Source organism: Anopheles gambiae, chromosome X, assembly GCF_943734735.2.
Source record: "Anopheles gambiae chromosome X, idAnoGambNW_F1_1, whole genome shotgun sequence".
In the NCBI taxonomy this organism is placed as follows: domain Eukaryota; kingdom Metazoa; phylum Arthropoda; class Insecta; order Diptera; family Culicidae; genus Anopheles; species Anopheles gambiae.
Window position 1 is genome coordinate 7528833 of NC_064600.1, and position 212999 is coordinate 7741831.

Genomic DNA, 212999 nt, shown 5'->3' on the forward strand with positions numbered 1-212999 from the left:
CAGGCCGATGAAACTTGTTGGCTTGTTTAGTTTGCATCAGAATTGTATAAGTGTAGTAAAAAATCAGATTTATTTTTTTATACTATTAAATTATTATTGACAGTGCTGCAAAATGTCATGAGCATCACGAGATGTTCACTAACAAAAACAATGAACATCCATGATAGCTTGATGCTCATTTCTGATACTCAATGAAAGTGCGTCATGACATGCCGAATACGACATGCAAGTGGTTCAGTCAACTGCGATACTCTGACTAACAAGCTAAGCTTAATGCCGCCGCATGTTTTTTTTTTGCTGTGAACAGTGCTGTCTGGTGGTACAGTCGTCAACTCGAACGACTTAACAACATGCCCGTCACGGGTTCAAGCCCCTCGAATAGACCGTGGCCCCATACGTAGGACTGACTATTCTGCTATGGTAACAATAAGTCACTGAAAGCCAAGCCCATTTCACTAGTGGGGGTACAAGCAGGCCTTGACCGACAACGGTTGTTGTGCCATTAAAGAAAAAAAGTCATGCCATAGTGACTGGCCAAGCATTAGTCGCAAAAACGTTGCGAAGCATGCATTGGCCACACCAATCGATCTGAGTATCACCTCTGATTATTGACAATTGAGTACATGACGCTGACATGGATTTTGTTTTTGTCAGATTTTTTATGACATTTACGGTGTCATTTTGCAGCTCTGATTATTACTATTAAAAAGGGGAAAAATTATCGATATTAGCTAAAAACAAAAACCACAGAATTATTTGATCCTTTAATTAAAGATGCAATGTATAGCGGGTTGCTTAAATTAAGCGCTTTTATTTCAGTAGTAGAATAGTTTTACGCATTCAATAAACTATTATTTAGCTCTGTTTGGATTAAAACAGAGTAGTAGTCCTCTAGCAACAATATTTTCGAGAAGCGCAGTGAAAGTGAGTCGAGCGTCGAGCAGAATGCCGAAAGATTGCGAAACGTATCAGTGCGCTATTGACGCCTAAGTCAATTATGTGACTCGAGTGTTTGAGAAAAAGTATCAAAAAAGCTGATTTTCTATTATGATCCTTGTTTGATAACTCGATTTGTCTCTGGTTTGATATATCTAAGTGAACGAAGGTCATTTGCATTACATTACTCAAACGGAGACCGTTTTTTGTCCAACAGTTTTCCGACAGGTTAAAGCTACGGAAATAGTTTTGTTTTACGGTTTAAATACTAAATACATATATTTAAACCACACGACTTGCATGTAATTACAATCAGAAGGGATTTTTTTGTAATTATGTACTGGAAGAAGGGTTAGAATAACAAAATGCACAGAAATTATGGAATCATAACAAAAGCGCTACTTTCAACGAGTCAACGAAAGAAGTCTCTAACAAGCTTGTATAATACCGATTTCGTTTCAGTTCGTCTAGCGCGGTTTTGTTTGACGCTTTTCTGTGTGAATCAGATAATCGACACTTTTGTCTCTGTTTGATGTTTGAAGCTGACGCGGCAGCGAGTTCTATGGAAGGACCTAAAACGGCATTTATCTTTACAGAGCATCATTCCATCAGCGCCACACCGTGACGTAAACAAATTCAGTGCACATTGGAGATGTTTACAGTCCTTAGCTAATTTTATCGCTGCGAACGGCATTTCCATCGGTTAGCATCCTTCGTTGGCGATCGGGCCTCATTGTCTGTCCACAATGCAATTTCCAATCGTCTGCATCGAGGGCGTTGCTGCCTCCATGGCCACCCAGGGTATTATTTAGATTTAGAGGGGCGGAAAAAATGACTGCAGACATTCGGCGGACAAATATAGCATCTCGGGAACAGGATGGAGCCAGGAAGCAACAACACTTAAGCGCATTACCCCTTTATTTGCACAGCGAAGACTGAAGAGGCAGGAGCACAATTTAATTGTTTCCGGAGCTCTAACACTTCAACAGAATGGATCATCGTTACATGGCCAAAAGACCGGATCGTACACCGAGCACCAGCAGCAGAGCGTCATGGAACATTTCTGGTCGACCTCAAAAACCGAACCGTTTGCAAGCGATCACCATACGGTCGATCGTAACAAAAAACCGCCTCCCGGATGGTTGCGCTTCCAACTGGTACGCCATAAAATTGTCACGGAGGTCTCTATTGTAGCACGGGACCGGGCGGATGTTTAAATGTTTACAAACATTCGGCTGCACCGGCTTGGGCCAATCCAACGCACAACAACCCCAAAGGCGAGCACCGTGTGTACCATTGCCGCAAGCCGCTCAGGGCGGACGGGGGTTTTTATTAATTCGCTAATTTTAATCACCCAAACCAACCATACGGCGGAAGGGCCTACATTCCTACTGCAAGTGTTTTGCTATCGTGCGAGCGTAAATCATCATCAGAAATGCTGGCCACCGGCCGGGCCACAGCGCTGCAAAGGGATCGTTGTTTGCCACTCCGATCCTTCCGATCGCTTCGCGGCGTTCGGCGGCCACATCGTCGCGGGGTTGTAAAGTGCACCGTGCGCGCTGCAGCAGAAACACGACCGGGCCAAGGAACGCAAAGATGAAACGTGCAATAATTCTGCAGCCGTTCTTTCCCCCTCGCAAAGCCGATGCGCAACAAATGCGATCACGACCGCGGCCGCGCGTCAATGACGGATGCCCGTCACGCGGTAAACCGCGATTTAATGCTCAACTTCCATTTGGCATCCACGCTGTGGGGAAACAGTGCGGCCGTCCAGCAGCACTTTCTTTCCTGCCGCGTGCACTCCCGGCAAGAAGATGGGTTTGGATGATTCTGAGCGGCCCTAGGGCGAGATTTGATTGCGGGCTGTAAAGCGATACTAATAAATAGCGTTTCATCTCGCAATTCCATGTCTTCCCGCCGTGCGCGCGCGATCGCTCGATCAGCAACCTAGCCGAATATGGGCATGTCGGATCAACGCGCACGGAGCAGAAGCTATCGAGTTTTGCATCTGTTTCGGTTGCGATGCGGCTTTTATGACTGCCCCGAAAGATGGTGTTCGACGTGTTTGGGGTCGACATGGAGACAAACATGGTACGACATGGTACCGAGATTATGCCGAGAAGCTTCGATAAACCGGACCTTTAGCCTTGATGCCTTGCCACAAAACATTTTGCTTCCCGGAAAGTAAGGGTGAACGCGTTCTTCGATGCGAGAAATTCTCGGAACGCGTTTGGCTTTTGTCACACCATGTAGCATGCTTTTGCGTGGTATCGTTTTTTTGAAGAAGGAAGTGTTGAGTTGCTTCCTTCTGTACTTTTTTTTTCATCCTTCCTGTATCGCAACTCAGCATGTTGGCAGTACAGTACAGCAGTACAGTAGCCCCTTTTTGCTAGGCACGGATGCGATGTGGGGAGCCGTTCTGGGTGGCCAGCGGCAAGCCAGCTACGTAGCAACAGCGATGGTGTCGCTCCAAACATGCCTGTGTCACCAGAAACCCGTTTCCTGTCCTAAAATCGCTAACAGCAAGACAGAGGCAGTTATCGTCACTAGAGACCCCACATTTCTGTAACTCTCTCCCCATTCCCTTCCCACCGTCCCCTTCTTCACAGGGAGAAAAATACTTGCTCAAAAAGACCGCACACAAACTGTCTGTGGTGAGGACGCATATGCCACAATTGTCATTTACGTTTACAAAAACAGAAATAGGAGTAAACTACAAAGAAAATAAAGTGAAATCCAAGGATAAGATAAGGAATGCACGGAACCGGTTTTGCGAAAGGCTTGGAAGATGTTTCCCCATGCCATATATAGCCTTGACCGGTGTTGCTCGTTCAGGCTGGAGACACCGGAGTTGAGTTTTGAGTTTTGGGTTTTTGCGTTGTATCGTTTTGAATTATTTTGAACAACGACGTTTACTCGCTTAACCTGCGTAGACCTTTGCCCGCTGGCAAATTTTGGAGCCGCAATTTACGGACAGTACATCCTACAGCGACACCGCTCGACACGGCCTACTGTTCCCTCCCGGGAGGGGAGACACATGCAAAACCATCATATGAACTGCACTGCATTTTTATTATTATTGCACCCCAAAAATTAACATCGGACGTGTTCGCGAAAGTGCAGCGATGCTATGGGTTCCAAAAACAAAAATCTGCTGCAACGTAATCCGAGGTGAGGCTGGGGCGCATCAAGGATGCAATACGGATGGACGGTTGAAAAGAGACGTGTGCAAATCAGCGCAAAATATGCGATGCGTTTCTGCTTTTGGTTGTGCGGAGGGGGAAGGGACATGGTTATGGTTTATGGTGCACGGGGAACCATGTATTGGCCATGCTGATTGCCATCGAAAATTCGCGATGAGGCGCTGCCTCGTTATAAAAGGTATAATCGTTATTAATCATTATAGATCCAGCCAAAGATGCACAAAAAGACATGCCAAATAAGGAGCTATAACTTGCATTTTGGAACTCCTCTTGCAATAGCGCTCATTTTAAAAGACTTTTTCTGACTGCAATTGCCGTTTTGCTAATCCACAGAATGATGGCTTTAGTACATGGAAAAATTAATTATTATCCAAAAATATTAGACAAGCAGAAGTGAAAAATATATTTTAGCCCGAAGAGTCACGTACCGCAAGTTTGACATGAGGGACATCAACGTACCAATGTTTTGTGGCCATTTAGATCGTAGAAAAAAAGGGGAAAGGGAGAGTGACATCGGGGCACAAAATAGGCGAATGAGCTAGACCTCAAAGTCTCTATAAAAATAGAAGAAGGAAAAAAGGTTGGGGCACAACAATCCTTCGTTTTGTTTCTCGGCGTTGTTTCTCGAGAGGCATTTGTGCAAAGCAATTCAGTTGAAAGGAAAAACACCAAAGAAAAAAAGCAGTCACTGATAGTTATTTACAGCACCATTCAGAGCTCAACCGCTGTTGTTATGCTGTGGTGGAATTATAACCGAATTTAAACGAACGATCCATAGCTGATCGCTCTGAACTCGAAACCTTGGCGAAAGATGGATCGGAAACGAAAATTCTGTAGAATAGTTTAATTAACCGAAACAGAATCAATTGAGGAATAGAATATCAAACTTAGAAAACTGCCACTATTTAAAATACATCACTTTTCAAGATTTTTGTCAAGGCGTCCTACGATACCATAGACCGGAATGAGCTATGAAACATCTTGCAGCGGTACCATTTGCCTGGGAAGTTGATCCGGCTGTTAGAGGCCACCATGAACAGGGTGCAGTGCATGCTGAGAGTATCGAACTTGACGTCGGAATCGTTCGAATTTCACAGAGGTCTGCGGTAAGGAGATGGACGCTCCTGTCTGCTCTTCAACATCGCCCTGAAAGATGTCATTCGAGGTGCGGTGCTAGACAACGACATCCGTGGCACGATCCTCTACCGGACTCTCCAATTTCTTGTCCTCGCGAATGACATCGACATCATCGGCAGAGCAACAGCGAAAGTGTGCGAGGCGTACACCCGTCGCAAATACGAAGCAGCAAGAATTGGATTAAAAATGCGACGAAGACTAAGTACCTGCCTGCCGGACACCTAGACCATCTGGGAAGCAGTGTATTAGTTGACGGCGACAATCTCTAGGTAGTAAGGGAGCTTTGCTATCTCGGGACGGTCGTTACTTGTGACAACGATATCAGCAGCGAAATTTGAAGATACATTATGCAGGGAAATACATCAAGCCCGCACGAAACGTGAGATATATCGTTAATTGATTCGCCCGGTGGTCTTGTATGGACACAAATCTTGAACCATTCGAACCAAGGCTAGGTCAGGTAAAGCGAGACCTGTCGGAGATCGGGTGTCTACATGGATGGGAGGCTACAGTCAGGGACCGAGCATCCTGGAGAATAATAGTTCATGTCACTATGACGCGCTCTAGCTTTAGCAGGCCAACAAGAGAAAGAGAAAGATTTTTGTTTGGCTGTCACCTTTGCCGACTAGTACTTGAAGCCCAGGGAAGTTTGCTGGGAATGCACCAATTACATGAAAATGTATTACCGGGTTTATTTAGTTAACATTTTAACACTTTGACCCCCTGTCCGACGTCACGGTTTTTCGAGAGAGCACGTAGCGCATGGCAAGAGAGCGATGAGAGCGACTGTTATCACTCTTTTGTTTCATTCCTCCCTCTTTCATTCTAACGAGAATCACTGAGCGTCAGATACAAATCTGAGCGATGAGCAAAGCTGTCATACGCTTTCATTAGACGCGGCGCTTGTGTCAAGACATACTAAAAGCTTCAAAAACAATAAATTCAAAAATTATCATTATCATCATTATCATACTACATCCAATGCCATCATTATCATACTACATCCATCCATACTGCGGTGACTCATCATCATCACTTGGCGCTCGATGTTTAGTGTCAGCTGGAATGGAACGGATGGATCGGTGCGTGTGTATGTGGCGCAAAACGCTTATAGCAATAGCCGCAAAAACTAAAAACAATACAGATGTGCAATAGCGAACCAAGACACGAAAAAATAAGTTAAAGAGAAAAAAAGCTGTATGTTTTGTGCAAATCAGCTTCGCAAGAGCCGCTTTTTGTCATGCTCAATTGATTATTTTCTTCACACATTACACTTCAAACACATTGCTCTGGGTGGCCATTGCAAACATTCGAACGGCACCCGTAAGCTACACGCAATAACAGGATTTTCTTCCACTTTTCCGAAACAAGAGGGCAGTGCGAATTGGTTCGATAACAATCAATGAATAAATGATTAAAACTTTCGGTATATAAAGAAAAAGCAAACCGGCTTGCCCATATCGTGTCGCATAAATTAACAGAAATTTAATGCAACGATGCTACCGCAGCTACCGTTCCTCTGCAAACACGTTTTGGTAGAACTACGGTCTATTTCTTTGCGGTTCCGAGAGCCATAAAGTGGCACATTCACAGCATGGATTTTTTACGTGCTTGCTCAGACCAGTTAGTTAAATTGCGCTTAATTGAAATAAAATATTTTAATTAATTAATATCGAGACACACACTAACACAGCCGGATGGTTCTTTGCTGCAGCGAATGAAGTTACAGACAGGCCTATCCATTTATGTAACCGAATGTGATCAAAGCGTGCAATTGTTGTTGACAAAAATTGCAACGACTCTAATCTTCTAGCATCGTTCCTTCGGCAAGCCTAGTAATTGGATACATTTTAAAAAATACTTTTCTCCCTTCTGGGGATTGTAGTCCGTTGTCCCATCCTCTTCGAAATAGGTCCTCGAAGGCATCTTCAAACGAAAATGCTTAAAAAAGCGATCCCTTTGGAATCTTTGGGGTCTTTGAAGGATTGCAACAAAAAAAAGCACTCTAACCGAAAAACTAAAAATAACCCACGTTGTGCTTATGGAAGAAGCCAAAATAACAAAGTTTATGTGCGCTACGTCCTCTAAGAGGTTTCTTCCCTTCTACCAACTGAACGAAAGGCTTTGCCTGAAAAAAGTTTGGCTGCCTCCAAATGCTGTTTAAAACGATCCTTCATTTTAGCAATTAAATCTCATAATTTATGACGACAATTCCTGAGAATATCAAATGCTCTGGTTCTTCGTTGGCTCGTTTCTCATGCAGCAAAAATGACCCAAACAGCATCAGACGTCCTAAATCTGATTTTAGGATTATAAGAGCTTCTCTGAAACGATTTCATCTCTTTGAAAGATTTAGAAAAAAAAACTTCAGTTGCCATACCAAAATGTCGGTGTCGTCTAGACGTTAGACCCGCCAGATTGGTAAAAAATCTGAACGTTACCTCCATCAAATGCGGTTTGCTGGAAAGTTTAAGGGGAGGGGGGGGGGGGGGGCTTGCATTATCATTAAAATACGGTAGTAATAAAAAAAACCGCTGCCGGGAGGCTCTAAAGCCTAGCTTTACCTTTTCGAATGACCCAAAACAATAGAACACAAAAACAAAAAAAAAAAAAGGCTGAGATCGTCTTCAGCTCGTATATTGTTTTGCATTAAATTTAGCACGAAAAGCTTAACGCGCATTCCAACGATCTGATTGTTTGCAAAAAAATACACACTCCCACATTATTAAATATCCCCATGATTCGCAACGGAATGCATCGATGTTAGTTCGGTGGCTTATCTTCAAGGACACTCCATCCACGTACGCTGCTGGCTATCGGTGGAACCATAGAGTAGTCTTCGTTTAGCTTGTACGATCTGCCCCTTGTCTATAGTTAATACTGTTCATGGCCGTTTATGAGCCTGGCAATAAACATGCAATTTCTGTATCATGAGTTCCAGCTCCGGTTGTTCGTTACGTGGCGGGTTCACAGCGAACGCCCGGGAGTTGAAGGTGGTTTCTTTTTCAATTATGAACCAAAGCAGAGCATCCTTATCCTTGAGAAGCAACCCGTTGGCATAAAAGTTACAGCATGCAGGCTGGCTAGCGTGGGCCATAAAACACCGCAGGCGGCACACAAGCAAACCTCACAACAGGATCGGTCGGAGGGATGATGGTTTGAAACGGATCTTGCATCGGAGAGCCTGATTTTTATGATTGTGCTTATTGTGAATCAAAAATTATTCAAATCAATCGAATCAAATTTACGAAAACCCTGATCGTGGAATCCTTCCTATCGCTGTTTACACCAGGGCGATGAACTTACAGTTTAAGTTATAAATGGGAAGAAAATAAATGTTTCGCGTAATGTATGCACAACATTGCTATGAGATAAGATAAGCTTTGAGGTAGTGTAAGGATATAATCCATTGCTGTAATAGAATTGATAGGAAAAACATATAAATATATATAGAAAAAAAACAGTGACAGCCTCGATTGTAGGTTCCTAGCAGAGATAGCTACGTACCACACCATGTTTTGCAAAAGCTTCTTTACCGTGGGGGCTAGAGTTACCGGGGATTCAACGAAGGACCATGGCCACAAGCATACCTCACAACAGAGTCGGTGAAAAGGGGGTGGTGGTTTATTACATGCCTTCTGCTAAGAACATCGGCTACGGAGCACCGTGTGACCGATGATGGGACACACGGACATCTTGCATCCCCAGCCACGGTTTGGCCGACAAAGCCTGACCGCCTGAAGTGTTCCATGGTGGAGGTAAACGTGTTTCGTTTCGTTGCTTGACAAAAGGGTGACAGAAAATCAATGCATAAATTAAATTTGCGCCGGTGGTGTCCACACATCGGCTTCACGACCATTATTATTTTTTATTATTATTATTATTACCATACTGCAATTTATGCCACACTCGGTGGATGCCTTTTGTTATCGCGTTTGTGGCACGGAGACTGTCTTGGACACAGAAATGGCACCGAATGGAAGCGGTCCGGCGCGAGCGAGACGTATGCACAGCAAGGAACGGCCGTCGAGTAGAAAAAAGTTCGCGAATCCGCACACTAGAGTTCGGGTGGGTCATAAATCTTCCCTTCACTTGTCGCGGCTTAGATCCTCAAAGCTGACCGGATCGGATGGGATGAAATGATGGGGCTTCGACGAGAACGACGCGTCGCAACAATCAAACGCATTGGCCTGCCGTGAACCTTGGCTTTTTCTAGGCTCGATTCGGTCCGGCCCTCCCTTTTGAGAGATTGCTGTCTTTGTGTTTGTGCGTAAGCTGCTGAGCTGCAGGATTACCGCGGCTTGGGGCTGCAACTCGGAGATTGCGTGGCAAATCAAGCATCGTCCGTCTGAAAGTGCACAGTGCAGAATTTTGCAGGACAATGACATTTTATGGATTGGCACAACGCTTTTGGAAAGGAAACAACAACAAGCACATCAATTACTCACAAGAGCTCTCCCGTTACTATTTCTTCTCTATGTGAACAACATTTCATATGTGCTAACTCCATGACAGCATTTTAATGTACACTGCTAATCTGCAGAATTTTCTTGCAGTGAGTAGTGATAGGAACTTTGATATTTTACAGAACCCTGCAGATTTGCTTGGGGATTAGTTATTTGTGCCTAAAAAATATGCTGTGGATTAATCAACCCATTTGAGGTGACCGATCAAACACACATATACTATACCCGGGCTTCCAATGCAACGTGTTAATAAGACCCGTGTTCTAGACGTGTACTACTAGACAAAAATAATCAATGCGTGACCACTACGATGATATGATAAGTAGCCAATAGGACGGTTGGATTGGTACGTACAATGACGAGCGAGTTTTAATGAATTTGGAAATGCTCTTGCCAAACTCATGCTGCAGGTGTTCGACAGCGATCCCCAGCCCGGCAAAATGCACAGGGGAGCATAGCGAACTCGATGGCTGGATCAGGTGAAGTGAGACCTGTTGGAGATTTGGTGTCTGCATGGATGGGAGGCTGCAGTCAAGGACCGAGCATCTTCAATAAAAATTGTTGAGCGGGTCCTGTTACTACGACGTTTTTTATCGTGAGTAGACTAACAAGTGTGAGAGAGAGAGGGAACAAATTTCATAGATTGTAGAACAATCCCTAACATTCCCGTTAGTATATCATGTATGGCAATATTTTATATGGATTTAGAACATATGAAGCTAATTCATTCAAGCTTATGCGTTGAGTGCTTCTTTTGTAAATTAGACCCTGTTCTGGGTTGTCCATGACGTTCCGTCGAAATCGATAAGGTATTAAACATGCCAAACTCGGTTTTGGTAGGTACTGCTTAAATTACCACGCACTAGCAAAAGAAATGGGTTTTTGCTAGCAAATATCATCAGATGCATCATTACCGCAGAAGACATTATACAGCATTTGATATCACTCATATTAATAACCCTACTACGGAGAATAACTCACACATAATTGAAGACCTTACCCTCGTCGGAAGGTTACGTGGAAGCTATTTTAGCTAATAAGATCGGTGATATCATCGCACATAGCATAATGCACTCACCGATGTTTATATAAACAAAATGACTGTTTTAGAAGGAAAGGCAATAAATTCCAAGCACACCATTAAAACCAGTCTTGAACATCCAACATGGGTGTAACATATCTAAAGCGATAAATTCCATAGATTGCTAGATCTGAGGTTTTCTTTGTTCAGAGGTTGTTTGTTCTCATCGGAGCTCCTGATTTGAATAAAAAAAGACGAAAATTTATTTAGTTTAATTGCCATAATTCATAGCGCCTTTGCTGTGCATCATGTTTAAACAAAACAGGCTTGAATGGAAATTATTCATCATTCATCTTGAATAGTTCAAATCGTCAACTCACTGATATACAGGCCAATGATTAGCTATGGTAGATCTAGGCCACTTATGGTTATTACGCTAAGTAAGAAGCTTAGGGATAACATTTTTGGAATAGTTTTTGAACTCCTCGAATCGTAATTAATGCTAACCCTTGTGAAACCGGTTTAATAAGCTATAAAATAAATGAGTTACAAAACGCCTTAGACGCATTTCTCTCTTGAAGTCACTATGATTGGAGTTATTGTTTTTCTCTCGATTCTTCTTTACAACCTTACTCATTTGGTCTTTGCCTTTTCTTCATCTGTATGGCGTTAAAATACGGAATAAAGGGATACTCTTTGTGCGCTTCACAATTGTGCAGCAAAAGTAAAGGAGAAGGAAGAAAAAAAAGGTGATTAAAAACGCTCCTCGGACTGTGGTTAAAATTCTTCTCGTATCCAGCGTTTTCGCCCTATAAAAGTGTCCAAGTGGTGAAGGGGCGGGTAAGATTTATGGCTGGAAGGTGTCGGGTTTCGCTCGCTTCTGGCTGCGCCATTTCTATCGAACTGTCCTGTCCCGGGTTGCGTCAATCCGGTCCGATTGTTGCAATCAAAACCTAACCGAAAACCCACAACTAGCCGGCCGAAACAAACGCTTCCAGTGCGGGTGGATGCGTGTTAGGATCGTAAAATATGGCCCGGGACTGCCACTGGGTGCTCGTAACGGGTGCAGCCCAGTAGCGGGCAAAGTCGATTGCGCGTGACGTGTGACATGCGTTTCACATTTCGGGCCAGAGTCAATTTCACGTTTCAACCGAGCTGGCAGTGAAATTTACATGCCCAGCCCTTTGCTGCAATTGATTTTCATTCCTCACAATGGCTCTATTTGTTGTTGCTGCCGTTCGGGCACACACTGGAACTCGGTCACACGAAGTGCGAACGGTCCCCAGGCGCTGGGAACTATTTGTTTATTGTTTTTGGCTAGCTTATAAATTAAACAATTTTCCCGGCTCTCAAAGCCACGATTGAGAAACATAAAATCATGCAGTGTTGAAGCAAAGCAAAACTTTTCTCTTCCCACCCAGGCACCGATGATTGGCTATGGAACCGGTACCGGCACTCGAAGGCACATAAAAAAAGGTTGGAAATAAGTTATAATCACGCTGTATTCCCGTGTCCGTGTGCGCGTTCTTAATCTCTTTATTTTCTCCACCGACAACTTCATGCAGTGTCGTAGAACGTTCAGTGCCGTAATAAAACCAATTATGAATGGGGCGATACATGCCGTACAGCCCGTGAAGTTGTGTTGAGATTCCAGTTTCTAGCTGGGATGCCTGCAGGCGGAATAGAAGTGTCATCGCACGCCTGTTAGTGAAGCTATAACGGCCGATTAGCTACAGCCACAGTAGTAACGGATTCATACAGATGTACCGGGAAGCGTGAGAGCAGGAGAAAGGTGGCTCATAAAACATGTGTTCGGTCGATCATCTTCAGGGCACAAGGGAAGCTGCCGGTGCTGCCAGCCCGGCGAGCCGAGCAGCAAGAACAGCAATAAAGGCAAACAGGCTTAGCGACCGGGTCGGGCATTAAATGTCATCGAACAACGATAGGGGCAGTCAAAACACATGTTTGACGGACCTACCGCAAAATCAAACACGAATGTGAACCCCTGCGCTGGATCAGGATGGACTCGGAAGGTGAAGGTGTTTGAAGGTGAAGCAAAATCCAAAAGATCCATTGCTCTTTTGAAATCGCAGTAAAAACAAAAAAAAAATAAATAAATAAAAAAACCACATCGCTTATTAGATTGTGGGCTCCACTTTGATTATCTGGGTGGTCCTTCCCTGAAGTTCTACGAAGCTGGCGTCAGGGGTTTGAGTTTGTCATGCAAATCATGCTTTAATCACTCATCCTCTCGTCTTCCGCCGGCTGGGCAGTAAATAAATGATTTATACGCTGAAGGCCCAAATAGATCATAGGAATCGAAATCGACGTGTCGAGTCGAGGAATGGAGACGTTTGATTTTCACCGCGGACCGGTATGGCATGGAGATATTGCCCTTGGATTTGGACGAGCTGCTGGGAGATGACAGAAAACCTGAACCGTCAATATAAAATATATTCCAAATCAGAAAAAGGGCAGTCATTCACCTACTGTTCTTGAAATTTGGTTTAAAATACTTGGTTCAAAATAACCTACATTCAACCAATAACGATGATAAATCTGACAGCATGCTTTTCAAACAGTATACTTTCAGTAAATTTCTTGAAAGAGTAAACATATATCGATCGAGGAGCGCTTCCGAAGGCTTATTTTATCTCATAAATGGTTTTGCAATGTATGCTTTGTTACCAGACCACTTCTTCCACAATGCCACACACTTTTAACATGACATAGAGGTCTGCATAAAAGTGTGTCTATGTCAGCGTTTTCATATTCGATCATTTCTGATGTTTCTAGTAGGAAATGATTACCTGAACGGCAATCTAATCCTGGAGGATACTGTGTAGGTTTCTGAATGTTGGTTTATACATTATTACATAGTTGTCCAGATACGACCACGAAATACTCGCTGAACTAGCCACGACGATTGTTGAACTTTCCTTAAAAAATGAAAACAACCTTTAAAATTTCTTCTCAAGAAAGATAATTCTTATACGATTTTGCGTCTTAGAAATGATTGAAATCTAAAGACTCTTTAAAAATTTATGAAATTCCTTGCGTTCATTGAGTGCATTATAAACATAACGTTTCCTATTTCCCAAACATCAAATATATAATTTGATTCAATCTTTATCGTTTCGTGTTTTCTATGATCTAATTTTCGCCTAGGACAAGATTGCAGTCATGACATAACATGACTCTTATTGGAGAATGTCTACTTTCTGTACCTACGATTATGGTTCATAAGAGTTACTGATAATAACAAAATATGAAACGCTAAAAATACGGTACTTCCTAATTAACCGTTAACATGACTCTTATTGGAGAATGTCTACTTTCTGTACCTACGATTATGGTTCATAAGAGTCACAGATAATAACAAAATATAAAACGCTAAAAATACGGTACATCCAAATTGAATTGATTATTAGTATGCTTTGAAGGAAAAGGGTCCTCTTCTCTTTTACCAGAAAGGGTCCCTTCTCTTTTAATCAAAAGGTTTAATCTGTCACCCTTTCTAAAGCAAAGGTGATAAAACGCACCGTTTTGAATAGTGTGCCATCGTGGGTCCCTTTTGATTGAAATGCGAGACAACATGAGGCAAGGTAATAACAGTACTTGCACATCCCTTGTGTTAAATACCCGTCGCCATCGCATCTAGCGGCATCAATCAGCAGTTTTACGGGTGCAATAGAGGCCATGAAAATTGTTTGATTAGAATTTACACAACTTTGACTTAATGACCCATTGGCGGCAAAGCCGTTATGCGTTGTGTGGTAACTGTATGCATTTTTGGTGTGCATTGTGTGTTAAAAATAATCATCTCTGAGATTGCAGATTGCCGCAGCGTCGGATGAGGAATTTAAGCACATCAACGGAAAGCTGCAGCTTAATAGATTCTTCGCCATACACCCTACTAGCCTGTTGCAAATACTATAACTAATAGATAGCTACAGAAAGGGCTGTTGGTATTACTACAACTTGAGGTGTGCTGAAAATATGCTGCAAATTTTGATGCTTTGATAGGGGCGATGGACATTGTTTGTAGGTGTTTTTTGATTGATTGCTGCACCGAACGAACCTTGTTGATTGTTGCCACTTGATGCCAGTTGTCACCGATAATTACTTCACTACACTGTTTCACTCGCCATTGGCACTAATTTTGCACCTTCTTTCTCCTGTTTCGTACCATCGGCTTAGGTCACCCTTAACGCACTACAAACACCGACGTTTTGATTCGAGCACACACACACACGGCACGAAAGGGAAGCGCGAAATTTCCACCGAATGATTGCTTTTTGCTGTCGTTTTGCATTCACTTCACTTTGCACCCTTCTTTTTCGCTTTGCTTTGCTTTGCTTTCTTGGGCTTCGTAATTACACTGGTGTGCGGTTTCACTTGTTTGTAAACACGGCAAAAGACCGAGATGTCAGACACGCGCGTACTGGAGAATTATGCTGGGAGGCGTGCTGTAAGCTACGCGTGCCGCGATTAAATCAATATTTAGCGTTCCGGTGCCGGCGCCGGATACAGCCGTTCGACGATGTTGCGCATAGGCTAACATAATCTGCTGGTCGCGGTGGGCCCAGTGCGGCGTGATAGGAGCAAAGGGGTTTGTCTGTTGCTTGTCTGTCACTATTACGGTGGTGGGTTGTTTTAAGCAAGGAAAAGCTGCAACTAGACACATCTAAGCTAAGACGTGGCGTAACTTGTCTTCGCCGCTCCACCTGCACAGAATAACAACGTGGGAACAGCGAACCAACTCAAAAGCAAGCAAAGAAAAAGGGTGGCGAACATAGCGATTACCAGAACAGCGAAACTCTCCAAGATAAGCGGCATCGAACAAAGGGAAAACTGGCCACCACACTCCCCTCATGCAAGACCTTCCCGTGTCTGATGTCTTTACCGCGAAAAGTCGTAAAATATCGGGGTCCGTCTCTTGATTGGTTTTCGTCTTTTCTAACCCGAACTACCAGATGCACACTTCCCACCACGGTCTCGTTGCGGATGTGGCGGAGTTTGTGCCCTCGTTCAAGGACAACGGGTTTCCATCAGCGGGCCCGCTTTTTCGCGCGTTTCGGTTTTAGTTTTGTTGTGCAGCCTCGGAACGCGCAACGGGTGGGATAGACAGCCGAAAAGGAAGCAGCGAACAATTTAGCGCATGGTTTTGGGTACGCTCTAATATTTTTACGCCGCAGTAAAGCTTCGAACAAAGTTTTCTGAAGCGCAGGCACTGGTACACATCCATGGGAAAGCATTCGTACAAAAGTTGAAGGCACAAAACACATACAAAACGATAAGAAGTGATCCTTCGTGCCACAAGATCCTTCGGTTGGAGCAAACCATAGAGCCTGGGATGTTTTTGTTTCTATCCAGCTCTGCTTCCTCTGCGTTCGAAGAGCTCAGTGGCGTGTTTTGGAGTAGCCAGTGTTCGGATGCCGGATTCAATCAATCGTGTGTGGCGGATAGTAGCATTGTTAAGAGCTCTGTTTTACCTGGCTTCATCGTATTTGGCCATAAATCACTGTTGGGTTTGGCTAGCTGCGACTTGTTGGTTAGCTCATAGCAGGACTCGGTCCATTTCGAGGAAGTTCAAACACCCGGTACGGGCCTGCTTGATGACCGTTCCATTGGGGACCGGCCGTGGAGTGTAATATGGTGTAAGAGGGTCCAAAGGGGTACCAATAAACCAAAATAAATTAAATGGAATGAAATGCTCCAGCTTCACAAGCCTTGTCAGACAACGTATTTCAAATAATACATTTAATGTTCTTTAAGCTCTCTCTCTCTCTCTGTCTCACTCACTTATGAAGCGTTCCTCTGAAGAAATCTGTAGGAAAGCCAGATCAGTTTCGGCAAAGCGGCCATTGCCAGGCAAAAAGGCAACGCACGCATAATTTAAGTTTTCTTGTTCCACACTTTTTATGAGCCACAGCCACAGCATATCTCGCTCCGTCCCCAGCGCTCCCATCTCCAAGGCAAGCTTTTGCACAGGGGCAAACCAAAGCAAAAGGGTAAGAGAATGTGACTCATTTGTTCTCCGGTTTGGCTCGCAATTTTTACAACAGAAACACAATAAAACTCAAAACATACCGAGCGCACACGCAATTTGCTGCAATTCCAATTTCAGCAAACGATTCTTAAACCCCCGAACATGGTCCTTTTGCCGCAAGCGAACATTCCTTTAAGTCGGTTTGCGATTTTATGGCGCACAATTTACTACAATAAAGAATTTAATTTTGGAACCTCGGAGCACAAACTCACACGAGACGAACAGTTTTGGGGATGCTGTTGTGCTATCGGTTTTGTTGTTCTTGTTCTTGCTGGTGAATCGCACATTTGAAGATACACTGATAAGATGAACTTGCACAGCCGTTTGGACCGATCCGGTGTTAAAACTTGCCTATAATTTATGCCAATTAGTTGCTGCTCTCGCCTTTGCCTTTGCCAATTCTAGTAGGGATGGTGGATTTAATAAAAACCACTCATTCGCGCGCACTGTTGATTGCACTAGCTCCAATTAGTAACCGGTGTGTGCCGTTCGCTCATCGATAAATGCATCGAGCGCTCCTCAACTGGCATTGTGCGGCAAAGCACTGCGAAAATGCAAATGCCATTGGTTTGAAAGATGAGAACGAAAGCCCAAAAATAAATAAACAACTAACTCCAATGCTTCACAATGTCTTCACAATGTCGATAAACTTACTCGCTTAACCTAAGCGCTGGCAACTGCGTTACTCAAATTGTGAAACAGAACTTCTTTAAATTTAAATTATTAAAAAAAAAACACACACATACACTCACACAACATTTGGACTAGAAAAAGGCACAACATTTAGGACCTTTTTTCTACAACATGTTGGACCAGAAAAGGGCACAACCTTTAAACACAATTCCGGCGTGTCTGCACATCGGTGTGTGTATGTGCGTGTCCAGGTACGCTTTGCTTATTTTCACAACGACTTGGACAAAAAAAAAAAACACACGCACTCACACACACACACACACCTTAAAATAATTCTATTGATTGGTGATTGCTGTAAGGCGGAACGGAACTTGTACCGGCTTGTAGCATTTTTCTACCATTATTTGTGTGTGTGTGTTGCAGTGGTTGATAGATGTGAGTGCTTTGCACCAATGATTGATTGTTGGCAATGTCCAGCTTATCTGTTTTAGTTTAGCTTGATTGTAGATACGAAATGAAATTCAAATAAGAAACAAACGCATTTATTTTGTCTTCTTTTGCTCTTTTTCAATTCCTTTTATTCTGCACAGGTTGATAGTAGCGTGGTTGATGGTTGAGGCTGTAGTAGCAGCAGCAGCAATAGGTTGATTGGATGGGCAACTAGCGTAGCAGCTTCTCCAGCGTGCCGACGCGTGTGTTCCTCTTCGTAGCTGGACGTGCTCTGTCGGCGCGTCGGCTCGGCTTCGAATCGGGTCTGCCGTGCAACACCGTGCAACAATGTATCGGCACCCATTCTTCACGCACTCACACACCCGCAGACAGTCGTGCGTGCTGGGAAAATACATTGTAACCGTTTGCAGCACCAACGCTTGAGTGCTAGGGATGGTGAGCGTTGGAAGGAACCTCTCAGCCCGAAGGCTTGGGCAATGGGAACGCGCAGCCTAATGTGCGCCATTAGGGCTACAATGTTGCTTGACATTTATTTTTGATATGTGCGAGTGTTGATGTGTGTGTGTGTGTTTGTAAAAATAAAACAAAACATTTAATGAAAACGATAAAATGGCGAGAGTGAAGAAGGGCGTGTATATTGGAAGCTGGTGGGATTGTACACCTTGCCCGAGCAACTCACGTTTTTGAACGTTTTTGGAAAGGCCTTTCAATTAAAAACAAAAAACAAAAACACACACACACTCTTTTGTGTCTTTCGTTTTGCTGCCCCGCCAGTAATGTTCACCATTTATTTTGTATAGCGGCAGCGCACAGCAAAACCCCGGCAAACTAGTTTTGGCGTGGTTGGTCACGATCGCGTGCCTTCTTAATCGCACGCAGGCCATCCCGCACGTGCTCCAATGTGGCGGGCGCTGCTACGGTTGGCTGGCGGGTCACCAGTTTTGCAGCGTTTGCTTTGGTGCCGGTTCCGTTGCGGTCCAGTTTCGCAACACGCGCCGATGCAGCGGTCAGCCTAATTCATTCCATTTTGTCGTGATTGCACTTTGCCGTCTACGGCTCGGTTCGAAACCCGTTAGGTCGCGGGGGCTTTTAGGCCGTCTGCTTGCGGATTGGTTGCAATTGTGGGCGCAGTGGAGTGGCACAACGGCACAAGTTTTTAGCAAATGGTTGCAGACGGGTGTTGCTGCTGCTAGAAAAATTCAATTCAGATGTGTCTCAATTCAGCTTCTGATTCAGATTCAGAATTCAGATGTGTCTGATTTCAATTCCGATGAACTCCCTCAAGCAATGTAAAGTAATCGTTTAAAATGATAAATTGAACGATTTTTGGAATATATTTCATTTTTTTATTTTTTGTTTAAATACAACCAAATAACTTTTGATTGAACATGAGGAACTCTAGTGGCACTTTAAAGGGAATGTGGCCAGTATAGTTATCTGTCAGCTGTGGCTTATTTGTTTAATTAAATGGCAATTTTCTATTAGAAGAATGGATGAAGCCGGAAAGCCAAAAAGGCTTCCTAAATGTTAGGAACAAAGTGCAGTCTACATTCTTGAGCGGATTGTTAACCCCTTTTTCTGCCTTTTGGTGCGATCAGCAATGGTATATTCAGATACTTTGCTATTAAAAAAAACACACACACACACACACAAACACATTAAAAGTATTTGCCATAAAACGGATCCCGTTTAATTGATAATACTGCTCAAGGTCAGCGCTTCGGCTGATTTGCCTTTCGCTTTCGTTAGCAATATTTATCCACCCGTGCCCCCTGTACCTTCCCAAGGGATTGGAATGCAAAATGAGGAATTAAAAAAAAATAAATAAAATATTTGGACAACAGAAATACAAAAAAAAAAAAACAGCAACGTTCGCACACGCCTCGACCACAGCAAACCTACATTTCATTCTATTGCTGCGTGCGTGTGTGTGTGCGTGTGTGTGTGTGTGTGTATGTGTGTGGTGAAAAACCAAAAATCTTCCACCCACTGCTCCACATCGCACTGCCACCCACCCGACACATTTATAATTGCGTTAGCGGTGAGAACGTATTTTTAACGCGCTTTTCCTCGTTTTGCGTTTTTTTTTATTTATTTATCTGTTTTTTTTATTTTGTTGATGAACGCTGTCTGTGTGTGCATGTACGTATGTGAGATGTTTGCGATCCACACGGCCGAACTCGTACGCTCGGGCACACTACTTGCACGGGATGTTGTTGTGTTGTTTTCCAATATTTATTTGTTGTTTTTCCTTCACCTGCATTGATTCATATAATTATCTGCCGCCCGAAACCCCGTTGTCGGGAGAGCGACAGAGAGCGAAAGAGAGAAAAGAAGAAAGAGAAAGAGAGAGAGAGAGAGACATAGAGAAGGAGCAAGAGGGGGTGAATTTTCAGATTTCATCTCTCGCAAAAGCAAATGTGCTGTGCACATCGAACAAAAAAAAAAAAAGATTTTCCGCTCTCTTGCACAAAACGGACTTTTCGTCTCTCTCTCTCTCTCTCTCTCTCCGGCTCTCAGGGCGGCGACTTTGGCCGAAATTCAGTGCACAAACTCTTGCCGAAACAAGTAAAACATCCCACACACACACACACACAAACACACACACATATATGTGCGCATGTTTCGCGTTGATCAATGAAGCAATTCACCAGTGAATCTCAAGTGCGCCATCGTCTTATCGGCCGTCACCGTTCGGCCAACTCCAAACCGAGCACCCAACCTCCTCCTACCCTTCCCCAACCCACCCCACCACAGTGGCCAATATATCCGTCATTATTACTGAAAGATAAAGAACGAGCGCAAACCCGCGCCCGCGCCATTTCCGTCTCCCCGGACTCCGTGTCCGGGCGAGTTTTTCCGCCGCTCGGTCAGCAATGTGTCCGTCCGCTGCTTCTTGCTCTTCGGCGCCAAGTGGGAGCGTAAGCGCGCGCGCGCACGCGGCACCCCGTATCATCACCCGCGACCCCTCCTCCCTGCCCCCATCCCCCATCCCGTCACCCTTGGAGGGAGGCATCGGAATCGAACTAAAATTATCCATTCGAGACATTGATTTCGGGTACGATCGAACAGTGCGCACCGCAAAGGGCCACCCAGCGCAAACACACACACACACACCAGCTACGCATACAAAGACACGCACAGACGCCTCGTGACTAAGTGAAGAGACATTAATTTCCAATAGTTTTCGGGTCGGAACGCTGGATTCGAGTTCGAAGTTGTCGTCGCTTCCGAGCCCAGCTACAAGTGCACCTTTCCTCTTCAGCACCCTGCTGAAGGTGTTCCAGGACGCGGTGGGACAGAGCTGCGCGTGAAGCAATATGCAATTCGAAAAAAAAGGAAGAACTTGGATACTTTTCGTTGCCGTGGTCGTTTCCGTTTTTGGGACTCAACACTTCACGGGTCGTTAAGGCAACAGGCTACCAATCGGAAACCAGTAAGCAACGTAAAAGCAAGGAAAAGACATCAGACAAAGGAACATGCGATGACTCCAGCAGGTCTAGCGACCGGCACTACTAGAACGCGCGTACAATTCAATGTTCTTGGGATGGTTTGCACCAAATGTCCCGCGTGCGTCCCAAGGTTGGTTCCAGAGGTTACCGCCACCGCAGGACGGCGGTGGCGATGGCTCCGCATTATGATAGTGCTCGACCAATATGTTCACTAGCTAGGACCGCACTTTTCGGGGATCCGTTGGTTGTAGGGTTGAAGAACCAAACCAAAAACCGAAAATGTGGAATAGATGTGTTATTAGGGCCTTTTTTTGTTGTTGTTTTGGACCGAGGGAAGAAAAAAACACACCAGCATAATCACATCACCTACACGGGTTATTCAGCAACACACATACACACCCACCCACACTGAAATAGTGAGTTGGGACAAGGCTAGAAACGCGACGATCGCCAACTCGTTGTACCGTGGCGTGTTCTTTCTTTGTTGTGGTCATTAGACTTTTCTGTTGTTGTGTGTGGCGTTTTTCACTGCACACATACACACGAGCACCTTCCACATACACAGCTACATTCACAAAGACACACACACACACATTAGTACGAGGGAAACACAATAATTCTTGTAGGCGTTCGACCACAGCGAAGGGCGACGTCAACGCGACGCGCAGGGAAAATCTAATGAACCAACAACGGACGGGGACTGATGGGGGAAGGGGTAGGGGGTGTGGGGGGGTAGGGTTGGGTTTGTGACTATGGGGAGGGGGGAGGCAAACTTTTTCACGTTACCAATGCGCGGGGCGAGGCGGGATGGTTTTGGCAAAAAATAAATAAAATAAATATAAATTCACGATATACGTGCGCGCGAGATGCGGACTTTCACGCGATCGCGAACGCGCGCTCGAACGGCAACTGACCAACGTGGCCAGGGCGGCCCCCTAGTGGTGGTCCCGCACCAACGGCGAGAGGGTTTTTTTTTCCATCGTTGCGAACCAATTTTCCAACCCCCCACCCGCCCCAGTCGTTGCTCCACCAACCGCCACCACCACTGGTCCGCTGGTTGGTTGGCCGCATCGCATACATCGGCATGGTGTCGCTGTGTGCGCGCGTGCGAGAGTAAAAGTGTACGTGGTCTGGCCGCGCTGTGTGTGGCGTTTCTGTGGCCTGTGTTTACTCGGCCGAAGCTCGGTGATATAGATGATCTCGCACAGATACACGCAACCCCCTGCGCTTCCGCCCGCCGCCGGGAAACCTCCGAGAATGTGGGACTGTGTGGTGTCCCAATTTTGTGGCGTCGCGAGAGCCGCCCAAGATGAACGAGACTGCCCGAACGGGGCCCGTGGGGCCCCAGAGAGCGCTCCGGCACCAAGCGCGCGCAACACACAGAGCAAACAACGGTGACCGTATGGTACCAACTGGCCGAAACTGGCACTCGCTGCTGTCTGCCAAAAACGGGAATGTTTGCGGCGCAGCGGGAAGGCAGTGTGGGGGGGGGGACGAGTTTTCCAATACGCACAATAGTACGCATCGGGAGGTTTAAACAAACAAACTGCCGCCGTTGACGACGACTCCGATCGTTAAAAGAAGAGTTTGTTGATACTGAGGGCAGTTTTGCACCAGATCAGTTGTGGTGTCACGCACTTGGGAGGAGAGTCCGCGGAGCTGTTGCAATGAGTGGGGCGAATCATTAAGGGTATTTGCCATCATTGACACAAAGAACCGAGCCAACCAGCTTGTGTACGACAGTTGCACCCATGCTGGGGCATGCTATTTAGATCCTACGGCAATGAAAACCCATTTTATGGGTCCAACGACCGGCTTACATAGATTATACAAATGGGAAATTAATTCATGCTGAACATGCCTTTACCACCCCGACTGTGAACAGCGATGTAGCAAAAGAAAATATAAAACAAAACAAAACCCAAGAAGGAGTGTGATGTACTTTGCCAAGATATTTCCAGCGATACCGTTGTAAAAGAATTTTAATTTTAAAACGTCACTGGGACCGCCGCTGACACATCTGGTGGACTTTGAGCACACTGGCCTTGAAACTTGAGCAAACGATCTCGTTTAAAAAATACAGTTTACTCGTAAAACCCAATTTTATAATGGTTAAACTCCTTCTGAACTTCGTCGGGTTGACGATTTTATGTTATTATTATGAATATGTTTTTTATTATCCCTTATTGGCAGCAATGGGTTATACAACTTCTTTTTAAACATTAGGGTAAGAGGGATGGGAAATATGTGAGCGGAGAATACAACAGAAAGAGTTAAGAAGGAGAGCGGGATAAAGGAAGGTTATAGTCAAGCAGATTGTAATACTTATTTAAGAACTCACACGCCGACGAGGGATTAAAATTAGTCTGATATGGAGACAACGGGACGAAACGTACACCGGAGCATTAGACAGTAGAGAAGGAACATCGATTTTATTGATTAATAGCTCTACGGTGAAACAGGTCGTGCAAGAATCTGCGGATCCGAGAGAAATTCGGCTTGAATTGGTAACTAGCGGAGTCCCAGCAGCAGTACAGACTAGTGATAGGTAAAGTTGACAAAAATCTGGAGTCGACTCCGATGTGACTGTGATAATTTCGGAATCGACTCCGGAAGGTAGGTCCTACCAGCATTATCCGGAGTCGTTCGGAATCACTCGTAGTCGTCCGGAGTCGTTTGGAGTCGTTCGGAGTCGGCTTTGTTGGAGTCAACGTCGTCCGTAGTCAGCCGGAGTCGGCCTTGGAAACATAGGCCTGTATACGAAGATGCGCGTGCACTTGACTCTCCGGAGTTGACTCCAATCGACTCCAATTCCGGTGTACTTCGATCGATCTGACTCCCAAAAGACTCCAAATCCGGGCGACTCTGTACGACTCCGAATAACTCCGGACGACTCCGAACGATTTCGAACGACTCCGGGTGACTCCAAAAGACTCCGACTCCGGGTGGAACTTAACAATAGCCCGAGTCGGAATGGAGCCCTGCGCTCCCAATAGCGCATCACTAGTACAGACACTTTTAGAGCCTGAAGCCATGCGAGAGATCAAACCTAATGTCTTATTAGCTTTGCTGACGACAAAGTTTCTGTGGTCCTGGAATGAATGCCCGGTAGTCTTATCGCACTACCAGATCATTGGCCAAATGTGCTTACTCCTAAGCTAAACTAATTGCGTTGCTTGCTCCACGATTGCTGCAATCACGTTTTGCACCATGTCACTGAGATCACAGACCGTCCACCGTATATCCCGCACTCGCGATAACAACACCGCCGTGAAGGTGTACTTCTTTTTCGTGTGCTTCCCTGCTTTCCTCGGAGGAACCTCATAGGATCACTGATTCGTCCGACCGGGCCACCTGGGCAAGATTGCAAAGCGTTTGTGCTGATCCTTTCGGCAAACGTTCGCTTCCGGCATCAGTTTGAGCAGGGTCGTTTGCGCCTTTCCGTTCTGTTCTAACGGTTCTAGCAGTTGCAATGGGATTTCGGGTTCGGTGAGTGTGCAATCGGGGTCAGGGTCGTGAACGTAATACGCTGCCCCGAGTCGTGGTAACACACACACACACACACACACATACACACACTCACAGAAACAGCCTCACGGGGTGTCTCTTCATCAGCATCGTCAGCCTCGTCGGTATCGGGCCATACGCTTTGTGATGGATTTATATTTTGATTTGATTTTTTTATTGCCGAATGATCCCCCAGCCTCTGGTGGCGGTGAGAAGACACGTTTGAGCAGAGCGGCGAATTTTAATTTTAATTGAACCGCGGTCTGTAACATCATACGAATACAATTTGAAAGAAAAACGCGACAAAATGACATTTAAAAAGGAAGGCAGTCAAAGCCGGGCCGATCGAAGCGGATTGTTCGCTACGTAACGTCCCGGCCAGCATCCGTGTGATGATTTGCCGGGGCTGGATTTCACTTTTATGATCCGGTGCTGCGTCTTTTGGGCGCACAATGGACTAGGGGATTCGGGCATAAATCATATCACCCCGGTGCTGGCCATCATTGTGCGGGCATAACATATCTTCCCTGATTGCGTTGACCGGCTCGGACAGATGGGTAACCCTTTCCAGTGCCATTATGCTGGTAATTATTACGAGCGTGGCTCAAGGTTTTTGGGTTATCTCGGACGTGGCTAGACATCACCTTCGGAGTTTCAGAGAGAGAAAAAAACGAAGGAAAAGAAACTGGTAAAACTCGTCAAACTGGAGCCATGTGTGACCGCATTTGTATGGATGTGTTCCTGGGTCCCGTACGGTAAACAGTGCCTTCCGGCAGTACGACGCTTGCTTAAGATGACGACAATGCCCGGCAAAAGTCAGGCAAGGGTGAATAGGTCCCGCACTGGAGAGGTAAATACTTCCACACGCCAACTCATAGACAGGGCAAAAAGAAACCGTTACTGCAACAATTATCTTTAGCCAACCTTCACGCAGAAGTAATGCAGCGTCTGCAAGCGAGTGAAAGTCTGGTCGCAAGATGTGCACCGATTTGCATTCAGTGATGGAACCTGGAACTTATCGCTGCCTGCCGGCAACGCCCGCTGCATCAGCCCGCTTCAAACGATCTCGTCTCGACGGAAGCATAACAGGATGCATAAAACCACGACACGCATTCACGTTGCGTAAACACGGTGCGAGATGCACGTGGGCAAGCAAAGCAAGTCGGTGATGTGTCTGTCTGTGTCGCGCGCCTTTTGTTTGCCGGTTTTATATTGCCCCTTTTGCGCTCGTTCGACGTGCAATTGAGATTTCGAACGATGCTAATTTGCTACGAATGCATTTTGATGTGATCATTGACCCTGGTTGCAGTAAACGTCATTGATTGCTCTTTGATGAATGTTTTCGACCGGCAAGGCATTTCGGCTCAAGGTTTTGTGCATTTGCTTTTATGCTCCCGTTCTGTCGCGCCAGAACATCAGTCACCCCTTTTGTAACACAAACAATGTGGATGACACGCTGTCATTGCTGAAAAGTCAATATGCATGCCATATCTGCACAGAAAAGTAAAAATCCGATAAACGGTGCCAGACAGAACACTCACAAAATCAACCTCAGACTTCTGGCTCACTAAAACAGGAACGGAAATGGTACAGAGAAAGAGAGAGTGAGAAAGTAAAAAACAAAAACCAATCCTATGCAACGCAATTTTTGCGTCACCGTCTGTTGGGACAGTTTTGGAAAGTTCTGTTCGGTCCATATGGTTAACATATTTAAAGTTCATGAGGCTATGTGGCTTAGCAAACCTGCACATTATTTTTTTACGTAACGGTTGTAATGGACCTACGAAATCATTCAGTCCTAACTTCTCTCCCACATTCTTTGGCACAGGGGAACGGTCCGATTGGAAATCGGATTCTGATGCGTAGACTACGACACATCTCTCAATTAGCCCACCGGTGTACCTTCACAATTGTCTTTAGTGAATAGAAATTCTCCGTGGCATCCATTACATATTATTCATCTTTTGAATAAACCCATATACCCAACACATGTTTTCAAATGGATTCAACATAGAACGAAACGAAATTATTGCTTTACAGACGATTTCTGTTCTGTAGAGAATCGTGGGGAACGTCCAGCGGTCACTGAATACGTGCTGAATACGATGTGCTGCAATGAAATTTGCGCACTGCCAAATCCATACATAGCTGAAAACAATTCAGACGTAGTTGAAAACGATTGTTATAGTTAATAATTAATAATTCATTGTTAAGATCTAATAATTCATTTCATATACTTATTTAAGGAATAAACCATTTAAGGAACTATAAACTTATAATACCTTAATTATTTAAGATCTCCACCGGGACCACCGGGCGAATCAATTAACGATATATCTCACATTACGTGCGATCTCGAAATCTTCTGGATTTCTCAGCAGTCGGTGAAGCCCATAGTATGCACAGATTTCCACAATACACAATGGGTGTCCGGATTTTGCTGCTGATGTCGTTGTCCGAAGCAACGACCGTCCCGAGATAGCAGAGCTCCTTTACTACCTCGACACTTTGCACTGCTTCCCAGACGGTTTGAGCCTCCGGTAAGCAGGTACTTCGTCTTCGTCGCATTGATTCTTAATCCAATTCTTGCTGCTTCGTATTTGCGACGGGTGTACGCCTCGCACACCTACGCTGTTATCCTGCCGATGATGGCGATGTCATTCGCAAAGCCAAGAAATTGGAGAGACCGGTAGAATATCGTGCCATGGATGTTGTTGTTTAGCCACGCGCCTCGAATGACACCTTCCAGGGCGATGTTGAAGAACACCCAGGAGAGTCCATCACCTTGCCTTAGATTTCGATACTCTCACCTTGCACTGCACCCCGTGCATGGTGGCCTCCAACATCCGGATCAACTTCCCAGGGAAGTGATACCGCTGCATAATGCATCAGCAATTTGTTACGAGGTAATATAGATGCTCCAGACTTGCTTTCCCAACATAGTTGGTATGTTCCTTCCAGGTGTTTAAGAAATCGGACTGCTCTTGCAATACCTTTCCGCAATACAGCGTTTGGCATTAACGACCCATGGCTAATTGGTTTGCGTCAATTCAATGAACATTACCGGGATTTTAATTTCTAATTTTATGTTCCGGCTCTTTGCTATTTTTTCTAATTACGTCTCTGTTATTCTTAATTTCTTTTTTGTTTTAAATATTTTCTTCTTATCCGCTGCTTATTTTCATTTCACTATGGATTTCCATTCTGTTACTTCCTTTTCTATTTCCCCTTAGATTAATTAAGTTACCATTAGTTTAGTACCAATAGGGCCAACTAGGTTTTAAGCAATTATATGTTCAACCCCAGAGGCAGACATATTGAAATTAATACATGAAATGAAATGTAATGAAATAATGCTCCGCAGTTATTTTATGTTGGGATCTGGCGCTCTCGGTACTTCTGGAGGATCTGCCGTGGAGTAAAAATTTAGTCGTTGGTGGATTTGTCTCCAACAAACACAGCCTGGTTTGCTGCTGACGAAAAAAAAAACTTTTTTCCTTACGTATTTTAAATTTGCACGGTGAATTGGTTGGTCCTTGTTCAGATGCTTTAAGCTGTCAGTGTTCGACTTGATTTAGAGGTGAAAAAGTGTTTGTGTATGCAGGCCGTAATTTGCCACCTTAACCGCAACTAAAAACTCATTACAATGGTAATGCAATGGTCGTTTCGTTAAAGGAATATTAAGTTGTACCCCACTTTTACTCACCAGGTGCCCCAGGCGACCGGCTAGATCGCCCACCTTCGCCCCGCTACTGAATATTATGTAAAAACAAAATTATCCTAATTGCTTTGCTTCTCGCGCTTCTTCGTCGCTTCGGTCGCGTTCCATCCGCGCGGGCTGCTGCTCATCCATTCCGCATCCAGCTCCTAAGGTGCAATGGTGCCAATGCATATCAACTAGCTCTCGTCTGGTCGATGTGTTTATCTGGCTGTAAATGAGGCTATCGTTGCAAGTGGAAAACAATCTCTCGCCATTCTTCCCGCTGGTGCGCAATTCTCGGGCTAATAGGGCCAGTAAGGTTAGTGTGGCGAGACGCGCACTTTGCACCGTGCTGCAATCGCGCGGCATGCAGCTGGAGGAAAGTGAAATGCTACACCACCCGGCAATCGAACCGGGCAGATTGCTGCGGTCCATCGGGCTCCCGGAGGGCATGTCTGACAGAACATGACTCAAAGTTCGACTTTCGCCTGTTCGCCGGCCGGGCATTAAACGCGAGTTGCATCCCGCATCGGTCCCATGTGCTCATGTTGCCGGTGTGTTTGGTGCAGCACGTCTTCGAGGCAGTCAAAGAAGCGGTCCGTATGATGTACGGTTTCGCTTGCTCCTGCTGGAGGCGGAGAGGTTATTTTTATTGTTCCGGCCGCACAGCGCTAGCTGCAACGATCGCACGGTGTTTGACTGTTTTTGTTCGTGCACTATTCTTAACCAAAGGGAGGGCGCGCCGAGAACGGGGGTTCGGGTAGGTCAGTTTATTATAGTTTGGCGTGATGCAAGCATGAGCAACACCTGCAATGCACACTCCGAACTAGTTCCAGGAGCATGCGAAAAATCCGTTGCTTTAATTCTCAGCACACCACGACTAAAGGGGGCAGGGAAAAGCGACTGTTTTACATGCTTTTCCTTAGCTATTTGTGGGTAAATTGTGCAGTATTTCATTTTTTTTTGTCGCTGTCGGCCATTTGAATTGCTTTGTTAAGTAATGTGCCGCATTTGCAGCTTCTGCTACCAGGGCTCAACACAATGCTCCGTGAAAGGCTGCGTGAGGTAGGTCAGTTGGCTTCTACGCGGTTGGTTTATCGGTTTGGTTTTCCCTCCAGCACTGGACGATTTTCTCTCCAGCAGTACGCACTGAAATGGGGTTAGCTTTTTCCGCTTTCTTTTTTCTTTTTGCATGATCCAACGCCACCGACAGTAGTGTGGAATTTCCCGTACGGTTCCCGCACAGATAGTCGCGTTGGGCAAATTAACCCATCTTCCGAACATGCGACTAGGCGGGTGTGTGTGTGTGTGTGTGTGTGTGTGTGTGTGTGTGTGTGTGTGTGTGTGTGTGTGTGTGTTTCCCCCACTAGTGTTGAATGTAGATCGCAAGCTAAAAATAATCATAATATCTCTTCCAACCTCGTTCTCGATCGCAACATTTTTCCCTACCACACATTTCGCTCTGAATGCACAAGCCGCTCACTCTCTCTCTCGCTATCCCGAACTCTCGATCTTTTCTGCGCTCGCTCAGTCCGCTCGCAGATTCTCTAATTTTCACGAGTCTATGAAACTATGAAAATACGCACAAGCACACACACACACACACACACACACAGCCACACACATAACCAACGCACATTTGGGGCAGATTTTCCATCTCTTCCTACGCGCTCTCTGCTTCACTTTGGCGGTTTCGACTTTCGTGTACAAAAAAAAAAAAAAAAAAACAAAACTCGACCGTACCGAGAGCAAATGTGGAGCAAAATTATATTTGTCGCGGACCGGTTGGAGATTTTTGAATGCGTGTAGTTTTTTTTCTTCTTCCATAAACATGTGTTTCTGTGTGCGTTTTTCCCTGCTACCGTTGCTGGGAGAGCATCGAATACGCGAGAGACAGTTTGGTCGGTTGTTTCTGTGTGTGTGTGTTTTTTTAAATTTATTTGAGTTTGATTTTTGCTGCCACGAATATTTCTCGAAAAAGTGTCGACCGATGATGGAAGCAGGGCACAGGGGAGGCAAGGTGGCATTACATTCTTCTCAAACTCACAGAAAATTGGGGTTACAACAAATTTTTTTCCCCCGCCGGCACGGCCCCGGACGTCACGCGCGTTGCCCGATAAAGGTGAATGGGCTGTTGACTGTTGGGGGGGGAGGGAATTAATGAATGAATTCGGGCGATCGGGTCCGCTGCGACAATGGGACATGTGCACGGTGTGTGTGTATATTTCTCTTTTTTTTTATAATACCCCTTTCTTTCTCGTTCTCTCTTTTTCGATCCTTATAGATGTTGGAAAGCGGGGACAAAAACAAACCTACAAACATACGAGTGACTATGCATGTGCGTCACCTGCCTCCGGAATTGCTTTTGCGCATCGGCGGAAAAGCAAAAGCTCCGTACCATTCTGCTTGCGTACAACCTACGTTCGCTTTGGTCTGAGATGTCTGGTGCTAAAAGTGGCGAAGCTTCGTTCGGGTTCGGGTTTGGGCGCCTTTGAATGCCATACTTGTGTGTGGTGTCTGTGCTACGCTGACGGTATGTATGAATGATTCGTTGATTGAATGCATTATTTCACACACGATTGCAGCTAATTCAAAGCCAGCATCAATTGAAGGTACAGTAAATGGGCGAACAATCAGAGGTGGATCATCCAGAGAGTCTAAGCCGGTTGCTTGCGGCTCGAGCTCGAAGGGGACACCGAGCACAACCTTGTCTCTAAAGCCGTTTTTTAGACGCTGCTTACAAATCTACAGAAAGATGTATTATTAACCTACAGACTGAAGAGACTTACATAGGCCCAAGGATGACTTTTTAAACACAAAGATGACTTTTTTTTCGTTGGGGTTTTTTTTTTTACCAATTGTCAGACCATTGTATTAAAACACTCTTTCGGGATATTGGCTTGAAAAAGGTCGAATCCCTCTTCCGGTATGGTTGCAGCTAAGAACATAATACTTTTGCAAAACGTTTAGAAATCAGCTGAAATCAGAGCTGTCAGCACAAACACGTATTATTTTTTATAGGATGTTAGGACGAACTATTTCAAGCTTTCCATGAGGCAGCAAAAAGGTGACGAGATAGGCTACATGTGAGCTTGTAGCTCTGATTTCAGTTGCCATAATTTTTTTCTTCTTTATTTTACATCAAAGTTTTAACCATAGTAACGTAACTGTTATCCCAAAATGGAATCAAAAGAACTGCTAACGATCTGATTATTTTATCATACTCAATTTTATCATACTCAATACTAACATCAACTTAATCATGTTATCCTTTCATCCTTCCCTCTTTGCTGTCCCATCCTAAATCCTCCTCCTAAGCCTGCGTGGTCGAACAGATCCTTAAAAGCTTTACGAACGGATAAGAAGCGTAAACAGCGTGCATATATGCATACTCGCTCTCAACATGCCCAACGGGTATACAAATATGCTTCCACAGCATATCGTATTTACAACAGAGCGTGCTATAAACTATACATCATGCGTCTCCAATTAAGATTTATCTCTGACCCTCGATCTATCTGGCGATTTGCTAATAATCGTCGCAACTCTATCGGCATCCCTTCCATAATTTCCCTTGGCGATGAAGTGGCTGATACGCCCTCCAGCTGCAGCGAGTTATTTGCTAGACATTTTTCTAGCGTATTTGTGGACCCAGACTCCAGTCCAGTATCCTTATCTGATGGCTTAGCATATGTACCAAGTGATATAATTTCCTGCAACACAGTGGCTATCGATGATGAGGCCATTTACTCAGCATTGAAAAAATAAAAAAATTGCTTTTCGCCGGGTCCAGATGGCATACCCGCTTGCATATTGAAAAAAATCAGCACTTTGTTTGTTCCCATACTTAAACGCCTGTATGTGAGATCCTTTCAAGAGGGAACCTTTCCAGCTGTTTGGAAAATTGCTTGGATATGTCCTATTTTTAAAAAAGGTGACCGTTCAGTCGCTTCAAATTATCGTGGTGTGTCCATTCTATGTGCTATGGCTAAGGTGTTTGAGTCACTCGTTCATACTGCCATTCTTCCATGCGTAACGAATTATATAACGCAACATCAACACGGATTTATGCCTAAACGATCCACCACGAGCAACCTAATGCACTTTGTGTCTTCATTAATGTCGAATATTGCATGTAATCGTCAAGTGGATGCAATATATACTGATTTTAAAGCCGCTTTTGACAGTCTACCACATGACCTGCTAATAGCTAAGCTAAAGAAATTAGGAATAGGCTATCCTTTAATAACTTGGCTAAATTCATTTATAGCAAACCGTAGCTACACAGTCAAAATAGAGAATTTCCTCTCTTCTACATTCATAGGCCAGTCGGGTGTACCCCAGGGAAGTGCGCTTAGCCCTTTACTGTTTATCTTATACATAAACGATTGTATTAATGTTCTACCAGCTGATGGACACCTTCTATTTGCTGACGACCTGAAGATATTTCTTCCTGTGTCCTCTATTGTTGATTGTCAAACGCTTCAGAGTTTTTTTAAATAATTTTTCATCTTGGTGCTCGTCTAATGGGTTAGTGCTTTGTCCCCCTAAATGCTGTGTTGTCTCTTTTGGTCGTCCTAACAGGAAAATTACATGGAATTACTTTTTTGGTCAAACTCAGATCTTTAGAGAGTCTTCTATTAAGGACCTTGGTGTTTGGCTCGATGACTCCCTCACATTCAAGGATCAGATCAATCATGTCGTTGCTAAAGCGAACAAAGCGTTGGGACTAATAATTCGTCTTGCCTCTGAGTTGAGAGATCCGCTATGCCTGAAGGCGCTTTACTGTTGCTGGGTTCGATCTATTCTGGATTACGCTAGTGTTGTGTGGACCCCGGCTGGAGGTGTCGCTATGCAGAGACTAGAGAGAGTGCAGAGGAAGTTTACGCGTATCGCTATTCGTAGATTTCTGTACGGACATAATGCACCTGTGCCCTCTTATTCTCTCCGCTGTCGTATGTTGGGCTTGATGGAAATCAAATCCCGGCATTCACACGCGCAGTCTTACTTCATTGCCAGCCTCCTGACTTCCAATATCGATGCTCCTTCGCTCCTCAGCTCCATTCCTATTTACGTCCCTTCTCGTCGTCTCCGCGATAGACCTCCCATTTTTATCCCCTCCCGCCGTTCTGTTTTTGGTCCGAGAGATCCATTTTTGAGAGCTTGCGCAGCATTTAATGAAGCTCATGATTTGTTCGACTACCACGTCCCCTTGTCCAGTTTTCGCTCTCGTCTTTCTGAGTCCTTGTCTCTATCATCAACCTCCCATCCTTAACACTTCCTTCTTCCTTAGTTTGTAAGACATATTATTGTGAAACCCTAGGCGGCTGACAATATGAAATAAATAATAATAACAATAATAATAATAATATAATATCATTTAAAAACTGGTCTGCGGTCCGTGCTACTATTTTCAGTCACATTTTGATCCGCGTGGTCAAATGAGTTTGACACCACCGGTGTGAACCTTTATTCACAGTTTCACAGTTTTGGATATTTTTTTTTTAATTTCTGGTTTTTATTTCAATCAATCAACAATTAAAAAAAAAACGATGTGTTTTGTGCAGGGTTTCGAAACTTTTATTTTCAATACAACAACTCTAATTAGACTCGATCTGATTCGTATGGATCTATAAGCAATTTGATTTCTACGAAGTTTTTAATACACTTAAACGAAACTAGTTTTTCATTGGTAACTTTAGAGACGGCGCAATAAGCAAAGGGGGCCAACTAGGATAAATAGAATACAATTTTATATAAAGTTTTATTACTCGCATTGGGTGTAGTTCGAGCTAAGCGGAAGCAAAGCAGACGCTTACTTCCTGTTGCAAGAACCACACCACAAGATCGTCGTAGCACTCTCCCCTGGTTCTGCACAGCGACAAATCGCAGAGCACATTTTATGCTGAGTTAGCATAAAATGTGCCATACCCGATGGAGCAGCTATCACCAGGATCTGCCCGAGATGGAGTCTCGGCAAACTTCTAGTGTCGATGCTTGGGGTCACGCTGGTCCCGTGCGTTCAGCAGTTTGCCCATAGCATTCGTCTAAGACAGGCGTGTCAAACATACGGTCCGCGGATAAGGCAAGAAAAACGGTAGTGATAATGTTCGTGTAGTGGATGTAGGAGAGACCAAAAACTAAAACTAATTAATATCTGTTGATAACAAAATGATGGAAGAAACATGCAGATGGGCACGTGGGCATTTAATCATTAAATATTTAATCCATTTGAAGCAACGAAACATATTCTCCTCAATCACCGTATCCTTCTTTGTGTGGAATAAAGTTTCTTTTAAATTTTAATTATTTTTTTTAGTAGATCTAGTATTGAAATACTCAAGCCGCAACAAGTTTGACATTACTGGGTTAGGATGCGATGGACGGTGATGTCAACGCCACAGAAGCTGTATAGTGGTGGTATGAATTTCAATAAGGAGGTATGGGGGAGCCGATCCGAGGTCGTGATAGCACTCTCTGATTTTGGTGTGACGGATGATAGTCACTCCATTGTAACCAATACATGCCTAGAAAGTAATGCAGAGTGTAACACGAGCTCTACCTCGCTCGCAGGCACAACTGTGTGGACAAGTGAAGTTTAGCGGAGCATGGCGTTGATACCGACAGAGAAGGAGCGCACAATCCACCCTCAGGCAACACCGTGACTGATGTAAAGTGATCCATGATAGGGAACGTCCCGTGCATTCTACGACTAGCTATCGACGGGTAAACTAGCGTACATCATCGAGCTGTACGCATAGTGAAGGGAATACGCATAGTTGTGTTTTACGATACTTTTTGGAATCCGCCTCCCTTGTTGCGTAAATTGTTAAAAGTGTTTGAAGCTCTACAGCAAAACGGGCGCATACGGAGACGAACATGGACGAGGTGGATGGAGCGATACAACCATCGTTTGAAGTGGCGGAATGCTGTGTGCAGGACGCTGACAGTGTGAGCCCGGACACAGCCGGGGAGTTTTGTGGTCTTTGGCATCCTGACTTCCCGGACCTTGCCGCACTGCTGGAAAGTATCGAAATTTCGGAACGAGAACGCACCGCGAGCGTAGTGCCGGATCCTTCTGCGGCCAACGGCAACCCGCCAGTGGCAGCCGGTGCAGTCTACAACACGCCGGCAACCGAGCAACCGGCCGACATGCTGATGGTAATGCACGATGCCTATGGGACAGATTTTACCTTCGTGGATGAGTTCGGTAGCAGTGGCGCGCCGATGATGGCAGGTATGCTGCAGGCACCCGTTGCTGATGATGCTGGCGGATATAGTTTCAATCAGGCTCCGCACGCGCTGTACCAACCGCTGTCGAACCCGGCGCCGATCTCACCGATGTCCCCGATGTCGTCCCAGATGCCACCGCCGATACCACCGTTGCCGCCGATGCCACCGATGACGCCGATGCCGCCAATGTCGCCAGTACCACCGCTGTTGTCACCGCCGATGTCGCCTATGCCGCTGATGCCACCGATACCGCTGATGCCACCGATGCTGGCGATGCGGCCCCAGATGCCACCGCCAATACCGCCGATGTCGCCGATGCCACCGCCCATATATTTTAATCTCGACCGGAACGGGTGGGCAGATGGGGCTGTATGTGTGTACCTTCCGTGCCATCGATCCTAAATTTAAGTGTTTAAATTTAAGTTAAGTTGGTGCTTCTTCGCCGTTCCCGTCACTTGCTCGCAAAGTTAACAAGTGGCGTTTTGTCGCCTGTCGTCAGCACTGCTTGTGGGATGCCAATTGTATCCGTTTATTTTTTTGTGCTCTGTCTTTTTGCGCAGTGACAAGAATGACTTTTTTTTCAATAAAACAGTACTAATAGAGTATCAATAATAAACTTTATTTTTATTCTAAACGATATTTGACTGGTTGAGAAAACTTACCTATTATTCATTGGATTCATCAATCCGTAATCGCTTTTTAGTCTAAATTGTCAGTTTCAGACCAAGATCGAATCCGTAACAGGTTCAGGTACAGTTCCATGAACGGTATGGGTATTTCAAAACCGGTATGGGTTCGTGAGCGGTTCCAGGCCCGGTATATGTTCAGTAACAATTACAGGTCCGATATGAGTTCATGGTAGGTTCCAGGAACATTATGGCTTCATGATCGTGCCAGGACCGGTATGGGTTCTTGATCAGTTTCAAGTTCGGTATGTGTTCATAATCAGTTCCAGGACCGGAATGGACTAAAGTACGGTTCCAGGCTCGGTATACATTCATAATCAGTACTAGGACCGGAATGAGTTCATCATCAGTTCCAGGATCTGTATGGGTTCAAGAGCGGTTGCAGGACCGGAATAGGTTAAGGTACAGTTCCAAGACCGGTATGAGTTCATGATCAGTTCTAGGACCGGTTTAGGTCCATGATCGGTTCCTGGACCGGTATGGATGCAAGAGCAGCTCCAGGACCTATATGGCTTCATGATCGATTCCATGACCGGTGTGGGTTCATGATCAATTCCAGTACTGGTGTGAGTTCATGATTAGTTCAAGGACCGGTGTGGGTTCATAATCAGTTCCAGTACCGGTTTGAGTTGCTGATCAGTTCCAGGACCGGTATGGGCCCATGATCGGTTCCTGGACAGGTTTGAGTTCATGATCCGTTCCAGGATCTTTATTATTCATTGACGGCTTAAGAGCAGTTCCAGAACCGGTATGGGTTCATAATCAGTTTCTGGACCGGTATGAGTTGATGAACAGTTCAAGGAGCGATATGGGTTCATGATCAGATCCAGCATAGGTTTGGGTCCATGATCGGTTCCCGGACCGGTATGAGTTCGAGAGCGGTTCCAGAACCGGTGTGGGTTCATGATCGGTTCTAGAACCGGTGTGGATCCATGATTGGTTCCAGGACCGGAATGGCTTTAACACGATATCTTCCTCGTTCTCTCGCAGTGTTTTGAGTCAGCACGTAGCGCATGGCGAGAGAGCGATGAGAGCGACAATTTCTCTCTTGTTCCATTGCGATAAGCGGCATAGCACATGTTTTTCACGTTCTTGCATTTCTAGTTCATTCGTTTTAAAGAGAATCATTGAGTTTCAGATTGAAAGCAGAAGAGAAATAGAATCCGTCATCCTGATACGGGTGACATGGCAGTCAACGTGTTAAGATCAGTTCCAGGACCGGATTGGGTTGATGCACAGTTCTAGGACCCAATCATGATCAGTTCCAGGACAGATGTGGGTACAGTACAGGATCGGTATCAGTCCCGGGATGAGATCATGATCAGTCTCTGATCCAAAATAAGTAATTTGGTGTTGATCTTACGTCTTTTGAGAGGTTGTCATCAGATGTTGGATTTAATTGAGTTTCGAAGTGAATAATTTCGGTGTACACTTCAAAGTACACGGGACCTTTATTATTTCCTTGCGCATCCTTGTCACCTCTCAACTGATCAACTAGTAGCTGTAAAAATCGGACATAGTGTCTGTCGGAAGTCTCATCGAACTTCCAAGTGCAATAGACTGCTGCAGCTACTCTATAAGTAAGTGATCTTATTGCACCTCGATTGTGAGTGAACAGTTATGTTGCCTCAGTAGCCAAACCTCTTTCTTTTTCCATTCATGCATTTATTACTTGATGAATCCTTTTTGTTTTATCTAGTATTTTCTTTTTGAATACCTATGCACCAGGCTCTCTTTGTTTGTAATCGAATATAAGGTATCAGGAGTAATCAAAAAGCTACATCCCGTGTACGACGACCCACTTAATACGATTTTGGTCATTTTGACCCTGAAAATGATTTGCAATACACACCCTTTCGCGCTTGTCGTGTGGATGCAGCTTTAGCAATTGTATAGTTCACTCGTCGATGATGGGGATGATGTCGCAAATACGCATTTATGGCTCTCTCGTTCGTGCGCTCGCTGCAACACTTCGTCTCGTACTTCGCCTCAGACAGCCTCAGAAAAAAACGATCAGCAGTGGGATTTAAAACAGCGAGGAAGGGAGCCAGTACGAGAGAGAGAGAGAGAGAGAGAGAGAGAGAAAGAGAGAGAGAGAGAGAGAAAGAGCGAAAGCATACGACAGAGTCGACAGTCACAGTTTGAGACGATAATGAACGATTGAATGACTGATCAAATGATCCTAATTTAATTGAACCAGAACTGCGCCGATCATCAGAAAGATCCGATCATTAGTTTGGACATCAAAATTCCTCAACTAGGACACCGAAGGCGAAAAAGAAAAAGGAAGAGGAAGCAAAACCAACGCGTGTCTTGACTTGGTAGAACTTCACAGCTTTCGGATGGAAAAGTTTAACAAACACTCTACAATTGCCGTTTAAAACGAGCGATAGATTTATTAGCGCTTTTCTTTATTATTATTTATTAGCGCACATGGTTACACAGCTGCGCTGTTGCGTCCGGTCGCTACCACACACCGCTCACAGGTGCTCACAACTGCAACGTCTCGTGCTGCAGATCCATCAGCATGGTGTAAGCTTCAATCGCGCTGACCTCTTTGTTGACGTATCTGAGCAGTATGAAGTCGTGCCGGGTTTTGTAGAAACTCTGCACGTCCGGATCCTCTAGCTCTTCCAGCTGGTAGTCGACCAGGCTCGAAAGCTGCATGATATCGTACGGGCCAATGTCTAGCGGTGGCACACTTCCCTCGGCTCTGGACACACCTGCGGCTGGCTGCGGCCCGGCTCCAGCCGCTTCCGGTTCCGGCTCTGCCGACGAGCTGGCGCCCGATTGCTGCTCCGCTACGGCCGGCTCCACCGCCTGCTCCTCCATCTCGCGGTCCTGCTCGTCCGCGCCCTGCATCAGCAGTGCCTCGCCCGCCTCCGACGATTCCTCCGACGACTCGTTGTTCTCGTCCGAATCGTGGGCCCCGCCCGGATGGTCCTCCTCTTCGATCGGCGGCCAAAGCTGGCCCACCAAGTACAGCTCGTTCGAATCTTCTGGTTGGATGCACATGCTTACGCTGTCAGTATCTGACTAACGGCAAACGGCGACAAAGGAATAGCTAGCTAGGCATCATCATTCTTCCTCTCCCCTTCAGACACGGAACACTCATGTACATCCTGCCCCGTTATTGTGTGCGACAAGGGGTAGCCAACACTCAGCGTTGTCACGCCAACTCGCGCAACTCTGTTGACATAGAATGTATGTGTACAGTGCTTATGCTATCACATTCCAGCGCAAACGAATAGTACTGCCCTTTATATGCCGCTCTCTCTCTCTATCCCTCTATTTCTGTATGTGTTTCAGTATTGTACACACAGACATGCGACGCGTTTGGTCCTCTCCCGGCGCAAGTGTTCCCCGTTCAAAGCGTTAGAACCAAACATTTGCTGGGATGGAGGGGGGCAGATGACCGGATGGATTACTCCGTCTCAATCTCCGGAGCAGACGGAGTATACACGCGAAAAACGAGTAGTAGTGCCGCAAATGACGAGCTTTATGTGGTGTATTCTTATTCTGTTTTTGCAACCATCTCGGACGCGCCCTCTGTCCCTTTCACTATCTACGGGCGTTGCGATTTTCGAAGTATATACTCGCATGAGGGCGCTTTGCTGCCTGGTGGTGGGACAATTTGAATGGTGTTGGTGGTACAATGGGTGCACATGATGTCATGCCAATGCCGACCACTAACCCAGCCACCCCCGCCGCCATGCCAGCATCGCTCGTTGGCTCTTCCTTCAACCCTTTTCGTACGCCCGGCACCAAGCCACCCTACGAATGTGCGACAATGAAGCGCTTTGCCTCGTCATTCGAGGCCATTAGAATCAACGGCATCAACACAACGGTCAAACGGTGACAAAGGGTCATAGTGAAGGGGTTTCGCAAACTACAATTGTAATAAAATATCAGTTTCGTTTACTGCAAGCGTTTGGTTGTCCGTACCTTTCGTTTTGTATGATGTGTGTGTTGATTCATCCCTCGCCAGCCTCGCGAAGGAGTGAGAACTCTCCAAAGGTGTAATAATAATGATCACTAATTATGGTAATTTTGGATGTATGATTCTCAGAAATTAACGATGCATTTTAATTGAACGTTGTTCGCACTGCACTAATAAATTGCCTCAGCCTCACTTTGGGCTGATTCGTTTGACACGTAGAGTTAGCCTCATCCGCGTTAATGAAGACATACGAAAGAATTGTTAAGAAAAGGCCACAGCAAATACCTACCCCAGCTGAATCGTCCCAGTTGAAAGGAAAGGAAAGAAGAGTTTTTATTTTTGGCTGAAAACGCTGAAAAGGCAATTGGAAAGGATGGCAAGCAAAAAACAGCGCAGCGATCAAAGAAGGAAGCAAAGCAAGGCAGGAAAACTGCTGCCACTGCTCGCCGGAGAAGAAGATCTTATAAAGCGCCAAATCGGGGACTTATTTTTATTTTATTATGTTTATTACACCATGCAGGCATGCGGGGCAGTTCTTTAATTCCAAGTAACAGCATCGGAATACCGTCTGCATATGGTGTTAAGGAAAGTACTTGGTTAGGTTGATGCACAAAATCCGATATCCAGAATATCCAGAAAATCTTCAAAATCTAAGCAAACCAATTCGGGGTTTCAATTGGTGTTTTAGACTAACATCACTAATAATAGCACATGACTGAACACTATAACTAGTCTATTTCAACACCATGCTGGTCATGATTCGGAAGCTACGTGGTTATTCTGCTGAGGAATGGACATTACCCGACGTTAATATTTCTCTGGGATTTTTCAAGATATCGACCTTAGTTTTTTGCAGGAGCATAGATTATAGTATTTAGCAAAAATCAATTTCAAGAATTGTGGGTTCGGGGGCTATCCAGATCCAAATAAGGTCCCAGGACTTTTTTCCAGAATTGGGTGCGATAGCATTTACAGAATCAATTTGCAAATTGGATCATCAACTTCAGAATCAGTATGTGTGCGGGATCAAATGAAGGACTTGTATGGGTTCCTGCACCGGTATGGGATCTGGATCAGTTCCAGATGTTGTGTAACTTAATGACTTACTATACTAAGAGGTCCAAGACATGGGTTTGAAAACAGTACCAGGATCGGTATGTGCTTTGGTAATCAATATCACTTAATATGCCTCTTGGATTTACTTTACACTTGAGAATTCCAATGTCCTCTGGCGCGCATCATTAGGCTATTAAATATTACCAAAATTATACTGCGAAACTCCGAGACCGGGCCAAATGAACTACACCCCACAAATTGCACTGTGTAGTTACTGCAATATAACAATCATTTGCCATCTCGATCGCATCAATCCTAATGGCGGGCTGTTAGCACCTCAAAAAGGGGAATCATTTGACACGCCCGGGGTGTGATGTATCATGGAGTTTTTTTTTTCTGCTTTCTTGCTTTCTTCACGCGTTCGGCTTCCTTTCCGGTTGCTGACACACCCCGTCCGATGTCAAAACGATGGCGAGGCCAGAAGGCTGTAACAAAGCGCATGTCCCGAAAAACCACTTGCACCGTACGAAAAGCCACAGCAAAGAAAGGAGCAAGCGAGGATCAATTTGATGCCATTTGTTTTCGTCCGTTCACCGCTTCGCTTTACAGCACCGTGGGTGCGGAGGGGTTGTTCTTGGTGTTTCTTCCATCCTTCCTTCTTCGCTGGTTGCATTGGCTTTCACACCCCCTGCATTCACAGTGCCTAATTTGGATGGTGAGGCCGTAATTGGGCCTCGTAATCGCTGCTGGTGCGCTGCTTTGATTGTGCGCTGTGTGATGTGGCCGCGTTGCAGCAAACGCAGCAGGGAATGCGTGCGGCAGCGGTAGTGGTATGGGCGGAGCAATACTAATAAGTGAAGAATATGGTGTCAAAAATGCTCGCTAGGCGGCTCGGGAATGCACAGCTGCTTGGTTATTGCTTGTTATAGTGACGTTTCCAACAAACTATTGTAAATGCAGGCAAATGTTCATTGAAATATATAAGCTGCTTTCAGAAAAAAAAAAACAATCCTACAATTGCTGCTTACATTAGCGTTACACGTTGAGTCATGCATCAAACAAAGGGAATACAACCACAGCTTCGAATGGATCGACAGCTTTGCAATGAGTCATTGTTCGGGCAGTTGTTAGCTGCTGCGTGCTGCATCGTGCTTGTTGTGTAAGAAGGATGTATGAGTTCTCCAAGACTCTTTGTTCTCCCGAAACGGATCAACAATAATATTAGCTTTAAAATAGTCTCAAACAAAGAAGTTCTGATGTTCTGCTCCAAGTTTCAATGCAAAGCACTGTGTGTTTCACACACACACATACACAGAGCCTGGAATAAAATGCATGTACAATCCCTTCCCGAGGAGTCTTTCGTTTCGGTCACGCACTGCTGGCTGCTCTCCGTGCTCCTTCATCAGCAAGCCATCGTTCGCGGGTTCGCCCGTGGCTGCTTAACAACGGCGACCTCAGTAGCGATCGAGTCGCCATTCTCGTGTGTACTGTTCTGCCGCCAGCGCGAGCGAAACGTTCTCCCGTCCAGCCAATTGCACAAGCAGCCCAGGGTAAAGGAAGCTTCACGTCGTGTGACTTTGTTTGATTTGCGCTGTTGTGATTGTACGCCAGAAAGTGTTTGGGGACCGGTTGCCGCCTCGTGACGATTTACCCTCGAACGACGATGATGCTTGCCGACGAGACGCACTACGAGACGAAGGGCCGCGTGCGCATCAACACCGTCCGCGCCGACTTTGGCTTTCTGCGGCGCGAGATGAGCCTGCAGGAGATGGTCCAGTTCGTGCAGGAGCATCTGGACCTGCCGCCCGAGAAGGTCGAGCGGATGCAGTGGAACACGTACAGCCACCAGCTGTACGTGCAGCTGGGCACCTGGATGGAGGCGCAGCGCCTGGTCGCGAACCACACCAACCGACACCGCTACCCGCCGCTCGAGGCGGGCGACCGCCGCATCACCCTCACGCTCGTCGACCAGCCGACCGACGTGACGCTGTACGACCTGTCCGAGCTGGTCACCGTGGACCAGGTGCTGCACGCGATCGAGCCGTACGGCGTGGTGTACAGCATCGGCCGCAACGTCTGGGGCACCGGGACCTCGTTCGTGGGCATCCTGAGCGGCCACTGGACTGTCTGCATGGTGATGAAGCGGCCCGTCCCATCCCAGCTGCGCGTCGGCCGGGAGATCACGCACGTATCCTATCCGGGCCAGTGGATACGCCGTCGCCCGAACGCCTGGAAGCGGCTGCATCTGCTGGCTGGCCGCACCTACCGTGCGCTGCGCGGTTCCGTCCGTCGCTAGGTTTGCTGCGAGAGCTGGAATTATCAATGCACTGCGCGGCCCAGGGCACGACGATCATCGATGCCGGCTATGATTACTTCATTTGTTTTTCCCCATTGATATTAACATTCAATTTTTTTATCATACATTTCAAAGTTTACTCACATTCTTCTCAAATATTTTATGTATTCGAATGATTACGCATTTCAAAGATTCTACTAACACCAAATGTTTGTAATTTTACATTTTTTGTACTAATCCATTACTTCGCTAAATAAAAACAATGTTCTAAAAAACAACGAAACAATTTTTTATTCTGTTATTGGACCGAGTTGCTTCAAACGAAATCGATGAGGTCAGCCGTTTGACGTGATTTGCTCGTGCGATCATCCCGTACGTGGTCGCGGTTTCGCTTTGGCTTGTGTGGTGAGTCAGATTTTACGATCCTTTATTTACCATCATTTGCTGTCTGTTTCGCTCGCTTCGGACACGTGCAAGGGAGCACACAGTCAACCCAGGAGAGAAATAGTTGCCCCAATTGCTGGTCTCATTACCAGTACCAAGAACAGTGGTTTGACACTTATAACAAAGGTATGGCATTTTCTAGCTTAGATCTATTTCACTTCTAGCTGAATATATTATGCTTTTCAACTCGATTTTCCCTATACGATTGGTTAAATATGCTTTAAAAATTAATATTAATTGTTTTTGCTTTATTCAAATTATTCCTACATGGTTTGATGAGCTTATGACATGTTGGTGTCTTTTATAATTCGTCTTTGGCTAGGGTGAATCTTCCAATTCTAGCTATAGCACCAATTGTGCCTACAACGACCAATATTTTTGCTCTAAAACAGTCAATTTGCGTGATTTTTTTTAAATTTCAAATGAGATCATTTTAACACATGTTTGCTTGATCAGCATTGCAGGACATTAGCGATTAGGCAAGCACCTAACCATAATTTTATCTTAAAATCATCGTTTTGGTATAAAATGTTATGTAACATGTAACAGTTCCTTATCAAAATCTACCGAAATTACACATCGAAAATGTACATTTTTTCCGTATGTCCATAATTGGTGCAACTAATGTACTCGGTGTACCAAATATCCCAGTAAGGTAATTGTACCAATTATGAACATAGTTTTTCATCAATTCGCAGTTTTAAAGGCCGTATAAAATCGTTTTTTACACAATCATGTTTTTCTATATGGATTTTAGAAGCCTCAAATGTGTAAAAACTGCACATATTTTTTTAATTTGATTGGTTTTAATCATCAATCACTAAAACATTCTAATAACTGCTGCTTGAATATGCACCAATTATGGCACTAGTGTCCCTATTATGGTTCGAACAGGGTTCTTATTATAGCCATTATTTAAAATCGTGTATATTAGATGTAAAAATCGCTTCATGTGATGAATTTTAAATAAATTCATGAAAAATAATTCAGATCCAAGAACCCTTCTTATTCTTCTTTGGCACAACAACCGTTGTTGGCACAACAACCCAATTCATGAATTGGGCATCCTTTTGAGGTCTGAGAATAAGAAAAAGTCGCTTGGGGCCAGATCTGGTGAATTCGGTGGGTGGGGAAGCAATTCGAGGCCCAATTCATGAATTTTTGCCATCGTTCACAATGACTTGTGGCACGGTGCGTTGTCTTGGTGGAACAACACAAAAGTTGCTTGACAAAAGACGCTTTGTCTTACAAACTAATTGACATACAGACGTCAAATTTTGACACGAATCATTTGAAGGTTGGTACTATATAAAAAAAATATGCATTTAATACTAGCGGCGCCATATATGTGTCAGACCGGGGACTTATCAGCCAACCTGTTAAAGAAACGTTTATTACAATCCACATCGCATCATTTTTTTTTAATTAAAAAACTTTGAACTAAGTCTAATTCAATTCAAGCCCTCTATTGGAAGTGGGCCGTGGCAAATGTATTTTCAAAGTCCGCGATCCTAAAAAGGTTGAGGAGCACTACCCTATAACATTGGAGCAGTTCCGTGGTACAGTCGTTATATATGCAGTTATATTTAATATTAAATTGAGCCGGTCTCGTAGTACAGTCGTCAACTCGTACTCGGGGGGGGGGGGGGGGGGGGGGAGGGGGAATCAATTAGTAACTGAAAGCCAAGCCTACAAGTGGGTACAGGCAGGCCTTGACCGACATCGGTTGTTGAGCCAAAGAAGGAAGAATTTAATATTAAAATATGCTATAAAAGGTGCTCCATATGGCCATAATAGGTACACTTGCCCTAGTACGATAATTGGTACATCTTTGTTAAGTTGTACCAATTATGGACATATGAAAAAAGGCATATGGCATTTCATGAAATATTGTAAAATTTTGCTGTGTAGTCGTTAAGTAACTAGCATTTTGCAACATAATGGTGTATTTACACATAAAACTATGCTTAGATTCTTGAAAATCACTAATATCCTACAGAGCTGCTCTTAGTAGAATGGTAAGAGGTAGCAACAATCTTGTTAATCTGTCTTTTAAGCATCATTTACTTGTAAAGTGCAAATAATCAAAATAATATAGTCTTGAATGACTTTCATACGAAATAAGGCGAAATCTGAACGCCGCTCGTCTTGCCGATTACCGAGTGCGCTCTTGATCTTTTCTGATCAATAGATAGGGCATGTCTTTGCTAGAAGTATCTTCAAGATAGTTGGATAATTTGCTACAAATTACTTTATTTAAAGCAGTCCAAACAGACCACCTAGATTTGCGCTCCCCTGCGTCTCTTGTCGAAAGAGTAGCAAGCTTCAGTATAGCTTCCAGGGGTGATATTGGAGGATTGTCATGAGATGTGTATTGTGTCCTGACACGATGTTATCAGCAAAAAAAAAAAAAAAGTAAAAAGAAAGTAAATTTTCAGAAGGATTAGCCCCATGAATTGTGCGATTAATTGAGTGGATATCAAAATAACCATTGGTAGAAAAAGTAGATTTGAAACTAATAGTTTTACTTATTTAATGGTGTTGTTTAATAATTTCACACTTCTCACAGTTCGAGTTTGTTTTCATTCCGAATTTTATTTAATTTGTACTGACACTATTTTTTCGTTAAACGAAAAGACAATATTAGCTTTGTTGTTTTAAATTCATTTTGATGTTAATATTACGCCATATCCTGTTCCATTTTAGTGCTGGTTTTTTGGATTGAATGTGTAGCAAGGGAAGCAAATCTATTATTTGTTTGTAAATTTCTCTACCCCTTAAGGATTATTTTTATATCTATCATTTAAATAAGCTAATTCAGTTCTTATTGGTGCTAATTAATTTTTGGTTCTTGAAACCTTCTTGTAGAAACAAAAATTGTGATTCTTGTTCTTTTTTCAAGCCAGTCTGTGTTAATTCTATTGCGATTATTGACTACTACCAAGACCATCATTTATTATATATTTTTGGTTTTTAGTAACCTTTGTACTCGAAAAACCACAATAGATAGATTGACCAGCAAATAATCGTTTCGTGGAAAGTTGCCTAATCTCAATCAAATCGAAACAGTTAAGCAAACATTTTTACTGCTCCCATCCTAAACACCATAATTGATTTTTAAAATGTTTCCATAACCGATGTTGGTTTATTGGTTTATTGATTTGATAAACAGCTAATAATAGATTTTATATAGATTTTTATAGATTTAATAGATTCGGATAGAGCGCCTGCTTGTCTGCTTTGCTCGCGTGCGCTACTCGCCCGGTTCGTCGCTTACGCCATCGAAGCCAGCGGGTGATTAGTCTATCGGCATGGCAATAAAGCGTAGTAGGCTGTCTTAAGCACCTACGTGTCTGTCCATCACACCCGTGGCCCGCGAGCGGTAATTTCGGACTGCGTTATTGTGCTTTGTTGGTGAATCGGCTAACTATGATGAAGAGAAAAAAAGTATATACATATGTGATCACAAGCTATATACATATAAACATAGCTGATCAAAAAATAAAAAATAAAAGAAGCATCAAACAAACAAACAAAATTAAGTGTCCGTACTTTTAAAATTTAGAGCAAAGTAATGTATTAAGCAATAAAAGGAAACATCCATGGAGTTCTTCTAGTGGTGTTAAAAACGGGTCTTTTTGAAGATTAGCTCTGTTCTGGTTCAGTCATAAAGATGATCCGGATCATTTGATCGGATCAAGCATTCAATCGTTCGTTCTCTGCTAAATATGTCAGTTAATGTCAAATCTACATTCAAAGAGAAATGAGAACATTTCAGGACTCTACCAAGGTTTTTGGTTGTTTCCCAAAAGTTTTTGGATGGTTCCCATAGTTTTTTAGCTCGTTTCCACGGTTTATTGAGCGCAACTAATTTTGCTTCTGATTGGATTGTATTGATGTCCAATAGGACGATTCCAAAATTATGAGGAAACTGTTACAAAAATATATGGGAAACGGTGATTAAATCGTGAGAGAGAACAAAAAAATTGCAAGAATCACGAGGCAAAGAGTTGCAGTACGTGTTAACGGTGTCAAATTTTATATGGAATTGACACCTTGCACGCAGATTTCTCCATGCGATTGCACATTGTGAACAAATATGCTATTCGTGTATACACGCCTTAAAAGACATGGGTGGTCGAATTCAAAGCATGAATCGGACCGGAGCGGTGTCACCAGGCTTTCTCGTTTTGGTATAAAGAATCACACACGTGTAAGATATGTCTGATCTACTATCTGAAGAGAGAAGAATGGTTATCCGAAAATGATACCAGATAACTTGCTCATTTGGCGCATTCGAGCAAACGCCTCTGTTCCTCTCAGGGAAGCGATGATCCGGATCATTCAAAAACTGATGCATGTTTCACTCGCTCGAATACGGATCTGATCTTACATCACTAGTTTCTACGCCATTTTCTGAAACTCGTGTCGCCAAACTCCGCGCCAAAAATTGATTGCAACGAGTAGGAAACAAGGCGTGCAATCCAAATACAACCAATTATTCAATCAGCTCATCGATTAGGTAATTAATTAAATAGTGATTACGCCCTAACAAGCAATCTGCCGAATAAGGAGGGCCATAAAACAGACAAGTAATCGATTCACACCTTCCCCCGGGCAGCATTAAAATCCAGCACCGTAACACGATTATTAATATTATCATCATCACAACCCCCAGCTGTGTGGCAATGAGTGGGCCGTTAAAAAAAACGAAATCCCCATTCCCACAAAAAGCAGTCAACGTCGCACCTCTTGCTTAAGGCAAATCACGCAATCGTCTTATAATGAATAAGCCATTATGGCAAAACCAACGCTCCCACCTTGGAAGGAAATAGCGCGTAAAGTTTTATCCATTGGGTCCGTTCGCTATCCTCTGTTTTGCCAAGTTTTCTTTTTGTTTTTTTTTTTTTTTATAGATGCCATTGGCTTAATTTCTTTGTTTTTAACACGTTATTCACGTTAAATCCCGGTTCGGCCTTCACATGGTCCCGTGCTGCTTGCTGCCAGGTAAAGATCCCGTACATGGAAGCAATTAATGTATTGTATAATACGTCTGCCGTTTACTGGGGGTTTATTTTCCCCCAAAAACAAAACAACAACAAACCACAAAATTGCAAAATAAAAACTGGCAAAATGGCACGGAAAAAAGGCACAAAACCAACACCACGGTAAAATATCATCAACTCCTGACTGGGAGATTCACCATACAGCGGCGGATCTAACGGTAGGCGGACTAGGCGGTCGCCTGGGGCCCCGCCGATTTAGGGGCCCCGTAGATCGCCATTATATGGACCGTAGTATGCCGTATGGACAGAGTACTAGCGCCAAGGGCCCCCGGAAGGATGGCCGATGGGGCCCCGAGGTTGGCGAATAATTTGCACCCCCCCCCCCCGTCAGCAAAAATTTAACAGTTTGCGACAGATGATTTGTGAAGGATTTGATTTGCGAAGGGGCCCCCGCTGAATCAATTGCACCCCCCCCCCCCCCCCTCAGTAAAAATTGAAGAGTTTGCGACTGATGATCGAAGGGGGCCCCGACGGCATTTCAAGTTTACTGTTCAATCTCCCAACAGCAACTTTAGTGTCGCTACCCCCCCCCCCCCCCCCCCCTCCAACAACATTTACCATTTACAGAGGGCCTCAACTCGTCGTTCCGCCTAGGGCCCCCGATACCCTAGATCCGCCACTGTCACCATAAATGCCGCGATGCCCCGTGTCGAACGGGGGGACGTACCACATTTTATCGCGGAGACTGGTTTTGCGTTTTTTGTTTGTACATTTTCTCCAGAGACAGTTTGTTTTGTTATGTCGTGGGGTAAAAAAAAAGGTTACACTCCGTACAAGGGAAGGTCTGCAACACTTGGATCCTGTTTCGTTTTGCTGTATGGTTTTGCGCAATGGATTACTGGCTGTTGGTAGATTGTTTCACGCTTTTTACACGTTCCTTTTGTTTTCTTGTAACAACATTATTAAGCAATTAGACTTTAATTGCACAACGAGGATCTTTCACATTAAGATATTGGAATCGCACGCCCTCGAAAAACACGACAACGGTGGTAGCTAATGCACAACATTAAATGGCAGGCCTCACAGTCCACGTAATACCAGACCAGAATTGAATTCACGCCATTTTCTTCATCAACCAGCGAAAATAGCTACGATATGGTGAAAAATATGGTACAATATTTCCTACATTATAAATGCATAAAGCAAGCATTTGCGAAAATAGACGTTTTTCCGAACAAACATCTTTGCAGAACAGACCTTGAGCAGCAAACGGTGATTCAGCGACTATCATTGAAACCGAGCGAAAGGGGTACAAGGGGTAAGATATGTGAAGGAGGTGGATGTGTTTTTGACTCGTACACCCTCGGCCGCGCTCTCTCGCGAGCCCGTTTCTCTCGCGAGAGAGCATAATATTGCGACCATTTTACGACCGTATACGTATACGGCTGCAGTTGTATTGGTGAAATGTGGCCGACAGCATATACGGTTGGCTCGCTTCGTTGCACGCGCTTTTGTCGCGATGGAAGATAAATTCCATCATGCGGCCATTGCTCGATCGTGCCGTTTCAACCGGTTGGCACGGCAATGCCGTATGTGGGAAAGAGAAACAAAGCGAGAAACAAACATGGCCTCCTGAGTGTATTAGAGAGTGGAGGGGCGCGCTTGCGCCCTGGTGCGCCCTCTCTGAGTGGCAATGAGGGGAAAAGCTTTCCTCTCTTACGGTACTCATGCTTTTCCCCTTTCTCGCATAATTGCAGTGCCTTTCACGTTCATCTCACTGCGATGAGATGAGAGTGTTTGGTCCTGCTCACCCTGCTCAGCAGCTATATTTTCTTTTAAAGTTGATTTATTCATACTTTGAGCCAATCGGCGTCACATGGGATTTTTTCAAATAAAAGATAAACATCGTAACCTTCATTTCTACTCCGTTCATTCCCATTTCAACTCTTTATTTGATGGATTTGCAATCTTTTTCTATAGTGTTAGATTGGGTCGAGAAACCCTGACAGATGAGAAGTAGCTTTGCCTTTGAGAAGGTTATCGTAATACGCAATTGAGTTAGTTTTTTACGTCTTGCCAACCAGCACCGACATGGAAAATAAACTATTGTAATTTAAACTATACAGGGAACATCACTTAAGCCGGTCTCGTGGAACAGTCGTCAACTCGTACGTCTTAACAACATGCCCGTCAGGGGTTCAAGCCCCAAATGGACCGTGCCGCCATACGTAGGACTGACTATCTTGCTATTTATTTATTTATTTATCTCTTCTTCCTCTAAAAAAATAGTTTAACAGACTTCTTTACATTTTTGCAATCAATAATAATCTCACTCCAACAAATCAAGCGCTGCATACGATAATTTTACTGTAAATTTTAAGTAGCCATGATTATTGCTACGAAGGGGCTGGGTTGCAATACTCTGAAAGTTCAGAAGCAGCTTTGCCCTTCTGAAGGTGATCGTAATGCGCAATAAAGGCAGTTTATTGCGTCTCAGCGTTGTCGCAAGCATTGACACGCAAATAAAAACTGTTGTTTTTAAAACTACTTAAGAATCGTTGCTCAATCAAGTTGCTGTTGTTCATATCGAAAACTAATAGGAAAGAAGAAACTTACACCGAATTCGAGCCCAAATGAAGTATTTTGGGGTCCTTTTGAATATTGTTTAACTGTAAGTAAACATTTGATGGCCAATTGATGTACTGATGCCTAGCTGAAAATTCCTCAATTTTCATTGATACCCTTCAGCTGATCCGTTTGCTTCATGCAGTTTTGTCTCTTTATTTTGCTTTCACCTAAAACAATACTTATTGCTTAATAATTTATCTTGTTAGCTTGAAAACTGAGAGTTATGTACTAATATGAATGAAAAGTTACATAAAATTAAGTTTAAAATAATTGAAGAGCAACGAAATGAATGCCAAAGGAACGACCGCGGATAATATACATTAATATTGGAGACAGCAAATGCTAAGTAGTTTACTTACAGTTGAACAATGTTCGAACTACCTTAACACTCTTTATTGGGCCCCGAAATTGGTGTTTTTAACTTTTCTTGCATTCAAATCTTCTCCCCAGCCATCCAAGAAATAAATTAAACAGACTACTTCGACTTTACAATGCTTGGTTCAAAAAATGTCTGGCCAATAAATCAATCACTACAAAACATGGAAAAGATAATTGCAACGTTTATTGCTATGCACGGGCTCGAACATGGTCGATACCTTTGTGTGCCGTGCGCTGCGGCCGACCCGCACCGTGCCGAAGCGGATGCGTGTTCGCAGCCGCACCAGAAAATCATTGAAAAGGAAATTAAGAAACATAAAACATCGGATGCATGCGTTGCGTGTAATTTGATTTTATGGGCAGCCCCGCTTGCAGTGCAGGAGTGTTTGTCGGCTTCGTCAACATACAACTTCGTTGGATTGATGGGAACAAAAATCTGCTTCTCTCTGTGGGCGATAAATCTCTGTGGGCGAATATTGCAAAAACAAAATCTGCAAAAGTAATATAAAAAATGGTTAAGCGACTTAAGTTAAGCAAAGCCGTTTGTAATGCGGCTGTTGGAACAAGCTTTGTTAAATCATAACGCAGATTTTTTAATCTAAAGTGTAGCAATTATTGTACCATTTTTGTGTTTAAATTGTTGAAGTAGTAATGTATATATGTTTTTTCGTTGGCACTGCAATAGTAGTGGGTAAAGAAGACTCTTGATCTAAACACGAATGAACATGAAATTGAGACTAACTGAGGCGAGAGGAATTGCAGGGATTTTCTACCAAATTTTATTTGATTTCCGATTCCTAAAAAGACTTTTTCAACATTGTCATCCATTGCGTCGAATGTGTGCTCTAGCTACAGATAACAAGCCGTTCGAGTTAAAGCATTGTTGTCATGTATTGAAAACATGTGCTCGCGGTGCTTAGCTGGTGTAACAAAAGCCCTGCATTTTATTCACCCCATAGGTGTGGCCTGAAATAATTAAATAATCTAAACTGAAAATCTGAGGCTAGTTTTGCATGCGATTTTGTATCGATTGTTGGCATGATTTCTGTCGGCAACTGTCAAACTAACCATACACCGCCTACCACAACTGTATGGAAAGTCGTTTTTCGCGATTAGCGGAAAATTAGGAGGAGATGTATGAAAACAATTGTGCAAAATACTATTGAACATCTTTATGTATATTTTTTCTTCAAAATTTTTAAAACCATTATTAAAAAGCTTAATGAGGAAAAATCAATTTGAAGTTGTGTCATAACTATAAGGACACCTCAATAATTAAGTTTTTTGTACTAACGAATGCATAAAAAAATCGTTGAAAAATATAAATAACACATTTAAGAAAAGCTTTACAGATATTGGGGGCCTTCACGATTCTAGTTAGTTTTTTGTATGGAGTTTGACAGTTGGAGGCTGAAATCATGTAAACAATCCATACAAAACCACACAAAAACTAGCCTGCGATTTTCAGTCTAGAAAATTTTAGCCTAAAAGCTAGAATTAGATTCGAGTACCTGCTCGAAAACAAGGTGTTGTTTACATTTATCCCAAGGTGCATTAAAGAGATCAGGTGGTGAAATCTGGAAACAAAGTGTATGTAGTCCAGGTCTCATAGCATTTTTTCATAACCAATTTTGAACATCACCTTTTTTCAGAACGGGTGAAAACTTTTTCTCAAACAAACTTTCTGGAGGCTTGACGAATACTCAAAACACTCTTAAAATCTTCATTCAGAAGCAGAAGCGATAAAAATCAGCCTTCTAAATTCATACACCTTGGGATAAGCCCACCTGTATATTGTACTCATTTAGATAGCTGCTCGAAAACTGCTATACAATGCAAATAGCTGACAGGCTGAAATTTCAGCCTACGAGCTTCAAACGGAAAGGGCCCCATTGATAGTTAACGAGTTTAAAAACGTTTAATTAATTTTTTTAAGGTTAAATGGGCTTTAAGAGAACAAATGTCAAACTGTTTTTTTCATATAAGAAATTTTTAATGAAAAAATGTTTGTATTGGGCACTATTGTCCGAAACACACCAAAGCAAAAGAAAAGAATAATGTTAAAATTATTTGATGTATAAAGCTTTGTCAGCTTAGTGAATTGATCCCAAATTCATAAGTCAAGTATTTAAATTGTCTCAGCCAAACTAACCAAGACAAATATGGGTACACGATTGAATGGAATCGTCCCATAGCAAATTCACGAGGTCCTAACATTCTGCAGAACGCACAAAAAATCGTGGGAATGATAAAAAAAAATAATATGGAAAGCATGCAAAAATTGCAGGGAAAAAAACCTCGGGAAACCCTGTAACAACTTTGTACATCATATCAACCCTTTCTACCTGTAATTATGTACAAAAATGTCGATAGCTTATATTTGCTTGCTGTTTTACTTATGACAATGTCACTTGCGATTAACGAATTCAGCAGCCTGCTCAACGGTAAGGCGTCATCCATGAATTACGTAACGCTAAAATTTCTTCAATATTCGAACACCTGTTCACGGCCCTGGGTGACTACATGTAGAAGGTGTTAATTCAATTTAAAAAAAAGTTTAAACAGTTCCACAAATGTTATGGATAAAACCGATTGCCGAGCATAATTCATTCAGAGAAATGATAGCGGAATCGGTTACTGGATCGGAGTAGGTACTGCATCAGTTTTAAAATGGAACAGCTTTACAGGTCCATGACTGACACTAAGGATCGTCATGGTTTCAGGATCACTTCCAGTGCCGGTCTAGGTTCGGGATAACTTCTAAGACCGTTGTGAATGTACGATCATCAATTATTTACTCATTTATTTGTAATTTGGACCACACCGTCCGTTCTACGGTTCAAATCTCTGCCTCTCGCTCGCTCTATTGGGATGCCAACAACATGTATCTCTTGGCTCCTTCACCACCACCACCACCCGCTTTGGACCCACTGACCATTCGGGAACGGATTTGCGCGAAAGGTGCGCACGCTATCAGCACCCACAGCACATCGGCACAGATAGATGACAGAGTTGGCTGAGCATGCGATAAAGAAAGAAAGAAAAAAAAACAACAAATAATAGGGATAACGTGAGCGATACACGATAATAGCACGAACGGGCGACCCTTGCGATTGTCGTTCGGCCGCCGCGGCTATCGAGTGCGGGCGGTGTGCGCTATCGGGACCGGGGGGGGGGGGGGGAGAACAGATTAAGTCGATTGTTGTAGGTAAATCGACTGGCTCAATAGAAGCTTTCCGCTTGAGCCAATCACACAATCAAACACACACACACACAAGTCTTATCACGCGGGTGCGGTGTCGGTCGGAGAACAGACGGATTCACTCTCGGTTCCGTTTGCGTGACGCGATGCGTATGATTATCTCCTCCCGGACGTCAACGTGGCAAAACATTTCAGGCTGCGGGAAAATAACGATGAGCTTCGGTCTGAATTTTAAGAGCAAAATAATGCAAAGGAAGCTGCGTGTGTGATGCGGTGCCGGTGCGTCATCAATGGATCATCCCTCAGGCCCAGCGCTGTTAGGCTATTGGGCTGATCGGGGTGCTGGTCCACATTACGCACAACCCATTTGCCTACCTCGATCGATTTTTCCAGACATGTTTCGAGGGGGGGGGGGGGGGGGGGAGGCGGGGAAATGGAGCGGATAGTTTGGAAGGGCATGGACGCTGAGCGGTCGGACAAGCGATTCACCTACACCCTCGTACGGACAAAGTATGACAAAAGTGGAGGTGATGGCTGGATGATAAGATAACGGGTTGACTGTTTTCTGTTTACATAGAATCGGAAGCGGGAACGGGCTGCGGACCGGAATTTACCTCTCTCCCTTCATTGCCTTACACACACACACACACACACACACACACACACACACACACACACACCGGTCGTAAGGTGTGAATCAAATCGTCGGCCCCATTCGTCCTCCAAAACTCGAATGTTTATGCGCTCCAATTAAGGTGGGAGTTTCGCTCAATGTCAGCGCGCTGGAGGTCTTAAGGCGATTAAGCTGTTTTGGGTGGGAGGATACGGGCGTGGGAGAGCCGGGCTGCACGATTGCCTCATCGGTGCTATCGGGTCGCCACACCACACGTGACATGGCGTTGGCACCGGGAAAGGCAGGCAGGGCAGCTGAAAAATCGGACCCACCCAAATGGGTTGGATCCAATCGATCTCAAACCCCGCCGGTAGTGGATGATCGATGTTAGCCAGCACTGTGTGTGTGTGTGTCTGCATTCCAGCCGTCTCTCGCTCGCGCTGTGTGTGACGAAGTGTATCATCGAGCGGGTTTATCGATTGCGATTGCCGTGTCGCCGTGCATGATGGCCGGTACCACCGTCAGGGCGCTCAGTCATCGGACGCACCTGACGCTGATAAGACGCACCCGTGTGGGCAGTTAACCCAGTAAAAGCCAACCATTAAACTTTCGTTCGCAAAGATCCGTTCGTTGGTCCTAGTCCGGCCACGCTCAATGTGCCTGTGCCTGTGACAGTGTGCGTGCGCTAGTGTGTGTTTATGTGCGTGTAAAAGTTGGCCCGCGGACGCGAAATGGACCACATCGCCGAGGTGGCGGCCGGGATCGCGTACATCCCGGCCGGGATCATCTACGGCTATCTGCTGCTGCTGCCGACCGCCACCGACAAGCTGACCGCCTGCCTGTACGAGGAATCCTACTACTGGCCGCACATCATCGCGATCGTCGCGATGCTGATCACGGTCGTGCTGACCAACGGGCTCAAGCTCAACTATCGCAAGACGCAGTTCATCCATCTGTACCTGCAGCTAGCCGCCACCGCGTTTGCCCTTACCGCCGGGCTCGTCTTTCTGCTGGTCGAGGGTAAGGAAAGGGGACGGATGGGGAGCACTGGAGGGGAAGGAGGGGGGGGGGAGGTAGGGTGACCCACACACCGCCTGCTCCACCCATCCATTGCGTTGAAGTGTGGCCACTCGATTGCCAATATCTACCTGCCGCTTCTTATCTTATCACATCGCGAGCAAAAGGTGAGCGTGCGCGCGCGCGCGCGCCTTCTCGAGCTCTCTCTGTCCCTCGCCCGCTCTCTCCCTGTCTGTGTGTCCATCTCTTACTGGTACTACGGCATCTTTTCCTCGCTTCCCTCGACCGCGGCCCGTTCAACCAACTTCTAACCCAGTTTCGGGCAGAACATTCTTGCCTGGATGACTCACGACGACTCGCGCCCAGGCCCAGGTCAAACAACCCCTATCAAACAGGAGCATCTATCAAAATACCCCGGGGCGGTTGTGTTTTCTCCGCTGCTCGCCCCCGTTTCGCCCTGGCACTTTCGCAACTGCGGCAAACCGCACCCGTAATTTGCGATTGACAGCTGTCAAACAGCGAGCGCGACATGCGTGTACAGCGGTGCGTGTAACGGGGCCCCGATCACTATCAAACCACCACTTTGAGGGAGCTTGTGCACGGTGGGGAGGAATAGGCAAACTTATGACACACACGGGCGAAAAAGGGTTGGTGTTGGCAGTGCCGGAGGGGAACCACCTTACTCAGCACTGACCGTGAAGCAGCATCAGTGTTGTGGGAAGAACGTAATGACTTTGTGAAGCGTGTCTGCTACAGGTTACAGGAGTTGATGAAACGAATGATTTCAGAAGATGTGTTGTTTGACCTTGATTGTAGAGGTTTATTAAAAGAGTGAGCTGGGGGCTTCAATCAACATTTCAACAATGCATATCAAAGCTTTCAACTATGTATGGCGAAAACTGTTTAGTTTGAGTTCGATTCCTTGTTGTTTGAGGATATGTTTTTTTCTGGATTTCTGTAATGCTCTAAGAAAGCTATTTATGACGGAGTTTCTCTAAGGATAGGCGTACAAAAATCATCCCAAAAGGCAAACAACAATGCAAGAAACAAAAGATGAAAGTGCCAGGCCACCAAGTGTAAACATTCTGCAGCAATTGTCTGTGCCAGTTTGAGAATAGTTTCCTGCGAAATGCTTCCGAACACGTCAATTACACTTCAGAGACATCTCTCAGTCCAACATTTGAAACGGGGTTTTGTTTAAAAAATGTACAAAATATCCTAATGTTAGTACATCATGCACTGCATATCTCTCTCTTTTTCTTTAAACGATGCATTTCAGTGTAGAAGGTTTATTGCATTACGGGGCAGTACTCAACGTAATTTACCTCTTCAGGTATCTTCCATAAATTACGTAACGCTCGAAAGTAAAACCAGGGAGAAGGGAGATTAGTTACGAAGCATTTCAACGCAGGGAAGAATTGGGGTTCCTTACAATCCTACTAGTTTTTGGCTTGGGTTTTTGACAATTGCTACAATACGAGCTTTGCAAACTACCAATTACCTCTCTAATATTTATTTCTTTGAGCTAGCACAGCATGCGGGTTCTGCACATATATTTTCAATCCATACAGAGTTTTCGAGGATTATAGTTCAGCAAGTTGCTGTATTTGTTCGAAAGTAGGCGCTGGCAGGTTCAGGGTTGCTATTGAGCTGCCAGTTGTCTTTCATTACACCCAAGTACAGAAGAGTGTAATTTTTCATTCTTAAAATGATTTGATGTGCACAAAAAACCATCCCATAAGCATTGTATTATATGAATTAGATGAAGTCGGCATTTTTTCTCCAAAAACTGTTTTTTTTACCTACAGATACTCAAAAAGTTAACTATAGACTCGAACAAAACAACAACTCGATGAACATGTCAGTTTAATACTCGAGAACCACATAAGAAACATAAAAAAGTCAACGAACTAACCTGCAATACTGTCGAACTGAACAAGAGCTAACAAAAAGTGTATTGAAATTATGAAGCGAACGTTTGGTGACAGGTATACAGTCACAGTCGTTGCCGCCAAATGTTGACTCTAACTCGCCAAGTTTCGGCACTAGGGCATCAGTTTTTGTCTTCAAACATCAATTATTGACTGTGAGTCAATTGCTTTATTTACAAAATTTACCGTGTCTGCAACTGTATGTTGCAAAATTATTGAAATTAAGTAGTAAAGTAGTGCATAAAATTTCAATATTTTGTATTTTTTATGTATTTTAATGTATTTTTTTGTGTGAAGTAAATTTAAATTTTCCGAAAATTGGCTCAAATACCTTGTAAAATTATCATGCCTACCAAAGGCCCAAAATTGAAACCTTAGGGTCAAAAATAGACGCCTAGAGCAAAAAAGTGGTTCTTCTTCTATTTGGCGTAACGTCCTACGCGGACATGCCGGCTTTTGAGACTTCATTCATTAACACGCAGCCGGATAGTCAATCCTTGGTACGAGGGACGGTCCATTATAGGCTTGAACCCTTGACGGGCATGTCATTGAGTCGCTCCGTGTTATTATCCGTGTTATTCGCTTATCCGGGAGAGGTCGAGTCCCGATGAGCCCGTATAAGCGGCGCGCCACTGTACTTACATTGGCCGCGAACGGGATATGTCAAAAATGATCTTTATTTTTTCAATTTGAATCACGTCATTTATGGATAGCCCCTTCTTTAACGCTTGAAGCGTTCCACATTCAATTTGACGCATTCTGGTATTACGCTATCGAATGTAAACAAGATTCACGCACCTGCTTGCTTGATGCAATGCCTTTCTTCTTGTTCTTCTTTTTCTTTTTCTTATTCTTCTTCATCAATGAATCTTGAACATTGCGAAACATTCCCGCTGTGAATGTGGTGCTATTCGCTTAACGCCTCGAACGCATTGAATCAACATTGCGACCCGCAAACTAATCCTTTCCCCTCTTCTCTTCTATCTCTCGCCTCCCCCCCCCCTCCCCCCCCTCCTCCCCCCTTATAGATGTCGTGCCGGCGATCTATCTCGGCGCCATCGCGCTCGGCCTGACGCTCGTGCCGGGGCTGAGCTATCTGCACATCCGGGCCCGGGCCCGCCACCGCGCCCTGCTCATGTGCCTGTGCACGGTCTGGTTGCTGGCGGGCGTCGCCACGACCGCCACAATCGCGGAGCTGGCCTCGGTCGGTGCGGCCGGCGAGGAGCGGCTGCACCAGAACGTGGCGATCGCGCTGCTCGCCGCCAGCACGCTGCAGCTCGTGCTGATCGGGCTGGTCGAGCTGCTGCAGCGCGAATCGATCGTCGACTACCGGCGCCCGCTCGACTACGACACGGCGATGGCCCACGACAGCGGCCGGCTGCTCAACCCGGACCGGCGCTCGTTCGCCCCGTACGCCCAGTTCGGGCGGGCGGCGCCGGCCCTCGGCAAGGGCATGGCCACCGCCGGCACCGGCTGGTCGACCGAGCGCATCGTCGGCGCGGGCCAGCAGCACGGCGAGTCGGGCTGCCGCTACCGGACGCTCTGGACGGTGTACGCGGTCGGCACCAAGCTGGTCGGGCTGCTCGCCTTCTACTGGGTGCTGCTGGTGTCGGGCATCGCCGCCAGCCGGACGGTGCTGGAGCGGGAGGACGTCGGCTACCTGCCCTTCTGGCTGCTGGTCGGGGGCGCCCTGCTCACCACCCTGCTCTCGCTCCGGCTCGCCCCCAAGACGACGTTTGTCGGCGCGTCCGTCCTGTACGTGGTGGCGCTCGTGCTCTCGGTCGCCTTCTACTGCGCCGATCTGGTCGAGCTCGAGTACGGCATCTCGATGCTGCTGTTCTTCGCCTTTCTCGGCGCCGCCCTGCCCCTGCCCGCCATCAACATCCTCGAGCTGGCGCCGCTGAACTGTAACGAGGCGGCGCTGGCCCTCGGCACGGCGCTGGAGCTGCTGGCCGTCGCGCTACTCCAGTACTACGGCGTCACCATGGGCGACACGATGTTCGGGGTGGAGCAGCCGGCCGGCGGCGGCGACCCAGTGCCCGCCAGCGACCACAAGGGCGTCATTGCCGCCCACTACATTACCGCGATCGTGCTGGGGGTGGTCGCGGCCGTCGCCACCCTCTGGCACGTGCCGAACACGGGCCGCAAGTCGCTGGCGGAGATTGAGTCCGACCTGGCCCGGATGCGGTCGTACTTTGCGTTCAGCCGGCGCCATCTCGCCTCCCCAACGCCCGCAGCGCCGGCCCCGGCCGCCGCCACCCGCGACGAGACGATGGTGCCGCCGCCGCCCCGGGACGCCGTCGCCGCGCCGCATCACGCCACCAACGGACGGCTCGCGGACGACGCGCTGGAGGAGCTGCCGGTGCCGCACGAGCAGCAGCTGAGCGCGCGCAACGCGGCCCGCTTCGCCGCCCTCTACCCCGACTCGCCCGATCCGCGCAACGGCTCGTACGGCAGCCCCGCCAGCCACAGCCCCAACGGGCGCAGCCGCAGCCCCTACAACGACTTCGATCGGCACTACAGCCCGCACCACCACCAGGACGCGGTCCAGCTGCAGGACGCGCTGCGCCGCCAGCACGAGGCCAACTATCTGAACGCCCGGCTGCTGCTGCAGCAGCAGCGAGCCGTCAGCAGCTCCCCGACCAACTCCGGGCGGGCCCTCACGCCCGAAACCATCCAGCCGCTGCCGCTGCTGCCGGTTCCGCTGGCCGGGCGGGCAGGGCCTGGCCAGCGGCCCGAGCCGCCCCTCGGCTCGCTCACGGTCAAGTCCGAGCCGGGCACGATGCTGCGGCCCGCCCTGCTCACGCAGAAAAGTGACGCGCCGGCCCCGCCGCCCATGCCGCCCGCCGACTACCTCACCAAATCGTTGCCGCGCGTCAAGGCGGTCCGGCAGTCGCGCATACCGCCGATCGTGCCGAAGCCGGAACCGCCGGCCGAGGTCGTCGTGCCGGGCGTCGAGTACTCGCACAACCTCGTGCCGAGCCAGTTCCTGCGCCAGTCGCTCCAAAACTCGCAGCTCTTCCGCTAACACACCCACCCACCCACCCTCTCCCTGTTTTAGGTTCGTAAGTCCTTCGGTGAGCTTCGGTTGCAATAAAACTAAATCGAACTATGCTGGTTGCGTTGCTACTCCTTTCTCAAAATTTTCACTCCGATGGTGATTTAATGCGAGATTCTTGATCGCGGTAGGCCATGCGACAGGTAAGTTATGCTTAAGCCCGCGGTCCCCATAATTTAATTCTTTACAATGTGTGCACGTGCCTGCACGCGCATCGGTTGAATCTTTGCACTGAAAAGTCGTGTCGTGCTCGCGTAAACGCTCTACTGGATTACATTTTTGTTTTTGAGGTCGCCTGCTGAGCCTGGTGCCTTTGAAAGATTGTTTAAACCTCATTGAACGATCTGCTCATGGCCTGATCCATAATTGGTGCGACGACGGGAGAACGCGAGCAGTGGACGTGGGCGCAGTGGTACCGTTGGGACATATAGGTCGAGTTGCTGAAGCAGTATTGGGCTGTCAATGTTACCAGTTAGCAGACCTGCTACGAATAGTTGCTGAGCAATTTGGCTCCTATCCTTCAGCTGGCGAAGGCCAAGGAACATGAGACGAACCTCATATGGCGGATGCTGACTCCCATTAGGTTCCCATGGTAGTATGGATTCCAGTCGATCTGATAGGCGCTGGGTCGATGGCTTTCAGACCACACTGGCACTGGATTTACGAGTTTGCCATACGGAGAACATTTATTTATTTATTTATTTTATTTATTTATTTATTTATTTCATACACAACCGACGGACCATTGTGTCTGATCGGCAACCTTATAATTAAAAGAAGATATGTATAACAATGATCATTTATAACATATAAATAGACCTCTAGTTATAAGCTAACATTAAATGTGACGTAGACGCAATTTCTCCTTGAACGTAGAAGTAGACATACTGAAATCGAACAAATCTAACACTTCATTGAACTCGAGGGACATACGTATAATGGGTTGTTGCGGGTACGCGGTACACGGAGATGGAAATTGGATCTAAGAATCCGACAGGGAGCGAACAAATTGATGCTGGCTAGTAATGCCGGGGAATCGATCTCTCCGTTAAGGAGCCGAAATATGAAAAGGCATTGGGCGTTTTTACGTCGAGAGCAGAGTGGTTCAAGTCCGAGAAGCAGACACCGCTGATGGTAGGTGGGCCGAGCGTGGTGGGATTGCCATGGAAGGAGTCAAACCGCGTACCTGGTGAGTCTCCGTTAAATGGCTTCGAGGCGATTGATGTCACCAACGCCGAGCGGGCACCATATCGGACAGCAGTACTCCAGGCACGACCTTACGATGGCACAGAAGATAGACTTGACGCACATGGGATCGGTAAACTCGCTACAGGTCCGCGTAATTAAACCAAGTAGCTGATTTCCCTTCGCAACAACGCTATCAATGTGAGGGCGAAATGACATCTTCTGATCTAGTAGCACCCCCAGACCACGGATACATGTCGTGCGAGCCAAAGCCGTGTTGAGCATAGTGTATGTAAACGTAATGGGGTGACGGGCTCTGCTGAATGATATACACTGGCATTTATCAGCACACACTTGGAGGGCGTTTCTGCTGCACCAGCTATCCAGATTCTCAAGGATCGTTTGAAGGCGTACACAGTCACTGTCGTTTCTAACTGGAGCGAATATTTTTACATCGTCGGCGTACATTAGGTGTTGGTCTGGCGGTAAAACGAAAGATAGATCATTTATATAGATGAGGAAGAGTAGCGGTCCCAAATTACTCCCTTGAGGCACACCGGAGGAGCTGGTGAATGAGTGAGAACGATGAGATCCTATGCTTATGTAGTACGAACGACCAGTTAAATATGAACGCAGCCAGGTGATGTGCCAGTCGAGGAAACCGAGTTTTTTTAGCTTCGAAAGTAGAATATCATGAGAAATACTATCGAACGCAGCCCTGAAGTCGATATATACTGCATCAACTTGAGTACCACGATCCATGTTGTCGAAGCAGTAGCCAACAAATTCAGCAAGATTTGTGGTGGAAGATCTCCTTGGGAGAAATCCATGCTGACTAGGGCTCATATAGTTTTGAACTGCTGTGAGTAGCGGATTGTATAGAATGAGCTCAAACACCTTTGCACAAGCGCATAGGGATACAATGCCACGATAATTACTAGCATGAAGTCGACTGCCTTTTTATGGATAGGAACCATTCGCGCGTGTTTCCAGGACGCAGGATACGTGCCACGCATAAGGGAATCATTAAATATTTTGGCAAGAATGGGTGCAAGTGATTGACGGCAGTGCTTCAAAATGTAAGCGGGAATATTGTCAGGTCCAGATGATGTAGATGGTTTTATATCGTTGAGTGTGCGCGCAATTAATGCTTCGTCAATTGTGGGAATAATAAAATCGATAGCATCGGATGGAGTATTGCGGGTGGCCTCTGCTAGTGTGTTAGGATTGTGAACAGGAACGGTGAATGCATCAGCGAAACGATTGGCGAAAGTGTTGCAGATATCGGATGTATCGATACTAGTTTCGCCATTGTAGCTAATTGACGGAGGGATACTACTTATATTGCGCCGTTTGTTCCAGAAGCTCCAGAACCGTGTCGGCTTAGAAAATAGTTGCCTTTCAGTACGGCGAATGAAGGAGCGGTAGAGCACACGATTTTGTCGACGATAATTGTTCAGTGCATCGAAAAAAATTCTCCTATGCAGCGATGATCTCGTTCTACTGTAATCCGCGTAGGCTTTTGATTTTATTTTTTTCAACCGTCTTAACGAATCCAAGAAGTTAGTTGAAGCGGTTGATGACTTCTTTGGCATGACGGTCAAATGTTAGCTTTGTATCCAACACAACCCCAAGATCCTTAACATAGTTTGCACGTTCAATACAGAATTTCGCCAATGTTATAGTTGTAGTGAATGGCATCGCGAGATCGGCTGAACGATGGTGTATATAATGGCTTTTAGTTTTTATTTAAATTCAAAAATGTATTTCATAACAATTTTGAGAGAAAAAAACCGATTTAACACAAAACATACATTTTACAAGGGAAACAATTGTAGTAACAAGCAAGCTTTTTAAAAAGCTTTTTTGTTGACATCTCAAGTATAGTGGATCCTCAGGCATTTTTCACTTCTCTTACCCTAAGTCATTTTTAATGGAATCTCTATAAGTCATATCTTCTTCTTCTTCTTTGGCTCAACAACCGATGTCGGTCAAGGCCTGCCTGTACCCACTTGTGAGCTTGGCTTTCAGGGAGTTATTTTTTCCCCCCCCATAGCAGGATAGTCAGTCTTACGTATGGCGGCGCGGTCTATTTGGGGATTGAACCCATGACGGGCATGTTGTTAAGTAGTACGAGTTGACGACTGTACTACGAGACCGGCTCCTATAAGTCGTATGAGTATGAGAAATTAGAAGATAATATGGGTACGGTCAAATTATGAAGGAGAAGAATAATGTTCATAAACTACAAATAGTGATTGCACTGGTACAAAGCGATGTGTCAATTTTATCCCCAATTCACAGTGGAAGCAGCCCATACAAGCATCGAAATAGAAATTTCTTTTAAATAGTTTTTAGTATTTTCAAATTTAAAACGACTTTTTGTTTTCTAAAAGCTTAATTTTTTTAATGTAATTTATTCCAAACAAAATTATAACCAATAGCATTAGATCGTCGAATTGATTATTAGTAATGAACTCAGGTCTACTTTGCAACTCTACTACGCCGCTTCTAATTGTGGTTTGGAGGTTTCCATAAAAATGTGCAAAGTAGGAGAGTTTCATCCATGAAAAACTTCTGCGTGTTTTATTCGATTTGAAAGTCTAAAAACAAGCTTGTCCTTCGCGACATCAACATCCTAGCGGGAAAAAGATAGAAATAGATAATTTGGCATTTTTGGAAAAAAAATTATTAAACTTCACTTGCTATCAAAATTTAAGTACTATCATTGTGTTAAAATTAATGAAACTAAATTTTAAAATTAAACGTCAGTAAAATCAAATTGGATGAACCAACATGAAACCACCCGATAATTCAATGAAATTAGATTAAACGATTTCGCAGATTTCATTTCGTTTGATTTCCTATAAGGAAATTCCTTATTTTGTTGGGTAACATTATAATTTTGCAAGCGTATTATAAAGACATCTGCGAGCGTTCGTCTGGGTATTTGTCGCATATTGCAATATCGGCTGCCCTTCATGATTGATTTTTCCAATCAGACTGCTAAAATAACAAGCATATAAGCATATAAACATTAAGAGAAATCAAAGTAAATTTCTCGACTCGAATCGAGTAAAATAATGGAATAATTCTGATTGATAATACTAGTTAATACTAATAAGGATAAATAAGGATATGATAGCTGGGGCATGTTATGAGGAGGCTGGACTCATGCCCCACTAAGAAGGTGTTTGACAGCGATCCTCAATTGAGCATGAGACTCAGGGGAGCACAGGAAACTCGATGGCTGAAGCGAGACCTGTTGGCGGTCGGGTGCATATGGAGCATATGGGGAATAATGGTTGACCGGGCCATGTCACGACGACGTGCTCCAGTACGAGAAAGCCGATAAGAGAAGGAGAGAGAGAGAGAGAGAGAGAAAACGATAATATCAAAAACAGTAATAAAAATAATAATAATAATAATAATACAAACAATAGTAGTAACAAACGTGTTGGTAACCCACGTGCCGGGGCGTGGAGCACCATGCGTCTCCATGGCTGCCTTCTACTAGGGAATGCTGCGCTCCTGTGCATTGATATATCGTTTTTGCTACACATTGGCCAGGTCATTTCAATGTAGAACCTTTTGTATCTAGCTGCAAGCTCACCGAGAGGAATTTATATCAAACAGTTTGCTGGAAAGCATAAAAAAAATGTTAAAAATGTAGATATTGCTGATGGGAAAAAAAAATAAAATTTGTCTAGTACCTTTCATTCCACTTGCTGCCACAAAATAGAGGACTAAAGACGTTTCCTATCATACTAAAGCGTCCGGGTACCATAACCAGGCCAGCATCAACGCGGTCCTTTCAGCCTGCGTATGGGGATGAGCCATCAGGCGCAGCCATCGTGCGTGTCGAACAGACCGAAAGAGAACTTTTCCACCGCATGAAACTGAAAACGACTTTTCGTGCAGGTAGAATGATGTAACGTACTTTAAAGAATATATGCTTCATATTCAGGTTTTAGAATCGATTTTTTTCTTGTGTACAATTTAATGGGAGCAAAAAACACTGACGAGAAAAAACAAATCCATCAAACAAACAAAAAGGATGGTATTCGGCGCAACTTGAACATAACCAGAAGGACTGATTTCTCAAAATAAAAACCATTTAAAAATAAAAATAAAACCTTGTTGTTTGTCGGTTCGCTGTGTGTATGCTTTATTGAAATAAACAAAGTTTAAGGTGCGATATTAGAAGCTATTTTTATATTCGATTGCTCGCTTAGCAACCACTAGCGTACCGTGTGCAGTAAATAGTTTGTGCATTGTTTACGTCTCTATTTTTTTTATTCAGGAGTAACGATCCAAAAAGGCCTTATTGCTTAAACATCTCTATTTTAGACATCAATGTAGATTCAAGTTCGTTTGAACAATTTGACATTTTGAGTACGACGGTCTGATATTTATAAAAAAAAATCCATTTAGTAGTTGAAGAAAAGAAATTGTCAGAAAATAATTTTAACATCAAAGAAATAAACGATTTAAGATTTTCAAAACTTTCATAAACTTTGTTTTCAAAGTATGTTGTGCGTATATGCGCTGTATACCCTGCCTTCATTCACTGTGCTTTGATTGCATTTCAATCTTTCCCTTCGCTTTGTATGATATAACGCTTAATGTATCGATATGAATGAAGCAAATAATGTATTACGTAATAAAACAAAACAAATCTTCAAAAAGCGCTGCACCGCTGCAGCAAACTCGATCATAGTTCGGAATGTCAGTAGGCAAGGGAAGGAATAAAAACGAAAAATCAAACAGGCTCAACCGCCTAGGACGAGATGCGGCCCACGTTCGCGATCGGGTTGGGCGATTTCGCATCGGCCCCGTCCTTGTTCAGCAGCGCCGCATAGAGGGTGTGCATCTTGCGCTGCCAGCGGCTCACCAACGGGTAGGTGCTCGCATCGTACGACACGTTGCGCAGTGCGCAGAGCGCCCACAGGTTCTGCGGATGCGTCTGCTTGCCGCCGATCGCGACCGGATCGTGGTCCGGGCGGGCGCGCGCCACCTCCACCTGCCGTTCGAGATATCGCTCGAAGATCGCCAGTGCCTGAGTGTCGCTCAGGTTTTGATAGGCGCCCAGGAACGCCCAGTACTCCTTCCACTCGACGCCCTTGGTACGGGCGAGCGAACGGCCGATGCGCTCCATCGCGCAGTCGACGTGCGCTCGGCGAAATGCACGCTCGCCGATCCCGGCCGCCTGGTGACGGTGCGCCCGATCGTACAGCCGGCCGGTCAGCTCGCACCGGTACTGGTAGCTGCTGGTCGGTGTGCCGGGCCCCGCGTTCGCATGCACGACCACGCGGGGCGGCGTCTTCCACTCCCGCCGGAAGGCTTGCGCCTCGCTCAGCGACATCGGCCCGGCGAACGCGGTGATGATGCGCAGAAACCGCAACTTCCGGATCGTGCCTACGTTGCCCAGGTCGGGTAGATGGCGGCGCGCGAACGGCTCGCCAATGTACGGCAGCTCGACGTTGGACTCGGTGCGTATCAGCGGCACGAAGTACGAGTCGCGCAGCAGCTTGTCGATGGCCCGCCGGCACTCGTGCGTGTTGCGCTCCGGGGTGGCACTCTCGCACACCAGGTCCTGCGGGAACTGTCCGCTGCTGTTGCGCTTCATCTCGCACTGCGGGTAGGCGACCAGGATGCGCACCATCGGCTTCCAGCCGTACTTGGCCGCGAGGTGGAGCGGCGTCTCGGCCGCGTCCATCTCCGCCCCGTTGAGATAGTCGTCGAGCAGCTGGACGGTCAGCACGGCCGCGTCCGGGATGGTGCTCCGTCTGCCCGCGTACACCTTGGCGATCGCGCCGGACGCGACCATCGCGAGGATGAACTCGCCGACCTGGTTCGCACCGTACCGGGCGGCAATGTGCAGCGCGTTCAGCCGCTCGGCAGCGAACCGGCGCGGATGGGCCGTGCTGTCGATCAGCAGCCCGGGCACCTGGCGGACCAGGCTGCTCACCTGTCCCAAGTCGCCCATCCCAACCGCCTTGATGAACCGTTGCTGCAGCGCCGGCGACGGCGTAACGTGCGTGATGACTGGTTGGGTCGCGTTGCCCGTCAGCCCGCGGCTAGCTGCGTGGGAGGTGGGGAGAGAAAGCAAAAAGCGTTTTGGTCAATTTCTGGCAGCAAAAACATAAACCAGCAAGTGTTACTACATTTCCCGTGCTTTGGAAATCGTGCCGGATGGCTCCAATTATCAAAACGGGTGAACAGAGGCACCTCCAAGCAATGGGTTACTTCACACATACTCGAATCCCACGATTAATTTTGTTTTCAATTTTTGCTTAGTATGTTTAATTCCTATTTTTTTAATACTATTTCCTTTAAATGTCTGTTGATAAGTAGTTATTTCAATTTTGTCTCCAGTATTAGAAAATTTAGCCCTCTTTTTGCCTTAGACATAGCTAATTAGCCGCGAGAAATTCTAGAGCTTCCCATAAGACCGAATGAAAGAGCCTAGTTTGGATACAATTTTCCCTAAGTATGTGTTGCTTATCGATAATACTGATCCAACAAACTATTATTTTTTAAATACTATTATTTTTTGATGAGGGTTTAACTCTCATGCTATGTAATGTCAAAATATTTGCACAAATTTATGCGTGGCTGCTTCCTTTGTTAAGTTTGATGGTAAGTCGCAAAGAATTATTGAATATCATTCCTAGCATTTTAGTTTTGTCACTGTTTTGCAACCCATCTACGATAATCTGATTCAATGTCAATGTCAATCGACCTCGATTTACTAGCGTTAAGTGTAGCTCCAGAATCTAGTTTGAATTCTCTGATAATTCTTTCATGTCTTCTATTTTTTTAGAACTTTTTGTTATTTTAGAAATATCATCATCGTACGATCGTTCACTAAGTCTTCATGTTCGTTATAGACTTCCTCTACCTTAACCAGTTATGGGTCTATATAGATCGTGAATAGAATAATTGCTACGGGATTACTTGCCTAACTTAACGTTTTATATGTTATAAATATGTTATAGTCATAGTTGAGGAGAGTTTTCTGCGAGAGAGCAATCTGCGATTCTCGATTGTATTTTGGTACCAAGACAATTATTTCATCAACAAATTCAGGTGAAATCTGGAAATTGAGAGCCTCATTAAGAATTTAGTTAAGCGCTTTATGTACTATATAAAAAAAAGAGTTAATAGAACTTATACGATACCATCTAAACTAGGATTTTTACTCTTATTTGTTGTTCTAATTGCATGAACTACATCGAAAATTTTAATTTACCCTATTTATAATTGCAGGGACATTTTCGCGTGTTTCACTGCTTTCCAATTGGGTTTTAAAATTATTATTGATGAAACTTGTTTAATTCTATTCCGGTTTCTAAAATTGTACCATCATTATGAGTTTTTACTATGAAAGTTCTATTTTTCCCCCGAGCAACATCTGTTTCAATATTTTATACTGTGCTCCAATGCCTTCAAATAACTATGAAAAAGTTCCATGTAGCATCACTAGTGACTCTATGTTAATAAAACTAGATGACCGAATTCTATCTAAACAGGACTTTATACTTTACGTCTTTCTCCACTAATTTTATGCAACTCCTTTTTAAACAGTTCGATGAGTGGCAGCAGTTCAACATCATATAAGCTACTCAAAGTTGCTTTCGACCAAGTGCCGTTCTTAACTTCTTTTTACTTAACTCGATCAGCTTGGAAAAAATGGGAAACTCTCCTCTGTCTTGGGCAGATTCATATGCCCCCCTGACGTTCCACCAGGCCTAAGAGCCCTTGACCCTTGTTATGCATTCCTTTTTGTCTCCAGCAAAGTCTCCATCACTTTACCGTGTGAATCTATTTTTTTTATAAATTTTGCAGACGACCTAAACCTGTTTGCTCCTATTCACATTTGTTTCGCCACATTTCTTCAATGGTTCTCATGCTGGTGCACTGTACATTGCTTATCTTTATGTTTTCCCAAGGACAGTGTTCTTGCTTGCAGTCGATCGCGTCATCCTGCTTATTACTCTTGTAATTTAGGCGAAAACGGAGCAAAATGGGTACCCTCTATATAATGCGTCATCCATCAATTACGTAACGCATTTTAGCCATAGTGGCACGCATTTGATCATAGTAACGCTGGAAACGAGGATAATACAAATCCAATTCCTTTTAATCCCTATTCGTTTCGAACTCACTGAGGTTGGATTTACAGCAGTTAGCCATAAAGCATTATTTAGCAGGAAGGATACATTCCATCGCCAAAAATAAGTTTTTTAATTGGATTGTTTAATCAATGGCACGGAAATGTTAAATTTAATTATTAAATAAAAATTATAGAGAATACGACTTAAAATTAATGCAATTTTTAGCACTTTTAGCATGTTGAAGTAAATATCAACGTAGTTTCGCAGGGATGCATGGAAGTTTTATGTGTAATATTTTGTAATATATAGTATTTCTATAAAATTTATCAATTTATTTATCAAAAAGCAGGACAATTGAATTTGTTCTATTATTAACTATTAATATAACAAAAAGTATACAAATGCTTCACGTGGTGTAAAATGGACAGCTTCTTTTGGCATGGCGAGGCTATGATGTTGCGTTTGTTCACACAGTAAAGCTAACAGGTTGAAAAGCTTCAATTTCATCGATGGAAACGTGTATTGTTGCAATATTTTGTTGCTTTTCAATTATTGCAGTCTATAGATAAACAGCAAAGCTACAGGATAACGTAAGACCAATTACGTTTCGTGGAAAATTCAAATGAATAATCATTAATATGCATAAGATGTTCGTTTTGCTCCACTAGTTCCTACCTAATAACAAATTGAACAGCAAAGCATGTAGCTGCCTTGACCTGCTCCGCCGATTTTACGCATTCTGTACGACTGTTAGGCCTTGTTAGGCCCATGCGCACTAGAATTCCCATGCGTATTGTGGTTTCCTTTTTCCTCGTCTACCATGCTACGTAAATCGAACGAATGCAAAAAGCGTTCACACGTTTTACATTTGAAAAAAAAAACTTTGACCTCAATTTTTAGCCTTATCTTATCCACTGTCTGGTTCTTGGACTTGACTCTCTTGAATGACGACGTATACAGGCACAGCCTCCATCCTTCTAAGTGAAAATGACATCTCCCCACCTTTATCCTCCATCAACCTCCTTCCAAGCTCCTTCTCGCTCGCTCCATTTCCGTCCTCCAACTAGTGTCGAGAGACGTCTGTATGCGTATGCGTAATTCCGTTTTGTGCGCCTTTCGTAATCGTCTACGCTCCCGTTTATCCTCGCTGTAGCTGTAACTAATCTCTTCTCTATGCCTCTTTCGTTCGTTCAACGAGCACTGCCCAGAGTTTTGGTTTTGTTCTTATTGAAGTTAGTTGCCAAGCAAACTGTTTTGTTTAAAACTAATTGGGGGACGAAATGCATGGGAAAATGAAATGAAATGTATTTCTGTGAGCTATTGCCAAGTAAAAACCGACACTACTTTTTCTTCAGCCTTTTCCGTCCCTCCGCTGGAGTGCCACCAGGCTGCGTCTTGAGCCCTCTATTATTCGTTCTTTTTGTCAGTGATGTTTATGAAACTCTCCCGTCCGAAGATCATTTACTGTATGCTGACGAGTTAAAAATATATTTAACTATCAGAACACACAGCGACTGCCTTCAACTCCAGGAGTTTCTTCACTCATTCCCTTTGTGGTGTTCCTACAACCAGCTAAATCTTTGCCCTGAAAAATGCTCTGTAATATCCTTCTGTCATAACCGCAACCCTTTCCGTTACGAATATTCGCTCTCCAATTCTGTGCTGTCTCGAACCTCCCTTATACGTGATCTTGGCGTCCTTTGGGATGATAAATTATCACTAGACGAACATTTAGAGTCGGTTGTCGCAAGTGATACTAGAACGCTGGGGCTTATATATATAGACTCACCAGAGATTTTCGTGATCCACTTTGCCTCAAGTCATTTTATTGTTCTTTAGTTAGATCAACGTTGGAATACGCTTCAGTTGGTCGTTGGTCCAGTCCGTTCCGCACTAAACATGGTTTCTTTTTCGCACCAAGTTTGGTTCCAACGAGCCTCCTCTCCTGTGTTTATAATCCTTTTCCCTGATACTCTTCCCTATCCTCTTCATCTCGACATTATATAATCTATAATCTTATTTACTCTTACCAGTTTCCTTTTACCCAGTTTTTTAGTTTTTTTTTTAGTTTTTGTAGTACAATGAAACGTTAATTCTCTAATATTTTCTACTACAGTTTTTATTTAACATTGTGTCCACATTCTTACTTGCATGAGTAACGCAAGCAAATAAAATGACAAATTAAATAACATTTATTTCATTTTCCATTTGGTGGCCAAACAAAGAATGTAATACATAAAGAATGTAGGGTTGGTGCATTATTTTTGTACGTATGGAATGCATTGAAAAAGCAGCAACAAAGGGCTATAAATCTATCAAGAGGTTTATAGCTATTTACACACACATTTGATAACTATAAAGCAGTTTTAACAACCACTGCGAGCAGTGAACATTTTAAAACATGACACGATCACACCAGAACCACTAATCATTAAATTGAAAAAAAAAAAAAAAAAATACCAAAAGCGTGGAACGCAAAGGAAGCAAACAGTTGAAGCGCACACAATCGTCTCCATAGAATTCAAACAGAAAGCAGCGAAGAGAGTGAAACAGGAAGCAACCGAACGAAATGCGTACAGATCGAAATTTGATCCACAGTAGCGTACTCCGAATAGCTACCGCGTTGCTGCCATGAGTCGGGCAGCAAGACGAAATAAACAACGCCAACAATTTGAAAGAGAGATTCGGATGAAGTGATAACATCCTGCACGAGTCCGCTCAGGCATTGCCCTCCCATTGCCAATGCTTGGAGGGTTTTCGGTTCCATCCCCGGTAATGGTAAAGGGTTCGCTCTCTCTTTCTCGACCGTTTCCTGCCACGGAAATCGCTTCCAAATTTTTGTCGTCAAACACTCTCGCAAACGGAAACAACAACACTTACCCTCATACCCATCCGTCGGATTGGCCAGAAAGTTGTCCAGCGATGGTTTGTCCTGGAACGGTAGAAGCTGCCCCTCCTGGGATTCGCGCAGGGCGGCCAGCGCTTCCTCCTTCTGGTCGAACGAGCTAGGCTCTCCTGCGGTATGGACGTAGCAAAAAAAAAAAGAAGAAAAACGCAAAAACACCAACAGCAAAACAAAAAACAAAAAAAAACAGAATGAAAACACAGTGTGACTGATTATCACCTTGACACGGGCACTAACCTTCAGCATGCACAAGCGCATAAAACGGCATGATATTCGTCGGGCTAACACTTGTTGGCAAAGCACAAAAACAAAAGCTCAAACACACAGCGACAGGGATGGAAAGCACAAACTGCACAACGCAACGGGCGATAGGGGTGAACGAAACAATCTGTTCAAAATAATTGGTGAAAATTATGAGGATGAACCTGAAGAAGTTCACTTCTGCACAAGGGTCTCTTCAGAAATGGTTCCTATAACTAATGTTCCAACAATTAGGCCAAAGTTCCTGCAAAAGGACTACGCTTAAAAATCGTTCGTCTATTTAACTAAGAAACTAATAAAAGCTCATGACATGGTAGCTTGTTTTGTAACGACAATAAAAAAAATAGCCAGCTTTCACAGACTCATTTAGTTTTGATGCCATAAACGAGTTTTGATCTAATCCACTGATCTTTGATTTCGCACTTTAATTGTTCCTGTTTGATGGAGCGACCTAGGCGCGGTTCCAAAACTCCAACTATCAATCAGCCACCTAGCCCGCACTATGCTGTGTGATCAAAGTCTCTGTACCGATAGCGATCACAGTAGGTTGCTCTATCAGCCGGACTATTGCACAGATCACCAGATCAGTACCGAAGCACATTACATTATCGACTGCTGTCCCTAACAACAACCCAACTATAACGCTTCCATACCTTCGCAAGAGTGAACAATCGCAATCCCGGCTGTTCGTTTTTCCAACGCAAACGTAGGTGATCAGTATACACTCTCACTCAAAAACACACACACACAGATTCAGTGGAACACTTGTGCACGACGCGACACACTGTATTGGCTTCCACTGCGGGAATAGTTGGCTACTGGCACGGGCAAAAGCTAAAACAATACTGAACCTCGGCACCTGGGCCACTTTTCTCGTTTGCACTCCCCCTTTTGGCAAGGGGGGGGGGGGTGGATCTTTCAACACTTTTGCTCCCCGTGATACGTGCCGCGCTTTGCAAATGAACGACGGAACGAACACGAACGAGGGGAGCAAACCGATAAACCACATCCTGCCACGCACGCCAATTGTGCCGGCCCTGGCCGCTGGGCGATGCTTGTTGCGACCGATGCGAGGTTAAGGGCAGCCGAGACGTGCCCGACTCGCTCTTGATTCGATCCAGCCAGGATGTAGATCGAATTGCACGCCACGACGGCACGTTCTGCTAACGCGCGCGCGCGCTGGCAACGATCGACGAGCAAAGCCGGGACACAACGGACGGAAATAGTGCTTGCCTCGGGAAGGGGGGGCGAGCAGTTTTATGCGATGCTTGCGGTAACAGCAGGCGGTCTCGGTAGGGTAGGGACGCTCAGCAGCAACAAAACGGTTGCCACTCTTCTTCAGCCACGATAAAACCATAAATGTTTGCGGGCGCGCCCGCACACAAACACACACACACACTGTTGATTTGCCTGTCTACTTGCGATTCCCATTTACGACGAACGGGTGCACGCATCGTGGGACCACGCTAACCGTCCTTCTCCTCTGCCGGACCGTGCCTACCGTGCGAAGGACAAAATGTTTTCTGTCCGACCCATGCCGATTGAACTTACCGCGCACATTCGCTTCGCACCGTCGGGCGTTAGCTCGACGCGCCTCACCTTTGCCAGCGTCTGAATGTAAAGCACAGCCGTTAAAAGGAAAAGCGATAACATTAACCAGCGTCATCGAAAATCATTCAACGAGAGCGAACGGAGCAAGCGATAGGTTGCGCTGCATTCCTGCCATCGTCGCTGGTTGTGGTTTGCTGCTGTTTTTTTTTTTTTTTTTTTTTTTTTTTTTTTTTTTTTTTTTTTTTTTTTTTTTTTTTTTTTTTTTTTTGAGATAGCATTTGCCGTAGCGCTGCATCCGGGGTTGATGGGGAGAAGCAGCAAATCGATGACGGTGCGTTTCGCTCACCGTGCGATGGGGCACGTTTGAAACGGTCCCGTAGCGAAAATACTACGCAAAGCCGGGTTCCCCGCTTGGTGACGCGCTGGCAGGCTAGCGAAATGTGATCGTCTGTTCTAAGCAAACAAACAGCGCAGAAAAGAAAGAACGGAAGCAAGAACGATAAGTGGCTTGATCCCTTTGTCCGTTGGACGTTGAGATGTTGGTTCCAGCAAACGTTTGCATTAATCACCCCCCCATTCAAGGGGAAGCTTGCCAAGCCAGGTTCTAGGTTAGATAAACAAAAAAAAAAAAAAGTCGCCCCCCCAAAAAGCAGCCCCAGCAAGAATGACTACCATCACGGGTACCCTTGCGGGTAAGGGACTGGACCTAGATTAGAAGAAAAGAAAAATATTTTTTATTAAAAATACGAAAACCAGTACGCGCTATTTTATTTTATTTTATTTTTTTTGAGGTTCGGGTGAAGTTCTGTGAAGTAGAAGCATGTTTGTAGCGACTAGAATTACGCAACGCAAGCAAGACGGTTCCTTCCCGCCTCGTGCTTTATCTTTAGAAAACTAGAGTGGCTGGAATCCAAGGCTCGATGGCTGACACAAGCATTTCCCGACTGTGGAGCATTCCCCTTAAATTCTACGTGTACGGGTATTCCCCGATATACGCCATACTCGATGTATGCGAGTACGCTATACGCTATATTCTGACAGTTCTGTGAGCAAATTGCACTGACTTGACACATCGAATGTCAAATGCAAAATAAATTCCTATGTCATCGAATTTGAAAAACCATTTTAAAATGTGTTGATTCTAATCTCTAGTTAGAATCAGCTCAAATAACTAATTTAATCGCTAAAACCTACTACTTCAAGCGAACTTATGTTGTGCAGTTATTAGTTTTCACAAACGATAAGACTTTCTGCTTCTTTATTTGTTTACCCTTTGAACACTGGCAGTCCGCGCTGATTTTCTGCGGAGTACACAGTACAAAGTAAGAGAGCGGTGAGAGCGTCTGGTCGGTTTCCTCTCTTCTGATCCTCTAAGACAGATGTGTCAAACTCGTTTGTTCGGCGGGCCACTTGTTAACCCCAAAAATCTTTTCATGGGCCGCAATATCTAATAAGAAAATCGATTCTCAAGGTGTTTCATCTCAAGTCTAAGCTATATTCACGTTTGCATTAAATAAAAATGACTTTTTAAGCTGGCTGTAGAAGAATGTGAACGTTGCAAAAGAACGAAGTAAATAGAAAACTAAACAGCTACACCAAACATGAAATAATTCTCAGAAAAACTGTCTTAAACAAGTCCTTAGTTGTTTAATCGTCATATGAAAACCAACTTCGTGTCTTAGAGCTTAGCTCAGGTCACTCGAACAATATAATTTAGTCCTGAAGTTTGGTCTTAAAAGATACCTTGCTCTTAAAATTCTACCTAGAGCGAAGAAGTTAATATGCATTAGAATAGACGAGGCGACAACAATCCCTGTTACAATCTTGTAAAGTCATTCTATGACATTGTAAAGATTCTAGTCTGAATAATAAGCAGCTAGTCCATTATGAGGGGCAAGGGATGTTCGACTAGGATCAGCGATAGAAAAGTGTTTTTGTAAACTAGTTTCGGATGGCCTTTAATCTATCTATTCTATCTTGTTGTAAAGGGATCCAAACAATACTAGCAAATTCAATTAGCAATTAAGCAATTAAGTACTTATGACGAAAACCAAAATCCAACCAATACTGGTCCTGTCTGCATTACATCACCTTTTCTGGTCTAAGTCCTGCACACGACCTAATACCGGTCCTGCACCTAGCTACTGAACCTAGGCCTGTCCAGGAACCGATACTGAACCCAAATCGGTTCTGGAAATAATACTGGTCATACAGGTCATAGAACTGATCATGAACCCATCACGGCCCTATAACCTATCATGAATCCATACTGGTCCTGAAACCTATCATGAACTCATACGGGTCCTGGAAACTACCATGAACCCAAAACAGCCCTGGTACCTATCATAAAGCCTTACTGGATATGGAACCAATCATGAACCTACACCGGTCATGGAATTGAATGTAAACCTATTAATTACCTGGAACTTATACTGAACACATACCGGTCCTGGAACCGATCATGATCCCATGCTGATCTAGAAATTGCTCCCGATTTCATTTATTTTCAGAAACAGTTCCAGGAGCTTTGGATTCGTAATGATATTCTGACCTGGTCCAGGTCTGGAACCGATACAATTCCAGTTCCAGTCGACAAGCCATATCCGGTAGTAAATGTGCATCGTAGGTATAATGAAGGAATTCGGCGTAGGAATTCAGCGTAGGAATTACCGCAGGAATTAGCGTAGGAATTCAGCGTACGAAATAGCGTAAGAAATTTAGTACAATTTATATATTGATGCAATCAACTTGAAAGCCTTTATACGAATTGGAATCGTACTAGTTTAGGAATTCAACCAGGTTAGTTACTATGAAGTGATACTCATGATAAAAATGTTTTCTAATAAGTATCTGGGCCGGTCTGGTGGTACAGTCGTCAACTTGCACGACTTTAACAACATGCTCGTCATGGGTTCAAGCCCCGAATAGACCATGCTCCCATACATAGGACTGACTATCCTGCTATGGTAACAATAAGTCACTGCCAAGCCAAGCTCACTTCACTAGTGGGTACAGGCAGGCCTTGACCGACAACGGTTGTTGTGCTAATGAAGAAGAAGAATAAGTATCTAGGTCTACCTTCGATTTTGATCAATTCCTCCTAAGTTTTCACAACAAAATTGTTGAAGTAGAGCTTTTGCATTATTTTTGTTCAGACGAATTTGATGACACACAGTCAGGGGATGTTGGACCAGTTCGCAGTGTCGAATCGAAATTTCTCCTAAATTTACCTCAAATAGTGGTATTGATTTTTGGCGTTATTGTTTGCCACTGCGAAGCTAGTGGACGCAATTTTTGCTTCCTGCTGTTTAGATTCCTGTTTGTTCATGTTTCCAAAGTACTATTTTACTTTTTGGCCGGTTGCATTGACCTCCTGGCCAAACTAACTCAGCGATGTAGCGACATGTCCCTCAGGTTCCATTTTCTGCATCCTTTGGAGCTTCTTGTCGCTCAGGGATGTCGACCATTAAGAACTGGGCTTAAGAACTGGGATGCTCTGATTGTAGTCTAATAATGCCAAGATGTTGTAAATACCGGAACAGGCTTATACGACCTCCACAAATTGCCTCACCAAGTCCGCTTTAGACACAACGGGGTACCGTTCTTTGATCGCGCCCGCTTTTAAACGTAGTTGCTTCACTTGTTTGCCCATCATGGTTAGAGTTCGACTGATAGAGGTGTCAAACTTCGTCCAGAAACTCATAGGCTACTAAGGCTGATAAAGCAGAAGAAAGTTTGTAAAAACAAGTTAAGGTTCACAAATTTTTGTCCATTTTTTTTAATGCAAACGTTAATCATAACTTCGTACCGTAACGGGCCGCATACAGAACCCTCGGGACATGCTAGTTTGACATACCTGTTCTAATACAAGGCCAGTGTTGCAGCTCAGAGCAGCAAGTTATCTCTCTTTGTTGGTGCTGCCAATTCTTTTGATGAGAGTTGCTGAGATGAAGTACAGGCAATAAGCATTGACATAATCCGTATACTAAAATCGTCAGCGCACAGAGTGTAATTTTTTCTATCGTATTCATTTCTATTTTTATTTTTAAATGAATAATTCATTTTTCTTCATAATTAAATGCTAATAGCTTCACAAACCTCCTATCTTTTGTTGTTTTTACTTAATCTTATATACAATATTAGGACATAAACTGATATCAAGGATAACTTAAACAACCTATCTGCCTTTTGATTAATTGATTGTACTGTTTTGCCCAACTGAGACTCGAGCCGCTGTTTCGTTGTCCGTTTTGTTTCTGCTTGAGCTGCGCCGCATTGCTTTCGGAGCGAAGGTGCTTCGAAAACACGTTTGAACATGTTTCCATGCAAAAATGATGCTAGTCGTTGCCATTGAGCCATATTTTAACCCATTGCGTACCTAATTTGTTTACAGGGGTTTACTACTAACGTGGTGGACAATTGTGTTTTCCAAATCGAGCAGTGTACTAATCATGTGGATAGTTATTTATTGGACTGTTGGACTGACACAACGGAAACGGATAGTTGAAAACCAATGGCCTTGGCTCAGATAATTAATAAAACTGTTATGTCAAATTAGTTTTTAATTAATCTTGTTCGTTTTCATACAAGACACAATGGTGCACATTTGCACTAAAAGTTGAGGAGCGAAAGAAATATAATAAACTGAAACAAAAATTTTTAAAACACGACAGCAAACAGGTCCAGAGTGTTAGCAATAAAACAATTGTAATGAAAATGAGAGTAAGAATGAGAATGAAAGTGAGAATGAGAATGAAAGTGAGAATGAGAATAAATGCGAGAAAGAGAGCCACACGAAAAGGAACTCACTTGAAGCTGAGGGGAAATTTGCAGTGGTGAGTGCCGCACTTTTTTCTCCGTGACTCCCTCTCTGAGAGCCGGGTTGGGAACGACAAAGATAGATGCGTAAATAAGCTCGTGGCTTCCATCGCTTTCGCACATTCATTTTTGCTAACCCACCGATCACGCACACATACGTAAACGCGTTTCGCACAAGTTCGCTACAGAGAGAGAGCACGGCGATCGTCGTTGATCGTCATTCGATCGTTGAACGTTGAATCGTACGGTAACGCTGCTCCAGGCCTCGTGACGTTAGAGCAACCAAGTGGTAGAAAAATTCTAAGTCAAGAAAAGCATTGGTAAAAAGCATACCCCAACACAGTGAAACGGAAAAGTGATAGATTTATTTTTTTTTTAAACAGTGAACGTTACGTGTGGTAGTGATAGTTGGTACGTGTGCTCTGTAAAAATGTGTAGTGCCAAACTCGAAGCAATCTGTCGTTTTTGCTATACGATACAAAATAGGTAGAACTATAGAATCTGGAACAGTTCCATTAGGTTTGATGTAGATTGTTTACTGACAGTGACTTGAGGGAAAAATACGAAACTAATTTGCTATCATGCGAATTATTTGCCGAACTAGCGTTCAATAGATTTTGGTAATATTTGTTTAGTTTATATCACGCTGCTAAGCGTTTTTGAGTAAAATTGAAATATCATGCCACACTGAATTTGTGAGCTTTGGAGCTGTTTTTGCATCAGCAAAATACTAGCATCCTACGTTTGGAAATCTCTCAAGTGAAATATGGAGTTTGCGTGTGCAATCGATAATATTACAAGTTTCACGTCACAGTTTGCCACTGCTTGCCATGATCGGCTACCTCATTTGATAAAAGTTAGTTAATCCATGATTCGATTGGCCTATTTTGTGTGGTTGTATCTGTAGTTGTATGTCCTCAAATTTCAATTTTTAAAAGCAATGGATTAAATCAATCATCGGTTGTAGTACACATTGGTCGTAAATAAATTTGCCGCTATTTATGAGAAGTTTTTTTTCAATACCTTAGGGTAAAATTTAAAAAAATCAATTTTTTTGTGATTGTCTAGAAACTAGTATAGAAGTTGTAAGTTCAATGTGCCAGAAAAAGTCTCAAGAGATCTCAAGGATGTATGTTAAAGGCATTGTAGTTTTCACCATTTCCTATCATTTAGCTAAAATATTATGTTGGACCGAGTGCAATTGTAACAGTGAAGATATATTGCTTATCTCAACGCAAAAAAAATAACGTTTATAAACAATTAAACACGTGTCGAACTTTGAACGAAATCCCGAGCTGAAGCGATTTTGATACAAAAAGTACCCATTTCCCAATATTTTACCTCGGCAATTGTTTCAATCTGAAAAACTGTGCAGTGACTCATTCTTTTGCGAAGACCTCATTCAAAGGTAAGTGCGTTTGTGTGAGCATTTTTTTTATTGGTAAAATTGATTTAAAAAAATATCAATTATTTTAAAATATGTTTGATGTATGCATGAATATACATATGCTGCGTATCACACACTCTGATATTTTGGTCGCAACAAGCTGACTTCGAAACATTTTCATTGATTAGTCAGATTTGTAAAGATTCAATTGAGCCTATCGTAAAGAATTATTTTGTTCTTCATGCATGCATAATATGATGAGCGAACAGCGAACATTCATGTAACTATATAAAATTTCTATCAAATTTCCTTTTGAGGAAAGTTTAATCGATCAGCTCCAATGTAAAACGATTTGACGTTGATTTTTCATTCATTTTGATGAGTAAATGTTAGCGTTTGAACCCACCAAATATTACTTGTATAATTAAGTTCATGACGAAACCCGATCTACAATCAACTGTGTTTGCTGATGTCTTTCCATTATTTGATTTTTGTTCATGTAATAGCACTGTGGTAAAAAACTACAAAAAAATGCCAAATTTTCCAAAAACTATTTATGACAAAATATAAGGAGCAAATCAATAGCATATGACTAAAATTGTGGCGAAAAAACAAAATAATTTAACAGTTTGATAGCACAGTAAAACCTTTTTACTGAGCCGTTCAAAGTGTTTCTTAAGCAATTCGATACATTTTGGACCAATTCAACGATGAAATGATTTTTATGTTTCATACACATTGAATTGGGGCAGAGTACATTTCACAGTAGGATTGAAAGATATACATAACTTTATTTATCACACTTTTCTGCAACGGCTACCACTTATCGTACGCCAAGATGGTATTTTTCTTTGTTGAGCTCCAGCCGCAGTGAGAAAGCCATGCCTGTGAAATAAGAAATTGATTATTTGTCTCATTTTCCTACATTCCGAAGCGCCGTGGCCGCTAGAGCGGACAGCAACTGCGAATCATTATTCGAAATTTGTGTGACGCATAACTTTATGAAAAACATATAATTTGACATATACCTTAATATTCAACTATATATATATATATATATATATATATATATATATATATATATATATATATATATATATATATATATATATATATATATATATATATATATATATATATATATATATATATATATATATATATATATATATATACATATATATATAGATATATATGCCGGTACTCGTCCCGAGTTTGATGGGCGCTCATAGGACCGAATATACACGCAAGTGTGTTCGGTACCGGCGGTTACACGCGCGTAAAAAGGAACGATATAAAAGCGAAAGCGAGAAAGGATTAGTTCATGAGCGCCCGTGAGTTGCATGTATGGCGATAGCCAGAGAATTGAGTCATTTTTCGATCGCATTGCGCTGCGGGAATGTTGAATCGTACGGTAACGCTGCTCCGGGCTTCGTGTCGTTAGTGCAACCAAGTGTTAAATTTTTTTCCAAGTTAAGAAAAGCTTTGATACAAAAGACCGCAACGCAGTGAGAACAGAAAAGTGATCGATTTTTTCGACAGTGATCGTTACGTGTGGTAGTGATTTTTGGTACGTGTGCTTTACGAAAATTTGCAGAGCTAAACTGGAAGCAATCGGTCCTTTTTGCCATACTATACAAAATAGGCAGAATTATAGAATCTGGAACAGTACGATTAGGTGTGATATAGGTTGTTAACTGTCAGTTTTTCGGCCAATTATTTGCCGAACGCTGTAAAGCGTTTTTTCATAGATTTTTGGTTTGCAGCACGCTGCTCAGTAAATCTCAAACATCATGCTGCACTGTGTTTGTGGGCTTTGGAGCTGTTTTTGCATCAGTGAAATACCGGTGTCGAACGTTAGGGAAATATCTCAGGTGAAATATTGACTTTGCGTGTGCAATAGATAATATTACAATTTTCATGCCACAGTTTGCCACTGCTTGCGACGATCGGTTGCCTCATATGATAGAAGATTATTATAAATTTGTAACGCTATCATTTTAAAACATGGACTGATTGACCTAATTTGCGTGCTTGTAAGTGTATTTGTGTGTCCTCAATTTCCAGAAGCAGAGTGACGAAGTGCTATTATTTTAAACACAGTGTAAAGCTCACAAATAAAAACTATGTTTATGTTTTTTTTTTATTTCAATACCTTAGGGATAAAATTGAAATATAGCTATTTTTTGGAACACTTTAAAAGTATGAGTTTATAGTTAAACATAGTTCTTACCATTCCCTTTCCTTTGGCAAAAACATTAGACGCAATTGTGACAGTGAAAATATATTGCTTATTTCAAGGCAAATTTTAAAAATAAAATAAACAATTAAACGCGTATCGAACATTAACTAAAGCGATTTCACACGATAAATACTCATTTCTCAAAATATTACAACGGCAATCGTTTCAATCGTACAAAATAGTGCAGTGACTCGTTGATTTTACGAAATCCTCCTTCAACGGTGAGTGCTTTTATGTCTTAGTTTGTATGAGCATTGTTTTATTTGTATTCTAAAATCGATTAAAAAACAGTTGCAAATTAATTTTATATGTCTTTGGTGAATGCAGGAATGGACACACACTTTGGTATTTTCGGTTTACTGTCACAACACGCTGACTTGGAAACATTTTCATTAATTGGACAGATTTGTGAAGAACCTATCGAGCCTTTCGTAAATAATTACTTAATTCTGCATGTAAGCATTTTATTATGAGCAAAGATTAATGTAATAATATGAAATCCCTGTTGGATTTCCTCCTGAGAATAGTTTGATCGATTGACTGCTATCTACAATGGTTTGACGTTGATTTTCCATTAATCAAGATATGTAAATGTTAGCGTTTGGTGGGTTAAAATATAACTTTGGAAATTATTTTCATGGCCAAACTCGATGTTTGATTTATGTCCATGTAATAATACTATGGGGAAAAAATGTGACAAAATGAGCACTCACATTACGTATGCATATAATTGTGATAAAACCCCATATGAATTCAATAATCATCGACAACGTTTTATTTGGGGCGTTAAAACTGTGATGTGACACGTTGAACGTTAAACGTCGAGCATCGTTCCTCATTGAAAACATTTTTCTAAGTACTGTTGGTTTCCATCGTTTGTTCGTCCACAAATAGTTAAAAATTAATCGTCCATCGTCTATTGTCTTCGACAACTATCCAGTGCGGAAGGAACTACCGATTACCATCGCTAAAATGTCCGTCGGTAATAGGAAAGAGGTCGCTTCAACGCTTGGTCTACCTAACTGCAAGTTTTCTGTTCCGTCCCTGCTCAGAAGTGTCCGGTGGTGCTTGCTGCGTGGTATATTTCATTCCATTTCTTGTAGGTGTAGCTGTTACTCAGGTGCAATCATCGTTCAGCGTCGAGATTGCTGATTTAAGTTGGCCCGCAATGTCTTGCTGCATCCGCTTAGTCTCGCTTCGTCCGCTCCGTGCAGCTTATTTTGGAGCGATCCTCATTGCGTCCTCGTTCAACAGTCTACAAACAACAGCCGAGTTCGTCCAGCAGTAGCGTTTAAGGAGCAGCAGCTTCCCGCAACGTGGGTTTGTCACCAGAAACACTCGTCGATAGCATTTCCAAGGTGTAGAGCGCTTTCAACGCATCCTCTCTGAGCAGTCTGACGTAATCTAGAACTTCCGGCGCATTTCGTAATTTTTCTTCTCAGAGGCTCATTGGTCGTTCCCGAGTCTCCAGCTCCAGCTAGAACCATGTGACAGGGTTTCGGTAGGAAGATGTTGTCGTTCCGTCAATGGAAGCCGTGGTCGTGTTTCGTATTGTTCTGCAGCATCGCCAATGAGTTCATTATTCCTCCATCGGCAACAAGTTCCACATGAACCCAGTGCATCTTCGTGGTTGTATGAGGTTCCGAATGCTCTTCAATCATTTTCAAAGGTCTAATTAAGCTGCAACATCTCGTAAGAAGTACCTGAAATCGTCTACTGATGGCTCTGCTCGACCTGCTGCATCTGCTCGTGTTGCACCTTACAGTTTGCCGCATTTATCGTCTACTTCGCTATCATCTGCATCCAGACTCCGAACTCGTTCAACGTGACATGTCTACACTTCTGCGCAGTTCTAGCTGGCGCCTTCGGTCTATCAGCTCTTGAAGGCGACAGTCGAACATACTTCAGCACATCCAGTCGCCCGCAAGACTTTTCCAGCGCATCCATAATTGTCGTCAGTGTGTCATCGTCCATAGCTCCTCGAAGGATTCTTTCGTTTTCAGCACAACCAAACTTACAAGACGATACACAAAAGGAGGAAAAATACATCGGCTATTCTGCGTTGAATTTCGCTCGGGGTTGGGTCGAGTTTTATTTGCCGTTCCTCGGTGTTGTCAGTTAGAGTCTATTTGTGTGCCTCTCTATTTCTTTCTTTCAGTGCTTTCAGTGGCTTCAAATGCATCAAACAAAGAAGTTGGCGTCACTCCTTGAGTGACTCATCACCAGTGAATCGTTTTTTCTTTCGTTTTTCTTTACATCCGCTGTTGGCGAAGTTATTGCAGTTGGAATAAATTGCCGCAGTAGGAGTGGGTGCCGCTTGCGCGCGGTTTCTGTTCAATCATGTTTTACGACCCCGTTGTGTAACCCTTGTGCGAACAAAGGGTTGAATCAGCACTGAATCATATAGTTCAATTGTATAATACGATAGAATACCTAAATCGGTTTGAGTGGGAAACATGCTTGTTACGGGTTACGCTTTGTATATTTATTATTATTAATTTGTTTTAAGCAATACGGCCTTTTTGGACCGTTACTCCTGAATAAAAAATATATATATATTAATTTGTTTATTTTTATTTATACTGATGGAACTGAATTCCTGGTTTCTCTTAGCTTGAGAACAAATCCCGCTATCGTCTCTATCCCGCCGAGCACTTCTCCAATTGGAAATGATACATTTTGTTTCGACTTCGTATACAAGTGTACAACGTGCCATGTCAAAACTGTGTAAAAAATCCCATAAGATGGTGAAAAGTGTTTCAATTAGGAGCAGTCAAAGTAAAAACTTTCAGAACGCAAAAAACCAGCATTCACGCACACGTTGCGTGCACACACACATAGTTACTTACCCGTTCCCACTTGTGTCGGATTGAACAAGGAAGGAGAGCATTTTGTATGCTCTAATTCTCTTTTCTATTGTAGTTGATAGTTATTCATAAAATATGGTTTTTTTTATTTTTCATTCTTTTCTCATTGATGTGTCGTGCCTTCTTACCTTCCGCTACAGTTTAACTTGTTCCAAACCATCCAAGAAATTTCCAAGAAACTTGTTCCAAGAAATCCCAAGAGTATCGACAAATTATACATTAATGTCTAAATGGATATCCATAATTCCAACGTAAGTGACAATAAGAAAAGAAGATATTTTGTCCTGTCTAATATGAAATACTGGCTTTTTTTCGCTATAAGGTTTCTTCAACAACTAACGTACTAATGCTAGCATCATCACTGGCATCCAGTGTGGAACCAGTAAAGCGTTCTCCGCCAGCTTGTTCATCGTCCGGAGCGGCAAAACAATCAGCGCTCCCTCCACCGCTGGCTCCGTTATCTTCCGGAGCAGCAGCACAGCGCCGGGTGATTAAACAAACTCTGCCAAACATTCTAACGCGTTCCATATCGTATGTTGTTGTCGAAGCTTCGGCATCATCGCTATCCTTAGCTTTAACAGCGTCGTCATCCGGAGCAGCAGGACTGCCCGCAATACAACCTGGATCAATCCAGCAATCGCTTCCTCCTCCGCTAGCTCCGTTGTCGTCTGGGGAGGCAGCGCGGTCGATTGCACAAACTGTGCCAAATAATGTAACGCGCTCCACACCTCCGGCTGCTGCGGAAGCCTCAGCATCATCGTTGCCCTTACCTTTGACAGCGTCATCATCCGGAGCGGTAGAACCGTTGGTGATGTCTACACCATGTACTATTTTGCAACCAATTGTGCCGGATGCTTTCAAGATATCATCATCCGTCGTGTTTTCTCCATCATCATCAGCGTCAAACATACCAGTGCGACAGCAAGATAAAAAGAAAGCCACATCCAATACTGTTAAACGAACTAGAAAGAGCCGTGCTAAGCGGGTGTCAGGTGCCATCAAGCCATCACTTGCACCCGAAGCGCATTCTTCGTTAACTCCGCTACCGGGTTTAGACATCGGTCGACCATTAATGAACGATCTGGAACCATGTGAGATGAAGCACATGGCGGGAAATCCTGCGCCTTTCTTCCCGATCGGAATCGAATCGGAGATGGTTACAAAATCGTCAGATACCCTTCCATCTGCATTGCCCATAAGCGACTCGCTAACGCATTTATCATTACCTAACACAGCTGTAAATAGCAGAGCAGCTGAAAAACTCACTTGCCTAGCAGCAACAGGTGCGGACGTTTATGATGGTTTACTGGATGAAAATGAACTGTTTACGGCACAGCTCCCTGTGATGTGCTCCTCTTCAGCGACAACGCGCGCACCTGACAATGTGGACAATACAATGTTGCTTCGTGAGCTACAAAGCTTAAGAGAATTTGTTGAACATTCAATCCAAACGCTACAGAAAACCGTGGAGGGTTTCATTTCATTCTACTAACCACCGATATCGTATTGGAAGCGTTTGATACCCTGCTAGGAATTGATGACGAGGATCGGAGCAATAGGGTGACCTACGTTTTGGTGATGTACTTGGAGCGATTGGCGATGTAAGAAAATTCCTGTAAAAAAATAGAAAATGTATTAAAGCTTTTTGTATTAGAGGTATCTTGAGGACGAAGAATTTCGAAGCTTTTTTTAGTACATTAGTACATTTAGTACAACAAACAAAGACTGTTCCCCGACTGAAAATAGGGGAAACATGTGTAGCGGTAATTAACTGTGAACAAATAAGGAATGGTTAGAAAAGGATGGTTTTTATTATTTAGGATCATTTCAGCCATCTACCGATAATGGCTCAGCCATTTCATTAATGTCAGCTTCTTTTAGAGTTAATGGATAAAAACTATCATACAGTTTGTGACGCAGTGCATCAGTGCTGTTTCGCTGGAAAAGTAAATAAAAAACAGATAAAAGTAAACCGCTGATAAACGTACAGAACTGTTTATTTATTAATCTAATATACTTTCCAATGTGTGCTGTCCTCATTGGGGAGAGTGTGTATCAATTGGGATAAAATACAGTTCCCCTGTTCCACTCAGAGTTTGCTCTAATGATTTAATCTACTTAGATTTTTTTTAAAATCCACCAAACCACAATCCAGTTGCATTTACAGGCATTTCCCTTTAAAGAAGCTTAACTATTTCCTACTAAAAAGTACACAATAAAATCACAAAACATACCGCGACGCCGCACACCTAACACATTCACTGACAAAACACGTAACCATAGATATAAGCCATTTTTAATCGAAACACTTTGCAAAACTGGTTTTAAATCACGAACACACAGCACGCTGTAAATAAATAATTGCACCATTGGCACAGCACAAATGCACGTTGCTTCAGATGCTAACAACAGTTGCACATTTCATTTGTTGGCTTCACTTTTTGCTTTGAAAATTGCTTCAATGCTTTCACGCTTATCAAATCAAAATTAAAGCCACCGTTGTATCTAAGCAGCAGCAACCATCGTTGCTCTTCGATCGAGTTTGGGAAAGAGGGCTGATGCTCTGTCTCTCTTTCTCTCTCTTTGTTTTGACACACAGGAACGTTGTGCATTAGCTTCTGTTCTGCTGGTCGAGAAGCTGCGCAAACGACGGAACCGCGCGGCCCGTCAAGATGAGCCGCAGCAAAAAAGGGATGCCCCGGAGAGGCTGCGCAAAAATGTCGCTGGCACAGTTTCAACAAATGGATCAGTGTGCAGAGCCCGACCGTGCACCAACAGTGTCGGGGAACGATTCGCACAATCTTCCAAGCAATGACGAAGTGGCGCCCTCGGGTTCGCAACCAACGCAACGTCAAGAGGACAGCGAAATGGACCGACTACCGCCGATCGTAGTTACAGGCACATCACTAGAATACGTTCGCCACTTGATTGCAGCTACCGGTGTGATACATTACACGGCTAATACCACAACGAACGCCATCACCGTGTTCGTGACCAATACGAAGGATTTTAAAGCTATTCTCGACACGTTCAAGCAGCACCGAATCAATTGCTTCACCCATCAGCTGCCCGAGGCACGCACGACCAAAGTAATGGTTCGAGGTCTCCCAGAAACGGATGTTGAGGATATCGCGGAGGCGCTTGCGGCATTTAATATACGGCCAATCACGATCAAAACCATACGGATGCCTCCGCAGCAGTTCCACCGGCAGGCAAAGTATCTGTTACATTTTCCCAAAGAGTCAATCACACTAGACGAGCTGAGGCAGGTACGCCATGTGAACCATCACCGGGTGTACTTTGACCTACACACGCGCCAGCGGGTGCCAATGCAGTGCAAAAACTGCCAAAAGTATGGCCACGGCCAAGCGAACTGCTTCCGCACACCGAAGTGCGTGAAATGCGCCGGAGCACACGCGTCGAGCATGTGCCCACGCAGCAAGACGACCACTAACCCTGGCGGGAGACTAGCTTTGGCTGATTTGCGATGCGCAAACTGCGGCGATCGTCACACTGCGAACTTCCACGGCTGCCCTGCCCGCAGAACGATTAAACCGGCCGAAAGAGCGAAGGAAATGCCCGGACCGTCCTTCCAACTCATCGACGAGAGCTTCCCTTCGCTGCCAAAGGTTAGTCCTGCACACACCACAGAAACAGAAAAGTAATCAACGCAGTGGCATCCTCTATGGTGCCGGTGCGAAATCAAATAGGACGGGAAAGACCCGTTTTGAAGTAGTTCAAAGGGAAGTTTTTATTTCCATTTTCTATCCACCTAATCCAACGTACTAGGCCGTGCGATGCCACACGTTCACCATCAATGCTTGATTTGGCACTATCAAAACCATTCCTACTTTCTGTACAGTTTGAAGTTTGCATTTTCTAAATTAATGTACATTGACTTCATACGAGTTTAGAGGCCTTAAAAGAGAATTCGATAGATGTAGGAAGATATGCATACTCCTTTCCTGACAGTCCGGACGATTCTGATCTTTCATTGTCGGTGGCGGTTTTATTTATGGTTTATCTATGTTTTTATTTATGGCGATTTTGTGGGTTTCTTTCAGCCGTTTCCGGGTTGTGTATTTCAAAATTTTTACCAAACCAGTTCCGGTGTAGCTTTTGTCATTTAGTGTATAAAGTAATCCTGCTTTGAGTAATAAAGCATGAACAGTTCCTGCCTATGGTAACGATGTATAAACTGATTTCATTGTTAAGTGTTTGTCTATCTTTCTCAACGCTGCGCTTTTGAGAAAGTGGGTCTCCCAGTTACATTGTACGCTCCCTAGGGTTCTCTTAGTGCTGAGTGTTATGTTTAGCAGATATGCTACAAAATATTATGTAATGCTATCTGGTATATAAACTCTCCAACGCGCCAGGAAGCGCAACGCTACCCGTACCAGGCCATTTTTAAGTGAAAAGTATTAAAAAGAATGGTCCTATGGCGAAATCCCAGCAGGATCTATCAGTGCAATAAGTGATTTGGACGAAAAAAGTAGGTTCGATTAAGTGGTAACATTAGATTAGATTGGTTAGACGAAGTAACAGTGGGCAGGACGTAGCCAAGCAGTAGTGCAACAGCTTTGCAACGAATAGCTGCTATTGTTTGTACCACTATAGGTAATACTTAGACCATCATTCCTTTGTGTATTTTCAGCCTGTACCATAAAAACAACGCCAAAATGAACATTCCAAACGACGACCCTACAAACAATGATCGGCAACCGTCGCCTTACAAGCTTATTTTGATTCGTCCGTCACGCGGTGGGTAACATTCTAATGCAGCAAGGGGAACGAAAAATTAACTGCTCCATTTTACAGCGCCAAACAGCCCAGCTAGATATGTATTTCATCGTGCATCACGCAACGGAACAATACAATTTCATAAACTTCCCAACAATCATGTGAAGGGTATGTTTGTAATGCAGCGAGCTGTTCAGCGATTGGGCGAATGTTTAACGTGGTTTGTTTTGTATTTTTAGCTCCTCATGAATGCCGCTTTTGCCGTACAAAGACAGTAATCGAATTGCAACAACAACTTGCGGATATCCGAGCAGTTAATAAGAAATTAGTCGAGGAAATGCAACGTGTGCAAGGCGTGAGTGAAGAACAATGAATTTATTTTTTAAAAACCTTCTAAAGGGCCCAGGAGTAAGGGCTTCTCCCCGTTGCAAGCTCTGGTGAGTTGCTAAAATTTAATTTAATCAGCTATATCAGTTAAAGGACATTTAATGCAACACGAAGATGAGTTGCAAACTTTTTATTAACTGCTACGTACAGATGCAGCCTGCAAAGCTGAAGTTGTACATTCTGTTGAGCAGGCAGCAAAAGTGACAAAAATTATTTAGCGGAATTTGGGGCAAGTGTGCCATACGGGGCAAGAGTGCCACCAAGCATTTTTCCTGAAAAATTTAAGTTTAATGATCAATTGTGTATACAGTTGGTTGCTTTCCAATGACTAGGTATACTGAGCCGAATTTCATACAGACCAATCGATATTTCCCATTGTTTTGAACTGATTTGTGTTGAGTTTCAAAATTGAGCAGAATACTATAATTTTTTAATCCAACCAAATAAGCTCTCAAAAATAATGCGAACAATCAACCGAGAAAATATTTACACCACCGTATAGCTGAGGAAACGTGAATTTTTTGTGGGGTTAGTTGAAAAAAACTTTCTTTTTGTCACTGAAAAATTCAATTTAAAAAAAGATACAACTTTTGGGGCAAAAGAGCCATCTCTATTTGGAGCAAGTGTGCCATCATCTTTCATAGGCGCGAGCTGTCAAAAATGTAAACATTGTTGTAGCGTTCAGCGGTATGGTGCGCTTTTACGAGCGGATTCTACTCCGGAAAAACAGACCAGCAACAACCCATATTGCGATACAGTTTGTGATGAAAAGGGGTTCATTGGTGACTCAAGACATGTAGGAATACATACACTAGTGGTACAAACGTAATAATTTCCAATTATCAAAGAAATACGGTTATTTTAACCAGGTGGCCGTCTTGCCCCATACGAGTGGCACTCTTGCCCCATAGCCCAAAAAAACAACGTCTTTTTGGACCCTTTTTAAAACGCTTCAAAAACTGTTTTGTTTGCACTTTTTACAAGCGAAACTCATTTATAAGTGAGGAAATAGATGTAAAATGGTTGTGAGACTTAAATCGGCTTTTGGAAAACACGTTTTAGTGCGTTATAACTTGAAATGCTTAAGGTGGCACACTTGCCCCAAATTCCGCTACAAAAAACCAGCATTCATCAAATGTACTAATGTGACACAACTGTTCTGGATAGAAGGAACGACACAAAACACAATGCTAACTAAGTAATATGTAACATATTTTTGCGACCAAAACCATTCAAGTTCCTTACAATAAATTCCTGTTATCGATCTGCAAACAAGATTAGCCTACAAAGCACTATCAAAATTACACTTTTTAAAATAGTTCCGAACTCTACCTTTTACGTAACTCAAATGTGTTTGCTTAGAAGCAAAATGATTTCAATCGATAAAAAAATTGATTCCCTCATATAATTGCTGGCAAGGATACACCTTAATGATACACTAAGCTGTATGCGTGCTACTTATTGCATCATTTTATATCCCCGTTGGGTCATTCATTCTATCAGCTGCAAATCGATCAAGCTCTTTTCTAGCAACAGACCATGTTGTTTTTGAATTGATGTGAATACAACTGTCATTAAATAAACCTTCAACATAACAAGTTTAAAGATTTTTCACGGACTTTAGCTACAACTAGAGTGAACCTATAGGTTAGCTCTCTCACTAACGTAGAATATAACGAAGCATCAATAGCGCATAGAGGGAAACGATTAAACAGGAGAAGAGAAAATAAGGATACCGGATCAAAAGGATGACAGATAACAACTAGAATAAAAATGGAATATATCGATATTAAACTGACTGCAGTGCGAATACCACGCACGCTGGTAAAACTGATACTAAGCTAGCCACGTAAGTGGGTACCCTGCGTAGGCGGGTGAACTTATGCGTACCAACAACTGTTTTGCTTCCGCGTGGTAAATAACAATACTATCGCGTTAGTCAAAAAAATCAAAACAAGGTAGATGTATGTATGCTCATAATTCAGAAATAGTTAAAGAAAAATAGATGCTTATTTCGGCTCTTTGTTCGCCCACTCCTGCAAGCCATGCAATGGAGACGCCCAGTGTTTTATTCAAACGCAAGCAATACGGCGTTTAGGAGCGTTGCTACCAATTAAAAAAAAACACGAACGAAGCTCCAAAGTCTTGGTCGCTGTACATTGTGTTTACCTAATACAATGAACCGTACGATCTTGCTTACAATCATTGTAATTATCGCTTCACGGTTTCCGATGGAGACGCCTTGTCTGAACTGAGAACACACAGATTAAGCGTTTACAACGCTATAAAACGCAGAAATTATGTGTTAAATATGTTTTTAAGCTGATTAATTTCTTGAACCTAAATTTATTCTATTCAATTACCTAAAGATCGTTTCATTATTTGCTTGAGGAGACCAATCATTCGAATGTCCAATAGTCTCAGCATGTTAATGGAGGCGCCCAGTGCCTGGTAAATGCGTGACATACGTAGAATGGCTGAAAAATGATGAATCAAAAGTAACTCCAAAAACAAAACTCATTGAAAAAAACAACAAAAATACTGATGTTTCCTTTGACAAGCGTTTGGAAAATGCGCGAATTTATTTCGATTTAACACTTTTATTGTTCTGGTGGACAAGAAACACTGAAACAGAAAAAGAGCGCTATAGAGATAGAGAAAGAGATAAATAGGGAAAGAGAGAGCGAGAGAAAAAGAGAGAGAGATGGAGAGAGAGCGAGAAAAACCGCGAACAAGAGAGAGTATATGAACGTAGAATATTGTTCACCAGAGCAGGCTATTTTACTCTTGCACTGATTTGTCCGAGAAGGACTCGAGAGCTAGAGACGACGAAAGAGACACAGTACACGTCATAACGAGTGCATCTTATTTAACACTTTAAGCGCCGCGTCATATAAATTCGCATGACGGTTTTGCTAACCACTCAGCTTTGTATCTCACGCTCAATGATTCTCTTGACAACGAATAAGGTAGGAAAGATAGAACGAGAACGACATGTGCTATCAAAATGAAACAAAAGAGTGCAAACAATCGCTCGAGAAAATGTAGCTCTCATCGCTCTCTTGCCATGCGCTACGCGCTCACCAGAAAAACTGTGACGTCAGACCGGCGGCCAAAGTGTTAAAAAATCTTGCTTATCAACCAATATCGTATGACATACTGAAGCTTATTTTGGTGTCGATGTGAAAACAAGATCACCGCTGGTTTACATTCAGTATTTCTATAATTTAACTTATCGCTTAGGCAAATGAAAGCTTCATTTAATACAAAACTATGGCCATCGTAATATTTGAAAATTTAGTTTATGCTGAAGAATATGTACATCAAATTCTCAATTGTGATTGAAAAATTCTATTAGATCTAGCTGGAAATAGAAAGAAAATGAAAATATTTTCTTTTATTTCTGATACAGCACATTTAAACTGGCCGTATGTGGTTCTGGAACCAATTATTTCACTTTTTTATACAAGTTATATTAAAAAGAGTTTTCTGCATAACATTTTTTTCGCTTAAAAAGTGAGTCGCTGGGACGGATTTAACGCGTTATGAAAGATGCCACTGTATATCGTTTTGCATTGGTACGAATATTTGAAGCCTTTTTGACAAAAAATGGGATAATATCAGATTTGAAGAAAATATGCGCCCATTAAAACATATTGAAAGAGCGACAGCAATACGATGCACATACATTGCAAACAGTGTTGATAGTAGATTAATATCGACGTGTATTAATGATGAACGACATTGATTAATTTGTATGCATTATTTGGTACATCATTATAAACATTCTACCGACAATATTATCGAGGGATTTTTACAGTATTAAAAATGCAGTCGACAACGTACATGCATTCGATAATTCAAACCATTCTAAAATTATTTTTTTATTGGCGAATATCCAGCGAGGCCGTATTGCTTAAAAATAACACTGATTGTACATTTTTTATCTCAAACATCACGACTGAACAGAATATACACTTAAAAAAATATAAACTAAAAGCTGCAAACGATGAACTTTAACTGTCACGGTAAACTAATTTACTCAGAACTAGTTAGAGAAAAATGGATGTCGACTTCGACTCTTTGTTCGCCCACTCCTGCAAGCCATGCAATGGAGCCGCCCAGTGTTTTATTCAAACGCAAGCAATACGGCGTTTAGGAGCGTTTAAAAAAACACGAACCAAGCTACAGAGTCTTGGTCACTATGTATTGTGTTCATCTAATACAATGAACCGTACGATCTTGCTTACAATCATTGTAATTATCGCTTCACGGTTTCCGATGGAGACGCCTTGTCTGAACTGAGAACACACAGATTAAGCGTTTACAACGCTATAAAACGCAGAAATTATGTGTTAAATATGTTTTTAAGCTGATTAATTTCTTGAACCTAAATTTATTCTATTCAATTACCTAAAGATCGTTTCATTATTTGCTTGAGGAGACCAATCATTCGAATGTCCAATAGTCTCAGCATGTTAATGGAGGCGCCCAGTGCCTGGTAAATGCGTGACATACGTAGAATGGCTGAAAAATGATGAATCAAAAGTAACTCCAAAAACAAAACTCATTGAAAAAAACAACAAAAATACTGATGTTTCCTTTGACAAGCGTTTGGAAAATGCGCGAATTTATTTCGATTTAACACTTTTATTGTTCTGGTGGACAAGAAACACTGAAACAGAAAAAGAGCGCTATAGAGATAGAGAAAGAGATAAATAGGGAAAGAGAGAGCGAGAGAAAAAGAGAGAGAGATGGAGAGAGAGCGAGAAAAACCGCGAACAAGAGAGAGTATATGAACGTAGAATATTGTTCACCAGAGCAGGCTATTTTACTCTTGCACTGATTTGTCCGAGAAGGACTCGAGAGCTAGAGACGACGAAAGAGACACAGTACACGTCATAACGAGTGCATCTTATTTAACACTTTAAGCGCCGCGTCATATAAATTCGCATGACGGTTTTGCTAACCACTCAGCTTTGTATCTCACGCTCAATGATTCTCTTGACAACGAATAAGGTAGGAAAGATAGAACGAGAACGACATGTGCTACTCCGCTTATCAAAATGAAACAAAAGAGTGCAAACAATCGCTCGAGAAAATGTAGCTCTCATCGCTCTCTTGCCATGCGCTACGCGCTCACCAGAAAAACTGTGACGTCAGACCGGCGGCCAAAGTGTTAAAAAATCTTGCTTATCAACCAATATCGTATGACATACTGAAGCTTATTTTGGTGTCGATGTGAAAACAAGATCACCGCTGGTTTACATTCAGTATTTCTATAATTTAACTTATCGCTTAGGCAAATGAAAGCTTCATTTAATACAAAACTATGGCCATCGTAATATTTGAAAATTTAGTTTATGCTGAAGAATATGTACATCAAATTCTCAATTGTGATTGAAAAATTCTATTAGATCTAGCTGGAAATAGAAAGAAAATGAAAATATTTTCTTTTATTTCTGATACAGCACATTTAAACTGGCCGTATGTGGTTCTGGAACCAATTATTTCACTTTTTTATACAAGTTATATTAAAAAGAGTTTTCTGCATAACATTTTTTTCGCTTAAAAAGTGAGTCGCTGGGACGGATTTAACGCGTTATGAAAGATGCCACTGTATATCGTTTTGCATTGGTACGAATATTTGAAGCCTTTTTGACAAAAAATGGGATAATATCAGATTTGAAGAAAATATGCGCCCATTAAAACATATTGAAAGAGCGACAGCAATACGATGCACATACATTGCAAACAGTGTTGATAGTAGATTAATATCGACGTGTATTAATGATGAACGACATTGATTAATTTGTATGCATTATTTGGTACATCATTATAAACATTCTACCGACAATATTATCGAGGGATTTTTACAGTATTAAAAATGCAGTCGACAACGTACATGCATTCGATAATTCAAACCATTCTAAAATTATTTTTTTATTGGCGAATATCCAGCGAGGCCGTATTGCTTAAAAATAACACTGATTGTACATTTTTTATCTCAAACATCACGACTGAACAGAATATACACTTAAAAAAATATAAACTAAAAGCTGCAAACGATGAACTTTAACTGTCACGGTAAACTAATTTACTCAGAACTAGTTAGAGAAAAATGGATGTCGACTTCGACTCTTTGTTCGCCCACTCCTGCAAGCCATGCAATGGAGCCGCCCAGTGTTTTATTCAAACGCAAGCAATACGGCGTTTAGGAGCGTTTAAAAAAACACGAACCAAGCTACAGAGTCTTGGTCACTATGTATTGTGTTCATCTAATACAATGAACCGTACGATCTTGCTTACAATCATTGTAATTATCGCTTCACGGTTTCCGATGGAGACGCCTTGCCCGAACTGAGAACACACAGATTAAGCGTTTGGAACGCTATTTTTTAAGCCAATTAATTTCTTGAACCTAAATTTATTCTATTCAATTACCTAAAGATCGTGTCATTATTTGCTTGAGGAGACCAATCATTCGAATGTCCAATAGTCTCAGCATGTTAATGGAGGCGCCCAGTGCCTGGTAGATGCTTGGCAAATGTGGATTGCGAGCAGTAGGAAAAGCAAAAAAATAGTGAACGCCTCGTAATTTTGTTTGAAATTATATCGAGCACGTTATCAGGCATATATAATTTCTAATTTTTTTTTCTCGATTTGGAATCTCATTCTTGCCACTGTCAAACTTCTTACGAAGCAACACACTGAGCCAAGCCCAGTAGTCACAGTCGGTGAAAAAATGCTTGAATTATAACCAAATTCTTTGAACTTGAAAAATATTTTGCACTTTTTTTCAGTAATGAAGCAATTTATTTTTTGCTTTTGTTTTTGTTTCGGGTTTGGTACCCTTTCTTTTCGCAAAGGGTTGACCAACCATTCGTTCGTCAGAACGGGCCAAGCTTAAGTACTAGTACGCTTGGTCGGTCGGTAAACGGCGACGAGCAGGGCAACCAGCAGACAATGTGCCTGGTTGAGTCGGTGCCATTGTTGTATATGCGCCCGTAATGCTCTCGCAACTCCTATTCCTACCTCCACGTTGGTGCCGACCGGGATGCGGATCAATTCACCATGATTCGTATGCCAACAGGAAAGGGGGACAAGTTTTTCATCATTTTCTTCACACCATTCCCCGCAAGTATCTCAACCTAAAATAGCTTCACGAAATGTAGTGGCGACCGTTCCATTGAAACTGAGATATCATTGCATTTGTATATGAATCAGCAAAATTTAATCATTATAGCAACAAAAACAGACACAAAACTGCACCGAAACTGCGACATCAGGCCTGGCGGTCAAAGTGCTTAAGCAAGCTGTTAAGTTAGTTAAGTTAGTTAAGTTAGTTAAGTTAGTTAAGTTAGTTAAGTTAGTTAAGTTAGTTAAGATCACTGGTCTTATAAGTGGTCCCCATGCCGCTTGATCAGATACTTAAGCGTTAAAACTAACACTACACTCTAAGTAGCTATGAGAATCATCTCCCATCAATCATCTTAGGCTGAGACGTAAGAGTTCAGCTGCTTCCAAAGCCTGCTCTTACTTTCATTCTCATCCTCATTCGTACTAACGATGTAGTAATTGATTAAGCACGTTGACCGTCGGCCAGATATCGCAGTGTTTCAAGTGAGCACGAATCGCATCGAAAAAGAGCGACAAGCGTGACAATTTCTCGTGCGAATGTACCCCTACTAGGGTACACGTTTACCCTTAGTTTGGGCAGTTAATTGAAGGATTTAGATAGTTCGGTAGTACCACCGGCATCGCAAATTTGCCAATCCAGGTTACGATTCGTAGTATGCAATTATTTTAAAGCAATCTCTCTTCAAACAAGGGGCGCCTATACATAACGTATCGCTCGGAATGTCATCTTCAGGTATGGTCTCGATCGTACCGCTTGCCAGCGTTGGGAACTTGTGTGAATGTCGTTCGATTTAGCCCGGTCATTGTTTGAGTACATTACCATTTTGCAGGATGTAGACGTCTCATCACTATCCCCCGGGGTGTTCCCAACTGCGATCGTCATCCGTTGAAAGTCCCGCTGACAGCTCTACTGATAGTCGTACGTACTACAATGATCCAGTACTTCGAGATGTAATTTACTCTCACTCGCCATACCTACTAGTCTCCCAAATCTACCCTTGGTTGAGAGTCTATTCAGCGTAAATTCTTCCGTTATGCAGTATCTCTACTTCCACGGGAACCAGGCAGCCAGCATCCGCCATAAGAGGTTCGTCGTCTCATGCTCACCAGCGGAAGGGCAGGTGCAACATTGTTCACTATGTATGAGGTTCGTCGTCTCACGTTCCTTGTCCTTCACCAGCTGAAGGACAGGCGCAACATTGTCCAGCAGCTCCAAACCGAAGCGGAAAACTTTAGAGGAATCACGTCATTACGCGCAGAGGCCGTCATTCGAGGAAGTTGTCCACTCTATCTTAGCAGCATCTGCCCAGCAGCCTGTCAGCAGCAACCTGGCCTTTTCCCGCAAACGATCCACCTTGAACTATCATTTGCTCGTCACACAAAAGCAATCATCATCAGCAAAAACCAACTTCCTGGATTTGTTCTCCGTATGGCTAAAAGCCTTGAGGATCTCATATGTCTTAAGGATCGTCGTCGACACTACTGGGCCCGAACAAATCGAATGAACACGAATGTACACAACATAAAGCAAGCGATCGAACGCATCACTGTCCCAAACGCCATGCCACCACGGTCTGCATGTAGTAATGATGGATTTTATTTTTTTATTTTTATTTTTTCCATACCTTCGCCCTCATCGCATTGCTCGTCCCAACAGACCCAGCATGGGCTGGCTGGTTTTGAGTTTGGCAGCCCTTCTTTTCGCAAAAGGGTTGGCGAACCATTCGTTCGTCAGAACGGGCCAAGCTTAAGTACTAGTACGCTTGGTCGGTCGGTAAACGGCGACGAGCAGGGCGACCAGCAGACAATGTGCCTGGTTGAGTCGGTGCTATTGGTGTATATGCGCCCGTAATGCTCTCGCAACTCCTATTCCTACCTCCACGTTGGTGCCGACCGGGATGCGGATCAATTCACCATGATTCGTATGCTAACAGGAAAGGGGGAAAATTGCAGGGGGCGTAGTTTTTCATCATTTTCTATACATTATTCCACTTGTTGTTTAAAAGTGGCTCCCATACCGCTTGATCAGATGCTGCCGACAAGATGTCAACCTTAGCGTTTTTCTCACGACAATTTCCGGTGCAAATGTACCCCTACTAACGTAAACGTGTACCCAAAGTTTGGGTAGTTGATTGTAGGATTTAGATAACGCTGCAGTACCACTAGCATCGCTGGACAGGCAGCTTAGCCTGCGTGGTAATGAATTAAGTCTCGAAAGCCTGTATAAACAGAACCACGTAGGACGTTACGCCAACTAGAAGAAGAAGAAGAACTAGATTTTCTAATGCGTTGTTTAGATCATAAATCGTGTTTTTTTTTAATTCCTTCGAATTATTTGTAGATTATGTAGCAGCTTTACACACGCCAAGTACATTCTTCCATATTCCTCTTCTGACCTTGTCATTATTTCTACCATTTTCGGACTCCATCATTAGTTGTTGAACGTGTTGCAAATCCAGTGCCAGTGAAGTTAGTCCCTTCTGTTGGATCGCCTCCCAACTTGAGCAATTTCATCAAGGATTGCCTTCTTATAAGGGCTTCCACGTGCAATTGTTCCTTTAGATCAGCGGTCGGCAAAGTCCGGCCCGCGGGCCAAATGCGGCCCGCCGCCACATTCAATCCGGCCCGCGAATGGTTTTGACTGATTTTGAAAGATGGGAAGAAACTATTCGTATAAAAATTACCGAATATCTTTTAGAATAGCATTTTATGCCAACGAACTCTTTCTACTTTAATTAAAGTACTGTTGAATGGCAGGCCTTGATCGACAATGGTTGTTGTGCCAAAAGAAGAAGAAAACTATGGAATGACGGATCGATCGGTATGTTTGAACTCAAGATTAATATCCCCGTAACGTTTACATGAAAAAATGCCTGTTTTTCGGCTAGCTGTAGCAAAAAAAAACTAGGAGGGACAATTTCTTTACATGAACATCATTTGAAAGTTAATTAGTTAAGACGCTACGGGGTGTCATTCGTTGTTCGCGCACACTTCTAAGTTGGTTAGTTCCCTTCTTTGGTCACCATGGTTCGACTGATAGAGGTGTCAAGGTGAGGTGATAGAGGTTGTCTGTTGTCTCATGGGATACTACTATTCAAAGTGCAAATAACGTTTTGTTAAAGCAGGTGAAAATAACCCCTTGATGAACCCATAAATTTGTCAATTTTCTACTGTCAACCATTATGTAATTTTAACAATGTTTCAACACGACAATAAGACATACGGAATGAAGGAAATGACATACGAAATTTTATATTGATGAGATACACTAAAGCATGGTTACAATAAATTTATTTAAAGTTTTGCATTCGACTTTGCGATGGGAGAGCATTTGACGTTCGCCAACGCGAAACATGCAATACAATGTTTTAAATATAGTAAAATAGCTCCATACATTTTCACGCGATAATTTTTTTTTTATTTTGTTTTATTCGTTCTTCTTAATTTCACACAATCAGTTGATTTCTCTTCAAACTATTTTGAGGGATATTTTCGATCGCATTTGAAAGCAAAAGCGAATATTTCAAAACACCTGTTGCTGTTACTGTTGCTGTTCACGAGTTCAACGATTGTCAAAGTGCTTTTTCGTAAGGAATCAGTTAACAATTTATCTCACATGGCATGCCTTGTCCATAAAGCATTATTTAAAAATAAATAATTTTTCACGCAACAATCGCGGCAACCCATGGATTACAATACACGCACTGCTGGATTGTTTAACGTCGCTTGGATAGTTTTGACCTTTCTGTTCCCGCTGTTGGGGAACTTGCGCAAATATCGTTCGATTAAGCCCGGTCATTGGTATGTTTGCATGAATGCATACACACTTAACATCAGGGCAGATACATAGACAATACACGCACACACACACATACACACACACATACACACACATACACACACACACACACACACACAAACACACCTTGTAGGAGCCTTGCACGATGCAGCGGCTTCAACACTAGGTTTTATATAGCTATCATATAGCCAGTAAGCTTAATATGCTACATGCAATCAACCTGTGAAAGCGATAGCTGGACCTTTGCTCAGCGTGGATTTAAAAAGGTACTTATTCCCGATCCCGATTGTTCTCTTCCTCTCTCTCTCTCTCTCTCTCTCTCTCTCTCTCTCTCTCTTTCTCTCACACACACTCTGCTGTGGCCATTGCTTTCGAGCTCCTTTTGTCATGAAGACCAAAGCTCCCACCGTCAACTGTTCGCTTTCTCTTTGCCATTTGGCTCGCCGATGAAGAGTCGGAACGTGTTCTTTGAGCCATCTGTCCCAAAAGTGGCTAGTGAGCTCTGTAGCTGTATTTTGCAGCGTTGACAGTGTGTCATTGTTCTGGAGACACACGAACGCGGGCGCTGTATCTAATACCGCTACCTAATCTCATTCACAACCGCTTCGCGATTGGCATGCCCGAACCAGCGGTGATAATCGTTAATGATCAGTGTAAACGCGTTCGAAGTGATCCATCAGTGTTCGATCTACACGTGCACGGCTAAACTGATTGCGCTCATCATTTTGACCCAGATTTACACAGATTACTGTAGAATCCTTGAGCGTGTATGATACTGTGTACAAGGTATAGGTAAGTGTTAAGAATATTGGTGACATTTGTGCGTGTGTTTTGTTCGTGCTAGTCTTTGCTCAGTTTTGACAAATCTCTGTCGACCAGAGAGCAGATAGGCCAAGTGCATAATAGCTGTTAAAAACGTGAAATTGATCTTGAAGCTCTTCGAGCTGAGTAGTGTTGAAGTAGCATCAAATATAAGGTAAGCAAAATATACTTAAAACATGAACAATATTTAACAGTGCGATATGGGTCTAGATGGCTGAAAAGTGTGGATACAAAAGTCCCATCTGGAATCATTTTAAAACGGTGGAAAAAAGTATTAAGCTTTTCGAAAAGTACTACTTCATATTTGAAGCGTCATTTATTCACCAAACGTCAAACAGTGTCTTAGCGAAACCAGCCACCACCATGAAACCCCTGTTGACTCATTACTCAATCCAATTGTATTAAAACCGGCTTTGCTATGCATCAGGTGGACTTGTCGTGCCCTTGCCTTTGCCTCTTCTACGGTGTCGCAGCGATCAAAGTAATCGTCCATGTTGGTGCTTGATTGCAGCAGCAGCTTCTGGGACCGTCTCTTTGCGCTCAGATCGAGCACCTCCGTTTGTCCCAGCCTTTGCAGTGTTTATATTTTGGCGTGTCAACACAGCCATTTGCCTGGAATGCATTTTATACCCCGTACCCCGGTGGTGCGCGTTTTATTTTTTTTCCATACCTTCGCCCTCATCGCATTGCTCGTCCCAACAGACCCAGCATGGGCTGGTCGATAGCGGAATGCAATGCTTTGGTTTTGAGTTTGGCACCCCTTCTTTTCGCAAAAGGGTTGGCGAACCATTCGTTCGTCAGAACGGGCCAAGCTTAAGTACTAGTACGCTTGGTCGGTCGGTAAACGGCGACGAGCAGGGCGACCATCAGACAATGTGCCTGGTTGAGTCGGTGCCATTGTTGTATATGCGCCCGTAATGCTCTCGCAACTCCTATTCCTACCTCCACGTTGGTGCCGACCGGGATGCGGATCAATTCACCATGATTCGTATGCTAACAGGAAAGGGGACTGTATTATATAAATTGTTTGTTGTTAAACTTCTCACTTTATACGTCTAGGCGATCTTGGAAATTTGTAAGAAATTTCACTTACTGAAATCGTAAGAGGGAAGACACTCCCAGCTCATGAATTATGATACGCGCGTCTTCATTTACTGTCTTTACCAATCTGTCTTTATTTCACGAAAACCCTGATTTATGTTTTGCAATAATTTGTGTGTGTGTGTGATGCATTCGTATATGATTTTGCTATGCCTATTTCATATTTCTTTCCGTTTTCTAAACACACTTGAGATTTTATGACCGATGCGCTCTGCGTTGTAATCTTACAGGATTCAATTATTGCTATGCATATGTATGATGCATCATGCAGTTTGTTTCCTGGTTTCTTCTCACGCTGTACGGACCTACGCAAAGCGACATTTTATTGTCCTACGCTTACCGATGAACTCAAGTACCGCACAAAATGCATGTTTATTAAGGCGAACGATAATGATGCCGATACGATAAGTTACAGTTTCAGTTACAAGTATTTATCAGCTATGTTTCGACATACTGCAGGGCAAACTGCAAGGGCGATGGTTTTTCATCATTTTCTTCACACCCTTCCCCGCAAGTATCTCAACCTAAAATAGCTTCACGAAATGTAGTGGCGACCGTTCCATTGAAACTGAGATATCATTGCATTTGTACTTGAATCAGCAAAATTTAATCATTATAGAAACAAAAACAGACACAAAACTGCACCGAAACTGCGACATCAGGCCTGGCGGTCAAAGTGCTTAAGCAAGCTGTTGAGTTAGTTAAGTTAGTTAAGTTAGTTAAGTTAGTTAAGTTAGTTAAGTTAGTTAAGATCACTGGTCTTATAAGTGGTCCCCATGCCGCTTGATCAGATACTTAAGCGTTAAAACTAACACTACACTCTAAGTAGCTATGAGAATCATCTCCCATCAATCATCTTAGGCTAAGACGTAAGAGTTCAGCTGCTTCCAAAGCCTGCTCTTACTTTCATTCTCATCCTCATTCTTACTAACGATGTAGTAATTGATTAAGCACGTTGACCGTCGGCCAGATATTGCAGTGTTTCAAGTGAGCACAAATCGCATCGAAAAAGAGCGACAAGCGTGACAATTTCTCGTGCGAATGTACCCCTACTAGGGTACACGTTTACCCTTAGTTTGGGCAGTTAATTGAAGGATTTAGATAGTTCGGTAGTACCACCGGCATCGCAAATTTGCCAATCCAGGTTACGATTCGTAGTATGCAATTATTTTGAAGCAATCTCTCTTCAAACAAGGGGCACCTATACATAACGTATCGCTCGGAATGTCATCTTCAGGTATGGTCTCGAACGTACCGCTTGCCAGCGCTGGGAACTTGTGCGAATGTGGTTCGATTTAGCACGGTCATTGGTATGCAAGAGAGCATTAACATTTTACTGGACGATAGATACGCAGACAATACACACACACATACACAGTTCGGGATATGGACGGCCCCCGGCGCCAAGGTCATCAGATATCCAGACGATCTACGGCTGTTGCTGAGGAAGCTGTGGCAGAAGTTCATCGATGGATGCAGCAGCATGGGCTCGAGCTCGCTCCGACGAAGATCAAATCCGTCCTGGTAGCCGGTGTGACCGGGCGGAAACGAGCGAGCTCCCTCCAACGAAGAATGATTCCGTCCCGGTAGCCGGTGTGACCGGGCGGAAACGAGCGAGCTCCCTCCGACGAAGACCAAATCCGTCCTGGTAGCCGGTGTGACCGGGCGGAAACGAGCGAGCTCGCCCCACCGAACACTGAAGCCGTCCTGGTATCCGGTGTGACCGGGTGGAAACGAGCAAGGAGTTCCGGGCAGCGGAGAAGCTGCTAACCATCGCGGACTAGCAGAAGCAGTGGGATGCCGACGCAGCCGACTCAGCAGCCAGCCGGTATACGCGGTGGACGCACCGCGTGTTACCATCCGTCGGAGACTGACAATCGCGGACACATCGAGATGTGACCTTCCATCTGGCCCGCATACTGTCAGGACCGCGGATTGTTCCATGACTATCTGTGTGCCAAGGGATTCACGTCGTCCGCGGATTGTCAGTGTTGCGTCGGCGTCCCGGAGAATGTGGAGTATGTTCGAAGCCTGTTCGATAGGAAACCGTTCAACAGCAGCGGCCACGCCACAACTGCAGCGAGCGTGGGACATTGCGGAACACTACAATCAACCTCACCGAGCCGTAGCAGCAGCCCGGAACGAAGCAGCGATCTTTACACAACATCTTCCCGTAGATAGATAGTTTAGATAGTTTAGATTTAGATAGTTTAGAAGGATTTAGATAGTTCGGTAGTACCACCGGCATCGCAAATTTGCCAATCCAGGTTACGATTCGTAGTATGCAATTATTTTGAAGCAATCTCTCTTCAAACAAGGGGCACCTATACATAACGTATCGCTCGGAATGTCATCTTCAGGTATGGTCTCGAACGTACCGCTTGCCAGCGCTGGGAACTTGTGCGAATGTGGTTCGATTTAGCACGGTCATTGGTATGCAAGAGAGCATTAACATTTTACTGGACGATAGATACGCAGACAATACACACACACATACACAGTTCGGGATGTGTACGGCCCCCGGCGCCAAGGTCATCAGATATCCAGACGATCTACTGCTGTTGCTGAGGAAGCTGTGGCAGAAGTTCATCGATGGATGCAGCAGCATGGGCTCGAGCTCGCTCAGACGAAGATCAAATCCGTCCTGGTAGCCGGTGTGACCGGGCGGAAACGAGCGAGCTCCCTCCGACGAAGAATGATTCCGTCCCGGTAGCCGGTGTGACCGGGCGGAAACGAGCGAGCTCCCTCCGACGAAGACCAAATCCGTCCTGGTAGCCGGTGTGACCGGGCGGAAACGAGCGAGCTCGCCCCACCGAACACTGAAGCCGTCCTGGTATCCGGTGTGACCGGGTGGAAACGAGCAAGGAGTTCCGGGCAGCGGAGAAGCTGCTAACCATCGCGGACTAGCAGAAGCAGTGGGATGCCGACGCAGCCGACTCAGCAGCCAGCCGGTATACGCGGTGGACGCACCGCGTGTTACCATCCGTCGGAGACTGACAATCGCGGACACATCGAGATGTGACCTTCCATCTGGCCCGCATACTGTCAGGACCGCGGATTGTTCCATGACTATCTGTGTGCCAAGGGATTCACGTCGTCCGCGGATTGTCAGTGTTGCGTCGGCGTCCCGGAGAATGTGGAGTATGTTCGAAGCCTGTTCGATAGGAAACCGTTCAACAGCAGCGGCCACGCCACAACTGCAGCGAGCGTGGGACATTGCGGAACACTACAATCAACCTCACCGAGCCGTAGCAGCAGCCCGGAACGAAGCAGCGATCTTTACACAACATCTTCCCGTAGATAGATAGTTTAGATAGTTTAGATTTAGATAGTTTAGAAGGATTTAGATAGTTCGGTAGTACCACCGGCATCGCAAATTTGCCAATCCAGGTTACGATTCGTAGTATGCAATTATTTTGAAGCAATCTCTCTTCAAACAAGGGGCACCTATACATAACGTATCGCTCGGAATGTCATCTTCAGGTATGGTCTCGAACGTACCGCTTGCCAGCGCTGGGAACTTGTGCGAATGTGGTTCGATTTAGCACGGTCATTGGTATGCAAGAGAGCATTAACATTTTACTGGACGATAGATACGCAGACAATACACACACACATACACAGTTCGGGATGTGTACGGCCCCCGGCGCCAAGGTCATCAGATATCCAGACGATCTACTGCTGTTGCTGAGGAAGCTGTGGCAGAAGTTCATCGATGGATGCAGCAGCATGGGCTCGAGCTCGCTCAGACGAAGATCAAATCCGTCCTGGTAGCCGGTGTGACCGGGCGGAAACGAGCGAGCTCCCTCCGACGAAGAATGATTCCGTCCCGGTAGCCGGTGTGACCGGGCGGAAACGAGCGAGCTCCCTCCGACGAAGACCAAATCCGTCCTGGTAGCCGGTGTGACCGGGCGGAAACGAGCGAGCTCGCCCCACCGAACACTGAAGCCGTCCTGGTATCCGGTGTGACCGGGTGGAAACGAGCAAGGAGTTCCGGGCAGCGGAGAAGCTGCTAACCATCGCGGACTAGCAGAAGCAGTGGGATGCCGACGCAGCCGACTCAGCAGCCAGCCGGTATACGCGGTGGACGCACCGCGTGTTACCATCCGTCGGAGACTGACAATCGCGGACACATCGAGATGTGACCTTCCATCTGGCCCGCATACTGTCAGGACCGCGGATTGTTCCATGACTATCTGTGTGCCTAGGGATTCACGTCGTCCGCGGATTGTCAGTGTTGCGTCGGCGTCCCGGAGAATGTGGAGTATGTTCGAAGCCTGTTCGATAGGAAACCGTTCAACAGCAGCGGCCACGCCACAACTGCAGCGAGCGTGGGACATTGCGGAACACTACAATCAACCTCACCGAGCCGTAGCAGCAGCTCGGAACGAAGCAGCAATCTTTACACAATATCTTCCCGTAGATAGATAGTTTAGATAGTTTAGATTTAGATAGTTTAGAAGGATTTAGATAGTTCGGTAGTACCACCGGCATCGCAAATTTGCCAATCCAGGTTACGATTCGTAGTATGCAATTATTTTGAAGCAATCTCTCTTCAAACAAGGGGCACCTATACATAACGTATCGCTCGGAATGTCATCTTCAGGTATGGTCTCGAACGTACCGCTTGCCAGCGCTGGGAACTTGTGCGAATGTGGTTCGATTTAGCACGGTCATTGGTATGCAAGAGAGCATTAACATTTTACTGGACGATAGATACGCAGACAATACACACACACATACACAGTTCGGGATGTGGACGGCCCCCGGCGCCAAGGTCATCAGATATCCAGACGATCTACTGCTGTTGCTGAGGAAGCTGTGGCAGAAGTTCATCGATGGATGCAGCAGCATGGGCTCGAGCTCGCTCCGACGAAGATCAAATCCGTCCTGGTAGCCGGTGTGACCGGGCGGAAACGAGCGAGCTCCCTCCGACGAAGATCAAATCCGTCCTGGTAGCCGGTGTGACCGGGCGGAAACGAGCGAGCTCCCTCCGACGAAGAATGATTCCGTCCCGGTAGCCGGTGTGACCGGGCGGAAACGAGCGAGCTCCCTCCGACGAAGATCAAATCCGTCCTGGTAGCCGGTGTGACCGGGCGGAAACGAGCGAGCTCGCCCCACCGAACACTGAAGCCGTCCTGGTATCCGGTGTGACCGGGTGGAAACGAGCAAGGAGTTCCGGGCAGCGGAGAAGCTGCCAACCATCGCGGACTAGCAGAAGCAGTGGGATGCCGACGCAGCCGACTCAGCAGCCAGCCGGTATACGCGGTGGACGCACCGCGTGTTACCAGCCGTCGGAGACTGACAATCGCGGACACATCGAGATGTGACCTTCCATCTGGCCCGCATACTGTCAGGACCGCGGATTGTTCCATGACTATCTGTGTGCCTAGGGATTCACGTCGTCCGCGGATTGTCAGTGTTGCGTCGGCGTCCCGGAGAATGTGGAGTATGTTCGAAGCCTGTTCGATAGGAAACCGTTCAACAGCAGCGGCCACGCCACAACTGCAGCGAGCGTGGGACATTGCGGAACACTACAATCAACCTCACCGAGCCGTAGCAGCAGCTCGGAACGAAGCAGCAATCTTTACACAACATCTTCCCGTAGCAATCAAGCAGGTAGTGGCCTAAGACGATGCAGCGGCTTCAACACTAGATTTACGGGCGTCTCTCATATAGCTATCATATAGCTTCTATACGTAATATACTACTTTTTATACCACAATACCACGCTGGAGTGCGTCAAAGTGTTTGCGCACCATGCGATTTTAGGCGATTAATTAATACCGTTCTATTTTATATCTGATTTTTAGATCGATCAGTCGTCGGATAACGTCTGATAACGGATAACACTGGACGGAACATTTGTTATTTGTTGTTTGTAAACTAACATACTAGCTCTCAAGCTAACCCTGCGACTTCGATGGGCTCAATCGAACGCATCACTGTCCCAAACGCCATGCCACCACGGTCTGCATGTAGTAATGATGGATTTTATTTTTTTATTTTTATTTTTTCCATACCTTCGCCCTCATCGCATTGCTCGTCCCAACAGACCCAGCATGGGCTGGTCGATGGCGGAATGCAATGCTTTTGTTTTGGGTTTGGTAGCCCTTCTTTACGCAAAGGGCTGACCAACCATGCGTTCGTCAGAACGGGCCAAGTACGCTTGGTCGGTCGGTAAACGGCGACGAGCAGGGCGACCAGCAGACAATGTGTCATTGTTGTATATGCGCCCGGAACGCTCTCGCAACTCCTATTCCTACCTCCACGTTGGTGCCGACTGGGATGCGGATCACTGCGCGGTGATTCGTATGCTAACAGGAAAGGGGGCAAACAGCCAGGATGAAGAATTCGTTGATAAAGGTGAATATCTGAAGCAGAAGGTAGATGATAGAATGTGTGCGTGTGTGTGAGAGAGAGTGAGAGAGAGAGAGAGAGAGAGAGAGAGAGAGAGAGAGAGAGAGAGAGAGAAACTGTGCCAGCTGATGTAAGCGCCTCACTAATTGATAGTTGTTTGGTTTTCTTTCCTTTTGCCAGCGATTCCACGTCCGATGAGGAGCGAACACACGTGCTGCCCGGCCGGAGCTTCTGTGGCACGCACACACACACACATGCGCATCCACGGATGCTGTCAAACGTCGGCACAGTCCCAGCTAGCAACCTACGCGTGTGGCGCTAGCGCTCGCTCGCCGAAAACGACCGTGCGAACGACAGAGAGCGAGAAAGAGAGAGAATCTATGCGAGAGCAGCACTCGGCAGCGCTTCGCTTCGGACAAGCTTCGTGGGCTCGTATCCTTGTGCGGTGTGCTTACAGCGCGCTCTCTCTCTCTCGCTAGGTGTGTGCTTGGCGTCCGTTGGAGCTGTAGTAAGTGCTCTGCCCCGTACAGCAGTACGCTAGTGCACGGTCCGCAAAAAGCGCTCGAGGCAATCGTCGGTTTCGGGTTGTGTCGTCCGGTCGGTGGCACCGTTCGACGGCTTACCAGCAGTGCCAGCAGTGGCAAGGACAGGCGCACAAATACGTGTGCGAGCGGCAGTGAACAAACGGGGCCCCGCCAGCCCAGTGATTTCGGGACACTTTCGGCAGCGACTCTATCAGCGTCTTCCATCAACCAGTGGTGTTTATGCGTGTGTGATGTGTGTGTGTGTGTGAGTGTAGATGTAAGTGAGTTTCATTCAACTCTCGGGGGTGATATCAGTGCAACAGAGCGAAGAAGAAAACAAAAAAAAATACAAAGCAAAACAAAACACACAAAAAGCAAGCGTTACCGAATGTGTAGGTGTTTACCGTCTCAAGCCAGTGAGTGAGTGAGTGGAAGATTTGTATTGGCTTTTCGTTGTGTCCTGTGTGTATGCGGAGGATTGCGGCAGTTTTACCCTAAAGCCGTTTGGTCATCAGCTGTGCATAGATAGGGAACAGTGCGACTGTACTGGGTAAAGGGTGCAGCAGCAGCAGCAGCAGCAGCCACCGCACTAGCGAAGTGCTGCTCCCGACCCTCCCAAGTGCTGCCAGCACCGTCCAAAGCAGCGAATGTGCGACCTGCCATCGGAGCCGCTGCAGTACACCGCAATAGGTAAGTGGCAGAAACAAAAAAAAAAAAACCCCTGGACGGATGCTACTATTACACCGCTTCCGCCAACATCTTGAACAGCAGAAAATCACACACACACACACACACACACACACACACACACACACACACACACACACACACACACACACACACACACACACACAACACTGCTTATAGATACACCAGGCAGGCCGGGATGGCGCTGGATGCTTGTGTGGATGCTGCTGGCACGCCAAAGCGGCACGTCCGTTGGGGCGCCAAGTGTTGGGCCGCCAATCGATCTCACCGAGATATAGAAAGAGAGAGAGAGAGAGAAAAGGGACGAGCAAAAAGCGTCCATCTCACTGCAGTGATGCCCAAGCCTAGACCGAGTTTCGAGCGCCACGCGTCCCCCGGTGATGGACGGGCGGTTATTTTTAGCGTTACTTTGCTCGTGCCTTCACTCCACCACACAGTGAGAGCGAGAGAGAGAGAGAACGAACAAGAGAGAGAGAGAGAGAGAGAGAGTGAAAGTGCCACACAGCTTGACACAGGCTGCGGATGTATTACACCGACTCGAAACAGGCTCCATCCAAACCACCCAAATTAGTGATGGGAAGGTTGCAAAGGAAAGGAATTTCTTTTAAAAAAAATATGTGTTTGAAGATGTTGTTTTTTAAATATTGTGAAATCATTTCAACACGTAACGCAAAAGCAGGCGCAATCACAATCACAACAGCAGCAACAACAACAATCATAAAATACCTTTCTGGCGTGTCCCTGAATGAACTGTTCAATAGAATTAGCAGCACGTTCGGGTTTACATTGAGCATTTGCTGTAATGTTTTTTTTTTTCATTTTACTAGACCACTGAATAATTGTATTTTACAACTGAATTTTATGGCTTTCAATTATGATAGCCATAACCCGAAGGGAATTGTAATTGAATGAGATGAAAATAATGATTTTTTATACCATTTTTTATGTTTTTACTTCACTTTAATCATTAAATCGGGACATCAACAGTTTGAAGTTTTTTTTTTCAACAAGATGCTTAGGTGATGAAAAGGAAATAGCAACCAGGTAAACAGCGTATGTTTGAAATATACGTCATGCTATATATTAGACGGTTTAAAATCTCACATTATAACTAAAATGTACGTCACTACACTATATCGGTTTGCATATCGAAAGAATTGTTATTTTACCTTTATTTGGTTGATTTTCCATTTTACAATGGATGGGCATCAATAAATTATTCTTGTTGAGCTTTTTGCAAATTTTTATAATAATACGCCCTATCTGTTGCTAAATATAAAGATTTAAAATCAGTAATCTCTGGCTTTAGTAATTTAGCCGGTCTCGTAGTACAGTCGTCAACTCGTACAACTTAACAACATGCCCGTCATGGGTTCAATCCCCAAATAGACCGCGCCGCCATACGTAGGACTGACTATCCTGCTATGGGGGGGAATCAATTTAGTCACTGAAAGCCAAAGCCCACAAGTGGGTACAGGCAGGCCTTGACCGACATCGGTTGTTGAGCCAAAGAAAAAAAAAAAAAAAAAAAAATCTCTGGCTATTATATCGGAATTGGCTCTGAAATCGTATTGGAAGAGCCGGAGCTAACTCTGGTAGAATTCAGTTCGGTTTGAATTAGTTCTTGCATTCAAATAAGATGTTTCAGAAGGGAAATCAGTCCGGAAATTTCCATAAGAAACGATCATGCACCAGTACATTTGGATTCTTTGCGGCTATCAATACGTAGCATCACTGGACCCAAATGCCTATTCCTTTGGAGATGCCGAAACTGACTCCGATTCCGCAGCCGATTCTAATTCCGGAGCCAAATATTGATTCCGGAGCCAATTCCGATGCCGGAACCGAGTCTGGGCACAGTTCCGGTGCCAACTCCGGAGCCGATTCTGGAACTAATTCTGGATCCGATTCTGATCCTGGAGCCAATTCCGGAAACTAATTCCGAACCTACTATCCGGAATCGATTCGAGAAAACGTATGAGCTAGCCAGAATTGATTCCGAACAAAACTTCTTTTTTCCCATAACTATTGGACACAACCCGATAAAAGGTCGTTTTGTTGTTATTTAGTTATATTTATATTTTGTTGGCTTGATACTATTAACTCATTCATTGGTTAGGAAAATTGATGAATCATGATCGCAAACTACAAAGATATTCTCGAATTATATTAACAAATATATTCTCATATGACAAATTACCCTTGTCATCTGTTCGTTAGTCAGAAAGTACGATATCGGAGCATTTCTTTTTAATTCTTGTATTTCTTGTGTGTAGGTGCGGTGCGAAAGTCCCATCCCCACAAAATCGAAATCGAACCAAATGCGTACCCCGTGTGCGCGTACAAGCCTTGGCGGGTGTCGGGATTTGTTTTGACTCGGTTCTGTATCCGACCGAGGGAGGGTTACTGAGCCATCGAGATTGAAAAAGGTGACAATAGGTCGGCAAATCAATATATTTATGAGTCAGTTTTATAACTTCTGATCCGCCGACAGCGATAGAGACAATTTACACCGTCCTTCCACGTGCGCGGTTCGTTCTCTCGCGCTCTCTTTCACTCTCTCACTGTCTTACTGTCTCTCTCTCTCTCTCTTTCTCGTGTACATGTGTGTGTATATGTGCTCGCGGTTAGGCTCGCACGGCCAGCAGTGTTCTCTCTTTCCGCAGGTGTGCGTTTACGCGTTCCACGTGGTTTCTGTTTATGATTTTTGTGCTGCGTTCCCCTCTTGTATTCCTGGAGGGGTCAGCAACAATTCTCTCGCACCTTGCACAGGTAGGAGGCAGGTGCCAACCCTCTCCCCTTATGCTGCAAACGTTGTAATGGGGCCGGTTTTTGCGGCACCATCCTTCCGGCCCGTCCTGCATTAAAAATGTACTTCTTTTGTTTTATTTATTTTTTTTGTTTGTTTCGGGAAAAGGTTTGGGTTGCACCTTGTCGCTTTGAAATTTTAATTCCGCCACTGCGATTCGCTCGCACCGCGCACAACCTTTCTGCGTTGGCGGACCTTTAACAATGTTTTTTTTTTTTTTGTAAATTTCCCAAAGGCCAGCATAAATTTAACATCAACAAAAAACACTCACAAAAAAACGCTAAACTCACAAATAGTTCGAGAAAAAATCGATAAAGAAGAAAAAAAACATGCTTTCGGAAGATTGTAATCTAATATAACAGGTGACCCTCGAGACACGACTGTCAGGTCTATACTATGCTTGCTATCGAGATGTCTCGACGTCGAGTTGAACATTGCAAAGAAAATCAGGCCTGCTATGCGACTAAGCTATCTCGCTTCAAAATTCCCTGTATTTGGGAGAAGAGCCGAAATGTAACACCAAAAGTTCAAACACCAAAGCTCGAGGGTCGCATGTATAGCTAATGTGTGTGTGTGTGTGTGTGTGTGTGTGTGTGTGTGTGTGTGTGTGTGTGTGTGTGTGTGTGTGTGTGTGTGTGTGTTTGTGTGTGTGTGTGTGTGTGTGTGTGTGTGTGTGTGTGTGTGTGTGTGTGTGTGTGTGTGTGTGTGTGTGTGTGTGTGTGTGTGTGTGTGTGTGTGTGTGTGTGTGTGTGTGTGTGTGTGTGTGTGTGTGTGTGTGTGTGTGTGTGTGTGTGTGTGTGTGTGTGTGTGTGTGTGTGTGTGTGTGTGTGTGTGTGTGTGTGTGTGTGTGTGTGTGTGTGTGTGTGTGTGTGTGTGTGTGTGTGTGTGTGTGTGTGTGTGTGTGTGTGTGTGTGTGTGTGTGTGTGTGTGTGTGTGTGTGTGTGTGTGTGTGTGTGTGTGTGTGTTTACCAACTAGCCTGCAGTTCGGCGGCTGGGGACATGGGTGCCATCTGTCAAATCAATTAACACCCAACCCCCCCCCCCCCCCCCCCCCCACTTGCAGACATGCAGCATCGGCAGCTGAATCGAACGATCGCCATCGCCACCGGCCTGCTGATGTGTGCCGTGTACGTGCTGTACACGTTTCACGCCTGTCTGCTGTCCGGGCTACATCGCAGCCTCCGGCAGGTAAGTGGTCAAGCGACGAACCCTTCGCCGCACACTAACGTACGCGTCCTTCACCAGTCGCCGTCCGCGCAGCCGGCTGCCGGCGGCACGACACTAGCGCCCACCACCCAGCTGCCGCACGTCCGCATACTCGGCTCGCTCGTGCGCATCGTGCCGCTGACGGTCGAGGACGGGGCGACCGCCGGCAAGCGGCCCCCGGCCGCCCCGCTTCGCCTGGTGTCACCCGCCGCCACCAACACGACCGACGGGTCGCCCAAGTACCGGTTTCTGCGGCAGCAGGGCCTGCGCCCGTCCCGCCACCTGCCGGACGCGCTCATCATCGGGGTGAAGAAGAGCGGGACGCGCGCTCTGCTCGAGTTCGTCCGGCTGCACCCGGACGTGCGGGCGGCCGGCTGCGAGGTGCACTTCTTCGACCGGCACTACGCGAAGGGGCTCGCCTGGTACCGGCACCACATGCCGCCCACGATCGAGGGCCAGATCACGATGGAGAAGACGCCGAGCTACTTCATTACGCGCGAGGCGCCGCGCCGCGTCCGCCACATGAACCCGGCGACCCGGCTGCTGGTGGTCGTGCGCGACCCGGTCACGCGCGCCATCTCCGACTACACGCAGGCGCGCAGCAAGAAGCGCGACATGAAGCGGTTCGAGGAGCTCGCGTTCACTAACGGGTCGGCCGGCGGCGTCGTCGACACGAGCTGGGGCCCGGTCCGCATCGGTGTGTACGCGCGGTACCTCGAGCGATGGCTAGAGCACTTCCCGCCCGCCCAGCTGCTGTTCGTGAGCGGCGAGCGGCTGATCGCCGACCCGGCGGTCGAGATCGGCCGCGTGCAGGACTTTCTCGGCCTGAAGCGGGTGGTGAACGAGAAGCACTTCTACTTCAACTCGACCAAAGGCTTCCCGTGTCTGCTCAAGTCGGAGGAGCGGTCCAGCCCGCACTGTCTCGGCAAGACGAAAGGCCGGAACCATCCGCACATTGACGGGGCCGCCATCGACCGGCTGCGCGAGTTCTACCGGCCGTTCAACCAGAAGTTCTACCACCTCACCGGCATCAACTTCGGCTGGCCCTAGGGGACCCGTGGAATTGGTGGTATGAGATGGGGTAGGGGTAAGGGGGTGGGAGGAGCAGGGTAGAGAAATCCCGTGCGTCAATTAGGTTGTGCGAAAAATAATAATAATTACAATGCACAATTGCACTGGTACCGACGCACTGGGTGTATCGGCAGCTCGTATACTCGCTAAGCAATTGTAGGTAGGTGTACATAGGGTAGGGTCCGGATAGTAGTAGAACAGGGCGGCAGACGATGTACGACATCGTCCCAGAAATCAATCGCGTATATTACGCCGGGCGCCAGTTTGAAGCCAAATCGAAACGCCACAGTTGCAGTCCTTCTTCGTCTTCTTCCATGTCTGCTTCTTATTCTTCACTGGCTACGAAATCATCGGGCCGCTTGTTGCGTGCTTCACGTTCGAGTGCGGGCGGCTGGTCTAGCACCTGACGCACTAAAAAAAAAACGAAAATTTGTGAAGACCATATTGAGCACTGTTTAACGACAATATATCAACGAGCTTCAACTCAATTCTGCAGATAAATTCGGTTGACCAGTTCCTGTGCAGTGTTGAGTTTCATGAATCTTTCGTTGCGATTTATTCATATGAATCTTCAACGTTGAGTGATTCGAATCTCGAATCAACTCTCCAAAGATTTATGAATCACTAAAGATTCACGAATCTTCAAAGATTCATGATTCTGTAAAGATTCACAAGTCTTCAAAGATTCATGAATCTTCAAAGATTCATGTATCTTCAAAAACTCATGATTCTTTAACTATTCATGAATCTCCAAAGATTCATGAATCTCTTAAGATTCATGAATCTAAAATATTCATAAATCCATTAAAATTATTTTTTCTCTTGGGATTCATGAATCTTTAGAGATGTATGATCTCCAAAGTATTGAATTTGCCCAATCCCACCTACAACTTGTCCGTTGTCGGTTCAACTGCTTTCCAAGAAGTATCGAAAGCCTATATAGGCTGCCGTGACCACGTAGGTTGTTACGCAAAAGCACAAGAATAATAAAAAGCTCAAGCTTTATAAATTTTAGAAATTTATAAATCCTCAGAGTTCCATAGTGTTGTGGCCTCATGCTGCCTCATGCTGAGAAGTCGACCAGTCATCCTCTCCCCGCATTGCGTGTTATATTTATAATGTATCAGTATCGGTGTAACTAATATAAACTAAAGATAGTTTAAAATACATATTCTGTTTGTGCCGTACACCGTCTCCACCTCTCATTTGTGCGGACACAACACATAGGAATGCCACTACGAAGCGACAGATACTGGGACATCGCGTCGTTAAAGCACTTGTAGCACTAATTACTACTACCTGCAGTACAAAGTGAAACACGCATGGCAGCATTCAGCCGTGGAGAGAACGATTGGGATGGACGTAAATGCGATATCGTCGCTGTCTGCTATCAGTCAGCCCTTTGAGACTCCTGTCTAAGTACGTCCTATTCGGGTTGATTGGTCCCACGTTCTCCACTCAAACTAGCTCTTTCTGGAGCCCACTCAGGAGGCTGTACGCCAACCTTGGCCCAAATCGACCCCGGCGAAAAGCTTCCACCAATCTCTCGAGTTCCAACTGAAGGATCTCAGGGATTGGATGTTCTATTCTTTGTGCGTAATCGAGCAATTCAGCTACTGATTGCTCCTTGTAGCTTCTGCACGTGCCCGCTTGGCAAAATGTCGCGCGACATGCATGCTTGAAATCGATGCTTGTTTACATTTTATTTCAAGCATCCTGAGTGACCCAGCGTGATCGCGTGAGTGGTTGTGTGAGTGTGTGTGGTTTGCGGATCTCAAATTCAAATTTGAGGAACATTCAAATAAAATAATACTAACATTAACTTTAGCCGGTCTCGTAGTACAGTCGTCAACTCGTACGACCTAACCACATGCCCGTCATGGGTTCAATCCACAAATAGACCGCGCCGCCATACGTAGGACTGACTATCCTGCTATGGGGGGGGGGGGGAATCAATTAGTCACTGAAAGCCAAGCCCACAAGTGGGTACAGGCAGGCCTTGACCGACAACGGTTGTTGAGCCAAAGAAGAAAGAAGAAGAAGAAAACATTAACTACTGCATACATTCTAATCTATCTGATTGATGCATGCGATCTGCTATGATGATATGATCTACAATGTTAAAACCCACCACATCTTGGTGACTTCCAACTTTTGTGATGTTCCTTATCCGTCCTGCCTTTAAAGCTTTCCTCAGTCCGCAATTCAGCATCCACATCTTCAACAATGACATTTTTCCCTTCGTGTACTCCCATGCATGTACATTTATGGCAGCTGTGTTTGCCAACGTAGCTTATGGTAGCTGAAATGTAAAACAACGGTTTTACAATTTGTTCGTTGCTTTTTTATAGTACATTTATTACTACAATTACCTTTGGCAAAGCAGCGGGCGGGTAAATCAGACATGTGAAGTTTAACGCCCACTGTCTTGTTGCCGAACCGCAAGCCACTTGATTGAAGCTTGTTTACTTCATCAACGTGAGGCCGCAAAAATCCTTCCACGTGTTCCGGTTTTGTGAATCCACAAAATACACCGGCAACAGTTGTCATCTTCGATCAATCTGTAGAAAAAGCCAGTATGAGGTAAACCATTCGAGGTCTACAAGTCGTGCCAATTTGAGCACCGCTTCACTCAACTTACCTGTAATCAATCGTTAGCTGCATCCCTTGGTAGATGTGGTGCTTCGCTAAGAAGCTTATCGTTCCGTTCTGCGTCAACTGGTACGCTAAATAGGGACTACACGCATGGTTTAGCCGATGGCTACAAAGTCGATGGCTTCCCAAGTTAGACGCCGTGCCTCCATTCGCGTTCCAACTGCTCCAAATACTTTTGGCGTTTTTTTCGAAACACTGCCTTCCATTCGCATTTTTTGGACGCCATTTTTACACGGCTTCACGATAAATTCCTATATCTTCGATCTTTGATGAAAAAATGAGGCCACTTTAAATTTGGAAAAATTATTACATAAAGTGAAATCATTTTTAATAATTCTTACATTACTGGCACGATGAAATTCAATTTGTTGAGTCAAGATTCAAAAACACATATTTTTCACTTGCACAAACTACAAACTACACATTTTAAGTTATACACTAGCACACTGCAGCAAGCAGCAAGCTTAACTCTCTCTCTCTCTCTAGCTCTTTACGGTGTTTTATGGCACCGTCGATCAGCTTATCGGTTTAATCGATAAGCGCACCTGCCTTTATCATTATCTCGCACTTATTATCGCTCTTATGTCAACATACAGACGTGTCAACAGTTGTCATCTTCGATCAATCTGTAGAAAAAGCCATTATGAGGTAAACCATTTGAGGTGTACAAGTCGTGCCAATTTGAGCACCGCTTCACTCAACTTACCTGTAATCAATCGTTAGCTGCATCCCTTGGTAGATGTGGTGCTTCGCTAAGAAGCTTATCGTTCCGTTCTGCGTCAACTGGTACGCTAAATTGGGACTACACGCATGGTTTAGCCGATGGCTACAAAGTCTATGGCTTCCCAAGTTAGACGCCGTGCCTCCATTCGCGTTCCAACTGCTCCAAATACTTTTGGCGTTTTTTTCGAAAGACTGCCATCCATTCGCATTTTTGGACGCCATTTTTACACGGCTTCACGATAAATTCCTATATCTTCGATCTTTGACCAGGCGCGCGAACCCTGACCGCTCCGAACATTCCTTTTAACTCTCTCTCTCTCTCTAGCTCTTTACGGTGTTTTATGGCACCGTCGATCAGCTTATCGGTTTAATCGATAAGCGCACCTGCCTTTATCATTATCTCGCACTTATTATCGCTCTTATGTCAACATACAGACGTGTCAACAGTTGTCATCTTCGATCAATCTGTAGAAAAAGCCAGTATGAGGTAAACCATTCGAGGTCTACAAGTCGTGCCAATTTGAGCACCGCTTCATTCAACTTACCTGTAATCAATCGTTAGCTGCATCCCTTGGTAGATGTGGTGCTTCGCTAAGAAGCTTATCGTTCCGTTCTGCGTCAACTGGTACGCTAAATTGGGACTACACGCATGGTTTAGCCGATGGCTACAAAGTCGATGGCTTCCCAAGTTAGACGCCGTGCCTCCATTCGCGTTCCAACTGCTCCAAATACTATTGGCGTTTTTTTTCGAAAGACTGCCTTCCATTCGCATTTTTTTTTGACGCCATTTTTACACGGCTTCACGATAAATTCCTATATCTTCGATCTTTGACCAGGCGCGCGAACCCTGACCGCTCCGAACATTCCTTTTAACTCTCTCTCTCTGTTGCGTTGAGCAACAGTCAAAATGACGCGACGACTTCCCAGATAATTTTACAAGTATATTTATTGCCGAAAGCTTGACTAACGGTGATAACAAGTAAAAAAACTTCTATCTCGTCGTACGGTTAGAATAGAAAAGAGCCGCCGCACTCTGTTTCTTTCCGTACATCCTTTCCGTGTGCCTTATCCTTTCCGTTCGCATTATCCGTGTGTTATCAAGTATCTGTTGATCTTATACACCGGGCAGTCATCAATACACGTTATTATTATAACATCGAACAGTTGCCAGACTCGTCGCAACAATAGTACATCAAAAAACCAATGAAAATAACACTCCTTGACCCATGAAAATATCTATCAGCTTTGCATGGTCTTGTTAATCATACGCACCGAATAATTGACTTCACTTGTGAGTGTTGAACAGTTACCTTTTTTGCTTTTAAATACTCACTATCGTTTATAACATGCATTAAAACTGGCTTTTTTGGATAATCTGTGCTATTGAGTAGAGCTCAGTATGGCATCATCAGTATGGCATGAATCGAACAATTTATACGTTAAAATACTTTAAATATAATAGGCTAATGTGCTATTGGTTGGAAGAAACTACATAGAATGAGTGTGTGTCTTATTCCCAAACGAGTGAAATTAAACAACATGTTGATATAAAACTCAAATTAAACAAATCTGTTTACTTCACCACGTATGGATTGGAGAACAGTATTAGAGAACAACAGAGCAAGTTAGGAATTGATGATTGCACCACAATGAACAATTACACCTTTTGTTGCTGAAGTCTTACAGCAGAATACAAGTACTTACACAAATGATCACAATGTCAGATTTAAAAAAAAATGAGGCCACTTTAAATTTGGAAAAATTATTACATAAAGTGAAATCATTTTTAATAATTCTTACATTACTGGCACGATGAAATTCAATTTGTTGAGTCAAGATTCAAAAACACATATTTTTCACTTGCACAAACTACAAACTACACATTTTAAGTTATACACTAGCACACTGCAGCAAGCAGCAAGCTTAACTCTCTCTCTCTCTCTCTCTAGCTCTTTACGGTGTTTTATGGCACCGTCGATCAGCTTATCGGTTTAATCGATAAGCGCACCTGCCTTTATCATTATCTCGCACTTATTATCGCTCTTATGTCAACATACAGACGTGTCAATAGTTGTCATCTTCGATCAATCTGTAGAAAAAGCCAGTATGAGGTAAACCATTTGAGGTCTACAAGTCGTGCCAATTTGAGCACCGCTTCACTCAACTTACCTGTAATCAATCGTTAGCTGCATCCCTTGGTAGATGTGGTGCTTCGCTAAGAAGCTTATCGTTCCGTTCTGCGTCAACTGGTACGCTAAATTGGGACTACACGCATGGTTTAGCCGATGGCTACAAAGTCGATGGCTTCCCAAGTTAGACGCCGTGCCTCCATTCGCGTTCCAACTGCTCCAAATACTTTTGGCGTTTTTTTCGAAAGACTGCCTTCCATTCGCATTTTTTTGGACGCCATTTTTACACGGCTTCACGATAAATTCCTATATCTTCGATCTTTGATGAAAAAATTAGGCCACTTTAAATTTGGAAAAATTATTACATAAAGTGAAATCATTTTTAATAATTCTTACATTACTGGCACGATGAAATTCAATTTGTTGAGTCAAGATTCAATAACACATATTTTTCACTTGCACAAACTACAAACTACACATTTTAAGTTATACACTAGCACACTGCAGCAAGCTAGCAGCACTTCCACGTCTCATAACAACTGAAACACTAGAACTGTGATCTCAGCGAGCTTGAGGGGCGATTTAAGTACTTACACAAATGATCACAATGTCAGATTTAAAAAAAAATGAGGCCACTTTAAATTTGGAAAAATTATTACATAAAGTGAAATCATTTTTAATAATTCTTACATTACTGGCACGATGAAATTCAATTTGTTGAGTCAAGATTCAATAACACATATTTTTCACTTGCACAAACTACAAACTACACATTTTAAGTTATACACTAGCACACTGCAGCAAGCAGCAAGCTTAACTCTCTCTCTCTCTCTAGCTCTTTACGGTGTTTTATGGCACCGTCGATCAGCTTATCGGTTTAATCGATAAGCGCACCTGCCTTTATCATTATCTCGCACTTATTATCGCTCTTATGTCAACATACAGACGTGTCAACAGTTGTCATCTTCGATCAATCTGTAGAAAAAGCCAGTATGAGGTAAACCATTTGAGGTCTACAAGTCGTGCCAATTTGAGCACCGCTTCACTCAACTTACCTGTAATCAATCGTTAGCTGCATCCCTTGGTAGATGTGGTGCTTCGCTAACAAGCTTATCGTTCCGTTCTGCGTCAACTGGTACGCTAAATTGGGACTACACGCATGGTTTAGCCGATGGCTACAAAGTCGATGGCTTCCCAAGTTAGACGCCGTGCCTCCATTCGCGTTCCAACTACTCCAAATACTATTGGCGTTTTTTTCGAAAGACTGCCATCCATTCGCATTTTTGGACGCCATTTTTACACGGCTTCACGATAAATTCCTATATCATCGATCTTTGACCTGGCGCGCGAACCCTGACCGCTCCGAACATTCCTTTTAACTCTCTCTCTCTCTCTCTAGCTCTTTACGGTGTTTTATGGCACCGTCGATCAGCTTATCGGTTTAATCGATAAGCGCACCTGCCTTTATCATTATCTCGCACTTATTATCGCTCTTATGTCAACATACAGACGTGTCAACAGTTGTCATCTTCGATCAATCTGTAGAAAAAGCCAGTATGAGGTAAACCATTCGAGGTCTACAAGTCGTGCCAATTTGAGCACCGCTTCATTCAACTTACCTGTAATCAATCGTTAGCTGCATCCCTTGGTAGATGTGGTGCTTCGCTAAGAAGCTTATCGTTCCGTTCTGCGTCAACTGGTACGCTAAATAGGGACTACACGCATGGTTTAGCCGATGGCTACAAAGTCTATGGCTTCCCAAGTTAGACGCCGTGCCTCCATTCGCGTTCCAACTACTCCAAATACTTTTGGCGTTTTTTTCGAAAGACTGCCATCCATTCGCATTTTTGGACGCCATTTTTACACGGCTTCACGATAAATTCCTATATCATCGATCTTTGACCTGGCGCGCGAACCCTGACCGCTCCGAACATTCCTTTTAACTCTCTCTCTCTAGCTCTTTACGGTGTTTTATGGCACCGTCGATCAGCTTATCGGTTTAATCGATAAGCGCACCTGCCTTTATCATTATCTCGCACTTATTATCGCTCTTATGTCAACATACAGACGTGTCAACAGTTGTCATCTTCGATCAATCTGTAGAAAAAGCCAGTATGAGGTAAACCATTCGAGGTCTACAAGTCGTGCCAATTTGAGCACCGCTTCACTCAACTTACCTGTAATCAATCGTTAGCTGCATCCCTTGGTAGATGTGGTGCTTCGCTAAGAAGCTTATCGTTCCGTTCTGCGTCAACTGGTACGCTAAATATGGACTACACGCATGGTTTAGCCGATGGCTACAAAGTCGATGGCTTCCCAAGTTAGACGCCGTGCCTCCATTCGCGTTCCAACTGCTCCAAATACTTTTGGCGTTTTTTTCGAAAGACTGCCTTCCATTCGCATTTTTTTGGACGCCATTTTTACACGGCTTCACGATAAATTCCTATATCTTCGATCTTTGATGAAAAAATTAGGCCACTTTAAATTTGGAAAAATTATTACATAAAGTGAAATCATTTTTAATAATTCTTACATTACTGGCACGATGAAATTCAATTTGTTGAGTCAAGATTCAATAACACATATTTTTCACTTGCACAAACTACAAACTACACATTTTAAGTTATACACTAGCACACTGCAGCAAGCTAGCAGCACTTCCACGTCTCATAACAACTGAAACACTAGAACTGTGATCTCAGCGAGCTTGAGGGGCGATTTATGTACAGTAGAGATCAAACGCCCCAGCGATTGTTCACTCTCTCTGCCTTTCAACCACGAACCATAAGCAAGAGAAAATGAGCGTCCGTTTTGCTCATGCCATCACAAAAGCCTTCGCAAAATGAACCGAATGAACTTTTTGGCTACAAAGTCGATGGCTTCCCATGTTAGACGCCGTGCCTCCATTCGCGTTCCAACTGCTCCAAATACTATTGGCGTTTTTTTCGAAAGACTGCCTTCCATTCGCATTTTTTTGGACGCCATTTTTACACGGCTTCACGATAAATTCCTATATCTTCGATCTTTGACCTGGCGCGCGAACCCTGACCGCTCCGAACATTCCTTTTAACTCTCTCTCTCTCTGTTGCGTTGAGCAACAGTCAAAATGACGCGACCCATGAAAATATCTATCAGCTTTGCATGGTCTTGTTAATCATACGCACCGAATAATTGACTTCACTTGTGAGTGTTGAACAGTTACCTTTTTTGCTTTTAAATACTCACTATCGTTTATAACATGCATTAAAACTGGCTTTTTTGGATAATCTGTGCTATTGAGTAGAGCTCAGTATGGCATCATCATGAATCGAACAATTTATACGTTAAAATACTTTAAATATAATAGGCTAATATGCTATTGGTTGGAAGAAACTACATAGAATGAGTGTGTGTCTTATTCCCAAACGAGTGAAATTAAACAACATGTTGATATAAAACTCAAATTAAACAAATCTGTTTACTTCACCACGTATGGATTGGAGAACAGTATTAGAGAACAACAGAGCAAGTTAAGAATTGATGATTGCACCACAATGAACAATTACACCTTTTGTTGCTGAAGTCTTACAGCAGAATACAAGTACTTACACAAATGATCACAATGTCAGATTTTTAAAAACATGAGGCCACTTTAAATTTGGAAAAATTATTACATAAAGTGAAATCATTTTTAATAATTCTTACATTACTGACACGATAAAATTCAATTTGTTGAGTCAAGACTCAATAACACATATTTTTCACTTGCACAAACTACAAACTACACATTTTAAGTTATACACTAGCACACTGCAGCAAGCAGCAAGCTTAACTCTCTCTCTCTCTCTAGCTCTTTACGGTGTTTTATGTCAATGTAGGGGCCCCGTGTAAGGAAGTCCAGCATGTAGAACAATGTGTACAGTAGTCTCAGCAAGTCTCAGCTTCTGTGCTAGTTAGGGGCCCCATGGATGAAGGGACTCATAAACAAAAGGGGCCCAGTACAGGGATTCTGAGCACACATCAGGCGAGATACCTGAAGTCGTTTTGCCAAAGTTGCATTTTGTTGTGGGAACCGAAATTGGTTCCCTGTTATTTTGTAAGGTGGCAAAATGTGGGAACCATTCGCTAAAGTCGCGGACACGCGTCTCTTATTGCACACTGCAGCCGCAGTCCGTTTTGGCATTAGCTATTGCGGTACGGGGCAGTACGTGTGTGTATTGAAACTAGACCTGTCTAGACGGTGTGGAGTGTTCGTTTGTTACAATTGGATGTTTTATTCTTAGAGCATTGCAAAACAAGACATAGAGACTCGAGTTTCGAGACTCATGTCTAGGTACGTCCTATTCGGGTTGATTGGTCCCACGTTCTCCACTCAAATTAGCTCTTTCTGGAGCCCACTCAGGAGGCTGTACGCCAACCTTGGCCCAAATCGACCCCGGCGAAAAGCTTCCACCAATCTCTCGAGTTCCAACTGAAGGATCTCAGGGATTGGATTCTCCCAGTCCCAGTCCGGAACAAAACCACGCCTGGCGTGATATCCTCCGTTGACATGATAAATTCGTAACACATTGGTTTCATCGCGTACTGATGACCACTACTTTAATCTTCAACCGTTTTCGTTAACCGTTAACAACTCCACAATAACAGAAGCCAAACGCTCACATGCCCCATGTGCTCTATGCGAGCGCCTACACGCGTAGTCCAAAACAGCCGAAGTCATACAAAATCATGAAAAAGTCTGCGCCCTTTTGTTCCGGCATCCTCGTGAAGTTTACCGAGTCGAACCGAATGGTTGTGTTCGATAAACATGTGTGCGTATCAGGTAGCAGCATTTGTACTGCTTACCTGCCGTATGCCGCTGTGATACCGAGCGAGACGCATAGACAACGCGTCTAGAGGACATGTGTAGCCGTGAGGATTTTTTTTTTGCCTTGTCCTTGCCTTTAGATCCTGATGAGTTAAGCATGCACACCTTTCGGGTACGTTCGTGGTATAAGCTCTGTCTCTCTCATGTTAATGGTGAAGATAGAATCGTATGCCATCGGCTCTGCATTCGAGCGTGGGCAGGCTATAGGTCTTCTGTCGCTCGAACACGAACGGAAGCACATCATCAACCAACATCGTATGATGTAGTACCAATGAATAAGAAGATGCAGAATAAGAAGAAGAACTTTTCATTCCTACAGCTGAGCGGCCAGTTTCGTTGCATCAGCGATTAGGCAAGCGATATGAGGTTCAAACGCTTTAGGTTAACTTTAGGCACATGCATCCCATTGGCATCCAACAAAAAAAAACACAAACACACATTCGCGAAAGGCCTCCGGGGCTGCACTTCGATAGTCGGTTTATCTTAGCGCTTTCAGGTGGTACTTGCGAGGCTAGCTGTATTATGCATAGCCAGTAACCCAAGAATCAGTGGGACATAATGACCACACTAGCAAGTAAGGCAAAACGGCAAATCATGCATGATACTAGGTTTTAGCGGCGTGGGCGACGCAGTTATCGATATTTCATTAGGTCACTAATAATTATGAGATACAGCCTGTAAAGGTGACGGTGCAAATAAAGCAGGGAGAAAAAAAAGGTTTAAATCTCGCCCAAAAAGCTTCCCCTGTATATCACAAATCATTGTCCCGATGCAACCCGCAGACGTAGAGTGGTGAGAAAATATCACTTGATTTTTAGGTATTTTCAGCGCAGCCAGCCCATGCCGTTTAGTGTTCAGCAGTCGGGCGGACGAAAAGCCTTTCAGCACCGTACAAACTTCCGAGTCTCGGTGAGTTGAATCAGTTTTTTGCAGCCACTGACCATTTTGTTCAAATTTGCAGGAAACCAACCTTTTCACCGGTCATCGTAGTAGAGCAATCAACCCAGGCACACCTGCAGATGGTCATCGGCTGAAAAGATAAGTTGAAGAGTTCTTACCATAGAGTAAATGTTAACTAATATATTTTTCTCTCTCTCTCTCTCTCTCTCTCTCTCTTTTTTATCGCTCGCCTGATCTCTCCCGCCTGATCTATGAAGTCTGTTGTTAGATGGATGGCTGTAATCAGCCTTCGTTCTGTAAACGGGGTTGGATCCGACTCTCATAGGCTCTCCAACCCAACTCCTACTCAATACGTCCTCGTCGTACAGAACGGTAACATGTTTTCCGAACATCCGCGCTTGGGTATACGAGTATACACCTTACCCAACCCTCGCCAACGGGGAGGATGGAAAACATGGCTAAATTGAGAGGGGGGAGAATAGAGGATTTGCATTGTCGGGAAGACTCTATTCTCGAGCCGGTGGCTCATCCCGTCCTGGCGGGAGCTCGAACCAGGATCCGACACGATCCTGCTTGGACAAATGGACCCACGAACGAAACCACGCACCACGATCCAGGCAGTGAAAAGAAGGGCAGCAGTACACCAGCTGCAAACAGAAGGTGATTACAATAAGAGCTGGTTTATCATCCAAGCCATTTTTGCATTTTTTTTTTTACTTCAAATTCCCATTCAGCTTTCAAAAAGCCAGTCACTTCATTTAGAAAACGATTATGGGACTTCGTGTTTCCACTTTTTTCCTTTTTTTGTAAAAAGTTTCACAATAGTGTAGAAACAATGCCAGAGAGCGTGGTAAACTCAATTTTCACCCCGTGTGCACCATACCCTAACCAGTGTTCTTTTACCCAGTTCTAGAAACCACTACTGATCATCACGCTCCAATGCCACAGCGCCGGATTGTACACAGTTCCTGCCGAGCCAGCAAGTCCAGAAGAGCAGCATCAGTGGATCTACTGGTCATCACACTTCGAGACTCATCGCGCAGGGTTGTCACACGATTCGAGCCGAGCAGCTGAGTGAGGACGAGCAGCAGTCTGATCATCACACTCCAACGCCACAGCGCCGGATTGTACACAGTTCCTGCCGAGCCAGCAAGTCCAGAAGAGCAGCATCAGTGGATCTACTGGTCATCACACTTCGAGACTCATCGCGCAGGGTTGTCACACGATTCGAGCCGAGCAGCTGAGTGAGGACGAGCAGCAGTCTGATCATCACACTCCAATGCCACAGCGCCGGATTGTACACAGTTCCTGCCGAGCCAGCAAGTCCAGAAGAGCAGCATCAGTGGATCTACTGGTCATCACACTTCGAGACTCATCGCGCAGGGTTGTCACACGATTCGAGCCGAGCAGCTGAGTGAGGACGAGCAGCAGTCTGATCATCACACTCCAATGCCACAGCGCCGGATTGTACACAGTTCCTGCCGAGCCAGCAAGTCCAGAAGAGCAGCATCAGTGGATCTACTGGTCATCACACTTCGAGACTCATCGCGCAGGGTTGTCACACGATTCGAGCCGAGCAGCTGAGTGAGGACGAGCAGCAGTCTGATCATCACACTCCAACGCCACAGCGCCGGATTGTACACAGTTCCTGCCGAGCCAGCAAGTCCAGAAGAGCAGCATCAGTGGATCTACTGGTCATCACACTTCGAGACTCATCGCGCAGGGTTGTCACACGATTCGAGCCGAGCAGCTGAGTGAGGACGAGCAGCAGTCTGATCATCACACTCCAATGCCACAGCGCCGGATTGTACACAGTTCCTGCCGAGCCAGCAAGTCCAGAAGAGCAGCATCAGTGGATCTACTGGTCATCACACTTCGAGACTCATCGCGCAGGGTTGTCACACGATTCGAGCCGAGCAGCTGAGTGAGGACGAGCAGCAGTCTGATCATCACACTCCAATGCCACAGCGCCGGATTGTACACAGTTCCTGCCGAGCCAGCAAGTCCAGAAGAGCAGCATCAGTGGATCTACTGGTCATCACACTTCGAGACTCATCGCGCAGGGTTGTCACACGATTCGAGCCGAGCAGCTGAGTGAGGACGAGCAGCAGTCTGATCATCACACTCCAATGCCACAGCGCCGGATTGTACACAGTTCCTGCCGAGCCAGCAAGTCCAGAAGAGCAGCATCAGTGGATCTACTGGTCATCACACTTCGAGACTCATCGCGCAGGGTTGTCACACGATTCGAGCCGAGCAGCTGAGTGAGGACGAGCAGCAGTCTGATCATCACACTCCAATGCCACAGCGCCGGATTGTACACAGTTCCTGCCGAGCCAGCAAGTCCAGAAGAGCAGCATCAGGGGATCTACTGGTCATCACACTTCGAGACTCATCGCGCAGGGTTGTCACACGATTCGAGCCGAGCAGCTGAGTGAGGACGAGCAGCAGTCTGATCATCACACTCCAATGCCACAGCGCCGGATTGTACACAGTTCCTGCCGAGCCAGCAAGTCCAGAAGAGCAGCATCAGTGGATCTACTGGTCATCACACTTCGAGACTCATCGCGCAGGGTTGTCACACGATTCGAGCCGAGCAGCTGAGTGAGGACGAGCAGCAGTCTGATCATCACACTCCAACGCCACAGCGCCGGATTGTACACAGTTCCTGCCGAGCCAGCAAGTCCAGAAGAGCAGCATCAGTGGATCTACTGGTCATCACACTTCGAGACTCATCGCGCAGGGTTGTCACACGATTCGAGCCGAGCAGCTGAGTGAGGACGAGCAGCAGTCTGATCATCACACTCCAACGCCACAGCGCCGGATTGTACACAGTTCCTGCCGAGCCAGCAAGTCCAGAAGAGCAGCATCAGTGGATCTACTGGTCATCACACTTCGAGACTCATCGCGCAGGGTTGTCACACGATTCGAGCCGAGCAGCTGAGTGAGGACGAGCAGCAGTCTGATCATCACACTCCAATGCCACAGCGCCGGATTGTACACAGTTCCTGCCGAGCCAGCAAGTCCAGAAGAGCAGCATCAGTGGATCTACTGGTCATCACACTTCGAGACTCATCGCGCAGGGTTGTCACACGATTCGAGCCGAGCAGCTGAGTGAGGACGAGCAGCAGTCTGATCATCACACTCCAATGCCACAGCGTCGGATTGTACACAGTTCCTGCCGAGCCAGCAAGTCCAGAAGAGCAGCATCAGGGGATCTACTGGTCATCACACTTCGAGACTCATCGCGCAGGGTTGTCACACGATTCGAGCCGAGCAGCTGAGTGAGGACGAGCAGCAGTCTGATCATCACACTCCAATGCCACAGCGCCGGATTGTACACAGTTCCTGCCGAGCCAGCAAGTCCAGAAGAGCAGCATCAGTGGATCTACTGGTCATCACACTTCGAGACTCATCGCGCAGGGTTGTCACACGATTCGAGCCGAGCAGCTGAGTGAGGACGAGCAGCAGTCTGATCATCACACTCCAATGCCACAGCGCCGGATTGTACACAGTTCCTGCCGAGCCAGCAAGTCCAGAAGAGCAGCATCAGTGGATCTACTGGTCATCACACTTCGAGACTCATCGCGCAGGGTTGTCACACGATTCGAGCCGAGCAGCTGAGTGAGGACGAGCAGCAGTCTGATCATCACACTCCAATGCCACAGCGCCGGATTGTACACAGTTCCTGCCGAGCCAGCAAGTCCAGAAGAGCAGCATCAGTGGATCTACTGGTCATCACACTTCGAGACTCATCGCGCAGGGTTGTCACACGATTCGAGCCGAGCAGCTGAGTGAGGACGAGCAGCAGTCTGATCATCACACTCCAATGCCACAGCGCCGGATTGTACACAGTTCCTGCCGAGCCAGCAAGTCCAGAAGAGCAGCATCAGGGGATCTACTGATCATCACACTTCGAGACTCATCGCGCAGGGTTGTCACACGATTCGAGCCGAGCAGCTGAGTGAGGACGAGCAGCAGTCTGATCATCACACTCCAATGCCACAGCGCCGGATTGTACACAGTTCCTGCCGAGCCAGCAAGTCCAGAAGAGCAGCATCAGGGGATCTACTGATCATCACACTTCGAGACTCATCGCGCAGGGTTGTCACACGATTCGAGCCGAGCAGCTGAGTGAGGACGAGCAGCAGTCTGATCATCACACTCCAACGCCACAGCGCCGGATTGTACACAGTTCCTGCCGAGCCAGCAAGTCCAGAAGAGCAGCATCAGTGGATCTACTGGTCATCACACTTCGAGACTCATCGCGCAGGGTTGTCACACGATTCGAGCCGAGCAGCTGAGTGAGGACGAGCAGCAGTCTGATCATCACACTCCAATGCCACAGCGCCGGATTGTACACAGTTCCTGCCGAGCCAGCAAGTCCAGAAGAGCAGCATCAGTGGATCTACTGGTCATCACACTTCGAGACTCATCGCGCAGGGTTGTCACACGATTCGAGCCGAGCAGCTGAGTGAGGACGAGCAGCAGTCTGATCATCACACTCCAATGCCACAGCGCCGGATTGTACACAGTTCCTGCCGAGCCAGCAAGTCCAGAAGAGCAGCATCAGGGGATCTACTGATCATCACACTTCGAGACTCATCGCGCAGGGTTGTCACACGATTCGAGCCGAGCAGCTGAGTGAGGACGAGCAGCAGTCTGATCATCACACTCCAACGCCACAGCGCCGGATTGTACACAGTTCCTGCCGAGCCAGCAAGTCCAGAAGAGCAGCATCAGTGGATCTACTGGTCATCACACTTCGAGACTCATCGCGCAGGGTTGTCACATGATTCGAGCCGAGCAGCTGAGTGAGGACGAGCAGCAGTCTGATCATCACACTCCAATGCCACAGCGCCGGATTGTACACAGTTCCTGCCGAGCCAGCAAGTCCAGAAGAGCAGCATCAGTGGATCTACTGGTCATCACACTTCGAGACTCATCGCGCAGGGTTGTCACACGATTCGAGCCGAGCAGCTGAGTGAGGACGAGCAGCAGTCTGATCATCACACTCCAATGCCACAGCGCCGGATTGTACACAGTTCCTGCCGAGCCAGCAAGTCCAGAAGAGCAGCATCAGGGGATCTACTGATCATCACACTTCGAGACTCATCGCGCAGGGTTGTCACACGATTCGAGCCGAGCAGCTGAGTGAGGACGAGCAGCAGTCTGATCATCACACTCCAACGCCACAGCGCCGGATTGTACACAGTTCCTGCCGAGCCAGCAAGTCCAGAAGAGCAGCATCAGTGGATCTACTGGTCATCACACTTCGAGACTCATCGCGCAGGGTTGTCACACGATTCGAGCCGAGCAGCTGAGTGAGGACGAGCAGCAGTCTGATCATCACACTCCAATGCCACAGCGCCGGATTGTACACAGTTCCTGCCGAGCCAGCAAGTCCAGAAGAGCAGCATCAGTGGATCTACTGGTCATCACACTTCGAGACTCATCGCGCAGGGTTGTCACACGATTCGAGCCGAGCAGCTGAGTGAGGACGAGCAGCAGTCTGATCATCACACTCCAATGCCACAGCGCCGGATTGTACACAGTTCCTGCCGAGCCAGCAAGTCCAGAAGAGCAGCATCAGTGGATCTACTGATCATCACACTTCGAGACTCATCGCGCAGGGTTGTCACACGATTCGAGCCGAGCAGCTGAGTGAGGACGAGCAGCAGTCTGATCATCACACTCCAATGCCACAGCGCCGGATTGTACACAGTTCCTGCCGAGCCAGCAAGTCCAGAAGAGCAGCATCAGGGGATCTACTGATCATCACACTTCGAGACTCATCGCGCAGGGTTGTCACACGATTCGAGCCGAGCAGCTGAGTGAGGACGAGCAGCAGTCTGATCATCACACTCCAATGCCACAGCGCCGGATTGTACACAGTTCCTGCCGAGCCAGCAAGTCCAGAAGAGCAGCATCAGTGGATCTACTGGTCATCACACTTCGAGACTCATCGCGCAGGGTTGTCACACGATTCGAGCCGAGCAGCCGAGTGAGGACGAGCAGCAGTCTGATCATCACACTCCAATGCCACAGCGCCGGATTGTACACAGTTCTTGCCGAGCCAGCAAGTCCAGAAGAGCAGCATCAGTGGATCTACTGGTCATCACACTTCGAGACTCATCGCGCAGGGTTGTCACACGATTCGAGCCGAGCAGCTGAGTGAGGACGAGCAGCAGTCTGATCATCACACTCCAATGCCACAGCGCCGGATTGTACACAGTTCCTGCCGAGCCAGCAAGTCCAGAAGAGCAGCATCAGTGGATCTACTGGTCATCACACTTCGAGACTCATCACGCAGGGTTGTCACACGATTCGAGCCGAGCAGCCGAGTGAGGACGAGCAGCAGTCTGATCATCACACTCCAATGCCACAGCGCCGGATTGTACACAGTTCCTGCCGAGCCAGCAAGTCCAGAAGAGCAGCATCAGTGGATCTACTGGTCATCACACTTCGAGACTCATCGCGCAGGGTTGTCACACGATTCGAGCCGAGCAGCTGAGTGAGGACGAGCAGCAGTCTGATCATCACACTCCAACGCCACAGCGCCGGATTGTACACAGTTCCTGCCGAGCCAGCAAGTCCAGAAGAGCAGCATCAGTGGATCTACTGGTCATCACACTTCGAGACTCATCGCGCAGGGTTGTCACACGATTCGAGCCGAGCAGCTGAGTGAGGACGAGCAGCAGTCTGATCATCACACTCCAACGCCACAGCGCCGGATTGTACACAGTTCCTGCCGAGCCAGCAAGTTAAGAAGAGCAGCATCAGTGGATCTACTGGTCATCACACTTCGAGACTCATCGCGCAGGGTTGTCACACGATTCGAGCCGAGCAGCTGAGTGAGGACGAGCAGCAGTCTGATCATCACACTCCAATGCCACAGCGCCGGATTGTACACAGTTCCTGCCGAGCCAGCAAGTCCAGAAGAGCAGCATCAGTGGATCTACTGGTCATCACACTTCGAGACTCATCGCGCAGGGTTGTCACACGATTCGAGCCGAGCAGCTGAGTGAGGACGAGCAGCAGTCTGATCATCACACTCCAATGCCACAGCGCCGGATTGTACACAGTTCCTGCCGAGCCAGCAAGTCCAGAAGAGCAGCATCAGTGGATCTACTGGTCATCACACTTCGAGACTCATCGCGCAGGGTTGTCACACGATTCGAGCCGAGCAGCTGAGTGAAGAGGAGCAACATCAGTAGAACTTCTGGATGTATATTGATATATAAATTGTTGTGGGCAGCCGTGTTGAACCCTGGACTTGACGCAGTAACAGCGCTACCACCGGTCATCGTCCAGGGTTTCCGGCAGGGCACGGTACAGTACCTAGTAGATATAGTATACACATATAGATATAGTATAAAAAAAAACTAAAAACTGAAAAAAAATATTGTTTGTAAATATATCTATATCTATATACTATTTGTTAGATGCACGAATACAGCCAGCCACTCGAGTGCTATCTCCCTGCAGTAGGCGCCTGAGAACGATCGATCGGCGAGGATCATTCGGCTGCTATGCGAAGTGGTCGGCACTTCAGTTCGGGCCAGCGCGGCTAATGTATCTTGTCGAATAAAGCGTCGGTTGTAATTAAGAGATAGTATGTTTTACTATTGTGTTACTTTCTGTGTTACTAGTACCCTCCCACCATATCACATAACGCACATAAAACAATTTATAAAATCTATATAATAGGAATTGATTTTGATTTTAATTCCGGGTTTCTGCAATAGTTGCGATCCCTAGCCACAAATAAATCCCACTGGCTGTATAGTATATAATCTACTACAATTCGTGAACTGTATGAGTGAAGGAAGAGTACTCCCGAGCAAAAGCCTTGAACAAGGCTGGCACCCCAATTCAAACATCCGCCTTTCTAACCGCGGATTTCTTTCAAGGTCTTGTTACTCTCAAGAGGAATAGAGTTTTCTAATAAGAGCCATGAGTTTGAAAATAACATTCAGTATGTATGTACTGGAATTCTAACTTGACTTCACAGGGTTTGCACAGGGTGACCAATAAATAGTGGGAAAACCTATATTAGTCTTTTCGGAGTGTTCTTAGCGATAGATAGACATTCGTACCAATAAACTGATTTCACATTCAAAATCTAGTTAGATTTATCCATTATGGGATTTCGTTACTAAGGTGTTATGCCAGTTGCATACGTTGGGCCTAAATTCAAGGGTGTGTGTATAGCCAGTGCATGGTGTATGGATATTAGGAGGTGAAGTGCTTCAGAGCAAATTGACATTTCACGACTTGACATAACAATACTGGGGGCTCCGGTATTAAAATCGGGGAGGGCTGGAGGGGGGTATAGCAAATTGTATGCGATTTGACATAACAATTCTCAATGATGGCGCCCGGAAAACGCGCTAACAATTCACCTCCTTAATAAACACACCTTGAGCCAGTGCTGCAAAATGTCACTATCAATGTCATAAAAAAATCTGACTGAAACAAAATCCATATCAGCGTCACGTACTCAATTCTGATAATCAGAGGTGATACTCAGAACAATTGGTGTGACTAATACATGCTCATGACATGTTTGCGACCATCGCGTGGTCAGTCACTATATCACGACTTTTTTTGCTGTGATCAATTTTGCAAAATGTCACTGACATAGTCATGAAAAATTCTGGCTGAAACAAAATCATCTCAGCGTCACGAGCTCTACTGCGATGATCAGAGGCGAGCCTCAAACAGTTGGTGCGACCATCGCATGCTTGGTGACATTGTGTGCAACCAACTCGTCAATCACTTGGTCGCGACATTTTCAGTCGGTGATCATCGTGATGGTCACGGGAGATATGCATTGCGTGCGAGTGGTTCCAAGAAACAAAATGAGCATGTTTTCTCGGTCTGTTTGTCACCAAGCATGTGATTGATTCTTCAACTGTTTGAGTATAGTCACTGATCATCTCATTTGTGTACGTGATCTGATCTGAGCTTCGTTTCAGTCATGAGTGTTGATGATTGAAACAGTGGCATTTGGCAGCACTGTTCACAGCCAGAAAAAAAATCATGATAATGCTTGCGACGGCATTAAGCTAAGCTTGTCAGTCAGAGTATCGCGTTGGACTCAAGAATTCACATGTCGTGTTCAGCATGTCACGGCGCACTTTTATTGACTATCAGCAATGAGCATCAAGCTACCACGGATATGTTCATTGTTTTCGTTGGTGAAAATCTCGTGATACTCATGACATTTTGCAGCACTGTGTATAGCCTACCTCAAAATCCAACACTGACTATGATCGAAAAATATTCGGCCTGGGGTTTCTTTTCTGCCTGATCGTGATGACAAAACCAATCATAACGGTTAAGATTGCAGTAGGCTTGTTTCTCCGTGAAGAATGTAAAGGTGATGTATGACCATTTATGATTACTGTCGCAGTGGTGGTAGCCTGTTGACACTTTCTGTTCACCCTGTGTGTTAGGTTCTACCCACTTGCTGCTTGTTCTGTTTTTGTTCGCATTCGTCTTTTAAAAAAACGGATCAAAATATCCCTTTTGATTAGATTGTTGTAACTTACTAACTGCTCCCGAGTCTAACCTGAATGGTTATCCAAAAAAGTCACACTATTTTTCAGTTCCGTTCCTTTAGCTCAATAAAATCGTTCAGCCGAGAAAGAGCAGCATAAAATCCCAAGACATCATCGTGCGTAAGGTGGAAGCGAATTCGATTTTTTACCACAGCAAAAAATCTTTACTCGTTCGTTCATTCTAAAAGTTGCCTTCGAAGCTTAATGAAATGTATACTCAGGTTTTGATGCTTCAATGCTTCTGCAGCTGTAGCCTACTGCACAGCGTCGATATGGAACGATTTATTTTATTCACACACACACACACAATCTCTTCACATCATCACACGGTACAGCGTATTTGTGGCCAATCCGTAATTGCACCGCAACAGTGCAGTCCTCCCGATCTGGCTGGCCCAATCTACTTCGTCCAGGACACCTTCGGTATGTCAAAGTGTTCGGTCAGGCTGTCGAGATGCATGTTGAACAATTCTACCCGCTGCTTGTGGGTCATCTGTGCCTTCTCCACGATGCGTTTGTTTTGCTGCAAATAGATGGGAGCACCGGTCCGGCAGGGAATGAGAATGATTAGCCAAGCGAAGGTGCGACTAGCCGCCCTCATATTGGGCTTAATATTATCTTAGCGCATTTTTTTTTATTTGTTAGAGAAAAGTTGAGGAAACAGCAGTAATAATCAGAATATGTTTGCTGAATTTATCAGCCTTCCAGCAGCTGGAGATAAACCACTTCCAGCGCGACCATTTTTTTTTTTAGGAAAAACTAGCCAACTTTTAAGCAACTTTTTAGGTTAATTAACAAGCATCCGAAAAGCTATAGGACCGAGATTGAAACAGTTCAGTCGCAAGCAGCCCCTTTTTATCCAATAAGTAGTTTTTGGATTTTTTTACCGGGTTTTCTACCTTTTTCGGTTTTGCCCCGGGTAAATATTGGGTGTTTTCATTTGAATCGATTTTGTCATGCTTTTATATCAAGTATATTTAAGCAACTATTTCTGCAATGTTTATATGGCATACTTTTACATGCAGTTTAGGCAAATACACGGCCCCTTTTCCTAAATAATGAATAAATGTAATTCTTTTTCTAATAAGACTATGATTTAACACCTATTTTTCCCTCTTGAAGATGTCGTCCAACAAGATTTTCGTTTGCAAACGATTTGTTCAATGTCTTCAAAAGGACTATCTGATACTTCACAAAGTTCTCAACATCTTCAAGCATCAAAGAAAATGGACTCGTACTAATTAATGCATAACATAGCCGTAAAACGCGAATTGACAACTATTGAAAGATCTTTTACCAAGTTTGAGTGGATGCACAAGAAGACGCGAAGCAGATTATCCGTTGATCGAGCTGGATAATGTTCGTATTTGTCGTACAAATACGGTTTAAGCAAGGGCATCAGTGACCCCCAATGTTTGTACAGATGATGCGGCACAAAAAAATAAATAAATTCTGAAATAACAGCCCGATCGCGGTGTTCTAACGGCAGTCGCATGGACTAGCGGGCTGCAAATCGAGCAGCAAAATATCGGAATCATGCCAAGTAATTTTAATCGATCATCGTTTGATCGCAAACAAAAAATGAAGCCTTCTTGACCGAAACTTCGTTCGATGTTCCGTGTCACCTGCCGTTCGACTTGCCGTTCGAACACCGTGATCAGGCTGTTAGATCGCTAGTTAAAGTGCGAGAAAACATATGCGTCTCTGACCAGTTGGTGGGAATTCGGGTCGGGTATCGAACCTACTTTGACCCGACGCGACCCAAACTCGCTGCACCAACGAGTCAGAATCGTTTATGCTTTCTCGCATCTACTGATGATTCGGATGGACCCGGACCCGGCCTCATCTTCTTCAAAACAGAAGGTACGGTGAACAAATGGAACCATCCCCGCACGAACTTACCATCTTCTCCTGCATCTTTTTAAACGATTCTTCCGCTTTCGTCAGAACCCGTCCTGAGGCTGCGCTAGTCTGCCCCTGTCCCTGTCCCTGCTGCTGCTGCTGGTGACGGTCCTCGGCCTTGCCAGGGTCTTCCAGCACGGCCCGGAACACTTTCTCCTTTTCCTTTTTCTTGTCCTTTTTCTTGTGCTTTTTCTTCGTGTCGGAATCGTTCTTCAGCTTCAGCTTGCTCTTGCTCACATACTGATACTCGTCGGCCATGGTAGGCAAAGCGGGTATGTACAGGTAGCACCACCACCACCGCACAGCTAAAACGCAAAACACAAACCCCCCCCCGCCGTTCCGTGCATTAGTACCGATATGTATGGTTGCGTGGTGAGCCGAATAAATGCCCACGAACGATCTTAGCCTGTTTAACCGAGCATTACCTGTTGTATTACGAACGAAGATGTTTTGTGGCTTTGTCGCAGCGTCCACCAGCTAGGGCTGAATCGGTTGAGCACAACACAAACTCTCGTTTGTTATGGGTTTTCTTCCCATTGGCAAAAAAAACACCAACAACCCAGCCGTCAAGCTTTTGTTTCGATGTTTGACAGCTTACCGGCCAAGATTGATATACCCAGGTGAGCGAAAATAACGCGAATATAAATATTCCCAAGCAACATTTTTATTGTGGTTTTGTGACGCGACTGACCGAGTAGAACAGTCGATTACCGTAGAACGTAGAACGTCGGTACAGTAGAACGTCGATTTTCCGGGGACGGATTAACCGGCGGGCGATTTAACCATGCGCATATATGTGACAGTTGTTCAAGCGTACGGCGAAACTTTACAGCGATAGTCAAGTGGGCAAACAGTTTCTTGCGCAGCTCTTTAGTGTGAAGTGGTATTTTCGAAATTCATTTTTGTTCATAAACAGTTGTTAAATCTGTAGTTGTTGAATACAATAATATTCTACTATCGATTAACCGATTGCTCCGAAAAATAAGAATCATAAATCTAATAAATTTTAGAACTTTTATATGCGTTTGACATTTCTTGGACCATTAGGCCGCAAATACAAGACGCGCGTTTCCACGGGCGCGTTCAAATGCGTATAACAGTTCAGCAGAGATATCCCAAGTGACATTTTCGAGCAGATTGTTAGCGTTTTTCGAGTTGCTGGAAGCTTAAAGAGCAGGCTTAAAACTGGCTTAAAGAGCAAGCGATATTGCAGAGTTTAAGCTTATTATAACAGTTGAAACGTCAGTTGGAAGCGTTTTTTCTGGTGGCATTTTGAGAATTGTCATCACGTTGTGCACAAGCTACCGGCCCAAAACAAAACATGTGTACTCTTCAATCCGTATGAAACAAAAAGTTTATTAAAAAACACTCTTTCACGTTGATTTGTTGGTACATTCATTTCCCCGCTATTCTGATACTCCTAGATAGATCGTTTAATTCTTCTTACTCAGTGTTTTGGTTGTTTATCACCGAGGACGAAACTGCAAGCTTCCTGTTTGCCCAGCTTCTACCGAAGTTCTGACATAAACTTCAACGCTTCAACACATCGTTGTTCACTCACACATCCATGTTTTCAAGCGTTTATATGAGGCAATGGGTTAAATCGAGCTGTTCACGAGGAGTTTAAGCTAAAAATGTAGAACAGTTGTCACCTGGGATCCCAAGTGACATTTTCGAGCAGATTGTTAGCGTTTTTCGAGTTGCTGGAAGCTTAAAGAGCAGGCTTAAAACTGGCTTAAAGAGCAAGCGATATTGCAGAGTTTAAGCTTATTATAACAGTTGAAACGTCAGTTGGAAGCGTTTTTTCTGGTGGCATTTTGAGAATTGTCATCACGTTGTGCACAAGCTACCGGCCCAAAACAAAACATGTGTACTCTTCAATCCGTATGAAACAAAAAGTTTATTAAAAAACACTCTTTCACGTTGATTTGTTGGTACATTCATTTCCCCGCTATTCTGATACTCCTAGATAGATCGTTTAATTCTTCTTACTCAGTGTTTTGGTTGTTTATCACCGAGGACGAAACTGCAAGCTTCCTGTTTGCCCAGCTTCTACCGAAGTTCTGACATAAACTTCAACGCTTCAACACATCGTTGTTCACTCACACATCCATGTTTTCAAGCGTTTATATGAGGCAATGGGTTAAATCGAGCTGTTCACGAGGAGTTTAAGCTAAAAATGTAGAACAGTTGTCACCTGGGATCCAGCATGAGCATCTATGCGTTTCCGTAGCATCTATGTACCTTCTTCTATCAATGGACGATGCCGTCGAGCTCAATTTACATACATAACTTTGATTTTTGATGAAAAACAAAAGCTTATTTTGTGTGACATTATTTTACAAAAAAATAGTATTACAGTGGAACGTCGATTATCCGGGCAGCTCGGGACCGGGCGGTTGCCGGTTAATCGATTTGCACGGATAATGGTCCAAGAAATGTCAAATTCATATAAAAATTAAAAAAAATCCACTAGTTTTATGATTAATTCACCTTGAATCAATCAATAAATCGTTAGTAGAATATTATTTTAATCAACAATTATAGTTTTAACCACTGTTCAAGAACAAAAATAAATTTCGAGAACTCCACTAGACACTACAGAGCGGCACAAAAAACTGGTTGCACATTTGACTATGGCAGCAAATGTTCGCTGTACGTTTGAACAGCTGTCACATTTATGCGCACGGTTAAGCCGCCCGCCGGTTAATCCGCCCCCGGATAATCGACGTTCTACTGTATTTAACTTTAAAATTGCTACATGACCAACTATAACAATAGGAAACATCAATTCCGAGCGAATCTATAAGAAAGCAACGAAAAAGCCGTATCACAGCTGATTTTAAAAGACTTTTTCTAAATTCTCTTAAACTAGTGCAGTTTAAGGGGAAGTTTAAGGGGCTTTGCTCGAATTCCCAATTATTCGTGCTCGAAAATGTCAATCGCCCAATTGACTTTCGTTGCTTTCTTCTAGACTTGATAGGAAATGATGTTTCCTATCGTTATAGTGGGTTGTGTAGCCATTTTATATTTAAATAATATTGATTTTTATTTTTATAAAATAATGTCACATAAAATGAGCTCGACGGCATAGTCCATCGATAGAAGAAAGTATAATTTACGAACACGCCAAATCTTAGCGATTTCAACACACTTGATCACACACGAATCCACAATTTCAGGCGTATCGAGTAATAATCGAGCAGATATGGAAAAACAATTTCGAACAAATGTCACTTGGGCGGCCTAAGAGTCAGAAATTGATGTCTTAGGGCGGTGGCAACGCTCATCGGATGCGATTTTATCGGACGAGACTTATATGGGATTTGACAGATAACGTCGGACGTGCGATTTCGTCGTCCGATGTTATCTGTCAAATCCCATATAAAAATTTGACAGGCTGTCCGATAAAATCGCATGCGAAAAAGCGTGGCCACTGCCCTTAGAGCCAATATTTGGTGGCAACGACTGTATTACATAATATTAATAAATATTAAGACATGATGTTCCATCCACTTGTTCATCCACGACGGTTGAAACAGGTGTTCAAAAAAATGCTGCTTGGGTTTGAGATGAACAGGCGTTACGCGTAACGCTAATGTAACGCAGAAGGCTGAGCCAATTTTGTCAATATTTACGCGTTTTATTTGCTTCCGAAAGCATTCTTGTAAATAAATTACAGTAAAAAAATGCCTCAACATATTCTTAGGACTCCCCTGCTCCTGCTTTCCTAAAGGTCCTGGACATGCCTTCCACTTTCCAGTGATAATATTCGTACCAATGCAAACAGCTGAGAGGCTCCAACAAGAGGCCCCGGGACACTCACCGATAGGGACAGCGTGCCCGGACTGGTCGACGGGAGCGTTTGATCGGGAGGAGGTAGCGTGACTTTATTGGCGATGTTATGTATGTGTGTGCGCTGCGTGCTGATGAATGCTGTTTCGGGAAGGTTAGCACACCACACCGTGGCTTACTTGCTCTTAGCATCGTCGGTCACCTCCTCGATCGTGGCGGTCGAGGCCGGCGACGTGTTCAGACTGTAGATCTGGTAGTTAAGCGCGCTGGCAAAGGCGCACCAGGCAAAGTACGGCACGAACAGGTAGCCGGCGAGCGGGTTGATCCGGTAGAACGCTACACCGGTTGCCGCGACCGAGCCGGTGAGGGCTAGAATTTCCACCACGCTCTGCAAAAAAAACGGAACGGAATGAGCGAGTGCACCGAGAGCCCGGCCCGGCCAACTTACCCATTTGAGCTGGTGCAGGCCGAAAAAGATCGGCGTCCAGGCCCAGTTGAGCGCGAGCTGGGTGCCGTACAGGGCGAGCGGCAGCTGGGCCGGGCCGCCGAAGCCGCCGCCCGTCTTCCACACCAGGTACGAGGCGTACCCCATGCCAGAGTACAGTGCGGTCCACACCGGCGCAAACAGCCAGTTCGGGGGCTTGAACCACGGGAAGTTCAGGTGGTTGTACCATTCGGTGATCTGCGTCCGCGTGAGCTTCCCATTGACGAACCCGCCCAGCTGGGGCAGCAGCACCGCGCCGACGATTTTAGCGATCTCGCCCTTGCTCTGCATCGTATCCCGAGCGAGTGTGCTGTAAGAATGAAGAAACCGAAATGGAAATTCATTCACGACCGGTGCACTCGCGCGCCGCACTACACTTCACGCCCTGGAACGTACTTTTATGGCGATGGGTAGGGAAGGGTCGAACCGATAAGGTGGATTTAAGGAGATAAAAACAAAACAGCAAGTACCGGTTACCGGGAGGGAGTTTGCTAGCACTCGATGCCGCAAGGTGGTAAATAGCAGATGCACTCCGGAAACATCCAAAACCTTTATCGGTGTGACCTTCGCACGATTATGACGCGGCGATTTCACAACTCTGCACAGTCATCTCACAGTTGTTGGTTTTTTGTTGTTTTCTCTCCCTTTTTTTTTTTTTGGCCGCAGTTATGCTCCGATGGCGATGTTGTTTGCACCGCGTTTAGTGTGCTGTTAGCTTTGATGGTTGTGTGTGTGTGTTTTTTTTTATTTGTTTTGCAGTACACACGCACGCACACACTGGGTAGGGTCGGGCAAGGGCGGACACGGGGTAACCACCGTCAGCATATGATCGAGAACGTTCCGGTGTCACCCTGTGCCGGGGGTCGCCTGGCACCTTAACCCTCTTGTACAGGAACCAAAAACATAAGCAAACAAATAAATTTAGAATGCATTAGAGTTTGTCATGTCTATAGCCGCCAAAGCAAAAAATACATTCAAAACTTCATCTTGCAAACTGATGCTCCTTTTGGTTGCATAAAATTAACATGAAATATGTTGCATGAAATCTGTCTCTGTCTGTTCCCGAGATAAACGATTTAAACGTTCCCGCACTAATGCGCCACAAATGCACTAAATTGCTTCCAAACGGGATCGATACTAGTGATGGGAGTTAGGAATCGGACCTACCTTCACAAACTCGGACTTCATTTGACAGGGGAAAAAAACCCCACCGTTTTACACCTTGTCTATGGAATTCTTTTTTTCTTGGCATGGTAAAAGCTATCAAACGCCGTTTGACGCACAAATTCCTTTCCAAATTTGCCAATGTGATAAAATATCCTTCAGAAGCGAAATTAGTCCTCGTGTCTGCATAAGCATTGATCGTTCACAAGTAAGTTTAGATTCTTTGCGGCTATCAAAACGTTGCATCATTGGATAAAAACGCCTCTCAAGTGCCACAAATCCACCAAAACGACCACTAAACTGATGAATTTTCAAAATAGCAAAAAAGATGGTACGGTGAGATAACCACGCAGTGAAACTTTCCTCGCTTTGAAAGCTTTCTCTTTCCGTCTGTACTGTTGTATGACTTCGCATTGAAGTTATGCATCAATAGAACTAGAACGGCGATACGATTGTTTAAATACCTAAACTCCAATCTGAACCACGTGAGATTTGATTAATGGTGTTTCGATGGTGTTGATACCCTCGTATCTGTCCTCACGACCATTCTTATAGATTTTTTGATCAGAAGGTATATAGGCCATGATTAGATGGACCTAGGCGAAACACATTTGCATGAAAAGGACAGCAATATGCAGCTTTCTTTTTTTTTCTAAGGATATTTTATTTTCCAGTCGTTTAGCTTAATCTGCTATTGTTATAGAGATTCCGAAACCGACTCCGATTACGAAACCAATTCTGATATCCGAGCCAATTCCGATTCTGGAGCCGATTTAGATTCCGGAACCGATTCTGATTCCGGAGCCGGCTCTGAAGATAATTCCGGAGCCAATTCCGGAGCCGATTTCAAATCCGAAGCTGATTCACATTCCGAAGCCGATTCCAGAATTGCGGTTTCGGAATCGTGGGATTCCGATTGCGGAACCGATTCTGATTCCGGAGCCAATCCCGGAGCCAATTCCGGAGCCGATTCCAATTCCGAAGCCGAATTCCGATGCCGGAATCGGTTCCGTAGTCGATTCCGTAATCGATTCCAAAAACTGAATCCTGACTTTTCATTTCGATTTTTTCCATCGCTAGTCGAAACGACGCAAGATCTCGGGCTAAAAAGAATCCTCAAAGGCTCAGTTTGGCAGACGGTAAACGACTGCAACAAACAGCAAAAAAAAGCTGATAGCACCATCTGTTGGTGAGACCAGGAACCATCCAGTGAGGCTGTCCTCGTCTTGATCCATCCCACGGTACTGATGTATGGATTTGCTCTGAAAATATACATCGCCAGAGCTAGAACGGTAATTCAATTGTTTAAATACTGAACTCTAAAAAACCTATGTCCATTTTTTGAATTCATCTTGATCGGAAAGTGTGCAAGTGCAATTTACCTGGCGCTCTAGCAGCAATCGAACAAGATTTCGAACATGAAAAATGTATGGGATTTGACATGTTCGATTTGTTGGTTGTTCGCTGTAAATGCAATAAAAGAGGGAAGTGATAAAGGAAATGCGACAGCTCCACTAAGCACACCAGTGAGGATTTTCGACCGTAGAATTCTGAGAACCAATCTGGGATAACCAGCCCTTTTAAATTCTAGTTACGGCGGTCCCGTGGTACAGTCGTCAACTCGAACGACTCAATAACATGCCCGTCATGGGTTCAAGCGCAGAATGGACCGTCCCCCTGTAGCAAGGATTGACTATCCGGCTACGTGGTAATGAATTAAGTCTCGCAAGCCTCTGCATAGACCGGCATGTCCGCGTAGGACGTTACGCCAAATAGAAGAAGAAATTCTAGTTAATAAAACGAGCCTTTTTAAATCTAGCTACATCCACTCGGTTCCCCAGCACGAACGGATGCGGAATGTTTTATTTTACGTTCTAAAACATACACATATTCCAGCAGAAAGTTTCACAGGCGGCGAAACGAAAACGGCCATGCGAAAGGACAGTCGAGGGCGGCACGAGGGTTAAAAGCACAACAATAACAAAAACAACACCCATTGCTCTACCCCCGGGGCCCAAGTGCATACATTTAGGCGCTCGCGGAACCCCTCAAACGATCAGCCGCTCGTGCAGATCGTCGTCGCAGTTGTAGTACGGCGTGTCGGTCGAGCCGACCGCAAAGTTCTGTATGTCCGGCCCGTTGCCGTCCGTGGCGCCGCTGATCGCCGACAGCGCGTCCGCCTCGGCCGGATGCTGCACCAGCGTGAGCACGTTCCTTCCCTCCACCTTGCACAGCTCCACCTGCGCGTACTCGCTCGTGCTCAGCTCGGTGTTGTTGAAGTGTATGCCGACGTCAAACTTGTGCTGGAACCGCTGGCGATAGACGTACCACCCGGCCCCGACCGTCGCACCCACGAGCGTCACGTACAGCAGCACGTGCAGCAGGCCGGCCAGCCAGCCGGCCCCTTCGTCGTCGGCACCGTCTGTCGTTGGCTGCGCCGGCGCTGCCGCCCCAACCAGCACGGTGCCGCGGTACGGTTTCATCGCGCGGGCCCCATCCTTCGGCTCGGCACACCGATCGCCCTCCGCTATCTCCAGCCCGTTCTCGCAGATGCAGCGAGCGACCGGCCCGACGGCCACGCACAGATGCGTGCAGTTGGCCCGGTCGCACACGTTCGGCACCATCGGCTGGCGCGATTCCTGCACGACCAGCAGCAGCCCGGTCGGCGGCACGTTCACGCGGTACGGCTCGCACCGGTACTGGCCGTACAGCTGGCACTGGCCGATCGAGCCGGGCGGGGCCCGGTTCACCACCAGCGCCTGGTTCTCGTACACGCTCAGCTGCACCGGCTGGTGCAGCAGGCCGGGCTGGTCCTCGGCGAGCACGCGCTGCCCCTGGCCGAGGTAGTCGACGCGCCGCAGCGTGTTGCCGGCGAGCTCGGTGTAGTAGAGCAGCTGGGCCTGCGGGTCGACCGCGAGCGCCGACACGATGCCCGCCTGCTTGGTGACGATCTCCTGCAGCGACCCGTCCAGCCGGGCCCGGTACACGATCGTGTGCGGCACCTGGAAGATCCAGGAGAACAGCAGCGCGTAGAACAGGTACCGGTTGACCGGGTCGACCGCGACCGCCTTCACGTAGTTGCGCTGGGAGAAGGAGGCGACGCGGGCGCACGCCCCCCGCCCGAAGTGGCACACCTTGAGCGAGGGTTCGGTCGCGTCGGCAAAGTACACGTTGCCGGCGACCCAGTCGACCGCCAGCCGGTCCGGCCGGCCCACGTTCGCCAGCACGCGCGTCTCGTTCGTGCGCAGATCGTGCTCGTACAGGGCGGCCCCGTTCTCGGCGGCGTAGTACAGCCGGCGCTGGCGCACGTCCAGGTCGAGGGCGGTGATGCGGCTCCCGTTCGTACGCAGCACCGTGTCGATGCGGGGCGGCTGCTGCAACGTCAGCTGCCGCACCTGGTCGAGGGCGGTGTAGAGTAGGTGCGGCGCCGGCCCCACCGACTTGCAGGACGCCTTGTCGGGGCGCAGCATGAAGCCGTCGTGGCAGGCGCACCGGTACGAGCCGTGCACGTTGGCGCACTGCTGGGCGCACGGTTGCCCCCGGGCGCACTCGTTCACGTCGGTGCAGGTTTTCCGGTCGCCCGCCAGCTCGTACCCCTCGAGACAGGCGCAGATCGAGCCGGCGGGGGACTTCTGGCAGATCTGGGCGCACGGACCGAGCCCGCCGGTGCAGGCGGACGCGCAGGCGCCCTCCTCGTCGTGCCCGTTGGTGCAGTCGCGCCGGCCGTCGCACAGCTTCGCCACCGGGATGCACTCGCCCGGCCCGCACTCGAACGTGTCCCGGCCGCAGTCGATCGCGTGGGTGTGGGCCGTGCTTCCGTCCGCCCCCGCCGTGCAGTTCCGCTCGTCCGAGCCGTCGTCGCAGTCCTGGTCGTGGTCGCAGCGCCACTCCTGCCGGATGCACTGGCCGTCCGCGCACTGGAACTCGCGCAGCCCGCAGTTGCTGCAGCCCGTCTCGTCCTCGCCGTGCGGGCACTCCGTCGTCCCGTTGCAGCGGGCCGCCGCCGGCAGACACGCGCCGGACCGGGCGCACCGGTACGCGGTGCCGTTCGCGATCGCCTGCTCGCTGCACTGGGCCGCCGTCGCTCCGATCCGCCCGACGCAATGCTCCTCGTCCGTGCCGTCGCCGCAGTCATCGTTGCCGTCGCACACCAACGCGCTGCTGATGCAGAACCCAACGCCGCACCGGAAGCGCCCTTCTCCGCATCGCTCCTGCTCCTTCCCCTTCCCCTCCTCCTGCTTCTTCTCTGCCGGCTGGCACGACTCGTGCTCGTCGGACGCATCGTGGCAGTCGGGGCTGCCGTCGCACTCCCAGCTGCCCGGCACGCACTGCCCACTGTTGCAGCGGAACATGCCGGCCGCGCACGTCGTCGCTGCCACGCCACCCTTACCCCCCACACCCGCACACTCCTGCTCGTCGGAGCCGTCCGGGCAGTCTGGCACCTGGTCGCACCGGGCCGTCGCATCGACGCAGAACCCGTCCGCGCAGCTGAACTGGTAGCGCGTGCAGTTGGTGCGCCGATTGTACCCCTCGCAGTTCGCCTCGTCCGACCGGTCGGCACAGTCCGGCCGGCTGTCGCACCGGCTCGTCGCGGCGATGCAGCGGCTCCCGTCCGCGCAGCGGAACTCGTTCCACCGGCAGCCGGTGGTGCCGGCGCCCGCCGGCGTCTTGCTCTCGCAGCCCTGCTCGTCCGACTGGTCCATGCAGTCGACGCGTCCGTTGCACCGCAGCCCCCTCGCCAGACACTCGCCCGACGCGCAGCGGAAGGCGCAGGCGGCCGCATCGATGCACACGCGGGCCAGCGTCGTGTTGAACACCATACCGGTCGGGCAGACGCAGGCGCTCGTGTAGAGCCCACCCGCCACGCAGATGTGCGAGCAGCCGCCGTTGCTGCGCGTGCACGGGTGGTCGGGCCGGCGGGTCGTCGGCTGGCTCGCCGCGATCGGCATCTCGTCCGGCACGGCCAGATCGGGCGGCAGCTGCACGCTGATGCGCTTCGTCGCGCCGACGTTGTGCTTGTCCGACCAGTACAGCCGCTGGGAGCCGCGGCACGTCCAGAACAGCTCGCTGCCGATGATCGCGAGCGAGACCGGCTCGCGCAGATACTCCCGGAACAGGTGGCGCGTGTCCCCCTCGAAGCTGGTGATCTCGATCCGGTTCGTGCCGCTGTCGCTCCAGAAGACGGACCGGAGGTCCTGGTCGACCGCGAAGCTGATCGTACCGTTGCTGCCTAATGGATTAAGAGAGGGGGTTGAATGGGGGTGGAAGGAGAAAAAATTTAAAATTAGCTTTAAGTAACGGTTTTTAAAACGTATTAATCTTAAAGATTTTGCTTCTCATTTTGTTTGGTCGTTTTCGTATTTTTCCACTTTTTCTTTTTTCTCTCTCTCTCTATGCTCTCTCATTCACTTTTATCTTTTTCTTCTCATTTTGTGTGTTCACTTTCGTCTTTTTTCTCTCTTCTCTCTCTATTGCTTGCTCTTATACTTTTCAGTTTCCTTTCTTCGTCTTTCTCTTCCTCTTTCTCTATCTATTTATTTTTCTGCATCTCTCTCTCCCTTTCTCTTTCTCTATCTCTTACCTTTTTCTTTTTCGTATTGTTTATTTGTTTTCTCTTTCTGTTTTTCTTCCTCTTTCGCTTACTCATTATTTTCTTTTTCGCGTTTTTTTTCTCTCGTTTTCTCTTCTCCTCGTTATCCTTTTTTCCTCTTTCTACTCATCTTCTTTCTTTTTTGTTATTGTGTCTTATCTTTTTCTTTCCCTGATTTAGTTTTTACTTATTTAATTAAAAATAGAAGTTAATTACTGTTATAACTCAAAGCGCCAAGGATTAAAAAAGAAAAAAAAACTTCTTATTTCCGTTTGGTGGTTAATCTTTAGTACCAAAAAATGGACAATAAGTAGTCAATAATCAATAAGAGAGCCTGTGAGACAACAGTGCAAATATGGGCATAAGCTAATAATACGCCCTTACCTAGCCGCTCCTCGATGACGTGCGTGTGCGGACCACGGCCGGTCATGTCCTGCCGGTCGATGTGCGTGTGGCCGGAGGGCGACCGGAGCGCCACGAACATCTTGCCCGTCTCGGGGATGAGCGCGAGTGCGACCGGCGCATCGTCCCCGAGGTAGTGCTGAATGATCGAACGATGCCGGGTCTGCAAACTATATATCTCAATAGTGGACCGTTCCGCGTCGGACCAGTACAGCGTGTTGCTTAGGTAGTCGAAAGCGAGTGCTGTTATCCGGCCGATGCCGCTCCGGACCAGCCGCTGGGTGCGGAGCGACCCGAGCTCGACCGTGTAGATCGCCCGGCGGCTGTTGTCCGCGACGAACAGCTCGCCAGTCAGGCTGTTGAACGCGAGCCGGCTGATCGTGGCGACCGGCAGCGGTTCTCCGCGCCCCGTCGCATGCCGCCCGAACGGGTGATGCTTGAGCGTCACCAGATAGTGGCCTATGCCGAGCAGGATGTCCTGCCGCTTGGCGACACTGGCGCAGCTGTGCTTGTCCCGCGACAGCTCCATTCCTTGCGGGCAGGCGCACGCGTACGTCGCGTTCGAGGTGAGCAGACAGAGATGGGTGCAGGTGTGATTCGCGCAGGCATGGCTTACCTTCGGCTGTATGCTCGAGTGATAGACGTGCACATCTGTAACGAGAGTCAGAGCGTTAGTGTGGGCTCGTCCAAAGATTGTCTATGTCTATGTCTATGTCTATGTCTATGTCTATGTCTATGTCTATGTCTATGTCTATGTCTATGTCTATGTCTATGTCTATGTCTATGTCTATGTCTATGTCTATGTCTATGTCTATGTCTATGTCTATGTCTATGTCTATGTCTATGTCTATGTCTATGTCTATGTCTATGTCTATGTCTATGTCTATGTCTATGTCTATGTCTATGTCTATGTCTATGTCTATGTCTATGTCTATGTCTATGTCTATGTCTATGTCTATGTCTATGTCTATGTCTATGTCTATGTCTATGTCTATGTCTATGTCTATGTCTATGTCTATGTCTATGTCTATGTCTATGTCTATGTCTATGTCTATGTCTATGTCTATGTCTATGTCTATGTCTATGTCTATGTCTATGTCTGTGTCTATGTCTATGTCTATGTCTATGTCTATGTCTATGTCTATGTCTATGTCTATGTCTATGTCTATGTCTATGTCTATGTCTATGTCTATGTCTATGTCTATGTCTATGTCTATGTCTATGTCTATGTCTATGTCTATGTCTATGTCTATGTCTATGTCTATGTCTATGTCTATGTCTATGTCTATGTCTATGTCTATGTCTATGTCTATGTCTGTGTCTATGTCTATGTCTATGTCTATGTCTATGTCTATGTCTATGTCTATGTCTATGTCTATGTCTATGTCTATGTCTATGTCTATGTCTATGTCTGTGTCTGTGTCTGTGTCTGTGTCTGTGTCTGTGTCTGTGTCTGTGTCTGTGTCTGTGTCTGTGTCTGTGTCTGTGTCTGTGTCTGTGTCTGTGTCTGTGTCTGTGTCTGTGTCTGTGTCTGTGTCTGTGTCTGTGTCTGTGTCTGTGTCTGTGTCTGTGTCTGTATCTGTGTCTGTGTCTGTGTCTGTGTCCGTGTCCGTGTCCGTGTCCGTGTCTGTATCTGTGTCTGTGTCTGTGTCCGTGTCTGTGATACCTACCAAATATCATACGATCGTGAACGAGCGTTTGCCGCATCTTGCCGGTAAACTTGTCGCACGACTGGATGCTCTTGGTGTCCCAGTCGGACCAGTACAGCCGGTCGTTGAAGACCGCGATCGAAAACGGGTGCTTCAGCACATCGTCCAGCACCACCACCCGGTCGGTGCCGTCAAAGTGCATGCTCTCGATGCGCTTCAGCTTGGCGTCGATCCAGTACAGCCGCTGGTTGGGCCAGTCGAGCGTCAGCCCGTTCGGCCAGTGGATGCCGTCGCTGACGACGACCTGCTGCTCGGTACCGTCCATCCGGGCCCGCCCGATCATCGCGTTGTTGCCCCAGTCGCTGTAGAACAGCGTACCGTTCTGCGGCAGCAGCGCGATCCCGCGCGGCTTGTGCAGCTCGTCCTGCACGATCGCCCGGCAGTGGTAGCCGTCGCTCGAGCAGACGGCAATGTGCATCTGGCCGCTGTCGCTGAAGTAGATGTTCCCGGTCAGCCAGTCGAGCGCGATGTCCTCGGGCGAGATCAGGCCGGCGGTGAGCAGCTGCACCCGGTCGCTGCCGTCCTCCAGCGACCGCTCGATCGACTCCGTCTTGTGCGAGATGTCCGTCCAGTACACGTGGCTGCCGTCGTACGCCACGCCGATCACCTGCGACAGCTCCTTCGCGACGTAGTACTGGTGCAGCGAGGTCAGGTACATCGCACCGACCGCCTTCTGGGTGGTGTACAGCATCAGCGCCTCCGTGCCGGACGACAGCTCGCACGTGCGCCCGTCCCGCATCAGGTGGAACTGGTCGATGCAGGTGCAGCGGAACGAGCCGGGCGTGTTGATGCAGCCCTGCGAGCACAGCCCGTACCGGGCGCACTCGTTCACGTCCACGCACCGGCCCGCGCTCGGCTCGAACCGGAAGCCGACGCCGCACAGGCAGACCGGCTTCCCGTCCGGCAGCACCTTGCACGTCTGCGGCGCGCAGTGCAGCGCCTTGCAACCGTCCGCCGGCACCTTACAGCCCGGGCCCTCGTCGCTGCCGTCGCCGCAATCGTCCGCCCCGTTGCACACCTGCGTCACGTCCACGCAGGTGTGGTTGTTCGCGCACTCGTACTTCCCGTGCTCGAGCGTACACTCGCTCAGGCAGTGCTCCTCGTCCGAGCCGTCGCCACAGTCGTCCAGCCCGTCGCACACCCAGTGGTGCGACTGCAGGCAGTGCTTGTTGCGGCACAGGAAGCCCTTGCACTTCCCTGCGATGTCGATGCAGCCGATCGTTTCGTCCGACCCGTCCAGACAGTGCTGGACGCCGTCGCACACCAGGTCGGCCGGGATGCAGGCCCGATCGGTGCAGGTAAACTCCGCCTTGCTGCAGAGGGGCGCCCGGTGCGGCACCTCGTAGTTGTCGCAGTTCTCCTCGTCGTCCCCGCCGAGACAGTCCCGCTGGCCGTCGCACCGGCTCGAGCCGCTGATGCAGGTCGACTCGTGCCGGCACCGGTACCAGAACGGCGCCCTGCAGAGAAAGTAATCTGACAGCACGCGGTGGTTAAACAGAAGCGGGCTTTGCAAGGTTGTCATCGGCGCGGTCGCCATCGCGCTCGTTAAGCACGCACGTGTAGTACGGCACTGCACTGGCTGCTGCTGCTACTACTACTACTACTGCAACACTTACCACATCCAGACTCGTCGCTGCCGTCGGCACAGTCCTGTATATCGTTGCAGTGGCCGGCGGCAGGTATGCAGGCCCCATTTTCGCACTGGAACTCGTGTGCACCGCACGATTTGCTGGCGGCCGTGCTCTTCTTTTCCGACTCCACTTTCCCGGCACTAACGTTCGCTGCAAGCAGCACCACCGTCGCCACTAACACCACTAACCGCATATCTTTCAAACGAGCGAGGGAGTTAGAGGGAGAGAGAGAGAGATAGAGAAAGAATGAAAAAATGCACACACACGGGCGCGCGTGCCACCATTTTCTAGCGCTAGACACTACACGAGGCGCTCAACCACTTACTTGTCGCGGCAAAAGGATTCCGTTTTTCGCCCTCCTGCCTCGTGTTGCTGCCACAAATCGAACACCTTAACACACACGCACACTTAACCTCTACACCATCCAAATCCCAAAAAACCCGTTTGGTTTGCTGGGACAGTACGAAACGCATGTACGCGGGGGCGCACAGCGCCACTCACACACTCGCTGTACGCGGTTTTACACGATTCCAACGCGTACACGATACCACAGTACACACACCAACACACTCACAGAGGACCCTGGCAGAGGACACGGGAGGACACGACAAAACGCGGCGGATGCTGGAACGCAAATGAGAGCGCCTGCCCGTCCGATCGTGCGAACCTTTGCTCGGGCCTTTGCGGCGAAACAGCCGTCACCCGAACGATCGGGTTTGATCGATTTGATTCGAATAGTGGGTCGACTTTAATGCAAATGCATTGGCCATGGGTTTGGTTTGAGCAGTAGAGCATATAGCTGAAGCATTTCAAACACAAAGCAGAATACTATTGAACTCTTTTTAGGCCATCAAAAAAGAAACGAAGTAACTAGTTAATCTATCTTTTAACCAAACAGTAATATATTTTTTTTATTTATTTCCACACCTAAGCACTATGTCTTGACTGTTTTGTGATTAACTATATAATGTCTAATTATGTCTAATTGCTAAGTTATTTAGATGTCAAAATGCAAGTGCGATCGTGGGATCGTTCTGGTGTTATCCAATGCTCCGCAGTGCTAGCAGGATTCGTCTGGTCGGCATGTGCAGGTGCACAGGTGCAAAACAAATGTCTAGAACGCCTTCCGAGCTACCACAGTGAAACCTGGATAAATGAGCACTAAGAGGGTTGGGGAAAAGGATCTGTTTTTTTTCGGGGCTTTTTACCCCTACATACAGTGTTACTTTTAAAATATTTTTTTTTCATGTGATATGTAAATTTGATATGGGGAGTTCCTGTGGTACAGTCGTCAAAAGTACGGCATGTCCACGTTAGACGTTACGCCAAATAGAAGATGTAAAGTTAGTCAATGAATTCTAATTCTCTTATTTTCTATTATCCTAAGTGATACGCGTCTAATTCGTTTGATAGCTCCGTTAGTAGTGATGATAGGTAAAGTGGCCAAACATCCAGTAGAGTCGACTCCGATGCGACTCCGATAATTTCGAACTTTCGGTGTCGTTCGAAATCTTCTGGAGCCTTTCAGAATCACCCGGAGTCAGAGTCGTCCGGAGTCGTCCGGAATTAGCCGGAGTATACGCAATGCACACGCAAAGCGACAGACAAAAAAACACACCGAAATAAAATGCCCGATCACAAGAGCATTGCACTGGACTGCTGTAGTTGACTCCTATCGACTCTGAACGACTCCGAATGACTTCGACTTCTGTCGATTTCGGGCGACTCCGGACTGCTCCGGCTCCAGGAACTGGTTTCGATTTTACCGGCGTTGGAGTCGGACTAATAATCGGAGTCGTAGGTGCGCTTCAGATCTGATGTGATATTGTTCACAACTAGTGACTTCCAGAGCAGTTTTGGCTTCAAATACTGGGAAAAATCGATCGCCAATTGCATGACCTAAAGGCCTCCGTGGTCCTTCCGACCATTAATGTAAGGAACTCTCTTGGTCGCGACTATCCAGGTTACACTGTTACGAGTATAGAATTCACTGTACTGTCGTTAAATGACACAGGGCAGCCAGACAGGATCAGGAGGATTGGAAGACTTCAGACACGCAATGAAGGAAACAAGTCCTGCATGTTACAGGATGTGTTGAATCGCCTTTTAGATGAAAATCTGGCCCCATGTTCTTGGTTCCTATTTTACGAAGACATTCTTCAAATCTCACAACTTAACAGCGTGCCCATCATTGGGTCAAGTCCCGTATAGACCGTGCACGCCCATATGCAGGACTGATTATTCTGCTGTGTGGACAATCCATAAGTCACTGATAGCCAATTCCAACAGTGGTAAAGGCAAGCCTTTTAGACAATTGTTGTGCCGAAGAATACGAAGAAGACATTGATGCTCTATGTGTCTTACAGTGTATCATCGTTATCATCAAATATCGTTTTTAGAATGGTGATATTAGGCGATATACATAACTTCGCAATCAGTTACTTCAGTTGACTCACTTACTCTGGACTTGGCTTGAATACTGGAGGTTTCGAATACGAGAAATGATGTCTGAAGTCGTCTAATTATCCTATATATCCTCAGCGAGAAACCTACTGCAATACTACCAGGACCAGCTTGAATTTTAAATTATCAGTTTTGGAAGAATTTGGAGGAATGCAGGATCCCGTAGAAACTCGTCGACGGAGTCTCTGATGAGACTCTCGCTGTCTCAAGGATGAAAAAATAATAAGCAAATCCTTCGATGCAAACTGATTAGAACCTCATCCTTATCTCACCGCACAATCGGCTTTTCGTTAAAGTTTCAACGTCTGTTATAGTTGAGAATACTAAAATATTTCATTAAATTTCGTAGAATAATAATGAAAACCGACAAAAAAGAATCAAACCAAATGAGTTATAATTAAAATGGTTTTATGATACAATTGAACGAATTATACTGCCCGAAAATCACACACTAACATACAGCAACACCATCACTTCTGCCTTCACTCCTGCCCCGCTCACCCACTACGACGGCAGCATACCGCGGTTGCGCTTGTAGCTCGCGCCCTGCTTGCGATTGTGGTTGCCGCTCGTCGCCTTGTGCTCGTTCTTGTGCCTTCGGTTGAGCAGCACCTTCGCGTCCTGGCCCTGGCCCTTCGGTTTGCCCCGCACGTCCGCCTCCTTGGGGCTAGGCCCGGCCGCCGCACTCCCGTGCCTCCGCAGGTACTTGCTGTTCAATCGCTCCTCGTACCGCTTCCGCGCCAGCTCCGGATTTTCGCAGAACGCCATCGCCCCATTCCGGTTCGCGCCCTGCTCCGACTGCTCCTCCTCGCTTTCCTGCTCCTCCTCGCTGCTCTCTGCGTCCACGGCGTCCGCGAGCGCGTTTCGGGCGCCCTTGGCTACCTTCACGTGGCGCGATTCGCTCTCCGCCATCGCCTCGAACGAATCGTCGTACTCGTCGTCGTCGTCCGGTTCCTGCTCCGCGATCAGATCGTACTTCCGGTAGAAGTGGCGCATCTGCTGGACGTGGCTCTTGTCGTCCAGCAGCTCGGTCAGCGTGCGCGGCTGCCCCGGCATGCCCTTGCCCTTCTTGATGATGCCCTTCACCTTGTCGTTCACCATCACGTCGAACTCGTCGCCATCGTAGATGTTCAGCCGGTCGATGCCGGTGCGCAGGTAAAACTCGTCGAGCGGATCGGCCGGTATATGCGGCTGGTCGCCGCCGGAGGACGGGACACCGCTCGGTCCGCTCGCCGCATGGTCCTGCTCGAGCAGCACGCTGACCGCCTGCTCCACGTTGTCGTACGCGCGCACGACCTTGCGCACCTGCTCCACTGCCAGGTCCGGCAGCAGCTCCATGATGTAGCGCACGTTTTGCTCGACCCGCTGCTCCTCCTCGGACAGGCTGGCACCGTCGTTTGCGGGCGATTCGTCCCGCTCTTGCTGTTCCGCTGATGCCGCCGGAGCAGCTGGCTGCTTCGGGCGCTCCCTCGCGTACGCCTTCTGGATGAAGTCGTACTTCACCTGGTCGACCGACTGGTAGCCCACCTGCACAATCGCCAGGTCGTCCTCGATGTCGTACAGGCTCTTGTAGTCGCCCACGAATACACTGTTCGCCAGGCACTCCGTCAGTATGCCGATGAACCGGTCCGCCGCCAGCAGGCTGTCGCCCGACCCGTCCATGATCTTCTCCAGCTGCACGCTCAGCACCGACCGGAACGTTTCCAGCAGCTCCACCCGCATATCGTTCAGCGCGGCCAGGTAGTGGGACTGCCGGTTCACCTCGTGGATGTTCCGGTACAGCACGATCAGCACGTTGTCGTAGAAGTTGCTGAGCGCAAACTCCACGCCCAGCTCGGCGCAGATCGTGCGCAGCGTAGGCGAAACGGTTACCAGCTGCACCAGCACGCTGCTGCAGTCCTGCGCGTACAGCGTGAGATCGTTCAGCGTCGCCTCGGACACGGTCGCATCGGCCAGCTCCGACTCGCAGCGCGTCTGGATGATGTTGAATGCCTGCCAGCAGAGACAGAGGTCAATTTAGTACAGTTTAACGGAACCCGCAGGCGAAACACACACACTCACGTTCAACAGGTAGCTTAATCCGTGCTTCAGATCCTGGATGTACTTTGGCTGCAGCTGCAGCACCGTGTCCAGTATGCGCGCAATCTGCGCATCGTTGTCCCGGCTGTAGACCGAGATCAGATCGAACAGGAACGGCACGGTGACGATGAAGTGCTTGTACACCAACTTGCCGTAAAACTCGGGCTCCATCCAGCACGTGCCGCTCTCGCGCACCGTGGTCAGCCGGCAGATCACCCGGAACACGTGCGCATGGGCCGCCGTGTAGAGCGGCAGGACGCGTTCGTTATCTAGCGCCTTCAGCACCGGCACGAGATAGAACGGGAGCGCATTCTGCATGAACGACACGACACTCTCCAGCGCCGTCGCGTTGTGCACGATCGTGGACCAGAATCTAAAGGGAAATTCGTATCAATCAAGCGGAATGAGGAGAAAGGCCGAAATTTAGCACCATCGGGCATACTCACTTGTGATACTCGAGATTTAGTAGATGCTTCATGTCCTTAATAAACCACTCCGTTTCGTTTGCCCACTGCTCCAGGAGGGCATCGCCGACGGGTTCCTCCCCATTGACCAGGAATGCGGTGTACTTGGTGAAGCATCGCCCATCTTTCCAGGTTGTGTGCTAGAAAAGAAACAAAAACAAATGAGCAGCACGATGATTTGAGCAATTTTGGAATTGGTTAGGACTCATATGACCAGCTCTCAAGGCTCTCAAAAAATTAGTGATTGACATTTTCAAACATTTCTGAGTTCTTACGACATATTGCATCGTTTTGATATTGGTGAATCGTTGTTAAGTATAGCAACCAGAAAAACATCATATTCCTGGAAACCAGACTTGATGCGTAACTAGCAACATTGGAGACTTATAACTTTTGAATGAGTAATGCAATATTTTGATGAGAATTAAATCAACCAGTGCAGTTCCTAAAGCTCTGCATAGACCGGTTCCACTCGTAATCATTTTCAAGTTATACGGCCAGAGCATTACCTCTGTTAGTCGAAATCCGCCCGGCGCTCATTTTAAAGTGAGCATACAGCACCCAGGACTGTCTAAGAACGAGGTCAAATATTAGCCAAAATTGGTTTGGCCATCTTGGATGCCATTTGACAGCAGAAAGCCCTTGAAAATTCATCAAACCCTCAAACCGCTAAATCGAACTTTTGGCTACTTGTTCTAAGCTAGCGGTCCTGATAACATGCCGGGGATAGTAGTTACTTCCAGCACTTCTAGGCATCACCACTCATTATCATTTTCAACATTTCACTTCAATGTAGGTGTTTCCCAGCTATTTGTAAAAAAAAACCTGGATATTTCTGTATACAAAAAAGGAGACAAATCCTCAATTTATAGATAGAATAGATCTATTTCAATGCTCTGTGAAGCCAGCAAATTGTTTAAGTTATTGATTCATTAGCACCTAGCAATAGGAACTTTTCACCATTTAACACCACTACAACATGGGTTTATACCAATGTACCGTTATTTCATTCACTCATTCTTGTGCTCCATTAACGCATCCGTTGCATTTTGTATTTTTGGCAAGCCTCTACCACGATCTGAGACAGTAAAGGATTTAGGCGTCTTACTTGACAATAAACTTTGTTTGGACAAACATGTTGACTCGGTAATAACGAATGATAACAGGGTGCTAGGAAAGGAATCTAAGGACAAGCAGAATGTTCCACGATCCACTGTATTGGAAACATTAGATAACCGAAGACTAGTTGCTCAGTGCATGTTTGTTTTTAAGTACTGACATAGATGCACCTCAATTGTTCTCTTGTCAATTGGTACGTCCCAAGTAGAAATTTAAGAAATTGAGAATTGTTATACATTGAGCATCATTCTCGCTTGTATTGTGCTAGGGATCCTTTACTTTTTTTGTTCAAAACTTTTAATGACTACTCGAGTGTAATTGGCTTGTCCTTTGATGTTATCAAATGTTTGGGACGCTTAAAAGAACATATCGCACTAGATCATAGAAACGTTTAGTTATAGGTCCCTTAGTGTTTAAGAGATGTGTGTAGGAAACATGGAATTTAAGTCCTCTCTGGGTTCAGAATCAATTCCACGACCACTATTCAGATTCAGTAGGGGTTCGCGATTGATACCAAGATCCAAGAGGTTTTTGGTGTTTAATCGTTCCACCTTCATGAAGGTTGGAAGGAAACCATTTTTTCTATCCAAATTGCCGATTATATTAGCGTTTGACTCGTCACTGAAGAATCGAACGAATCGAACCGGCACACGGACATTACTTACCAGTGCAGCGACACTTCGCTGTACGCCATTCTCCGTGTGAGCGATCTTCTTCAGGTTCAGGGGAAGTGTGGCATCATCCTGTCAAGCGAATGCAATCCGGTTAGTGATATAAATCATCTTAAAAAACGCATCCTTACCTTATTCTTGTCACTCATGGTGCTTCTAGTAATGTGTCTTAAGAAAATCCTTTTTTTGTTCCTACGATTGCATCGACGCAATGCTTGCTTTGCAACAAAACACAGCTGTGTACGATTTAATATGTTTGCTGTGTTTTTTTCCCCCTCCTTCTTCTGGCTTCGTACGATGTGTCCAGTCGCATTCTGACTTGATAGGTGTGTCATGTCAACACGTGTACATTTTGTAAATTTATTACAAAATATTGTAAAAAAAACCTGTTTACTTTGTAGCTACGATACGCTTAGGAATTAACTTTGTGTTGTCTTTTTCCCTTTAATTTTCAATGAATTTACGGCGAATTTCATTCTTTGCTTCTGCCACAACAGTGCTCGCCAACTGTTGTAGGACCCCTTGCATATATATTTTCTGCGACCCACATGCATCAAGGACACGTATTTTGGAGTCTTTGTTTAACGTTTAATTCTGTTGTAAATTTTACATTGATTGTGGGAATAAATTTTGTACAAAATGTATTGTAATAAGCTTTTGTCTAAAAAAAAAAACCATTTCTTTCACGGAGCATAGGTTGACGACCACTGAGCTACAAAACTTGCTGTAGGCCTCTTTCCCTGGCACACAAATGTAAACAAACACCAAACGCCAAACGTAGCGGCGTCCCAGCTGACAGCTGATTGTTATTGTTGTTTCGGCTGCGCTTCGGCAGCAGTGCGATACCGGATCTGCGGTTGGCAAGATAACCTTTGTCGGCTCTTCTCCCGCTGCCTGCTGATACTGGATCGCCCGGAGCCGCGGCCACGGAGCAATGGAAAAGCAAAGGTAACACAGCGACAGCTTAACATCCCGCACACGACCGCACTACAGCACACTGCTCCATCTGCGTACCAGGTTCTCGCTGCTGCTGCTCGAGCCGAACGAAATCTACTTCGAGGACTTCTCGGTCGACATCGTGCGGCTGGGCGGGACGGCGGATGGCCGCTGCACCGAGCCGGACCTGCAGACGGCCGGCCGGCTCAAGATGTGCTCCCGGTCGCTGGTGTTCGAGGCGAAGGGGGCCAGCGCCGGCCAGCCGCTCATCAAGATCATGTACAAAGACTGCACCACGATCGACCGGCAGCACCAGGACGGTAGCGAGCCGGCCAGCGGCGACGGCCAGCGGCTTGCCATCCGGTGCCGCCAGTACATCGAAATGCTCGACCGGGGCCAGATACAGCCGTACCGGTTCGTGCAGCAGGAGTGCACCTTTCTGTTTCACTTTCACTACGCCAAGCTGGACGAGTGCCTGCAGCAAATCTGCCAGCTGTACCGTGCCTCCACGCTGCCGTCCTACGAGCAGAACAGTATGGTGAGTGGGGTTAGATGGGTCCCTCTTATTTCGATGGTTTTCTCAACGTTTGTCTTTCGCGCCTTTCGCAGATAGCGACGATCGTGTACTCGCGGCACAGTCGCGTCAAGTTCAATCCACTCTGGCTGAACAACCTGTACGAGCGGACGGTGGCGGACTTTCAGGTGGAGGAAATCAATCCGCTGGTCGTGAATCCGGGCCGGCTGCTCGTCACCAACGCGTTCATCTATTTCCAGTACTACAACAACATTAGCACGGTAGGCGGGAAGCGGGGGAAATAACATTCTGATTGCATTATGTTTGAGCGTAAGATTGCAAACAAGCAACAACAAACGTGATGTGACTCCTAACCCGATGCAAAGTAACCTACAGCCTTTTGGGCGTTCTTTTCGTACCGGTCTAAACCTGCCTGCTCTTTGCGGTCTGCCCGATTCGCGTTTAAAAAGGGCAGCGATTTCGGATCGGAAAAAGGAGGGTATTCATTCCGCTCACTGCTGGGAAGGAGCGATACTGCTTCAGCAGGTTTTTTTCGCTGATTGATAATTAAACCACAACCCAGGATCGGTTCAATTGTCTATTCAATAGCTGAGCTGGTTCCTGCAAGACGGGACGGGATCAATTCCCCCCTAGAGACCGTCGCTCCGTAGCAAAGCGTGAATATCGGGATGTGCGTGGTGCTTCATCACTCTGGAGAAGAGCCTATAAGCGGTCCTATAATAAGTAATGATGTGCGTAAAACGCACAGTTAGTTAGTTTATTTGTAGAATTAAAGCTAACTAAAGGCCTGCTGATGCAATTTGTGAATATAGGGACATTGAAATCAATTTGTGAAAATGAGGGTACGCGTAAAAAAAACGATTTATTCCAACACTCGAACACTCTAAAGGTTTGTTATCATAAGCACGAAAATGAATTTCACAAGAAAAGAGTAGCAGGTAGTTTTATGCTTTGAAGATATTTTGAACAGTATTTGAAACGATTTTGCATAGGAACTTGGCGTAACGTCCTATCATGCCGGCCTATCCAGACTTTCGGGACTTATTGGTACCACGCCGCTGGATAAGTCAGTCCCCGCTGCGGAGGGACGGTCCTTTGTAGACTTGAACCCACCATGGCAATGTTGTTTAGTCGAGTTGACGAAAAGTATTATTATTATTTATTAATTCACTGGATAATATAGTCCCGGTGAATGATCTTAACACAGCCTTGTAGTGAGATGTTGAAATCGAACCTCTTTGTATGACCTGCACATGGAAGTAAGCGGCTCACCTGATCCATAGTTAGTTCGACGGCAGCCGATGGCAAGCAATGGGCGTGGGCGTAGGGGAACCGTCGGGGCATACAGGTCTAGTTGTTGAAGCAGAGTTGGGCAGTCGATATAACCCGTTCATAACCCTGCGACGAATAGTTGATAGGCAATGCGAAGTCTGTCCTTTAACGGTTGTAGCCCAAGAAGCAAAAGGCGAGTTTCGTACGGCGAGTATAGGCTGCCATGGGAATAGGCTGACCGCGTATCGAGAGAGCGGAGAGCTGGACTGACAAGCTCTGATCTCGAGGCACATATGGCGTTGAGCTCTTTAGTCATTCGGAGTACGAACCCGAGAAGTAGCGACTGATGACTTCTTCCGTGTCTCGGTTAAATTGAAATTTGGTGTCTAGCACAACACCGAGAACCTTTACATGATCAGTACGCTTAATACTAGATCCATGTATATCGTAGCTATAGTGAATAGGAGCTAGAGATCTGCTGAATGTTATCACCTGGCGTTTTTCAATACATAATTTTAGCCAATTGCAGTGCACATTGGAAGAAGTTGTTTGGATGTTGCTGCAGTTCGTGGCAGTCTAATGCAGTGCGTACTGTCATATGTAATTTCACATCATCTGCAAACATAAGGAATTTGTCTGCAGATAATAGGTAGGCCCGATCGTCAATAAAAAGTGTGAATAGTAGTGGGTCCAGATTACTGCTCTAAAGCACACCGGATGATACGACTTTAGCCAGTTTAGGAACATTCCTTCAGTTCCCAGTTTTATTTTTGAAATTTTGCGAAGATCATGTTGTGATCAATGCTGTCAAGTGCCGCTATAACATCGGTGTATATGGCGTCCGTTGGGAGTAGTATTAGGTAAATCTGATTCAGAATCATGAATCTAAATGAATGTTTGAAATGATTCATGAATCTGAATCTCGGTCACATGATCTGAATGTCAAAGATTCATGAAACCCCAAAGATTCAAGGATCTCCAATGGATTGACTGGATTAATATATCTTGAAAGATTCACCAATCTCTAGGGGTTCATGAATTTGAAAGAATTCATAAATCTCCAAGGATTCATAGAGCTTGAGCTTTTCATTATTCTTCTTATTGGCGTAACAACCTATGTAGAAATTTGCGACCAAATATTGACGGTTTCTTTAACAACGCACCAGTGATAAAATAAAAGACTCGCGTTAATCTCGCTGCTTGCATCAATCCGGCAAAAGTATTTATTTTACTCTAGCGCACACGCGCGTTAAAAAAAATCCCGTGCTCTTTCTCCCGATTATTGATCGCAACTGGTCACTTCTTCTTTGCGATGCCACTCGCTTTCATTCGCTCAATATTCGGGAGCGGCTTTAACCTGGTTGATCGTGGTGGTCTAGTTCGGCTGTCACAACTGCTTTGGCAACAACCTACTTGGTCATGCCAGCCTATACAGGCTTTCGAGACATCTTGACAGTACCACGCAGCCGGATAGTTTGTTTTGCTACCGGGAGAAGGTCCATGCGAGGCTTGAATCCTCGACAAGTATGTTTTAGGTAGGATTGGGCAAATTCATTATTTTGAAAATCATACATCTGTAAAGATTCTTAAATTCCTGGAGATATATGAATTTAAATGGATTTATGAATCTTATAGATTCAAGAATCTTTGAAGATTCATGAATCATTCGAGAATATTTAATGAAAGATTTTCTCTGAAGATTTGTGAATCTTTAGAGATTCATAAATCTTTGAAGATTCGACTCGACATTCGAATCACTCTTCACTGAAGATACATATGAATAAATCTCGACGAATGATTCATGAAATCCAACACTAGTGCAGTTAGCTCGTGCTAGTGCTAGCTAGTGAATAATGTTTGGAATCATTTTAATTTATCGTTTACTTTCTACGAAGACCCCAAAAACGCTTTGGAGTGTTTTATCATATTTATCTCTAGTCTTGCTAAATATCCACCATATCGGATTCTAGTATAGCTGTGGTGCAGACATGAAGCTTTATTCAAAACAAATTTGTTGGTCTCTTCAAGTTTTTTAAATGCCGAACTTGCTGTCGTTCACTCCAAGTACGGGGAAGTAAGTAGCCGTTCCCCGCGGTACGTTGGCTGCTATTTTGTGACAAATTGCGGACGGACACATCAGACTCCTCCAATGAAATATCGAACACGATTTAGAGGACCTTTATTTTACCATTCCTTGTCAAAATGAAAATGTCTCAACTTCTCAAAGATTCGCGTTTCCATTCTCATTCACTAATCCGTTTGCTTTGCCTTTGCAGAAGCCCGTGCTGAAGGTGGCCATCCGGCACATTACCGGACTGTCAAAGCATCGGTATCTGTTGCGGCAGATCGGGCTGCGGATCCGGTGGCAGGACGAGCAGCAGCAGCAGCCGGCTGCGGCGGCGTCGGGCGGTACCGACCAGTGCCTTTACCTCGTGTTTCGCAACCAGCCGGACCGGGACGACTGCTGGCGCTGCATCGGCGAGCAGCCGGACTATGCGGCCGCCGAGCAGAGCCCCGAAAGCATGACGCTCAAGTGGCAGAACGGGCTCGTGTCCAACTACGACTACCTGCTCTACCTGAACGGGCTGGCCGACCGGTCGTTCCAGGATCTGACGCAGTACCCGGTCTTCCCGTGGATCGTCACCGACTACACCTCGCCGGAGCTGAACCTGGCCGAGCCGGGCGTGTACCGCGACCTGGCCAAACCGGTCGGCGCCCTCAACCCGGAACGGCTCGCCCGGCTGCGCAGCCGGTACGAGGAGATGGGCGAGCCGAAGTTCCTGTACGGCTCGCACTACTCCACGCCCGGCTTCGTGCTGTACTATCTCGTCCGCAAGCACCCGGAGCTGATGCTGTGCCTGCAGAACGGCAAGTTCGACCACCCGGACCGGATGTTCAACAGCGTGGCGGACGCGTACCACAACTGTCTGCACAACATGTCCGACTTCAAGGAGCTGATACCGGAGTTCTACGATCCCGAGCAGGGCGGCGACTTCCTGCAGAACGGGCTGAAGATTGACTTTGGCACGCGGTTCGACGGCACGCCGGTCGGGCACGTTGCGCTGCCGCCGTGGGCGCAAAACTCGCCCGCCCGGTTCGTGCGGCTGCTGCGCCAGGCGCTCGAGTCGGACTACGTCTCGGCCCGGCTGCACCACTGGATCGATCTGATCTTCGGCTACCGGCAGCAGGGCCAGCCCGCCCTCGACGCGGACAACGTCTTCTACCATCTCTGCTACGAAGGGTCGGTCGATCTCGGGCAGATCAACGATCTGGCCGCCCGGCACGCGATCGAGGTGCAGATATCGGAGTTTGGCCAGATCCCGCGCCAGCTCTTCCGCACCGCGCACGTGTCGAAGCTGCTGGCCGTGCCGGGACCGGTCGGGCCGGCCGGCGGGCGGATGGTGCTGCGGGCGCTCGGCGAGTACTGCACGCACAAGGATGCGATCACGGCGGTCGCGATCGATCGGGCGGTCGGGCACATCTTCACCACCAGCAAGGACGGCACGATGACGTGCTACAGCCTCGGCGAGCGGCGCAAGATACGCAGCGTGCAGCTGAGCGATCTGCCCATCAGCTCCGTCCAGCTCGCGCCGGACCGCTCCATCATACTGGGCGGCTGGGACAACACCATGTAAGTGCCGAGCTGTAGCTGTCGCCTGCTCGCATCTTAATGTGTCTCTGTTCGGTTGTTACGCTTTCCGGTTTTCTTTCCTTTCCGTAGTTTTATCTATAATTTTGACTTTGGCAAGATTTCGAGCACCATACGGGCGCACGATGATGCCGTCTCGTGCATTTCCTACGTACCGTCCTACGGCCTGCTAGTGTCCGGGAGCTGGGACTGCAGTTTGAAGTAAGTGTGACGTGTTTTTCGTTTTGTTTTGTTTTGTTTTTTTTTGTTTCGTTGTTGTCTTCTGTTTGCTGCTTCTTTCGCTTCTCCTGTGCGTTCATCTATACTTTACCTCCTTCCCGCAAAAACCGCTAATCTGCCTGTCCGGTGTGCTTTGCAGAATCTGGAACAACTACCACAACGACTCGGTCGTCGGCTACCACGTGCTGGAGGAGAAGGTCGTCTCGCTCGACACGTTCGCGGGCGAACGCACCATCCGGGTAGCGGTCGGGCTGCAGAGCGGCGAGCTGCTGCTGTACGAGCTGGACGGGCGCACCGTCCACCGGCCGACGTCGTACACGCGCGACAACCAGCAGCTGCTCCAGACGCACCGGGGCGCCGTCTGCGAGGTGCGGTTCAGCGCCAAGGGCACGCTGATCGCATCCGCCGGCGAGGACCGGCTGCTGTACGTGACGGACGCGGACAGCAGCATGACGATCTGCCGGAAGGAGCTGGCGGAAACGGTGCGCTGCCTTTGCTGGACGGTGGACGGCAAGTATCTGCTGCTGGGCGACCGGACCGGCACGCTGCACGTCTGGAACATGCTGCTGGGGGTGGTGGAGTCCGAGCTGACCCTGCACAGCGGTACGTTGCGGCTTGTTGCGATCGCATTCTTACACGCACGCGTTTGACTTACGTTCTCTTATTTCTCCCTCGTTAGCCTGCGTGTATCGTATCGAGTGCATTGACGAGAAGCGGATTGTAAGCTGCGGCAAGGATGACAATAACTACTGTGTCAAATTGTGGGATGTTGCCACGTAGCCAACATTCATGTGATAGAAAATGCAGGAGAGAGGGAGTGTGAGGATCGGGTGGGACCACTGTGTCGGGGAGGGAGGAATACTGCATGCAATACACTGTACTGATAAAAGTGGGCGCGCTTGTATGCGTCGCCAGTAACTCGCAATAAATACGTACTAACGGTTTTTTTTTAAATTACTCGTTTTTTTATTTGCCGCAAAAAACACGCTCCAACGCTGATTGTCTATACCGAATTGTTCCGAAAATCTACATAGAGCGGGTACTGCATCGGTTCCTGGTCCGGAATAGTTTTAAGAACAGGGGAACCGTTAGATGAAACATGCAGTAAGAGGTAAAGTTTTAGGACAGGTATAGGACATTGGAGTAGTTCTAGGACCGGAGTTTAGGATCCGAAGTACCGTTATAACTTATAAGGATCAGCTCTAGGATCGATTTTGGTTTCGTACCAGTTCCAGGATCGTTATTTAGGATGAGTTACTGGCTCAAAATGGAAGCGTGATTAGTTCCAGGTCCAATACTAAGCTGTGTTCCAGGACTGGTATAGGTTCGGGATTAGTTTCTGGGGCAAAAGAGACTCGGGATGGAACAACTCTTGGATCCATTTGGGCTCGGTGCCAATTCCAGGACTGTTATTGCTTTGGGGCCATTCCAGGGCCAATACTAAGATATGTTCCAGGACTGGAATAGGTACGGGATTAGTTTCTGGGGCAAAAGAGACTCGGGATGGAACAACTCTTGGATCCATTTGGGCTCGATGCCAATTCCAGGATCGTTATTCCGAGGTTAAAATGGTATGCGGGATCTGTTCCCAGAACGTTATGGATTTGGGAGCAGTTTTTAGTACTGGTATGGATTTAAAAATGAATTCCAGGAATGACCTTGGTTTATACCTTGGTTCCAGGATTGTATGAGTTTGGGATCAGTCCGAAGTTATGACTATGGCTTAGAGATCATTTCCTGGACTGCCCTAGGTTTGGGATCAGTTTCAGGATCAGTCAGGTTTAGAGCCATTTCGAGGACCGACATGCAATTACAAGACCGTTATCAGAATCAGTTTCAACACCGGTAACCGTTTCGAGATTAGTTCAAATAACGGTATGAGTTTAGGATCAGTTGCAGGACCGATCAGCATTCTATGTGTGAAATAGTTTCAGCATTAGTTCCAAGATCTGCATAGATTGCAGAACTATTAAAGGTAGAATTATTTGGGATTAGGTCCTTAACTGCGATGACTTTGGAAGCCACGTACACCTTAGAGAACCAAGAAAATGCGTTTTTCAGTCTTGGACCAAATCAACAAGTAGTGTATGAAAAGAAAGACTTATTAACAATACTTACCTTGCAAAATGCAATCCTTCGCGCTAACAGAAACTCTCCAGAACTGTCCGTTGTTTCTCAACTGTTTTGTCCCAAGCAAGCACAATACACCACAACGCCACAGTTTAGCTTATTACCACTTTAATAAATACCATGCAAACTTTGTTTTCCGACGGAGAAAGTAAAAATACCGATCGTTTGACAAGTTACATCAATAATTGGATTGAATATTAAAGAATTGAGATAAAATAGGCTTGCTGGAGGCCTTTTCCAATATTTTTTGTTTGTTTTCTTTGTTCCAATATTTTTTTGTTTTGTTTCTTTGTTTGTTTGTTTGTTTGTTTGTTCACTTGTTCACTTTCCGCGAAAGTGCTTTCGGGCGCGCTTCGATTCCGCACCAAGCGTGCCGCCAAATTCAAAAACCAATTGCATTGTTCCCCCCTTTCCGAACCAGGTGCCAGCGTGCCGGACGTGCCTGGGGGGGGTGGGGGAGGGTTGTGCTGGAGGAGAGGGCCGGCGTGTGCCACCCACGTGCGCGCGTGATTAGGCGAAAAAAGGTTTTGTTGCTCGCAAGCGAGGGCAGACGAACGCGCCTACCTCAGCTCCAGGGCTCCCCCACCGCTCCACCGGCCAGGCCGGCCCGGTTCGCCGGCCAACCAGGGAAAAGGGAATTTAAAATCAGGAGTCGACCAGAACGTGCCAGCGGGTGATCAGCTCGGACCGGGAGCTGGACTCGCGCATCTCGTTCCAGTGTATCATCTCCTCCGGGCCGCTTGAGTTGAGGCCCATGCTAAACCAACCAACCATCTCGTTGCGCTTCATGTTGCGCTTCGCGTACACCGACACGATCAGCGTCACGTCGTTCAGCTGGAACATTGCCACCTGGTAGGAGGAGGAAAGGAGAAGGTTTTCGTTAGTGTCTGGGTGTAGGTAGGGATGCAGGGACACCTGCACGGCGCACAGTACCTGAAAGATAAACGTTTCCTTAAACAGTGGGTTCGATTGGCCGCGCCGTGTGGACGTTTTGGCGCGGGCAATCTCCTGGCCCATGCTGCTGACCAGGCAGAGCTTCACGTACGTGTCCGGGACTTTGGGTAGCGTGTGGTTCCTAAAATGGCTACCCTTTACGATCTGCAATAGATATTTGGTTAAGTAATGAAGCAACGAAGGAGAGTTTTGGGAATGAAGTGAACCGACCATCATGGACCTAATTCTCAAAAAGACTATCAACTACTTGGACAACTACGTCTCTCCTGGCAATACGTCTTGAACACGCCACAATACTTAAATGTTTCTTGTTCGTCCTGGCCCCTTCAATACCCAGTTGGTTCGTCAGTGAGATGACAATTTAACCAAGAACCTTACTGAAAGTTGAGTCTCATAATCTGTTGTAGTAGGCAGAAGTGTATACCCTATCGAATGACCCGAGCAGTGATTCTTTGCATTAGCAGAGGACTTGAAGCAGTAATTGAAAGTAATTTTATGAATGTCCGAAGAAGAATTTCCAACAAATAACTTCTACAACGACTGGCGTTTGTCTTGTTGAGAGTCTTGATTCCTTGATTCTTGATATGTGACATAATGACATACGATAGCTCTCTTCCAGTAGCACATCTAAAGACTTTAATTTTGATGGGTAGATAGTGCTCCTATTGAAACCCTACAATTCTTATTGGAGTTGGTCCTTGAATAAGATACTAGACCGCAGCATTCAGCATGGAAATGATATCTTTTGTTTGATGCCTCGTAAGTATATCTACACTTATTAGAATGAAGACATTCGTTGAAGATTTTTTCTTGGAGTTAGAGACTTTATGGAGAAGCCTGAAAGCTATCGTCATTCCAACTAGTTACTTGTTGGAGTGTTTTCCTTATTGGAGTTTCTTAAGACACTAAATTATTTGAGCCAGTTCTTGGAAGCATTTTGCTGATTCTGAATATTTCCTAAAATTGTCTGAAGTTTTGAAGAACATTAAAAGATCCATAAGCCTGTGAGTGCTCATAAAGTCAGCTATTGAACAGATGTCGTTTGGTGGTGATTTTTAGTAAGGATCGAACTCATAAAAACCATCTTACCTCCACCGTTAGTCGCCCGGTAATGCCATTGTAGCCCAACCCGAGCAGCAGCTCCGGCACACCGCCATGCTGCATGGAGGTGGTCGACCCGGCACTGTCCGACCGGGCAATGCTCAGCAGATCGCTCGTGGAAGCCGTATCCTGCACGGAATTACGTTCAATTTTAAGAAGAAGAAAAAAACACATCCTTCAATCAAGCCCTGCTCTGCATTCTTCTACACGGGCCGTGCTTACCGTGCTTGACGAGCGCGATTCCAGCGGCAGCCACAGGTTCGTCTCGAGCTCCAGGTCGATGTTGGCGAAGCTGACGATCGTCTCGCCGATCAGCCGCTCGCGGCGCATCCGCTCGCACCCGTACACCCGGATGCGCAGCCCCATCGAGTTCACCTCCTCCGGGTTGACGCGGTGCAGCAGGAAGCTCTCCATGAACTGCGGGCACTCGCCGGACCGGATCTTGGTCTTGTGCTTCTGCCGCTTGGCCGGAAGCATCAGCAGCCGGACCTGCGTGTGCGTCAGCTGGCCCTTGTCGCCGCGCGACGCAATGCCGCGCGCCTGCAGCACGTGCACCGTCATCTTGCGCATTGGCGCATCGTACAGCAGCGAGATCTCGAGCGTCCCGTTCGAGCCGGTGGCCGGCGGATGGGCCCCCGACCCCGCCGGCTGATCATAGCCGGCCGGTCCGGGAACTACCGCCCCGCCGGCGTCCGATTTCAGCGACTTCAGATCGCTGGTATCGTACAGTGGCTCATTGGCAAACACTAAAATACACTGTGATAGGGGGGGGGGGGCATTAGAGACATGTCAAAGGTCACGCCGTCCCCGATACTTACATCATTGTTGAGACTGAGCACGTCGTCCAGGCTGTCCTGTTGCGCTAGCGACGACGCCGCCTGCTCGTACCCGACAATGGTGGACGCGTTGGCCGCCGGCGCTGCCGCCAACGCGTCCTCCCCAAACGCTCTACACTTCAAATTGGTTCGCTCGCCACTCGCGTCGTTGTCGAAGCAAATGCCAACACTGCCGGCGGTCGACGCCGCCGCCACCACCAGCCCCTCCCCTCGGCTGCCGTTCGTTGCCCCTTTGGTCGTTTTCTTGCGGTACCCAGGCACCGGGTCCCGCTCCAGGTCACTCTCCTTCGTCAGCTCGGGCAGCAGCGGCGGCTCGCACCGCAGCTTCAGCTCGGCCGACCCGGTAAGCCGCCCGTCCAGCCGGGCCGGGGCCGCCCCCGCCGCCAGCCGGTCGTTGCTCAGGTGCGCATCGAGCGACAGGCGCGTCCCACCGTAGTCCAGGTTGCCCTCGTTCGAGCTGCCCGAGCTGCAGTCGTTGCTCGAGTGGGGCATCCCGATCTTGCCGCCCTCGGCCATCGCGAGCGGGTCGCGCGACTTGTGCCGACTGGCCGCGTGCTTCCCCCCGGACAGGAGTTTGTTAAAGCTGTGATACTGGGCCACCACCGACTGGTCCAGCCCGGCGACGGCCTCGTTCGCGTGGTAGCAGGAGATGCTGCCACCGCCGCCGACGCCCACGCCCCCGCCGTAGCCGGCCCCGCACGGGTCCAGCTTGAGCCGGCGCAGCGTGTCGTCCTCCGAGTCGGAGCTGTTGTTCCCATCGTACGCGAACCGGTTCCGTATGCGGTGGAACGTCTTCTCCGCCCGCAGCTGCTCGTCGAACGGCAGGAATGGGGGGGCCGCCCCGAAGCACCGTATCTTGTGGACGTACAGGAACAGCACCAAGATGAGTGCCACAAATCCCAATGCTAAGCCAAAAAATGTTGTAAGTTCCATGTGCGCTGCACGGCCCAACGTGTTGAGTTGCGAAGAAAGCGAAAAAGAAGAAAAGAAAAAAAGAAAACAGTAGTGTTTACTTCGGCTGCAGATGGCTGGAGCGGGGGTCCCCCCTACCTTGCAGACGGTCCGCAATGTTAACGCCATTCATGTCCAGTTGGTTACCGCTGCCACCACCCTCCAGAAACTGCACCATTGTCGCAGGGGGTCGAGCCTTCCGGGTGCTTTAGGTCATTCCGCATCGGGGCATGCGTCCAGGATGGGCAGGACGACGGCCGCCAACACCGGATACGCTTGGGCTGCGGTGCTGCTTTGCTCTACGTTGATTGTGCACGATTTTCCAGTACGTTGCTGTTGCCATTTACTCACTGGAAAGCCCAGAAGTCAGAACAACACACAAACAGTGAGAGGGTGAGTTGACAGCGGAGCGATGTAAATCTTTGATGGCGACTATCCACTACCCTCCCCCCTTTTAACTCACACACACAAGCACACATGCACCAACATACACATACACTTGGAATTCCATTCCGTATGAGAGGGGGGCCTGGCCCATACGGAAGTCCCAGAAACAGGCTTTTAAGGATTTTGATGTGCCTTTCCTACCACCAACGACCACCAGCACCTACCAAAACTGGAGAGCTGCTGCTCCAGCATCGAAACGCGGGCACCGTTGGGGATCACTGTTTACACTGCGTTTCGGGGCACCGACATTGCGTACAGGTTCGCTTTGTTCCTTACGTGAGTTCCTTGCAGCCACACACTAGCAGGATGCTAGCAGCATTTTCACGCAAATGTTGTTGCGTGCTACTACGGTGCGCCGACGCACCAGGCCGACCACATCTACGGCGTACGTTGACGTACGCTCGCGTGTTGAGAAGTGGACGGTTTTATGGCAGCCTGACTTGGTCCTGTGTTGGGTGCCTCACTCCTGTTCCTTATTTTCTGCCATAAACGTGCGTTTGGTGTGAACGGAGCTTACGCGTCCACGGATACGTCAAGTTGCCCATTTCCAGATGTTTCTTGCGAGCGTTCATGAGATGAAGCCAGGGTTCATCGGAAGCTTTTTGTGCGTCCTGCAAGGATCGGCGTTCATCAAATGAACTTGGTGACGAAAGCTCAACGGAAGCTGCTCACAAGCTCTAGGAGTTCGGTCTAGGTTTACTTTCCTACTGGCGAGCGGTTTCTTGGGTCGGAGGGACAATTTACCATACCTGTTGCTCATCGAAAAGTTGATTTTTCGGTTTTATTTATACACTTCTCTTAAATCTTAAATAGGCTGCTCATTATAGATTTTCCCAAAATTAATGTCATCCAAAAATGTAAAATCGCACTATTAACAGCTAAATTTATTGAAGTAAAAGAAGATCGGAAAACACGGAAATGGACAAACCGGTACATCATTTGAGAAATAGTAATAAAAAGAAACTTAGCCTAATGAACATAAGAGCTGTTAATTGCAAGATATCGTTTTGGATCATTGATAAAACAAAACTAAGAGTGCAGATGACACTAATAACTCTAATTAAAACAAAACCCAATACAACTCAGTTGAACAGATCAGAGTTAAAGCATCAAAATGTACTCGAACGACAGATTAAAATCGATATCATTTAATGCTTAGCCGACAATCGATAATATATGCCTCGTGCGTTCCAGAACGGAGAGGAGGACTCTTTCTGGGTTCATTGATATTTTTTTTCCAATGTTAGAATCGATTACAACGGCATTTATGGGCTAGCTTCATTGTTTGACGACCCAATACACGGTTGTCTGTTAAGGATGATAATTCATTTCTATAATAGAATATGTACACCTTTCCTAAGCCAACGAGAGTTATCATTCATTGAAGAATTTGGAATATTCGAAGCTCGTACACGTAGGTCCTTAAATTTCCCTCAAGAAAAAATATATCAGTTTTTTTTAAGATAAGTTTTATAATTGAAATATGTTTGGGAAGGTTCAGTACGTGTTTTAAATCCGTGTTCCGAGTAAACACGAACACATCAAAATGCATGAAAGGACAGATTTAGGTACGGGTATATGCTTCGAAGCGATGGTTTCTAAAAGCCAGAAGTAGGTTCTTCGATTTCCATCCAGGCATGACTTAAAACTGACTGGTCATTTGCACGACGGACTGTCGCGCTGTGGATGAAAAGAAATATTTAAATATAGCCAGCCTACATAACTGACTTCGGTTGTTATAAAAAGACATAATGGAGTTCTCGATTATGGTTCATCAAAATAATGAGCGATTACTGCTTATCAACTCTTATTTCTATTACATTCTTCAGTCTAGTGCGACATCAAAGAGACGCAATCTCAAGTAAAACACGAACATTACAGCAATCAATAGACTTCGAGCTAATAAAATCAAATAAAATCATGAATATTAGCTTTCATAACTTTATTCCCAGGCTAGCATGTTCGAAGGGTTTTCCGAGTTAAAATATAATATCCAGTAAAATATCTATGCCGTTTGCTACCTCACAGCCTATCAAACAGAAGAGTAATTAGTCTTATAATGAAACAAAAGAAATAAAGTTAGCTATAACTCGCTTTTTGATTATCCAAACTATTCCAATGTTTATGCAAATGCCACACAAAATTTATATGTTTGCAAAAATATGCTCTATTCACATATCGCAGACAATTAAACGAAGTTCATTGCCAGCTTAGAGATATTCGTATCCACTAGTGGTCGCTACTAATCAATTCTATAGATACTGTGTTTGATATTTGCATGACGATACTATAACAGCGCTGTGAACTTCGATAGCAACATTGGCAACATCTACAATTGGCCAGAGACCATTTCCGTACCTATATGCTGTAGGGCCGATTACCTAAAACATAAACGATTTGGATGCTATATGTACTTATGTTAATCGTTTTACAGTAGTTATTATCCCTGCTAACAAACAAATGTCTTCCCTATTTTATTTGAATCTCATCGATACAACTCTCCATCCAAAAGTGAACACTCGAACAGCTCCAAAAGTTATTTTATGTGTTATTTGTCAACCCAAACTCCCAAAGCGTGTCGTATGGTATCACAGCCGGCACACTAATAGGTGAGAATACGGGTGTTGTAATCAGTCTCATCATCGGCCTCTCGATAGATCATCCGGTTCGCCGGACCATTCTTCACCGGTCCCCAGCTGTCAGCCGTCTTTGTTTTTGACCACTATCCGGTCAGTTTCAGCAACAGCAAAAGGTGTCCGAAAATTAATCGACTCATTATGAGCGTGTGATGGAGATAAACTAAATGAACAGTGACAGCCCGATAGCCTGTTATGGATCGTGTCACTCTCTACTTTTGATGTCAAACAAATAAACAAACAGCTATATGACCCAAAGGGTAACCCATCGTTAGTGGAAAGTTCTTATCACAACGTGGCTGCTGGAATGAGGTGCTCAAGTTTGACACATTTTCAATTAATCAAAACTGAAGACTACTAGATAGTTACGACTAAATGAATGTAATCTAAAGTTATCTGAACAAATAACAACAGCTACGGCATCGCATTCTTCAGCAACAACTCTCCGAAATCGCATGTTCCTATGGCCATCCAGCGCCAACTGCAATGGAATTGAAGTGGATTATCAAAAGAAATCAATAACCAGCTTGTCCGTTTGAAGTGAGCAGAGCAAAAATCCGAGAATAAAACAATGTAGTCAGCGAATGCCCGTACAGCGTACAGGGATTATGTACGAGCGTGCGTTGGAATGCACGGAACAAGCGACGACCCACGGCGACCGTGTAGCATTCCAGCATAGCAAACGACCATCGCAGGCGCAGACTATAGCTACAAATGGTTATTATACGCGTGGAGGCCGCTGCACATCCTGGCTGACTGCCCGGACGCCCCTAGACGGCAAACACAACGGCAATTTCGCAAGTCTATCCGAAAGCAGCACTTTGGCATTGTGCGCTTATTGTGTGCTCTCCACTGTTATAAAGTGAAAATATACGGTCGAGAGGATCTGTTGGCCGATCTCCTCGACTTGTTTCCCCCCATCCTCTGCCTTGTCCGAACTGCTGGCTCCAATGGCGACACATTGGTGAAGTTGCCAAGGCCCGATTTTGTACCATATAATGTACACAACGGACAACGGTCGGGCGGGTACCGGCCTCTCCCGCGCACTACCGGGAGTGGTTCCGGTGCCGGAAACTGTTTCCACTTTCCAGCAGCTGTAAGTCCTTGCCGCGCGGAAAGTGTGCGGTTGAAACTGTTCGGACCGCACAAGGACGCCGAAGCTCGGCTTCGCCGGACACGCCCTCTTTTTTGATTGGAACGCTACCGCTCGGATGCTCCGGCATGGTGCGCGAGTCGCACCTCGTGCCGTCTCGCTCGGGCCGAGCGCACACGGACCGCCACTCCGCTCCGTTCGCTCCGCGCTCTGCTCCGCAACAGTACATTGATATTCTGTTGCATGACTATTGCAAGCAAGCTAGCGGGCGGGAGCCTGGGTTGCCTGGGACTTTCGTCCTGCCGTTTCGGTTGGCGGTGGGTTATGCCTTCACAGGATAAGCGTGCGTGTTTATCCTGTTGGAAGGTTTTGTGCTCTGCCTACCTGCTTACATTACACAGCTGCCATGTCGCTATACATTGGAGCATTTTGTGAGACATTTCTCTTGCCTTTCATTTTTCCGGCAAAGGATATGAATTCGAATACATGCAAATGGGGTTCCTTGATGCCGAAGCACATTCACATGTATACAGTAATGCCGAGACTGCTCGCCCGTTAACCAACCCCGCACGACCGAATTGCCATTTATTGCGAACATAAAAATATATTACTTCCCGTTTAGCCGCTGTACTGTAGCATAATGTGACGCAGATGGCAAGGATATAATATAGCAGGCTAGCTGGCTGGCTGACTGACTGGTTATTGTTTTTGACCTCTCAGCCCACCCTACTGGCAGCTTCTTGGAGCGAAAGGGCTGTCAGGTAAGATGGGAAGTAGGGATGGCTGGCTCGAACCGGCCCCGCACGCTCCAATCAGCCGTGGTCGGTTTCTATGTGGCAAAATTGGACATATCCGGGCACTTGCCACTCCTTAAAAATGGTCCAACATCGAACCATTGCCGCGGCGTTGTGCTCGATTCGATCTCGTACCGTATCGGACCGGGTTTCGGGTTTGTCCCGCTTTTCTTATCCTTCGAGGTACCCATCGTTAGGGCGTTGGGCGTACGCGAAAAGTTTCTGCAACACATTCAAACACAGTCCCGGTTTGCGTTACATTATTTATTGCGCATAATGGTAGATTTGGTTGTTTGTGAGTTAATGTTATTACATGAAAGTTTCATCATACAGCAACAATATATTTCGCTACGTGCAAATGCTCCATGTAAATATTATTATATTTTCTCCCATATTATTTTTTTCTATTCAAACGTTGATAAACTTATAGGTTAAATTAAGTCCCGAGTTGTCAGGTTTTGTTACATCGTTTCATCAACTGCAATGAGATGTGAATCATCTAGCTTCAGTTGTGTTGTCCTAGTTAGCCATTATGAGAACTCAATGTGTTTTTTGGATTGAACATAAAATGGAAAATTGGAAACCTGTATTCCCGAAGATCGAAAGTTCCAGAAATTATTGTACAATATGCTTGATATCTGTTGAAAAGGAAATATTAAAGTTAGAAAGGTGCCCGGCCCGGCATGGTTTTCATAAACTCAATTCTGTTCTCAAACGCGCGTGTAAACGCGATTTGTGCTCTTTTAAGGTGGAATTTCTCAGTATACTATAAATTGAGTTAATTTAAAAGAGGCTGTATTTGGCTAGAGTAAAACCTTCCACACCTCAATAATGGAAGTAGTTTTTATACGACCAAAGAAGCATCGTAATATCCTGGCTATATCTAATGCTGACTGCACATCTTCCAAATCCAATGATCATACTCCCAATACAGTTGAACTAAACAGTATTTCCCCGCGTAGAATCATCTAAATTCGGAGAGTGCAGAGGTGAAAGGATTCCAGAGGCTCTTAGTCATTAAGAATTTTAAGCCGCATCGTACCAGTTATTGCTAGAAGCTATCAACGTGACATTATTTCCTTAAAAGCTAGCCAATTTATGTCACTGGAGCGAATAGAAACAGTTTTTGAATGCAGTAGCAAGTCATTTGCAACGATGAAAGCATTTCCTGACATAGTCTGGATATATCACGAAAAATATTTGCATATTGTAATCATTTGAATCTTCAATTTTTCAGAATAATATGCAAGAGTGGCGCCAATTCTCTAGATATCCAATTTTATCATTAGAAGCTTAAGCCGAATCGTTGAACGTAACAACTCGAAAAAAAACTTCTAGTATTTGATATTCTGTAGAATTTTGTTTTTGTGAGCAACATTTTACAGATTTCATATATCTTCGATTCTTCTTCTGTCCAAATCCCAACATCTCGTTTGACAACAAGTTAATTTCTGTATTTTGACAACACTTTGTGCAATGGGAGAATAGATCCCAGCCTGGCTACACCACCATGCTCCACGATACAGGGAGACACAAGTTATCTTATTTGTGTTATTATCGCAAATGATAGTGTTGTTATAACGATTCCTTACCGTTCATTCCCAATTAAACCAGACCGGTATTAATGCCGAATGATCCTATTAGAACAAAATGTACATTTTCATTTCTATTGCTACGCACGTGGATATTGTTTCCATCCCAAGAATGCGCCCCGATCCGTACGCCGGGCGCGGATCGTGTGTTGCCTGCCCATTGGACTCACGGTACCTGGAATTTTAATCTCCACGTTTGTGTGTTTAGTTACAACAATAGCAAACAGCGCTAAAGTTTTAGATAATGATACAGTGTGTAATAGTTTGCAGCTGTGAAGTGAAGTGCGCTTGTACGGTGAAACCGGGCACAATAATCCTGGAAACGCTATCACACGCTCTCGTACGCTATGTGGTGCAAATTCGAAACTGGAGCAGCAGAGAAAGTAAAAGAGAGAGAGAGAGAGAGAGAGATAGAGCGAGAGAGAGAAAGTCGTATACTCAACTGGATCGATAATGTTGTGCTACTAAATAAGGATCCATCCAAAAGTGTTTCCGATCGTGTCGATACATAATAGCGAGCCCCCGTGCCCTCCTCTCCCAGGGGGCAGGGAAGCAGATAAACGTTGCGTCCTCGTCCGCAAAACGTTGCGCGATCGTACACGCGCACGAATTGGAAACGGCTATGACCCGCTTCACGCCCAGCCAGCATCGCAGCGCCGTCCTACGCCCTCCCATCCGGCACTAACAAGGATACATGGTGTATAGCGCGTGTGTGTGTGTGTGTGTGTGTGTGTGGTCGGTTATATTTCCCAGGACTTTGGGCCGGCGTTTGGGTTTTTGGTTGGCTGAGTTGTATAATTGTATTTCATCTATGTACTGCAGGCTGCGCAAGCAAGACCAAAGTAAGCGTGAATGCGGTGAAAAAGAGAGAAAGAGCGCGAAAGTAAAGTGGCAGGGCAGATGTGGCTCCCCTTGCGTACAGTTTCTCGTCGTTCCGCCAACCATAAGGCACACAACACACACACACACACTGTATTCACCTTTAGGGAACGTTTCAATGTTGCAGGACGGGCGTAACCGGTCGTCTCCGTCCCGCCAACGGGTCGAGCGACGACACGCGTGTGTCCGACTAGCTGTCACGCTTACCCGACCGTTTCTGCAACAGCACAGCTACAAAACAGCGTTTGGCAACTCTTCGCTTTCCACCAATTGGAGGATGGCTTCGGGGTTTTGCCGGGGCCTTGTGGTTGTTGCTGTTGCTTGTTTTTTTTTTTCGTTCCTCTGTTGCTGTTGTTGTATTCTTTTATCTGTAGCCCATTGCTTCTGTTTCAGCCCGTGCACTGTAGTCCCCCGCCGTTCGCCCTGCCCCGGCCCAGCGGAGAGGGGAGAGCTAGGAACGGTTTCTTTTTTCGCCCGCCCCTTCGCAGTACCGCGCTTCCCTATTTGTTTATCCGATTTTTAGGCTCTTAGCGCTTAGATACGGGGATGTGGCAATTGTTGAAACAATTTTGAATCAGTTGCTTTTGAATGTTCGGCGAGGAATGTGTTACGCTCGGCAGCAGCAGTCATCATCTCCAGCTGGTCGTCGTACGTTGGTGCGTGCTTTGGTGGACAGTGTAGCGTGTGCGTTGAATGTGCCCTGTGTGTGCTGTGTGTGACTTGTGTACGTTGGGAAGCAACAGTTGCAAACCCGTGCCGTTTTCAGTTGTGCACGCATCGTGGCGTCGGACGCCACACGTGTGTCCCTCCCTGGCAAGGGCACTTGAAGTTTTTTTTTCCGAATCACTTTCTGGCGCTCGGTACCGTGCTTCTGCTGTGGTTTAAACCGTGAAAGACGTAAGATTTGTGTGTAATAGGGTGCAAGTTGACAAGAAAGTAGGTCAACTCAGGAGCATTGAGCTATCCAAACGTAACGTCGCGTGCATTTGGTTGGGAAGTTTGAAGGAAAACGATCATCACCAAACACACACAGGATGAGTTTGCCGAGCGGTGTCGATATGTCGAACCTGATGCAGCAACATCCGGTACTGGGTGCGCTGCCGCCAGCGTTTTTCCTCCGGGCGGCCTCGGAACGCTATCAACGCACGCCCAAGTGTGCCCGGTGCCGCAACCATGGAGTGGTAAGTGAAGGCGTCCCAACTGCAAGCCCTAGTACCAGACAGTACCCGAACAGAATCGAACCACCAACAAAACAAATCAAAATCATCTCCCTCATTACAAAAACAAACTCTCAAGTTAGGCGCTTTGCGCGAGTGTCTTTGCCGATCAGGCCGTTTGGTTTTTGTACAAAACAATGAAGCGTTTAGGACTTGGTCCTCAACATCTTGAGCTCCAAAGTGATCTGTCAGTAGCGAAGAGCCTCGAGAGCCCGGGATCTAACATCCCTCCCACTTCCTGCTTCAGCTTTGCGACATCTTCTTGCTCCAAGGTACTTCGGCTATCCTGGATAGCCTACCCAAAGTCCTACTCCTAGTTAGTCCAGGCCCCTCAAAAGTATGCTTTTGGCCGCAGCTCATCCGGAGCAAATACTTTGTCGAGGTGCTGTGCAGTTGTGTGCAAAAGGGGGCAAAACGGTAAAACGGAAAGAAACCCACAAACAGACTGGAGGCAAGGAAATAGTAACCCCACCAATCAACCGAGAAGGCACCCTGTGCCAATTACTCGTGAGGTACATTGAACGAACAAATTATCATCTAAATTCCTGCCCCAAATGTTTCACAAAAAAAAAAAAAAAGATTCTCTTTTGTACACCATTTGTGTTTCTCCCATGCTTCGTCCAATGTTGCGTTGGGTGTACAATAAGCAGTTGTCGCGCGCGCTCTGTCCGCCCAAGGAATCACACTAACGCCAATTCTATGTTTTCTTTCTTTCTCTCCCGCGCCGCGTGTACACGCGCCACGCCATCAGGTGAGCGCCCTCAAAGGACACAAGCGCTACTGTCGCTGGCGGGACTGTGTCTGTGCCAAGTGTACCTTGATTGCGGAACGGCAGCGAGTGATGGCCGCCCAGGTAAGTGTACCGCCGCTTTAACGCATGCCAAAACGCTCGGCAGCAAACTTACGGGGTCTTTTGTTGGGCAGGTCGCACTCCGCCGCCAGCAGGCACAGGAGGAGAACGAGGTGCGCGATCTGGGCCTGCTGTACGGGACGACCGGCGTGCACGGCGTTGGCCAGACGCCCGCGAGCGATTCGGTCGGCTCGGTACAGTCGGTCGGTCAGTTCCACGGTGGCATACCGTCGCCGCCGAACGATGCGGAAAGTGGTGGTACCCACCACAGCTACACATCGGCCGACGCAGGTAAGCGATCGCATTCGTCGTCGAGTCTTCTAGCGAAGCAACTAATGCGGAAATTATTGCAATGCTCTGTGTTGTATCCTTGTTTTTACTTTTTAAAAACAGACACGGACGTGCAGCGGCTACGGTCCGAGCACATGCACTCGGCCTACTCACCCAATCGCAGCGAACCGGACAGCCCCGGTAAGTACACACAGAAATGATTTGATTGATTGGTGTGTTTTTTCCCCCTCTCTGTTCTATTTGGCAAATATTAGTTTCAAGGCAAAATCTCATCTCGCATAATTAAAACATCGAAGCCCTAGAAGCCACCGAACATCCGACTCGTACTGCGTGTGTGAGCAATCAAAACGATTATTGGCGCACCGCAGAACGTAGGTCATTCGTAGCTCAGGTGGTTAGTCGGGCTACGGTAGGTCCCCATTGACTTGACGCTAGTTCGATTCTCGCAAGCGGAGCATGAGACTTTTCTTCGATATGCAATGTGGCCTCAGAGAGATTATAAGAAAGCGATTCTTTCCTTGTTTTGCACCACGAGAAAGAAGAACTGTCGAGGATTTTCAATAACTTCGAATTTCCAACGAAAAAAGCAATTTTCGATTGTGGGATGAATCTAAAGTGGTTATAGAGATACATTGAAATGTTCTGAAAATGTTGCGTTCTTCAGTATCCTATCAATACTGTGAATCATATTTAACCTTTTCATTGCTTCTTCGCGCATCCTTTGCAAAAAAAAGAAAGGGTTCCTTTGCCCTTTTCCGAGAAAATATCATTACTGAACATTTATTCGTTTATCGCTGCAAACAATCGCGCCCAACCGCATGAGACGCCCCAGTGCGCATCAAAAGCTGTCTAATAGCCTTAATGTCTATTGTCTATTGTGGCGCAGCGAGCAAATCAAATCGGAAAGAAAAATAGCCAACAGCACGCCAATGCAACAATGCCTGGGGGAACAACGCACCGACAACGTTGCTTGTTTGTGTTCGCTGCAATTGGTCTTTTAATTGCACCTCGGTATCGATTTCACACCGTCCCGATCGGTCCCTCCTGCGGGCGGTTCCCATTACCCACCTCTCTTCCGAGGGCCAGTAGCTTGGACGTTGCATCCTGAGAACCCACCAATGCGTTATGCGTGATTTGTGCCCTGAACCTGCAATTATCCAATCGTTTTCTATTATGTTGTATCGAAAGCTGGATTAAAACTTGCTACCTGCAAGCAGACTCCTTCGCCGCCCAAAGGAAGCTAGCAACGCACCCGTACTTCAATTTCGCTACAATAAACAGCGTCCTTTCCCCGACGGGGGAGAGGGTGTAACACGATCCGGGTTTTTGGACGGGAAAAAAAAAACCTTCGGATCCGGCCCAAAACCGTTCGTTGCAAAGCGTCCCATCAGCTGGAAAGAAGTGAAAAAGACGCTCTCACACACACGCACATATTAACTTGGCTTTCAATTAGATTCATTGATGGACGGAGCAACCGTTTTTGCTGGCTGGCGTTTAGCTCGAGAGGGTTCGATTTTGTCCGTGTGTGTGTGCTTTTTTTTTTGTTCAATTTCACTAGAATCAAAATCTCCCGTCCCGGCGCAGCAGCCGAGCAGCAGCAGTACTGGCATTAGTTGTCTGCTCGATATCCACTTCTACACGTGGGTTCGGGTTTCATTCCAGCGAACGGTTTGATTCGACGGCGAGCGCCCCTGCCCCGTCGTCCGCCGCTGATCGGCGGCCTGAAGTGGATCGCTCCGGCTCGCTCGCTGGTGTTTGTGTTGCAGGATTCAACAAAACCTCGACAAAAGCCTCACATTCCCGGATCGCTTTTGTGTGTGGATTTTAATTGATTTTGTTTTTCCCTACCCGTGTTCTCCCTTTCTCTCCCTCACACACACACACGCCCTTCCTTCTTGTAATCAAATCATCCGTTCGCTACTACCGGGAAACAGGAAAAAAAACGGAAACAAAACACGCCACGCTAGTGCTCGTGTGCGAATGCATGGCTGCGTGACCGTGCGCGGATCAATACATCCTCCATGTTCCATGCCCTTTCAATTGGCGCACGTGTGTTAGTGTGGTTTTACCTGCACTAATCGCACGGTTTGTTTAGCGCGCAGTAAACGCAGCCCCGCTCAGGAGGGTTCGGCTCAATTAAGGCGTCGCAAAAATATGCGCCGCTTTGTTTTCTGCATCCTGCTTTGCTCTGGCATATTGGCGTTTTGACTCGCCGGATTTGCCGGTACAATCGGGTCGGTGGGCGCCCTCTGTACAATTGCGCGAAACCGTTTACACCCCGGTGACTTTCTTTTGCCGTTTTGTGTGCACTTTGATAATGTGTCTAGGTTTGGGATCACCGATCATTAGTGATCGCGTTTGTTTCAATGAGAGCAAACAATATGGCGTACTTGAATGTCAGGCATGTCAAACATACAACAGTGTGCCTTCGTTTATTCAAAAGCAAAACTAAAATTGTTCGGATATTACATGAAAATAGGTTTACGCGTTTCAAAAGAGAGGTCCAAATGTTCCAGGGACAGTAAAGACGCATACTCAAATATCTGTGCGTATATCATTTCTTCTAAAACTCGACTAACTATCCAGAAAAAGCAAAAATTACAAACCAAAATGGAGAGATTTATTTACGATTCGTTACCCTATAGATCTTTTAAAGCCGAGATGTCGAACTATTGGCCCTTGGAAGCCTTTGGAAGTCTTTCGGTGTGCCCCGCGACCGCTTGACCAAAAAAATATTTTGCATTTATGCTTCTACAGTACAGGTCAATCAATCAATGCCAGACACATGTACTTTTAAAACTTTGCAGATTTATCTACTAATTGTCAGGCATTATCAATTGTCAGTAAACCTTATCGGCGTGTTCCTTTGTTTTCTCTCCATCCATATACACAAAAAAGATAAGAATTTTCAAAAAAAAAAATATGTTAGAGTTATAGAACTAAAACCAAAAATGTGTATTTTGCTGAAATCGAGCATTGAATCATAATCATCCCTCATAATTCTCCCATTACAAAGAATAAACTGTTTTGCTAGTATAATTTGTTTTTCTAGAACCGTTTAACAAAACAAATAAACGTTGTAGCTTTAGACTCATAAAACATCGTTAATTTATGGAATCAACTGACACATGTGTGCATTAATCAGGGTACTTGGTGACCAACAGGGCCAATTTCTGTAAGAAAAAGACTCCGAAAAATTAACAAAATTACTCGTCCAACAGAAATATCTACAAAACGCAAGCTCTGACAATTGTTTGTCATATTGTTTTGAGAAAGTATCAGATCGAACCTTCACTTTAGGCATGGTGTTTGCTGAGAACATTACATTTCTTCAACACGTTGAAAAATCAGCTGAAATCAGACGTCAGCTAAAACACGCATTACTGTTGATAGGATATTACGACCGATTTCAAGCTTTTCATGAGGCAGCATCAAAGTAAATTGACTAGAATACAGGTGAGCTTACAGCTCTAATTTTAGTCGCCATTGTAAAAGGGAATTTCTATTAAAATTCACAGGAAAGGAGATTCACGCCAATATCAACATAAAATTTACTATTCTACCATGAAGAAATCAACCTAGTTAGTCATTGCCATTATTTTTGCGTACCTAATCTCGTTAGCTGGCTCAAATATAATTAATTTTGCATTAAAGTTTTTACTGTTCTAACGCAACTGTTTTCCCAACATGAAATGAAATGCCAACGATCCGATATTTGTATCATTTAATATCATACAAATACTAGGTTGCTGCCCGTGAAACTATTTTAAGCAGCATTTTGGCCCGCGTGGTCAAATGGGTTTGACTTCGCTGCTTTAGAGCATTGTTTTGCAAATAAACAAAAATACATGAGGTTCTTTAAGTTTTATATGTTTGCAACAAAAGCCTTTTATAACAATAACTCTTTTCACTTATAAGTGGTTATTCAAACTCTTGATTGCCACACGCTTGAGTGTTTCTCCTCGATACAAGATAGCTGTTTGACCAACAAAACGAAAATAATAAAATGATTTTAGTTTGTAGTTGTACTTTACATAACTTCCACAATTAGTAACCATAATTATCATTGATTGTTACCATGGCATTTAAGTGCCTAGTGTAACTATGCATTTCAAAAGTCATTAAATAATAGTTTTTAATTACATTAATGTGCCCGTATCGCTAGCCATAATTACAACCCCCCCTCAAATCTTTTTACGCTATTGTATTGCTCTAAAATGCCATTCATCTAACGCCTTTAAACACATTACTGAAGCAACTAAACAAAACGAAAACAAAAAAAAAGGAAACAGCCGGCGCAAAAAAACGGCCCAATTTGCGTCCACTTTCCAGCACTAGCCGCACCCTTCGGCGTAACAGTGTCACCGCTCAACCGCGCGGCACGTCTTTTCCATGTCGTTGCAAGTCATTATTTCCTGCCACAGCAACACCCTTCGAGATGGCGAGCGCTGCCGCTGAGGCGGGATGCAATAAAGCGTTCAGTGTCGAATGCAGCGCAGCTTCCGCCAGGACTTACCCCCACCCCGTGCAATAAGGTGCGATCTGTGCTCGCATTTCGCTCGAATCGATTTTTAATCCTCTGCGACGGGCGAGGCAACCGGAAGCTCGGTAAACTCGGATGGCAAAGCATTAAACCACAAATAATTAATAACAACTCCGCCCCGTACGGTAAGGGAGAAATTAACAGTAAATGACCCTTCGCTCGGTAGCCAATTGTGCGTGTATGTGCGTGTGTACGTGTGTGTGTGTGTGTGTGTGTGTGTGTGTGTGTGTGAGCGGCGTTTAATTATAATGCAAAATGTTTTAATCAGCCCCTAACGCACAAGGATCGGCACGCACTCGAGCGTGTGCGTGAGTGCTTCCTTTTTTTTTTTAATTTCTTTTAACCTTTCCTGCACTTTTGTTGCTTGCTGTTGCTGCTGGTATTGTACTGTGCATTCAGTACTGTTCGAGCAGCTCATCTTTTTGCCCTTTTTCTTTTTTGCTTCTGTGAAGTAAAAAAAGGGTAAAGTTGAAGAGAGCGAGAGGTAACAGTATAGTGGGAAAGAATAAATAGCAAAAATAAAAAAAAAAATAAAAGCAGGAAACCAAACCATATTGCCAATGCTTTCCAATACAGGGATGCAGATTTTTCCCTCCTCTCATTTTTTGTTTCTTCTTTTTTTGTCTCTCTTTCTCTTTCTTTTAATATCCCTTATCCCTTATACTGCACGGAGCGAGTACTTATTTTTCCTCGGTTAGCACAATAGCCGTTCAAGAGGTATTACATTTCCTTTTGCACTCCCCTCCCACCTCTCCGCCCCTGTTTCCAGCGAAAGAACGAACCTTCGGACGCTACGGAGTGTGCTCGAAAGTGTTCTGCCACCCCTGGCATACCGGGGCCGGTACTTTCACGAAGCGCGCCGAGCTCGGCCCGAGCGGGAATGCGAGAGCGAGCGAGGCATGAATGGCACCGATCTTCTACTGTCAAAAGACAGTTTATCTTAATTCGAAATATCTGCTTCTGCAATTCCAATTCTTCCACTCGTCGTTACCGCTTTCAGTTTTTTTTTGTGTTGTATCCGTCTTTTTCTTTCATTCTTTCCCGCTTTTCTCGCCTTTCCCAAACGGTCCCGAGGAGCAACTGTACTGTGGCTGTCTCTGCTTCGGCATCCAGTCGCCCGTGCCCTGCTGCCCGGTGAAGTGCCGTGTTGTCTGGTTGAATGTGGCAAATGGGATACAATTTAATTTCCACTCGAAACTCAATCAACAAAAGCATCGATCTTATTAAAAAAAAAAGCACCACAGAAGCGCGCATACCACCGTACAGCGAGCGATACAGGAGCCAGGGGCAAACGGGGGCCCGACATGAATGATCTCATGAAATATGTTTTCAATTTTGGGTGCTTCTACCTAATAGGAGACGACCTCGCTTTACGGCCGTTGGCCAGGGGCAGATGCCGAGGTGTGCTGATGGTTCGGTCGCACTTGCGGAGCATTTTAGGTGGAGGGGAGAGTTTTTTTTTGTTGTTGTTGTGTGGATGGAAATTGAAATACCAAACCGGAGTGCGAAATTGCTGGCATTTGGGAGGTATGGGGATGAATGGGGATGAATGGATGGAGATCAAAATTTTTTTCCACAAATAAATCATGCGTGAGCGAAGCCGGGAGGGGAAGCTGGGGGTGACTTTGCCGACCCAAGGAGGCATGCCAAACTTTGCTGCGGGTGGTGGATCAGTTGTGCCGTGGTTTCCAATTAAATTTGGTTGGCGGGTGTTTTTTTTTTTCTCTCGTTGAACCTGCTGGAAGGTGGCTTCACATTTTTTTTTTTTTTTGCACTTTTTCCACAGTTTTTGCCGGATTTTTAGGTTTTTATTTTAATTCAATTTCTATCGCTTCGCTCAATGGAACGGTCCAGGCAAGAAGTACACCCGCAAAAAAGGGTGTTTTATTTTATTTCCTTTTCTACCATCTGTAACACGCTCGCTCGCTCGCTTTCCATCCTTTATCTTATCCCTTTTCCCATCCTTCCCCTATTGCTAACCTCAGCGCGTGGCGGCGGATTGTGGCTTCCCGCTAAAACGGGTGTGTGATGCTCCCTTGTCCCTTCGCCCACCCGTTTGCCAGCCCGAGCGAGACTTAATCTAGCGTGTGCGTGCGCTCAATTTTATGGTGATGATTTGATGGAAAGTAATTATCTTCATCGCCCTTCATTGCCCGCTGGCGTAGTGTGGGGTGAATTTTCCTGGTGCTGGTGGTGGTTTTTGGTCGTTTTGGTGCGGCTTGAGGGCCGCGTTACCGCGACAAACGGAAATTAAACTGATCCGTGCAATATGGTTTTTGCGTTTTTACACTTTTGCAACCGAGGATAAGGGGAAACAGGAGACACACACTCTCCGGGCACACGGGCCGATTAGTTGGGCCGTTGGGGGAAAGGGAGTAGGGAGGGCTCGAGGGCATCGGACAGCGCAAAACACAGCCGGCTTAGTGCGTGCGTTTGGCAGCGTCAAGCGTTGACTTGCGAGGGGCGCGCTGGTGACGATGGGCGAATGTGTCAATACCAATGGGAGTTTTCCGTTTTTTGTTTGTTGCAGCAGTGTGTCAAACAAATTTAAACTCAACCACCAGTTAATTACACTTCACCGATATTGCAATTCACGCGTGCGAATGCCCTACAATGGGCTTTTGGGTTGTACAGTTTTGTTGAGAAGGGGGTATTATTATTATTATTATTATTATTATTTTTTTTTTTGTTTGGAGATGGTTGACGTACGTGAACGTTCGGGGCTGCATAGACAAGGGGCTTACAAATTTAGCTGATTAAATTCAGCAACATGTTTACGTCGGCCGGATGCGCTAATCCGGCAGCGGTTCCATTGTGCCAGACCGGTGCCGGGCAATTATTTCACCACAAATGTCAAACCACCGGGCGACCGGGCGAGCAAAGGTGGCGGGATGGCGGAACGGTGTAATTGATGTGTTTGCCAAGAGCATACACTATCGCTGAGCCGTTTCCATTCCGAGAGCAGGGCAGGGTTGGTTCCAATGATCATTGATCGATTGAAAAGAGTGAATTATAAAGCCAAGTTAGTTTTAAATTTCCTACGATTGTTTAAGATTTAAGCACAACGAGCAAAGATTTTTTACTCTTTCCAAGGTAATGCTGATTTGAATAATGTTTGTAAAACATTGAAACATTTTGAATGTTTTGTTGTTTTTAATATTTGGATTGTAACTAAACCGTCTGCACAGAATGAGCTCAAATTTGCCAGAACGTTTACGTTCTATCTGATGATGATTTCATCGAAGTTAAGTCATTTAAAATGATTCAAAGTAGCTAAAATTAAACCTCTTCGATCATATGCAATCGTGGTTCGTGAGCTAAATGCTCGATTTCTTCACAGTTTATGCGATATCATAATCTGGGCCAATTTGTTTATAGAATTATAAAATTGTATATACAATCCTATAGTTCCCCAGGTTAGGCGACACTCGAGTTAAGCGAATTCGAGTTGTGCAAGTTTTTAGTTTTGACAGTTTATATGTGTTCATATATTAATTGCTTAAGAGTTTGTTAAATTTAATCGAAAATAACAATATTTCGATTATATTTTGGCTGAAACCCGTGATATTCGACTCACGAGAACATTCGAGTTAAGCGATTGTCTCGAGAACGCTTTGTTCGCGTAACTCGGGGACAGATTGTACAAGAAATATTGAAAGATGAAAGACATATGTTAGCTACGTATGTGGAGCTCTCAAAACAAATGAAGCTATCCTTTGCAGATGGAACGGTTGGAAAAGTGACCTTTGGCTGAATGACTCTTAAATCTCAAAACATGAGTTATCAATGTTCTTCTAGATCTAATTAATGCTCAGATCCTACTTTGTTCACCCTACAAAATATTTAATTTAAGCAGTTTATTTATTTTTCTCAATGTCAGCTTGGATAGTTGCTATTTATGCATTTCCTGTATTTTGATTTTATTGCACCTCTGGTCTTGTTTGCTTTCAGACGATAGTTAAGTCATTGAAATATGATTTAATATCTACAGGTTTGAAAATTTTGTTTTTCATTCCCTGATAGTATGATGTTCTTGTAGCAAAAACAATGATACGTTTAAGCTTGAAGCCGCCGAAACACAATCTTTAGTTTTGAGACGGAAAACAACACCCGTGCTATATGTCCATATTACCCCACATTGCCATAAGTGTGTGGTACACGAGATCTCGAAAAATCAATCCCGATGACGAGCTAATGTAGGTAAAATGATATCACTCCGCAATCGCATCCTTTAGGTAGAAAGAACGAGATAGAGAGTGAAAGAGCTTACCTAGCCAAAAAACATACACACACGCTACCAAGTGCTGTCGTTTTTGGTCAAACAAATCGAATCAAAACGAATCTTCGCTTCTCGTTCCATTCCCACACGTTTGCCCCCCTCCCCCCTGTCTGGTTGGCCCGAAAGTATCCGCACCTGGCAATAATAGGCACAATAGGTACAAAATACAGTTAATGAATTTGTTTGATTTCATCAGCCACCGCTCTGTGACAGGAACGGGAGGGCACAAAGCTCACAAAATCCCATCAACATTCCCTCACACATACACACACACACACACACAAAAGCGCAAAGCGACACGGGGACGAAAGCCTCCGGGGGCTGTTGGGCCATTTATTTGACATTCGTAGTCAAAACCCCCTTCCGTATATTATTTTTTTCTTTTTTTGTCGGTTGTTGTTGTTGTGCGAGAAGAGCCTCTACCCACTTGAGAAGTATCGCCGTGGGCCGTCACATCACGTCGTCCAGGGGTTCGCCCCGGCAGTACACACAAACAGAAGCTGTTGCATCTGGAATGATTACATTTTTTTCCACACACACACACACACTCGCACGCACATTGCTCTTTTGCTGCTGCCGTTTGGTTCACAATCCGGCCACGGCTTCTCCCGTGTCACCACGTACGCCGTGCAACCGGACCGTGCATGAGGGACGGAGGGGGCGTGCAGGAAATGTCTACTTTACCTGCGCTCGCTCAAGTGTGTTTACTGTTGCAGCTAGCGACGCTGGCACAGGTTGAAACTCTATCGTACGAGTAGGCACTCCGTCGTGTTAGCGCGGCTGGAAGGTGTGCTGTGGCACTATTTTGACTTCTTCACGGACTGCCCTCTTCCCGGACGTACACACTGTTGCGGTTGCCGTGTTGCTTGCGCTGCCCATCTATTTTAACATAAATAACCTACTTCGGGCAAATATTGAAACTCCACTCCATTGTTTTGGACAGAAATTCAGTTTTTTCGGCGGATGTCAATATTTGCTTAAGCAACGATTTTAAAAGACATTCGCTCGCTCGAGTGCGGACTTGCTTTACAACAGCCCCGAAGATTGTTGCTCTTCGTCGGGTCGGTGAAAATTGATCCCGGGCACTGTAGGCCGGAGGCCGAGATTGACCCAGGAGAGCCTGGCTCGGTAGGCTTTTGGTTGAACTTTTGCTTCTGACGGCTTGACTGTTTGACATCATCCAAGCTGAATGTCCCGCGGTGGCATCGTTTGCGCGTGATTGATTGTCCGCTAAGGGGGCGATGATGTTATTTGAACGAATTTTCGACTGACGACCTACAACTTTGCAGGCATGGAAAGTGAGATTTTGTAAACACTGAACACGAAATCTCGTCGCTAGAGGCTGTGACAGCCGAACCGCTGGGTCCTAGGCTGAGTGATGAAAGCTTTGTCGAAAGTTCCAATAATTATTTGGGCAGAGTGGTATGTGCCGGATTTGTTGGGTAGGATGAATGGACATGAATACTGAAATATGAATAAGGTCCTAGGATCCCTTATAAGGACCTAAAATTTTTAAACAAGAGGTGTCGTTAAGAGAGTTTGACAGGATTGTTCATTATTTCTGAAGAATTTACACTCTCTGCTCGATAAAAAGAGAAGGATGTCTCAGATGATCATACAACACCTTACAAGTTTAATGTCTCATAGAGGAAAAAACTAAGAACCTTAATGTCTACAAGTGTTATCAATAATAGATCAGAGTTTACTTATTGTTCCAGGAGAAACAAGGATACTACATCACAGTCTACACATTTTCTAGAAGTATCTGAAGAAGTTGTCTCGAAGTTCTGATGATATACATATAAGCATCATTTAATGTCTCTATGTAGAATAGAATACCTCCTCTTCAGGCTTCAATTGAACGTCTCTTCCAAGACCAGAAATGCATCACCATGACATTTCGTCACAACCCATAACTCATCGCAATGTTCTGTCCACGCTTCCCAAACTCTGCTCCTCTAGGACCGAAGCGCCAGCGCATATCAACCGAGACGGACCACGAGACGGAGTCGGAATCGTCGCCCAGCAGCCCCCGGCACAAGTCGTCCCTGTTCTCCCTGCCGCTGGACAAACAGTCGCCGAGCCAAACCGGGCCGCCCAGCTCGCCCGAGTCCGACCTGGACGTGGACTCGACGCCGGACGATTCGATCGCGCCGGAAAACTTGAGCCTCAAGAAGGACCCAGCGAATGTATATACGAAGCCGGCGGCGACGCTCGTCCCCGTCACGAACGGTGGCACCGGCTTTCTGCCTTACAACCAGCCGCCGGCCGCCGCTACCCAGTACCAGCAGGCCCTCGGTGTCAGTGCCTCCCAAGCGTCCAGCCAACGGTCGCCGGTGGACGTGCTGCTGCGGTAAGTACCGGGGCTTGGAGGATGTTTGGAAGTCTCACCCTCACCATCACCGTACTGATGCCCGATTTGCTCTCTCTCTCTCTCTCTCTCTCTCTGTCTCTTTCTCTCTCTTCCAGAGTGTTCCCGAATCGACGCCGAAGCGAGGTGGAGCTCCTGCTGCAGCGCTACCGGGGCGACGTCGTGCAGGCGATGGAGGCGATGCTCTGCGGTGACGATGCGCTCCATTCCCCCATCAGGTAGGTTGGTCTGTACCGGCACAGGAACCACCGCGAACAGCTTATTGTGCTCGTGCCCTAAAACTTCGCCAATATATATGTGTGTATGCGTGTGTGTGTATGTGTGTGTGTGAAAAGTGTTCCCACACCTTCACCATCTTTTGCAGTGAAGTCGGCATTCTCGCCATTGATGCCTTCCGGAACGTTCAGTAGTCCGACGGTGCGGTACTCGTTTCTGCAGCAGGCCCACACCAAGCGCTTCCTGTCCGCGCCCTACACCGGCACCGGCTACCTGCCCACTATACTGCAGGATCCAGAGCAGCAGCAGCAGCAGCAACCTCAGCAACTCGACCAGCAGACCATCGGTCAGCACTGTGCGCCCGCCAACAGTCCGTGCGTGGATGGTGCCGAGTAGGCATCCCTCTTCCTTTTCCCTTCACACCTGGTTCCTTTTTGGGCGGGCCAGTTACCTTCAGAGATGCGGCCGGCTAACCCTATCCAATGATGGCGACCGAATCGTCCTCCCCAAAAACGGAGCCTGTTCTTGGTACACTATCCTGCCCTCAGGCGCTCCTGAACCAGCATGCCTGCACGGAGAATGGGGCAACGACGCGCAACCTTCTCCATCCGTTCCCGGCAGGAGTGTGCCTGCTGATGAGCGTGAATGATGATAATGAAGATGCTGATGGAGTGGAATGATGATTAATTTCTATGTAAATTGTTACCGCAGGGATTTTCTTCGTGCTTTGCCTTGCTCCCCGTTCGGGACTCAAACTGCGAGCGAAGAGGGAGCAGACAATGCGTACGAAGGCGTAAAAATACAACTCTATTAGCTTACTTTGACGCCGATTGCCCAGCCTCTCTCAGGTTCTGGCAGCTACACTATATATCGAGGCGTCGCGCTCGAACACTCGAAGGGAACAGGCAAAACAAAAATGGTGGAATAATAATTACAGCAAATAGTGTGGTCAGTCAGGCTAGGGCAAGGGCATCAAGCGGCCCCACGAGGCTACAACAGTTGCGGTGGCATTGTTTCGTGCGAGAGATATCGTCAAATCAGATAAATATTATTATTAGTGAAAAAAAACACACAAACACACTTACAGCTACACTCATACATTGTTGAACTATACTTACAACAAACACGTAATGATAAAACAAATGAAGCAAACATGCAACAACAACAAAACATACAATAAGTTTGGTGAAATGAGTGAACAGTGTTGTAAAAAAAAAGTAATGCAAAGTATAAACTATAAAAGGTATATAAATAAAAATGGACGCTATAATAAACTCCTGTACCTAACCAGCGGACGTGTGTGGGAAAGGACACAACACAAATATATCACAATAATTGTAAGCACATCCTTTTTAAGCACGGCCGTCTCCCATGTCACGACAGAAACGTCAAGCCAGGGGATATGATCCGGGGGTGACTTCCCCTCCCTCTCTCTAATCTCATTTTCCCTTTAAAAAAAAAAACCCGCCAACAAAGACCAAACAGCGCTTGTTGCATTGTTAGCACCATCAATTGGTCGTATTTTATCAACCGGATCAAAACATCGTCCTTTGCAGCGAGGAGTAAAATGTAAATAAACACAAACCTTTTTCTTTGTGTGGGGTGGGAAGGGGAGGACGCAAGGACACCCTTTTTTATTTCCAGGGCTAGCGGAAGGTTAGGGCCACAAGCAACAACATAAAAAAAAACCGGCTCTCTCAGCCGCGCACAAACCGAACGAAAAAGCCAAACCCCTCGGCCGTTATTGACAGATAATTTTTCGTTCACTGATTTATCTGCCCTAACCCTTGAGGATGCGGTGCTCCGTTTGTGGTTCTTCTGCACGCGCGGAAAAGTGTTTGTCGTACGGAGGGTTTCCTTTTTTTTTTGCTTTTTGAGAGTCTGTGTGTGTGAGTGTGTGTGTGATGAGGTTGCTTATGAACACCGCCAGAGTACACTCTGAGGCTGAGTGCTGATCTCTTAAATGAATGATTATTTAATTTGTTTCAGATGGTGGGCGGGTTTGTTTTCGCTTTTCGCCGTGTAAGTACACTTCTGGGCGGAAGAGGTGCTTTGCATTGTGTTGAGCTGTGCGGAAAATGTGGAAGTGATATTATCGGTGAGACGTGTGACCGAGAGCACACAGAAGGAGTCGCTTCACGTAGAGGGCTGGCAAAAGCTCACGTTTGCTATCTAAACTACTGCTCAATTGTCGCTGTTTAGCAGACGATAATGTTACGCGATTGGTTTTGAGGCTTTCGAACGGAAAAGATATGCTGGGATAGGTAGCAAAAAGAGCTATCACTAACAGACGAAGCTGTATATCTTAAGGCTTCATCCAGATTAAAGACACAAAGGAAACCAACATCATAGTGCGTCTTAAAAACGTCTTAATTGAATTATGTCAGCGAAGCAAAAGATTCAACTAATTGCGAAGATTTTTTTTTTAAATAACTCAATTGAGTACACTTTTGTGAGGCAACTCGCATTCAAACCTCTCGCAGAGAAGTGAAAATGATTCACATTGAAAAAGCTATAAATTGAGTAGAACAATCAGTGCTGCAAAATGTCACTGTCAATGTAATAAAACATTCTGACTGAAGCAAAGTCCATGTCAGCGTCACGTGATAAGCAAAGGTGATGCTCAAGCAGTTGGTGTGACCAATACATGCTAGGTGACAATTTGGGAACAAACGCTTGGTTAGTCACTTGGTCGTGACATTTTCTGTGGGCGGTCATTACCACTCGCCAAGCATGTGCCAATAATGTCGTGATTATCATATGGATAAAATGTCATCAAGCAGGTGATTGGTCTATCAACTGTTTGAGCCTTACCCCTGATCAACACAGTTGACTTAAACTTCGTTTCAGTAATTAGTGTTGGTAGCTGAAACAGCGGCCTTTAGCAGCACTGTTCATAGCTAGAAAAAAGTCATGATTATGCTTGCGAGGGAATTAAGCACAGCTTGTCAGTCCGAGTATTGCGATTGACTCAAGCACTCCCATGTTGTGTTCGGCATGTCATGACGCTTTTTCATTGAGTATCAGCAATGAACATTAAGCTACCACGGATATGTTCTTTGTTTTCGATGGTGATCATCACGAGAAACAATAAAAGAGCCATGCAAAAGAGTCACTCTTTTAAAACTGTGTTGAATGTATATCTACACTTGCAGGATGTAACTCGCTCACTATTACGCAAGGTTCAACATGCGTTTTTTTTTTTTTTTTTTTTTTTTTTGTAAATTTCAAATCTCAACAATTCGAGTCCCCAAAGCCACTTTTTCACTTTATTACAGCACGATGGCACCCTTTCTGGAATCGCTGTGACATTCCTTACGAGGGCGATTTGTCACATTTCACGTTTCAACAGTTCAAAGTCAAACTAAAAAACTGACTGTTCATCTCTTGAATGTTTCGCCAATTCGCCAGCCGACGAAACTATTGATTGCCATCGCTTGACCCATCAAGGGTTAAGTGTGTGCGTACGATCCAATTGAAACATTAATATCAGACGTGGGTCTTTTAGATAGGAGTGTGTGTTTGTGTTTGCTTTTTTTCATCCTTCCGACAGCAGCTTCTGGAGAACCGGAACCTACCGAGGACGGCAAATGAAAGGATTGACGTATTGATGCTTTGCTCAAGTGGTCATCCGAAACACACGCACAATCATAACGACCCGCTCGAACGTCGCAAAGGGAAAAGGCGGAAAGACATCCGTTGTGCAAAAGAAAACTGTCTCAAGCGGTACGATCCAATTACCGTACCAATTCGTTTAGTGCCGTCTAATCGTTTCGACACACACACACACACACGCATAGACAACCAGTCAGCCTCACTCAAGAGAGTCTGCCTGCGAAACCTCACCCCCAAAAAAAGGGATGTGCATTTTTTCTCCTTCTTTTTCCGTTTTTGCTTCCATCCCTCCACCTTACTTTTGCAAACTTTCTTGAAAAAGTAAAATTAAACAACAAACGGCAAGGAAAGCGCCGCTCGGAAAATGGAACAACATCTAGATAGGGAAAATGATACCCGACCCCCCGCTTGCCACCTCCGCAACTGACAAACTGCTTGCGATAGACTCCCGGTTCTGCGGTTATTACGTTTTTTTTCCTCTTTATTATTATTTTATCACCTTCTGTCCTCCCGCCGCGTGTCGCGCACACGTTTGATGTTGCCCTCGTCGCACACACACACATATACTAACACACACACACACACAAAGTGTTGCAACTGTCACCCGCAGCAAATAAATTTCTATTCAATAGTGGAAACTCGTCGTTCGATGCGATGTAACCGGAGTCTTTGACGCCCACCCTATATTGAATCTTGCTGCTATTCGACCTTCTCTCTCTCACTATCTCTCTCCCTCTTTCTAGCAGTGCCATTGAAAGTAAATGCCATCGGTACGCTTCCCCCCCCTTCTCTGCCTGTCCACCGTAGCGCAATAAGAACAAAAGCGGCAATATCTGGCCGCTCCCCGGCAGATAACTGTGGAATGTGCCGTGGTGCCGTGACCAGGATGCGAACCTGCCTTTCGAGAAACCAGGCAGCTCTCGCTCGGAGGGTTTTTTTTTTGTTTTTGCTTTTGCTACTCAAATACTTCGACTTTACGATCTGCCCGGCTCCTGGTTCTGGTTGTTATGGCAGCCGCGAACCGGCGAGCACCAGGTTTTTAGCACCGGAATCGGAAAAGGAATCCAATTTTGTTTTGGATCCCGACGCACCGCAGCCGCACCCTTCTCCGCACCTGCTCTCCTCACCGCTCCAGCCCCCTCGTCAGCTTTCGAAACAATTGTCGTTACCATTGTCAACTGAGCGTGGAATGAGATTAATTTCTTTTCATTCAGCCACTCACCCGACGCCAACCGCCGCGCCAACGCCACGGAAGAATACTAAACAGAATCATATATCAAAACCATGTGCCGGGTTCACGGGGCTCGCACTGCCAGGGTCCGGCCGCTCGTAAAGCGGGGGAATACAGAACACGCTGCCATTCAAACTGGGCGCCCTGCCGGAGGGATGATGACAAATAAAGATGACCCACGGGTAAAATATGGGTAATCTGCTATCAATAAGCCAATAGCAAACGTACGGTCGGGCTCTACCGAAGGTCGCCGCGGCCCGGGCGCACCCGCACGCTGCCGTGTAAGCCTTTCCCGAGCCGGCGGGCCACATTATGTATGGGCGCTACATACGCGTTTAATAATCGGCACAGCGGTGCGTTTTCCGCATTTTCAAATGCACTCCCGTGTTTCGGCAACTGTGGAAGGAAGGGAAGGCAGCTGGGTGGGTATGAAGATATCTGCTGCGAGGAATCCCGGACACCGCCGGGTGTTGACGCTTGAATAGTTTGGCCCTTCCCCTTGCCCGCTCTGTGTGTGTGTGTGTGTTTGATTGCGGGTAGTATTTGCATCTGGCTGGCGCGAGCTGCTGTCGGGAATGCTGCTGTCTTAATTAAATTTAAAACGAAGTATGCGCCTTTGTTGTGCGTTTGCAATTGTTTGCGACCCTCCCAGGGGTTTGCTGCTGGCTATGGGTTGGAATGCGCTTGGGTGTTGGGTATCTGCAGCCGGGGGTTGAGGTTTTGATACTGTCAAACAGCGACTAATCGGTTGATTGTATCTACTCACCGGCGCGTAAGAAGTGCTTGAAGGAGGCAAACGCACGCAGCAGGTTAATTAATTTCCATCTTTTGACTTCGCGGTGTGGGCAAGCGATTCGATAAAGCCTGGCTTAGAGGGTGGCTTGGGAAAGACGTTTCTAGGAGATCGACCGGCATCTCTTGTTGGTAGATAGTGAAAAAAGCTTTTCAAAAGAGGATTTACTAGCTATAGGGGTCCATTTCAAAGATTTGATATGGCTCTGTAAAGCGTTTACAAGCATTAGACAAGTCTAATCGGAAATGCCTCGGCAGGCTATGAACACCGGATATGAACAGTAATGCCATTATGTCGGCCACAATATAGGAAGAAAGTAAATCTTAGCATTGAAGTATAATATCACAGTAACTGTTGCATTTTATATTAGTAAAGGACACGGGAATTTCAACCCAGTGCCTGGATAGTATCGCTTGAATTACTACGTAATGGATGACGTTAACTATGTCCTGGAAATTAGCACTAAATGCCTAATTTGAAGATATTGGATTGTACATTCAAAAAGAAACTGGTAAAGCCAGTACGTTAGTAAGGGAAATGTAATTGAAAGAGGTCTGCGGGTTAACTTTCTTGATTGTTTTTTAACTAAATAGTTGAAAATTACAAGGAAAAAACATAACGTTTTCAGCTTTTCACTTACACTACAAAACTGCCACAAAACGTGTGAAGGGTTAGGTTGATTAAGTTGAAGATAGTTGGTCAATTTTATTAGAACACAAAAATTCGATTCAACTGATGCTGCAGATAGAAGGGACGGGCTGGATGATGTTCGCCCGACGTCGACTCCCTAATAGCCGAATTGCTGAGAGAATGCATGTAGAAAGGATTAAAATCATTTTTAACGATCGGTGAACACCGGTCATATTGAAACCGAATAAAAAAGGACAATAGGACGCGTTACCAGCAAGATGAAATGAGTTTTTTATTATATCATTCGCTTTTTATTATTTCATCTGTACTTGTCTATGTGCATATGCAGCCTTGCGGATGGAATGTGTACAAATTCTTTCAATATATTAACATTTTATAAATAAGGGAATAGATAGTCTTACTCGTTGATTTTTACGTGATTTCATTCTTTATAAAAAAAAAAACTACATCTACTAGCGTAAGTTTGAACAATATCTTTTTTCAAGAATCAAGATATATTTTGAGGAAAACATCATGCAGAAACGAAGGATCACATCCAAACGATCCTGGTTGATGGAATGATTTTGATTAAAAGCATCACAAAGGCTTCCTGCCCAACCCAGTGTACTCGATGCGAATCGGATTTTTTTTGTTCTGATTTTTTTTTTTGCTTAAAAACACTTGTTTGAGTTCTATTTCTTGTTTTTAATTAGTACGTCTCATACATGCAGTGTGATCGCTTTTTTTGTTCGATGTATTTTGGGTATAACTGATGCCCGCCGTCGGAACGTTGTAAAAAGATTATAGACGGACAGCTAGGAATGGAGTATTTACGTATTTAGCAATGCCGATTCGCGTACATTTTAAAACCTAAACAGTAAAATAAATATAAACTTACGAAACCGACTCGAGGTAAGGCCCCAATTGGGAAGGTTGATATACACATATACCTATTAGCGACCATTGAAGCAGACAGTGTCGTAGTGCCGTGCCAAGCGTTCGAGTTTGTAGATCACAGATTGATGGATCAAACCTAGAATATGGGGCCCTTTCCGTTTGAAGCTCGTAGGCTGAAATTTCAGCCTGTCAGCTGTTTGCATTGTATAGCAGTTTTCGAGCAGCGATCTAAGTGAGTATAATATACAGGTGGGCTTATCCCAAGGTGTATAATTTTAGAAGGCTGATTTGTATCGCTTCTGCTTCTGAATGAAGATTTTAAGAGTGTTTTGAATATTCGTCAAGCCTCCAGAAAGCTTGTTTGAACAAAAGTTTTCACTCGTTCTGTCAAAAAGTGATGTTCAAAATTGGTTATAAAAAATGCTATGAGACCATCTGGACTACATACACTTTGATTCTAGATTCCACCACCTGATCTCTTTAATGCACCTTAGGGTAAATGTAAACAAAACCGTGTTTTCGAGCAGGTACTCGAATCTAATTCTAGCTGTGAGACTAGAATAATCTGGACTGAAAATTGCAGGCTAGTTTTTTGTGTGGTTTTGTATGGATTGTTTACATGATTTCAGCCTCCAACTGTCAAACTCCATACAAAAAACTAACTAGAATCGTGAAGGCCCCCAATAATGGAAAATCTTTTTCTTTCTGCTTTACAGTAGGACATTATAACAATTCTGGTAAGCGCAGCATCAAACCTCTAAGTGTTTTCAGTTATTACTTTATTAAATTAGCTTTTACAAAAGTGTCATTATGAATAGCAGCGCCCAATTCTCCTATATTCATCCATCATCCTGCAATCAGATAAATTCATACAATCTCGATTCCATAGAAAGACAGAGAGCCTTCCCAATCTGCCACGGGTTACATAAATTACAACAAAAAATCCCAATTGCACACACAAGGGGGAAAAAAAAACCTCGAAAGACAAATTTACAAACAAAATTACCCGCCCTCTCTACTCGGCAACCCGACGAACTGTCTGAACTGTCCATGCCCCCGACGGGTTCTACACTTGGCTTAGATCAGCTTGAAAACCCACCGTTGTTGAACCGGTAAGGTTTCCACCGTTTTCACATTTAAAAAAAACAACCCCTCAAGGATGGTTCAGTTGTTTATTTGGTTGCATTCTGTGGTCCACACAGTCAATCACAAACTCAATCACTTGTTCGTGTTTTTTTTTAGCTCTGCCTTGTCCTCCTACTCCTCCTCCTCTTCCTCCTCCTTCTAAGCTCTAACGTTGCTGCTGATTTCTTCTTTTTTTCGAACGGTCGAAAGGTATATCTCGCAGGCAAAAGAGCGATTTTTCCGGCATTCACTGCCGGCGTACGGCGCTCGGACAAAGGCCCCCGAGGCCAAACTTGTAGCTACTTGTAAACGATTATCCCAGTCTGAATCCGGCAGCAGCTATCCATGGCGATAGTACAGTGCGGTGATGTACATGTACAGGTACGCCCAAGTACCTATTCTTCGGTCGCCTTTCGGCCGGGTAAGATCTGTGCTACCGGCCGGTGCAGAATTCGGCAGCCTGATCCGTCGCTCGGTTTGTTCCCAGATGGGATGCCGAAAGGATGCCATCCTTCCTGCGGTGGCACGGGCGGATGTGGCTGCTGCTGCTGCTCCACCCAAGATTACGGCGAGCTGCTGCCTAATAAAGAATTAATAATAGTGATGGTTGAAAGGGACTTGCAGAGAGGAATATAAGCGAAGAACGAAAAAAAAACCCCAATTTCCAAGTGCCGAAAGGATGCAATACCTACTACAAAAGCGACACACACACACATACAGTGGTGGAGTGGCGCACGGTGGCGCACCATTTGTCTGCCCGGAAGGGTTTTCGCTGGGAAATGGAAACCGGCTAAGCAGCAACAAACGAGCGGAGCAGAGAACCACAAATCAAGCATAAAAACGAAATGAAATAAAATTGCCCAACTGACTGATGCTGCTCACGATAAACTTACACTATTATCATGATGCACAAGCACACAAACAAAGCTCCCGAATGGGATCGTGCGAGGATCACATCTCGGCGGGCATACGAACCATCGCAACAATCGGCGCAGAAGGAACGGAGTAGGATTTATTTAAAGCAACAACCAAAAAAAAAAAAACCAAATAAGCAGCAAGGCAACAAAAAATCCTAAATAAAATAAATACAGCATAATTGTCAGCACTGCATACGCACACACACAGTACCCCCCGAGGCGAATGAAAAGCGATGAATGCTATATGATGTGTATTTTCTTTTTCCCTTTTTTATCAAACGGACCTGTCGGATTTGTGTTTTGCCTTACGTTGATCGCTTACGGCCGCCGGTTTGTGTGTGTGTGTGTGTCCTGGGAAACTGTGTGCATTACACGTATCGATGTTTGATCGAGATAAATTCGACCACACAATAAAAAAAACGGCCAACCCAGGGCAATCCGATCAGCAAACGAGGATACCAGATAGTTCCACAGAATCGTTTCGATATGCAGTTCATGGCTGTTTTGTGGAATTAAATAACATACATTATTTTGTAAAAAAATGTAGACACATTAAAAAAATAACTTTTTTAATGTAACATATGGAAAAATAGAGCAATAATTGGAATATTTATCAATGACTGCAGCATACTTCATTCTTTCCGCAGAAGAGCTCAATTCAAGCACTGATTACGATGCGCAACAAAATAGACACAATTAAGCTCTATTGTTGTAGAGTTAGAGTGAGTGGGCGAGCGGAGTTTAACAAGAATTTTAGTACAGGTTTATTCTGACACAAATATAGTCTGTGGAAAACAGCGACAAGCATGATAAACATGAACGGCTACAGCAAAGTTACACTTCTCGATAGGAGTGTAATGATATAAGAAATCTATACACCTATCCGGGCCGAAACATAAATATCGTCGTGACAAAGGTAGATAGCACTAATACAAGGCAAATGTAAGGATTAAAGAATAAATCCAAACGGTTACGCTATATCTCGTGCCAGATTCCTACCATTTTCGTTATCCAAGTGGTCGAAGTTTTCAATTTATTTCTCAAAATCCAAAAAGTTTCTCTGTTGTACACATTACACCTTACATTTCATTGATCAGACATCGATCTGGAGCACGCTAATCTTACAGGGGAGAGTATTTATTGGAAAGTAGCGCAAATTACCTCCAAGCAAACGAATCAGAATGGTCATTAAGTTAACTCGGTAAGAATTAGCACACATGATCAAGGTGAAGAGCAGGGAAAGCTTCAATTCTCGAGTGAGCTCGGAATGAAAGTGACTCGAGATCTTCAAAGAGTAAATTAAGGAAAGATTGTTATTCTGCAAGTTTAACTCAGTCCACTGAAGCAATCCACCAGAAAATGGCTTTTCTGCGCAATTTAGCAGAAAGAAAAGCTACTAGAAAACATTACTTACTAGAAACCATTTGTCGAGCACATTATAGAAATGACATAATAAAACCTGGAATAATTAATATTAATATTTATTTCTACAAAAAATCGGTCCAACTCTTCAATTTCATTTCGATCAAAACATGCTCTGCAGTTGCAGGAGACTGTCAGTGCCATGTACATGATTGAAAGAAACGATGCAATATCTTTCATAAACATAAACCTATCAGCACGCCTCTCCAGGATCACTCTACCTATGTTTAATGTTTGATTGAGAAAAAATTAATATACGCTCTTCTCTCCATTATGTAACCGTTGAATTAAGGCGTCTTGAACTTTATTTTTAATTATCTCAACAGATTTTCACTCTACAGACCGTGCTCCAGTCAGCTTATTCTCCAGATACCAAACTCAGCGAACTTGAAAATTCGATCGAGTTATTTAGTTCTCACGACTGTAGATCCTGAATAGGTTGCATATTACTGCCTTCGGAATATTCCAGGCATGTATTCTTTGAAAGAGAGTAAATTCGATACCGGCGGGGTCGAGCTTGTTTGAGCTGGTGGTTTCATGAATTGAACGCAAATCTTGCGTGGATTAAGCCTATATTTTCTGTGACGCCAACATTTGAGTTCATGCTGCCTAAAACATAAACTTATGATGTCTGAATAGGTTCAATTTATATAAGAAACGTTTAGTGTCCCAAGATACATAAGTTCGAAAATTCGCATAGGGGTCCGTCAGTAAATTTGTGTAGTTTTTATTATGGCAATATGCCCATATACTTATTTTGCTGTTTACCGATGTAGTGTGTATCCATTTATTAATGATCCTCTCTTGTTGTTTAAATCCTAATCAATATCTTTCATGTTGATTTAAACTGCTTGCAATAATTATTCAGTTAATTATTCTTGGTTGTGCGGCGCCTCCCTCCCACGCTCAATACTAAAACTCTGAGTTTTGAACGCAGAACAACCATGGTGTCAGCGCTCCGCGCTGCCGGCACCACTGTACGACCAGCTCAACCCAAGCCACGCTGTACAGCAACCGTATGCCGCGCGCATATGTTCCACATCACCATCGAACGGTTTGCGGTTCGTACGAATTACCTACAAAAAAAAAAACAAAACTTCAAAAACCTTCCTCTCCTATCCACCGGAAATAATCTAACAGACAATGAAACTTGAGTTTCAAAGAAAGAACAAAAAAAAATAGAATAACACACACCAAAAAACATCCAATATTGTACAACGTTTACGCGCACAATAGCAGGCAAGTCAGTTAACAAAACGATTGCTCCGCACAACCCGTCGCCCGCGTCGCCCATCACCCACAAAACGTTTGTTGTAATTGTTTTCCTCTTAACTTTTATTCAACCTCGACTATTGGTCGATTAATCCTTGCGTGGCTCACAGGGAGCAGCGCTCGCTTATCGAAATGTAGAAGTAAAAAGAAAACAAGAAGGACGACAAAACACATTTACCAGCAAACAATAGTAAACGAAGAAAAAAAAAGCACGCACATAGAGGGGAAGAGAGAGAGAGATCTTGATGTGCTAGCGTAGAGAAGTGCATCTCGACCGAACAATGAATTATCGCGTAACCAAATACGGCGCGATCTGCTGCTGTAAACTACTTTTATCCTTTTTTGTTCGCGTTTTGGAAGGAGGTATTTATCACATTGAAGCACACACACACACAGAGAAAGGCTCACACTATATGGTAAGCGGGTTATGAGTGCGTATTAAGATAAATAATAAACATTTTACCATTTTATTAAGCACAAAAGGGAGGGAAGCATTCAGAGCTGGCGCGGCTAACGAGAAGGGGCCCAAGAGCCACCGGCCAACAATGCGCGAAGTGCAGTTAATCGAAAAAGAAATAGAAAACAAAATACACACACACACACACACGTAGGGAAGGTATATACAACGGTAACGACAGCGCACACAAGGATCGCTTCAATTACTGCGCCATTATTTGTTCGTTTGCCCCTTTTCGCGCGGCATTGTGTGCCCATCACCATTGTGTGCCCGTGCGGTTTCGGTAACATATTTCACATTTCCATTCCCCCCCCCCCCCCCCCCCCCCCTTTCATTCCCATCCCGAACAAGATGTCCGCTCGAGAGGTAAGTTTTATAATAGTTTGTTTTTTAATGTTATGTGTGTGTTTTTTTTCCTTTCTTTCTTTCTTTCTTGTTTGTTTAACTAGAGCCCTTCGCTCAGGGATGTTTGTGGCAAGGGAGGGGGAGGGGGGGGGGGAGGGGTCAATTGCAGACGCATTTAAAAAAGCAAAAATCGCCAATTCCCAGCCAGCATGCAACGGCCCAGCACGTTGAGGGATGGATGAGAAACAACAGGGCGGAGTGAAGAAAATGCCGACGGGAGGTTCGCTTCCCGCCGTGACTTGACATTTTAATCGACTGAGGAGAAAGGAAATATGGAGTAACGGGGGGAGGGATCATGAAGTAGCCCTCAGGGCGGGGAGGAGCTGGGTTGGGGGGATAGGAGGCCATTACAAAGTACCCAAGAGACATTTTTTTGTGGAAAAAATAAAAAATAAACCTCAAGAACCCAACACACAAGACGACAAGACGGTGTTTTTTTTTCTTGTAGAATTGTAGAATTCTTTTGGAGTCCTTTTGATTCCCTTGAAAAAGGGGTTTAAAATAGTTGAAGTGCAACTAGAACAACAAAGGTAAGAGACAGAGAGCGAGCGAGAGAGAACAAAACAAGCACAAAACAACACTAACAGAGAAATAATAAAGCATGCAAAGGTAAGAGAACCGAACGTGGGCCGGCAGGATGGCCTCAAGTTTTTGTTGTTTTTGTGGGTCACACAACCTCCATTCATATAGCATCCCCCGACCCCGGAAACAATGGCGAAACTAAGGAATTTGTGGAAGCAACTTCACTAATGTCCGGGGTCTTTTGTACTTAAAAAACGGTTAGAGACACATTGGAAGGACAGCGGAGAGGGGGAGTGTGAAGGGAAGGACCCAGGATAGGGGTGGAGTTTACAGCCGGTAGTCGTTACTATGTGGGCAAGAGGTATATGTAGCGTCGGGCGGCGCTGTCCTTATAGATATAGCTATGTGCTAGGTCCCAGTCCCGGTCTGTCAAACGGTCTGTGCCTTAATCCTTACTCCACACCTGGAGGGCGCGGGCCATATCGGCACGTCCGCGAAGGTACTGCACCGTATGATGGCACGCCCTCGTGCCGCTCGTGATGCTCCACTGCGCTAAACGAGTGCGAGCCGGTAGCGGGCAGAAAACCTGAAGAATCCTCCAGCAACTGCTGTGGGTGTTTTGGAGCATCCAGGAAATTATTCCCACAACGGAAAAAAAACAAAAGACCCTAAGACATTGGCAGAAATCCTTGGGCATCCTGGACCCAGGTACCCAGCTGCGCGACAAATCACCGAGTGTAATGTAGGATGTAATAATTGCAACTAAACCAAAAAAACCCCTGCACCACAGGAAACGCTCACCAGCACCTGGACATCTTCCCATCGGCCCTGTCGGCTGACCATCTTGTACGCGCGCACCAGAAAAGAAATTCTTCTCCGTCTCCAGGCCCACGCGAACTGACCGAAAGAGCTTTGCTTGAGGCGTGTTTTTTTTTTGTTTTGGTTGTTGCTGTCTATTCTCATGTCTCCGCTCCTGCATGTCCGTACCATTCATTATTTGCACACCATAATGTGGCTTAAACTGGGCACATTAACATTCACGCTCCACAGTGTGCTGGAGCATTTTTATTTTTATCGCCGCTGTTTCTTAATGTCCGAATGAAGGGCATTTTTTCCGAGACATTTCATGCGCTCGTTAAAGCGCTCGGTGCCCTTTGCGTTTGCAGCGCGCAGCAGCGACAAAGGGGAAAAGCAGTGACGGTGCGGGTCTTGCTTTCGCACACAAACTGTGTCAATTTCATGTATAATTATATCTTCCCTTTTTGGTGTGAATGCGCACTACACGCATTCCTTCGAACAGGCGCACTTCGTTTCGACCGGTCGGCGTACTTGCGGCGTTACGGCACGCGCCCGATGACACGTGCCACGTGAACTCGAGCTCGAATTCCCGGCATACAGTGTTTTAAAAACGCACCATAACCGCAATCAAACTATGTGTTAATTGACCGTTGACTGTGATCACTCTTTATGGGAGGCATTACTAAATCTTGAAATTGAGATGCATTAAATTCTAAGCTTAATTTTGCGTATATTTTCAGTTCCGGGTTGGTTCGTGTGACTGTTGTGCTATTTTATTTTTTGTTGATTGATTTTTTCTTGTCTTCAAGCATCTTTTTTTAAAAGTATTTTCAGTTGTAAATGAACCACGATGGTTTGTATTATTAGTTCAGAAAACCAACTGAGATCTCACTACGATCATCAATGCTCAAATTTTGCTGCCCAATTGATAGCAATCTAGCTTTCTCCATTTAAAAACGATTTTTTTAATTGTGCTTCTTGCACAATAGAAATAAGCAAACTATTATCGGGAGTCTTTCTTCATCAATTGATGATAAATTCAAAGATTCACACAGTGTACTTGTATTTGATTAATCTTAGCCGTAAAGAGAAACGCTTTGGCAACACATTGAGAAAATGCTCAGCATGACTTGTTACAAGGATATTAAGCTAAAACGCAGTTGACCGATATTGGATACGCAGCAGATATCCCTTGTTTATCACGAGCTGATTAATAATTAATCAATTTAACTTTTCCCACGAATGAAGCCAACCCACACGTCCATAAGTATCGTGATTACTAAATTTCCAGAATAATATGCTAAAATGGCAACAGAAAAAAGTTGTTTGTTGCTACAGTTACTACCAAACACAACAGCATATAACATAGAAGGTGTGTGTGTGTGTCTGATTGCACAAGTTTCCTAGTACTTAGTCTCGGGGGGCATGGCGTTAACCGTGTGCGCTTGTGTTTGACTATTTACGCTCGATCTACGTTCAAAAGCACGTGCGTGCGTAGTAGTAATGTAAACACACCTAAATAAAACGTTTTCCCCATGACTCTTCTCTCTCTTTCTCTCTCTCTCTCTCTCTCTCTCTCTCTCTCTCTCTCTCTCTCTCTCTCTCAATTTCCCGTGCTTAAAATAGTAGAGTAAAAAGGTCAGCGCAGTTGATGAATTTAACAGTGTTTTACTACCTTTTGAAACTACATTATTTTTAATCAAATCATTCACATATGCATTCTACCATTTCTAAATTTTTGTGGCGCGGCAGCAGAAGGAGCTTTGCGAATTTCGGATGAGATTAATGCGCTACTAAATCTAAAACACTACCGAGATTCATTTAAAAGCCACTCTTTTTTTCAGCCTTTTCAAAACAAAGCACGATTTACGAGAGCGAGATTTTGTCGCGAGCTGAGCGCGCGCGCGCGCGATCATATTAACACCTGCACGCTAACGATTGAGCTACTGATGCCTCGCTCGCTGAGTGCGCTAAACCCTTATTTATATTTGTATTTTGTTGTGCTCGAAACGAAAACAACTACTAGTGCGTGCTCCCGTCTCAATGTTAATGCTTAATTGCTTATAATTTATAATGTATGGAGAGTTTTAGCAACAAAATGGAATTAAACACATATTTGACAGCCAAATCGGTCGTTCTTTTGCTGACGGGGTATCGCACCACAGATAAACTGTTTCCGCCGTTTTCGCTCGTGTATACATGTACATGTTTTCCATTTCCGCGGGAATATCGCGCCCCTTTTGGCCGCAACCTTTCTGCCCCTTTTGTCCCGCCACGCAGCGCTGATGAAACGTCACCGACAAAACTTCGGTTTCGGATCAATTATTTCCCAAGCAGCAGCATCCTTTGCCGTCGCCCACAATCGCCCAGCAAATACACGCCACACAGAAAGTAAAACGGTCCTTCTTCTCCTCCTTTACCCTCTTCCACTTTACCTTCATGGCATAAAAAAAAACACTAAACAAAGCGCTGCAAGCGCGATGAAAGATAGCGTTTGGCGTTTGGTCGTCGATTACTGGTCGCGTTTCGCTCCGGCAACGTTCGGGCGGGTCAACCGTTAAATTGCGGAACGGCGGGTTTTTGTTGCTTGCGCCGGTCGTACGTTCGACCATTCAAATTTTGTCAACCGCGTTGCGAAGGGGCTGGGGAGGAGATGTGTGCACGGGTAAAAAAGTCGCTGCAAGAAATTGAAAGAAGAAGTACAACAGAAAAAAAATACAACAACAACACAGCACACACCAAACGTCACTCTTAAAACATTCAATGACTTTACGGGATTAGCGA

General features: G+C 45.6%; 10 protein-coding genes and 5 long non-coding RNA genes across 28 annotated transcripts; 6 read left to right on the plus strand and 9 right to left on the minus strand.

Moving 5' to 3' along the window:
- Window positions 1-56287: 56287 nt before the first annotated feature.
- On the plus strand, window positions 56288-62101 carry LOC1271824 (uncharacterized). The gene is made up of 2 exons (XM_310678.4): window positions 56288-57059; window positions 60016-62101. The coding sequence occupies exons 1-2, from the start codon at window positions 56771-56773 to the stop codon at window positions 62013-62015; spliced, it is 2289 nt and encodes a 762-aa protein (XP_310678.4). The 5' UTR covers window positions 56288-56770; the 3' UTR covers window positions 62016-62101.
- A 5228-nt stretch (window positions 62102-67329) lies between these two features.
- Window positions 67330-76684, minus strand: LOC4576014 (ankyrin repeat and LEM domain-containing protein 2 homolog). 3 transcript variants are annotated; one of them, XM_001237287.3, is made up of 4 exons: window positions 75170-76684; window positions 74493-74643; window positions 74231-74365; window positions 67330-69314 (listed from the first exon to the last, which is right to left on the minus strand). In XM_001237287.3, the coding sequence occupies exons 2-4, from the start codon at window positions 74521-74523 to the stop codon at window positions 68011-68013; spliced, it is 1470 nt and encodes a 489-aa protein (XP_001237288.3). In that variant the 5' UTR covers window positions 74524-74643; window positions 75170-76684; the 3' UTR covers window positions 67330-68010. The 3 variants fall into 3 exon arrangements, with proteins under 3 accessions (XP_001237288.3, XP_061502753.1, XP_061502767.1); XM_061646769.1 differs by having other exon boundaries at window positions 74231-74643; XM_061646783.1 differs by having other exon boundaries at window positions 74493-76684.
- Window positions 76685-82171: 5487 nt separating this feature from the next.
- Window positions 82172-94206, plus strand: LOC133391601 (uncharacterized). Of its 2 annotated transcripts, none has more exons than XR_009765094.1 (4): window positions 82172-82293; window positions 92036-92142; window positions 92200-92289; window positions 92361-94206. It is a non-coding gene; the product is annotated as an uncharacterized LOC133391601 (long non-coding RNA). The 2 variants fall into 2 exon arrangements; XR_009765093.1 differs by lacking the exon at window positions 82172-82293 and adding an exon at window positions 90786-91010.
- LOC11175725 (uncharacterized) lies at window positions 87628-121611 on the minus strand. 6 transcript variants are annotated; one of them, XR_009765090.1, is made up of 6 exons: window positions 121410-121611; window positions 121045-121329; window positions 120690-120967; window positions 120421-120609; window positions 119866-120350; window positions 118148-118459 (listed from the first exon to the last, which is right to left on the minus strand). It is a non-coding gene; the product is annotated as an uncharacterized LOC11175725 (long non-coding RNA). The 6 variants fall into 6 exon arrangements; XR_009765091.1 differs by having other exon boundaries at window positions 120690-120989; XR_009765086.1 differs by having other exon boundaries at window positions 119866-120046; window positions 120180-120350; window positions 120690-121329.
- LOC1271822 (heparan sulfate glucosamine 3-O-sulfotransferase 6) lies at window positions 111546-118041 on the plus strand. 2 transcript variants are annotated; one of them, XM_061646784.1, is made up of 3 exons: window positions 111546-111736; window positions 111911-112944; window positions 116835-118041. In XM_061646784.1, the coding sequence occupies exons 2-3, from the start codon at window positions 112902-112904 to the stop codon at window positions 118025-118027; spliced, it is 1236 nt and encodes a 411-aa protein (XP_061502768.1). In that variant the 5' UTR covers window positions 111546-111736; window positions 111911-112901; the 3' UTR covers window positions 118028-118041. The 2 variants fall into 2 exon arrangements, with proteins under 2 accessions (XP_061502768.1, XP_061502772.1); XM_061646788.1 differs by lacking the exon at window positions 111546-111736 and having other exon boundaries at window positions 111880-112944.
- Window positions 121612-121739: 128 nt separating the features above from the next.
- Window positions 121740-124067, minus strand: LOC4576013 (uncharacterized). The gene is made up of 5 exons (XR_009765092.1): window positions 123952-124067; window positions 123596-123874; window positions 123227-123515; window positions 121972-122252; window positions 121740-121891 (listed from the first exon to the last, which is right to left on the minus strand). It is a non-coding gene; the product is annotated as an uncharacterized LOC4576013 (long non-coding RNA).
- Window positions 124068-124187: 120 nt separating this feature from the next.
- On the minus strand, window positions 124188-125473 carry LOC4576015 (uncharacterized). The gene is made up of 3 exons (XR_009765097.1): window positions 125175-125473; window positions 124611-125094; window positions 124188-124530 (listed from the first exon to the last, which is right to left on the minus strand). It is a non-coding gene; the product is annotated as an uncharacterized LOC4576015 (long non-coding RNA).
- A 10803-nt stretch (window positions 125474-136276) lies between these two features.
- On the plus strand, window positions 136277-136912 carry LOC133391651 (uncharacterized). The gene is made up of 2 exons (XR_009765130.1): window positions 136277-136633; window positions 136747-136912. It is a non-coding gene; the product is annotated as an uncharacterized LOC133391651 (long non-coding RNA).
- Window positions 136913-139089: 2177 nt separating this feature from the next.
- On the minus strand, window positions 139090-141715 carry LOC1271820 (protein FAM32A). The gene is made up of 3 exons (XM_310674.6): window positions 141195-141715; window positions 140770-141074; window positions 139090-139390 (listed from the first exon to the last, which is right to left on the minus strand). The coding sequence occupies exons 2-3, from the start codon at window positions 141025-141027 to the stop codon at window positions 139268-139270; spliced, it is 381 nt and encodes a 126-aa protein (XP_310674.5). The 5' UTR covers window positions 141028-141074; window positions 141195-141715; the 3' UTR covers window positions 139090-139267.
- Window positions 141716-144391: 2676 nt separating this feature from the next.
- On the minus strand, window positions 144392-145895 carry LOC1271819 (translocator protein). 3 transcript variants are annotated; one of them, XM_003436942.2, is made up of 3 exons: window positions 145519-145895; window positions 145013-145358; window positions 144392-144952 (listed from the first exon to the last, which is right to left on the minus strand). In XM_003436942.2, the coding sequence occupies exons 2-3, from the start codon at window positions 145337-145339 to the stop codon at window positions 144740-144742; spliced, it is 540 nt and encodes a 179-aa protein (XP_003436990.1). In that variant the 5' UTR covers window positions 145340-145358; window positions 145519-145895; the 3' UTR covers window positions 144392-144739. The 3 variants fall into 3 exon arrangements, with proteins under 3 accessions (XP_003436990.1, XP_310673.3, XP_003436991.1); XM_310673.6 differs by having other exon boundaries at window positions 145445-145895; XM_003436943.2 differs by having other exon boundaries at window positions 145526-145860.
- A 2123-nt stretch (window positions 145896-148018) lies between these two features.
- On the minus strand, window positions 148019-156207 carry LOC1271818 (putative vitellogenin receptor). The gene is made up of 5 exons (XM_310672.6): window positions 155870-156207; window positions 155530-155739; window positions 153875-155386; window positions 152187-152855; window positions 148019-151442 (listed from the first exon to the last, which is right to left on the minus strand). Exons 1-5 carry the CDS (start codon window positions 156015-156017, stop codon window positions 148261-148263), a joined length of 5721 nt encoding a protein of 1906 aa, XP_310672.6. The 5' UTR covers window positions 156018-156207; the 3' UTR covers window positions 148019-148260.
- Window positions 156208-158386: 2179 nt separating this feature from the next.
- On the minus strand, window positions 158387-162799 carry LOC1271817 (activating signal cointegrator 1 complex subunit 2). The gene is made up of 5 exons (XM_310671.6): window positions 162472-162799; window positions 162335-162412; window positions 160533-160690; window positions 160069-160459; window positions 158387-159999 (listed from the first exon to the last, which is right to left on the minus strand). Exons 1-5 carry the CDS (start codon window positions 162673-162675, stop codon window positions 158512-158514), a joined length of 2319 nt encoding a protein of 772 aa, XP_310671.6. The 5' UTR covers window positions 162676-162799; the 3' UTR covers window positions 158387-158511.
- On the plus strand, window positions 162651-169905 carry LOC1271816 (protein FAN). Its single transcript, XM_310670.6, has 8 exons — window positions 162651-162737; window positions 163037-163288; window positions 163358-163814; window positions 163886-164071; window positions 167360-168714; window positions 168805-168933; window positions 169091-169554; window positions 169631-169905. The coding sequence occupies exons 2-8, from the start codon at window positions 163275-163277 to the stop codon at window positions 169729-169731; spliced, it is 2706 nt and encodes a 901-aa protein (XP_310670.6). The 5' UTR covers window positions 162651-162737; window positions 163037-163274; the 3' UTR covers window positions 169732-169905.
- A 1267-nt stretch (window positions 169906-171172) lies between these two features.
- LOC1271815 (uncharacterized) lies at window positions 171173-175780 on the minus strand. 2 transcript variants are annotated; one of them, XM_061644995.1, is made up of 7 exons: window positions 175535-175780; window positions 175023-175273; window positions 173955-174910; window positions 173359-173892; window positions 173125-173265; window positions 172015-172179; window positions 171173-171930 (listed from the first exon to the last, which is right to left on the minus strand). In XM_061644995.1, the coding sequence occupies exons 2-7, from the start codon at window positions 175099-175101 to the stop codon at window positions 171727-171729; spliced, it is 2079 nt and encodes a 692-aa protein (XP_061500979.1). In that variant the 5' UTR covers window positions 175102-175273; window positions 175535-175780; the 3' UTR covers window positions 171173-171726. The 2 variants fall into 2 exon arrangements, with proteins under 2 accessions (XP_061500979.1, XP_061500983.1); XM_061644999.1 differs by having other exon boundaries at window positions 175421-175780.
- Window positions 175781-182602: 6822 nt separating this feature from the next.
- Window positions 182603-197413, plus strand: LOC1271814 (doublesex- and mab-3-related transcription factor A2). Of its 2 annotated transcripts, none has more exons than XM_061648892.1 (7): window positions 182603-183545; window positions 184333-184434; window positions 184506-184722; window positions 184825-184902; window positions 195507-195897; window positions 196014-196133; window positions 196280-196462. In XM_061648892.1, exons 1-7 carry the CDS (start codon window positions 183399-183401, stop codon window positions 196323-196325), a joined length of 1101 nt encoding a protein of 366 aa, XP_061504876.1. In that variant the 5' UTR covers window positions 182603-183398; the 3' UTR covers window positions 196326-196462. The 2 variants fall into 2 exon arrangements, with proteins under 2 accessions (XP_061504876.1, XP_310668.5); XM_310668.6 differs by having other exon boundaries at window positions 182618-183545; window positions 196251-197413.
- The last annotated feature ends 15586 nt before the right edge of the window (window positions 197414-212999 follow it).

What these genes read in the sequence shown, in the direction of transcription:
- LOC1271822 (XM_061646784.1), top strand. Translation starts at nt 112,902, where the DNA reads ATGTGCGACCTGCCATCGGAGCCGCTGCAGTACACCGCAATAG. An exon ending in GCTGCAGTACACCGCAATAG is followed by an intron (nt 112,945 to 116,834) that starts GTAAGTGGCAGA and finishes CCCCACTTGCAG; the next exon opens with ACATGCAGCATCGGCAGCTG.
- LOC4576014 (XM_061646769.1), bottom strand. Translation starts at nt 74,513, where the DNA reads ATGCGCTTGTGCATGCTGAAGGTTAGTGCCCGTGTCAAGGTGATAATC. An exon ending in TCCGACGGATGGGTATGAGG is followed by an intron (nt 69,315 to 74,230) that starts GTAAGTGTTGTT and finishes CCTCCCACGCAG; the next exon opens with CTAGCCGCGGGCTGACGGGC.
- LOC1271820 (XM_310674.6), bottom strand. Translation starts at nt 141,027, where the DNA reads ATGGCCGACGAGTATCAGTATGTGAGCAAGAGCAAGCTGAAGCTGAAG. An exon ending in AAAAGATGCAGGAGAAGATG is followed by an intron (nt 139,391 to 140,769) that starts GTAAGTTCGTGC and finishes ATCTATTTGCAG; the next exon opens with CAAAACAAACGCATCGTGGA.
- LOC1271817 (XM_310671.6), bottom strand. Translation starts at nt 162,675, where the DNA reads ATGACACACCTATCAAGTCAGAATGCGACTGGACACATCGTACGAAGC. An exon ending in CCATGAGTGACAAGAATAAG is followed by an intron (nt 162,413 to 162,471) that starts GTAAGGATGCGT and finishes TTCGCTTGACAG; the next exon opens with GATGATGCCACACTTCCCCT. An exon ending in CTAAATCTCGAGTATCACAA is followed by an intron (nt 160,460 to 160,532) that starts GTGAGTATGCCC and finishes ATTTCCCTTTAG; the next exon opens with ATTCTGGTCCACGATCGTGC.
- LOC1271816 (XM_310670.6), top strand. An exon ending in CCTACGAGCAGAACAGTATG is followed by an intron (nt 163,815 to 163,885) that starts GTGAGTGGGGTT and finishes CGCCTTTCGCAG; the next exon opens with ATAGCGACGATCGTGTACTC. An exon ending in AGCTGGGACTGCAGTTTGAA is followed by an intron (nt 168,934 to 169,090) that starts GTAAGTGTGACG and finishes TGTGCTTTGCAG; the next exon opens with AATCTGGAACAACTACCACA.
- LOC1271818 (XM_310672.6), bottom strand. Translation starts at nt 156,017, where the DNA reads ATGCGTTTCGTACTGTCCCAGCAAACCAAACGGGTTTTTTGGGATTTG. An exon ending in TCACGATCGTATGATATTTG is followed by an intron (nt 152,856 to 153,874) that starts GTAGGTATCACA and finishes CTCTCGTTACAG; the next exon opens with ATGTGCACGTCTATCACTCG. An exon ending in CGTCATCGAGGAGCGGCTAG is followed by an intron (nt 151,443 to 152,186) that starts GTAAGGGCGTAT and finishes TTAATCCATTAG; the next exon opens with GCAGCAACGGTACGATCAGC.
- LOC1271824 (XM_310678.4), top strand. Translation starts at nt 56,771, where the DNA reads ATGGACCACATCGCCGAGGTGGCGGCCGGGATCGCGTACATCCCGGCC. An exon ending in CGTCTTTCTGCTGGTCGAGG is followed by an intron (nt 57,060 to 60,015) that starts GTAAGGAAAGGG and finishes CCCCCCTTATAG; the next exon opens with ATGTCGTGCCGGCGATCTAT.
- LOC1271815 (XM_061644995.1), bottom strand. Translation starts at nt 175,101, where the DNA reads ATGGTGCAGTTTCTGGAGGGTGGTGGCAGCGGTAACCAACTGGACATG. An exon ending in CATTGCGGACCGTCTGCAAG is followed by an intron (nt 174,911 to 175,022) that starts GTAGGGGGGACC and finishes TGGGCCGTGCAG; the next exon opens with CGCACATGGAACTTACAACA. An exon ending in AATCGCGCTCGTCAAGCACG is followed by an intron (nt 173,266 to 173,358) that starts GTAAGCACGGCC and finishes AATTCCGTGCAG; the next exon opens with GATACGGCTTCCACGAGCGA.
- LOC1271819 (XM_003436942.2), bottom strand. Translation starts at nt 145,339, where the DNA reads ATGCAGAGCAAGGGCGAGATCGCTAAAATCGTCGGCGCGGTGCTGCTG. An exon ending in GCCTGCACCAGCTCAAATGG is followed by an intron (nt 144,953 to 145,012) that starts GTAAGTTGGCCG and finishes TTTTTTTTGCAG; the next exon opens with AGCGTGGTGGAAATTCTAGC.
- LOC1271814 (XM_310668.6), top strand. Translation starts at nt 183,399, where the DNA reads ATGAGTTTGCCGAGCGGTGTCGATATGTCGAACCTGATGCAGCAACAT. An exon ending in AGCGAGTGATGGCCGCCCAG is followed by an intron (nt 184,435 to 184,505) that starts GTAAGTGTACCG and finishes TTTGTTGGGCAG; the next exon opens with GTCGCACTCCGCCGCCAGCA. An exon ending in GCGCTCCATTCCCCCATCAG is followed by an intron (nt 196,134 to 196,250) that starts GTAGGTTGGTCT and finishes GTGTGTGAAAAG; the next exon opens with TGTTCCCACACCTTCACCAT.